Raw genomic sequence first — 265,552 nt, forward strand, 5'->3', positions numbered from 1 at the left:
TTATTTGTACCATTCGATAAAGGAGCAGAATCCAAGAGAGTGGAGGAGGTAAGTGGTGGAAAAATGGAATGGCCTTCCACCAAAAAGTATACAGAAAATACTTCGGGTAGAAATCCCATGGATTTTTGTTTTACTCTTAAAAAAAAAAAAACCCAACAGAAGAGACCGAAAATCATCTTTTGGAATGTGCTGGAGAAAGTAATGTTAATAAGATATTGTGTGTTTAGTCTGCCAAGTGCAAAGGTAAAGACAAGCCCTCATTTTCCCCTTACTCCATTTCCCTTTTGCATTGCCTAGGCAATTGACTCTGAATCCCTAACTAGCTATGCATCCCCCAAGCAAAATCACATGGCCAAGAGGCCTTCCCCTATTAAGCCCTCTTTTCCCCTACTCCCTCTCCCAATCGATGAGGTAGGAGGAACAGATATACATTTGAGGAAAGTGACATGCCCACATAAGAGACCAGTGGATGGAGTGGAGACAAACACGGATCTCCTGACTCGCAAAGCTCTTTCTGCCAGACATAACGCATGATGTTTGTCGTGTGAGACATATTAGAAGCATTGTAGCTCAGTGGAAAGAGCAGGGACTTGGGAGTCAGAGGTCGTGGATTCTCCTGCCAGCTCTGCAACTTGTCAGCTGTGTGACTTTGGGCAAATCACTTAACTTCTCTGTGCCTCAGTTACCTCATCTGTAAACTGGGGGTGAAGACTGTGAGCCCCATGTGGGACAGTCTGATTACCTTGTGTCCCCCCAGTGCTTAGAACAGTGCTTGGCATATAATAAGCGCTTAACAAATGCCGTAATTCTAATTATTATTATTATGTGGTTTACCCTGTGTGCGGCATGCCCGTTTTCCTCCAGAGTTTCTGGTGATCTACGCAAAGGCCTCATTATAATCAAAAAAGCACTTGCTGACTTCCTTTTGATATTCTCTTGTCTTTTCAAAAATCCAACAGACATTGGCAATAGTAATAATAATTATGATATTTAAGTGCTTATTTTGTGCCAGGCACTGTACTAAGCGCTGGGGCGGAAACAAGCAAATTGGGTCAGACACAGTCCCTGTCCCAAGTGTCCTGTCCTGGAACGCCCTCCCTCCTCACCTCCGCCAAACTCTCTTTCCCTCTTCAAAGCCCTACTGAGAGTTCACCTCCTCCAAGAGGCCTTCCCAGACTGAACCCTCCCCTTTCCCTCTGCTCCCCCACCCCTGCTCTTTCCCCTTCCCCTCCCCTCAGCACTGTGCTCATCTGTATATATTATTTGTTACCCTATTTATTTTGTTAATGAGGTGTATCTCTCCTTGATTCCATTTATCTTGATGATGTCTTGTTTTCTTCTGTTCTGTTTTGCTCCACTGTCTGTCTCCCCTGTTTAGACTCTGAGCCCATCATTGGGTAGGGATGGTCTCTATCTGTTGCCGAATTTGCCATTCCAAGCGCTTAGTCCAATGCTCTGCACACAGTAAGTGCTCAATAAATACAATTGAATGAATGAATAAATACGAATGAACTAATGAATGAATAAATACGAATGAATGAACAAATGAGTGAATGAACGAATGAATAACTACGAATGAATAAATACAAATGACTGAATCAGCATGGCTCACTGGAAAGAGCCCGGGCTTGGGAGTCAGAGGTCATGGGTTCTAATTCCAGCTCCACTGCTTGTCAGCTGTGTGACTCTGGACAAGTCACTTAACTTCTCCGTCCTTCAGTTCCCTCATCTATTAAATGGGGATGAAGACTGTGAGCCCCACGGGGGACAACCTGGTGACCTTGTATCCCCCCCAGCGCTTAGAACAGTGCTCGGCCCCTAGTAAGCGCTTAACAAATACCAACATTATTCTTAGTATTTCTAAAAATGAGGATGAAGCTCGTGAACCCCACGGGGGCCAACCTAGTGACTTTCTATCTCCCCCAGTGCTTAGAACATGAGAAGTACCATGGCTCAGCGGAAAGAGCATGGACTTAGGAGTCAAAGGTCATGGGTTCTAATCCTGACTCCGCCATCTGTCAGCTGTGTGACTTTGGGCAAGCCACTAAACTTCTCGGGGCCTCAGTTGCCTCATCTGTAAAATGAGGATTAAGATTGTGAGCCCCACGAGGGACAACCTGATGACCCTGTATCTCCCCCAGCGCTCTGCACACAGTAAGCAGCGTGACTCAGTGGAAAGAGCCCGGGCTTGGGAGTCAGAGGTCATGGGTTCGAATCCCCGCTCTGCCCCTTGTCAGCTGTGTGACTGTGGGCAAGTCACTTCACTTCTGTGCCTCAGTTACCTCATCTGTAAAATGGGGATTAAGACTGTGAGCCTCACTTGGGACAACCTGATTATCCTGTATCTCCCCCAGCGCTTAGAACAGTGCCCTGCACATAGTCAGTGCTTAACAAATACCAACATTATTATTATTAAAATGGGGATGAAGACTGTGAGCCTCACGTGGGGCAACCTGATGACCCTGTATCTCCCTCAGCGCGTAGAGCAGTGCTCTGCACATAGTCAGCGCTTAACAACTACCAACATGATTACTGCTATTGAATGAATGAACTGAGGGAGAGGAGGCCGAGGGCCCGCGCGGGCTCGGCCGGGCGCATGCGCGGCGGCGGCGGCGGTGTTGGGCCCGGGCGGGCCCGGCTGTGCGCATGCGCGGAGGCGACGGCATTGGACCAGGGCGGGCCGGGCCGTGCGCATGCGCGGCGGCCTCGTGTCTGGGCGGGCCGTGCGCATGCGCGGCGGCGGCCGCCTCGTTGTGCCTGGGCGGGCCGGTCCGTGCGCATGCGCGGCGGCGGCGGCGGCCTCGTTGTGCCTGGGCGGGCGGACCGGGCCTTGCGCATGCGCGGCGGCTTCGTGGGGCCTGGGCGAGCGGGAAGCCCAAGATGGCGGCCGAAGATGTGGGCGCGGCGGCGGAGGCCTCGTACCGCAGCCCTCTGGCCTCCCGCTACGCCAGCCCCGCCATGTGCCGCCTCTTCAGCGACCAGAACAAGTTCCGAACGTGGCGGAAGCTCTGGTGCTGCCTGGCCGAGGCGCAGAAGGTAGGGCCCGCCCTCCCTTCCCCCTCCTCGAGGAGGGCCCTGCCCGCCTCACAACAAGAACGGAAGACGATCGCCCTAAAAATAATTAATGATTAAATCATCGCTAGAATAGCACATAAATATTAATTGACCGTAAAGTAACTCTTCATACTAATAATGTTGGTATTTGTGAAGCACTTACTCTGTGCAGAGCACTGTTGTAAGCGCTGGGGGAGATCCAGGGGCATCAGGTTGGCCCACGTGAGGCTCACAGGCTTCGTCCCCATTTTATTAATAATAATAATGATAACGTTGGTATTTGTGAAGCGCTTCCTATGTGCAGAGCACTGTTCTAAGCGCTGGGGGAGATCCACGGTCATCAGGTTGTCCCACGTGAGGCTCACAGTCTTCATCCCCATTTTACAGATGAGGGAACTGAGGCACAGAGAAGTGATGATAATAATGTTGGTATTTGTTAAGCGCTTACTCTGTGCAGAACACTGTTCTAAGCGCTGGGGGAGATACAGGGTCATCAGGTGGTCCCACGTGAGGCTGCAGTCTTCGTCCCCATTTTACAGATGAGGTCACTGAGGCGCAGAGAAGTGAAGTGACTCGCCCACAGTCACACAGCTGACAAGGGGCAGAGCGGGGATTCGAACCCATGACCTCTGACTCCCAAGCCCGAGCTCTTTCCACTGAGCCACACTGCTTCATAGTGATAATCATGGAAGCCTTGGGGCTTAAGCACGGCCTTGTGAGTCGGGGCGACCTGGCATCTAATTAATAATAATAATGATGGAGAAACAGTGCGACTCAGTGAGAAGAGCCCGGGCTGGGGAATCAGAGGTCGTGGGTTCGAATGCCGGCACTGCCAGCTGTGTGACCCTGGGCAAATCACTTCACGTCTTCAGTGACCTCATCTGGAAAACGGGGATTCAGACTGTGAGCCCCACGTGGGACAATCTGACGACTGTATATCTCCCCCAGCGGTTAGAACAGTGCTGAGCACATAATAAGCGCTTAACAAATACCAACGTTGTTATGATGGCATTTATTAAGCGCTTACTATGTGCAAAGCACTGGTTCTAAGCGCTGGGAGGGGGGGATACAAGGTGATCAGGTTGTCCCACGTGGGGCTCACGCTCTTCATCCCCATTTGACAAGTGAGGGAAGTGAGGTCCAGAGAAGTGAAGTGGCTTGCCCCAAATCACACAGCTGACAAGTAGTGGAGCCGGGATTAGAACCCATGACCTCTGACTCCCATGCCCGGGCTCTTTCCACTGAGCCACAGTGCTTCACTAAATAATTTAAGCGCTTATTATATGCCACGCAATGTTCTAAGTGCTGGGGTAGATGCAAGGTAATCGGGTTGTCCCACGTGAGGCTCCCAGGCTTCATCCCCATTTGACAGATGAGGTAACGGAGGCCCAGAGAAGTGAAGTGACTTGACCAGAGTCACACAGCTGACAAGAGGCGGAGTCAGAATTAGAACCCATGACTTCTGACTCTCAAGCCCGGGCTCTTTCCACTGAGCCATGGTATTTCCTGACTACTTCTTTTGTTTTGCTGTCTCCTCCCTTCTAAAAAAAAAACAAATGGCATTTGTTAAGTGCTTACTATGTGCACAGCACTGTTCTAAGCGTTGAAGAGGATATAATAATGTTGGTATTTGTTAAGCACTATGTGTAAAGCACTGTTCTAAGCGCTGGAGTGGATATAGTAATAATATTGGTATTTGTTAAGCGCTTACTATGTGCAAAGCACTGTTCTAAGCACTGGAGAGGATATAGTAATAATGTTGGTATTTGTTGAGCGCTTACTATTTGTAAAGCACTGTTTTAAGCGCTGTGGGAGATACAGGGTCATCAAGTTGTCCCACATGGGACTCACAGGCTTCATCCCCATTTTACAAACGCAGTAACTGAGGCACAGAGCAGTGAAGAGACTTGCCCAAAGTCACACAGCCGACAAGCGGCTGAATCAGGCTATGAACCCATGACCTCTGACTCCCAAGTCTGAGCTGTTTCCTCTGAGCCATGCTGCTTCTCTAGATTTGTGAGGCCGTTGGGGGCAGGGTTGGTCTCTCTGTTGCCGGATTGTACCTTCCAAGCGCTTAGTCCAGTGCTCTGCACATAGTAAGCGCTCAATAAATACCATTGAATGACTGAATGAATAATTCCAGCCCCGCCCCTTCTCTGCTGGGTGACCTTGGGCAAGCTGCTCCACTTCTCTAGGCCCCAGTTACCTCCTCCGTAAAATGGGGAATAAAAATGATAATTAGGGCATTTGTTAAGCACTTACTATGCGCTAAGCATTGGGGGAGATAAGAGGTAATCAGGATGTCCCAAGTAGGCCTCACAGACTTCATCCCCATTTTACAGATGAGGGCACTGAGGCCCAGAGAAGTGACTTGCCCAAAGTCATGCAGTTGACAAAAGGCAGAAGGAGGATTGTGAGACTGGGAGCCCCACGGGGTACGACCTGATTACCTTGTATCTACCCCAGCGCTTTGAACAGTGCTTAGCATAGAGTAAGCGCTTAAATGCTGTAATAAATATAATAATGGTACTTGCTAATAATAGTACTAGAGAAGCAGCATGGTTTAGTGGAAAGAGGACGAGCTTGGGAGTAGGAGGATGTGGGTTCTAATCCTGGCTCCACCACTTGTCTGCGGTGTGACCTTAGGCAAGTCACTTCATTTCTCGGGGCCTCAGTTACCTGAACAGGAAAATGGGGATTAAGACTGTGAGCCCTTCATGGGACAACCTCACTACCTTGCAGCTTCCCCTTCACATAGAACAGTGGTTGGCACATAGTAAGTGCTAATAATAATAATGTACTAGCTAATGTTAATGATAATGGTACTTGCTAAGTGCTTACTATGTGCCAAGCACTGTTCTAAGCACTGGGGGAGATACGAGGTAAGCAGGTTGGACACAGTCTCTGTCCCACATGGGACTCACACTTTTAGTCCCCATTTTACAGATGAGGGAACTGAGGCCCAGAGAAGTGAAGCGACTTGCCCAAAGTCACACAGCAGGCATGAGGCGGACTCGGGATTAGAACCCAGGTCCTCTGACTCCCAGGCCTGTGCTCTGTTGACTAAGCCACGTTGCTGAGAGGCCTCTCTGATTGCCTGTCCTGAAGGAGGCCTTTTATCCCTTGGATAGTCCTAAACTGAGCTTTCTGTGTGGAGGGGAAGAGGAACAGCTTTCGAAAACTCTCCCATCCCATCTCCCTCCACACTCCCACCCACGTGCTGGCAAGCAGAGGGCCTGGCAAGCCTTCTGATACTGAATGGCAATTTTTAGCTACATGTTCCCATTCCTGAGGGGTTACAGTCCTGTCGGAAGGAGGGAAGGTGGAGACTGCCATGTCTAGCACCTGCTACTTTTCAATCTTTTTCTGCCAGTGAAGGTTAAATCCAAGGGGAAATGTCCCCTCCTCTGTCTTTCCCCACTGGGGACTTAAACTCTTTGGAGGGATGGAGGGTGGGTAAAGTAAAGGAAAAACCTATTTTGGACTGGGGGGATAGTAATAATTGGCCTAGGAGTGGAAATTTTCTAATAGTGGTAATTGCAATGAATAATAATTGTGTTCGTTGAGCTCTTATTCTATGCCGAGCACTGTACTAAAGGCTGGAGTAGATAGAAGATAATCAAGCCAGACACAAGCCCAGTCCTACCTGGCGCTTCTAGCCTGAGGGGAACAAGTATTAAATTCCCATTTTTGTTAAGAGCTTACTGTGTGCCCAACATCACGCTAAGATCTGGGGTAGGTACAGTGCAAAAAATTCTAGGGATTTTTCCACCCTATTAAATTTCTGTACCTTATTTCAATCCACATCGCCCAACCCACTACACTGCATAGCAGCTCCAAGAAATGTAGTCATTCTCCAAGAAATGCGTGCGCGTGGTGGAAATCTCTGAGAAATGATTTGTGGTTCTTAAAAGCGACAGCAATGAGAGCACAATGATAGTTTCTCCCCTCCCCTCCAGTTGCCAGGGGAGCTGAAGAAAGGACAAGGCGTCTCAATCAGGGGTGTGAGGCGAGGAGAACAGAAGTCCAGGGGGTACTTAGAGGCCAGGTGTTCTATAAATGTGATTTAATAATTCATTCGTAGAGAAGCTTTTCAGAGAAATGGTTAAGCAGTCTGAGAAATCGACCTCGGAGAGAGAAAATTGTCTGGGGTGGGGACTTGAATTATGGATAGGCTGCCACCTGCTGTTTTCAGTGGAGGACATTATCCCCCTACGGCTTGTCGGCAGTTGAAGTCATCAATAGTATTTACTTAGCGCTTACCGTGAGCGGAGCACTGTACTAAGCGCTTGGGAGAATACACTATAACAGAGTTGGTAGACAAGTTCGCTGCCCACAACAAATTGAAGTTCTGACAGCACTTCTTTCTTCTTCTGGTGTCAGAGAGCCGAAGGGAAATTTTAATCCCTCCCTAGCTCTGGTACTTACGTTAGTACTTTTCTCTTCAGGCCTCGCTTGTCTTGGGGCAATGGACGTCGGTGCTCAGATTGACTTTTCTCAGTGAAGGATACAAAAAGGCTCTCCACTTAGTCCTTTGCACTGTCTGAAATGTTACTCTTCACCTCCTCCCTCCTCTCCCCCCAACCCAGTCCTCCTCCTGACTTTCCCATCTCAGCCAGTAAAACTACCATCTTCTCTGTCCCAGAATCCTGCAATCTTGGTGTCAGCCGTGATTCTTAACTATTGTCCAGCCTCCTGTTGGATCCTGCCAGTTCTTTGGCACAACATCTCTGGGGTCTTCCTCTTCCTTTCCCCCTAAACCTGGATTGAAGCTCTGGTCTTGCCACTCCTAGACTATTTCATCCTCCTTTCTGGTCCTCCAACCTCTTATCCTGGACGGTAGATGGACGTGAAGCATCGCTCAGCCCCCATCTCATCATCATCAAAGGTATTTATTGAGTGTTTACTGTGTGCAGAGCACTGTACTAAGCATTTGGGAGTACAGTACATTCCTGAATTCCTGTGCCTCTCTGCATCATTCATTTCAAGGCTCTCCAGTCTCGGGCTCCACTGTACCTGTTTGCTTTCTTCAACTTGCCTTCTTTGCTCCTCCCAAGCCAATCGTCTAGCGCTCCACCTCCATTCCCTCCCTCACGTTGTTCCCCCTGGTTTAGAGCGCCCTCCCCACATAAGACAGACCACAGCTCTCCCCACAATGATTTTAGGAAAGCCCTCCTAAAATCTGACTGTTTTTTAATGGTGTTTATTAGGCGCTTACTTAGTATGCCAGGCCCTGTACTAATGGTACATACAAGCTAATCAGGTTAGACACAGTCCATGTCCCACCTGGGTCTTCCAGTCTTAATCCCCATTTTTCAGATGAAGGAACTGAGACTCAGAGGAAGTGAAGTGACTTGCCCAAGGTCACACAGCAGGCAAGTAGCAGAGCCGGGGTTAGAACCTTAGTCCTTCTGACTTCCAGGCCAGTGCTCTATCAACTAGGGCACACCGCTCCTCCAACAAACCTTGCCGAGTTAATTTTCCAGCACCCCGAGCTATATCATCCCTCTTGCGAACTCTAGCACTTTTATAAATGTGTATTCAACCATTTCCTTGGACCACTCTAGTTGTACATTTGTTTTATAAGCTCCTTATAGGTAGAGAAGATGTCATTTGGTTATTCTCTACTTAGCCAGTGCCTTGTACTGTTAGTAGTAAGTCAGCTACCTTTCCAGTTGCAATTCACTCCTGATTCCTGGTCCATAACAAAAGTGTGAGGTTAAACACTGCAGTATAGTATAAGGGCCAGAAATGGGAAATGAGGACTTTCACTGAAATATCAGCCAGCATAAGAAACATGCACTCTTAGCTTGCCCCAAGGGAAGGGTAGGGGAAATGTGAGTGATAAATGTAAAACCTCTTTTGAGGAGCTTTTAACAGTGAACCATCATGACTGGGTTGTCTTGTCCTGCAGGAGCTCGGACTGCCGATTACGGATGAACAGCTTGAGGAGATGAAATCAAATGTGGACAAAATTGACTTCAAGACGGCGGCCAAGGAGGAGAAACGGCTTCGGCACGACGTGATGGCCCACGTACACACTTTTGCCCTCTGCTGCCCCAAAGCTGCCAGCATCATCCATCTCGGGGCCACATCCTGCTTCGTCGGTGATAACACGGTACAGTCCCCTGGCGCTTGCTTTACCCTAGTCAGGAACCCTGCCAGACCTTGCCTACAGCAAAAAATTCTTTAATAATAATAATAATAAACAATTACGGTACTCAGGTGCTTACTGTCTACCAAGCACTGTTCTAAGCTCTGGGGTAGATATTCATTCAGTTGTATTTATTGAGCATTTACTCTGCGCAGAGCACGGTACTAAGCTCTTGGAAAGTACAATTCAGCACTAAAGAGAAACAGTCCCTGCCCATAGATAAGTTAATTAGGTTGGACACAGTCCCTGTCGCACATGAGGCTTGCAATCTTCATCCCCATTTTACAGATGAGGTCCAGAGAAGTGAAATGACCAAGCTCACCCAATAGACAAGTGGCAGAGCCGGGATTAGAACCCAGGTCCTTCCGACTCCCAGGCCCGTGCTTTATCCAGTAAGCCATGCTGCTGCTTTTGATGTGGAGTTTTGTCTGTTTTTATACCAGGGAATATTGGAGGTTCTTAGGAATAATAACCAAGATGTGATACTTGTAGTGGGCTTCCTATATGTCTTCCAAGCACTGAACCAAATACTGGGGTAGGTAGCAGGCTCTTTGACTGTTCTGGTCTTTTTTTTTTCCTGAGCATGTTAATTTTAAAAAAAAAAACAACAACCACGTCACTGTGAATGAAGAGTGAATACAGAGGCTGAACACTGGTGCTCTTTTTCAAGCGACAGTATTTATTGAGTGCTTACTGTTTGCAGAGCACTGTACTAAATCCTTGGGCAAGTACAGTAGAGTTGGTAGACACATTCCTTGCCCAAACTGAGCTCAAAGTCTAGATATTCTAAATAAGTAAACTACAGATATAGAGGATTCCCTTTAGACAGGGAGAAGTTTATGACAAGTGCTCTGTTTGGAATAAGTGTAAAACAGGAAAACTGTTTGAGACTTAAACCATCTTCCTTTCTCTTTACCCCTCTCCCCATTCCAGGATCTCATAATTTTTCGTGACGCCTTTGATCTGCTTTTGCCCCAGGTAAGGAAATGGAGAAGTTGTGGGGGATTCAAAAACAGCAGTGGGTGGTATAAGCAAGACAGAGGACAAGCTATATGCACACCCAGTGGGGACTGGTCTAAATGATGCATAATTCTCTTTTGCTGACCCCTCAGGCATGGTTAGGATATTACTGTTAGTGGCACCATCATGAAATACAAAGGATGGCAGCATATGTTTGTGGCTACCCCAGAGCGGTTCTCCGGGGTACACAGTCTGTACGTGTGAGAACATTTGCTGTGGTCAGGCAACATGAGTGGCAAAAACATTGGACAGGCTGCGGACAAACAGTCCACCACCCAGCCTTAAATACCTTCTGGTCCCTAAGCAAAGCCTTAATAATAATAATAATAATAATGTTGGTATCTCTTAAGCGCTTACTGTGTGCAGAGCGCTGTTCTAAGCACTGCTGTAGATACAGAGTAATCAGGTTGTCCCACATGAGGCTCACCGTCTTCATCCTCATTTTACAGATGAGAGAGCTGAGGCACAGAGAAGTTAAGTGACTTGCCCACAGTCACACAGCTGCCAAATGGCAGATCTGGGATTCGAATCCACAACCTCTGACTCCCAAGCCCGGGCTCTTTCCACCGAGCCACGCTGCTTCTCAGTCAGGAGATTGAAGCCGCAGAGGGTGACTGCAGCCTTGTGATGCTTTTAGTACATTCATTTTCTAAACTCTGGGTAGATCTGGAGGCTTGACTGGCATAGGTCCAAGCCAGCCTCAACAGAGGCTTGGCACAAATGCGGGACACGCGGGTGTAGAGTGTTTAGCATTACATCCGACTTCCCGTCTCCTAATTGGCAGAACCTCTAGGGTATATAATGTCTCTTTCCTCTTCTCCCAAACACTTTCTTTCTCCCTCTAGCTCGCCAGAGTGATCTCCCGGCTGACCGATTTTGCTCTCAAGTATGCCCAACTTCCCACCTTGGGCTTCACACATTTCCAGTAAGTAACCTGGACGTTATTCTGAGGTTTTGACTCTGAATGAAGTCTGCCCCCAATGGCCGCCCTTTCTTTCAGCAGCTCCCAGGACCTCCAGGCCCCCAGGCTGCTGTCCAAACGAATGAAAACTGCAACCACTTTCTAGAGTGGCAACGGGAAAAAAAATGGCAGTGTGAAGAGTTGCCATTTCTTCAGCCTGGGGGCAAGGATGGACCCATAGGAAGAACCAAGAAAAATGGTTAGTTAGAAAAAATAAATGGAAAGTTAGAAAAACTAAAACTAAAAAAAAAAATCCTCTAATCAGAATGCCAACAGGCTCTACCAACTCAGCGGCTAGTTGGCTTGTGTCGGGGTGGAGGGGGAGGCATTAGCCACAGTGGCAAGTGAGGATTTCAGGGAGCGGGGTCAACTGGCCACTCAAGAAGGTGCCAGGTGCCTGACGAGGTAAAATGGTGGAGGTGAGCTGGCAGCTCATCCCCTCCCCAGCCCAGCCCCATTTGGACAGGGAAGTCACCAGCCCCTGACCTCCTCCCCTCCCCAGAGCACCCGTCCAGGGAATTTTTCTTTTCCAGAGCTGAGTCGAGGTTGGTTCTGGCTTTCCTGCAGCACCGGTGGAAGCATTAGAAAGAGCTGAATGACGGGCGCTCTTGGGGACCCATCAGCTTCCAGAAGGGTTCACAGTTCAGGGGAGAACCAGTCAGCTTCCAGTGATGGGTTTCCAGTTGCGGGGACATGTCAGCTTCCAGTGAAGAGTTCATGTTTCGGCCTGGTTTTTAGGAGGTTCTGGCGAATGGGACTTATTCCTTATGCTGCTTCTCTTCAGTGACAAAGCCGTCGTCTCCCTCTTAGACTGTGAGCCCTTTGTGGGACAGAAACCGAGACTGACGTGATTATCTTAGAGGAGCAGCGTGGCTAAATGAAAAGAACATGGGCTGGAGAGTCAGAGGACATTTGTCCTAATCCCAGCTCCGCCACTTGTCTGCTGTGTGATCTTGGGGAAGGCACTTAACTTCTCTGTGTCTGTTACCTCATCTGTAAAATGGAGCTGAAGACTGTGAGCCCCACCTGGGACCACCTGATTACCTTGTATCTACCCCAGCACTTAGAACAGTGCTTGGCATATAGTAAGTGCTTAACAAATACTGTAATCATTCATTCATTCTATAGTATTTATTGAGCGCTTACTATGTGCAGAGCACTGTACTAAGCGCTTGGAATGTACAAATCGGTAACACATACAGTCCCTGCCTTTTGACGGACTTACAGTCTAATCGGGGGAGACTAACAGACAAGAACAATGGCAATAAATAGAATCTAGGGGAAGAACATCTCATTAAAACAATAGCAAATAAATAGAATCAAGGTGATGTACACCTCATTAACAAAATAAATAGGGTAATAAAGATATATACAGTTGAGCGGACGAGTACAGTGCTGAGGGGTTGGGACGGGAGAGGGGGAGGAGCAGAGGGAAAGGGAGGAGAAGAGGGTTTAGCTGCGGAGAAGTAAAAGGGGTGGTAGAGGGAGCAGAGGGAAAAGGGGGGCTCAGTCTGAGAAGACCTCTTGGAGGAGGTGAGCTTTAGGGTTTTGAAGAGGGGAAGAGAATTAGTTTGGCAGAGGTGAGGAGGGAGGGCGTTCCAGGACCGCGGGAGGACGTGGGCCAGGGGTCGACGGGATAGGCGAGAACGGTGGACGGTGAGGAGGTGGGTGGCAGAGGAGCGGAGCGTGCGGGCTGGGCAGTGGAAAGAGATAAAGGGAGGAGAGGTAGGGGGCAAGGGGATGGAGAGCCTTGAAGCCTAGAGTGAGAAATTATTACCACCTTCGGGCCTAGTACAGTGCATGGAACATACTTAGCAAATATCATAATCATTAGGGTTATTATTTTATACCTGCACCCTTCTTGAAGCCCAGAATAGCCCGATCATCTGGGGAAGCAGCATTCTGTAGTGGAAAGAGCATGGGCCTGGGAATAAGGACCTGAGCTTTTCTCAAGGAGGTTGGAGGTTTTCATTATCAGGAAAAGGTGTGCAGTGTTTGTGAGATGAGTTGGCTTGGTTCTCCATCGTTGCCGGTATTTGTTGCTTTCAGGCCCGCTCAGCTGACCACTGTGGGGAAACGCTGCAGCCTTTGGATCCAGGATCTCTGCATGGACTTAGAGAACCTGAAGCGAGTCCGGGATGACCTGCGTTTCCGGGGGGTGAAGGGTACCACTGGCACTCAAGCTAGTTTCCTGCAACTCTTTGAGGGCGATCACCAGAAGGTAATCAAACAAGCTGCCCCTGCCCATTTCAAAGGAAGCCCCGAATGGAAGCTAAAATTGACTCCATTACAGCCGTTCCCGGAAGACCAGGCGTTGTGTGGAGGGAGCAGTGTGGCCTAGGGGAAAGGGCCTGAAAGTCCCGGCTTCACCTTCTGCCTGATGGATGACCTTGAGCAAGTCACTTCACTTCCTTGGGCTTCAGTTCCCTCATCTGTAAAATGGGGATCTAATGCCTGTTCTCCTTCCTGCTTAGACAATGAACCCAATGTGGGACAGTGATGTACTCAACCTGATTCCTTGGCCTATAGTATTAGCTTAGCGGATGCCACTGTTGATGATGATGATGTAGGTGAGGATTATTATTAACGAGGAGTGAGGCAAGGCATTTAAAGTCACAGCGGTGGGAGTACGGGCTGGCTTTCCCCTATCCCCTCCCAGAGCCATGCCGACGGTGCTGCTGGTGGTCAACTGACTGGCAGAGGGTGGTATTTATTAAGTGCCCAGCGCTGTGCCAGGCACTGTGCTAAATACCCATCTAGATGCAAGGTAATCAGATCCGACACGGTACTCAGTCTAAGAGGGAGAGAACAGGTATCTTATCCTTGTTTTACACGTGAGGGAACTGAGGCACAGGGAAGGTAAGTGACTGGCCCACAGTCATCCAGCAGACCAGTGGTGGAGCAGGTATGCAAACCCAGGTACTCTAGCTCCCGGCCCCATGCTCTTTCTGGTAGAATTATTATTATTAGTCCGCTGTCTGGACCCCACACCATGGCTTTAAACTGGGGCAACCCGGTCCCTCGGCCGTTGTGGAGTCCCTGGTCCAGGGAGAGAAGCTCAGGGCCAGGGAGAAACAAGTGCTTTGAAGTAATTTCAACTGGGCTGGACTCAGCGACCGCTGCCCTCTTCCATGCTCTGTGGCTTGCTTACACCCCGGGGCTACAGGGTTCCAGATAATTCCTGCCGAAGGGACAAGGGAGAAGCCTGGGTTTCAAAGGGGCAGATTGGAAGGAAAAAATGTTTCATGGGAACAAAGATCCTTGAGAATTCAGACTAGCGAGAAAATGCCTCCCTTCGGACTTCCTCCCTCATTTTAACCGGCTCTCGATGTTTTCTCCTCTAGGTGGAAGAACTAGAGAGGAAGGTGGCAGAAAAAGCGGGATTTAAACGGTATGGGCATACACCCTTTCCCTACATGGTTGGGACCGTGTGAGGCTGCCCCTTTTTTGCATCTCCGGATTGTAGCTCATCCCTCTGCTCCTTCCCAGGGTTGGGATTCTCCTGTTCATGGCCCTTCTTCTGGCTTCCTTCATGGCCCTTTGTTCTGGAAGAAGTGTCTCCTCCAGCCCAGATACCCCTTCCCTCCATCCAGTTGATTTTTTTCCGTGATGAATTTCCCAGGCTGCCTCATCACTCTCTGTGTGTGGCTCAGTCTCCCAGATAGCAGCACGCCAGCTCCCAGTCAGTCTCTGAACCCTGTACTAAGCGCTCGGGAGAGGACTGTACAACGGAGACTTCAGAAACGAATTCTGCCCTTGAGCCCTGTAAATAAATATAGATAGATAAAGCCCTTCAAATAAAATATAGACAGAAGTGCTGTGGGGTCGAGGGTGGAGTGAATATCAAGTGCCTAAAGGGGACAGATCCAAGAGCATAGGCGGCACAGAAGGGAGAGGGAGGGTTGGAAATGAGGACTTAGTCTGGGAAGCCCTCTTGGAGGAGGTGTGGTTTTAATAAAGCATTGGAAGTGGGGAGAGGAGTGGTTTGTTGTGTATGAAGGCGGGGGGAGTTTCCTGGCCAGAGTGAGGGTTTGTGCAAGGGATCAGTGGTGAGATTGACAAGATCAAGGTAAGGTGAGTAGGTTGACTTTAGAGGAGCGAAGTGGGAGGACTGGGTTATGAGAGGAAATAAGCAAAGTAAGGTGGAGGTGGGGATCTGATTGATGCTTTGAAGCCAGTGGTAGAGAGTTTCCCTTTGACGCAGAGGTGGATGGGTAACCACCGGAGGTTCTCGAGTAGGGAAATGTGGACTTAACAGTTTTTTAGGAACCGGCCAGCTGGGGGGCCGAGAGTTTCTGCTGCCATTCAAAATGATCCTTTGTTGCTGGTGCTGCCAAGACCATTCTGTCGTACAAGGTTCCAGAAGGGCCCTGTTTTCAAGAGGTTTTTTTTTTTGGACCGCGGGTGTTTGTTTCCAGGGTCTTCCTCGTCACGGGACAGACGTATCCCCGCAAAGTAGATTTCGAGGTGGTGTCTGTGCTCTCCAGTTTGGGGGCATCCGTGCACAAGGTGAGGGGTTTGTGTCCCTGAGCAGAAGGCCACTGGGACCAGATAGTTTTGTTCCAATACCATTAGTGTGGATCAGGCCACTGCTTGTAATTCAGAGCATCGGGTTCATTTGGGGAGGCGTGTCGATTCACATTGCGAGATTCCCCCAGGGGTGGGATAAGGGAGAAGGCCCCAGGCTAGTCTGGTAGCAAAACCACGTGATGGGAAGCAATAAAATCCCATCACTGGGTCCATCCGGTCCACGTTCTGCCTCCGATGGCCACGGGACATTTGGGGGCGTGGGACAACCCCACCTTCTCTCATTCGCTTCATTTGCTTCCTTGTCTTTTCCAGATCTGCACCGACATACGTCTTCTGGCCAGTCTCAAGGAGATCGAGGAGCCCTTTGAGAAAAACCAGATCGGTGAGTGAGACTTCCCCCGCGGTCACCAGCTCAGCAGACCGCCCCCCCCTCGGGGCTCCCAGGGAAGCGCCGAAGCCAGTGGCCGTTCACTGATCCCCGTGTCCTTCCCCGGGCAGGCTCGAGCGCCATGGCCTACAAACGGAACCCCATGCGCGCCGAACGATGCTGCAGCCTGGCACGCCACCTGATGACCCTGGTCATGAACCCCCTGCAGACGGCTTCGGTCCAGTGGTTCGAGCGCACCCTCGACGACAGTGCCAACAGGTCCGCCCCCCGGCCGTCCTCCCTCGGAGGGTCGGGTGGTCCGGGCCGGGAGCGGCCCCGGCTCCCCGCGGCGCGCTCTGGGTCTGAGCGTCCCTCTTGTCTGATCGCGCCTCCTCGGCCGCTTCCCTCTCAGGAGGATCTGTCTGTCCGAGGCTTTCCTCGCCGCGGATACCGTCCTGAACACCCTGCAGAACATCTCTGAAGGACTCGTGGTGTATCCCAAGGTTAGAGAAGCCTGGTGGGAAACGCGTCATCAGGCCAGAGGGGGGCGCTCTCTTCTGCTCTTTAAGCGGGTCGGCACCGGGAAGGTCCAGGAAGTTCTATTGAACACAAGCGATGCTGGGTGCCGTCCTTCACACCCCACTCCTCTTTGTGTCCCGCAGAAGCAAGGGAGGGCCGAGGGGCGTTCAGAGGCAGTAGATTTAAAGAAGAGAGTCACTGAGGCTAAAATAACCGGGAAGGGCTAGTGCTAGAGGATGCTGCGGGAGCCGCTGCAGAGCCTGGCGAACAGGGTGTCGGCAGGGCTGCAAAGTGAGAGCAAAGAGGTAGGGTTTCCGTGCTCCCTGCTGTCAGTTTAGAAAGAGTTCGGGCTTTTGTCCCTGCAGGGGCACGTTACTGCTCAGAGTGAGCATCCTCCAGTCTTCCTGCTTTTTGGGGGGCTTCCGCTCCCCTCCCTCCAGCTCGGTCCCCGATGAATCCTCACCTCTTATCCACGTCCCCCTTTGAGGCGCCTTTTGTATTTTAGTCGTTTCGTTTTCTGCTTGCGTTTTTAGTCGTTTATGTCTGCTCTTATACCTAGTACACATTTCCAGTTTGTCAGCTTGTCTCGCCCATTAGATGGGGAGTTCCTGAAGGGCCGGGGCCACATCTCTCCCTCCGGGCGCAGGTTCCCACGGGCCCAGTTCAGACCCGCGTCGGGTAGGCGCTCTGTAGTCGACGATGATGAAGAGAAGGGTCATGGTCTTCTTGCAGGTGATCGAGCGGCGCATTCGTCACGAGCTGCCTTTCATGGCAACCGAAAACATCATTATGGCCATGGTGAAAGCAGGGGGGAATCGCCAGGTTTGTTTCAACTGCTCTTCCATCGCCCTTTTTCTCCTGTGGTTCCGGCTGTGGGGCGCGTGTGCTGCCTCTGTTCTGCCTGTAGAAAAACCTTTCTTACCTCGAGAAGCAGTATGGCCTGGTGGAAGGAGCCCAAGCCTGGGAATCGGAGGACCTGGGTTCTACACTCTCATCTGCTGTATGGCCTTGAGCAAGTCACTTTGGTTCCGTGTCCCTCAGTTCCCTCATCTGTAAAATGGGAATCGAGACTGTGAGCCCTATGTGGCGTTGAGACTGTATACAACCTGATCGACTTGTATTTAGTATTTAGCAACTTAGTACAGTGCCTGGCACATAGTAAGCGTTTAACAGATATCATTTTAAAAGACCTAAAAGAATAAAACTACCTCCGTTAGCTGTTTTAAGGCTTGCTAAAGGGTTAGAGCAGCTCCAGAATCTCGAGTGGAATTGGGCTTCGTGGGTCAAAGGAACAGTCAGTGCAGTTAGTTTTCCTCAGAGAAGTTAGGAGAATAAAACAGTTCATGGGAAAGTTGAGGACACGGGAGGGTTTGAGGGAATAGAAATGGGGCCAGTACGGCCCTGGGGGATGGAGTCATGAGACCCAGGTTCTTAGGGGCAGCTCTGCCGATATTATTATCAATAATAATAATAATCTAATTTATTGAGCACTTAACTGTGTGCAAAGCACTGTACTTAGCCCTTGGGCAAGTGCAATATAACAGGAACATTCCCTGCCCGCAACGAGCTTACAGTCTACAGGGTTAGACAGACATTAATAAAAAGATAAATTATAGCTGTATACATATGTGCTGTAGGAAAGGGAGGGAGCACCAATGAAGGAACAAGTATGAGCGGCGCAGAAGGGAGTGGGAGGAGAGGAGGGCTTAATCAGGAAAGGCTTCCTGGAGGAAATGTGCCTTCAATAAGGCTTTGAAGTGGGTGAAAGCAATTTTCTGTCTGATATGAGGAAGGAAGACGTTCCAGGCCAGAGGTAGGATGTGCGTGAGAGGTCGGTGGCGAGACAGATGAGATCGAGGTACAGTGAGAAATGCTAATAGCTTGCTATGTAACTAGGGACTCTGTGCCTCAGTTTCTTAAGTTCCCCCACCTCTTAGATTTTGATCCCTGTATCTGACAGGGAGTGTCTGATCTGATTATTTTGTATCCCAGCATTTAGCACAGTGCTCTAGCACATAGGAGGCACTTAGTAGACACCATCTTCCTTGTTATTACGTTGGGTCCCCGGAACGTTCAGAAGGCATGGGGGAGGTGTTGGCCTGTAACATAATAGTATGTTTTCAGCGGCCCAAGAACCCTAACCTGTGTAGAGCAAAATATTTACCTGGTGGTTGTTAAAGTTGGCACACACCCACTGCGGGCGGCAAGCTGAGGTTGCTGTGGTCTTTCCCCCCAGGATTGCCACGAGAAGATCCGCGTCCTTTCCCAGGAGGCGGCTGCGGTGGTGAAGCAGGAAGGGGGAGACAATGACCTAATAGTCCGCATTCGTTCGGACCCTTACTTCAGCCCCATCCACGCCCATCTGGAGAGTTTACTCGATCCCTCGTCGTTCACTGGCCGAGCAGCGCAACAGGTGATTGTCAGGGCCTCTGGGGGGAAATCTCCCTAGAGCTTCCATCCCTTCACCAGAGGTATTTCCTGGCCTTCCTGAGAAGGGCGCCTGGTGGGTAGCTCGACCCCTCTTGGTGGGTAACAGCCCTCGGGCCGTCCGGTCTCTCTCGCCTGGTGATGTGAGGAGAGGGTAATCAGGAGGATGTGGTAGCTGGGATGTTAGAAGATTCGCCAGTTCTCGGTTGCCCCCAAATACCCTCCACCCAGCACCTTCCTTTTTCTGGTATCTCGGCCTCCTCTCCGGTCTTGCTGGGTCAAAGGGGAACTGCAAGATCTCATGGAAATGGGTTATTTGTGGAAATCGGCGAAGCTCCTTACAGCGTTCCTTTTGCTTCCTCTCTTCTCTGGACAGGTGGTCACATTTGTGAAGGAAGAGGTTGAGCCCCTGCTGGTGCCATACAAAGATGTGCTAAACGTGGAAGCTAAACTGGAGCTTTGAATAATATACTGTATCACACATGGTTATAAAATGTGCCACTGGGAATGCAGTGATAAAGGTCACACTGATTTCAGCAGAGTCTCAGCCTGGGTCCTGGTCTTCTGTCCTCTTGCATCTTCCTGGAGCTCCCATTTCTCCAGCCAACTCCCAGGGCCCTCCGTTCTAACCCCCATCCCGGCAAGCGGGACAGCAGCTTTCTGCCGAGGGTGTATATTTGGAAGAGTTTTGAGGTATGAAAGGTGGGGATCGGGGCGTTGCCTGTAAGGTTAGTATCTACTTCTCAATCACGTAATCAATCGACGGTATGCATTGCGTGTTTCCTGTCTGCAGAGCACAGTACTAAGCACTTGGCAGAGTACAAGACAATAGAGTTGATGAACATAATTCCTGCCCTCAAGGAACTTACAGGCTAGCACGGGAGATGGACATTAAAAGAAATTACGGATAGGAGAAATGGCAGAGTATAAGGACATTGTACATAAGAGCTGTGGGCTCAGGCTGGAGTGAGTATCGAAATGCTTAACAATAATAATAATGTTGGTATTTGTTAAGCGCTTACTATGTGCACAGCACTGTTCTAAGCGCTGGGGTAGATACAGGGTAATCAGGTTGTCCCACATGAGGCTCACAGTCTTAATCCCCATTTTACAGATGAGGTAACTGAGGCACAGAGAAGTGAAGTAAGCACTCAGTAAATGCCACTGGTGTCCAAAAGCAGTTAGGAGTTGCAAATGGACTCAACAACACAGAGTATTCACTCCTACAGCCAAAGGTTGAGGAGTTTAAGCCCAAAGAAATGGAGCATGCCTGTTAAAACTATGTTAGGGTGGAGGTGGGACATACCACCTCAATATACACAGACCAAGCAGCAACAGAAGACTCTTAGGGAGGAAGGTGTCCAAGCTCTTCACTGGGCAGTCACCCCCCCCCCCTTGGTCACCTGACATCACTGTTTAGTTCATGGCCCCTCTCTCTACCAAAACCTTCAATGGTTGCCCAACCACCTCAGCATCAAACAGAAACGCCCTTCCACCGGCATTCAGTCTGCTCTCCTCCTCCTACCTCACTTCACTCATCACCCACTGAAACCCAACCCAAAACTCACTGAACCTTGATCTCACCCATCTTACTGTCAGCCCTCTTGCCCACGTCCTCCCTTGGGCCAGAAACTCCCCATTTTACAGATGAGGTAACCGAAGCACTGAGGCACAGAAGTAGTGATTTGCCCAAGGTCAAACAGCAATTCACCAGGTGGCCAAATGCAAGAATGTACCTTCATGTTTAAGGAGAACTAGGGGTACAACAAAAGAAAACCAAACCTAAACTATGTTTCTTGGCGGCAGGGAATGGGTCTACCAACTTAGGTTATACTCTCCCAAGCACTTTGTACACTGCTCTGCAAAGAGGAAGCGTTCATTAAATACAATTGATTGATTAAAACCAAGAACACCGATGAAATGGTTACTTTGATAACACTGCTCACCTGGTATTTTTTAAGCATTTTCTTTTGGAAGAAGTTTCACCAAAAAACAAAATCCCCTAGTCCTTTCTCCTGCCACTTGTTCCCTTAACAATAAAATCCCCTAGTCTTTTATGCAGAAGTTGAATATTTGCCCTGCTTTCTTTCTCACACTTCAATTTCTTATTTTGGGTTCTACAAATTCCTCAAAAATCTGGATATTGGACGCTTAGTGTCAATCAGTGGTATTGAGTGCTTACTGTCTGCAGAGCACTGTACTAAATACTTGGGTGAGTGCAATATAATGGAGGTGTTAGACACATTTATCGTTCAAGAGTATAAGGAGGGCTGAAGCCGTTCTAAGCTCGTTGGGAATAGGGCAACTCTGTTATATTGTATTCTCCCAAGCACTCGGTACCGTGCTGTGCACACAGTAAGCACTCAATAAATCGGATTGATTGCCCCAAGTCACCCAGCGGGCAAGTGGCGGAGCCAGGATTAGAACTCAGGTCTTCTGACTCTGAGGCCCATGCTCTGTCTACTAGGCCAAACTGGAAGAATGTAGAGGTATTTGCTTCCTGCTTTGCCGTCTCCTCCTCCACCATCTACGTAGTTCTCGGTGGAGCAGGGCCGTCTGGTCCCTCGAGCAGTGTGAGTGCGACCACCCAGCCCCCGGTCTTGTCCACAGGGAGGGTGCCGCCTCCATGAGCCCCACCTTGCCACTCGTGGATGCCCGGGGCTACCTGAGCAGACCTAGGTGGGGCAGACAGCTCCAAGTCCTAGCAACCAGTGAAAAGGAGAATGACTGCGAGAGGTAAAGTGACTCCTCATCCACCCTGTCCCCTCTGACCCCAGGGAATTGGCACCTGGGCCCTCTACAAGCCCCACACAGGGACTCTGGAAATTCAGTATTCACGGGGACAGTGGCTATTTGAACTCTTTCAGAATTACAATAATTATATGGGTTGCATGTGTCTCTCGAAGCAAAAAAGGTAAAATTGAGAAAGGTGTGCGGGATTATAACGGAGCAGGCTAGAAGCTATTTTATTCTGTTTCAGATGCAGTGGCCCTAAGCATTTAGAGATGTCATCCCTTGAACAACAGATTATAAATCCTCTCTGAAGATATTAATTTTTAATAGGACACCTGTGTAGGAGAGTTAGAACAACAATTTCCAGGCAAGTAGCCAAATTCGTACATGGATGTGATCGGACATATGTGGCTGTTAGGTATCACTTTTCCGCTGACAGGCTGAAAAAGGAACCAGGGTGATCATTCAGCTTACCCAACATCTGTCAGGGCCCTGGGCTTGATTTCCAATAGATTTAAATGTTAGTAAAGCCCTAGAAAGCTTCTGCCCGTATTCAGCACATCATTTTTCCCCCATCGGCAGAACGGGGAAGATATTGTCAAATCCTTAATCTTCAAGACTACTTTTACTGTGTACATTAAGTTGATGTCGCCTCTGTAAAATGCCCTAAATTCTTCTCAAATATGAAGTGTTTTGCATGGTAAAATCTGCTGATAAAATTCCCCTCTTTGAACCAGAGAGACTAGTGACAGTTGCTGCCTCCCTCCCCCAGCCAGCTTGCAGTTGTCGGTGAATATTACTTGCGTTCTGCCCCAACTTTATCAGATTTCCCTCACTGAGGTTTGCACAGATCTTGGGATGCCAGTTCTTCCTTTAGAGTATAGCGGTGAATCTGGACCAGAGGGGAAGGGGACAGCAGAGCATCAACAGTCAGAGGAAGAAAGAGAAAGGTGGGTAGATAAAGGTCTTGTGAAATTCTATGCTGTGGTCACCGTTGTGATGTTCTTGCCCTCATCGTGCTCCAAAGTTGGGTCTGTGATGCTTCTTGACCCAGATCTCACGAGCTCAAGTCGTCGCCCCCCCATCCACCCAGGGAGCTTGGGCTATTGCTCTGGTATAGTGGGTGTGGGACTCCTATGAGGCTCCAGAGTGGCCCAGGGGTGCCAATTTTGGAGCTGAAACTCCAAGGGTGAATGGTGGTCTGGCTATCCCTAGAAAACCCTCAACTCCAAATTTAAATTTAAGATGCTGCCGTTTCCCCCCTGCTATTCAGAAAATGGAGGATGGAAAAGTGTTGCTGTTAAAAAAAAATATATTGCAATATATGCAAAATAAGTGGGTTGAAGAAATAAGCCCAAGATACCCAATTTCGGTCATTTTCTGCCGTCCTCGGAAGCCTTGCCCCTGACCTGGGAGGAAGGAGACATTAACAGCTACCTCGGCTGGAAATAATAGTTTCGGGCCCAGCTGGAGATCCTTTAGGGCAATTGCCCCCATGGAGTGGGCGCCCAGTGGGATAATCTCTATTACCCTGCCTTCTTTTGACTGGGATTTAGAGCTGACACAGGTGTTCCATCCGGTCCCTTTTCATGGCCCATTTCATCGGCGTCAGTCGGTTTAAAGTTTCTGGAAAGGCACCAGCCTCCAGGTATAGCATCCCTCTTCCCTGCGGCTATTCAGGCTATTCCCTACTGAAAGCTCACCCTCCTCCAGGAGGCCTTCCCAAACTGAGCCCCCCTTTTCCTCTGCTCCTCCTCCCCTCCCCCATCGCCCCTCCTCCCTCCTTCTCCTCTACCCCCTTTCCCCACCCCACAGCACTTGTGTATATAAGTGCATATTTATTATTTTATTCTATTTTATTAATGATTTGTTCATATCTATAATTTTATTTATATTGACACTATTGATGCCTGTCTACTTGTTCTATTTTGTTTGTCTCCCCGCTTCTAGACTGTGAGCCCGTTGTTGGGTGGGGATTATCTCTATCTGTTGCCAAACTGTACTTTCCAAGCGCTTAATACAGTGCTCTGCACACGGTAAGCGCTCAATGAATACGATTGAATGAATACGTGGCATAGTGGCAAGAGCTGGGTCTTGGGGGTCAGAGATGGTGGGTTCTAATCCCCGCTCCCCCTGTCAGCTGTGTGACTTTGGGCAAGTCACTTGACTTCTCTCTGCCTCAGTTACCTCATCTGTAAAATGGGGGGTGAAGACTGTGAGCCCCACATGAGGCAACCTGATTACCTTGTATCTACCCCAGTGCTTAGAACGGTGCTAGGCACATAGTAAATGCTTACCAAATGCCATCATCATCATTGTTATTATATTCAGGGGTTAAGGTCTGCACTGGGTGGCAAGTATCCCTGGGGGGCTGGTCGGGACACCTCCTCCTCAGGATAAACCTGTTGTTGGGTAGGAATTGTCTCTTATCTGTTGCCAAATTGCACATTCCAAGCGCTTAGTACAGTGCTCTGTGCACGGTAAGCTCTCAACAAACACTACTGAATGAACATGCCCCGATCCTTTCTCCCAGTCTGTCATCTGCCGAATTATACATCCCAAGCGCTTAGTACAGTGCTCTGCACACAGTAAGCGCTCAGTAAACACGATTGAATAATAGTGTCGGTATTTGTTAAGCGCTTACTACGTGCAGTGCACTGTTCTAAGCGCTGGGGTAGACACAGGGTCATCAGGTTGTCCCCCTTGGGCCTCACAGTCTTAATCCCCATTTTCCAGATGAGGTCACTGAGGCCCAGAGAAGCGACGTGACTTGCCCACAGTCACACAGCTGACAAGAGGCAGAGCATAGATTCGAACCCATGACCTCTGACTCCCCAGCCCGGGCTCTTTCCACCGAGCCACGCTGCTTCTCTGAATGAAGAAATGTGCCCCGATCCTTTCTCCCCGTCCATCATCTCCCGGATTGAACATCCCAAGGGCCGAGCACAGTGCTCCGCACACAGTAAGCGCTCATTGAACACCGTTGAGTGAATCCGCAGCAGCGCAAAGCCGCTCTGCGGGGCCCCGCGGCGCCCTCCGGCCTTGTGGCGCATGCGCGGCTCGGAATCGACTACGACTCCCAGCGTGCGCCGCACGGGAAAGACTACGACCCCCAGCGTGCCCCGCAGCTTCTTCCAGCGCATGCGCGGCTCGGGAAAGACTACGGCCCCCAGCGTGCCCCGCGGCTCCGCCGCGCCCTCCGGCCTTCCGGCGCATGCGCGGCTCAGAATCGACTACGACTTCCAGCGTTCCCTACGACCCCCAGCGTGCCCCGCAGCGCCCTCCGGCCTTCCGGCGCATGCGCGGCTCGGAGTCGACCACGACTCCCAGCGTGCGCCGCAGGGGAAAGACTACGACCCCCAGCGTGCCCCGCAGCGCCCTCCGGCCTTCCGGCGCATGCGCGGCTCGGAGTCGACCACGACTCCCAGCGTGCGCCGCAGGGGAAAGACTACGACCCCCAGCGTGCCCCGCAGCGCCCTCCGGCCTTCCGGCGCATGCGCGGCTCGGAGTCGCCCACGACTCCCAGCGTGCGCCGCAGGGGAGAGACTACGACCCCCAGCGTGCCCCGCGGCTCCGGCCTTCCGGCGCATGCGCGGCTCGGAGTCGCCTACGACTCCCAGCGTGCGCCGCAGGGGAGAGACTACGACCCCCAGCGTGCCCCGCGGCGCCGGCCTTCCGGCGCATGCGTGGTGGGGGGGGCGGGCGGTTGAACGCTGACGGGGTCGGAGCCGAGGCGGCGGGGAAGGAGGAGCGGCGGAGGCAGGTGAGGCCCGGAGGGACGGAGGCCAAAGCGGGGGCCGCCGCCTCCTCCTCCCCCAAACCCCTGCGGGAGGACGGCCACGCTCACCCCCCCGATGCGCACCTCCCGCCATCATTCCATCCCTTACCCACTGCGCGCTTACTCTCCGCAGAGCGCTCAGCGAAGCGCTTCATAATCCCCCTATGACACACACACCCACTCATCAGGTGGGGCTCGCAGCCTTCACCCCCCCCCCCCTTTTTTTGCAAATAATCATATATATTCTCTCTAAAATATAGAATAATGCACTATATCCTAGAGAATAATAATGGGAGTATTTATTAAGCGCTTATTAGGGTATTTATTAAGCGCTGGGGGGGATAGACGGTCACCAGGTGGGCCCCCGGGGGGGCTCCCAGGCTTCACCTCCTTTTTTTGCAAATAATAATAATTAATGATGGTATTAAGCGCTCACTAGGGGCCGAGCACTGTTCTAAGCGCCGGGGGGGGGAGATCCAGGGTCAGCAGGTTGTCCCCCGTGGGGCTCCCAGGCTTCATCTCCATTTTTGCAAATAATAATTAATGTGGGTATTTAAGGGCTTACTAGGGGCCGAGCACTGTTCTAAGCGCTGGGGGAGATAGAAGGTCATCAGGTTGCCCCACGTGGGGCTCCCAGGCTTCATTCCCCCTTTAATAATAATCATTTTGGTATTTGTTAAGCGCTTACTATGTGCAGAGCACTGTTCTAAGCGCTGGGGAGATAGAAGGACATCAGGTTGGCCCACGTGGGGCTCCCAAACTTTGTCTCCATTTAATAATAATAATAATAATAATCATGTTGGTATTTGTTAAGCGCTTACCATGTGCAGAGCACTGTTCTAAGCGCTGGGGAGATAGGACATCAGGTTGGCCCACGTGGGGCTCCCAGGCTTCATCCCCCTTTAATAATAATCCGGGCTTTGGAGTCAGGGCTCATGAGTTCGAATCCCAGCTCTGCCACTTGTCGGCTGTGTGACTGTGGGCAAGTCACTTCACTTCTCTGTGCCTCAGTTCCCTCATCTGTAAAATGGGGATTAAGACTGTGAGCCCCACTTGGGACAACCTGATTCCCCTATGTCTACCCCAGCGCTTAGAACAGTGCTCGGCACATAGTAAGCGCTTAACAAATACCAACATGATTATAACCGCTTAGAACAGTGCTCGGCACATAGTAAGCGCTTAACAAATACCAACATGATTATAATAATTATAATTATCATGTTGGTATTTGTTAAGCGCTTACTATGTGCCGAGCACTGTTCTAAGCGCTGGGGAGATAGGACATCAGGTTGGCCCACGTGGGACTCCCAGACGTCATCCTCCTTTAATAGTAATAATGTGGGTATTTGTTAAGGGCTTACTAGGGGCCGAGCACTGTTCTAAGCGCTGGGGAGGTGGAGTTACAAGGTCATGAGATGGTCCCCCATGGTCCCCCATGGGGCTGACAGGCTTCAGACCCATTTTAATAATAATAATGATGGTATTTAAGTGCTTACTAGGGGCCGAGCACTGTTCTAAGCGCTGGGGTGGATACAAGGTAATCAGGTGGTCCCCTGTGGGGGTCCCAGCCTTCATCCCCGTTTTTGCAAATAATAATATTAATGTTGGCGTTTGTTAAGCGCTTACTAGGGGCCGAGCACTGTTGTAAGCGCTGGGGGGTGGATACAGGGTCATGAGGTTGGCCCCCTTGGGGCTCAGAGTCTTCATCCCCATTTGAAAGCTGAGGGACCTAAGGCTCAGAGAAGTGAAGTGAAGGTCCCACAGCAGACAGGTGGCAGAGGCGGGATTAGAACCCACGACCTCTGACTCCCAAGCCCGGGCTCTTTCCACTGAGCCACGTCCTCTGGCTCCCAAACCCGCGCTCTTCCCACCAAGCCCCGCTGCTTCTGTAGACTTTGAGCTCGTTGTGGGCAAGGAATGTGTCTCTATTTTTATATTGTATTCTCCCAAGCACTTAGTGCTTTGCACACAGTCAGCGCTCAATAAATATGATTATTAATAAGAGTGATAAAGTAATAGACTGTGAGCTCGTTGTGGGCTGGGACTGTGTTGGATGTTATATTGTGCCCTTCCAAGCGCTTAGTAGAGTGCTTTGCACACAACCAGTGCTCAATAAATATGATTATTAATAACAGTAATAAAAAGTGCTTAGAACAGTTCCTTGGCACATAATAAACACTTAACAGATGCCATTGTTGTTATTGTTATTATTAATAGACTGTGAGCTCATTATGGGCAGGGAGTGTGTTTATTTTTATATTGTCTCCCAAGCACGTAGTATACTGCTTTGCACACAGTAAATGTGCAATAAATGTGATTATTAATAATGATAGTAATGGTAATAGTAATAATGGTAATAGACTGTGAGCTCATTGTGGGCAGGGAAGATGGCTGTATTTTTTTTATTGTATTCCCCCAAGTGCTTAGTATAGTGCTTTTGCACACCGTAAGCGCTCAATAAATACAATTAATAATAGTAATAGACTGTGAGCTCATTATAAGCAGGGAGTGTGTCTGTTGATTATTATACTGTACTCTCCCAAGCATTTAGTACAGTGCTCCATACCCAGGAAGTCCTCAGTAAATACCATTTAATTAATGAAAGTCCATTCAGGGTGGACAGAGAGAATGACCCACCAGTGGGGAAGCCTCAGTTTCCCCACCTCCCCCGGCTGACAGATGTTGAGCCAAACCCTCAGTGCTCATGGCTGTATCAGTAATTTATTAATTTATAGTAATGTCTCTTTCCCCCTGTAGACTGTAAACCCGTTGTGGGCAGGGAATGTGTCTGTCGATTGTTATATTCTACCAAACGCTTAGTTACAGTGCTGTTGTGCTCTCCCAAGCGCTTAGTTCAGTGTGGCTCAGTGGAAAGAGCCCAGGCTTGGGAGTCAGGGGTCATGGGTTCGAATGCCGGCTCTGCCACTTGTCAGCTGTGTGACCGTGGGCAAGTCACTTCACTGTGCCTCAGTGACCTCATCTGTAAAATGGGGATTAAGATTGTGAGCCTCACGTGGGACAACCTGATGACCCTATATCTACCCCAGCGCTTAGTACAGTGCTCAGCACATAGTAAGCGCTTAACAAATACCGACATTGGTTCAGGGCTCGGCCCATAGTAAGCGCTCGGTAAATACGATGGAAAGAGCGAATGCTCCGCACACAGTAAGCGCTCGAGAGATACTATTGACTGACAGGAGTGAGAGACGGGAGGCAGCCGGGCAGGGCGAACCCGTCCCCGGGGCAGCCTGGAGGGAGCTGCGTAATCAGTCAATCGTATTTATGGAGCCCGTACCGTGTGCAGAGCACTGTTCTAAGCACTTGGGAGAGTACGGTGAAACAGTTGGTAGGCGCATTCCCGGCCCACAACAGCTTGTGGGCGGAGAAGCAGTGTGGACCAGTGGATAGAGCTTGGGGCTGGGAGTCAGAAGGAGCTGGGTTCTAACCCCGGCTCCGCCGCTTGTCGGCTGGTGACCTTGGGCAAGCCACTTCACTTCTCTGGGCCTCTGTTACCTCACTCATAAAATGGGGATTAAGACCGTCAACCCCATGTGGGACGTGGGAAGTGTCCAACCTGTATCCGCCGCAGCATTCAGTACACAGTGCCTGACCCATAGTGAGTGCCTGACAAATAAAAAAAAACCAAATTTACAGTCTAGAGGAAGGAGGAGTGACAAGGGTAAAGAAGGGTGGTGGGATGAATTATGTGCATATTAAATTAATATCTCCATTCTGCCAGTGGAATGATTAATATACATCTAATTGATATTAATTAGGCAAATTAATACCTCCCAGGGTTTTTTTTTCCTCCTTTCCCCGGAAAAGCTGTCATCTGCCTGGGCCGTGACTTGGCGGTATGCAAAATTGAAGTCCAAAATGGCATCTTGTCAGGGACTTTCCTTGATGGGGTAGAACGTCTTCCAGGTAGAAGGTTTCGCATCCAGCAGGATACAGAAGTGTGACTGCCAGTGTGCCCGTGTGTGTATATTTAATGAGATGTACATCCCCCTGATTCTATTGATTCTATTTATTGCTATTGTTTTTGTCTGTCTGTCTCTCCCGATTAGACTGTAAGCCCGTCAATGGGCAGGGACTGTCTCTATCTGTTGCCAAATTGTCCATTCCAAGCGCTTAGTACAGTGCTCTGCACATAATAAGCACTCAATAAATGCTATTGAATGAATGAATATTTATAGTATTTAACTGCTTACTTTGTGCCTTTGTCCCCCTCTAAACCGTAAACCCATTATGGGCAGGGCGGGTGTCTGTTATATTGTCCTCTCCTAAGTGCTTAGTACAGCGCTCTGCACGCAGTAAGCAGTAATACGATCGACTGCCAAGCATTGTACTAAGTGCTGGGTTAGAGCCGAGATTATCAGGATGGATGCAGTCCTTGTCTCATGTAGCTCACAGGGAGAAGCAGCGTGGCTCAGTGGAAGGAGCCCGGGCTTGGGAGTCAGAGGTCATGGGTTCTAATCCCGGCTCCGCCGCTTGTCAGCTGTGTGACCTTGGGCAAGTCTCTTAACTTCACTGGGCCTCAGTGACCTCATCTGTAAAATGGGGATGAAGGCTGTGAGCCCCACGTGGGACAACCTGATTACCCTGTAATAATAATGTTGGCATTTGTTAAGCGCTTACTAGGTGCAGAGCACTGTTCTAAGCGCTGGGGGAGATGCAGGGTCATCAGGTTCTATGTATCTGTATTTGTATCTATCCCAGCGCTTAGAAAAGTGCTCAGCAAGTAGTAAGTGCTTAACAAATGCCAACATTATCATTATTATTATTATGTGGGGAGGAAGAACAGACATTGAATCCCCATTTTTCAGATGAGGAAACTGAGGCACTAAGAACTTGCCCAGGGCAAGTGGCGGAACTGGGATTGGAACCCAGGTCCTCCGACTCCCAGGCATGTGCTCTTTCCACTAAGCCCCACAGCTTTCCAATACGCGTGTGTGTCCAGTCCTTCACACTGATCTATTCTGCCAGTGAACTGATTCCATCTCACCTAGAGATCCCCTCCCTCTTTTGTACACTGGAAATTTGATGTAAATAATGCTGCAATATCCTAGGATCTCTAAGAATGGGTGGCTCTCAAATTTAGCCAAAGCGAAAGTCCATCCCTCTGCCCCAGCTCCAGCTTTGACATGTTGCTTGGCAGGGCAGTCGGGTAGCAAACACAGAGCATAATGTCTATTTCATTTCTGTCATATTTTGAAAACTGCTAGTTCCTGTAGTGTGCACGGGTGAGATCACCGGGGGGAAGCTGAGGCACATAGTTGGGTCAGGGTCTCCCATCAGCACAGTGAGAATGGGAACTTGGATCCTCACATCTTCGCTCAGCTCTTTGAGCCAAGTTGCATGTTCTTTGGAAATGGTCTAAATAAGACTTCCCTTCTGTGATGAAGGACAAGTCTTGTTTCTCAGTTCTGAACTCTAGGGATATTGAGGGATGGGAAAACTTGTAGTACCCTCCATTTGGTGGGGGCATTCATGGATATCGGGGACTGTTTTCTACTCCCTTCCCCCTGCTGTGTTCTGGTTCACCTGATGAGTCCGGTGACTCATTGAATCTCAACTGCAAATTTCTGACTCATTTTTTCGTAGACTTGGAGGTTTGATTTTATTGGGTTATAGGGCCATCTTCCGTCTCGTCGCTCTCTCCCTGTTCTCCCTTTCCTTCATGCCCCCGTGTTACACTTCTCTCTTTCTCTAGTGATTTTTTGTTGTGTGTCCATCTCCCCCCCCCCCCCCCCCCCCCCCCCGAAATTAAACTTGGCACCTGAGCAAAGGCTGTGTCTTTTGGGCACTAGTTGGAGAAAGATGACTCTCTTGAAATATTTTTCACCAACTGTGGTTCCTACCTTACTTTTATTGCATCTTTCCTGTAACTCTCTGGACAGTTTTAATGAAAAGTGAGAAATCCAGGCTCCATTTGAAGTTTTTAAGGAAGGAGTGGCAAATAGCTGGGCATGGATCATAAATGGATGATAGAATACAGTGAAGTAGCTAGCCTTCCATTCTCTGATCCTCTTTCACTTGGGAGAAGGTAACGGATTAGAGTATATAATTTTTAAATGGTATTTGTTGAGCATTTACTATGTGCCAAGGATTGTACTAAACACTCAAGCAGATGACAAGCTAATCAAGTTGGGCAGAGTCCCTGTCCCACATGGGGCTCACAGTCTTAATCACCATTTTACGGATCAGGTAATTGAGGCACAGAGGAAGTGGAGTGACTTTGCCAAGCTCACACAACAGACAAGTGGCAGAGCTGGTATTTGTTAAGCGCTTACTATGTGCCAAGCACTGTTCTAAGCGCTGGGGTAAATACAAGGTTGTCCCACACTGGGCCACACTGCTTCTCATTATTCTCAGTATTCATACAAGAGGACTTGCCATCAATCAGTCAGGTGTATGTATGTATATATGAGTGCTTACTGTGTACAGTGCTCTGTTCTGGAAGCGCTTGGAAAAGTACAATATTAACAGAGTTGGTAGATCCGTTCCCTGCCCACAACGAGCTCACAGTCCAGAAGGGGATCTTGACATAGGGGTGAAGAATAATAATGATAATGGTGTTCATTAAGCACTTACTACGTCCCAGGTGCTGTTCTAAGCCCTGGGGTAGATACAAGGTAATCAGGTTGTCCCAAGTGGAGCTCACACTCTTTATCCCCATTTTACAGATGAGGTCACTGAGGCATAGAGCAGCAACTTGCCCAAGGTCAAACAGCAGACAAGTGGCGGAGCCGGGATTAGAACCCACGACCTCCGACTCCCAGCCCTGTGCTCTTTTTCCATTAAGCTGTGCTGAAATGTTGAGCACTTAGACTCTAAGCTCCTCAAGGCAGTGACTGTCACTTCCGTGGTTTGTTCCCATGTGCCTAGTACAGTGTTTTTGGAGAGCACTGTAGTGGACAGACCAGGTTGGCGTGCTGCACTCAGAAGAGGCAGGTACTTTGCAGAGATCCAGCAGCTAAGAAGCAGACTCAGAGGCAAACCCATTAATGCTTAAAGGTGTATACATTGTGGCAGGGGGTGGCCATCACCCACCAATCTCTTCAGCCATTCAATAAATCAATCGGTAGCATTTATTGAGCACCTTTTGCATGCAGAGCCCTGAATTAGGCACTTTGGAGAGTTCAGTAGTTAGAAGACGTGATCCTTACCCTAGCAGGGGAGACAGGGACTAAAATAAAAATGTTTAATAGTATGTGGGAGATATGTTCATAAGGTCGTTGTGGGCAGGGATTGTCTCTCTTTATCGCTGTATTGTACTTTCTTGAGCTCTTAGTACAGTGCTCTGCACACAGTACGCTCTCAATAAATACTCCTCACTCTAGGCTTCAAGGCTCTCCATCACCTTGCCCCTTCCTACCTCTCCTCCCTTCTCTCTTTCTACCGCCCACCCCGCACGCTCCGCTCCTCCGCCGCCCACCTCCTCACCGTCCCTCGGTCTCGCTTATCCCGCCGTCGACCCCCGGGTCACGTCCTCCCGCGGTCCTGGAACGCCCTCCCTCCTCACCTCCGCCAAACTGATTCTCTTTCCCTCTTCAAAACCTTACTTAAAAATCACCTCCTCCAAGAGGCGTTCCCAGACTGAGCTCCTCTTCTCCCTCTACTCCCTCTGCCATCCCCCCTTTACCTCTCCGCAGCTTAAGCCTCATTTTCCCCTTTTCCCTCTGCTCCTCCACCTCTCCCTTCCCATCCCCACAGCACCGTACTCGTCCGCTCAACTGTATATATTTTCGTTACCCTATTTATTTTGTTAATGAATTGTACATCGCCTCGATTCTATTTAGTTGCCATCGGTTTTTACGAGATGTTCTTCCCCTTGACGCTGTTTAGTGCCATTGTTCTCGTCTGTCCGTCTCCCCCGATTAGACCGTAAGCCCGTCAAACGGCAGGGACTGTCTCTATCTGTTGCCGACTTGTTCATCCCAAGCGCTTAGTACAGTGCTCTGCACATAGTAAGCGCTCAATAAATACTATTGAATGAATGAATGAAATACGATTGAATGAATGAATAAGAGCTTAAATGGCATACAGCCTGAGGAGAGTAGAATTAATTGGGAAGGCACCTGGAGGAGATATTTCAGAGGGGGGTTGAAGATGGAGAGCATATCTATCAACTCTGTTATATTGTACTCTCCAAGTGTAGAACTGTGCTCTGCAGACAGTAAATCCTCAATAAATCTTATTTAGAGAGAGCTTTAATCTGTCAGATTAGAAGGGGGAAGGAATAGAAAGAAGCATTGTGGCCTAGCGGAAAAGAACTAGGGCCTGGGAATCAGAGAACCCGGGCTCTAATCCCGGCTCCACCACTTGTTTGCTGTGTGACTTTGGGTATGTCCTTTAACTTCTCCGTGCCTCCACCACCTCCTCTGTAAAATGGGGCGTAAAACTGTGAGTCCTATGTGGGGCGGTGACTGTGTCCAACCCAATTATCTTGTATCTACCCCAGTATGTAGTTCAGTTCCCGGGACGTAGTAAGCGCTTAAGAAATACCTTAAAAATCCAGGCAAGGGAAAGGGCACGAGCCAAAGATCTGCCCTCAGAGAGATGAGAACAAAGCACAACGCATAGCTCAGCTTGAGAGAAATGAGGGATGCAAGCTGGGGTGTAGTGGGATAAGAAACTGGATAAGTAAGAGTGAGAGAGTTGATGGAGTGCCTTAAAGCCAGTGGTCAGAAGTTTCTGCTTGATGTGGAGAGGAGAGGGCAACCGTTTGCAGTTTGGAGGCTTGGGAAGATATATGCAGAATGCTGTTTTAGAAAAATGATCCAGGCAGCAGAGTGTAGTATGAACAGAAAAGGGGAGAAGCTTGGGGCAGGCGGGGAACTGAGAGAAACCTGTTGCAGTAGTGAGCCCAGGATATGAAAGGAGTAATATTGGAATTTATGAAGCAATCACTATGTGCCAGGCACTGTTTTAGGATACAGTGTAATCAGGTCAGACACAACCCATGTCCCCCACGGAGCTCACAGTATAAGGGAACAGACATTTTTATTGAGGGCAGAGAATGTCAGCCACCTTTCGTATTGAATTCACCCAGGTGCTTAGAGCAGTGCTCTGCACACAGAAAACACTCAATAAATGCCATCGAGGATGAGGATCTTATCCTCGTTTTACAGAGAAGAAAATGGACGCACAGAGCACTAGTGACATGCCCAAGGTCACAAAGCAGCCAAATGGCAGAGCCGGGTCTAGAACCCAGGCTTCCCTTTCCATGCTCTTTGCACCAGGCAGGAGAGGAAAGGGTGGAGACTGGAAATGGTTTGGAAGTTAAACTGACAGTATTTGACATCAGACTGAGTTTGGGGGGTGGAAAGAGGCATTTGCACACCTGGATAGGATCTTATCACTAATAGCGTCATCTCTGAATATGAAGAACAGCTAAATTTAGTACAGTGCTGTAGACACAGTAGGCATTCAGTAAATGCTGCTGCTGCTGATTAAACTTCCAGGACTACCAAGGAACTGCTAGGGAAACCTCAAAAAATGATTTTTGATAGATTATTTGTATTTCTCTCTCCCTCGATGCACTTTGAGGGTATTTGGAGGAATCCAGGATCCTTGTTCTCTGGAAGGTGAGCGATTTTTTTCTAAATGATATTTGTCAAGCGCTTACTATGTACCAGGCGCTGAACTGAGCGCTGGGGTAGCTACAAGATAGGTTGGACACAGTCCCTGTCCCTACGTGAGGCTCACAGTTTAAATCCCCATTTAACAGACGAGATACCCGAGGCACAGAGAAGTTAAATGACTTGCTCAAGGTCATCCAACAGACAAGTGGCAGAGCGGGGATTAGAACCTAATCTGATTCCCAGGCCCCGGGCTCTTTCCACGAGGCCACATTACTTGTCTTGATTGTTCCAGCTGCTTATTCTTTCAATATTGTCTGAATCGTGACATCAGTAGTTTTCCACAGCAACTGTTTTTGATATCATAAAGGCTACTAAGTGGGAACAAGCAGCAACTGGAACAGATGAGGTCTGAAGTAGTAAAGATCAGGTTTTCCGTGGAAACGTCTATTGAAACTCTTCACAAATGCCATTTTATTGTACTCCCAATCTGGCAATCAATCAGTGGTATGTATTGAGCATTTACTCTTTGCAGAGCTCTGTACTGGTCGCCTGGGAGACTACAATACCAAGCGCTTATTCAGTTCAGTGCTCTGTGTCCAATAGTGGCTCAGTAAATAACCCTTGATTGAGCCACTGCACCTGAAAGCAAGGCTCCTAAGCTCGGCTTTGCCCTGGCCAATGGAGGGAGGAAGTTGGGGCAGCAAACATGCCCACCAACACCGTTCTTTTGTACTCTCCCGGGCGTTTAGTACAGTACTCTGCACGCAGTAGTCACTCAGTAAGTATGAATGATTGGTAACGGGCCTGGTTTTTGGAAAAGCTGGACCTCTGCAGCCAGGAACAGGTCCCGAGAAGAAGTTTGTACCAAGTAGTCACAGGTCTGCAGTGCTTCTTGGGAAGCAGCGGGAGGCCACTGGAGAGGAAGTTTCACCGAGAAATGAAAGCAAACACCAAGAAATGGAATTGACGGTGAATGAGGAAACAGAACAGTGGCCGCTCCAGGAGAAAACTACAGGGGGAACCGGGCAAAGGGGTCAAAATTCATTTCTGGGTGATCAAGCTTTTGCCCACGAGCTAGGTTTCTGAAAAAGAAATAAAATCTATTTCACATGCCCATCTTAATTCCTAAAAGTCACTGAAAAGTCTTAATGTGTTTTTCCTTCAAGGAACCACAGCCATAGGAGAAAAAGCTCCTTGTTTGGGGCAGGGCTGACTGTTCTTGGCCTTGGGGTGGAGTGTCTAGGTGTCCCTCTTGACTTTAAGCTCACTGCAGGCAGGGAATGTGTCTGCCAACTCTTTCATATTGTACTCTCCCAAGTGCTTAGTACAGTATTCGGCCCGTAGTAAGTGCTCAATAAATACAATTGATTGAGAATTTCTCTGCCTCCGTCACCTGCAGGCCGAACGCAGTTTGTGGCACTGGGTACCCCCGGAGGATTTCTTCGTGCTTCTAGTGCTGCAGTGTTTTCGGTTACATATGGCTTCTCAAATACTGTTCCCAGGCAAGCGAACTTGGAAGCAAATACTTCAGGGAGATTGAGTCATCGTATATCTGAAGAAATGAGAAGACTGAAGGACCCTGGAAACGATCCATTATCCACCCTTGAGGTTTAAGAACGAACCTGATTTCCATACTAGGGAAGGCCTTTGGAAGCAGCGTGGCTCAGTGGAAAGAGCACGGGCTTTGGAGTCAAAGGTCATGAGTTCGAATCCCAGCTCTGCCACTTGTCTGCTGTGTGACTGTGGGCAAGTCACTTAACTTCTCTGTGCCTGTTACCTCATCTGTAAAATGGGGACTAACACTGTGAGCCCCACGTGGGACAACCTGATTCCCCTGTGTCTACCCCAGCGCTTAGAACAGTGCTCGGCACATAGCGCTTAACAAATACCAACATTATTATTATTATTAACCCATTGTGTCCATTTGTGTCTTCTCTGTAAACCCACATTATCATTCCATAAAATGGAAGGAAAGCGGGTTTATCGCAGGCTTGAGCTTCACAGTGATAACATATTATGCTCTCTCTTTTCCACCCTAATGCCGAGGAGCCATTGTACACGTAATTAAAATATATGGATAATCCAGTCACGCAGTCATCTCTTTCTAAAATAAAAAGCAACGGCACCACCCCGGGGACATCCTGTGCTGCTTATAAAATCCTCTTGGAAACCTGGAAAAAATGGCATGAATTTTGCTAGGCCCTGAAGTAGTCGTTCCTATTGCCTTATTTGTTAGGCACCCAAATGGATTATAAGAGCAGCAGGGTAAATTCAAGTGGTACTTAAATCTGTGTGTGTGAGCGGTTCAGGGATGAGGTGCATGGGGGCAGGGAGAGGAACGTGTGGGACACTGCCCAGTGCTTATAGCCTCTGGGCTTAGGTTATGTGGACTCAGGGAGCGCGCTAATGCCACCTTACTCTTGGTACCTCAAGTCTCATCTATCACACCACCGACCCCTTGCCCAAGTCCTCCCTGGGGCTTGTAACTCCCTCCCCTTCCGTATCCGACAGTCCGGTCAGTCAGTCAGTTGTGTTTATTGAACGCCTATTGTTTGCAGAGTACTATACTGGGAAAGTTCAATATAACAATAAACAGACATGTTCCCTGCCCACCGTGAACTGACAGCCTAGACGGAGAGAGAGGCATTAATTTAAATAAAAGAATAAATGACAGATATGTATGGAAGTGCTGTGGGGCTGGGAGGCGGGATGCGTAGAGGGAGCAAGTCAGGGCGATGCACAAGGGAGTAGATCAGGAAAGGAGGGCTTTATCGGGGAAGACCTCTGGGAGGAGTTGTGCCTTCAATAAAGCTTTAAAGTTGGGGAGAGGATATGAGGAGGGAAGGCAACCACTCTTCTGACCTTCAGAAGCCTCCTAAAGCGTGGTTTAGTGGATAGAGCACGGGCCTGGGAGTCAGAAGGACCTGGGTTCTTATTCTGGCTCTGCCACGTATCTGCTGTGTGACTTCGGACTTCTCTGGGCCTCAGTTACCTCATCTGGAAAATGGGGATTAAGACTGTGAGCCCCATGTGGAACATGGACTGTGTCCCACCTAATTAACTCCTATCTGCTCCAGTGCTTAAAAGAGCGTTTGGCACATAATAAGTGCTTAACAAGTACTATAATTATTCTTCATTAGTATTATCTCAGCTAAGAGGACTTCCCTGACCAAGCTTTCATTTCTCCTGTCCATCATCTCCACAACCTTTGCCACGCACTTGAACCCCCAACCACTCTGTTGCTGAATCCAGCCCCCTAGCACTTATATAAATATCCATATGCTCTACTATTTCCCTTATCTGTAATTTATTTTAATGTCTGTTTCCCCCTGGGTAAACTGAAAGCTCCTTGTGGGCAGGAATCATGTCTACCAACTTGATTATTTTGTACTTTCCCAAGCACTTAGTTCAGTTCTCTGCCCACAGTAAACTCAGTAATGCCATTGATTTGATTGATTGATTGAAGCCCAAAAGAAAGTCGTGCAATTAGGTATCCTATGTTGCACACTGAACCAGTTTTATCAGTGGAAGCATTTCAAACCCAAGTCAAAAATAACCGAGTATAAAGGCAGGACAAAAATGAAAGAAAAAAGAGGCAAAGTTAGGTGGTTTCAGGATCTGCCTAATTAGGCTCGTTCTCCAAGTAAAGGGTTATTTGGTATTGTGTGCTCAGAAGTAGTCTGACTTCCTGCTACTTTCCCCTTTTTCATCAAAGTGACATTTCTTTGGCTGGGCTTGAGTCATTCTGTGACGCTCCAAGTGATTTATCTTTCAGGGTTTTGTTTTTTTTTTTTGGAAGGATCATGGATAATTTAGTTGGGGGTAAAAGCCTGTTGCATGTTTTTCTTCCCTTCTGCCTCCCACCAGGAAGCAAGGTGTATTGGAAGAAACATTAGACCCGACATTTGAAGTTTCATTGAAATGGAGAGAAGTTACTGGCATGGGTCAGGAGGGTCTTGTGACTGGTTGTCTCAGAAAGAGTCGGAAGAGTAAAGTTCTTTCCGAGGGAGGAACCTGCTCAAGGCTGACAAGCTTAAGAATGAAACGGGGGGGTAGTCAAGTTCTCTTTGCATTCTCCTCTCTTCTACGCCAACCCCACACTCGTGTTTCCAGGGGCCAAACTGGTTTTGATCAGGGCCTTTTCCGCCTAGTTAGGGTCATTACCACCCCAAAGAACCACAAGAAAACTGGAGTAATTTTAGAGCGGCTTGGTGCTTCATGTTTTTCTAAGGTTAGTCAGGAAGCCCAGACCCACCATCAGCATAGGTCCATTCTTATCTAGACTCACACTCCTGCGACTGGGTTGAAAGTGAACCGGCGACTAGAGTGCAAGCAGAGTCATCCTTTACCTTGTCATCCAACAGGTGGATTCTGAGTTTTAATCCCTCTGCCCCCTCCTCTCTGCTCCCCCTCCGCCCTCTGCTCCCTCCTCCTTCCCCGCTTCACCTCCCCTCAGCTAAAACCCCTTTCCTTCTGCTCCTCCCCGTTTCCCTTCCCCTCCCCTCAGCACTGTGCTCATTTGTATATATTTTTATTACCCTATTGCTTTTGTTAATGAGGTGTCCATCCCCTTGATTCTGTTTATCGTGATTATGATGTCTTGTTTTCGTCCGTCTGTCTCCCCCGATTAGACCGTGAGCCGGTCGTTGGGCAGGGATCGTCTCTATCTGTTGCCAAATTGTGTATTCCAAGTGCTTAGTACAGTGCTCTGCACATAATAAGCGCTCAATAAATACTGTTGAATGAATGAATGAATTCCAGAACTACGATTTGTGTGTATCAAGACTAGCAGAAGGAGTACTCTTTTATTGGGCCCTCGTTGTCCTTTTTTTTCTTTTTTTTTTTTTAAGGATTTGTTAAGCATTTACTATGTGCCAGGCACGGTACTAAACTGTGGTGTAGATACAAGATAATCAGATTGGACACAGTCCTTGTCCCACATGGGGCTCACAGTCTAAATCCTCATTTTATAGATGAGGGAACTGAGGCACAGAGAAGCCTAGTGACTTCTCCAAGATCACAAAGTAGGCAAGTGGAGGAGCTGGGATGACTCCCAGGCCTGTGCTCTATCCACAAGGCCACGCTGCCTCTTAATCCATCTTTGGGCTCCCAGGTGAGTTCAGTAAGCAAGTTAAACTGTAGAAGAAAGTTAAAGCTGATTTGCGGAGCAGCAGCATTTATTGAGAACATACTGAGCACCGAGCGCTGTAGGTAGGAGCTTGGGAATATACAACAGAAGAAGACACAGTCTCTGCCCCTGAGAAGTTTACAGTCTAATGTGGGATACCATCGCCATAAATATATAACAAGTACAAGAGTAAAGGAGTGATGAGAGTGGAGTGATGAAAACTAAAGCAGGTAATGAAAGGACTACACTGTAGTCTAGTCAGTAAGCTCGTTGTGGGCAGGGAATGTGTCTGATTGTCCTGTCATACTCTCCCAAGTGCTTACTACAGTGCTTTGTACACAGTAAACGCTCAATCAGTGAGATTAACTGATAAAATTAACACAGTAAATTCAAAGGTGCCCTGGGTGATGTCCCGGAGGGTTAGGCTTGGCCCCTGTGGCTTTCGGATTTTTCTACCAAATGATTCTTGTCAGAAAGCACCCTCATAGCACCAAAACGATGACCTGACTGTGCCATAGAACCCACAGTTTCTTGGACTGTGCGAGACCATGCTTGCTGCCTCCTCTCTCGGCCCCGAGAATCCTTGAGGTAGAAGGATCCTAGGGCGAATGCAGTGTAACCGCTTTGCTCTCCGCGATTGCCTCGGTAATGTCAGGCGACTGGGCTGTAAATCTTCCAGGGCTCCTGCCGCGGATGACAAGACCAGAACCAGAACACCATCTGGATGGTTGCTTTAATCAGTTCGTGGTAGGTTAGCAGTGGGCTAGAAGGTTCTGCTGGAGGGAAGCAGCATACCCTAGTGGGAAGGAGCCCGGGCCCGGTAGTCAGAGGACATGGGTTCTAATCCTGGCTCTCCCACATGTCTGCTCTGTGATCTTGGGCAAGTCACTTAACTTCTCTGGGCCTCAGTTACCTCATCTGTAAAATGGGGGTTAAGATTGTGAGCCCCATCCGGGACAGGGACCACGCCCAACCTGATTACCCGGTATAATAGGCATAATAATAATTATGGTATTTGTTAAGCGTTTACTATGTGTGAGGCACTGTACTAAGCGCTGGGGGGGATACAAACAAATTGGGTTGGACACAGTGACTGCCCCGTGTGGGGCTCCCACTCTCAATCCCCATTTTACAGATGAGGTAACCAAGGCACAGAAAAGTGAAGTGACTTGCCCAAGGTCACACAGCAGACAAGTGGAGAATCCGGGATTAGAAACCAGGATCTTCTGACTCCCAGGCCCATGCGCTAATAATAATAATCTTAGTATTTGTTAAGCGCTTACTATGTGCAGAGCACTGTTCTAAGCGCTGGGGTACATAGAGGATAATCAGGTTGTCCCACGTGAGGTTCACAGTCTTAATCCCCATTTTACCGATGCGGGAACTGAGGCCCAGAGAAGTGAAGGGACTTGCCCACAGTCACACAGCTGCCAAGTGGCAGAGTGGGGATTCGAACCCATGGCCACTGACTCCCAAGCCCGTGCTCTTTCCACTGAGCCACGCTGCTCTATCAGCTACGCCATGCTGCTGGTATCTCCCCTAGCACTTAGAACAGTGTTTGGCACATAGTGAGCTCTTAACAAATGCCACAGTTATTATTGTTGTCGTTATTTCGTGCCGTTGCCCTGCAGAGGAAGGACAGCGCCTCTGATTTGCTGCCCCTTTCATCCATTCATTCAATAGTATTTAGTGAGCGCTAAGTGTACTAAGCGCTTGGAATGTACAATTCGGTATCAGATAGAGACTATCCCTGCCCACTGATGGGCTTAGGGCTTACAGTCTAGTCGGAGGGCAAAAACAATAGCAATAAATAGAATCAAGGGGATGTACACCTCATTAACAAAATAAATTGGGTAATAAAGATATATACAAATGAGCACAGTGCTGAGGGGAGGGGAAGGGAGAGGGGGAGGAGCAGAGAGAAAGAGAGGAAAGGGGGCTTAGCTGAGGAGAGGTGAACGGGGGCAGAGAGGTAGCAGAGGGAAAAGAGGAAGCTCAGTCTGGGAAGGCCTCTTGGAGGAGGTGAGCTCTCAGTAGGGCTTTGAAGAGGGGAAGAGAGTCGGGGGGGTCGTGTAACTTTCACATAGGTGAGGGCACCCCCTTGCCCGCTCATTCATGCCCATATTGCCCGAATGAGAACTCTGGAGTTGTTCCTGCAAAGCAAATATTGACTCGGGGAGGTCAGTGGGCAGACCCAGCTCCTGAATACGCAGGAGGCTTCGGGCAGACACGAAGGGAGTTGGGGTAGAGACTGCCTTTGTCGCCTTGGTGGCAAGGCACTGTGGGATGGGTTTGACTGGGCGTCAGCCTGAGCAGCATTTCTAAGAGGAAATGAGAGCTGGGGAGAAACCGGATCCTGGACAAATAGTGCTTGAGCAACGACTGTAATGGTACTTGTTAAGCCCTGACTGTGTGCCAGACGTTTTACCCAGTGCAGGGCTAGGTACAAGATAATCAGATTGGACCCAGTGCCTGTTCCACATTGGGCTCACAGTCTAAGTCAGAGGGAAGAGGAATTAATCCCCATTTTACCGACAAGATAACTGAGGCACAGAGAAGTTATCCTGAAGGCCACACAGCAGGGATCTGTTGCCGAATTATACATTCCAAGCCCTTAGTACAGTGCTCTGCACGTAGAGAGTGCTCAATAAATACTATTGAATGAGTGAATGACCGACTAGCCGCTGGATGAATCAAGTGACTGATTCTACACCGACTCTGAGAGAAGAAGGAAAGGAAGGCTTTAGTAGTGGTTAACGATGGCTGGATATTTACTGATCTCAGCTGTCCGATTGATAAGCTTGGGAGAGCCCAAGCCAGAGGACTTTTGGCCTTTACTGAGTGCCATGCAGCGACGTGCCCGTCCGCCCGTTATGAAGGGGTGAAATTTCTCCTGATCCCTAAAGATGTGAAAGCGGCATCTTGGTCAGACCAGTGATCCTGCCATCCCAGCCTTCTGCCTCCGGTGCCACTAAAAGCCGCCGGGAGGCATTGGGAAGATGAATCCTCCGGCACCTCTGACTTCTCCCTCTGATGACCCATCCGGAATCGAATATCCTTGAATCCGATCGGGACATCCCTGGTGTTTCCTTTTAATGACCCATTATTGAGATCTCATTCATGAGCTTACCCGAGCCCTTCTTGAACCACAGATTCATCTTTTAGTTAATCTTTTAATAGATAACATGACTGTTCTTGCCCTTGAAAAAAAAGTAAGCATATTCATTCGGTCGTATTTATTGACCGCTTACTGTGTGCAGAGCACTGTACTGAGCGCTTGGAAAATACAGTTCAGCAACAGATATAGTCCCTACCGAACAACAGGCTCACGGTCTAGAAGGGGGAGACAGACAATAAAACAAGGAGACAGACATCAATAGCATCAAAATAGATAAATAGAATTACAGATACACACACATCATTAATAAAATAGAGTAATAAATATGTACAAATATACACAAGTGCTGTGGGGCAGGGAAGGGGGTAGAGCAGAGGGAGGGAGTAGGGGTGACGGGGGTGGGGCTGAGCAGAAGAAAAGGGGGGCTCAGCAAATAGATAAAGAAAGGAGGAGAAAATAAAAGAATCATCGATTACCAGTGGGCCTCTAGCATTGTGCTTCAATGCTGGACTCCCTGAACCAGCCTAGGCAAATAGGAGTGATCATATTCTTTAAAAACTCCAGGAGATTAGACTCCTTTACTTCCTCATATATCTCACAGCTTTACACTGAGGAAGTTCTTTATATCTGACCTCAGTTTTTCCTGCTGCAACTAAAGGCTGTTCCCTCTCTGACCCTCTAGACTATAAGCTCGTTGTGGGCGGGAGATGTGACTCCCAACTCTGTTCTATTGCACTCTCCCGAGCTTAGTCCAATGCTCTGTCCACAGTCAATAAATGCTATTGATTGATGGAGTATTGATATTGTGCCCGGTGGAAACGCAGCTGTCCCCCCCGCCACCCCCGGAGTCCCCAGGCAGAACTTGTTAGGAAGAAGCAGAGCGACTGGGATTCCAGGCTTGGATCTTTTCTTAAAAAAATAAAATAAAAGCTTGGTGTCTCAGGCTGGGCCTCCTCTAAGCCCCGGTTGCCTGGAAAGCGTATATCACGGACACTGGTATTATACAAACAGAGGCCTGGAGGCTGTCACTGCTTTCTTGGCGTCCACCTGAAATCAGGTAGCCGTACCCTCCTCTATGGCAGGGCTTGTTCCCAAAAGGGCTGCTCTTTTCTGGTCACCCTGTCTGGAGCTGGAAGGAGCAATTAGCATCTCTGTAGGTGTGGAGGCACTTTCTCTTTAAACTGTTTTCGCTGTTTTGTAAAGTGTCTCACTTAAATATAATCAGAATGGGAAGCTGCCATTTTGGCACACTAGTGTTAAGTGGGACTCCTGGGATTCTAGTGTTTAGGAGTCTGAGAAAGCTGAGAGATCCTCAGCTCTCTGTCCCCCTCCCTAACCCCTGGTGAGAATCCTCTTTACGTTAAGTTTAAAAAAAAAAAGAAAACCGAAAGACCAGTGCCCTGCAGCAGCCTAAGGTTCTGCTGCTGCTGAAGTGTCAAACCTCCCTGGGAGGCATTAGTAATGAGGCAGCTGTCCGTAGGAAAGGAACCAGCTCCCTTCCCGGGAAAGGTCGGAGATTCTCATGGAAGGCTCTGGCTCTGCTTGATCTGGTCTCTGCATCGTTGGTATTCCATTTCTGGGCTTTGGAAACTGAGACTCAGCCCGGATAAATGGGTTAAAACCCAGGGCGATTAGCGCCTCATAGTGGAACTGGAAACGGAAAACCCCAGAAGGACAAACTAGCTTTATAACGGGACAGTCGATCATCCTCTCCGAAATAGGGATTTGTTTAGAAATTCTGGACCTGTTTCGAAGAAGCTTTCATAAGAGAGAGATCAGACCTGAGGCTTCTGATTCTTTACCCTGGAATTTTCCAATTAAAATCTTTTGGATTTGTAAGCTTACTTGCTCCTTACTCCAGGCTGCGGTTAGCCTCTGAATGTGTTCCTCAGAACCAGCCTCCTCCCTCTTTTTTTTTTTTTTTTATGGAATTTGTTAAGCACTTTTTTATGGGCCAGGCATTGTGCTAAGCGCTGGGGTAGGTACAAGCTAATCAGGTTGGACACAGTCCATATCATACATGAGTCTCACAGTCTCAATCCCCATTTTCCATGTGAGGTAAATGAGGCATAGAAGTAAAATGACTTGTCTGAGGTCATACAGCAGGCAAATGGCAGAGCCAGGATTAGAACCCAGGTCTTTCAAACTCCCAGGCCCTTGCTCTGTCCACAAGACCGTGCCCATCTTCTGACCTGTTCTCCAGCTCCATCAACCCCACCCTAATCTCCTCTGTCCAGGGGCATAAATTCTGCACCAGAGCCTCTACTGCAAAGTGATGGAGGAAGGAGGAGAGCTGTACCATTTTCACTCCCTCCCCTCCTGTGCTTTGTTGGGGTTTTTTTGCCTCCAACCAGTGTTGCTTAGTTGGGTAACTGCATGCTGGGCTGTAAAAGTAGGGGAGGGGGAAGGTGGTGAAAAGGATGAGGATGTAGCTGTTGGAGTCATCAGCACCTTTCCTTGGGCCCCTTTCTTTTGGCAACATTGGGAAATAAATATAAACACCACGATGCTCCTCTTCCTAGCCACCTGTTTCTCAGAGCTAAAGGTGAAATCATTCCTCCTGCTGTTTTGCCACAGCTCTGATGGCTTCCACCACTATAAGCCCCTTAAGGATAGGAGTATGCCTGGAACAGGCACAGAAAGGTCATCATCCTCCTCAGTTCTTCCCTTTCAGTGGCTAGGATGCTCTGAACTAGCTCCTGAGGGCCCGGGGCATTTCTTGAAGCAGAGCATGGCCTGGAAGAGGGCCTGAATAAAGCCATTTCAGTTGAAGGGTAGTGAAGGAGCATGGCCTAGTGGAAAGAGCTGGCCTGGGCGTCAGAAGGACCTGGGTTCTGATACCGACTCTGCCATTTGTCTGCTGTGTGACCTTGAGCAAGTCACTTCACTATGCCTCAGTTGGCTCAGCTGTGAAATGGGGATTAAGATTATGCGCCCCATGTGGGATTTGCTCGTAACCACTCCAGCGTTTCGAATGGTGCTTGGCACACAGTAAGTGCTTAACAAATGCCACAATTATTATTATTAGAAACAGGAAATGGATGGCGTCCCTCCCTGTAGCTTCCCGACAATCCGTAAATTGAGAGCAGCCGGTTCCAAGCAGGATTCGTCCTGTGCAGGGAGATGGAATGGGAAATAAGGGGCAGTTGTCAGTCTTTGATAGAATTAATGTCCTGATTCCCTCGGAGGGGACCCCTGAACCTGTCAGCTTTCCCAGTCAATCATTCATATTTATTGAGCAGTCCCTCCACCTCCGAGGCTCTTATTTGCATGCTGCTTTCTCTCCACCCCCTCCTTCCACCAAGTGGACAGCAGCAGCACCAGGGGCAGCCCTGGTGGCTCTCTCTCTCTCTCCCAGATGGCTGCTTGCAGGGAGGTTTCCATAGCTACCAGAGGCAGGAAAAACCTGCCCGCCCAGTTCCGCAGTCTTGCATCTGGCTCTCGTCTGGGGGCGTGGGGTGGGCAGGGGTGGGCAGGGGTGACCTGTGGAAGATAATGGAGGGCAAAGAGGTTGGAGGAGCCTGCAGAAAGGAGAATTCTGCCTCCAGCCCATTTTTCACTCTGCCAGACCGAAAACCCAGGCCCCTCCCTGCCTCCTTGTAAAGCGGCCTCCCCGCCGAAGCCCCAAGGTTTCCTTGCCACCGGAAGGCGGTGGGGCGGGCGGTATTGATGGGTCCCGACTGGCACCGAGGAGGGCACTTGCCCGGGGCCTCTGAAAGAGCCTGGGCTCTCTGATGGAAGGCTTGAGGTCTGCCGTAGCAGGGTAGCCATTCCTCTGCAAGGAATCCTAGAGGTCAGGGTAGCTGGGGATTAACTCACCTGTGACGTGGCTTTCCCCTATTTTGCCTTTGAATTCGTAGAAAATGGCCTCCAATTGAAACCGGAGGGATTTTTCACTGGGCAATAGAGAGCATTTCCCCATCACGGGGTGGTCTAGAATTTCTTCCTCTGGACATTTTCAGCAAGGGGGTGGGCAGCTATTGCTATTCGTCTGAGGATGCTGATCGAAGACTTGCCTGGCAGATCGAGCGGGTGACCCTGTGAGAGCTCTTTGCTTTAAATAGCGAAGCGGGCTAGAAGTTCGACCCTTCCTCTGGGTTTTAGTTTCCTAGGTTGTCAGACGAAGCTGTGGGTGGTACCGTCTCCTTCACATCTGCTCACCGACAAGACCTGCCCAGTGCAGACGGGGAGGAGTGTCTGGGAACAGACCCATGAGCTTTCCCTCCTCTGCCAGCCCTCTGCCGGGAATTGCCCCTCCTCCAGGGAGTGAACGGGGAGGCCGATGTCCCACAGGCATCAAGAAGCGGAATGACGGAGCGGGGACCGGGCCGCAGATGGGAAGGGAAGGGAGGTGTTCTCGGGAGGCAGAATGGGGATGGCACCCTGACTGGCTTTTCCTTTTGCGTTTCCGACAGGATCCGGGCCTCTGTGGCGAGGGGGCCCTCTGGACCTGGGAGCACCTTGCCTTGCTTCCCGGTGAGATGTCAGGTAAGAGATGGGAGAGAGAGTTGACTCCCCCCACTGGGACCCGGGGGGCTGAGGGCCAGCAGAGGACAGGGGGAGGCACTGTTTTCCCCACCAGATTTGCCCTTCTGGCTAGTAGCTTTCCGGAGACCACTGACGTGAAACAGATAAAGGAGTCTTGACTCAAGGACCAGCATATCCCTTCCTCGTTGCCGTTTCCCATCTCCTGAGCAATAACCGGCCTAATCCCTCGCTTTTCCCCATCTTGCCTGCCAGCCCTGTAGCTTTCTCTCTCCGGTTGGGGTCGGGGGGAGGCGGGGAGAAAGAGGCTGAAGCTTAACTTGCTTTCTGCTTAAGACATCATCTGGGTTCATTCCTGAACTAGAGAAGCTGAAAAGTGAGCAGGAATTGTGCCTATTGTTATATTGTACTCTCCCAAGCAGCACGATGTAATGGATAGAACGTGGGCCCGAGAGTCAGAAGGTCATGGGTTCTACGGAGAAGCAGCGTGGCTCAGTGGAAAGAGCCCGGGTTTGGGAGTCAGAGGTCGTGGCTTCTAATCCCGGCTCTGCCACTCGTCAGCTGTGTGACCTTGGGCAAGTCACTAACTTCTCTGTGCCTCAGTTGCTTCATCTGTAAAATGGGGATGAAGACCGTGAGCCCCACAAGGGACAGTGCGATTACCTTTTATCTCCCCCAGCGCTTAGAACAGTGCTTGGCACATAGTAAGCACTTAACAAATACCAACATTATTATTATTATAATCCCTGCTCTGCCACTTGTCTGTTGTATGACCTTGGGTGAGTCACTCTACTTCTCTGTGCCTCAGTTCCCTCATCTGTAAAGTGAGGAATGAGACTGTGAGCCCCATGTGGGACAGGGACTGGGTCCAAGCGCTTCGTACAGTGCTCTGTACAGAATAAGTGCTCGATAAATACGATCGGATGAATGAATGAAAAGGAGCCAGTCTGTCCCAGATTTCACCTCCCCTCCTCCCTCCATCCCTCTCCCCCTTGCGGGAGCATCCTTGATCCAGAAGCTAGAGCCCCTTGGGAGGAAATACTACGTGGACAGCTTGCCCCAAGCTGCTCCGGGCAGTGCCTCATGCTTTGCTCTTCTGTTTCTGCTTCTCCCTGGCCGTAGGAAGCCACACGCCTTCTGGTGGGGGCCCTTTCTCTGCCCTGACCCCAAGCATCTGGCCCCAAGAGATCCTGGCCAAGTACACCCAGGTAGAGTATCCAGCCCAGCCAGGCTACGGTTAGAGCGTTCCGAGACATCCACAGGTTCAGAGTAAAGGGGACCGATGATGCCCGTTCGGTGGGACCCCTGCTTTAGGCCGATGGTCTGCCTCTTCCCGATCCAGCCCAGGCGTGGGCCTTCCCTGCGTGCACTTCCTGTTAGAGGAATGAACAACCAGAAACAGTTGTCTTGACCAGCTCCAGATGGGCCCGGGGATTTGATGCACTGAATTCTGGTCTCCCAGACGGAGGTAGATACACTGATACGGACCCACACCAATCAGTCAGTCAGTTGCATTTACTGAGCATTTACCATGTGCAGAGCACTCTTCTAAGCGCTTGGAAAAGTACCGTGCAACCGAGTCGGTTAGGTGCGAGCCGTGCCCACCGGGAGTTTACATTCTTCGAGAAGCAGCGTGGTTTAGTGGAAAGAGCCCGGGCTCGGGAGTCAGACGTCATGGGTCCTAATCCCGGCTCCGCCGCTTGACAGCTGTGTGACTTTGGGCAAGTCACTTCACTTCTCTGGGCCTCAGTGACCTCATCTGTAAAACGGGGATGAAGACTGGGAGCCCCGCGTGGGACAACCTGATAAACTTGTATCTCCCCCAGCGCTTAGAACACTGCTTGGCACGTAGTAAGTGCTTAATAAATACCATTATTATTCTACTTGTGGGTGGGGGATAGGTATTTAAATAGGTTAGGGATAAGGGAAATGGGAGACTATGGCAATTTTTGTGTAAGTACTGCAGGCCCGGAGTGAATACCGGTGTGCTTAAGGGGTACAGAGCCAATTCACAGTCGACGCAGCGGGGAGATAAAGGGCTTAGTCAGGGGAGGCCTCTGACACATCAGTATCCCAGTATCAGTATCACGTCATATCAGACCCTGGTGAATCCGTATGCCGTCACGTATGCCTCCTTGATGACAATTGAGGGAGCGGATGGAGGGGCGGGTGGGTGCCGAAGCCTGCCCCACCAACAGCCAGGCTGAGGAGGGAATGGTTATACTTTCTTTTACCCTTCCACTCCCTAGAAAGAAGAATCAGTGGAGCAACCGGAGTTCCGTTATGATGAGTTTGGTTTCCGCGTGGACCAGGAAGGTGAGGCCAGGTCTCTGGGCCAACGGGGAGATGTTCTGGTCCAGCTTCTATCACCTTAGGAAGTGGGGATCCTGAGGGCTTGACCCCAGCCTCGCTAGGCTCACAGGGCAAGGGGGAAGGGGCGGCTGACGAGAGTCTGCAGAGGATGTTCCTGGGACTCCCTGATGCTTGAGCGGTGTTTGGTGCTTCGGAAGTTCATCCTGTTTGCACTCTCTGTCTTCTCTGTCTCCCCCTCCTTCCTCCCTGGTCCTCCCCGCTCCGGGCCCTTCTCCCCAATTCCCCCGTGGCAGACGGTGCCGAGCCCAACTCCAGCCGGCTGCTGGGCGTGCCCCTGACCGAGGACCCCCAGCAGCGACTGAGATGGCAGGCTCACCTGGAGTTCACCCACAACCACGACGTGGGCGACCTGACCTGGGACAAGATCGAGGTCTCCCTGCCGCGCTCCGACAAGCTGCGCTCCCTGGTGCTGGCCGGCATCCCGCACAGCATGAGGCCCCAGGTGAGAAAGCCGCCCGCCCGGCCCGAGGGGCCCCTTACTGGCCTACTGGCCTCCGAAGGCGCTCGGACCCTAATAATAATAGCAAAGGTATCGGTATCTGTGAAGCGCTTACTATGTGCCGAGCACTGGACTGAGCACTGAAGTGGATATAAGCCAATTGGGTTAGACGCAGTCCCTGTCCCACATAGGGCTCACAGTCATAATCCCCGTTCCACAGATGAGATCACTGAGGCGAAATGAAGTGACTTGCCCAAGGTCCCACAGGAGGCAAGTGGCGGAGGCAGGATTAGAACCCAGGTCCTTATGACTCCCAGGCCCGTGCTGTATCCACTAGGCCATGCTACTTCCCTGCTTACGTTTCACGGGGGTAGCACAGTTTCAGAAGTAAAGATGTACAAAAAGAAAGAAGACTCATAAAACAAATCTATTTGAGTGCAGGATAATAAGATTATAATGCTTATGGTATCAAGTCCTTACTGTGTGTCAAGCAGCATTCCAAGCCGTGCAGTAGACAGAAGTTAATCATGTCAAACACAGTCCCACTTGGGGCTGACGGTGTAAGTAGTTCTTCAGTAATATGGGTTGTCGCTATGTGTTTGGACTAGATGGCATTAGAGAATCGGGGACCGTTTTCCAACAACACGTTCACATATGCGTAGATCGTGACGTGATCAGTTAATGAATGGTGTCTATTGAGCGCTTACTGTGTGCAGAGCACTGTACTAATCAGTGACATTTATTGAGCACTGACTGTGTGCAGAGCTCTGTTCTAAGCACTTGAGAGTGTACAGTAAAAGAGAAATTAGCAGACCTGTTCCCTGCCCCTAACACTTCCCTTTTCTGGCCCTTCACTTTTAAGCGCCCGGGAGAGTACAGTACAACAAGATTAGCTGGCACGTGGCCCGCCCCTAAGGAGAGTAGATAATAATAATGTTGGCATTTGTTAGGTGCTTACTATGTGCAGAGCACTATTCTAAGATTTGAGAGGGGGAGCTGGAAGCAATTGGAGAAGCAGCGCGGCTCAGTGGAAAGAGCCCGGGCTGGGGAGTCAGAGGTCATGGGTTTGAATCCCAGCTCTGCCACTTGTCAGCCGTGTGACCGGGCAAGTCACTTAACTTCTCGGTGCTTCAGTTACCTCATCTGTAAAATGGGGATTAAGACTGTGAGCCTCATGTGGGACAACCTGATTACCCTGTATCTACCCCAGCGCTTAGAACAGTGGTCTGCACATAGTAAGCGCTTAACAAATACCAACATTATTAAGAAATGTTTGTACAGCCGTGCATAGCACCGGTCAAGGCATGGTTGTTATAATGTGAGTTTCCCTTGATGCGGGAATCATCGAGGGCAGACTCTCTCCGTTCTAGTAGAACCGAGGATACCTTTAGAACGTCATCAGCAGAAAGGGGAACGTCCCGAACAGACGGCTACATCCGTAAATGCTGGAGGTGACTGACATGGCAGGGATCGTGACAGAGGCCCTCACCCCGCTCCGCGCCGGGGCTGACCACGCCTGGCTCCTCACTGCCTGATCTCTTCTGTGCCCCCCCCCCCACCCCGTCCCCAGCTGTGGATGCGGCTGTCGGGGGCCCTGCAGAAGAAGAGGAACTCGGAGATGTCCTACCGAGACATCGTGAAGAACAGCTCCAACGACGAGACCATCGCTGCCAAACAGGTGAGCCGCCCAGAGCTGCCCCGGGCCTGATCCGGCCTGGGCCGAACGGAAGCGTGGGAGCGTGGGGTCGTGGGCCTCGTCTCGGCTCAACCTCGCTTTCTCGGGGAGGCAGAGCTTCAAGTGGGTGTTTGAGCTCTGCAGGCGGGGCTGTCTCTGGGGGCCGCTGGGAGTTGGAGTCACGGTGCCAGGGAGGATTTCCCCAGTTTGGGTTCTGCCAACCCTGGTTTACTGCCAGAGTCCACGTCCTCCGTTCCCGTGGCTCACTGCAGCTCATGGAAATCCATGTTCTATGCTGCCGTCTACCACTGCAGATGCGCTTTGCCATGCTCCAATTTGGCTCTGTTTTCAGCCTGACGACTCTCCCCTATTGACCACCCCGATCTGACATTTCTACACCTTCAACTTCCACCCGAAGCTCCCAGGCCCACCCCTTTCCCCACCTTCCTCTTTAACCCCTGACACACTCTGCCTACTTCAGACATGCATGATTTTCCCAAAGTTTCACCACTGACTCTCTCCCCACTGACTCACTCAACACAAAATTGCTGCTTCCTATGTTTTTGCTGGCTTCCCAGTTCTTATTTAAGAAGTGGTCACCCACTTGCTTTTTAAATCCAGTCCCTCTACCCGCGCTACTGCCCTTATCTTCTCCCCTTTCATCGCCTAAAATCACTTCCTCTTAAGTTCCTCCCCTTCCTCGCTGCTATTTTCAATCTCTCATTCTCCAGTGGCTTCATCCCTTCCCTCTTCAAATACGCTCAAATCTCCCCCACTTTAAAAAAGCCCTTTTACGACCCCACAATCCACTCCAGGTGCCACCCTATCCAACAATTATTTAAGGGTTTACTTTGTGAAAAGCACTGTACTAAGTGTTCGCAAAAGCAAAATATAGTAGGGAGATATGATCCATACCCTCAAGGAGCTTACAATCTATGAGGGAGACAGACACTCAAATTACCGGGGAAAGTAATAGAGATATACTATAAAGATATATACATGTCTCTATTAAGATATAAATATATACCTTTACATATAAATAAATATAAATGCATATAAATTATATTACATTCATATAAGGGTATGTACATGCAATGGGGGTGGAGGAAGTGCTGAAATGGCAGGAGGGAGGAAATAAACAGGGAAGGCCTCCAGGAGGAGGTGTGATATCAGAACTCTATTTGTATTCATGTCTGTTCCCTCCCCCCCCCCCCCCCCCCCCCGGCCCTCCCAACTGTAAGCTCACTGTGGGCAGGGAATGTCACTGTTTATTGTTTTATTGTACTTTCCCAAGCACTTAGCACAGTGCTCTGAAAACATTAAACGCTCAAGCAATATGATTGAATGAATGAGGAAGGACCCCAATCTCCTTGCTCTCATTCCTATCCATAGTCTCAGAATGGGTCGTAAACACCCGCGAGCTTTGTTTTCTCTCCAGCCCCTCTCTTCTCAAGCCACTGCAGACCGTCAGGCTTCTCGCCAGGCCCCTCCGCTGAGTTCACCGCCTCCTGGGGGGGCCCGAGCCTTTCCTCCCTCCCCATCAGGAGAGGTCTGGGGCCGAGCTTCGTTCCTCTTTGCCGCTTCCCCGGCTGCACCCCGATTGGCCCTGCTCCTTGCCGTCCCGCTGCTGGGTCTCGGGGAGATGGGGGCAGGCAGGGGTGGGGGCAGCCCTCTCCGGGACTCTGCCTGAGGACTGTGTCCCCGGGGGCGGGCTGGATGTGACAGATTGAGAAGGACCTGCTCCGCACCATGCCCAGCAACGCCTGCTTCTCCAACATGAACAGCATCGGGGTGCCCCGCCTGCGCCGGATCCTGCGCGGGCTCGCCTGGCTCTACCCCGACATCGGCTACTGCCAGGGCACCGGCATGGTGAGGGGGCCGGGGCGGGCCGAACCTCCGGAGGGCCTTCCCTGGGAGCGCCGGGATGGGGGCCTGTAAGGAGGGGGTGTCGGAGAAGGCCGAAGGGGAGACCCACCAGTATTGGGTGGAATAAACCCAAGTGGTAGGAGGGCATCCCTCCATTTAGTACGATTTTGGTGCCCCGTGGGTCGGTGTAAAGGTGAGAGTCCCAGGCTAGCCCTCAACCGCCTCTCTCCCTGCCCCGGCCAGGTGGCGGCCTGCCTGCTGCTCTTCCTGGAGGAGGAGGATGCCTTCTGGATGATGTGTGCCATCATCGAGGACCTGATGCCCGCCTCCTACTTCAGCACCACCCTGATGGGGGTTCAGACCGACCAGCGGGTCCTGCGCCACCTCATCGTGCAGTACCTGCCCCGCCTGGACAAGCTGCTCCAGGAGCACGACATCGGTGAGGGGGCCGGGGGGGGCGGGCGCGCGGGCGAGAGGCGGGCAGGGAGGGAGATGAGATGGTTCCTGGCCCCGTCTGATCTACCCGACTCAGCCTCCCTGAATTAACGTGCTCTTGAGTCCCTCTCTGGCCATATTGGCACCGTGGGCTCCCCGGGTGGAGAAGCCTTGATCTCTCGACTCCCATGGGCTGTGACACCCCCAGTCTAGTGTTATTTATCGAGCACTTAGCGTGCAAAGCACCGCGCCAGGCGTTGGGGAGAGTAGAGGACAACAGAATCGGCAGTTACGTATAAGAGCTCACAGTCTGGGGGGGGAGATAGACAAGAGGAAAAACTACAGATGTGAAAATAAGTGCCGTGTGACTCAGGGTGGCGTGACTGTCAATTGTTGAAGGCTGCAGATCCCAGCGCAGAGATGACACACAAGGGAGAGGGAGTTGAGTCTGATCCTCGGCCAGAGGGCCTTGTCCTTGTCTCAGCTGCAGCCTTGCATCCTGCCTGCTTAAGCACATGTTGTAGGACTTGATCCTGATCCTTAAATTGCTGGTGGTCAGAGCTGAAGGCCTCAGTTTTGTGTGTGCCTGTGTGTGGGGGTCTGTGTCTCTCCCCATAGAGCTCTCCCGGTCACTCTTAATTCTCTATGGCTGTATCTGTCCACGGAGCTCTCTCCCTCGTCATTTTGCGCTGGCTGCTCACTTGTGTGTGTGTATGTGTAGAGCTCTCCCTGATGACTGCTGGTTCTTCACAGCCAGGGGTAGGTATATGTGGGTGTGTATATGTGTGTCCATAGAATTCTCCCTCATCTAAATCATCAGTGGCATTTATTGAGCACTTAATGTGTGCAGAGCACTGGACTATGGGAGGGTACGCTACAACAGGGTAGGTAATCACATTCTCTGCTCACAGTGAGCGGCTTTCTGATCAAGCTGTGCTGTTTCTTCAAAATTGAGAGAGAGAGAGAGAGAGAGAGAGAGAGAGAGAGAGAGAGAGAGAGAGAGTGTGTGTGTGTGTGTGTGTGTGTGTGTGTGTGTGTGTGTATCCGTATCCACAGAGCACTCCCTGACTACTGTGCTGGTTTTTCACAACTGTGTGTGTGTACTTTGTGTGTGTGTGTGTACCTACAGAGTTCCCTTTGATCACCCTGCACTGGTTCCTCACAACCACGTGTGTGTCTGTGTGTGTGTGTCCGTCTGTCCACCCGCAGAGCTGTCCCTCATCACCCTGCACTGGTTCCTCACGGCCTTCGCCAGCGTGGTGCACATCAAGCTGCTTCTGCGCATCTGGGACCTCTTCTTCTACCAGGGCTCCCTGGTGCTGTTCCAGACCACGCTGGGAATGCTGCGGATGAAGGTGCCCGCTCCTCAGTCCCCGTGCCCCCGACGCACCGCCGAGGGCAAAACCACGGCCCCTCCGGCAGGGGATAAGCCCAGGGTCTCCCCCGGCCGGGGGTCACCAGCCCGGAGGGCAGAGGGAGGGGAAGAGAACCCGCAAGGTGTGATGAAGGCACGGTGCCCCCAGGTGACCCAGCAGCGAGGATTGTGAGACGATGAGCCGTTGGGGCCGCGGCGCCTTCCTGAACCCCGAGGCCTGGTCTCCTGGGGTGCCGGGCAGCCGAAGCCCCTTCCCCTGGCCTGGCTGTGTGCCGGGGTGGGAAGCCCAACCGTGTGAGAGATAAGGGGCCTTTGGGTGAGGAGGGCACCGGGTCCTGACCCCATAAGAGGGCTTAGGTGGCCTGGGCCCTGTGACAGAGCGCCCAGGCGGGCCCCGGGGCCGGGTACCTGCTGCCGGGCCTACAGGCCACCTGTCCTTGCCCCCGAGGGTAGGAAGAGGAGCTGATCCAGTCGGAGAACTCGGCGTCCATCTTTAACACCCTGTCGGACATCCCGTCCCAGATGGAGGACGCGGAGGCCCTGCTGGGAGAGGCCATGCGCCTGGCCGGCTCCCTCACCCAAGTGGCCGTGGAGACCCAGCGCCGCAAGCACCTGGCCTACCTCATCGCCGACCAGGGCCAGCTGCTCAGCCCCAGCGCCGCCGTCAACAACCTCTCCAAGGTGGGACGCGGGGGTCCGGCCCCCGGGCGGCGATGGGATGGGCGGTGGGGGGTGGGGGAGGCGGCGATCCTGCCTTGGGCAGCAAGTGGGATAGGCCCAATCTTAGGGCAGTGAAGGTAGCTTTCTCCTTCAGCCCGTGTAATACGGCTCTCTAGAACCAAGTGTTGACCCTCTCATTCATTCATTCAATAATATTTATTGAGCGCTTACTATGTGCAGAGCACTGTACTGAGCGCTTGGAATGGACAATTCTCCCTCCTCAGGCTAACCCTGGTCCCTGCCACTGCCTCCCTTCTCCCCCAACCCCACTCCCTGGGCTCAACCCAATTCCCTCGCCCGTCGTCTCGGAGCCGGCTCCCTCCGGCTCCCCGCCGACCTCCAGCCTTTCCCCCCACCCCCACAGATCATCCGGCGCAGGACCCAGCGCAGGAAATCGGGTATCACCTCTCTGCTGTTCGGTGAGAACGCCGGGGGGGCTGGAGTGCAGGGCCGGGGGCCGGGGACCTACGCGTCAGACAGCTCCCCTTCCCAGAAGCCTCCTGAAAGGCTGGCCCTTTCTCTGGAGGTCCCGGGTGCCGGGCGCTTCTCGAACCGGGCTTTCCGTTCTTCCCCGGTCCCCTCCCTTCGTCCCCCAAAGTGGATCTGCCGGTCCCAGGACCCGGGTGCTGGAGGGTTGGGGGCGATCAGAGGGGAAGCCCGGGAGCAAGAGCCAGCCGGGACCCCCCTCGTCCCCGCCGCTCTCTAGGCGAGGACGACTTGGAGGCGCTGAAGGCGAAAAACATAAAGCAGACGGAGCTGGTGGCTGCCCTGCGCGAGGCCATCCTGCAGGTGGCCCGGCACTTCCAGTGCGTGGACCCCAAACACTGCAACATTGTGAGTCGGGGCCCGGGGCCTCAGCGGCTCCTTCACGGGGGGTGCTGAGCCGGGGTCCCCGGGCGCAAAACTGCAGGCACGCGTCTGGTTCCCGTCTGGAGCCGCAGGCCGGGGCGGCTTCGGGCTCACGGCCGTGGGACCTTTGACTTGAACCTAAGTAGTTCTGGTGGCCGGAGAGAAGGAAGGGGCAGAAAGGCGGGAGAGCCTGGGCCTCCTCAAGAGTCCCATCCTAATCTCTCTCTCACCCTTTCACCGCCCCCTTCTCTTTGCCTCTCTCCCCCTGTCTGTCTCTCCTTTTTGTCTCTCTCCCCCTCACTCTGTGTATCTCCCCCTCTGTCTCTCTGTTTCTCTCCCCCTCCTGTTGTGTCTCTCCCTCTTGTTCTCTCTCCCCCTTGCTCTGTGTCTCTCTCCCTTGCTCTTTCTGTCTCTCCCCTTTGCTCTTTGTGAATCACCCCCACTCGTCGTCTCTCTTCCGTCTCTCCCCACTTTGTCCCTCTCTCCCCTTCTTTTTCCTTCTCCTCTTCTCTCCCCTCTCCCCCCCAATCCCTTTCTCTCCGTCTCTGTCTGCGTGTCTGTCTCTCGCGTCGGTTCATCAGGAGCTGACCCCAGACTACTCCATGGAGAGCCACCAGCAGGACCACGAGAAGTACGTGGCCTGTCTCCGCAGCCGCCGGCGCCGCGCCAAGGCCCTGCTGGACTTCGAGCGCCACGACGACGACGAGCTGGGCTTCCGCAAGAATGACATCATCACGGTACAGGGCCGCCGGGGCGGGGAGGGGGGCTCCAGGGAGAGGGCCGGGGGGGACCTCCACCCACCCCCTCGGCCGCAGCTGGGGGGACGGAGGGTGGAAATTGGCCCCAAACCCACCCGTGCTGAGCTCCGGCTGCACCTGATATGGACCCTGCAAACAGCCCCTGGCTCTTTGGTCCAATCAGTTTCATTCACACATGGCTGGAGGCCACTCTCCCCCACCCCAGCGGGTCAACGGCCCTGTCTTCTGCCTCCTCCTCCTCTAGATCGTATCCCAAAAGGATGAGCACTGTTGGGTGGGGGAGCTGAACGGCCTGAGAGGTGAGTACCGGCGAGGGCCAGGGGCTCATCCGGGCGTTTCTCCCCCGGGCACGTCTCGGGGGAGGTGGAGTCGGCCCCGGAACGCGGGGTGCCCGGTCTTGGTAGAGCCCTGCTTGGATCAGACACCCTGGGACTCGCCCCAGCCTGGCACCCAGGAGCGGGGCACCACCTCATACCTGGCGGGGCCTGAGTTGGGAAGGGAATAATCACAGTATCCCTCTGGGTTTCTCATTCTTCCCCTCTGTGGTTTCCATTTCTGGGAAACCCCTACTCTTTCCCTGCTCCGCTCTCCCCGCCCCACCCACCACTTCTCAGAGTTCATTTTTGGGCAGATTTAGGGATTTCCTGAAAGCCCTTTCCTGGCCCCGATCAGATCCCGTACCAGAGACTTCCATCCAGCCCCGTCCTCTGTAGTTGTCCCAGGCCAGCGAGTTGTTGGGTTCTTACTTTAACTCCTGCCCACCCTCCCTGAGCCCCCCACCGACTCTCCTGAGGGGCCCGGGCCCCTTGGGGGATTTCCCGTCAGGAAGCCCGATCGACTCCTCTGCCCTCCTTGTGCTTCTGCAGGTTGGTTTCCTGCCAAGTTTGTGGAAGTCCTGGACGAAAGGAGCAAAGAGGTAAAACCTGAGGGGCGAGGGTTGTCTCCACAGCCCCTTGGGAGGGGAGCAGGGAGAATGTGGAGTCTCCTGGCTGCTCCCCCAACCTCCGGGTCTAGTCTCTTGAAGTCCCCCCGAATCCCCCGACACACATCCGGTGGGTAAATTGAGGCCGTGGCCGGGAACAAGGCATCTAGGATAGGGCCGGGGAGTGCCCGCAGCGGCTTGTGACCGACTGTCTACAGAGGGGAGCTGCCTTCCCTCCCCCCCGCCCCGCCCCTAACCGGGAGAGGCCTGAGGTGAGGTCCCTGCAGCTCTGAGGAGCCAAATTCTAGGTGTGATTCCCATTCCCCTCTGGACACTGGACTCCGGTCAGCCCCTCGGCCTCGGGGCTCCGGGAGAGGGAGCTTGGGGGAATCCCCTGGTGCCCCGCCAGGCCCAGACATCACGACCCTTCCAGGTCGTCTCACCGGTTCCACGTAGCCTGCCCGGCCCTCCCTCCGTGACCCAGCCGGGGCTTTTCTCCTTCTAAGCCCGGCGGGGTCGGTCTCCCCCTCTCAGGGAGGCAGGTGTCTGTGTGGGACTGGAGGGGGCCGGGGGGACATGGGGTGGGTGGGGATCTTGGGCGGGCCCAGGGGCCGGGCCCAGCCCTGACCTGCCCCTTCTCTCTCCCCCCCGGCCTCAGTACTCCATCGCCGGGGACGACTCGGTGACGGAGGGGGTGACGGACCTGGTCCGCGGGAGCCTCTGCCCGGCCCTCAAGTCCATCTTCCAACACGGGCTGAAGAAGCCGTCGCTGCTCGGGGGCCCCTGCCACCCCTGGCTCTTCATCGAGGAGGTTGGTGCCCCCTGGCTCACTGGCCCCCGGGCCCGGGACCGTCACCCTTCGGGCGCCCGGCGACGACCTCGGGCAGACGGGCCGCGGGTTCCCCTGGGTCCGGCTCCCGGCTCTCGGGCCGTGGGGCCGGGAATCTCTGATGAAGATTCCCCCCCTCCGCGTCTCCCCTTCCGCCCCCCGCCCCCCTTGCCGTCTCCCGCAGGCTGCGGGCCGGGAAGTGGAAAGAGACTTCGACTCCGTGTACTCCCGCCTAGTGCTCTGCAAGACGTACAGGTGACGTCGTTGCCGCTGCCGCCGAAGCCGCCCCCACCCCCTTCCTGCTGGGCTCCTCTCCTCTCTCCCCACCCTCCCGTCCCTGCCGTGGCGCGGGAGCTTCCGTACCCTGCTCGTTGGGCCTCCCGTCTCCCTCCTCGTAGCCGCGTCGGCCCCTCCCCAGCTCCGACCGGCAGAATTCTCTCCCACCGGGTTCGGTTTCTGTTGGCGTCGCTGTTCCCCCGGAGACCCAGAGGGGTCCGGGAGCGCAGACGGCCCCTCGCCCTAGCACGCGGCCACGGGGCTGGTGCGGGGAAGCGGTCGGCAGCACGGGGCTGCCGCGGGGACAGAGGCCTAGGAACCGAACCTCTGCTTGGGCCTTTTCAGGTTGGATGAAGACGGGAAAGTCCTGACTCCCGAGGAGCTGCTCTATCGAGTGAGTTAGACGTGGCCGGCCCGCTGGGGTCCCCCCCAGGTTGTTGGTGGGGGGGGGGCGTTGGGGGGGGTTCCGGTTGGTGAAAGTGAGGAGAGGGGGAGTCTGCTGCTCAGCCGTTTTTAGCTGGTCTGTCCCCTGCCCAGATCGGCTACGAGACCAGCTCTGGAGCGAGGAGGGGGTTGGAGCGGGGATAGGGAAAGCAGACAGGGTGGGGGTCTCTGCGGAGACACGCTCCGACGTGTGTGGATTTCTGCCAGGGCCGTGTCCGACGGCATCACCCGACGCGGCACGTGACCCGCGCGGCACGAGCCGTCGGGTCCGCCCGTCCGCCCGCCTCCGGGCCGGCAGGGGGTCAGTGGGTAGATCTGAGGGCCGACGAGGGCCGGGGCCGCCCGGCTGACCGGCCCCGCCGCCCCCCTCCGGCCCGGCAGGCGGTGCAGTCGGTGAACATGACGCACGACTCCGCTCACGCTCAGATGGACGTGAAGCTGCGCTCGCTCATCTGCGTTGGGCTCAAGTGAGTGTCCCCCTCCGGGGTCGCCGCCCGGCGGCCGGCGCGGGCCTCCCCGCGGGGAGCCGGACCGGAGCTCGAGGGCCGGGAGCTCTCAGCGCCGCCGTCTCCCCTGTCCCCAGTGAGCAGGTCCTGCACCTGTGGCTGGAGGTGCTGTGCTCCAGCCTGCAGACCGTGGAGAAGTGGTTCCACCCGTGGTCCTTCCTGCGCAGCCCCGGCTGGGTCCAGATCAAGTGTGAGCTGCGGTGAGCTCCGCCCCACGCCCCTCTCCTCCCCCCGGCCCGGGCAGGGTCCCGCCGGGGCCTACCGACTCGTCGGGCTCTGGACGGTTCGGGGGGCGGGGGGGGAGCGGCACAAGAGGGGGCGATGGGGGCGAGGCCCCCCAACCCCTTTCCGAAGTGGAATAAGAAGGGGAATGGACGCCATCGGCGAGGGCGGCTCGCGAGGCCCCTCGGTCCCGCGGCTCTCTGCCCCGCCCTTCTCCGGGCCAGGGAAGGGGGGAGGCGGATACGGTGACGGGAGGGCTCGAGGAACCCCGTCCCCGGGCTCCCTCCTTGCCGCTTCCCAGCTACCCCGAGACTGAGGGTACGCGGGACGGGGGCGGAAGAGGAGGTGGAAGAAGCCGCCCCGCCTTCCTCCCCTCCAGGGTCCTCTGCCATTTCGCATTCAGCCTCTCCCAGGACTGGGAACTTCCCGTGAAGAGAGAGGTGAGCGATGGGGAGCCGGAGGGGCCGGCGCGGTCTCCCCGGCCAGGTCCTCGGGCCTCGCCGCCGCTCCGCCGGATGCCGGATTGGATTTCGGCATCGCGGCCGCGGGCCCTCGATTCCCCCGGGCCGGCGCCCAGCGGTCGCTGCTCCCGGTCTCTGCCGGGCGGGGGCGGGTGGGAGATGTAGCCGAGCGACCACACCCATCTAGTCCCTCCGTCCCGCTCCCCCGAGAGGAGGAGGAGGAGGAGGAGAAATTCCCGGGCCTCCTCCCCGGGTGCCTCCGTGGCCTCTACGGGCCCTCGTCTAACGAGGGTTGTGTCGGTACAGGAGAAGGAGAAGAAGCCTTTGAAGGAAGGGGTGCAGGACATGCTGGTGAAACACCACCTCTTCAGCTGGGATATCGATGGCTGACCTCCCCGCCCGTTCCCTCGCGTCCCGCGCTCCTCCCCGCCCCCTCCCCCACCGTTCACCCCCGGTAGACCTCCGGCCCCCTCAATCCACCGGCCGCCGAAGCGGCCTCCTCAGCTCTGGGCTTCCGGCTCTTCCGGGCCGGGGCCCGGAGAGGGTGGAGGGGGGCCGCTCGCTGCCCACGGCTGGCTACTCGTCTACTTCCCCCGCCGCCGGGCACGGTTCGGTTTTCCGGGGTCCCCGCCCCCTCCGCCCCCTTTCCTCCGCACCCGGCCCCTGGGAGGGGGAGAGCACGGGCGGACTCTCCCCTGGGTCCTCTGGATCCAGGGAGCGGCTCAGCTCCCGCCGCTCTCCCGCTGCCCGTCCCCAGCGCCCCCCGGCGAGCGGGCCGTCCCCGGGGCCGACGGTGACAAAGCGAGGAGAGGGGCGGGACGCGGTGCCGGAAGGAGGTACGTGACCGCCCCCTCCGCTCCCCCAGTCGGCAGTCTCCCGCATCTCCTTCGATGGGGAGGCGGCGGAGGGACCCCCGAGCTCTGGCCCGTTGGCGGCCGGGGGCGTTCGCCGCTACCCCCGAGGGCGGCCGACCGGGTGCCCGACCCCGCCCGCGGGGGGGGGGGGGGAGGGGGTCGGTCCCGGGGGGCCGGATCGGAGGGAGAGGAGGGTCCCGGACGCCTCCGCCCGACCTTTTTTAAGAACCAAAATCTCACTGTAAGATAGCCAGAGGTCTATATGTCTATTTTGTCGGTCTTCGCTCAGGAAAAGAGGTCGAGGGCAGAGCCGGCGGGCCCTGCCCCGTGCCTACTCAGGACAGGGTGGACGGGAGAGGGGTCGGGCGGGACCCAGCCGGTCGGGGGCTGGGACGAACGGTGGATGCCCGTGCTGTCCTGTGCGCGCTAGGTCGGTGCCGTACGGTATATAATTCCTTTCGTCTGTAAATAAACCGCATCCCGTGAAAGCAGCTCCCTCTCTCTGCCTCCCCTGCTTCCGCGCACGCCGGTCCGGCCAGCTGCGGGGGCGCGGGCTGCCAAGGGGCAGCCTTCGAGGGGTTGGGGGGAAGGGGGCTGAGCTAGTCTACCCCAGCCCCTCCTCCCGCCCGCTCCACCCCTCCAGGCCGGTCCCCGGAAAGCTCTTGCGCTGAGCCCTTCCCGCTCCCCCCCCACCCCCCCGGAGGACGGAGGCCATCCCCGAAGCCGGAAGGTTGGTTTTTGGGATTTTATTTATAAAAAGGTTCACACAGCTTCTCCACCTCGGTCCCGGCATCGGTTTTGGTAAACTCGCTCCCCCGCCCCTCCCCGCTTCCACCGGGATTCCGGTTCCGGCCCGCGGCGGGGAGGGAGGTGCGGGCGCCCGGGCTCTTGGCCGCGACGGGGAGGTAGGGGACCGCTCGCTCGGCGTCTCTCCGGTGCAGGCCGGCCAGGTGCGCCGCGGTTAACGACGCCCGGCTCCACGCCCCCCCCCCGGGAACGGGCCCGGCCCTGACCCCCTACGGGTCGCCGCGGCGAAGCGACCGGAGAATTGAGCGGCACGGGACGGAAAGCCGGTGGCGGGAACGGGCACCGGTAAAGCACCTCTGCCCTCGTGGCACTGATTAGCAACCAGAGATGCAGCACCGAGGGGGTGGCTGGCTGTGTCTAGGGAGTAGAAAAAAGAAAAAAAAAAACCACAAGTGACCGGGGCGGGGCGGGGCGGCTGGGCGGGCCCGCGCGGCAGAGAGAGCTCGCCGGTGACCCCCGGGGCGGGGGGACGCGGGAGACGGGCGCACGCCGGTCCCCTCGCCCGGGTGCGGCCCGAGGCCCGGCGCCGTAGTTAGGTCCGGGGGGAGGAGTGGGGGAGATGGCACCTCGGACCCCTCCCCTAAAAATATCTATATGTGTATATATATATAATATATATATATATATATAATATAGAGATATATACACCTGTACAGAGCGCGATCGCTACCGGACACGCTGAACCAAGACGAGAGAGCGGGGCTCAGCCCGCCCGCCTCCCCGAGCCAGCCCCGGCTCGGCGGAGGCTCCCGCTCCCCCCGGCCCCCCGGGAAGGGGGCGTGAGGGCGGCTGACGGACGGGGCGAGGCCTCATCCCCCGCCCCCGGGCACCGCCCCGGGCGCGGCCTTCTCGGCCGGGGCTCGGGCCCGGACCGCCGTGGGTGGCGGTGGGGTGCCGCCCGCCCCCGCGCACCCCCGGGGGATCCAATCGTGGCACCCGAGACCTCGAAAATGGAGGTCGAACAGAATCTCCCGGCCCGGCCCCAGCCGGGAGACCTCTTCTGAGGGGGCGGCGTGGAGGGGGCGGCCCCGAAGGGCCGGGCTCGAGAGCTCGGGCGCCGGCCCGCTGCCCCGTTGGGCGGAGAGGGCCCCGGAGGTCGCCGGAGCGAGCTCCCCTCCTCCGGGGCGGGGCCGCCGGCCCCCCGCTCTCCGCTCCCAGCCGGCCCCGGCCCCTCCGCGCGGAGCGGAGACGGCGTGGGAGGAGAGGGGAGGGCCGGGGAGGGGCCCCGTCTCCCTTGGGCCCTTACTTCTCCGACCCCAGTCGGATCTCCCCCACCCCCCTCCCGGCGGCCCCGCGGGGCCCGAGGGTTCGGTCAGCCGGGGCGCCGGGCCCCCGTGCCCGGGGGAGCGGACCCCGGGGCAGCTCGCGGGGAGGGGGGAGGGCGCGGACTCTTCCCCTTCCCCGGCCGGGGCACCGCCGGGAGAGGAGAGGAGAGGAGAGGAGAGGAGAGGAGAGGAGAGGAGAGGAGAGAGGATGGGGCGGCGGGGAGAGGGAGGGGCGGCCGAGGGCGCCCGTCGGTTCCGCGCGGCCCCGGGAGGGAGGCGGCCGGCTATAAGCAGGAGTCCCAGTGCAGCTGCAGGTCGTGGCCGTCCAGGAAGTCCGTGGAGAAGAGGCTGGGAGCCGCGGCGCCGAGAGGCGCCAGGCTGGCGGCCGGGCCCCCGGACAGCTCCAGCCAGTCCATGCCGTCCAGGTGGGAGGCGGCCAGGTCCAGGCCCAGGCCGGCGCCGGGCTCGGGGGCGAAGTGCAATTCCGACGTGTCCATGGGGGAGGGCGGGTGGTCCAGGATGGCCGAGCTGCTCAGCATCTGGCTGTGCAGGTCGTCGATGAGGGACAGGGGCTCGGGCCCGTCGTGTCCCGCCGGCAGCAGGGGCAGCCCGGTGCTGCTCTCCAGGAAGTCCTCCAGCCGGCCGGGGGCCGCGGCGGCCGCGGGCGGCCCCGGGGAACGGGGCGGGGGCGAAGGGCGGGCCGGGGACGGCGGCGACCCCTTCCCCGGCGGGGGCGACGGCTCCTTGAAATCGGCTGAGATCTCTGCCGGGGAGAGGAGGCCGGTCGGGGGGGCGGGCGGGCGGACCCGGCCCCGGGAGGGAGCGGCTCGCCTCGCCCTCCGCCCCCGGCCGCTCGGCCCGCCTCCTGCCGAGGCCCCGGCCCGCGGCCGCGAACCGGGAGCCGGGAGGGTGGGGCGGAGGCGGGCCGGGTTCGGGGGCCCGGGGCGGGCGGCGGGGTCGGAGGGGGGTCCCTTTCCTCACCTCCGCTCTGGATGAGGATGTCGAAGAGGTCGTCCATCTGCTGGATGGAGGAGCTGTTCTCCTGTAGGGGAAACGGGCGGCGGGGGGTGAACGCCGGGGCGCAAGGCCGGAGGAGCTCTTCCTCCTCCTCCTCGGCGGCGACCCCCACGGGCCTCGTCCCCGCCGCCTTCTCCCTTCCCGGCCGCCCTCCCCGGAAGCGGCCGCCCCTTCGTGGGAGGGGGAGCCCCGGCTCGGTCACCTCCCGAGGTCTCGCTTGTCGCTCGGCGGCCTCGTCGTAGCCCGGCGGCTCCTTCTTGGGGCCCGAGGGCGCGGAGGCCCCGAACGGCGCCCGGGCCGGCGGCGGTCGCCGGTCGGGGTCCATCTGGGCGGGCGGGAGGGCCGCGGGAGAGCCCGGCCGGGCCGCGGGCTGGACGGAGAGGGCGCGGCGGGGGCGAGGAGAGGGTGAGCTCCCTCCCGACCCGCCGGCCCTCGGGCCGGACCCCCCCCCCCGCCCCCCCGCCGCGGAGGCGCCGGCGCCCTCACCTCGGCGGCGGGCCCGGGCCGTGCGGGGGCTTCGCCGGAAGGCCCGGCTTTCGGGGCGCCCTCGCGGAAACCGTCGGGGAAGAAGGGCCGGGGGCCGGGGGAGGCGGAGAAGGAGAGCGGCCGGGGAGGCCCGGGCGGGCCCCGCGGGCCCGGCTTCTGAGCCTACGGGAAACGGGGGGGGGAGCGGCGTCAGCCGGTTCGGGGGCGGCGACGGGGGAGTCGCGGGGCTCCGAGCCTCGGGGGGGGGCGGGGCCGGGGCGGGACGGCCCCCCTCTCCCGGAAGCCCGCTTCCGGGCGCCCGGCTGCACCGCCGCCCCCCCCCCCCCTTCTCCTCCGGCCCCGGGGCCGGAGGGGGGGGCGGTCTAGGAGAGACCCACCCTACCCCGGGAACCCCTCCAGCCTCTGGGATCTCCCACCCGGCTCCTCGGCTCAGCCCGTTCGGTTCAGCACGGTGGGTTCGCCGTGTCGGCCGGGGGCCTGGGCGGAGGCGGAGGGAGGAGGGGACCTCGAGGCCCCGCCCCCGCCCCGGGTGACCGGGGAGACGTCGGGCATCCCGGGGGCCGAGCCGACTCCCCTGGGGGACCGGAGCGTGGGCTCACCGAGCCGGGGACGGGGAGGGTAGAGGGGAGGGGCCGAGCAGGGCGCCCCCCCCCCCGGCCCCGCCCAGCTACCGGGCGCCCGTTACCTTTCGGAGGGGCCGGTCGAGGAGTCCCGGAGGCGGCGGCGGCGGAGGCGGCGGCCCCGGGGAGCTCGCGGGGGGCTGGGGCCGGCCGGCAACCTCGGGGGGCGAAGGGGGTCCTCTCTGAGAAGGCCGAAGGGGAAGGGCGGATGGCGGCGGTCGAACGGGCCGCCCGGCCTCCCCCGCGACGCCCCCCCGCCCCGGGGGGACGGACCGCGGGCCCCACCCAGACCCTCCGAGCGCCCCCCCCCCCCCCGACCCCGTGCGCCGGCCTCCGCCGGGGCCGGGCCTCTCACCTGCGAGGGGGACCGGCCGCTCCCCGCCTTGCCCGGCGGGGAGGGGCCCGGCCGCCCGGCGCTCCCGTCGGCCACCGCGAGGACGACGTGGATCCCCGCGGGGTCGGCGATGAGGGCGGGGGGGGCGGGCCCCCGGGGGAGGCCCCCGCCCCGCGGGCCGAGGAAGAGGCGCGGCCCGCGGGCCCGGAGGGGCGGCTCGGCCTCGCCCGCCCACGGCTCCTCCTGCTTCACCTCGGCCGCGGCCTCCGGCGCCGAGCTGGGCCCGGGGGGCTCCCCGCGGCCCGGGCCCTCGGGCCGGCGGCCCAACCGGCAGCTGGAGAAGCCGTCCTCCCGCTTGACCCGGGGGCCGGGCGCGGCCGGGTCGGGGGCCGGGGGCTGCTGGGCCCGCTTCTCCTGCTCCAGCTGCAGCCGGAGCAGCTCCACCAGCTGCTGCTTCTGCCGCAGCATCCGGGTCAGCTCCTCGATCTGCTTGTCCTTCTCCTGCAGCATCTGGTCCTTGTCCCGGGCCTCCGGGTCCCGGCCGCCGCCCCGCCCGGGCCGGGCGGGGGCCGGGCTCCGGCCGCGGGGCGCCCCGGCGGCCCCGGGCCCCTCCTCCTTCACCAGGAGCCGCAGGGGCGAGGCGCGCAGGGTCAGCTGGGTCAGGGGCGACGTCACCATCTCGCCGAAGGCGTCGCCGGCCGCGGAGCCGTCGTCCCCGGCGCCGAGAGGGGAGCGCTCCGAGGGGGTGGGGGAGACGGGGGGCGTGGAGCTGGCGCTGCCCAACCTGACCACCCCGTCGCCGCACACCGTGGCCACCACCACCTCGCCCGGGGAGACGCCGGCCGCCACGAGGGCCGGCCCGGCGCCCCCGAGCCGGGCCGCGGGGAAGGCCACCACCACCTCGCCGGCCTTGGGGAGCAGGGCCGCGGGGGGCCCGGCCGCCGGGGGGCCGGCCTTGGGGGGCCCGCCCGCGGGGCCGTTCTGCTCCCGGTAGGCCCGCAGCCGCTCGATCAGGTCCGTCTTCGTGCCCGAGACGGGCAGGGCCCGCAGCTTCAACTCCTGCTTCAGCTCCGCCACCTGCGCGGGCGACAGCCGGAGGCGGGGTCGGCCCCGAGGGCTCGGCCCGGGGAGGGGAGGGGAGGGGCGGGACCCGGGCGCCGGGCCGGGGGAACCCCCCCCCCCCCCCGCGGGGGAGGCTCACCTTCAGGTCGTCCAGATTGGAGGGGAGGGGTCCCGGCCTGCCGCCCGCCACGCCGCCGTTCTGGCGCGGCGGCCCCCCGGCTCCGGGGGCGACGGAGGCCGAGCCTCCCGGGACGGCAGCGAGACCGCGCGCGGGAGGGGCCCCGCCGCTGCCCGGCTGGTCCCCGGCCGGCCTGACGGAGACAGACGGGGCCGGCTCTCAGGCGTCGGGTCCCCGCCCCCCACCCCGCTCCTCCCCGCCGCCGCCGGGACGACCGCGCCTCACGGGCCCGGCCCCCTCGGGGGTCCCCGTCCCCCGCCCCGGGGCCCCGCTCCCTCCCTCTCCCCTCCCCTCCCGGGGGGCGGGGTCCGCGGGGGAGGGGACACGGGTCTTACTTGGGTGGAGCTGGCAGGATGGTCTGGTAGTTATAATGCTGCTGCTGCTGCTGGTTCAGAATCTGGAGCTGCAGGAAGAGCTGCTGCTGCTGCAGGATTTTGGCGTAGGAGGAGTCCATGGAGGGCGCCCCCTTGTCTTGCTTTTGGTCCGGGGGGATGTACTGATGGTACTTCAGCTTCTTCACCTTTGGCTTCAGCTCCTTGGCTTTCTTACTGCGCTGGGACTTCTCCCCGGCAGACTTGGGCTGGCTCTGCTGTAAGGGCGGCGGGCGCCGGGAGGGACGGGAGACGGGAGACGGGACTTCGGAAGACGAAGCGGCCCGCGAGGGGCTTCGTCCGCCCTCCCCCCGGCCGCTCCGCCCGGAGAGGCGGCGAGGCTCGGCGGACAGACGCGGGCTCGGGAGCCGGGGGACGTGGGTCCCGATCCCGGCTCCGCCGCCCGTCTGCCGCGTCACCTCGGGTGGGCCCTCGGACTTCCCCGTGCCTCAGTTACCCCATCTGGAAGACGGGGATTGAGACCGCGAGCCCCACGTGGGACGACCCGATGACCTTTCATCTTCCCCGGCGCTTGGCCCGCGGTACGCGCTCAGAGACCGCCGTCGTCACGATCTGTGTCATCACTTCTGTCTCAGCCCAGGCCTCGCTGGCGGGGGGTGACGGGGTCGGGGGAAGCGCCTCTCTCTGGGCTCCCCGGTCTCCACGGGGCGGCCGCCCGCTCACCCCCCCACCCCTCTCCGGGATCCACCCCCGGGTCGGCCCGCGACGCGTCGCGGGCCCCGGGAGGGCATGAGCTCGTGTCCGGGCGGCGGGCCGTACCTTGATGAGCGTGGGTGGGGCCTTGGCGGCGGCGGGAGGAGGAGGAGGAGGAGGAAGGGTGGCTCCGTTGGTGAGGTTAGGAGACAGCAGAGGCGGTGGGGGCAGAGGGGGAGGTGGCTGCTCAACCAGGAAAGGCGATTCTCCGGAATCCGGGCCTATCTGGAGCTGGGAGGCCACCTGGTAGGGGAGGAGAGAGGCAGACACGGAGAGGCGGGATCGGGAGAGGAAGAGGGAGAAACAGCGCGCGCGCACAAACGTGAGTAGGCGCACCGGGGACGTGGAAGTCTCGCCCCGTTTCCGATCATCCCCAGACCGAAACACGCTCCCGGCAGCCTCCGCGCGCCGCTGCCGGTGGCCTCTCGGACGGCCACTTGGCTTCCTTTTCCCAGCCGAGCAGAGGGGCCTCGACAGACGACCGTAACCCCCGGGCACGGTGCGTTTCGGACGGAACGCTGTCGGGGGACCGGGGAACGTTCACCCGACGACGCACGCCTGCCCGGGCGGGCCGCCGCGTGACGTCGGAAGGGACGGTCACGCGTACGGGGCGCCGGTCGGACGGCGTAGGCGGCGCCATCTATCCCGCAGGCGGGATTCCGCCGCGGCGTGACGGGGCGGCGGAGGAGGACCGGCGGCTCCGAGCTCGGCCTGTTGCTCGGGACTCCCTTCCCCACGTGAACCGGCGGAGGGGCTCCGGTGACTGGGTCGGGGCGGCCCGTGCCGAAGGCCGAGTCCACCGCGACTCTCCCTCCGTACTCCTCCCCGCCGGGGCGAGGAGGTCGGGAGGGCGGCACCGCCGGAGGGAGCCGGGCCCCGCGCCGACCGCCGGGGGCCGGCGAGCTCCGTCTGGTTTCCGCGCCGCCGCCCCCGCGGGAGGAATAACCGACCACGGTTCTCCCCCCGGGGCGCCCGAGGGGCCCGGCCGCCCCGCGGTCCCACCTGAGCGGGCGACGGCGAGGGGACGCCGGGCGGCGGCTCGCCGATCCGGGCCTCGAGCGGCGACGGCGCCGACCCCTGGGACTCGTGGCTGCCGGGCTGCTCGGGAGACAGCGCGTCACTGCTGTCCTCGTCGAAGGAGGAGTTGTCGGCCACCTTGGGATAGTTCACCTGCCCCACTGCGAAGAGAAGTTACCGTCGAGCCCTCGGGGGAAGAGGACGGGGGCCCGGGGGAGCCGCACCCTTGCCTCCCCTGCCCGGGATCTATCCGGAGGGAGACGCCACGGCCCTCCTCCCCGCACCCCGCGGGGATCCCTTCGGAGGGAGACGGGTCGGTCAGGAGAAGCGGCAGCTCACTCCCTACGGCCCAGGGGGAGTTCCCGGGAAGAGAAAGCCGAGCTGGAGAAGCCAATCCCCTGCGGAGTCGAGCGGCTTCCGGCCCGAGCCCGAGCACGCCGCCGGGGCCTGGCCGGGGGAAGCGGTGCCCGGTCTTCGGGGCGCCTCCTGCCCCCCCGTTCCTGTTCCTCGCGGTTCGGTTCGGAGGCACCCTCCCGGACAGAGGCTTGGAAACCGGCCCGGCCCCGGCCGGGCGTCCCCCAGCTGGATGAGAGAATCTGCTCCCTCCCAGGGGTGGCGGCCATTTGGCCTTCGGACCCCCGAGGAGCGCTCCGTCTGGCTCCTTCGGAAAGAGCACGTTCTGGGGTCCGGCGGGGAGGAGGGGGTCGGAGAGAGAAGGTGGGGGAACAGCGACCCTATTCCGGACCGCCTGCCGAAGCTGCTGGGCGGGGGGCCGCAGGTCTAGGAACCGAAGGCCCCCACACGCTTCCACCCGCGGCCCCCGGCGGCCGGAGAGCCGTCCGCACGGACCTGAGGCGGAGAAGCGGCGTGGCCTGGTGGAAGGGGCCCGGGGCCCGGGAGTCGGAAGGTCCGGGTTCCGATCCGGGCCCCGCCGATCGCTCGCCGCGTGACCTCGGGCGAGTCACTTCGCTTCTCTGTGCCTCGGTTCTCCTGTTCTCCCTCCTTCTCTAGACTGCGAGCCCCGGGCGCGACGGGCACTGTATCCGACCTGATTCGCCTGTCCCTACCCCAGCGCGTGTTCCCCTGTGTGCGTCTCCCCTCCCCGTTCCCGGATCCTCCTCGAGCCTGGGAGGTGGGACGTCTCCCTTCCCTTTCGAGGGTCAGCGGCGGGGGGCGGTCCGAGGGACGGATTACTCGACGGAGCCCCCGACGCCTCTGGGACCCGTGGTGTCCTGCCACCACAAGATCCAGGCCCGTCACTCCCTGCCCGGTGCCGGGGGCTCCCGGGGGCCAGTGACCAAGACGGGCTTGCCGGGAGAGGCCCCCATCCGACCTTCCGCCTCCGCCTCTCCCGGCGCCCAGGCCCGCGCCCCGCCCGGAGAGGTCCCCCGCCGGCCACCTTACCGATGATGGCCTCCTTCAGGCTGGACTCCACCGGCAGGATGTTCTTCTCCACGAGCTCCATGGGGCCCGGCCTCTGGGCTATCTTCTCGTTGAGGTCGTCGGCAAGCCTCGCCCTCTTCAGCTTCAGCTGCTTGGCCTGGAGGGAAGGTTCGGCCGAGGTCTCTGCTCGAGGGAAACGGGAGGAGAGGAGAGAGCGTCGGGTCACCCGAGCGGGTCGCCTGGCCTGCGGCGGGTCGGGGGGGATCAGAGCGCCGCGGACCCTCCGGCCCCCAGCGAAGGGGGCCGGGAGCCGACGACCCTCGTGTCCTTGAGGACCCCAAACAAGCGGAAGGAGAAATGTTTTCCGACAGCGGGGGTACGGTAAGCGCGTGGAATCCGTTACCCTAAAAAGCCGTGCAGGCAGAAATCATCGGTGGTATTTAGCGAGCGCTCACTGTGTGCAGAGCGCTGTACCAAACACTTGGAAGGGGACGATACGACAGAGACGACAGACATGTCCCCTACCCACGAGGAGTTTGGAGTCTAGAGGGGGAGGCGGACATCAACGTAAACGAATCACAGTTCCGGACGTAAGCGTCGCGGGGCCGAGGGTGGGGCGAATAAGGGGTACGAGGGCGACGCGGAAGAGGAAATGAGGGCTTAGTCGGGGAAGGCCCCTCGGAGGAAGATGTGCTTCTAACACGACTTCGAAGGCGGGGAGAGCGATCGTCAGTCAGAGACGAAGGGGGAGGGAGTTCCAGGCCAGAGGCAGGACGTGGGCGAGGGATCGGCGGGGAGATGGACGAGATCGTGGTACGGGGAGTAGTCTGGCATTAGAGGGGCCAAGTGTGTGGGCTGGGTTGTGGTAGGAAATCAGAGAGGTGAGGTAGGAGGGAGCAAGGCGATGGGGCGCTTTCAAGCCAATGGTGAGGAGTTTCCGTTTGACGCGGAGGTGGGTGGGCAACAACCGGAGGCACCTTTTAACCAGGTGCCTTGGACCTCGGGGCCCTGGGATAAAGGGATGGGGGCGGTGAGGCGGGGGGGGGGGGGTTCCCGCTCTCGCAGCCGCTTTCCCTGGAAATACGTCCGCCCGTGTCCCCCCACCCGACCCCCCATCACCAAACGGGCACACTGAAGTCCCAGGTGGGAGAGGGGCCGTGTCTGACCCCTTGATATCTACCCAAGCGCTTGGTACCGCGCTTAGCCCGGATTGAGAGCTTAACGGACGCCGCGCCCCCGCCGCCCTCATTCGTTCTGATTAAGAGGGGTCTGGGAGGGAGATGGAACTGGAGGGACCGACGAGTTAGGAGGGAGAGAGGCCGGACTCCTCTGCGAAACGCACCTTCCAAAATGTGCATCCTGACCAACTCCGATCTCTCTGGCCGGGAACGGATCTTCCGCTTCAGGTAGTCCTCCGTCTACGAGAGAGCCACCCCCGCCCCCTTCTGCAGTTAGGGTGCGGCCCGCGAGGTGCGGACCCGGGCGGGAGGGAAGCCCAGAGAGCCCGGGGCGGCGAGGTGGGAAGGGGCTCCCGCCGTCGTCGCCGTTCTGGGTCTCCGAGGCGCTGGGGAAGAAGTGCGGGGGGCGGCTCCGACCGCACCCGACGAGTGCCCCACCCGAGAGGACCCCGACCGGGCTCTGTTCTCAGAGTCCGGCGGGCGGCCTGGCACGCTGGGATTTCAACACCGACTAAGCCCGTCCCAGCTCCGGTGAAATCCCACCGCGGGGCCCCACGCTCGAGGGGCTCGGGGCCGGCCGGCCGCGGGGGAAGTCCAACCCCACCCTGGAGGGGAGGCAGAGAGGCCGCAGGGAAGGCCCGCGCTCCGGCCCCCGGCCGCCCCCCTTCCGACGAGCGGGCCATGCCGGCGGAGGCTGCAGGCAGCCAACCGCCTGCCCGGCTAGCGCCTACGGTCCGGAGACACCGCACCTGCCGTGCGGGGGCCAGCGGTCAAGAGGGTGCTGGGGCCGGCGCCTCCTTGGTGGACCAGAGAGAAGCCGGGCGGCCACAACGGGCCCATCGTTCCCGCCCGGCAAGTCCCCGCAGGTCCCGGAGGCCCACTTCCCCGTGCCGCCCCGAGCGCCCCCGGGGCCGGGGACCGGGACCGGGGCCCGATTCCGCAGCGGCAGAGAGAGACCCCGGGACCGCCCGACGCTCATTCCCCACGGGAAAGGAAGGCGGGGAAAGGGAGCTCGGTCGTCAGGCGCGCCGCTCTCCATCTATTCCTTGCTCCTCTCCGGCCCGGCCCGGCCCGGCCCGGCCCCCTCCCTCGCCCGCCTCTGCTCGGTGCGGAGGTTCTGGCCGGGGGGGGCCCCCGCCCTTCCCTCCTCGCCCGAGTCAAGCAAGGAATTAACCCAGTTTCAGAATGAGCCTTCAAAGGAAGAAGAAGCGGGGAAAGCACTGAAAACATTTTGGGGCCTCCAGGGGCCTAGTGGGTAGGTCCCCCGGGGAATGGGGCCGGGGCCCACAGCATCTCACTAGGCTGGGCCTTCTTCCCTCGGGGCTTCCTAAAAGTGAAAGCCAACAGGCCGGTGATTTCCCCGTCTGGTTCTCTCCGGGCCCAGGGTGGCCAGGGCCTCCCCGGAGGCCCTCGGGGGAACCGAAATTAACAAAAAAAGGCCACGGCAGGGGAGGCCGAGCAGGAAGCGGGCACCCGGCTCCACGTACCGCTCCTGCCTCCGTAGGCCCCCGCTCCGCTCCGGCCGGGGCGGTCGCCCCCCCCGACTCCGGGCCCGACGGGACCCCCTTCCCGACCCCCCCGGACTGTCACGGCCGCGGGGAGGAGGGGGGGCCTGCCGGGGTCCGCTCGACTCTACAAGGGGACCAGGAGACCACGGGCCGGACCCACGGGGAGTCCGACGAGCTCCGAAGCAAAACCTGGGGAAGCTCGGGATGAGGACCCGAGTCAGGACCCGCCCGCGTCACGGCACCTCCACGGATAAACCGCGTCCCCCGAAGGGAACTGCCTTAAGGCGGGAGTCGAGGGGGGGGCACGGAGACGGGGCGATCCGGGAGCAGAGCAGAGCGGCAACGGCTCGGGCGGGGGTGAGGGGGTCCCGCCCGTCGGGAAGCCCGGACGAGAGAGGGAAAGATCGCCTACCCGGGCCCGTTCCAGGCTCCTTCTCTGCTCGTGATAGGCAGCTGGACTTTTCAGAGCTGTCGGAAAGAAAAAGGGGGAAAGAGTGAATTCCGAGCGAATGCGACAGATCACAGTCGGGCTACTTGTGGGGTGGGGACCCCGTCTCAAATATTTATCCTCTACTGGCCCCAGCGCTACCAGAGTGCTCCTCGGCACCTGGCGAACGGGTAGTAAACCCTGTCGATCGCTCTCTGCCCACTGATCCGTCTCCCCCGATTAGACCGTAAGCCCGTCAAACGGCAGGGACCGTCTCTATCTGTTGCCAACTTGTTCATCCCAAGCGCTTAGTACAGTGCTCTGCACATAGTAAGCGCTCAATAAATACTATTGAATGAATGATTTCAAGTCCCTTCTCCCCTCCTTCCAGGTCTCCCCAGTGCTTAGTGTATCTACTCGGCGCAGGACACCTTGCCAGGTGGGGCGGGGCTCCGTGCTAGATGCCGAAACCTAACCCGTGCACGACCGAGGTCTTTCACAGTCGCCTGACTCCCGGGGGCTGAGAAACGTACATCCCGGACTCTAACGAGTTACACGGAGTCGCCACCGGACCGTGGCCCGCCGCGGAGTCTCCGGCGGCTCCCCCGCCCGGCGAGGCTCCGAGAGCCCTTCGGAGCCGACGTCCCGTCAGCTCGGACTGGCCGGCGGCCCGAGACCCCCTGTGCGGGCCGGGGCCGGGAGGGGGCCGGCGGGCGGGGGGGGGGGGGGGGGCTGCCCCGTTCTGAGAGGAGGTGCCGCTGAATATCCGGAAACCTGCTTGCGCCGCTCCCCACTGAAGTGGATCCTCACTTCGGATAGCCGACCGCAGGCGTAAAATCCCCGATTCCCAACCAATGAGAAATGCGGCGACGGGAGGGAAAATTGGCCCCAGCGGGGTCAGTTTCACTTCCGCCGCCCAAGGTTTTCAGGGCGGCAGCCACGGCGAACTCCGAGGGCTACGGGCTCCGCTTTGTAGCTCTCAGTCGGCGGCGTAAATCCCAGCTGTAAATCCAGGCTGGGGGCCGGGGGGCTTCCTCTCTCCTGCGGAGCCGGGGCCGCTGGGAGAAACTTGCAGGCGCCGCTCTCCGCGGGGACTTACTAAACCCCTACACTGGGAGGGACGGCGAGTGGGGTGGGCGCGTGCTACATCGGGCGAACGTACTACACGTCTGTGTGCGCACGTGCGGTGAATTTGGCTTTCCCTGGTACCGCTGCACGACGGGAGAGGTAGGAGACAGTGAGACAGTTGCTGACCTTCCTACATTGACTCTTCTCTAGTTTTAAGATAATAGAGCCAAGCAAGGTGGGAGGAGGTCAGGTCCGGAGGACCTGGGTTCTAATCCCCGCTCCCTCACCTGTCCGCTGCGTGACCTTGGGCAAGCCACGTCGCTTCTCTGGGCCTCAGTTCCCTCATCTGTAAAATGGGGATTAATAATAATAATGATGATATTTGTTAAGCGCTTACTATGTGCCAAGCACTGTTCTAAGCGCAGGGGGGAGTACAAGGTCATCAGGTTGTCCCACGTGGGGCTCACAGTCTTAATTTCCATTTTACAGATGAGGGAACTGAGGCCCAGAGGAGTTAGGTGACTTGCCCAAGGCCACACAGCTGACAAGTGGTGGAGCCGGGATTCGAACCCATGACCGCTGACTCCCAAGCCCGGGCTCGTTCCATTGAGCCACGCTGCTTCAGATCGGTACTGTGAGCCCCCTTTTTTTTTTTCAATGGTGCCTGGTAAGCGCTTACTATGTACCAGGCACTGCACTGAGCCCTGGGGTAGATACAAGATAAACAGATCACCCCACAAGGGGCTCGCAACCTTAGCCCCCATTTTACAGGGAAGGTAACTGAGGCAACAGTGACGGAGCTGGGTTTAGAACCCCAGGCCCGGGCCCTATCCGTTAGGCAACGCCGCTTCTCAACCTGCTTAGCCTCTATCTAGTCCAGTGCTTAGCACAGAGGTGGCCCGGCACATATAAGTGTCTGTATCTACCCTAGCGCTTAGTACAAGCGCCTGGCACATAGTAAGCACTTAATAAAGTCTATAAAAAAAAAAGAGCGCCCAGCAAAGTCTCTTTGCTCCCAGGCTTTTCCTGTAATCTCAAAGGGGAGGTTTTGATCCCATCATCCAACAGCAGGGGGCGCTGTGCGCTTAATAATAATACTAATACTAATTATACTAATAATAATGTTGTTGGTATTTGTTAAGGTTGGTATCCGTTAAGCGCTTACTATGTGCAGAGCACTGTTCTAAGCGCTGGGGAAGATACGGGTCATCGGGTTGTCCCACGTGAGGCTCCCCGTCTTCATCCCCATTTTCCAGATGAGGGAACTGAGGCACCGGGAAGTGACCTGCCCACAGTCACAGAGCTGACAGGTGTGACTGTCAATCATCAATCTTCCAGAAGGTGACCCCCGACGGCCTCCTCGGGCACGGGCAGGACCACAGACACTGGGGGACTCTACTAACTTCTTCCAAAACCTGGTAAAGACGGCGGGCAACCACCCAGCACGACGTGAGGCGACGGGACCTCACGGCCTACAGCTCCGGCGGGCCTCGCCGCAAATTGATCCTAGGCTGAATCCTAGGAAGGGGCCGGAGGGAGGGGAGGAGAAGAGAGGAGAGAGGAAGCCACGGTCCCAGCCCTCGGGGATCAGCTCAGCCAAGCCGCCCGTAGCCCAGGAATAAATCATCACGTTCCACAGCCGAAGCACACGGCCGTTCCGGAGTCTGGCACCCGGGGAAGGCTCGCCAGTTGGTGGGGTGTGGGGTGGGCTGTGGGACTTCTTCTGCCCAGCTGGCAAGAGTGACTTATAGCGGGGGGAGTTCCTAGCCGGGCCTCGAAAGAGCTCAGGGATAAAGCCTCAACCGGGGGAGGAGGTGGCCGTCGGAGAGTTGGGAAAGAGTCTGTGAGAGGATCCGGACGCGTGAGGAGGGGAAAGGGAGGATCCGCCTGTGGACACGCAGGGAGGGGATGGCCGGGGTCCAGGCTGCCCGGGGTCGAGGGTGCAGATGAGGGAGGTCGGGGAGGAGGGAGGCGGCCCGGTCGGCCGCTGAGACCGGATGTGGACGGAGATAGGGTCGAAGGGAGGGCGACCGTGTGGTCGCAGCGATGAGAGGGAAAGATAACTCCGGAGGCAGGATTTGGGAGTCGGAGGGAGAGGGGTCACCCCGGTCCCAAGAACGAAGAAACCCTTGGGCCCGGATGACTCCGACGGCCCCTCCGGGCTGGCCTCCCCGGCTCCCGTCGCTGGCCACTCTCTCCTCCAACAGGCCGCGAGTCGAGCCCGTCGGACCCCCGCCCTGCCCCGCCTCAAAGGTTGGCGGGGGACTCCCAGCTGCCACGGCACCAAAATACAGAGCTTCCCAACAGACCTCTCTCATTTCCCCACCCCGCCCGCCTGCCCTCTTCAGCTCCGCTCAAGCCAACCTCTCCCACCTCCGAGCCATCGCTCCCCAGAATGCCCTCCCCTTGCCGGCCTCACCAAACGTCAACCCTCCCCGGCTTCAGAGCTTTCTTAAAAACCTGCTTTCTGCCCACGGCCTTCCCCCGGATCGTCAGGCCAAGCCAACCACCCCTGCGCATCTCTGCGAATCTGTCCTCGTAAAGTCTCTGTCCCGGCACTTGCTCTTTTCCAACTAATGGGACGTTCGGCGTCTTGCGTCGGACCGCCCGGCCCGCGGACGGTAAGCCCCTCAGGAACCGGCACCTCCACACGGAGCTTAGAACGGGTCTCCGTGCTCAACGGCAATCGGGCTATAATCGAGATCGTGTTTTCGGTTAAGTGGTTACTCTGCACGAAACCTTGTACTGAGCACCGGGGTAGAGACGATATAAGCCGATCAGACACCATCTCTGTCCCACGTGGGCCTCAAGGCTGAGAGGGAGGGAGAACGGATACTTTATCTCCATTTCACTGATGAGGTAACTGAGGCCCAGAGAATAATAATAATAATAATTACGGTATTTGTTAAGCGCTTACTACGTGCCAAGCACTGTTCAAAGCACTGGGGTGGAATCAAGGTAATCAGGTGGTCCCACGTGGGGCTCACGGTCTTAATCCCCATTTTACAGATGAGGTCACTGAGGCACAGATAAATTAAGCGGCCTGCCCAACGTCACACGGCGACAAGTGGCGGAGCCGGGAATAGAACTTACGACCTCTGACTCCCAAGCCCGTGCTCTTTCCACTGAGCCACGCCGCTTTCTCTAATAATAACGTTGGTATTCGGTAAGCGCTTACTATGTGCCGAGCACTGTTCTAAGCGCTGGGGTAGACACAGGGGAATCAGGTTGTCCCACGTGGGGCTCACAGTCTTAATCCCCATTTTACGGATGAGGGAACTGAGGCACCGAGAAGGGAAGTGCCTTGCCCGAAGTCACACAGCTGACAAGTGGCCGAGCTGGGATTTGAACCCATGACCTCTGACTCCAAAGCCCGTGCTCTTTCCACTGAGCCACGCCGCTTTCTCTAAGTGAAGTGACTTGTTCAGGTTCACACAGCAGGCAAGTGACGGAGCCGGGAATAGAATCCAGGCCCTCTGACTCCCAAGTCACTTAATTTTTCAGTGCCTCAGTTACCTCACCTGCAAAAGGGGAATTAAGACTGTGAGCCCCATGTGGGACAGAGACTGTGTCCAACTCGACTCACTTGTAACCAACCCAGTGCCTAGTACAGTAGCTGGCACATAATACATGCTTAACAAATGCATTTTCCAAATATTCCCCCATCTTCCCCGGCGTGCCGCCCCCCCGGCCCCCTCAGCACTGTGTTTCTCTGGGGATTTGTTCTTTTCTTGTCCCTTCTGCCCAGTTCATCTCTTCCCTTACTCTAGACAGAGGTGTGTAGAGTCCTCTCTCCCCTATCAGATCGTACCCCCTTCTCCACGGGAAGTAACTTCTCTTGAATGCTCCCCAGTGCCACAGTCAGCGTCCCGCAGACAGCAGGTGGTCAGGAGCCGGCCCGGCCCTCAGTGAAGACCGGTGACCCTGAAGCCGAGAGATTTCAGGAGTGGCATCATTCTTTGTTTGGCTCACACACCTGCCGGGGGTGGGGGCTGGGCCCGGCAAGGGTTACGCTCTGCAGCTGCTGACTGGCCTTGGTGGCATTCCTCAGGCTGGGGAGGGCTGGGAGAGAGGATGGGGGGCGGGGGGAGAGGAGGAGGGGAAGAAAGGAGGGAAGGAGGGCCCCACTAGCCGCAGCGGGAGAGTCGTGGTCTCCCCGAAGGCCCGGACGGGTTCTGATCCGGGGGGGATAAAAATGGTCTCCTCCTCAGGGGTGGGAGAGGTTGTGAAGAATCAGTGGCGACAGCGGCAATCTGATCTCCACAGCGTGCCCGCTTTCATTCCATCAGGAGCACAGTCCCGGTGGACGCTGGCTGATAATGTCCTTCTTTCAGTGTCCTACCCACCTGCCTGCCCCTCCCGCCCCCCACCCCAACCTCGGCCTCGACCCTGCTCCCAGATCCTCACTAGGGAAACTGAAGCAACGGCAAGAATAGACTAAAAACAGGAACCACATTACATCTTTCCCTCCTTAAAAAAACGCTCTGTGTTACGTGGCTGAAGGGAAAAAATTCCTGGGCCAAGCTCGCTTCAACTCCCTTAACATAACAGCAGGGTGAGTCTTGGGTCCAAAAGGGACTTAAGGCGATCCATCCACCCTCCGAAGGCGTCGTTTTGGAGGGCCCAAGGTGCCAGCGACCAGCGGGCCGGGCCCGCCCAGCCCACCCCGCCCTCGCCATCGTCCGGCGATTGTGTCTCTGGGAGGGGGGCCCGTTGCGGCTGGGAGGCTGCCCCTCAGAAACACGGTGTAAGCGGCGCCTCCGGGAGCGCACGTCACCCGTTTGGGTTCCCCCGAGGAAAAGAGTTGCCCCGGCCCAACCGCATTCCGACCCCGACATCTGCAAGAGGCCAGGCGGGAAGGGTTGAGGGGGAATCCCAGATTTCGGGGCAGCTCTGGCCGGAGCAGAGAGCCCGGACCTCCCCGGCCGGAAGAGGGTGGGGCCGCTGGCATCGGACTGGAAGTGGGCCACGAGCGTGGGGACGGCCCCCCCATCCCAATGCCGGCCACTAGGAAAGGGCGAAGGAAGCGGCAGCGGGATCCTCCTCCCGGCGGCTGCCCCCGGCGGCTTGGCGATGTGGGTCACGTCCCCATCCGCTCTGCTCGGGCAAAGCTAACTGGCCTGCCCCAAAATCACCAAAGGGAACAGACACTTCCCTCTCCGAGTACGCATTTCCAAAAAAAAAAAAAAAAGTTTTAACCATTACAAGGAAAATGAACCACAGTGATTTTCATCCCGTCTTTCCCATTCCAACTCCCTCTCCTGGCCATTCCTTTGGAAACCGATCCTGGCCTGTCGTCCTCCCCGGGCCTGGCGCGGGGACACAAGGAAGAGCTTCACATCTGACCTCCGAAAATGTCAGGGGGGCACCCATCCTCCCGTTCCCTTCCCCTCCGGCACTCGGCTGATCGACTTAAGAGAGCAGAAGAGGGAACGGCCGGATCCTCTACGCTCTACGCTCTTTATGGGCAGGGACCGTGTCTGCTAGTTCTGTTCTAGTGTACTCTCCCAAGCATAGTACAGTGGAAGCGCTCAATAGATACCATTGATTGATTACCAGACCGCATCCAAAGTTAACCGAGACTTCTGCGTTTCCCTTGGCCGCGATGCGTATGCACGGCACACTGCCGGCTTCTGGCCGCGGAGCCGACCACCGACAGCTCAGAAGACCAGGAGGGAGGCAGGCGAGGGAGACGGAGGTCAGAGGCCGGCAGAGGCAGCAGGGACCACCCCGTTCACGCTGAAGACGCGGATGGGATCGTCCCCCGCCCTCTCTCTGGTCTCTCCTCCGAGGCACTCCTCTCCGCCTGTCCATCGGGCTCCCCGGTGCCCCGTTCCTTGCCAAACGGCCTCACTCCCAGGGGTTTTTGGCAGCATCCACAAGTCTCAAGGGCCAGCTCGCGGTCCTATTGTTCGTTGGGGACAGGAGATCCCCACTGGGGGAGGGTGGAGGTGGGGGAGACTCCAGAAGGTAAGGTTAGGACTTCACCTCTACGACTCCCGAAACACCAGTCCCCACTGCCCTTGCCGCAAGCCCGACTGTAAAAAAGAGCCACCGGCGGGGCAAAGGTCTGATTCGCTTCAGGTCGCACCATCAGTCATTTCTGAGAGTCGGATCGATCCATCGCTAGTATTTATCGAGCTCTTACGGGGTGTAGAGCACCGGATTAGGAGCTGGGAGAGTACAGTAAGAGTTGTCTGGCTTCACCCCTCCAACGGAACCACACGGAACAGCAAGATGTCACGGGCTGTCATTGGCCAGCGAGCCTCTTGCTAAATCTCTTCGGGGCTTCCGCGGTTCCGAGCGGAACACCAGTTCCTGATATTTCGGATCCAGGGCTCCGCTCCGGCTCCCGGTTCCGGTCTGAGAACTGGTTCCCCCTCGGACAGGTCACTCCCCCATCATGACCGCCCCTTGGGAGAGGAGCAGAGGGGAGGTGCAAAGGTCAGGGGCAGGGAGGGATGGAGCGAGAGGCTCACTCGCACAGCGAGTGGCGGAGACTAAGCAGAAGTCTGGGTTTTTGAAAACGCGCAGTGAAGACCTGTAGCCCGACAGATTCTGCAGAGTCGTCCCTGAAAACCCTGGAGGGGGAGATCCTGAAAGAACTCCCCCGTCCTTCACTCCAGACGGCCAGCAGCCCTCAGCCTATGCGATTTGGTGCAGCTTCACACCGCAGCCGGAAAAAACTTCACGGGAATCTCCCCTCCCCGCCGCCACCGAATCCCACCGGGTCTCCTCCGGCTCGGGTCGCAATCCCCTCCCCGAAAAGGGCTCCGATCACGGGCCCAGTTCTGATACTCTTTCAAGGGAATTTCAAGGGTTTCCAGGGTGGAAATTTTGTTGAAAGCACCTCCTCCCCAGCCCAGAAACTCCCGTTGGAAATCCCCCTTGGGAAACAAGAGAATCACTCTCCGCGACCCGGATGGCCATCACCATTAAAGTCCCCGGTTGACCTCCCCACTCCACCGCCCCGAGATGGAGGCCGTCAGATACGGATCATTACTCGGTCCCCGGAATCATGATGATAATAATTAATAATAGTATCTGTACCAAGCATTGGGGTAGATACAAGCTAATCAGGTTGGACTTAGTCCACGTGCCACCTGCGGCTCACTGCTTTAATCCCCGTTTTGACAAATGAGGGAACTGAGGCACGGAGAAGTAAAGTGACTTGCCCGGCTCCTTCTGATTCCCAGGCCCAGGTTCTTTCCACTAGACCACGCTGCTTCTCGTGAACTCTCATCCTACGGAGGGGGCAGGAGAGAGGCTGGAGTCGAGGAGAATGGGCTGAGCGGAACTGAGCCATCTCCCCAAACTCGGGGGGGGCGGGGGGAAGGTTGTTGCAAGTTGAGGAAGGACAAACGTGTAACACACAAGGCCCTTCCCCACATGCCCACCGATCTAAGTGCGCTCTGAGACGCTCTAGCATAGCGTGTTCCCAGGAGTACACGGTATAATAATGACGAGAATAATAACAGTAATAACCGAGTCCCCGTTGGGGGTCCTCGGCGTCCGTGTTGTGGCTGTTGTGGTGGCGCTGCGGCCGTGGCTCTGCTCCCTTAAGTGACTCCCTAATGAAGCGTAAGAGCTGCCCTGAGAGGCGGCGAAGAGGGCTGGAGGCGTAGACCGGCCAGCCATCCGTCCCTCAGAGCAGGCGTTCGCCCGGGGCCAGCCGAGGGAAGGGGAAGGGGGGATTGTCCTCTCAATCTCCTCGGGGGGAGAGTCAGGGGAGAACGGTTATCAACCCCTCTTTACCCCCGAGGAAACGAGTCCCGAAGTGAAGATGTTTGGTTGAGAGCCCGCGGCCGGTCAGGGACAGAGTCGGGGCTCGGGCTCGGCCCTGGGGGCTCCCGGCTCTCCAGCGGGGCTCTTTCCAGAGATGAGGCCAACGACCCGCCGCCTCAGCGGCCCGACTGCCCGCTAACGGCCTCGCCGGGTCCCGCTGCCTCCGGCTGAGAGCTCAGCGCCGAAAGCCGGCGGCGCGGACGAACCCAGCGTTCGCGACCGGTAACCAAACCGGTGCGGCAACACTATCCGGTTCCGGTTACAGATCATGAGAAAAAGCTCAAACCCAAAATCTGAGCAGGGGGAGGGAGACTGGGCGTGGGGAAAGAGACCCCAGAAGCCTGCATGATCCGAGATAAAACGATTTCAGAAAGCTCTTGAGTATATCCTGTTTTGCCATCAGGGACTAAGGTGCACTTTTACACATATACACACAGTCCCACGCCTGCCAGTCCACCCGTTTTGGCCCTCGGACGGTCAAACGCTGGAGACGAGAACAATTCAGACCAACCCCTAAAATGAAAAGGGTCCGCAGGTCTCTCTCTCGCACCCCCTCTGACAAAAACTTGGGTGAACCTATCATCCTCAACAGCTTCTCTGCAAGTCCTAGGTCCTGGGTGCACTCTACTAGGCCTTTGGGAGATGTACAGAAATCTAAGACAAGGTCTTCGCTCTTGGGGTGTTTACGATCTCTGGGGGAAGCCAAGTAGACGTAAATGGAGGCGTGCCCCGGCCACTACGGAGCGTGGGAGATTAGTTCCCCTCAACAGGCCACGGGAGAGGACGTATATAAAACGAAGAAGTCCAAGTGCGTGCTGAGTTGGCGGAGGAGATGGAGTTTCGGAGGGCAGGGGCTCAGAGGTGACTCTACAACAACGGACCTTTGAAGAAGGCGGGGGGAGAGACAGGATTCCCCACCGGGAGAAAAGACAGGAGCAACGGGCCAGCGGTAACAGGTCTCACGAAGGTGGCGGTCGACAGTTTGCCAAGGATGATCCGGAGCGTAGCCAATGGTTCGGAGTAGCTCCCCGTGGGCAGGGAACGTGTCGACTGACTCTGTTATACTGTACTCTCCCAAGAGCTTATTCCAGGGCTCTGCACGCAGTAAGCGCTCCCTAAATTCCACTGATGGCCCGACTGGTTGGCAAAATACTCATTCACCGGTTACTCTCCCCTGGGCATGAGACCAATGGATGAAGAGAGCGCCCACGCCGGGTTCCTGGAAGGAAGAGAAGGTCTGCCCCGAAAGAAATCCAGAGCACCGAAGAAGGGAGGCGTGAGGTGTGAGCGAGGGCGATGTCGGGGGGTGGGGAGGACAGCTTGGCAGGCTCGGCCCAAAGGGCTGACCGGCCACGGACGCAAGCCTGGCTTCTCCCAACTCCCGTTTTCGTATTTTACTCGACTGTAAGCTCGTTGTGGGCAGGGAAGGTCTCCGTGCACTGTAGAAGCAGCGTGGTGGAGTGGATAGCGCACGGGCCTGGGAGTCAGAGGGTCATGGGTTCTGATCCTGGGTCTGCCACTTGTCCGCTGTATAACCTTGGGCAAGTCACTTCACTGGGCCTCAGTTCCCTCGTCTGTAAAATGAGGATTGAGACTGTGAGCCTCACGTGGGACAGGGATTGGGTCCAACCCGATTTGCCTGTATCCACCCCAGGGCTTTGTACAGTGCTTGGCACACAGTAAGCGCTTAACAAATACCACGCTTATTATTACTATTATTATAATGGTTACATTGTACTCTCCCGACCATTTAATACGTGCTCTTCACACAATAAGTGCTCGATAAATATGATTGATTGATTGAGCTCCCAGTCCAGTCAAAAGCACAGGCTCTTTTCATTACTCGTGCTGGATTTATGCCTCGATAAAGCCCAAAACAAGAGCGCTCTTGATAGTATCCTTTGCAGCGCTATGATGAATGCATCGGTCCATCTTAAACCATAATCCCAGCAAGTTTAGGCCAGTCAAGCCCTGGAGCTCAGAGTGTCATGGGCACATCCACCCTGAGGTGTTCCGGAGGAGCCGGGCTCCGCTCCGCTCCGGTCCGATCCGGTCCCCAGCCTGCGGCCCCTGCAAACCCCTGCAGGCCACAGTGGGATCTGGAGCTCTTACTGGGCGACAGTGCTCCCTTCTGGGGTGAGGTGGCCACCCCGGCCTGGCCCGGGGCTACCGTCTCCAAGCTCCTCAGCCGGCTGGAGTGTGGCTCCAGTCTAGAGGAATCAAGACTGGATTAGAGAGAGAGCTTCTCCCTAAGAATTAAGCTTGGGGGGGGGGGGGGGGCTACTTCAGCAGCTGCCCTTAGGGAGAGAGCGTCCAAATAAGACCAAACCAGAGGGAGACAGAGACACGGGACCATCACTGACGCCACCCTGATGGACAGGGATGGGGGTGCTACACAAGTCCCTCTTCCTCAGGAAAAAAGGAAAGATCTCTAGCGAAACTGTCCCGGCCACCATCTGGTCAGTGGATCGAATGTTTTATTGCAGAAATGCCATCGGAAGCCCGGAATTCAGCGACAATTAATAGCTGCTGCTTCCTTTGATTCAGAGAACTCGGTTCAAAGCAAGGTCCAGCGGTCTTTAAACCCAAGGCTCTCCAAACAGCGGGCAGGCCCAAATGGCACATTTCGGGGTCGGCTCCGCGGCCCACCGTCCATCCACTTGCCCACGGGGCAGTCAGCAGCCGGTTCTCCGCTCAGGAATTCCCCTATTGCTTTCAGGGCCTCCAGCCGCCCCCAGCTTCTGGGTCCAGTGGTCTGGCATCGGGCCGGGCCAGTGGGCCAGTGGGCGTGGGCACCCTCGGGGTGATGCTTGAGCCTCCTGGGAGAACAGGCCCTTTACTTGCTGCTCACTGCAACCAATGCTTTCAGGGGACACCGGCCTTGCCGGTTTGGGAAGTTCTATTTGAGAAGCCATGTGGCCTAGTGAAAAGAGCAGGGGTCTGGGTTCTAATCCCGGCTCTGCCTATTTTTGTTTTAATGATATTTCTTAAGTGTCCCACATGGGACTCACGGTCTTAATCCCCATTTTAAGGAGGAGGGAACTGAGGCTCAGAGAAGTCAAGTGAATTGTCCAAGGTCATACGGCAGGCAAGTGGCGGAGCCGGGAACAGAACACAGGTCCTCTGACTCTCAGGATTTGTGCTCTCGAAGCAGGCCATAGCTGCTTCAAGGACTTCAATTGCCAGCTGCTTGCTGTGTGACTTGGGCAAGTCACTTAACTTCTCTGTGCCTCATTTATCTCAACTGTAAAATGGAGATTAAATCCTCCTTTCTCCAACTGAGACCGTGAGCACCATGTGGGACAGGGACTGCGTCCGACCCGATAAACTTAAATCTACCCCAGCCCTTAGAACGCCGCACGACATAGAGTAAGCGCTTAACAAATGCCGTTTGGTCTCGTTGTGGGCAGGGAACGTGCCTACCGGTTCTGTTGCACTGTACTCTCTCATGCACTCTGAACAGGAAGTGTTCAAAAATACCATTGATGGATTAAAAAGAGAGAGAGAGAGAGAGAGACACAGACAGACAGTGTTTTACTGTCTGGGAGTTAAGAAAGGCCGAGAATCCTCCACTATATCTTACGACCTCTAATTCCGTTCCTTCAATATCCACAGCTCCACCTTCAATGTTGCAACCCCACTGGCTGGAAGGGAGGGGGAAGGGCAAAGGAGGGGAGAACAACCCTCATCCACCCTGGGATGAGCAATTCGGTTGCTTGGCAAGACGCCTCTCCTCGTGCAACATTCCCAGGGCGGTCTCTCCCTCGACTGAAAGTCAACACGTAAATAAGGGCAGTGGGGAAGGGGAAGAAGAGAAACGTCTGGCTTTCCGACCAGTTGTTGAATTTGCAAGCTGGGTTCAGCGTGACGGGCGGGACATCCTGGCAAACGCAGGCCCGACCAATATGGGACGATAATCTGGGATGCTCCACGTGCACGTCGGTTACGGGGGTGCGGGGTCTCCGCGGCCTCAAGGACAGGGAAAAAGGAGGGGAGCGTGGGAAGTAAGCTCTCCAGGAAAAGACTACGTGGACACCAAAACTGGACTGGGCAGCCTCTGGTTTGGAAAATACAACTGCTTAACTTCAGATTTATTAGAAGCTGCCATTATACACCCAGAAGACAAACTGACACGACCATCCGTGGCGACACAAGGATCTCCGCGCTTCTCCGCAAGGCAGTCAGCGTGAGAAAGCAGCATGGCCTAGTGGACAGAGCACGGGCCTGGGAGTCAAAAGGACCTGGGTTCTAATCCCAACTGGATAAGCGGGGTGACCGTTTGGTCGGAGAGGAAAGGGTGGAGTCCGAAAATGTTCTGGAAGGTAAACTGACAGTATTTGGCAACAGATTGAACCTGCCTGCTCTGTGACCTTGGGCAAATCACTTAACTTCTCTGTGCCTCAGTCACCTCATCTGTAAAACGGGGATTAAGACTGTGTCCAACTTGATTTGCTTGTATAATAATAATAACAATGGCATTTTTCAAGCGCTTACTATGTGCCAGACACCGCACTAGGCGTTGGAGTGGATACAATGAGATGTACATCACCCTGATTCTATTTAGTTGCCATTGTTTTTATGAGACGTTCTTCCCCTTGACTCTATTTATTGCCATCGTTCTCGTCTGCCCGTCTCCCCCGATTAGACCGTAAGCCCGTCAAACGGCAGGGACTGTCTCTATCTGTTGCCGACTTATACATTCCAAGCGCTTAGTACAGTGCTCTGCACATAGCAAGCGCTCAATAAATACTATTGAATGAATGAATGAATACAAGCAAATCGGGTTGGTCCCATGTGGGGTTCACAGTCTCAATCCCCATTTTATAGATGAGGTAACTGAGGCACAGTGAAGTGACTTGCCCGAGGTCACACAGCAGACAAAAGGCAGAGCCATGACCTTCTGGCTCCCAGGGCTGTGCTCTATCCACTACAGCATGCTGCTCCTCTATCTAGCCCAGCGCTCAGTACAGGGCCTGGCACATAGTAAGCACTTAATAAATACCATTAAAAAAAAAAATCAGTTTCTCCATCTGGCACCAGGAGATTTATTTACCTCTTCGTCCACTAGGAATCCATACTGAATTCCCTGACCGTCATTAAGCTTTCTCCTGCTCCTCCCTCTAGACTGTGAGATCCTTGTCCGTAGGGTATATGCCTACTGACTCTCTTGGACAGAGAAGCAGCGTGGCTCAGTAGAAAGAGCCCGGGCTTAGAAGTCAGAGGTCACGGGTTCTAATCCCGGCTCCGCCGCCTGTCAGCTGTGTGACTCTGGGCAAGTCACTTCACTTCTCGGTGCCTCGGTTACCTCATCTGTAAAATGGGGTTTAAGACCGTGAGCCTCACGTGGGACAACCTGATTATCCTGTATCTACCCCAGCGGTTTGAACAGTGCTCGGCACCTAGTAAGCGCTTAACAAATACCAACATTATTATTATTACTCTCCCAAGCATTTAGTACAGTGCTCTGCACAAAGTAAGCGCTCAATAAATACCACTGATTGATTCCGTAGGGAGTTTTAAGATCCTCAGAGGCAAGACGTAATGTTAATGATTCTAATAATAAATCAGTAAACACCGTGGGGGCGGGAGTGCAATGCTAGGTACACAGTAAGCGCTCAATAAATACTACTGATTGATCGACAGAACACGGTGCATGCCCAAGTACCCAAAACACACGATTTGCTGGCGATGATAAACCGTACCTCTTCCCTGCCTTCAAGAAACATCAAAGTTTCTAAAGATCTGTCTATCCTCCCACAGGAGATAAGACGTGGAAATCACTTTCCAAAAGAGAACGTCACCGAATCTGGCTTGGACCGCAAAAACCGGCGGCCAGGAGGGAGAACGCTCAGACGGACGTCCGCGGCCAGGGGATTTTGGTGAGGATTCCGGCAGGTCCGGCCTCCTGTGGAATTTTCCACACAGGGAGAGGAGGAAATGATTTGCAAGGAGAACCCAGCTGCTTCTCGCTGGCTCCGAGGTAGCCAGTCCGAAAGTTGCAGGGTACTAGATGGTCCTCGGGCAGTGTCAGAAAGAAGCCCCCCTCTAGCCCCCGGATGTGAGGCAACGCGGTGCCCACAAGGAGATCGCAGCCTGACTCCAGGGCTTCTTTTGGGTCCCCAACCGCCTCAGTTGGGACCGGAAGGGACCAGAGATCGCGCTTCTCGGGGAGGACCGGCGGGAGCCTCCCGGACTTTCCCAGGATGTTCCCACAAGTGTGGTTATCAGCCGATGACGATGACTGAGTGCCCACTGTGCGCAGAGCGCTGCACCAGGCTCTTGGGAGAGTACAATATAACCGAGTTGGTGGATATGTTCCCCACCCACGATGAGCTTACAGTCTAGAGTTATGCTCCCGGGACAACTTCATTGCCAAGCACCCCGCTCACACAGACCCAGGCTCCAACCTATTTAGAATAAGTCTGTCTCCGCCTCTGGTCCGGTGGGCTGCTTGTGGGCAGGCATCATCTACGCCTACTCCTTTCTATTGTACTCTCCCAAGTGCTCAGTCCAGTGCTCTGCACACTTTGAGGGCTCGATAAATCCAACTGGTAGTTGAGAGCTGGGTGGGATCAGTTTCACCCAGCCCCTGGAATACCCTGGGTGCCTGCAGGCATAAAATACGTGATTTACCTATTGGGAAATAATCCAGTGACGATATTAATTTAAGCACTTCCGCTGTGCCACAGCACTCCGCTAAATTCTGGGGTGGCTTTGGATCACCAGGTCAGGCTCAGTCCCCGTTCCCCCCGGGGTTCACCAGCTACAACTTCTCCAAGAGATCTTTCCCAACTAAGTCCTCATTTCCTCTTCTCCCACTCCCTTCTGCCTCACCCTTGGATTTGCACCTTTTATTCACCCCTCCCCAGCTCAGCCCCTTAGCACTTAGGTAACTATTTGGAATTTTAAAATTTCTATTGATGTCCATCTCCCACTCTAGACTTAAGGCTCCTGGTGGGGAGGGAACGTGTCCACCGAAAAGGTGTCTACCAACTCTTTATACCGTACCCTCCCAAACGGTCAGTACAGTAAAAGCTTAATAGATATGATCGCTTTTTTTTATGGAATTGAGTGCTTACTACATGTCAGACACTGGATTAAGCACCGGGGTAGCTAATTAGGTTGGACACAGTCTTATGTCCCACACGGGGCTCACAGTCTTAATCCCCATGCCCAGAAGCAGCATGGCCTAGTGGGTACGGCACGGGTCTGGGAGTCAGAGGACCTGGGTTTTAATCCGCCACTTGTCTGCTGTGCGACCTGGGGCAAGTGACTTTACTTGTCTGGGCATCCCGGCTCTGCCACTTGTCAGCTGTGTGACTGTGTGGCTTCACTTCTCTGTGCCTCAGTTACCTCATCCGTAAATCGGGGATTAACTGTGAGCCTCACGTGGGACAACCTGATGACCCTCTATCTACCCCAGCGCTTAGAACAGTGCTCTGCACATAGTAAGCGCTTAACAAATACCAACATTATTATTATTATTATTATTGTTAAGTACCTCATGTGTAAAATGGGGGTGAAGACTGTGAGCACCATGTGGGACAAGGACTGTCCCCAACCTGATTAGTTTGTATCTATGCTGGTACTTAGTAAAGTGCCTGGCACGTAGAAAAAGCTTAATACCTTTTTTTAAAAAAAAAACAGATGAGATAACTGAGGCACAGAGAAGTTAAGTCACTTGTCCAAGGTCCATGGGCAGAGCTGTGTTTTGAACCCAAGTCTCCCAATTCTCAGAACCTTGCCCCTTCCTCTTCCGCCCATTTACTATATAGTACCCTAGTACTCTCAGGCTAGGTAAAAAGGAATACTCTAGAATACTCACTCCACCCAGCCACACCTATTAACTGCAAAACAGGACCCATTTCCTGCAGACACTGGGTCGGGGGGAAGGGTAACGAGGAGCTGCAACGTTGCAGGAATTCAGAGCCTTGCATCTCCATGAAGAGGTCTGGAGTTCCTAAAGCTCTTTCCCAAAGCCCCTCTGGCTTTTTACACATTCCTCTTCCTCAGGATTGGAAGGGGAGGGGGAGGGGGAGAGGAGACGGTGGGAGTGTCCTGATTAGGAAGATAAAGGAAAAAGATCCATCAGGGCACATCTCTCCCATTCAGCCGAGACTTCTCCAAGACAATTTTCTAGCCCAGCTGAGCGACATTTTGCAGAACTCCTCAGAAATGGATCTCCCCGCTGAGGGATGTTTTTCCTGATATTTACTTCAACCTAATCTCTCCGGCCTTTACATAACAAACGTAACGGTGGAATAAAAATCGGTTTAAGAATGAGGCGTTCCAACTCCTCATCTCTGCTGAGAACACTTTCTGAAAATCCTGAACTCAATCAATCGATCAGAAGTATTGATTTAGTGCTTACTATGTGCAGAGCACAGTACTAAGCAGTTGGGAGAATATGACAGAATTAGGGACACATTCTCTGCCCATAAGGAATTTTCCATCTACAGCAACAACTCATTCATTCATTCAATAGTATTTATTGAGCGCTTACTATGTGCAGAGCTCTGTACTAAGCGCTCGGAATGGACAGTTCGGCAACAGATAGAGACAATCCCTGCCCAGTGACGGGCTCACAGTCTAATCGAACACAGTCTAATGGGCTCCATTTCTCTTCTACCATTCGAAAATCTGCCTCCAATCAATCTCTGCCACCTTTCTCCTCTTCATTCATTCATTCAATAGTATTTATTGAGCGCTTACTATGTGCAGAGCACTGTACTAAGCGCTTGGGATGAACAAGTCGGCAACAGATAGAGACGGTCCCTGCCGTTTGACGGGCTTACGGTCTAATCGGGGGAGACGGACAGACAAGAACAATGGCACTAAACAGCGTCAAGGGGAAGAACATCTCGTAAAAACAATGGCAACTAAATAGAATCAAGGCGATGTACAATTCATTAACAAAATAAATAGGGTAGCGAAAATATATACAGTCTTCTTCCCCATTTTCCCCCTCCTCCTCCTCCTCCTCCTCCACTTGGTCATGAAACACAGAACCCCTGAAAGCCTCAGAAGAGGCCCAGGGCCTGGGACACATACTCTTGTGCCGTCTGCACCATTTGAGACCTGTCGACACAGGCAGGACGGAGGATTTGGGGAAATGATCCTGTCGAAAGGTCTAGCGGACACCAACTTCCACCCCCTCCCCACCCACCTTAAATGATTCATACTGGTATGGAGATGGAGACATTGGGATCTACAGTGTGCACGAGGTGCCCACCACTTTCAGGAAGGGCCGCCCAACAACCGCGGCTCTATTACACAGAGAAGAAGATCCAACCCAGAAGGAGCAAACGGGGAAAACAACGTGCACAACTTCTCCTAGTCCGACCTGCCTGCAGGCCAGTGGCCTTCAATCTAGCCCCCATCCAAGTCTCCTTGGGGGCAGAGACGGGAAGAAGGGAGCGTTGCACGGACCGATCTGGTCTAACCTGATCTGTCCTTCCTCCTGATCTCCGCTGGCCGGGTCTGAGCTGCCGCCCGGGATTCTGGCTTCGAGGTCTGACCGGGATGGGATGTTGGCCCGGGCTCCACCAGCCGGGCCCGGAAGCTCAGTGTGGACAGGGAATGCGCCCGTTATATTTTTATATTGTACTCTCTCAAGAGCTTACTACAGTGCTCTGCGCACAGCAAGCGCTCGATAAACACGATTGGCGGCCTCTGCATAGAGGCAAGGCGCTGTACTTGGTCGGTGGTTCTCCCAAGGGCTTCTAGGATTTGCCTCACATGCTCTGCAGCACTCCAGCCGCCTTCTTGGCTCAGCCCCGACTGAAGCTGGAGATATAATAATGTTGGTATTGGTTAAGCGCTTACTATGTGCAGAGCACTGTTCTAAGCACTGGGGTAGATACAGGGTAATCAGGTTGTCCCACGTGAGGCTCACAGTCTTAATCCCCATTTTACAGATGAGGGAACTGAGGCCCAGAGAAGTGAAGTGACTTGCCCACAGTCACACAGGTGACAAGTGGCAGAGCTGGGATTCGAACCCATGACTTCTGACTCCCAAGCCCGGGCTCTTTCCACTGAGCTACGCTGCTTCAGTGAGTGAGGGTGGGCTGGGCTGGGGTCCCGGAAGGGGAGGCATCCAAAGCCCACTCACATGCGTTGAAGATTTAGGGCAGGCGGGAGGGACATCCACGCCGACCTAGTTCTTGGGCTGGTGGCACCGAGGCCCACGGGCCCGATTTTAGCTTGGGAGAAACTTGGGTTGTGGGTGTGGATTCACGGAGGGTAAGAAGGAATGGTTTTAGTGCCATCCTTCTCCCATTTTCCCCCAGTGAAAGGGAGTTGAATTCAGTTGGGAGGAGAAAAGGAGCTCTCCCCTTTGACTCTAGACTTTGCCTCTTGTCTCGAGTTCCCGGTGGGCAGAGAATGTGTCTCTCAACCCTGTTGTATCGTCCTCTCCCGAGCGCTTAAGTCCAGTGCTCTGTACATGGTAGGTGCTTAATAAAAACCACTAAGCGATTGCCTCCTGGACCACATTCCCAAGGTGGGAAGCCGTGTGGCCTAGTGGAAAGAGCACGGGCCCGGAGTCAGAAGATAACGGTTCCAATCGCGGGTCTGCCACGAGTCTGCTGTTTGACTCTGGGCAAGTCACTTCACTTCTCTGTGCCTCGGTTACCTCATCTGTAAAATGGGGAATAAGACTGCGAACCTCATGGGGGGCAAGGACCGTGTCCATCCTGATTATCATGTATCTATCCCATCGCTTAGAACAGTGCTTAGCACATAGCAAGCACTCGACACACACCACAATTATTATTACCGAGAGACGGCGATCAGCCATTCACGGGTTTTTTCTGGCCTTCTGCTGTACCTGGTAGGACCAGACGGGCTTGGAGCCGCCTCTTCCCCCCGATCCGTCGCTACGAAGTAGGTGACCCCAGTACAGGAACTTGAGAGGGAAGAACAACCGGGTGACGATCGCTGCGGGCAGGGAACGTGTCCGCAGATTCTGCCACATTGTACTCTCCCAACCGCTTAGTACAGTGCTCTGCACATAGCAGGCGCTCAGTAAATATCATCGATCGATTGATAATTCGGGGGAGCCTGGAGTTTCACCCGCTGGTTCCCCGAGGGGTGATGGGACTGGTATCCACAGGGTGAAGGGAAGCATCTTTATGTGAACAAAGCCTTGCACTGCTCAGTGGAAAGAACCCGGGCTTGGGAGTCAGAGGTCATGGGTTCGAATCCTGGCTCTGCCACTTTTCAGCTGTGTGACTGTGGGCAAGTCACTTCACTTCTCTGCGCCTCAGTTACCTCATCTGTAAAATGGGGATTAAGACTGTGAGCCTCATGTGGGACAACCTTATTATCCTGTATCTACCCCAGCACTTAGAACAACGCTCTGCACAGAGTAAGCGCTTAACAAATACCAACTTTTTTTTCTTTTAGATTGTCAGTTCCTTGAGGGCAGGGGTCATGCCTACCCATCTTATTGAATGGTCCTCTCCCTGGCACACTCAATACAGTGCTCTGCGCACCGGAAGCACTCAGTCGATACCACTGATTGGTTGGTTGGGTGGGATCAGGCACAGAGAAGCAGCGTGGTCCAGTGGAAAGGGCACGGGCTTTGGACTCAGAGGTCATGAGTTCGAATCCCAGCTCTGCCACTTGTCAGCTGGGTGACTGTGGGCAAGTCACTTCACTTCTCTGTGCCTCAGTTACTTCATCTGTAAAATGGGGATGAAGACTGTGAGCCCCACCTGGGACCACCTGATTCCCCTGTGTCTACCCCAGCGCTTAGAACAGTGCTCTGCACATAGTAAGCGCTCAACAAATACCAACATTATTATTATTATCCTCACATTGGGGCAGGAAGAAGAGCCCAAACCAGACCCCCATGCAAAAGCCATGAGTTAACTAAAGCTCACTCAGGGCCAAACACCTTTCCAGAACCTGAGGGGAGTTTTCTGTATAGGACCGAGGGGCCTGGCTCGCCCTCTCCCTTTCTTCTGCATCTTTCTGACGCCACGATCCCAGGCGGGACGGTTAAGCAACGTGACGGGAGTCGACAGTTCCCAATGAACAGTCATCTCTTGCAGACACTGTCAGATCCAGAGAGAGAGAACGAGCTTTGCAGGCTACTTGTAATGGGCAGTCCCTAAATTCTGGGCATTTAAAACTCTGGAGAAAGACCCTAAAGCGAAGGATCTCCACTGCAAGCATCGGAATGATTCATGGCTTTGATCTGCAGACTGTCGGCTCGCCGTGGGCAGGAATCACGTCTACCGCCTCTCTCGTACTGGACTTTCCCAAGCGCTCTCTGCCCCCAGTAAGTACCCAATAAATACCACCTGATGGATTGATTTAGCCGAAGAAAACAGGTCGAGAGAGGCCCGAGGCAGTCTGTAAGAGAAATCACGCCCATCAGTCGAGCCTCTACGGACTGGAGCGACTACAAGGTGTTGCCAAACCTGAGCAGACCACCAGGCTTCAGAGTGGGCTACCTGTTCCAGGGAAGAAAGGGGCCGTCTCGAAGAGTCCATCTTAGGTAGGAACGGACAATGCCATCTCGATTCCGGCTGACAGTCAGCTGACCCCGATGAAGGTCTGATGCCCTTTTTTTTATTATTATTATGGCATCTGTCAAGGGCTTAATCTGTGTCAAACACTGTTCTAAGCGCTGGAGTAGATACAAGTCAATCAGGTTGGAGACTGCCCCCGTCCCACGTGGCGCTCACAGTCTAAGATGGAGACAGAACAGATACCGAATCCCTATTTTGCAGTTGAGGAACCTGAGGCATAGAGAAGTTAAGTGACTTGCCCTAGGTCACGTGGCAGGCTAAGTGGCGGAGCTGGGGTTAGAACCCAGGTCAATCAATCAACTGTATTTGCTGAGCGCTCGCTGTGTGCAGAGCACTGTATGGATATTCCTACTCCTCTGGGTTAGGGTGGTCTCTCGGGGGGTCAAACGCAAGTAGCCGAAAGGCGTTTGGCCACTCTTGGGCTCTCTCCAGTGCTGACGAAGGTACTGTTCCACCTGATTCACCACGGATCGGGACCGGTCCTATCCAAAGCTCCCTTAAGGGGGTTTTATGTGCCTCAGCGGCACTGGCACGACAAGGGGTTTTTGGAAGAGGCAACCGATGGATCGGTGGTATTCAGTGAGCGCTTAGTGTGTGCAGAGCGTTGGACTGAGCGCTCGGGAGAGGACGATATAATGGAGTCGACAGACACGGTCCCCGCCCACAAGAAGCTTACGGTCTAGAGGAGGAGGTTCGGGTCATCCCCGGTTCCAAGGATCTCGGGGGACTTGGTTTAATCGTGCTGCAGTCCCGGAGGCTTTGGGGGCTCCCTCCAACCCTTTCCCCTCCACCGGCCGCCCCCCCAAACTGCTGAGGGGACCGAAACGGACTTGATAACTAATGAGCTTCAGGGTAGCGGTTCTTCCTGGCCCGGGGCGGGCACTGGTTCTCCTGACTGTTCCTATTACCCACGGGAGTGCATCCCTCAGCGGAACTCCAACCTCAACTGCTCCGATCCAAAGCTGAAGGCTTCGGGAAGGACCGGACCGGCGAGGTCGCCCGTCAGGCAGGATTCTCCAAGGAGTTTCACCGGCCCACGACCCGGTTCCGGTTACCGCCGGAGGGGTCTGAGCCCCAGCGGTGCAGTGTCGATGGCGAGCTGTCTCAAAGCGTTTTGGCCTTCTGCCCCATGGCTGGGGCTCACGCTTGAACGGAATCTCATGGGGTTCTGGGTAAATCCTCTCCAGGTGACAAACTTCAAATAAGGGTGTAGGCGCATCTCCTCCGAGAGGCCTTCCCCAACTAAGCCCCTCTTTCCTCTTCTCCCACTCCCTTCTGCCCCGCCCTGACTCGCTCCCTTTATTCATTCTCCCTTCCAGCCCCGCAGCTCTGATGTACCTAACTGTAATTTATTTATTCATATCAATGTCTGTCTCCCCCTCTAGGCCGTAAGCTCACTGTGGGCAGGGAATGTATCTGTTTGCTGTTATAATGTACTCTCCCGAGCACTCAGTACAGTGCTCTGCACGCATTAAGCACTCAATAAATATGACTGACTGATTGACGCTACCTCTGAAAAGATCACTGGGGGCCACATTCGCCCCAGCGGCCTCTAAGAACGAGGGATTTCATATCGACGTGGGTTGGAAAAGATAGATTCTTCCTCTCCAAAACAGAGAGAACTTTACTAGTTAGGTTTATGATAATTCTCTGAAACTCTGGGGATACTGGGGTGGCGGAGGGCTGGGGGAGGCTGACAAAGAGGAAGCCTTTCTGAGAAGGAAGCTGTGGGGGAGTCTGTGCCCTCTTCTGGAGCCCTACAAGGAGACCCAGTGAGAAATGGCAAAATATTTCTTGCTGGCTTTGAAACCCAGCCGGTTTGTTGGTTTTTTTTTTTTTGGCTTCTGCAGTCACACACCTCTCAAAGTTGAGTCAGACAGTTCGGCCTCACTCCCCACCAGGTGACGGGAAAAAAAAAAAACACACAAAAAACAACAAAATAAAAAACCACCAATTCCCCGGGGGCCTGCAGCCATGGAGTTCAGTGCCAAAGTAGTGGTTGTTCATCAACTCCACCCATACATACACACACAACATACCCACTCAATGTCGACACAGGGCTTCCTCCCCAGCAGAAATGCAGTTTGGGCCGCCGACGGGCTTTTCTGGGGATGCTTCCGGGATCTGGAAAACTTGGGGAAAATGATGCCTTCGCCCCAAGAAATCCAACCCGGATGTATAAGGTCTACGGCCCTTGTGTCCTCGCCCACGGGGCCCAAGCTCAAGAACCGAACGGTAAACGGGCTGAGAGTGCCCTGAGGGGGAACTCGAAGGGCAGGAAGCCTGTAAAATCATTGATTACAAGCATCCGCCCTCCCCATAAAGGCACCCATGCCACAAGGCACATCCTCTGACGGACACTTCCCCACCGACTCAAAGGAAGGTTTACCGTTCGCCCCCTCTGCCCCCGATCCCCCTACTTTGAAACTTCCCGGCTTCGGAACTGGAACTGGCAGGTCCAGTCCCCACAGAACCGACATCCAGGGAGCCCAAACTCTGGAGAGTGAGGGAGGCAGACCCCATCTAGTCTCTCCGGCGCCAGACGTTTCCGGGGACCCGTCTCCAGAAGGGCCTTCGACACTGTCGCCCCGAGGCAGGGGTCCTCCGTGCCGAGAAGGGAGGAAGAAGTGGAAGAAGTGGGGTGCGGGGAGAAGGGGACGGTGTCACTTACGCGGCATGATCCCTTGGCTCACCAGCTCCTCCCGGGTCCGTCGCTGCTGGAGCTTCAACTGCAGCACTGCGGGGCGGGAGAGAAAGAAAGGAAACTGCGGGTCAGCGAGGCGCACCACCGCTCCAAGAACATTTTCAAATCTAACATGACTTTTGTCTTTCAGTCCCCAGAACGCAAGGACAAAGTGTGAGAGGAAGGTCCCCCCAACATGTGAACTCCTGCGATTGCAGAAGTGGCCTGAAGTAGCAGAGTTTCCGTATTCTGCTGTGGGCGGCGGGAGAGGAAGTTGCGAAGGGCCTCGGCAGGATGATAGCAATCCAGAGCGCAAAAGCCTCGCCGCTCTTGCTTAAAGCCTCCTGCGACATTGCCTTCTCCCAGAGATCAAGAGCACTGGGTGGGTTTTCACCCTTTTTTAATTCAACCCACTGATTCGGAGTAAGTCACAGTGCCAGCGTTTTCCAGCAGCAAATGGTTGCTGAGACTGAATGAGGTGCCTATGTTTTATGTGAATCTGGATCAGGAAGTGGTGGCTGCTTCTTTTACTTGGTCGGTGAATTCTCAAATATAATTTCACCTCCAAGATACCTGTTGGGTCTGGCACAAAACTGACATCCAAGGCCTCTTAACCCATAACACCGTGGCCCACGGCCTTGAGTCCCAAGCCCTCTTTTCAAGCGAGATGGTTACAGCAGACGATTCGGACACCCTTCGCCTCTGATTCTTCGCTCCAAATGCTCTGGGTTGTATTTTATGAAGCGGGCAATTTTGAAAAACTCAGTTTCCAGTGCCCACGAAACTGACGGGTTTAACAATGACTGCAGCGTACGGGATCCAACAGGTGTTTCTTGCATTTAGGGAAAAAAAATTAAAGTAGATGAAATCCGCATCACCTGCCTAGTTATGAGATTACGGTTTGCTAATACAACTGGAGCTGGTCCTGTATGATAAGACCTTTCGAAAATGTATGAGCTGCACGGTCCTCAGTGACTTACGGCATGACAGTTCGCACCCAGGGAAGAGTGTTGGTTTGGGGAATGAACAGGGTCTGGCTGATCGGTTCTCTGGACAATAGATATTTGGAAAGAAAAAAAGAGTCGCAGAAAGCACCTAAGGTCCATCCGAAGGCCATTTAGTGATTAAATGCTCACTCGATGGACCTTCCGCTGTTTCCAGATTCCACAGATGCCCAGTACCACTCTGGCACCAAAAAAGACACGTTCCAAAGAGGCTTCGTCTGCTAACGTTCCTTTCTCCCACTGTCGTTTCTTTGCATTTTTCTATTAACGTATTCCATTTTAAAGTGTGTGGGAACTGTCTTAGGGCTGGATTTATAATTACACAAGGAGCAACCCATAGCATCCAAAATAATCTCCTAATCCCTTACTAGGTGCAAGACCCCCTATCCAATCCTCTAGGTTATCAGCTCCTTGTGGGCTGGGACCACGTCAACCAACTCTATTGTCTTGCCCTTTCCCTTAGAGCTGTGCACAGTGCTCTGCACGCTCCAACGCTCAATAAATGCAGTCGATTTACCGCATTACCAGGCATTCGGGGGACAGCAGAGGAAGTAAAAGGGTCGATCCCGGGCCTTAAGGGGCTTACGGTCAAACAAGACAACGGTAAATGAATAATACCTAATCATTTCAAGCGTGTGAGAGTAGACAGAGCCAAGTGGATAAATCACTACGGCAACTAAAGTAAACAGATCGTTGCATGGCCGGGAGGAGGTAGGTGTGGGCATGGCTCGGCTGGAGAGGTTGGAAGGTGGGTTAGAGTTAAAGAACACCTTCAATCTGCCAGTCAAGCAATGGCATTTATTGAGCGCTTACTGTGTGCGGAGCACTGTACTAAGCGTTTGGAAGACGACACTACAATAGAACTGGTAGGCCCGTTCCCTGCCTGCAATGAACCTTCTGGATGAGGTGCCTTTTTAGGAGGGGTCTGAAGAAGAGAAAGAATATGGAAAAGCTGAATATGGAAAAGATATGGAATATGGAAAAGGTCTTCCCAGGCACTAGCGATGACTTGGAATTCAGGTGTAACCCAGAGGTCTGTGTGTATTTCTGACCTGCCCTTCAGTTGCTCAGTATCCTCCTCTTTCCCTCTCTCCCCTGCTTTCTGTCTTCCTACTACCAGATTTTAGAGCATCGAGTGAAACTGAACAGAGAAAACATACACACTCGGTCACGACACATCAAGCCTAAAGGCAATCGTTTTAAATAGTTTACCTTGAAAATTGCTCAGAAGAGACGGCACCGTCCACAAAACAGTATATACAAATTGCAGGCTAATCATACGCCAACACACACATACACAGCCTCCCGTTTCATGTACCTAAATGCCGAGTCCATTTATCTACCTCTTGCAGAATTTCTCTGGCTGCCTTTGGAGCTTTTCAGAAACACAATGAAAGCTGGACAGCTTTTGTAAGACCCTCCTGTCAACCCAACTGGGAAGTCACGGTTTTCAAAACATCCAGCGTCACAGGACATTAATGTGTTTCTTCTGGAGACACTGACAGAGTTTTGTTCTGGGTGACTCGGTCCTTGGGGAATTTGGTCCCTTTGACGACATGGGGGAGGAGACCTATACTGGCAATTTTCCAGCCTGGGACATGGTCCCTGGGCAGCGTTTTTGCTTTCCACTGAGGACAGAACAGGAAGAAAATAGACCCAAGTTGCAGAATGATAAATTAATGTTAGGAGTAAGGAAAAATCCCTTGATCGTGAGAATTGTTAAAGGAATGGAGAGACCTTGGAATCTCCCCTAAGCTAACTCCTGTTTACCAGAATACCACTAGTGGAAGGGAGTTCTCTCAGTTTAGAGAGAATTAAAAGCCAAGCCTGCTCTCAAAGAGCTTACATTTTAACACTTAATAGCCCAAAGTGTTGGATGGGCGTTGGAGGAGGAAGGTGCGTAGGAGCCCTAATGCCAATTGGCCACTAGCCAGTTACGTGGTTTAGAGCAATTTGCTGAACCTCTGATTTTACATGTACATAACAGGGACAACAACTTCATCTGCAGATGATATCTTCATAATGTGTCACAAATTAATGCCTGACCTAATTTTTTCAACATGGGTGAGAAGGGGATCAGACTAGGAGGTGGGCGCAACTATTTCCAGCGGTCCATTTAACGCCATGAGTCTCGGGCTATCCAATAAAGCCCTAAGGCCCCAGCCGTATGAAGACAGCAAGACGTACAAGGAAGTACATCCATAAATTCGGGAAATGCGACCCCCACGCTAATGTACAGCTTCTTTAGATTGAAGCTTATGGGCAGATTTTGGAGCTCGAGCTTTCTTTGGTGCAGGAAATTTGGTTGGAGTTGTAAAAACAGTGACCACTTCCTTGTCCTGTTTAGTCCTGTAGAGATATGAGTCTTGATCAAACTCTGGGTTTGATAGAGCCGTTAAAATTAAATCAAATTACAATGAGACTCTGAAAAGAAAGATCTAGAGAATTACCTTTTTTTAAAAAATAGTTTTTTTGAGCATTTACTACATACCAGGCATTGTTCTAAGCGCTGGGGTAGATACAAGGTCAACTGGGATGGACAGAGTCCATGCCTCACATGGGGCTCCCAGTCTCAATTGCCATTTTGCAGATGAGGTAACTGGGGCACAGCGAAGTAAAGTGACTAGCCCAAGGTCACGCGGCAGACAAGTGGCAGAGCCGGGATTAGAACCCAGGCCCGTACTCTTTCCCCAGGACCACGCTGCTTACAAAAACTGTTACAACCGTTTGCTCCTTGCTCATTATGGGTTCTGTTGGGGAAAACAAAGGATCGTATCTTGATTTTCAAGCAATTATAATAATAATGTTGGTATTTGCTAAGCGCTTACTATGTGCCAAGCACTGTTCTAAGTGCTGGTGTAGATACAAGGTCACCAGGTTGTCCCACATGGGGCTCACAGTCTTAATCCCCATTTTACAGATGAGGTAACTGAGGGACAGAGAAGTCAACCCACTCAACTGTAAGCTCCTTGAGGGTAGAGATCATGTTTCTCAACTCTATGGTACTGTGCTCACCCAAGTGCTTAGAACAATGCTCTGCACACAATAAGCGCTCAATAAAGACCACTGATAGGGGCTCGATCAGTTAAGCGAGTAGCAAAAGTTCTTATAAAGTTGATTAGAGTTCTGAGCTCCATGTTTTAATAATAATAATAATGTTGGTATTTGTTCAACACTTACTATGTGAAGAGCACTGTTCTAAGCATTGGGGTCCATCCATGGTAATCAGGTTGTCCCACATGAGGCTCACAGTCTTAATCCCCATTTTACAGATGAGGTAACTGAGGCCCAGAGAAGTGAAGTGACTTGCCCAGAGTCACACAGCTGACAAGCGGCGGAGCTGGGATTCAAACGCATGACCGCTGACTCCCAAGCCCGTGCTCTTTCCACTGAGCCACACTGCTTCTTTTTAGGAGTTGTCCCTTAGCTGCTGTTCTTAATCCAAGGGGTAGAGACATCTGTTCTTCTATCAAAAAGCCCCAGGCCCACCTGGAGCAGATGAGACCCCAATCGATTCATCAATCAATGATATTTATTGAGCACTTACTGTGTGCAGAGCATTGCTAAGTGTTTGGGAGAGTAATAATAATAATAATGATAATGTTGGTATTTGTTAACTGCTTACTATGTGCAGAGCACTGTTCTAAGCACTGGGGTATACAGGGTAATCAGGTTGTCCCACATGAGGCTCACAGTCTTCATCTCCATTTTACAGATGAGGGAACTGAGGCACAGAGAAGCGAAGTGACTTGCCCACAGTCACACAGTACACAATACATCAGAGAGTACAATACATTGAGAAGCAGCATGGCTCAGCGGAAAGAGCACGGGCTTGGGAGTCAGAGGTCATGGGTTCGAATCCCGGCTCTGCCACTTGTCAGCTGTGTGACTGTGTGACTGTGGGCAAGTCAATTAATTTCTCTGTGCCTCAGTTACCTCATCTGTAAAATGGGGATTAACTGCGAGCCTCACGTGGGACAACCTGATTACCCTCTATCTGGGTAATCTATCTGTTCTGCACACAGTAAGCGCTTAACCAATACCGACATTATTATTATTATTATTATTATTATTATTATTATTATTATCATCATCAGAGTCGGTAAGACAGGTTCCCTGCCCACAGTGAGCTGGCGTACGGAATTCAAAAGCAGGCAGGGGGTGGAGAGAGAAGGGGACTTGGGGTTCCCGCCTGCATGCAGTGGGTGTCTGGTAGGGGAAGGAGAGATTACATTCGGTCCATCCCGCCCACAGTTTTCTGACTCATCTTGTGAAGGCACCGTCCGGAAAACGGTACCATCTGAGCTGATCCTGGATGCTTCAAGATGGGGCAGGGTGGACTTTTGTTTCTGTGATAACACCTGATAACCCTTGCTACCTCCTGCCCCATTTTCAAAGCAAATGGCTCCGCCGCCTTGTTTGTCTGCCGTGGTATTGATCGGCGGCCTGGTACAGAGATGACTGTCCTGGGCCGTAAACAGCAAGGAGGGCGAGGAATTTCATTAAGACCGGAGGGCGTGATCGGCAGTTTCCGGGCGGGTGAGGGAGGGGAGGTGTTCGACTGAAAGTTCGGGTGGACAGGAGGAAACCCTCTCCGACCTTGCGGCTAAATTTTGCAGAAAGGATGGCAAGCCAGAAAAACAACACAATAGAAAGACGTGGAAAAGAATAAGGGCAGAGAGCGGATTGCGCATTGGACAAAGCAAGGCACACCTAGAATCAAGTTGAAACGACACGCAAGATGATACAGATACAGTGCAAACTCGAACTATTTGAAAGGGGAACTTGGTCAGATTTCAGATAAGTAGCAAGTCATAAACACTGGGGGCCAAGGTGCATTTTCAGATGAGTGAAGTTTAATTCTATTGGGCATTCAAAACTGAAAGTTCACTCGGTGACGTTCCTTCCGTCGGGACTAAGGTAAAAAATCTTTTGGAAACACTGTCATTCCTTTGTGAGATCCAAGAGACCTCCAGCGTTCTTCTAAAGATTGAAAATTTTGCTCTGGCGAAACAAGAGGCCCTTTCTTGAGAAATATTTCATCATCTCCTTCACTGCCCCTCTTTGTCTTTGTCTCGTGAAGGCCTCCGGTCGTGAGTTCAAATAAAAACTTGTTGGGAATATTCTGAAACGTTCAGACTTGCGGAGTCTTGTCGGCTCTCTGGCCCTCTGACCCAAGAGCTGCAACGTATTACCTAAGGGCCCCGAAGTCGGAGTCAGAGGCCGCCTCCGAGACGGCTACGATTCCCTTCCCTTCTTCTCCCCACTTGGCTCCCCCCGGTTTCATTTTCTCCTCTCCCTGTACAACTTCGATCAGTTCAGTGCCTTCTGAAAAATAATCTACAGTATTTACTCCACCAGAGTAAATTTTCCCCCAGTTAGCAGTGGATTTCTCTGGCCGAGAGCTTCCGTTTCATTCGCCACTGCCCCACTCCCCTGGGGCCGCCTGGTCTGAGGAATCTTCAATCAGTCAGTCAATCAATCGTGTTTATCGAGCACTTACTATGTGCAGAGAATTGTACTAAGCTCTTGGGAGACTACAGCGATAATTAATCCTGGGTGGGCTGTACTACCAATCAGGAAGACATACCCACCCCTCGGGTTGGGTTGATTATCTGTCCCATCAGGCCTGAGGCAGCCCAGGGGGGTGGGGGCCCCCAACCCCTCAAATGGCTCAGGCTGCCATCTTGCCCCGAGGCCACTCCGGTCCCCATCTGGGATCCGGGAAGGTGGGCAATAGGGTTGCAAGTCCCAGCTCAGGGAAGCTTCCAGACCCTTCCCTGACTAAGCCCTCCTTTCCTCTTGTCCCACTCCCTTCTGCATCGCCTTGACTCGCTCCCTTTATTCACTTGCCGCCGAACCCCCCAGCACTTACGTACATACCCGTTATTTATTTATTTCTATTAATTTTATTTTGTTAATGAGATGTACATCGCCCTGATTCTATTTGCTATTGTTTTAATGAGATGTTCTTCCCTTTCATTCTATTTATTGCCATTGTTCTTGTCTGTCCGTCTCCCCCGATTAGACTGTAAGCCCGCCGAAGGGTAGGGACCGTCTCTATCTGTTACCCATTTGCACATTCCAAGCGCTTAGTACAGTGCTCTGCACATAGATGTGCTCAATAAATACTACTGAATGAATGTCCGTCTCTCCCTCTGGGCTATAAGCTCAATGTGTACAGGGAATGTGTCTGTTATAGTGCACTCACTCAAGCTCTCAGTACAGTGCTCTTGTCACTGACACCACGGCTCCCTCCAGTTATCTCCCCTCTCCCTCCTACCATTCCTCTCTAAACTCTTTTTAAGTGAATTGTCTATACTTCCTGCCTCCATTTCCTCTCCTTCAATTTTCTCCTTTTACCCAGCCCCAGCCCCCTCTGGTTTCTGCCTCTTTTACTCCCAGGAAACCGCCCTCTCAAAGGTCACTAATGATCTCCTTCTTGCCAGATCCAACAGCCCCTACTCCATCCCGATCCTGAACTCTCAGCTGCCTCTGACCCTGTGGACCACCCCTCATCCCGGAAACATCATCCAACGCTCAATAAATACGACTGGCTGACGTGGGGGCACGAGAAGCCCCGCGGTAGCGATGCCCATCAGTTCTAGGAGAGGCCCCTGAGTAGCTCTGTCCATCGGGTCACTGAGGCTCTTGCCCAGGTCGGGGGCATCTGTGGCTGTTCTTTACAGCCCTGTCTACCGCTCCTGCTGGTATCCCCCAAGCTCCACAGCAGAGCGGAGCTCGAACCTGGCTCCGGAGGCAACGGAGGCACCGAGGCCTCTATGATCCATAGGTGTCTTGGTGGGGTTCTGACGTCACGCCACCTCCCCGAGCCCTCCATTAGCAGTGAGTTGGCTCTACCCAGTTTTCATCTGGAAAAGCCTCAAGGCCTAACCACCGACTTGTGGGCTGACATCAAAACATCTACCTGTGTCTCCTCCGGTGGCCGTAGCAAGCACTCAATAAATAACATTAAAAAAAAAAAACAGTTCAGTCACGGCCACCGTTCCACCTTTTGAGGAAGTCACCGTGCGGCCAAAGCCATGAAAAACGGGCAGTACTCCTGGGCCTGGTGGCAACCTTGCTGAGAAGTACAAGTAAGGACTAATAATCAAAATAACGATGGTATCTGTTAAGCGCTTACTATGTGCCAAGGACTGTTCTAAGCACTGGGGGGGGGGGGGATACACGGTGATCGGGTTGTCCCACTTGGGGCTCACAGTCTTAATCCCCATTTTGCAGATGAGAGAACTGAGTCACAGAGAAGTGAAGTGACTCGCCCAAAGTCACACCGCTGACAAGCGGCGGAGCCGGGATTAGAACCCGTGACCTCTGACCCCCGGGCTCTTTCCACTGAGCCACGCTGCTTCTCCAGGAAGCAATGCTACATTTAAGAGGCGACAGATGGAAAACTCGGGTGAGGCCCTAGCATCTCCAAGTTACTGCACTGCTATCATTACCATTCTCGAGAAGAAAAGCGAGAGGAGTCTGCGAGAAAAATTGGGTATTTCAATGCTCTTCTTCATCGGCAAGATCCTGGCCGGTCTTTCTGGTTCACTATCACTAACATCACTAATGGTGCCCTTCCAGAATTGTGACGTAGTTCTAGTCCGTTGTGAGGCACGGTGGACAGTGTGATCTTTACAACATGTCACAGGGCCCAGTGAAAAGAACGCGGGCCTGGGAGTCAGAGGCCCTGGGTTCTAAACCTGATTCCGTCCACCTGTCTGCTGTGTGACATGGGGCAAGGCCCTTCACTTCTCTGCATCTCAGTTCTCCTATCTGCAAAATGGGGAGATTTAATACCCGTTCTCCCACCTGTTTAGACTGTGAGCCCCAGGTGGGACCTAATTATCCAGTATCTACTCCAGGGCTTAGTACGCTGCTTGGCATATAATAACAATTATTATTATCCACGAGAAATACAGAGATCAGCACAGTCCCTGTCTCACACAGGGTTCACAGCCTAAGTAGGAGAGAGAACAGGCATTTAATCTCTGTTTTACAGTTGAGAAAACTGAGGGACAGAGAAGTGAAGAGACTTGCCCAGGGTCACCCAGCACGCAATTGGCAGGGCTGGGATTAGAACCCAGGTTCTCTGCCTCCCAGGCCTCTGCTCTTTCCACTAGGCCACACTGCTTCTCTGTTCATAGACTTGACTAAAAAATTTGAAACCCTGAGTAGACTCGGGCTCTAGTTACTGTTAAGTAAATGCGGCTGCGCTGAGAGTCTTAAAGATGCTACGATACTTGACGGTGACTGAAATGACCGGTCACGTCACACCTGAAGGTGCCTTGCCTGACTCCCCATCACCAACAGGCTGGGTTAAAAGTCCAATTGATTTCCAGATCCTCAGCAGCACTGAAAGAGTCATCCAGCAGCTGCTCTTCATGCCGTACTTAAAGGTGCACCAACATACCCGACCTCAAGGCAGGCAGAGGAGTCTGCATCCTTTTCCAGAGTCAGAACGGTACCGTGGCCTGGCAATGCCCGTCACTGGGCAGAGACTGTCTCTATCTGTTGCCCAATTGGACATTCCAAGCGCTTAGTACGGTGTTCTGCACATAGTAAGCGCTCAATAAATACTACTGAATGAATAAACAGGCACTGAACCACCAGGGGACCCCGACGCTCACGAAGGGCAACGCGCAACTCAACGTGGCCAAAAAATCTGGCATTCTCGGCCCCTCGCGGACACCCAAGGAAGCAGAAACCCTAATCACCCTCGGGAGACAGCTGTGGCAATCCTCTCCCCGGTTGCGACAACCGGGCCCTCCACAGGTATTGCTCAGGCCTGATTTCTTGAGCATTTCTATTATCGTCACCTGAGGGCCACCCTTAACACGAGATCTCAAACAGGGTCCTGGAATGCAGTTAGTCGACCAACATCCAAAAGGTCACATGGCTTCGCTGGGTGGAACCGACGAAAACCGGAGACCTGAAGGCCGCGGTGTGACAGACTGCAGCGGAACTCCTGGAAGTGGGGTGGGGGAGGCTGGGGGGGTGGGGGCAGAAAGAAGCCATTTCAGGGCTGCGCCAACGTGTCATCTCAAGCGGCAGAATGCCGGGAGACAACTGCGGCCGTGCAGTTAAGAAAGGAGTCACGGCTTTGGAAGGATTACAGGTCTGGACGCAACTCCCAACGTAGCGCCGGGTGCCGAAAACAGTAAGCACATCCGTACACCCAAGGAAATTCTCTGTGTGCACTGGGTACGGGGAACCACGTTCGCTGCTTCAGCTCCAACCGTTCACTGGTAAATTCTGTGGTCAGGAACATCTCTTTTGACTATGAGGGACAACTGTGTTTGGGGGAGGGGAGGGGTGCATTCGCTTACTCCCCCCTCCGACCTCCTCCTACAGTTCAGCAGCCCATCCCCACCCCAGCTGTTTCCCATAACCAGGCACCCCCCCCCCCAACCCCATTCACCCCTCATTCTCCACGACTGTACCTAGTCTGGGCCGCTCTCCACAGTGTGATTCTCTCTTTCTCTGATCCACCCCCCTCCTCCTGGCCTTCTCACCAATTCAGTCTTCCTCCTATTCTTCCCTCTGGCCCGGAGCTGCCGCCCTACCGAAGACATCCTATCTTTTAAGTACAGCTGCTCTGGCATCGGGGAAAATATTTAAAAGACCGGCGGTACTCCTATAATGGCCCCGTCGATCAATCGATTGTATTTATAGAGCGTGTATTCTGTGCGTAACGCTGTACTAAGTGCTTGGGAGAGTACACGAAAACAGAGTTGGTAGACGTGTTCCCATCCAGGAAGCAGAGAAACACACGCTGTTGGGTTGTCCTCTCCCAAGTGTTTAGTACAGTGCTCTGCACACGATAAGCGCTCAACAAATGTCATTGATTCTTTATTTAGGGTTTCTCTACCCACTTAGCTGAGCCCGTAGGAGGAAGAAAGCTAAACAAGAGGACGCCGAATCCACCCCGGCATTTAGTACAGTGCCTGGCACATGGTGAGTGCTTAAGTACCATCATTATTATTATTTCACATATTAAGGCCCCTTTCTGTGGGTCAGACCAGTAGGTCAAAGGCCCCTGCCGGAGTCTGGGTCACTGCTGACCCGGTCCAGTTCCACGGTCTTGGGTGTTATAGGCTCACTGGGGCCTACAAACAACCTCATATTTCCTTCTGCTACCTAGGCAGTATTTTGGGCAAACAAGTAAAAAACCAAAAGCGAGAACCTCCTTTAGGAAACTGACAGTGAGGTAGGTAACAAAACAGTATCAAGCTTTAGACCAACTGAACTGTCCAAGCTACTTCACGGTTGATATTCCTGGGGCTACACAGTCCCTGTATCTGACTTTTTGAGCAGTTTTATCTGCCTCGCCACCATGTCACACTAATCAAATCATAAATGGAGAGCGAAGACGGCAAAAGAACGATTCATAACACAGCTTTTGTTGCCTGGGGCATGAAAGGAGAAAGACTGACAGCAGGATGCCTAACCAGCTGCTCTATGGTGAGCTGAAATGGGAGGAGAGAGGAATTGTATTCAAAAAGAGCAGAGGAAACATTTTAAAGATATGTGAAGAACTGAAGGCCAATGGCCAAGGACTTCTGCGAGTCGGCGGGAGCGGTAGCAAAGAAGCAGAGAACTCAGCCTGGCATGAGACAACCAGGAATGGGATGTCTTTAGATCACAGATTTATTTTTTTTATGGTATTTGTTAAGCTCTTTTTATGCACCAGACACTGCACTAAGTGCTGGGGGAGATACAAGCTAATTAAAGTTGGACACAGTTCACGTCCCACAGTGTTAATCCCCGTTTTACAGATGAGACCCAGAGAAGTTAAGTGATTTGCCCAAGGTCACGCAGCAGAGCCAGGATTCGAACCCATGTCCTCCTGACACTCGAGCCTGGGCTGGATCTACTAAGCCACCCTGCTTCTCTAGAGAAGAGACTTGGGCAGGGAGTCAGAGGAGACGGTACATAAAAAATGGCGCCATGAATCAACTCGGGGAAGGACAACCTCGACAGGTGCTCAGGATCGAAGGGACTGCTGGTCGGCCCGTGTGCCTTTTCAGTCCCACTTGCAGGCACGCACCAAATTTCACCATCAGAAGCACAGCCTCTGAACATGAATGGCAGGCATATTTAGTCCGTGAATACCAGCTCTGACGACTCTTTCCGAAGTCTTCAGTGAACGGGGCAATTTATTTTGAATCCGAGTCACCGTTTTAGATGATAAAACAACATCGGCCCACGTGAAACGCCCCTTCCATAAGCCACTTGAGACTGACAAATATCAAACCACTTGTCTGGTAACAGCAAATATTTTGCACGGAGGAGACGGGAGTTCAAATTAGTCTGCGTTAATGACGCCAAGTTCTGTTTAATAATCACCTCCTCGGATTCCCTTGTGTGAAAGGTAAAGCTCTGGAACCTGAGCTTATTCACTGTTGAGATTAGTGCGTCACGGGTGGTTACGATCTGTGCCACCGTGAGCGGCGACTCTTGGAAAAAGTCAAGGACCAACACTTGCGATCTCGTCCCTTTCCCCTGCACTAACCCCCGCACCTTTTACAATCGTTTCTGAGGCTTTGTCAATTCTTTTGGGAATTGGAAAAGATCTGGTTGGAAGGTTTTCTTTCCCAATTCCTCCGCTCGGATTTTCGTAACTGCAAGTGTTTAGGTCGTTCATCCGTTCTCTTTGTTCCAGCCAACAAAGCGGGGTTTCTCAATTTGCTCTCCACTTCCGACAGAGACGTTCTGGGAAATTCTGAAGTGGGATCTCTGGCTGAGCAACCCGAGGCGGTGTTCGCCTCGTGCCCCAACCGCTGCCGACGCATCCGCCTGGACTCTCTCCTTGCAGCTCCTGGGGGCGTCAAGCCTCGTCCTGGGAACGCTGGGAATGAGGAGAAGGGGGGAGGGCAGAGAAGCAGCTCTTCCACCCCTCTCTTGTACTTACTCCAACGGGCCTTACACGTCTTTCCCAAAAAGAATCTCTCCTCAGGCAACAGAAGTGTACGCCGCCACTTGCAATGAATCGCCCACGGGCGTCTTTACCCAACACGCATGGCAGCATCGTGGGGGGAAGTCGGAGGGAAGGAGATGAAGTCCTCACTTCTGCTCAACTACTGATGGGGACACACACCTGCTGAGTGAGCGCTGCCCTCCGAAAACAAGCGGCTGGGGAATGTGCTCTTGGAGCAAGGGAGACGTGCGGCATTGCTGAAAGACCTTAGGCTCCCGGTACGGGGATTAGGCTAATGCCTCCATACCGGACTATGTAGTTCATGGATTAAAAAAAGTATTCTCTCCCTCCCAAAAAAACCTATGGTTTAAAAAAAGTAGTCTCTCCCTCCAAAAGAAAAATACCGTTAGATTATCATTACAATAATTACCAATTATTACTTTTTTATAATTAATAATTATGAGCAGCGGTAATGATAACGATGACGATAATGAGAATGGTATTTGTTAATCACTTATTATGTCAAGCACCGTACTATGCACCGGGATAGGTTTTTTTAAAAAATGGCATTTGTTAAGTACTTACTATGTGTCGGGCACCGAATCGGGCACTGGGGTAGGTAAAAGATAATCAGGTTGGACGCAGTCCATTTCCCACATGGGGCTCACAGCCGTAATCCCCATTTTTACAGATGAGGAACCGAGGCACAGATATAAGATAAAGAGATTGGTACAAGATAATCAAGCACCTAATGGGGCTACCAGCTGAGGGAGAACAGGCACTGAATTCAATTTTGCGGATGAGGGAACGGAGGCACAGAGAAGTTTAATGACTTGCCTAAGGTCTCCCAGCAGAGAATTAATTAATTAATTATGGCATTTAAGCGCTTACTATTAGCCGAGCACTGTTCTAAGCACTGGGGAGGATACAAGATGATCAGGTTGTCCCACATGGGGCTCACAGTCTTCATCCCCATTTTCCAGATGAGAGAACTGAGGCACAGAGAAGTTAAGGGACCTGCCCAAAGTCATACAGCTGGCAAGCGGCTGAACCGGCATTTGAACCCATGACCTCTGACTCCCAAGCCCGGGCTCTTTCCGCTGAGCCACGGCGCTTCTCTAATTGTCCTCTTAAAACTTTAGACTCTACTTGTTTTGGTTTTTTTTGAGGGGGGGAGAGGGTGGAAAGGCGAGAGTAGGGAGATGATGACCCCATCCAACTTCCCTAGGGTTGTGAAGAGACTCACTGTTTCCAGGATGGCTCGGACAGCCTCGCGTGACCCCAGGAAACCCTGCTCCTACAAGCCCCGCGGGGAATCAAACCGGAGCCTCCTTCCGGCTTCGGCGGCATCGCCACCGGAGCCGTCCGGGGAACCGGCGATGACCGTCGGACTGAGGGACGTCTCGGGGAGCGTCCTCTGAAGCCCCGCCGGGGGACCCCTCCCTCCCCACCGAGGTGACCTCTGGCTGGAAGAAGTCATCAGGCCCCTACCTACACCGCCAAGTGGTCTCGGTGACCATTCTACTTCAAACCTATTGTGAATGTGTTGGGGGGTCCGAGCCAAAGGTAAAATTCTGCCACCGGAAGGCCCCACTGCGGGTCCGCAAATGGAACAGTAGGTCCGGTTCGGCATCTTAGGAAGGTAACGAGCAAATGAGAAAAAGCGCAGAGAAAGTCCCCATTAACGAGATAATGGGGGGGGCAGTGAGTTGGAGCAGCTTCTGTTGGAGGCTCAACCCAAAAGAGAAGCAGCTTGGCCCAGTGGGAAAGAGCACGGGCCTGCGTTCTAATCCCGGCTCTGCCCAAATGCTTGCTGTGTGGCCATGGGCAAGTCACTTTTCTTCTCCTCAGTTCTCCTGTTCTCGCCCCTTAGACTGTGAGCCCCACGTAGGTCAGGAACTGTGTCGAACCCAGATCACTTGTATCTACCCCAGCACTTAGAACAGGGTTGGACACACAGTAAGCCTTTAACAAACACCGTAACAGACACAAACGCCTGAAAAGAAGCAGCCCGAGAAGACGACAAAATCGTGAAGGGTGCGTTCAGAGGAACGCAGGATCACTCTGCCCCAAAATCCTACGGAACACCCACTGAGGTTCCAAGATGGTTGGTTCAAAACAAAAGGAGAAACCTTTTCATGAAGTGGATGCCAAGGAAACGGGACTCATTACCAAAGAAAGTTCTGCACGGAGGAACTATCGACAGGTTTAAGAAGGGGTGGGATGAATTCCTGGATGATAATAAGGAATTAGCAGGGAAGAGCTAAGGCTATAAGGAAGGCCTTCCATCATCCTAAGATTGGACGGTAAAGAAGGGAGTCAATCACTTTCCCTCTAAGCATTTTTTATTCTAGGTAGGATGGACCACTGATCTACACTCAAATGGCAATTTTTCCGGCCTTCAGAAGCTCCGCACTGCCATGTTCAGGAGGTAGTTTCCCGTCGCAGACTCAAAACGCATTCCTCTGCTCAGAAATCCTGGCGCCTTAAGGACAGGAGTCCTTTTGCCAGACGGATATATTTTCACTAACAGGTCAGAACATGTGTGTGATGGGAGAGGAAGAGTAAAAAGGGGTAAAACTGCTAATGCACAAATTACATTAATGTAACACAAGGATTGAGAAAGAATTCACAATCAGGAAATTCAAAGCTAAACTTCCTACTGCAACCTAAGTTCAACCACACTGGGCTTGTTATTTTCTATTCCTGTTTTGGAAAGCCCATCTTAATATTTAATAGTTTGTATATTCAATTCGTACTCAAAATATTTGTGTAAAACACGGCTGTGCTCACGCTGCTTGAGAAACATCAAACTTTCTTAGTTCCTGATGATTTCTCAACGAGTTGATGCGGTCTCTGGTTCTTCTTGTTAAAAAGAAAAGTATCACTTTATACAACACTACCGCGCAGCAGCTACTTCATTGTCCAGAAAAACTAACACTTCAAGTTTCAGGCAGAAAGGGAAGAATACAGCATTTGAAACTGCGGGGACGAGGATCTGAGAACCGAAATTACCCCGCAAATGGGAATCCGGAAAGAAAACCGGGGCCGACAGCCCAACTACGGGGAGCAGAGCCGACAGACCTTCAAAATGTCTCCTGGAAGACCAGCTTTCATAGCCCTTAATTCTGGAAGCCCAGTCAGGAAGGGCTAGTCTCTCAATCAATCGATCAGCGTTATTTCATGAGCGCTTACTGTGTGCAGAGCACTGCTCTAAGGGCTTGGGAGAGAACGATAATGATAATAATGTTGGTATTTGTTAAGCGCTTACTATGTGCACAGCAGTGTTCTAAGCACTGGGGTAGATACAGGGTCATCAGGTTGTCCCACATGAGGCTCACAGTCTTCATCCCCATTTTACAGATGAGGCCACTGAGGCACAGAGAAGTAAAGTGACTTGCCCACAGTCACACAGCTGACAAGCGGTGGAGCCGGGATTCGAACCCATGACCCAATACAACGGAATTAGCAGGCACGTTCCCTGGCCACAGTGAGCTTACTCTCCTTGGGGCACACTGTAAAAAGCAGCTTTGGAAAGCGTGGTTCTTCTTAACCATTTTCCTTGCACTTGTTCCTGAAGGGTTTTCTTTCTCATCCCTGAAAGTAAGTACGAATCCACCCTCACTTCGCGTTGAAAGAAACCACCGGGGTAGAGATTGGGTCGCCCAACTCTGTTTTGGTGTACATTCCCTGGTATGAAGGGAGAAGCGCATGACATTAGGAGCAGCACGGCGCAATGGATAGAGCGTGGGCCTGGGAGTCACAAGGTCAGGGGTTCTAATGCCGGCTACACCACTTGCCTGCTGTGGGACCTTGGGCGAATCGCTTAACTGCTCTGTGCCTCAGTTGCCTCATCTGTAAAATGGGGCTTGAGACTGTGAGCCCCAAATGGGACAGGGACCGATTTGCTTGTATCCACCCCAGCGCTTAGTACGATGCCTGGCACATAGTAAGCGCTTAACAAATACCGAAATTATTATATTATTATTACAGTGCTCTGCCTACAGTAAACATGAAGCAGCGTGGCTCAGTGGAAAGAGCCCGGGCTTGAAAGTCAGAGGTCATGGGTTAGAATCCCGCTCTGCCACTTCTCAGCTGTGTGACTGTGGGCGAGTCACTTCACTGTGCCTCAGTTACCTCATCTGTAAAAGGGGGATTAACGGTGAGCCTCACGTGGGACAACCCGATGACCCTGGATCTCCCCCAGCGCTTAGAACATGCACATAGGTCTGCACACAGTAAGCACTTAACAAATACCAACATTATTATTATTAAACAACACCACAGATTGATTGATTGATTCATCGATTAAAGTGGAGCCTGGGTTGGGGAATGGTAGGAGGAGAGGATGGGGGTGTTGTCCAGAGAGGGATCACCATCTCTGAGGCCTGAAGTGGTCCAGACTGGCCTCTAGAGAAATGGTTACCTGGAGTCTCAAAAGTCCCTTTGGGTCGCCTCACAGACAACTGATCAAATCCTTCCGATGACTGTTTTTAACACAGGTGGTCAAACTGGCTACAGTAGATCCATTCCACATTCCAACTCAACCCTTTCTTTATCGCTAATCCCCAGTTTGAAGCCTGTCCATGGACAAAGACGTCACGCAGTGGAATCAGAAAGGAGAAATGAAAAATGAAATGTGTCGCTGAGTGTCTTTCGCTTCTGTTGAGTCGGTTAGGTTTGGCCTAGGGCTTGTTGTTGGCCGGCTTTGAGTGGGGATGGCTTCTTCCTCTGGGTTTTATTTCCTGCAAAGAATACCAAATCGTTGGTATCCAAACAATATATACTGGAGAGAAGCACTATAAATGATGTTATTTCTACCCAATACTTTCTTCCTGTAAATTCTAAGAGTTAGACGGGCAGATAACGAGCTTTTTTGAGAGGCAGCGTGGCCTAGCCGGGGGGGGGGGGGGGGGAGGGGGGGTGGCAGTCAGAGGACCTGGGTTCTAATCCCAGCTAGGCCAGTTGACCTTGGGCAAGTCACTTCACTTCTCTGTACCTCATTTTCCTCATCTGTAAAATGGGGATTAAATACCTGTTCTCCCGTCTACTTGGACTGTGAGCCCCAAGTAGGACGGGGACTGTGTCCAATCTGATTAACTTGTATCTACCCCAACGCTGAGAACAGTAAATGACACATAGTAAGCACTTGACAAATACCAAAATTATTAATTTTTTTGGTTTTTCACGGCTTCTTAGGGCACGCCCCAAAGGAAGTAAACGAAACAAATTCTACTCTGCTGCATACACGCCCGCTTTTGCTTGCTAAAATTAAATTCCCATCCAAATCAGAGGGGAACCATTTCTGTTTGGCAGGTCAGAGAAGAAGAGAAGTGATTTAACCTGCCGATTGTAAGAAAACCCATTCTGGAATTTGTAAGCTATGAAGTTTGACGTGTAAATGGCTGAGGAAAGCAACACGGCAACAGCTGGAAATCGATCACGCGGTCGGCAAATCAGTCTTTCATCATCATCATCACTGGTATTTATCAAGAACTTACAGGGTGCAGAGCACTGTACTAACCGCTTGGGAGAGTACAATACGATTAAGATGGCAAGGGACGTTCCCTGCCCACAGCGAGCTCACAGTTTAGAAAAATAGTCTTCAGAAAGAAAGACCCACTACAACCAGGTTTAAGGTTGTGTTTCCCTTTTTTTCCCGGGGGAAAACAAAAAAACCGGCTAAGAACACCCAAGTTTCACCCCTAAGGAGTTCCCCAGCTTTTCCAGGCAAGTGACAGCCTCGAGGTTGAAAGGGAATCCAGTCTGTCTACCCTACGAAGGCATCTAAATCAAGCACACACCCTGGGGGGAAGGTCCCGACCGTGGAACCTCATTTTTGGAAATCCGGAGACTATTTCACATTCCACTATTGCTCCTTTCAAATCAAATAGCAGCTACGGCTGTTAAAATGCCCCCCCGGATTCCTCATCTCCTTCTTGGTGACCGCAATCCAGGAGCGGGTTGCTAATTTGCCCGCCAATGTTATTAAAAGGCCTTTAAACCAAACGCCCTTATTTACGGTCACAGTGCAGATTCTCCGGCGGTGGGTATGTGTGCTGGGCCAGTGGGCCAGAGAAGGATGCAATTTAGTCAATCGTATTACTGAGCGCTTATTGTGTGCAGAGCACTGTACTATGCGCTTAGGAGAGTACAATACGACAATAAACAGACACATTTCCTGGGAAGTAGCTTTGGTCCCAAAAAGCTAAAGCACCTCAGCAAGAGTTGAAAAGAGGGCAGGGAATGTCATTCTTTATTGTGGTACTGTACCTTCCCAAGCGCTTAGAACAGTGCTCTGCACGCAGCAGACGCTCAGTAAATACGATTGAATGCGTGAGTTAATGAATGAGTGAAAAGCGTACCCTCTTCCTAGGTATGAGGCCCTTTTGCTAGTAATTATCTGGTGGTAACGAGTACAGAGAGGACAAAATAAGGGCGAGAATGAACAACAGATACCCTATTATTAGTCTAATTAATTGTATATTAAATGCCGACCATGGGTTTCTAAAATTATAAGCTGCATCCCCTTCAGTGTCGCTATAAGAATTCAGGAGAAGTTACATCTCTCTAGACTGGAAACTCCTAGATGGCAGGAAACACGTTTGGCTCAGTGGAAAGAGCCCGGGCTTGGCAGTCAGAGGTCGTGGCTTCTAATCTCGGCTCCGCCGGCTCGCCAGCTGTGTGACTTTGGGCAAGTCACTTCACTTCTCCGTACCTCAGTGACCTCATCTGTAAAATGAGGATTAAAACCGTGAGCCCCACGTGGGACAACCTGATCACCTTGTATCCCCCAGACCTTAGAACACTGCTTTGCACATAGCGCTGAGCAAATACCACCATTTATTTATTTTTTAAAATTTTATTTTAACTCTAGTGCTCTGCACGTAGTAGGCGTCCAATAAATACTATGGCTGGATTTCTCTTCTTGGTAGTCAGAGAGAGACAAAAGATAAGCTGGAAGGCTGAGTCAGAGGCAGGATGGGCAGGAGCAAAAACCAGGAGAGGATTCACAGAGATCCCCTCCCACCACCTAAAGGGCCTGACAGAGACTTATCCCTGGCGTCACTTCTGGAATCAATTACGATCCTGTCAAAGATCGGTTCCTCCGCAACTGAAATGCTGCCATCTCTTGGGTGCGAAAAGACGGCTGGAGAGCACGTGAACAAAAAGGACTCCATTAGAATCCAAAATAAAGGGCATTCAATTCAGTGAGAATCGTATGTCTCTCTCCTTGGAGACTATCCGCTCTTTGTGGATAGTGGAGAAGCAGCGTGGCTCAGTGGAAAGAGCCCGGGCTTGGGAGTCAGAGGTCATGGGTTCGAATCCCGGCTCCGCCACTTGTCAGCTGCGGGACTGTGGGCAAGTCGCTTCACTTCTCTGGGCCTCAGTTCCCTCATCTGTAAAATGGGGATTAAAACTGCGAGCCCCACGTGGGACAACCTGATGACCCTGTATCTCCCCTAGCATTTAGAACAGTGCTCTGCACATAGGAAGCGCTTAACAAATACCAACTTTATTATTATTACTGTGGGCAGGGATCACATCTACCAAGTCTATTACCCTGTCCTTTCCCATGCCCTTAGGACAGTGCTCTGCACACAGTAAACACTCAGTAAATACCACTGATTGATAGAGTGACCAGGCTCAATGGAATATTAGCTCCCAATCTTGAAGAAAAAATAGGACACTCTTAATTTCATAGGAGCAGATACTCTAAACAAGTCTGGGCGTGCTCCCGCACCACCTCCCACCCTCTCACGATCCCTTGATTTCCTCTGTCCTGAAATAATAATAATAATAATGGCATTTGTTAAGCGCTTACTATGTGCAAATCACTGTTCTAAGCGCTGGGAAGGATACAAGGTCATCGGGTTGTCCCACGTGGGGCTCACGGTCTTTATCCCCGTTTTACAGAAGGGGTAGCTGAGGCCCAGAGAAGTGAAGCGACTCGCCCACAGTCACCCAGCTGACAAGTGGCTGAGCCGGGATTCGAACCCATGACCTCGGACTCCCAAGCCCGGGCTCTTTCCACTGAGCCACGCCGCTTCTCTAAATCACGTGTTGGGGATGCAATCGTACCCTTACGCCATGCACAAGATGGGTGCCCGCTTCGGTCACGCAAGTAGAATACACGGTTCACTGTATCTGATGTGCAAGGGAAGCAGCATGGCCTAGCGGATAGAGCACACGCCGGGGAGTTAGAAGGACTCGGGTTCTAATTCTGGCTCCGCCACTCGTCGGGGTGACCTTGGGCAAGTCGCTCAACTTCTCTGTGACCGAATGACTTCATCTGAAAAATGGGGAATAAGACTGTGAGCCCCTTGTGGGAAAGGGACTCTACCCGACCTATCAGCCCGTATCTACCCCACAGCTCAGAAAAGGGCTTGACACATAGTAAGCGCTTAACAAATACCAGGTTCCTCTACTTCCCGAGCACGACAGCGCCGGCCAAAGCGGGCCAGGGCCGGGGACCTGAATCCCTCAGGATTCCAGGCCAGCTCCAGGGAGCAGTCCGCTCGGCGGAGGCGACGAGAGGGGGAGGTGCAAGTTTCCCTTTCTGCAGCTGGCACTGGGTCCTCGCTAACGCGATCGGGTCGGGAGCGCTTTGGAGCACCGGGCCGTCGGCCGCATCAAACGTCCCCACGCCGTCTAAAACCCTCTATCTGGGGGAGCTGCCCATTTCCCCTCGATAAAAATCTGCTTCCTCTCCAGTTGCCGCCCAAGGGTCTCAAGGAAGAACGTCGGGGCGCGGCCGAAGTCGCCAGCGCCTCACTCTTGCCCGGCCGGCTGGCGAAGGTCGCCGGACAGAGAGGGCTTCCACCTAGCAGCGACCCACAGATCTCTGTCTGACGTTCTTCATCTCCTCCGCTCGCTGGAATGCAGGGTAGGAACAAACTGGGAATTTGGTTTCCTCAGATTGGCCCGAGCATCTGAACAAATTCTTCCTCCGGTTCCAGGCGCTGGGAACAGCATCTCCTCCGGGCCTCTCGGCTCGGCACGTTCAGCCGGTGCATAAAAGCGGGCTCGGAGGCAGTCGCTCTGTTTTCGTCTCCTGATTGGCGGGCACGCTGCCCACACTAACGAAAGGGGAAAATTAACTTTCAAAGTAGACTTGGCATTGATATTTTGTTTTGCAGGTGACAGGTCAGCACATTCAGTGTTTGGGACAGGCTAAATGGGGAGCAGCGAGAGGAAAAAAAAAAAATAAAAAAGAATGCTCTGAACCAGACTACAATTCTTCCTCCTATTCTGTATATTTAGCATCGGTTATGGAAAACTTGACGGAACTCTGCAGGGATGGAAAACATGAAAACGCATTTCTCCTTATTCTAAAGAAAGTTACACTCCCCGGATTTTTTTTCATCAAGCGCTTACTACGTGCCAAGCACTGAACTAAACGCAAGTTGAACAGATTGGACACGGTCCATAATAATAATAAATTCACAGTCTTAATCCCCAGTTTGCATATGAAGTGACTGAGGCCTAGGGACGTGAAGTGACTTCCCCAAGGTCACCCAGTGAACAAGCAGCAGGGCCTGGATGAGGATTCAAGTCAGAGGACTTCCAGGTCCGGGCTTTTTCCACCAGGCCATGCTTCTTCCCAGTATTTCAAACACTGCACAGAAGCTTTCCCTAAAGGGCTTTCTAGAATGTGAGAAACAGCAATAGGCCCTGACTTCATCCTGGTAATTAAGATAATGGCGCTCCCATTGCTTTGGAAAAATCCTGATGTTTGCCATGACTGGTGGCGATATAAAGGTGACTCTTTAGTGGGAAGTGGAGGGAGGAAGTTACTGGGTGTTTCAGAGCTGTTTGTCAGACCCATTCACATCCTCTCGACTTCAGCCGCAAGGATGTTCGTGTCAATCAGACAGCTAAACCTCTAGGGCACCGAGAAGGAGCATTATTGAGCCCTTGCACTTTACAAGAAAAAGAGTTTTAAAGTCGCGAACCCTCAGTTAATTTAAAATCTTTGGGCGTCAGCCCTGAAAAGCCTAATGTGATCAATACGATTGATTTCCAGATGAGGTTTTGGCCAAACGCTGGCAGTCGGTCTCTTTTTGCGAAGGGAAGGCCAATCTCTGAATGCCAGGACAGTGTCGTCCGGGGGTGGGGGATAAAGGAAACGTTCTCTAAGCCACACTGAAGTGGAATGGCCACCCTGGACCTCTCCATCCGACAGCCTCCCCTGCAAAATGAAGTGACTAAGAAAATCTACGATGCAAACGCATTGTAATGTGGGGGAGGCTCACGTTGCTAGGAGAACTGTAACTTTGTATTTCCTGACCTTCGTGTGGTTAAAAGCTGCAACTTGAACATTTCATTACCGGAGCCCGTGCGGACCGTTAAGAGAACGTGCAGCGGGGAAAGAGGCACGGGAAGCGGAGACGGCGCTGAAGTCGCCGATTTTCTGCCTACTACTTAGAACCGCTTCTTAGCGGTCCGATGTTGCGGTGTTCTCATCCTCACCAACCCAAGACGATCTTGGAAGGGGAGGGAACTTTTGCCTTAAACCTAATGCAGAAACATAACGCAAAGTGAGCGACTATCCGGTAACCTCATCCTCTTCTGGAAGGAATGACATTTACATTGCCTCCCGGTACACTTTTGAGGGTCGCACAGTGAACCAACAGCACGTTTACTCGTACTGCTTGCCCATCTATCTGCTGCTTTCTCCTTCTCTGGAGTCGGGGGGACGCGTTTGGGGGCGAGAGGAAGACTTACTACTGCTCTGGCATTAACATACTTCCTGTGAGCAGAAGGGTCTCCCACTAGACATTTTAGAAAAATGAGTTAGGCTTGTTTACTGCACAGTGATCCGGCCATGCAGCTCTCTCCTCCTCCACCTCCTCCTTTCCCGAGCATGAAAATAGCCAGAACTAAAGTAACAGCTGGGGATCATTAAACGGACAGAAATAGCTTAGGAGACTCCGACGGGGGAGAAGAGAGAAGGAGGGAGAGAGGGAGACGGAGAGAGACAGAGTGTGTGTGTGTGTGTGTGTGTCCCCCGGAGAGAGACAGAATGAGAATCAGAGAGAGCGCGTCACATTCAAAAAACTAAAGGGCAACAGGAAGAGTGTGGGGAATTGAAGTTCGCGGAGCCTGACGCCCTCGCTCCCCGCCCCCTGACCCCTCCACGGAAACGCGACCGTGAGGCCAACGCCCTCCAGCCTAACGGCGACGGCTGCCGCTTCGGTCCCGCCTCCTCTTCTCCTGAGAGTTAGCTTCAAGCTCAGTGCCACAGGTTTTGGCCAGGGCATTCCCAAGGGGTTGGCTTGAAGGCGAGCCCTGGGTTATCTTCAGACTGGAGGCCCCTCAAGCTGTCAGGTCAGTCACAGGGTCATACTGGGAGTCTGCATTTGCTCCAGAGGGGTCCCTGGACTAGTCCAGGTGCACGTGAATCTCCGAACCCGGACCAGAGTGGCTCTAAATGCCTGAACTGATAGAGAATCGGTCCTGCAGTCCTCTTAACCAAGGGTGACCGAGGTTGGGTCTGGCCTCCCCGAGCTAATCTGGGCTGGAGCAACGCTACGCTGATCTGGACTCTCGCTACCAAGGCTGGACTAAGACCAGGTTGGGGCTCAGGCACCGTGAGCGCTTTGTCTCTTCACTTCTCCACCCATTCTTCATAATGCACGGAATCAATCGATCGAGTGTATTTACTGAGCGCTTCCTGTGCACAGAGCCCTGCACTAAGCGCCTGGGAGAGTGCAATATAACAGAGTTGGCAGCTACATTCCCTGCCCGCACCAAGCTTACAGTCTAGAGGGAGAGAAACCTAGCGCACAGACACCCGCCCTAAATTACGCCAAGAGAGCGGTCCTGGGCTTCCTATAATAATAATAATGTTGGTATTTGTTAAGCGCTTACTATGTGCCGAGCACTGTTCTAAGCGCTGGGGTAGACATAGGGGAATCAGGTCGTCCCACGTGGGGCTCACAGTCTTAATCCCCATTTTACAGATGAGGGAACTGAGGCACAGAGAAGTGAAGTGACTTGCCCACAGTCACACAGCCGACAAGTGGCAGAGCTGGGATTCGAACTCATGAGCCCTGACTCCAAAGCCCATGCTCTTTCCACAGAGCCACGCTGCTTCTCTTAGCCCGTCACATCTGCCCACCTCCCAACTCCCTCGGGAACAAGCCCACGTACTGTATCTACAGGCAGCAAGGAATGGGTGAAACATCCGGTCTGCCAGCTGGGTTACCTCCCCCAAGGAGGTGGTTCGTAGAGCTGACCTGTCCGGCGGGCAGCCTCAGAGGGCACACCCACCTCCTGCCCCACAGCAGGAAATGATCTGATTGCGACCAGAATGCCTGCAACCCTCTTTGGCAAGTGGGTTTTGAAATTCCTGTGGTTGCATGAGCCCTGCCTACCTATGTTGGACGTGCGTGCCGGGTTACTGGCGAAGGCCGATGGCTTCGGTTAAGAACCAACTATCCCTTTTACTGGTTCTTTTTATGGTAACTGTTACGTGCTTACTACGTGCCAAGCACTCTGCTAAGCTCTGGAGAAGACACGAGCTGATCAGGTTGGACACAGGCCCTGTCCCTCATAATAATAATAATAATTGTGGTATCTGTTAAGCGCTCACTATATTCCGGGCACTATACTAAGCACTGGGGTAGATTCAAGCTAATCAGGTTGGACACGGCCCCATGTCCCACATGGGGCTCCCAGTCTTAATCCCCATTTTGCAGTTGAGGGAACTGAGGCACAGAGAGGTGGAGTGACTTGCCCAAGGTCTCAGAGAAGACAAGTGGTGGACCTATGATTAGAACCCAAGTCCTTCTGACTCCTGGGCCCATGCTCTACCCACTAGGCCCCGCTGCTTCTCTTCTCTCCTTCCAACAAATCTCCCACCCAGAGTAGACACGGGGAACGGGGGTGAGGGGAGAAGGGACGATTAAGAGAGAAGAAAGGTGTCCACGCACTCTTCCAGACCGTAACAGCTTTGGCATTTACAAACGGAGCCCGGCCACTCTGCTCTACAAAACTGGGCCAGGAACCTTGAAGTATTTGGTTATTTCGGTGACATTTTAAGAGCGCATCCGGAAGGACGGGGACAACGGAAATGGTAGAGAGACCTGACGAACAGCAAAGAAAAGTTCGTCGTACCTGGTTCGTTCAAGAGATGGATGAAAATGGAGGTGGGGTGAAAATTGGTTACCAGGCGTTGCGGCTGAGTTCAGGTGCTCCACCCGGACCAAACAGACGCCACGGAACCACCTGTCCCTTATCTAAACGTAAGCCAATGGGCATGTGAGCTACATGTATAGATATAGATATACATATATGTTTTATATTTTACTTTAAGTGATATCTGTTAAGTGTTTATTATGCGCCAGGCACTGTACTAAGCACTGGGGGAGACACAACCTAATCGGGTTGGACACAGTCCCTATCCCTCATGGGGTTCACAGTCTTAATCCCCATTTTACAGCTGAAGGAACTGAGGCAGAGAAAAGTCAAATGACATGTCCACGGTCAAACAGCGAACAAACGGCGCCGCTGGAATTAGAACTCAGGTCCTCTGACTCCCAGGCCCGGGCTCTTTCCCCTAGGCCCGTGCTGCTTCTCTAGAACATGAAAAACAGTCAATGAGTCGCTCGCTTACTGGTGGCCCTCTGGGTGTACACTAGCCGCTCTATGGGATTAAAAAAGAAAAAGACACGGTCTCTGCCCTCAAAAGAATTCGGCTGATATCTGATGCCTCGGGCTAAGTTTCATAGATATCTGCACCGTCGTACCTTCCCAGGAAGGGCCCCTGCTCTGGCCTGGACGTCTGTCCGGGACCCAAACTTGAGACAGTTGTGCCCAGGAAAACTTGGTCTTTCACGGCATGAGCATTCCCTTTCCAAAGGCAGAAGCATGCGGGACTGAGACCTATTAAAAGGGGCGTCGGGCAATGCGGACTGAGGAAAAGGTGCGTCCAGTTGCGTGTCCCCTGCCCTCTAGTAGATGAAGCAAAACCCCCGGTCTGGGGGTGAGCCGCCTGCTCTCTTCTGGCTGGAGGCGGTGGAACCCTCACCCTGCAGGCCATTTTTAAATTCCTGGTCGATCTGCAGCAGAGGTTTGTGAACTTCTCGCTGATGCTATCCCCTCATGACTTAATCAGCCTCTTCGGCACGATTACAAACTCGCTTCCTCAGACGATCCCGCCTCAAAGGTTGGGAACGTGCACAACGTCTTCGAGGTGGGTCGCCGGCTTCGGGTCTCGTCCCTGGCTGGACGGCAGCTCCGGAGGTTCTCCCCAGCCCCCGGCCGTTTCGATCGCGAGGAGGCCTGGACCCGCCTTTGAGAAAACCTGGGCTTCTCCTCCCCTCACACTTCGCGCCTCAAAAACGGACCTATTCACTGTGCCTCGCTCTTGCCTCATTCGTTGGTTCAGAGTTATTGAGCGCTTACTGTTCGCGGAACACCGTACTGAGCGCTTGGGAGAGTAGGGTATAACAATATAACAGACACATTCCCTGCCTCATCCGTCATCGAAGCCTTGCTCACGTCCTCCCTCCTGCGTGGAACTCCCTCCCGTTACCTATCCAACAGACCATCACTCTCCCTATCTTCAAAGTCCTCCTGAAATCTTATCTCTTCTAGGAAGCTTTCCCAGATTAAGCTCTCCCCACTCCCCCCAACCCGATCCCCTCCTCCTTTTTCCTCTCCAATTCCCTCAGTCCCACTCCCTAGCACTTAGGTATGCCCTCCACCATCCACCCCCACCTTTACGTACAAATCCCTATATTCTGTTGCTGGCCCTGCCTGAAATTCATTTTAACAGCAGTTTCTCCAGCCTGGCGGTAAGTCCCTTGAGGGCAGCGATCGTGAAAATAAGTCCCCAGTAAATACCACCGATTGACTCCTCAGTACAGGTTACCAAATGAAGGGATGCTCCTCCGTAAAGGGAATACAGATAACGGAAGGGGTTAGGGAAATTCTCCCCCTCCTCCTGTTTAAACAAACCTGCACGAGGAATGCTTGCTTTCAAAGGAGGAGGAATGAAAAATCTAGCAGTCTGAAATTTCCCAGACGAGGCAGCAAAGGGATGCCGAACGAAGACACAGAAAGAGAATCGAGAACGCTCTCCACAGAGGTTTGGCCAGACTGATCTCACGACTTGCAGCGGACATACAACGGGGAATTCCAAGCACTTCCAAAGGGGATTCAGTTGTCTGGAGAGAAGACTCAAATTCTCCAGGTCTCGGAGCCCCTTTCGAAATCAGAACTCTGGGTGGGCAGTTGCTCTGGGAAGGTGGGGAGGGGGGTGACCACGCCATGAACCCCGTGTGATACTTATTCCTGAAAGATATATATATATATATATATATATATATATATATTTCTGATTTCTCCTCGTTTTACAGGGAGATGGGAAGTCTTAAGGCCACATTCAAGGCCGATGTACGTGCTTGTGTGTAATCCACAAGTTGAATCCATGGTCCTCTAAAGCCTCGATCTGCTTTGTCCACTGAGCTCACAGGTCTCCACAAATGAAATTCTGGCCTTTCCTGAGGTAAAGCTGTTAAGCCAGGAGGTAAAGCCAGGCTGACTGCCAATTAGCCAGGTCGTGAGTCTATTCCTTTTCTCGGTGGACATTGATCCAATCACTAGTGCACCCCGCTGGGCAGGCAATCATTGCCAATTGCCCATGTTCAAATCATCCCGTCAAGTGCCAGGAAAAAAATCCCAAAGAAGCGAGAGAGCAATTCCAGGGCACGCTTTTCACGCTTTTGGATTACATGCTCCACACCGGTTTATTTGGAAGTCGGTGAAGTACCCCGGGGTTTCCACCTAAAATTCACAGCTTCTCCCCCTTCTCGACAGCGCTGCAGGAGTGGCAGGTCTATTTTCCCTTTATCAGAACTCGTAACTCAGTTTAGAGGGCTTTCCTCGAACGTGAAATTCAATCCCACGCCCAGTGTCCGCTATCCCAACGAGCAATCTCTTTGCCAATTTTAGCCTGAGAGTCCACGGACGGATTGGTCCCGGAAAATAAACCTTCCACGGTCTGCAATCCAACCAGAGGAGGTTTCCCGATCCCTACGCTCTCCTGTCACGCGGGATGTCTCTATTGCTCTGAGAACGCAAAGAAGATTGGTAATTTCAGGCCAACCCGCAGACCCCACCGCAAAATATCTCCCCTCCTCTAGGCTCACAATATTCCTTTCTCCGTCGGCCGGGCTCAAGGCAGGTATTTACGCAACAACGTTCACACCCGGGCAGGTTAAAACGGCGTAACTCTGCCACGCGAAGAGGAAAAGGGAAGTTGCCCGTTTAACCCCCAGACGTGGGCACCCGCAAGAGTCCTCCCGGACAGCTGAAATGACAAGGACGGGGACGTGGGCGACCGAAAGGATTCCTGAAGAGAAGATGTCCTGAACGGAGTGCCGCCGGCCACACGTGCTCGTCACCTTTTCCCATTCTGCCAGCGCCGGAGGGGGTGGGGAGAGATCTGGGGCAACCCGTTTGAGCTCCTGCATCGGATGAAGGGGACGGAGATAATGCAGGTAATATTAAGTGGAGTGGGGGGTGGGAGAGGGAAGGGTGGGGGGCGGGGAGAGGAGGATGGAAAAGGAGGGGAGAGAAGCATGCAAATCAGACAGGGCTGAATCTGCTAACCTTCCCTCAAGCTGTGGTAGGGGTCCTGGCATACAGCTGGGTGGATTTCCTTCCCCTGCTTCAACCCAATCCCTGGGAGGGGCAGAATCCCAGAGGTGGACTGGAGGATGTTAGTCTTCTCCTCCAGCATGCTGGAGCGGATTCGAGGCTCCAGAGCAGAGAGGGCTGCAAACCAGACTCCCTCCGGCCTGCAAGAGGGCAGGTCACTCCTTGCAGAAGGCCCGGCCATCATCCCCTTCCATCCGGGGCGTCATTTCTGCCCGGCCCAGGGCCGCCAGCGGCCGCAGCCCGGGCCGACTCGAGCGGCGGCGGGGCATCGGAGGCAGTGACTGCGGAAGGTCAGAATCGGTAAGTCTCCTGGCCGGGCTTTCTTTCCCGTCAGCACTGGGCCCTCCAACGGACACCTCCCTCCTCCACCCAGACTCCAACAGGCGGGACCGGGAAGCTCTCGGTTCGAAGAGCCGCGCGCACTGCCGCAAGATAGGAGGGCTCCCGTGGAGAAGCCGCTCATAGCAACCGACCCACCTCATCCGCCCAAAATAGTAAACGCAGTTGGTTCCTCGGCTCAGGCCCCGAAGGCTCCTGCCACTCAAGTGGGATATCACATGACCGGTTTCCCTTCCCCTCTCCTCCTGTCTCCTCCCTGGCCTTCACCGGGGCCTTCGGGAGAACAACGAGGCTCACCGTTTGTCGGGCTTTCTTTAAGCCCATTTCAGAACGCGCCCGGTCGAAAGGGGCCGAGCCTACGGAAATCGAGCTCTTCCATTTTACGGAGGAGAGAGCCCGCACCCGGCCTTTCCCCTGCCCTCGGTCTCTGCCCCGGCCGCCGAGGCAGTAACGCCAGCGGGGGCAACAGGGAAAGGATTCCTGAAGAGAAGATGCCCTCAGTGGAGTACCGCCGGCCACACGGGCTCATTGGCTTTCCCGGTCTGCCGGGGGCCGGGGGGGAGGGAGGAGTAAAATCTGGGGCAAACCTTTTGAGCTCTTGTGGTGGACGAACGGGACGGAGATGACGTGGCCAATACTAAATGCGGTGGAGGGCGGGGCTCCCCCTGGGTGGAGAACAGCAACCAAAGGACTTTGCTACCGAGTGTCATCGCCGACGTGGCATTTGGGGACACAGATGCGTTCCCAGAAAAAGCCAGGAGTCGTAGTGGTAGCGTTTATTACTATGTGCGGAACACCAAGCACTGGAAAGGATATACAGGTGGGAGTCAGACACGATCCCTTTCCCTTGTGGGGCTCGAGACCCGAGAGTGTAAGTTGGGAGAAGGGACTGAAGTCAGGCACATCAGGAGTGACGAACCATTATGGACAAAAGCCCAAAATAGGCTCGAAATCTAGGCGGGGATGGAGGAGTCCGAGACCGTGCGAGGAGCACGCTGGGAGCGGGGATCCTCCGTGGCGGGACGGAAGGGGGCGGTTACCACGGTGCTTTTCCCAACAGGGTACGCGCAAGCCGGTGTACCCAAGCCTCTCATCCGTCATCGCGTTTAAGTGATATCACCGCGAGCCCGTTATTGGGCAGGGGTCGTCTCTGTTGCTGAACTGTACATTCCAAGGGCTTAGTACAATGCTCTGCACATAGTAAGCGCTCAATAAATACTACTGAATGAATATCAGCACATACTGCCACCGTGGACCGAGTCAACTGTGACGTCCCAATCGTCCGACCTTACTTACGGTAAAAGCCTTGAGTCAGAGGTCAGGGAAGGCATCCTATGAGAATGTACTTACAGTTCTCTGGACTCACACAGATTTTTTTTTCCCCCCAAGAAAGTTGTCGTGGCAGGGCTGGGAGAACCACACCCCCAAGAAGTTTGCAAAGCCAACATCTCAGCTTTCAGATAGCCAATACATAAGATGAAGCAGTGCAGGCAACCCAACGGGCTTCACAAGCATTGATCTCCTCACTCTTCCCTTGCTCTAGCCTTACTCCGCCCTCCACCGCCTCTCCACTGCACCACCCTCAACGGGGGCAAATAAGAAACACGCAATGAAGAAGGGCTAGGGAAATCGCAGTTGAGGATGAGGAAGAGAAAGCAAGAAACTCAAACCGCTCCACAGCACCGCCTCAAACGTGGAGGTGCTGAGACAGGAAGGCAGACAAATTAAAGGTCCGGGGTGGGTAAATCATTTCTTTTCCTATCTGCAAGGCTACATTAAACCACTAATAAGATCGGGGAAGTTAAATACCGGGCTCAAAGAAAAGTCACTTGTCTTTCCAAATAAATGCCAGGTTGAAAGAATCTCGCTTCCCTTCCGAATCAACGTGTTTCAAGAGGTCGGCTTCGATCTCCGGGGCCGGCTGTGCGTGGCCAGCCAGTGCCAGCAAGAGGCAACCAACTACACATGTCAGTCCTCCCTTAGAGCACTCACTTGGTGGGAACCGGCCCATTTAATCTTCTAATCTCATAAAATCAAGACTCCATATAGTAAACATAAATACAAACACACTTCTCTCCTTTGGGGCAACTATCATGCTCCAATCACTATCAATCAATGGTATTTGTTGAGCATTCACCCTGTGCACAGCACTGAACTATGCATTTGGGAGAATGCAATATAACAGAGTTGTTAGACATGTGCCCTGCCCTCACTGAGTTCAGAATCTCGGGGCCCTCAACTCAAGCGCTGGGCCCTAACCCTACCCGGGATCTATCTTCTTCAACGATAATAACAGCTGCGGTATTCGTTAAGGATATGTGTCAAGCACCATGCTAACTCCGGGGGTCGTCACGAGATAATCAGGTCAAACAAAATCCCTGTCCTACTTGGGGCTCACAGTCTTTAGCAGGAGGAAGAACAGGTGTTTCATCCTCATTTTACAGAGGAGGAACCTGAAGCACAAAGAAGTTCAGTGACTCGCCCCAGGTCACACAGCTGGTGGGTGGCGGTACCGGGATTAGAACCCAGGTCTTCTGTTGCTCATGCTCCTTCCATTAACCCCGGGGCAACCATGAATTAAAACCAAAAAAGAAATTAAACAAAATTAAATCTCTTTACTATTACTAAAAACTTGTGGTTTCCGACAAAGTGGCCATGCTAAGAAGTAACACTCCTATGTTCCACCGCCCCAGTACGTGGCCTAGAAAATAAAGAACCCCACCAAATTCGTCCCATCATCTCCCATCTCAGGACAACTTTCAAGATTATCAGTCCTGACACAGAGTTTGGAACCAAATCAGATCAAAACTGCCCAAGTACACTCTGAGGCAATCACGGTCTCAGTTGTCTCCTGCATTTACTTGTAAGCAAGATTCCGTGAAAGCCCAGGACTGCAATGGACTCAGAAATGAACGGGGTGGGGGTGACAGGAGAGAGGCGCCTAACTGACTTTGTGAGATCCTGTCTGCCAGAGGGAACTGAGGTACCCGAAGCTAGGAAACTGATTGTGGCCATGGGCAAACATCAAATTCATCTTTTTTCCCCTCTTGAGTATGCGATTTATTCTTTGCAACGTTGCCTCGGAGAAAATGCTGTTCTTACATGAAACGACTGACAGGCAGCAAGACTCCAAAACAATTTCATCCCCCCTTAGATTCAGAACTAGGGTAATGGTCTCATTTTACTCATTTCTGCCCTCCACCAGATCTCACCTGGATTTAGACTCGGTTCGGACATTTCCAACCAAATGGAAGAATTTTCTAGATGTTGACTAGAAACCCACTGACCCAGACAGCGGGATGGAGTGGCATTCTTGCTCTGAGCTCTTCGGTAATTACTTCTCGAGAAAACCAAAGGCAAATAAGAGGCTTGAGAGCTGGGACTCTGATGGAATTGTCAAAATGTCCTCTTGCACGCACACACACACACACACACACACACGCACACATGCACACAAAGACATTTCTCTCACAAGCAGCCCTCGGTCTGCCGCTCCAATTGACTGAAAAGCAGGCTAGAAATGAAAAATTAGCCCACTCGGATCTTTCCTCCCCCTGAGAACCAGAGAAGAGCCGCCCGTCCCCTCCCCTCCCCGCTCTCGGCAGCCCCCGGCTCCCCTGAGAACTCTGGGACTGGGCGCGTCTGTCTGCCTCCAGTTCTTAGGAAAGCCTGCGACTTGTGAACCCTCTAAACGCTCCTGCCAAGCCGTTCACTGCCGCTCCAAACAGTTTAAAGGGCTCCAGGCTATGTTACAGAGATGGGCTTGGGTAAACCACAAGGGCAGAAGGAAAAATGTCAAGCGGCTAGAAATCTAGATGTTTGTCAAGAAGCCAAACTCCTTGAGGTGGCCCCGTAATATGCCACCAGATTAATCCTTTTGGGCAGTCAGATATTGCTGGCTAATGAAACTCAGTTGGTGGCAAAAGAACTGCCAGTTGGTGGCAAAAGAAGAATACAGGCAGGCAAAACCAACCCGTGACGTCACAATTCGTCCTTGGACCTCCCTTAGCCCTCTTAATTTTACGAGCCACTTTTTCATTAGCTCGTGATCAACACGCTGCTCTCTGCGCAGTTCGCAGCTGCCTCTTCACCCAGTGCGAACTCCAGATCTCTTCCACCCCTCATACACTTCTCTCCTTCTTCCTCTCTTTCTCCAAAAGGTGTGGCTTGCCGCTCAGTCCCTCTCTGCATCACACACACAGTAAAAGCTCTCTGAAATGTATGCACTCTCCCCTTTAAGGCTGTGTGGTCTAGCCCACTTTGATCCAACTTTTGAAAGACTCTCTTGGGTCGTGCCCAAACGAGGGGCACTATATTATTATTTGTTTCTTATTATGGCATCTGTGAAGCGCTTACTATATGCCAAGCACTGTTCGAAGCGCTGGGGATAGATACAAGATCATCGGGTTGGACACCGTCCATGTCCCACTTGGGGCTCACAGTCCAATCAGGAGGGAATATATAATCGTATAATAGAATTCTCATTTCCACATGAGTTAGGAATCCAACTGGCAGCAACTATCTGTAGTTTGGGAATTCCCTAAAAGGCTTGAAAGGAGTACTCTAAATCTCCTGGAAGAAAGGGATTACCATCACCTCCTGATTATTCAGGGATGGATTAACTTTCGCTTCTTCTCCTTTCTACTCTACAGCCCTTTCACTACTCAAGAGCGCATCATCCAGAACTGGAGCAAGGGAAAGGGAGAAGGATCTAATTCAGACTAGTCAATGTCACCATTTGGCAGAGACAAAAAAAGTTGGACCACCCAAAGACCTCATTTCAGCTGATACCTGAGCATCTTCTATTTTTCAATCAATCACTCGGATTCACTGAGATCTTACTCTGTGCAGAGAGCCGTACTAAGCGCTTGGGAGAGTAATAATAGAGTTGGCAAACGTGTTCCCTGCCCAAAGCGAGCATTCCGTCTAGCCCGTCTCTCTGTGTCCTTCCTCTGTGCTGACACTCCGCCTTCCCTACCTTGGAAGATCACTAAAAATCGGCTTTATTTTAACTCTACGTATAAGTGGCGACCAGTCCAAAGGGTGGGGAGAATTAAATGGGCTACTCATCTCCCTGAATCGATTAAAGCTTCCCAAGGAAAAATGTAATTCAACTCCAAGACGGGAACCATCGATCTCCGAGAGGCTGTGAATTTTATCCTCCTTACTGGACACGAGATCCATGATTAAATCCAACAAAAACAAGACTTTAGAAGCAGCATGTTAAAAAGAAAAGAGATTGTGAGTATTGTTTCTGAAAGAGGCTTCTTGGTGGATGGTGGACAAACGTGTAACCTATGTCAGGTTCATGCGAATCACTAGGAAACAGTTTGGCCAAGCACCCCATTACTAAATCTGGAATCATCAGGCGGAAATCCATCTTCTTGTATATGACAAGCCAGTTAACAAGGCCCTGTAAATTCATCTGTTCTCTCAAAAATGTTCGAGGAACGAAAACTGGACACTTTTCACAACAGATACATGGAAATTCTTTGCATACCGATGATGATCTTATTAATAAGAATAACAAAACCCAACAACAATAATAATAATGATATTTGTTAAGCTCTTACTACATGCCGATCACTCTCTTAAGCCTTCGGGTAGATAGCTTAATCGGGTCGGATACGGTCCCTGTTCCATACAGGGCTCACAGTCTAAGTAGGAGGGAGAACAGGTACTGAATCCCCATTTTACAGAAGAGGAAACTGAGGTCCAAAGAAGTGATGAAACTGACCCAAGGCCACACAAAAGGCAAGGGGTAGAGCTGGAATTAGAGTCCAGGTTCTCTGACTTCCAGGCTCGGGCTCTTCCCACTAGGCCACGCTACTAATCCTGAAAAGGCCAAAGAGCCCCCACAAATGAAGTAAAAACATAAGTATTAGGTGCTTGCCGCATTGTTTGCGTGGCTCAGTGGAAAGAGCCTGGGCTTCGGAGTCAGAGGTCATGGGTTCGAGTCCCAGCTCTGCCAACTTGTCAGCTGTGTGACTGTGGGCAAGTCACTTAACTTCTCTGGGCCTCAGTGACCTCACCTGTAAAATGGATATTAACTGTGAGCCTCACGCGGGACAACCTGATGACCCCGTATCTACCCCAGCGCTTAGAACAGTGCTCTGCACATAGTAAGCGCTTAACAAATACCAACATTATTATTATTATTATTACTACTGTTTCGGTAAGTGAATTCTGACTTGTCGCCAAACTGACATCTGAAACATCATCAACCAATGCCTTTCCTTAAGTCCGTCCTCAGCATTTTTGTATATATGATTTATTGAGTTATACATTCAATTACTTTGATGACTCTGGCGATAAAAATGACCTGCCTGTCTTCCCTGTTACAATGTAAGTTGCCGGTGGGCAGGATATGGGTCACTTTTTCCTGTTGTATTTCCCAAGCGCCCAGTACAGCGCACGGCATCCAGTGGATGCTCAAATGTTCTTACCACTATAACCACCTAACCCCCTTATTGAATTACCAAGCTCGAGCTGCCATCAACCGGTAAAAGTCTTCGATCCCCAGAGTTCCCGAAACGGCCAAAACTCCGCAGAATCTCAGAAGCGGCACTGAATGGGTGTGCAAAAAAACTTAATGTTAACATTAGCTCACCCTAGGTTTTATAGGCAAAAGGAATGGGAATTCGCTGAAAATTGAAAAGGACTGCACCCAGCAGAGACAACTGAAAGCTACTGGGAGGATCTGAAATCTATATTTCATCACTCCTACTACTCTGAGGAGCCTCGGGTTATCAATCAATCAATCAGTGATATTTATTGAGCACTTACTGGATGCAGAACACTGTATGGCTCAGTGGAAAGAGCACGGGCTTTGGAGTCAGAGGTCATGAGTTCGAATCCCAGCTCTGCCACTTGTCAGCTGGGTGACTGTGGGCAAGTCACTTCACTTCCCTGGGCCTCAGTTACCCCATCTGTAAAATGGGGATGAAGACTGTGAGCCCCATGAGGGACAGCCTGATCACCTTGTATCCCCCCCAGCGCTTAGAACAGTGCTCTGCACATAGTAAGCGCTTAACAAATACCAACATTATTACTAAGCAACTGGGACAGTCTGGATATAGACACATTTCAGATTCAAACTGCTTCGCCTGGCCCAGTCGAAATGGCAGAGACATTTCAACTATCTCTACGGCGAACACAAAAAAGCCAGAACGGACTCTCAAATCTCATTTAAGATCTGGAAATTTCTTTGAAAGCAGGTGGCGAAAAGAGAAGTTCGCCTTCCCACAGGGTTTGACGAGTCTGAACTCTAGGAAAAGTTTTGTAAATGTTTGTGCGTTTGCTACCTAGCAATATTCCCCTTTCCAGCCTACGAACACCCTACAACCGAGATTCCAGGATTTAGAGTTCCCTGAGAACCGGCAGAGATTGGAGGATTAGGGAGAGAAGGGAGGAAAATCGTTCAGGAAAGCTCTCTTCCCAAACGAGCAACGGGCATAACATCTGCTCTCTCCTGGAGCCTGGATCTAGTAGGATCAAGGGGACGAGCACGCTTCCCCTAAGGTCTCAGAGACGTACTGCCCAGAGCGACTGCGGTCCTGTCTAGGGAGAGAAGCAGCATGGCCTAGTGGGCCTGGGAATCAGAGGACCCGGGTTCTAATCCCAGATCCGTCGCTTTCTTGCCGGGTGACCCTGGGTAATAATAATAATAATATTGGTATTTGTTAAGCGCTTACTATGTGCACTGTTCTAAGCGCTGGGGTAGATACAGGGTAATCAGGTTGTCCCACGTGAGGCTCACGGTCTTAATCCCCATTTTACAGATGAGGGAACTGAGGCACAGAGAAGTGAAGTGACTTGCCAGTCACACAGCCGACAGGCGGCAGAGCCGGGATTCGAACCCATGACCTCTGACGCCAAAGCCCGGGCTCCTTCCACTGAGCCACGCTGCTTCTCTTAACAGGCCCAACCCAGAGCCGTGCATATGTGCTGATGACCTTAATCTGGAGTTGAGAAGTCTGGAGAGATAGGCTACTAATCAATCAATCAATCATAATAATTTATCAATCACTAATCGCTACTACCAAGAAGAGCAAGCTGGAAAGCATCTCCGAACTAAATGTGTGCAGTGAACTCTTCACTAGAATTAATCGATCTTATTTACTGAGTGCTTACTATGCGCAGAGAACTACACTAAGCACTTGGGAGAGAACAAGAGACCTATTCCCTGCCCACAAGGAGCCTACAGTCTAGAAGGGGGGAGAACGTAAGTTACAGAAATGAAGTATTTTTTACGGTATTTGTGAAGTGCTTACTAGGTGCCAGGCACCGTACTAGACGCTGGGGTGGGTACAAGGTAATCAAATCAGACACCGCCCCCGTCCTACATAGGGTTCACTGTCTTAATCCCCATTTTACAGCTGAGGTAACTCAGGCACAGAAAAGTTAAGTAACTTAAGTCACACAGGCGAAAAGCGGCAGAGCCGGTCTTGGAGCCAAGGGCCTCTGACTCCGAGACCCGTGCTCTTTCCACTGGGCCACGCTATTTTTTCCGAGAAGCCACCGCAAAAACCGGGCGTGCTAATTAGGAAGCTCATCCTCTCCCTGATAATCAGGCTGTGGCTCAAGAAAAATTCTCCTTGAGATAAATGACTCCTCGACAAATAGAGAGAAACTGAGAGACCGTTGTTGGGCAGGGACTGTCTCTCTCGGTTGCCGAATTGTACATTCCAAGCGCTCAGTCCAGTGTTCTGCACGCAGAAGCGCTCAGTGAATACGACTGAATGAACGAACGCGTCCTTTCCCAGGAGAAGCAGTCTCCTTTAGAATTCAATTTCCTTCAGGCAAAACCCCGCACTTACAAAATGGGAGCCGACCGCCGGGAAGCAGAATGCAAAAGTCGGACGGCTCTTCCGTTCGCCGAAATCCCGAGGCCAGATCCTGGGGACTGGGATCGGTTGGCCGGGGCCTCCCTTGAGGGAGACCATTCCTGTCTGCGAGAGGAAAGGGTCCAGACAGGAACCTGAAGACCTCGGGGCCTCAACAGTCTAGTGACACAGGCTGATTCTGGGTGCCTTCCAAGGGTTGGAGTCGTTCTTGGGTGGGCCCAAACGCACCCCCGTCCTCCTCGGGAGCCCCCCAACTCTGGCGGGTTCTAGAATTGACCCAGGCTCCCCAAGATCCTCAGGTCCGACACTAATGTGGGGCGGGGCCGGACGCCCTCCGGCCACTGCCGGCAGGAACACACTTCCAGCCGTTTTTATGGTATTTGCTAAGAGTTTACTATGTGTCAGGTGCTTGGTAGTGCTTTCTCCATTTTACGGATGAGGGAATGGAGGCCCAGTGAAGTGACTTGCCCGAGGTCACACAACATACAAGTGGCTGGATTAAAACCCAGGTCCTTCTGACTGCCAGGCCCATGTTCTATCCGCTAGGCCACGCCGCTTCTCTGTGTCAAGCCTGGTCGAGGACAGAGCTTCGGATTCACAGGGCCTGGTTCATTCGGCCGGCTGGAGTGCCGCTTGTCAGCTGTGTGACTCTGGGCAAGTCACTTCACTTCTCTGGGCCTCAGTTACCTCATCTGTAAAATGGGGATTGAGACTGGGAGCTCCACGTGGGACAACCTGATCACCTTGTATCCTCCCCAGAGCTCAGAACAGTGCTTTGCACATAGGAAGCACTTAATAAATGCCATCATTATTATTATTATTATCTGAAATCCATGCATCCTTTCGTGTTTCATCCATCTATTGCATTCAGAGCCACTTAACCAAGTTCAACATTACAGTCAGTCAGTCAGTCGTATTTATTGAGCACTTAGTGTGTGCAGAGCACTGTTCTAAGCGCATTGGAGAGTACGAATAAAGGGTGGACAAATTCCCTGCCCAAAACGCAGAAAAGGGGGAGGGGAAAAAAAATCTGGTATTCGAATACCCACTTCTGTAGACTTATTTCGTTGCAGAACCATACAGGCTGGCTTATATGGCTCACGAGTCATCCTTTCGGCATTTTCCCGCTCCAGGTTTTGTTAACTGAAGCAGGATATAACGAACCCTTCGCTCCCCCATAAGCGTTATGATTAAGACTAAGGGGGAGAAGTCACCGGAAGGATTATAATCTATTATCGAAGTTTCCTTCTGAGCAACTTCTCAGTTCTGAAACCGTGTCCACCGCCATTCTGCGCTCTGAGGACTGAGTAAAATCAACACCAACTCGAGAACGGGGAGACGGTGTTTCCCGGGATTTGCTGCAAGCCTTTCCGGTGCTAGGAGTCTCACCTTGATCTTAAAAATAAGGCCCAACTCCTACTACGGCCAGAGGAGATTCTGTTTCCTGGAAGAGATGCCCGGAACTTTACTAGTCCGCTGGACACCGTCAGTTTTCTGAAACCATTTCCGCCACGGCTCCAATTTCCAACTCAGCTCCCAAGCGGAATCAGAACAAAAGGAGAAACAGCATGGCCTAGAGGATGCGGCACGGGTCCGAGGGTCGGGAGGGCCTGGGTTCTAATCCAGGCTCTGCCATTTGTTTGTTGGGCGGAGCAAGTCACTCCTCTGTGTCTCGGTCACCTCACATGTAAAATGGAGATTAGGGCTGTGAGCCCCACGTGGGACGTGGACTATGTCCAATCCGATTAGATTGTATCTACCACAGCCCTTCATACAGTGCCTGGCACAGAGTAAGCGCTTAAAAAATACCTTTGAAAAAGCTCCGTCGGAGAGAGCTTGCATAACCTTGAAGGGCCAAGCTTTTCTCAATCAATAATGGTATTTATCGAGTGCATACTGTCTGCACAGCCCTGTCTTCAGCGCTTGGGAGAGTAATAATAATGCTGGCATCTGTTAAGCGCTTACTATGCGCAAAGCACTGTTCTAAACGCTGGGGATATACAAGGTGATCAAGTTGTCCCTCATGGCGCTCACAGTCTTCATCCCCGTTTTACAGATGAGGTAACTGAGGCCCAGAGAAGTGAAGTGACTGGCCCCAAGTCACACGGCCGCCAAGTGGCGGAGCCGGGATTGGAACCCATGACCTCTGACTTACAAGCCCGGGCTCTTTCCACTGAGCCACGCTGCTTCCATCCGGTGGAGTTGGCAGACATGATCCTTGCCTTCAAAGTGCTTACAGTCTGATGGGGGAGATGGACATTGAAATACAGACAGGGAAAGCGGCGGAGTATAAGGATATGGGCTCTATCAATCAATGGCATATACTGAGTGCTCACTGTGTGCAGAGCACTGTAATAAGAGTTTGGGAGAGTACGTTCTAAAAGAGCTAGTGGACACGTTCCCTGCCCACGAGGAGCTTAGAGTCTAGAGGAAATAAATGCTGAGGGGGCTACGGGTGGGGTGAATAAAGGGTACAGATCCAGGCGCAAGAGTGACACGGAAGGGAGAGGGAGGAGGGGAAATGAGGGCCTAGTCGGGGAAGCTTTGAGGGAGGCTTTGAAGGAGGGGAAAGTGGTGGTCTGGGCTGCTGGGGGCTTTTATCCCAAGGACTTCAAAATGCTTCATCTTGGAGGGGAGGGAGGGAATCCCTCAGTATCTTTAGTGCAAATGGCTGCAGCAAAGAATGACCGCAGAAACGCTCTGAGCCTGTCACTCCCCTCCTTAAAAACCTCCAGTGGTCGCCGATCAACCTGCGCAGGAAACAAAAACTTCTCACTCTGGGCTTCAAGGCTCTCCATTCCCTCGCCCCCTCCTACCTCACCTCCCTTCTTTCTACCGCTCACCCCGCACGCTCCGCTCCCCCGCCGCCCACCTCCTCACCGTCCCCCGTTCACGCCCGTCCCGCCGTCGACCCCCGGCCCACGTCCTCCCGCGGTCCCGGAACGCCCTCCCTCCTCGCCTCCGCCCAACTCACTCTCTTCTCCTCTTCAAAGCCCTACTGAGAGCTCACCTCCTCCAGGAGGCCTTCCCACACTGAGCTACCCCTTTCCCCTCTGCTCCCTCCGCTCCCTCTCCGCCTTCCGCTCCCTCTCCCTTCCCCCTTCGCCTCCACTCGGCTAAGCCCCCTTTCCCTCTCCCTTCCCCTCCCCTCAGCACCGTGCTCATTTGTATATATTTTTATTACCCTATAATGAGGTGTCCATCCCCTCGATCCTATTTATCGTGATTATGTCGTCTTGTTTTCGTCCGTCCTTCTCCCCCGATTAGACCGTGAGCCCGTCGTTGGGCAGGGATGGTCTCTGTCTGTTGCCCGACTGTCCATTCCAAGCGCTCGGGACAGTGCTCTGCACATAGCGAGCGCTCAATAAATACGATTGAATGAACGAATGGATGACTATTTTCTCCGGCAAAATTTCCCCGAGACCTTTTGGTTTTGTTTGCCACCGCACGCCCCCTCCTCCACGCCCCAACCCTACTGGGCCTACGAGGAGGGGAATTTGGGGGAACGAACACTGCCAGCTTCTAGTTCCCTTAGGCAAGTTTCCAGCCTCAGTGCAAGGCCGCAAGGTTAAACATTTCTCAGTGACGCAGACTCCCTAGGAGAGGAGGGAGGAGGAAGACGTCCAAAAAGGCTAGTCTTCCCAGCACAGTAAATCAAAAAAGAGAAGCGGATCCAAGTCTTCGCCCTGCGCCGAGGAAATGGACGCGGACGAGCCAGGGACTGCCGTGCCTACCCGGGCCCCAGTGTGGAACGGAGATGCAGAGGGATGTGAGCCGCGGGAGAAGGGACGGGAGAAAAGCAGAGACGCGCAACGCCGAGCCTGATCCACAGGGCTCTGGGCTCTTTATAGGCAGGGAACGTGTCTACCGCTTCTCTTCTCCCCCGCGCGCTCGGTACAGTGTCCTGCACATAGTAAGCGCAGCAGAAGCAGCACACAGCACGGGCCCGGGAGTGAGCAGGTCATGAGTTCTAATCCCAGCTCCGCCACCTGCCTGCTGCGTGGCCTTGGGCAAGCCACCTCACTGCTCTGTGCCTCGGTTACCACATCTGCAAAATGGGGATTAAGACCGTGAGCCCCAAGCAGAACAGGGACTGGGTCCGACCCGATTTGCCTGTATCCACCCCAATGCTTAGTAATAATAATAATAATGTTGGTATCTGTTAAGCGCTTACTATGTGCACAGCACTGTTCTAAGCGCTGGGGGAGATACAGGGTCATCAGGTTGTCCCATGTGAGGCTCACAGTTAATCCCCATTTTCCAGATGAGGGAACTGAGGCACAGAGAAGTGAAGTGACTTGCCCACAGTCACGCAGCTGACAAGTGGCAGAGCCGGGATTCGTACCCATGACCTCCGACTCCCGAGCCCGGGCTCTTTCCACTGAGCCACGCTGCTTCTCTATGCGGTGCTTGGCACATAGATAGCACTTAAAAGATACACAATTATTAACAAATGCCACTGACTGATCGATCGACAGATTCCTTTCACGTACAAAGATGCTAAGATCTGAACCGTAAGCAGCCTGGCCTAGTGGAAAGAGCCCGGGCCTGGGGATCAGAGGGCCTCGTGGCTCAGTGGAAAGAGCCCGGGCTAGGGAGTCAGAGGTCATGGGTTCTAATCCCGGCTCCGCCACTTGTCGGCTGTGTGGCTTTGGGCAAGTCACTTTACTTCTCTGTGCCTCAGTTAGCTCATCTGTAAAAAGGGGATTAAAACCGTGAGCCCCACGTGGGACAACCTGATGATCTTGTATCCCCCCCCAGCGCTTAGAAGGGTGCTTTGCACATAGTAAGCGCCTAACAAATGCCATCGTCATCACCCGAGTTCTAATCCCAGCTCTGCCAACTGCTGGCTGTGCGATCTTGGGCAGGTCACTTCACTTCTCCACGCCTCAGTTCTCCTGTTCTGTTTCCAATTTAGACTGGGAGCGTCACGCGGGGACAGGGACTGTGTCCGACCTAATGAAGCCTTATCTACTGCAGAGCTCAGAACAGTGTTTGACACACAGTACGCACTTACATACCATACACCCAAAAAAAAATATACAAAGCTATCAGTCACTCTTGGGAGGGGAAGGAGCCCGCCCAACTGTAGGTGTTAGCGTGGCTCAGTGGAAAGAGCACGGGCTTTGGAGTCAGAGGTCATGAGTTTGAATCCCAGCTCTGCCACTTGTCAGCTGTGTGACTGTGGGCAAGTCACTTCACTTCTCTGTGCCTCAGTGACCTCATCTGTAAAATGGGGATTAAGACTGTGAGCCCCACGCGGGACATCCTGATTCCCGTGTCTACCCCAGCGCTTAGAACAGTGCTCGGCACGTAGTAAGCGCTTAACAAATACCAACATTATTATTATTATTATGCTTTCTTTTCGGTAACTGGAAGACTTTTGGAAGTCAATTCAGACGGTTTGCTGATACCTCTTTCTCTAATCGCAGGCCACCTGGCTGACGGTTCCAGAAACCTGTGGCACCTCTTTTAGAGAGCAACCTCTCCAGCAGAGATTCCCTCAGAGCAAAGAAGGTCTCTCCTATCCCGGTCCACGAGAACTGTGTAGGAAAGAGACGATCGGAGCCTTCGAGAAGAAGCCGATGATTTCCCAACCTCATTCCTATGGCGCACGTCACGCTCGGGAAGGGGGGACTTGGAGAAGGCAGTTTTCGGGAGCTGCCAAAAACCATGTCTTGGGCTCAGAGGAGGGCAACCAGCGAGAGCCTGGGGTGGTGATGTAATGCTGGCGGTGCCTGGTGTCTCACTGGTTGAGCATGTTGCCTCTTGCTCTCTGGCCAAAGGCAAGACGTTCTCTCAGAGCCAAGAATCTCAAATCCCTTGCAATAAGACCACTTAACAATTTTCATCCTAAAAGCAATCTGTAAACTTGAACTAATCTATCTCTTCTGTGAGTGGTTTATAGGAATACCGGAATTAAGCTCCAACTTCTTCAATTCTTGCTTCACGTGATAATCCTCTTGGTGGACCAACTTCCAAGGAACTTCCACAGAACACCGGAGACCCGACGCACGGTATAAAAGAAGCAGAGAAAGGGGGTACGGGAAGAGGAAATTTCCAATCGAGGAACTGGCTTGAACGATTTTTAATTTCCCTACCCACGCGATGAATTCGGAGCTTGCTGCCATCCCATTCGCGACCCACGTGGACGATGCTAAAGAAATGAGCCCCCGTTCTAGCAGTATCATAAAACAATTGCCGATTTCACACTGGAAGGGCCCCTTCAAAGTTAGGATGCCGACGATGCAGCGAAAGCTGAGGTACACACTGCAGAGAGGACCAAGACGGCACTGTGACAACACTGAAACAACTTTGTGGCCAATACTCCCGCAGTCCTCCACCAACTTACCAGTGAGGAATTTCTCTTTCCGGGACCTCTCCCACCATCTTTAAGCGGGGCTTTACTTTGGACAAGGGGGCGAGGGGCGGAAGAGGACAAACAGCTCAGGTCTTGTGCTTTTTTTAAGGAGTAGAGAAAAAGCGATTGAAAAAAAAATATTATTTGTTAAGCGCTTACTACGTGCTAGGCTCTATAGCAAGCACTGGGGTAGATACAAGGTCGGACACAGTCCGTGTGCCACATGGGGCTTGCAGTCTTAATCCCCGTTTGAAAGATGAGGTAACTGAGGCACAGAGAAGTGAGGTGACTTTCCCAAGGTGACAGAGCAGACAAGTGGCGGAGGTGGGATTAGAACCCAGGCCTTCAGACTCCCAGGCCCGTGTTCTATCTACTGCTTCCCAATGATTTGAAAATTTACCCAGAGAGTTCTGGGCTGCCAGTGCAGAAGATGCCCCTTCCTACTCACCTCTTAAGATGTACCAAATACCAACCTGGTATTCGCCATTAACAAGGTGCTTAGAGGAACCGTGTTAACGGTGTCCATAACGGCCAACCCATCTGTTTATTCGTCTAATCTCTTGGACTAACAATCCATCCTTTCCCCGGGTCGTTCTTTTTTTTTTTATGGCATTTGTTAAGCACTTACTATTTGCCAGGCACTGTTCTAAGCGCCGGGTTAGACACAAGTTGATCAGGTTGGACGTCGTTCCTGTCCCACATGGGGCTCACAGTCTCAATCCTCATTTTACAGATGAGGTTACCGAGGCGCAAAGAAGAGAAACGACTTGCCTGAGGTCACACGACAGACAAGTGGCGGAGCCAGGATTAGAACCCAGGTCCTTCTGATTCCCAGGCCCGTGCTCTATCCACTAAACCACACTGCTTCACATTCTAAAAAAGCCCCCACTGGGCCCCGCGGCTCTCTCCGGCTATCCGCTCCTGCTCCAGGCTCCAATTCCTATCCAAACCCCTTTTATCCAAATCCCTCAGTTATCTCATCTTTCAAACGGGATTAAGATTGGGAGCCCCATGGGGGGCAGGGACTGTGTCCAACGTGATTAGCTTGTATCTACCCTAGCGCTTAGAACAGTGTCTGGCATATAGTGAGCACTTAACAAATATCATTAAAAAAAAGTCACGATTGGACAACAAAGAATAATAATAATAATGTTGGTATTTGTTAAGCGCTTACTATGTGCAGAGCACTGTTCTGAGCGCTGGAGTAGATACAGGGTAATCAGGTTATCCCACGTGAGGCTCACAGTCTTCATCTTCATTTTACAGATGAGGTCACTGAGGCACAGAGAAGCGAAGTGACTTGCCCACAGTCACACACAGCTGACCAGTGGCAGAGCCGGGATTCGAACCCATGACCTCTGACTCCCAAGCCCGGGCTCTTTCCACTGCGCCGGGCTGCAACGTGGCTTAATGGAAACGGCACAGGCCCGGGAGTCAGAGACCTGGGTTCTGCTTCCGTCTCCAACACTTGCCTGCTGTGTGATCTCGGACAAGTCGTTTAGCTCTTCTGGGCCTCCGTTTCCTCAACTGTGAACTGGGGATTCAAAACCTGTTCTCCCTCCGACTTTGAGTCTGTGGGCCCCAGAAGGGACAGGGACTCTGTCCAACCTGGGTAACTCTGTATCCACCCGGTGCTTAGAACAGTGTTTGACACATATCGTTTTAGAGACGCCTTGAGAAAGGTAACTCCGTGACGGAAGAGACCAAATTTTCTCCACTTTCATATTCCCAACCCATGACGCCTTGTGCGGTATCAGGCATCCCGTGGGGACTTGATAAAAAAGCAGATTTCAACAGAACTGGGTCTTTTTTAAGTCATTAAAACTCAGGCGACACTAACCCAAACACAGCAGCGGTGACCTCTTTTATAAAGAGCAAACCTGGGTTTTGAAGAGGACGCTGTGGGGATCACTCTGTGTGAAGGGACGACTGTTTCCAGGTAACGTCAGTCCTTTGCCAGGCCGAGTTGTTTGCTCTCGACAATGCTTGTTGCAGTTGTGAGCAATAAGTCCTCAGAAACTTGGATTTCGTGGCAGCCCAAGGTAAAAATAAGACAACATAATAATAATAATAATAATAATAATAATGTCGGTATTTGTTAAGCGCTTACTATGTGCCGAGCACTGTTCTAAGCGCTGGGGTAGATACAGGGTCATCAGGTGGTCCCACGTGGAGCTCACAGTCTTCATCTCCATTTTACAGATGAGGTAACTGAGGCGCAGAGAAGTTTAGTGACTTGCCCAGAGTCACACAGCTGACAAGCGGCGGAGCCGGGATTAGAACCCATGACCTCTGACTCCTAAGCCCGTGCTCTTTCCACTGAGCCATGCTAGCACGCTATTACGAGATCAGGCCAATCGAGTCCATATTCTGTCTCCGTAGGATGATCGTACCTTCTACTATCTCTAGCTTTTCTCTCTACATCCTTCCTTTTCCTCCCGGAAGCCCTTTCCGGGCTGTGCCCGGCGAATTTATCCAACCCACCTTTCGAACTGCCGATCTCCTCTGCTTGGTTCGAATCTGCCGCCCTCGGACAGGGGCAGGCACCGATGCGCTTCTGGAGCTTCCCGAGCTGCCGTCCCCATCCCCCTCGGGGAGAAGGCGGGGTCCGAAGCTGGGACCCCAAGAGGGCCACCGACAGCTGCCGCTCTCCTCCCCGACTTTGGGGGAAACCGGCGTTCTAGGCTGCACCGGCGGCACTAAGCAGCCAACGGACACTCTCCGCCACGGAGCGGGTCCCCCGTTTACACGGGTGTCCACCTCTCCACTCCCGGATAGGTCTGTACCCCTTTTATCTTCCCTCTCTTCTCCCACTCGATTCTGTAATAATGATAATGTTGGTATTTGTTTTTAAGCGCTTACTATGTGCAGAGCACTGTTCTAGGCGCTGGGTTAGATACAGGGTAATCAGCTTGTCCCACGTGAGGCTCACAGGCTTCATCCCCATTTTCCAGATGAGGGAACTGAGGCACAGAGAAGTTAAGTGACTTGCCCACAGTCACACAGCTGACAAGTGGCTCTCTGTGGCCAGGGCACACGCCTACCAACTCTGTACCCCTCCAGAGTGCTTGGTCCGGGGCTCTGCACCTCATGAGCGCTCCAGAAACGCGACTGATTGAACTCCGCCCCTCCGGGACTCCCCACCGCCATGTCTTGTCCCCACCCCAAGTTTGTCTCCACGCTTCCAAGGAAAAACTACCCCTCGTCCCCCGCCCCATCCTCAGGTTTATCCCCGGAGGCCGGCCCGGGAATGAGGACTGCCCGCCTCTAGGTGTCCAGGGGTCCCTCTCCAGGAGAGAGAGCCGATGGAAAGTTATGCTCAAATACCTCATGAATGGAATGACTGAGGAACGGTTATGACGCTTCGGAGCCGAGACGCCGCACCGACCGGGGAAAAGACCCCCCCCCCCCAAAAAAAGGAGGAGGTGGGAGGCCAAGGTTCCCGCTATAAAAGCTACCCAGGTTGAAATCTGCTTCCTATCCCGGGAGGCCAGTTTGCTACTTCGGAAAAACTCCCCGGCGCACGCTCACGGCGAACGTCTCGAGGGGCTCTGCTTCGCATCGGGGCCGTTCGAATGTCCAGCTCTGGTTCTAGGCCAGGGGAGGTGGAGTTAGTCTCACTTCATTGTAATTCCAAAGAGTAACCTCCCCGCCGCCTTGAGCTGATCCAGGACTCCGTTCTGGAAAGGGAAGCTGCCAAGGCCGGCTTTGTTAGAAGAGTAGATGATGGAGTGGAAAGAGCAGGAACAAAAACCCGACGAGAATGTTTTCGTTCATTAAAAAGACCGAAAAAGAAATTCACGCCCACTTCGGGCTTCTCAAGAACTCAAGACAACAGAATCGGGCCCCTTTTGAACGGAGCCGGGAGAGCGAAGGAGTCCCCGAAACCAAACCGTTTCACTGAGACCACCCTTCCAAGGAGTAAGGAGGTGGCAAAAGGATAAGTCCGTTGGCTGGAAGATTCTTTTCACGAGAGGGAGAGCTGAGCTCTGTTTGAGACGGTGCTCTTTTAACTCATCTGTGGCACGTAGAGAGCATTTCGAGGCTGTTCTTTCTTTAATCCTTTCACTATAAGCAAAGGAGCGATCTATTTAAAATGGAGAAGGGAAAAATGACACCATTTCTAAGAAGTGGAAACCACAGCCTTGTCAGTCACTGCTGTTTCAGTAGACACCGCCGACCCCCCCCCCCCGGGCCCCACCCTCTCTTCCTCCTCCTGGAGAGCTCAAACCTGGCCAGCTTTCCTTCCCTGGCCTTGAGGGAAGCAGAGCTCCCGGGCAGGGACTCTTCCAAGCCTACTGAACGGCCCCTCTCGACTGTAAGCTCGTGACGGCCGGGGAACGTGTCCACCATTTCTGTCGCATTCTACTCTCCCAAACATTTAGTACATCAGAGAAGCAGCGTGGCTCAGGGGAAAGAGCCCGGGCTGGGGAGTCAGAGGTCACGGGTTCTAATCCCGGCTCCGCCGCTTGTCAGCTGTGTGACCGTGGGCGAGTCACTTCGCTCCTCTGGGCCTCGGTGACCTCATCTGGAAAATGGGGATGAAGACCGTGAGCCTCACGTGGGACAACCTGATGACCCTTTATCAGAACAGTGCTCTGCACGTAGTAAGCGCTTAACAAATACCGACATTATTATTATTACATTGCTCTGTACATAGGAAGCGCTCAATAAATTCCACCGTTCGATTCAAACAAGGCCACTCTTAGACTCTAAGCTCACTGCGGGCAGGGAATGTGTCTCTTATGTTGTACTCTCCCAAGCGTTCAGTATTCATTCAATCGTACGGAGCACTGTACTACGCGCTTGGGAGAGTACAATATAACAATCAACTGACACATTCCCTGCCCACAGTGAGCTTACCGTCTAGAGGGGGAGACGGACATTAATATAGATAAATTACAGATACGCACATAAGTGCCGGGGGGCTGGGAGGGAAATGAATAAAGGGAGCAAGTCAGGGTGTCTCAGAAGGGAGTGGGAGAGGAGGAAAGGAGGGTTTAGTCAGGGAGGGCCTCTAGAAGGAGATGTGCTTTCAATAAGGATTTGAAGGCAGGCGAGTCAACGTCTTCGGATATGAGGGGGGGAGGCGTTCCAGGCCAGAGGCAGGACGCGGGCGAGAGGTCGGGGGCGAGACAGAAGCGTCTGAGGTACAGCGAGAAGGTTGGCATTAGAGGAGCCAAGTGTGCGGGCTGGTTTGGAGAAGGAGAGGAGCGAGGTGAGGTAGGAGGGCGCAAGGTGATTGCTTTAAAGTTACCTCAGTTACCTCATCTGTAAAATGGGGATTAACTGTGAGCCTCACGTGGGACAACCCGATTACCCTGTATCTACCCCAGCGCTTAGAACAGTGCTCTGCACATTGTAAGCGCTTAACAAAGACCAACATTATTATTATTATTATTATTATTAAAGTCAATGGTGAGGAGCTTTTGCTGGACGCAGAGGTGGGCGGGTAACCACTGGAGTTTCTTGAGGAGCCCGAACGTTTCTGTAGAAAAATGATCCGGGCAGCAGAGTGAAGTATGGGCCGGAGTGGGGAAGAGACGAGACATAGGGAGGTCGGCAGCTTAGGACAGTGTCCGCTCAAAAAATATGATTGATTTCTCCCCTCCCCGGCCTACAGCGCTTACGTACATATCTGCAATTTATTTATTTATATTCATGTCCGTCACCCCTTCTGGACCGTATGCTCATTGTGGACAGGGAATGTGTCTGTTGTGTTGATGCATTGTTCTCTCCCAAGTGCTTAATAGAGTGCTCTGCATGTAGTAAGCGATCAATAAATACGACTCACCGATCGACTGAAGAGGGAATCAAGTTAGGAGACAGTTCCCAGGCCCCACGGCCACTGTAACCACGACCTGTATCCTCCAAGGTCCGGGCCATTAACAGACCATGAGTTTTTGTTTGTTTTTTTCTTTCAGTGGCATTTCTTAAGGGCTTTCTATGTGCCAGACCCTGTAACCAAGCAGTGGGGGGATACAAGGTAATCAGGTTGGGCACCTGCGGATCACTGTCTTGAGCTCCACTTTACAGATGAGGGAACTGAGTCATGGAGAAGTTATCATCGTTGAAAGGTATTTAAGTGCTTATTATGTGCCAGGCACCGTACTGAGGGCTGGGGCAGATACAGGCTAATCAGGTTGGACCCACGGAGCTCACAGTCTTAATCCCCATTTTACAGAGGGAACCTAGGCCCCGAGAAGTGAAGTGACTTGTCCAAGGTCACACAGCAGACACGTGGTGGAGCCGAGAGGCGAACCTCGGTCCTTTGACTCTCAGGTCTGTGCTCTTTCCACTAGGCCAAGCTCCTAGTTCCTTTCTTCCAACAGCCCACCCAGAGGACAAAAGAACCTCAGTCAATCATCGGCATTTACAGGAAACCCACTGGGGGAAGAGTTCTGGACTGAAAGCATTTTTTCAAATATTTAGATTCTTGTCTTTGAACTTGAGCCTCTCCAGTGTTCCCAACACCCGGGTGAAATCATGTTTCTCCTTTGCCCATCTGATGCTCTCCCTAGGTGGGCGAGCCTCGGTTTTTATTTCGAGAGGGGCTCACCTTCCTGGCCGCCCCTCAACAATCCCTCTCGGTTGGTTGCGAAGCTTGGGAGTGGTTCACGCATCCACCTCCAACAAAACCAGCAGGATGTGGGACTCGTGATGGGGCGAAGGTCAGAACTATCCGCTTGAGCAGCCTAATTTCAGATTAACATAACATTTTTATTCACCGACCTTCACCCCAAGGTCCCCAAAGTAGTTTACAAATTTAGGAGAATTGCCCAGCACCCTTTCAGAAAGGTTTAAAGCAGAAACGAAGGAGAACAGGCAAGCCGACGGACACTGTAGACGACGTGCACAGCAACGGCCAGATTCGCTTCACTTCCCGGGACTCGCTGCCTGATCGTTTGCGGAGGACTGGTGCGAAGGGGAGCCTTAACTTTGAATCTGGGTGATTTGCCAGAGGGGAGGCGGGCCGTGCGTGTGCTATTTTGCACATTCCCCAACGATAAATAAAACCGTTCCACAGAAATGCTCTCTCAAGGAGTTCAAACGCTTCCAGAGTAACGTCACCATTTTCTGCCCAAGAGAGCTAAGATTATTCCTGCCCATCAAAACCAAAAAATAATCCCGTATGCTTCCAGTAGTTTACAAGAACCGCGGACCGGCCCAGCTCGAGGGCAAGCTGGTGTTCGGAGGAAGGGTCTCTGGTTCTGCCAAGGACACTGCCTAACACAAACACTGCCGAGAGACATTTCAATAAATCTTACAAAAGAGAAACACAGGCAAAAATGTGAAAGGGATTTATAGACGGCCGGCAGGGGCCATGGTCAAAGGAGACCGTTTAACGGGATGGAGTGAGTCCTTTTCTGTGGTGTTTTTTTTTAACGGCCGAGTCCAGCCTGGACTTCAAGGCTCTCAAACCAACAGACCCCTGCTACTACGCCAGGAGACTGGACAAAAGGCAAAATACAGTCATATGAGAAGCTACTCCAACATTCAAAGAAATGTGACTTCTATAAACAAGGTCCACCGGTAGCCATTTAACGGTAGGGCTGGCATCCGCCTCGTAGAGTATATTTATCCGATGCTCATTTGCCCCGGCTACCATTCTGTGCAGGCATTATAATAATAACGTTGGCGTTTATTAAGCGCTTACTACATGCAGAGCACTGTTCTAAGCGCTGGGGTAGATACAGGGGAATGAGGTCGTCCCACGTGAGGCTCGAAGTCTTCATCCCCATTTTACAGATGAGGGAACTGAGGCCCAGAGAAGTGAAGTGACTTGCCCACAGTCACACAGCTGACAAGGGGCAGAATCGGGATTCGAACCCATGACCCCTGACTCCCAAGCCCGGGCTCTTTCCACTGAGCCACGCTGCTTCTCTAAAAGTTACACGTTGTCCAGCAGATAGTACAACAAATATTTCATCCTCCGTGCACCCCCTCCTTCCCCCCATCCCAAGTATCGAGCTAGAGTCTCCCCAATCTGGTCAAGAAACCAGGGTTGGGTAGGGCAGGGAGGACGGAAATTATAACGATTATAATTAGGTGATTTCTGGGTGTTTGCATTTCTTTTGCCTCATTTAATCTTACCAAACTGAACCCCACCCCCTCAAAAACAATTGAGAACTACGCTCCTAAGGGGTCCGAATGAAGATCCCAATCCGTACTAAGCGCTTGGGGGAGCACAGTACAGTGGAGTCGGTAGACCGTAGACTAGACCGTAAGCTCGTTATGGGCAGGGAACGTGTCTGCTAATTCTGTTGCACTGTACTCTCCCAAGCGCTCAGTACAGTGCTCTGCACATAGCAAGCGCTCGATGAATACCACCGATCGACTGGCATGTTCCCTGCCCTCAACGAGCTTACGATCTGACTCTCGTCCCTAATATATACAGACTATGGGATCTTTCGCAGCTGAAGGCTTTCCCCCGCAAGCAGAACATAAAGCCTAAAGCCACGCCTCACCCCGTCTCCACACGCTTACCCCTCCCCGGGGTCCCGCGACGTGCCGCCCCAAAAGGCCGCGGCGAGCTGCACCCAGGAAATCTCTCCACTCGCTTTCTTGAGGCGCTCCGGAGGAACCCCATAGCCACAACGGCTACTGAGAAGCAACATGGCTCAGTGGAAAGAGCCCGGGCTTGGGAGTCAGAGGTCAGGGGTTCGAATCCCGGCTCCGCCACCTGTCAGCTGTGTGACTTTGGGCAAGTCACTTGACTTCTCGGGGCCTCAGTTACCTCATCTGTAAAATGGGGATTAAGACTGCGAGCCTCACGTGGGACGACCTGATTACCCTGTTTCCACCCCGGCGCTTAGAACAGTGCTCGGCACATAGTAAGCGCTTAACAAATACCAACATTATTATTACTGTTATTATTATTACTTGGAGCTTTGCCGCTAGCCCGCTCTGGGGGAGGCGAGGCACTGTCCTTTCCGGGTCACCCTTGCATTTGAATCTGCACCCTTCTGTCACCCCACCCTCAACCCTATGACACTTTGGTACACAGTCATTCATCCATTCGTTCAATAGTATTTATTGAGCACTTACTATGTGCAGAGCACCGTACTAAGCGCTTGGAATGGACAATTCGGCGACAGAGCGAGACGATCCCCGCCCAACGACGGGCTCACAGTCTAATCGGGGGAGACAGACGGACAAAAACAAGAAAATATAATCACGATAAATAGAATCGAGGGGATGGACACCTCGTATTAATGTCTGTCTCCCCTTCTAGATCGTAAGCTCACTGTGGGCGGGGAGGGTGAATACTGTACTCTTGTAACAGCTTAACGCGAAGCTCTGCACATGGTAGAGGCTCAATAAATACGACTGACTGAATGACTTAGCAGAGAGGACGAACGATGCCGAGAGAGAATGGAAGACTGGCGTAGGACTCTCGATCGGCTCTCAATACCCCCGCGGGAAAGGGAGGAGAAAACCATTTCGAGACAGCGGGGACACCAGCGCAATACGAACGCCACCGTTCCCCGTCTTAAACCAGCTTGCAGAAAGGGCTTGGCAAAACCTAGTGGCCTAGTGGACAGAGCACGGGCCTGCGAGTCGGAGGGATCTGGCTTCTAATCCCGACTCTACCACTTGTCTGCTGTGTGACCCTGGGTAAGTCACTTCACGTCTCTGTTTCCCAGTTACCTCATCTGTAAAACGGGCATGAAGACTGTGAGTTCGGTGTGGGATATGGACTGCGTCCAACCTGATTAGCTCGCTACGCGCCGTACTTAGCACTGGGGTAGATACAAGGTTGGTGACGGTCCCCGTTCGCCGTCTTCATCCCCGTTCTACAGATGAAGGAACTGAGGCCCAGAGAAGCGAAACGACTTGCCCAAGGTCACACAGCAGACATGTGGCGGAGCCGGAATTAGAACCCAGGTCTTTCTCACTTCCGGGCCCATGCTCTATCTTGATTCTATTTATCTTGATTCTATTTACTGCTATTGTTTTTGTCTGCCACCCCCCCCCACCCGATTAGACTGTAAACCCGTCAGTGGGCAGGGACTGTCTCTATCTGTTGCCGATTTGTACATTCCAAGCGCTTAGTACAGTGCTCTGCACATAGTAAGCGCTCAATAAATACTATTGAATGAATTCCAAGCGCTTGGTACAGTGCTCTGCACATAGTAAGCGCTCAATAAATACTACTGAATGAATGAATGAAGCCATACTCCTTAGGTCCTCCCTCAGGCCTGTGCTCTTTCCATTAGGTCACGCTGCTTCTCTGAGGGTCTTGAGTTTGCTCTCATGGTAATAAAGGTTCATCGACACATCGCTCACCTTGCAGCCCAGAATCGATTTCACCGGTCAACGCGTCATCATCGCTGGCTTCAGGCCACAGCTGGCCTTCAGCCACATTTAGGCGAGGTTTCATTCGGCTGGAAGAGGGCCCGAGCGCTCTTGTGGAGTTGTCGACGCGGAACCCGTCAGGGTTTACCACTTGAATCTCGCTGTGGAGGATGGAGTTGTCCTCTGGGTTCGAGGGGGAGGCTTCTGACGGTGAGTGTGGGCAAACGGATCAGGGGAGACCGATTTTTACCAACAGCCCTTACCCATTATCTGCACGGAAAGATTGTCGGTTGCCGCAGTGCGGCATCTGCCGGGCTTGGGAGTCGGAGGTTATGGGTTCGAATGCCGGCTGTGCCACTCTCAGCTGTGTGACTATGGACAAGTCATTTCACCTCTCTGGGCCTCAGTTACCTCATCTGGAAAATGGGGATTAATCGCGAGCCTCACGAGGGACAACCTGATTACCCCAGCGCTTAGAACGGTGCTGTGCACATAGTAAGCACTTAACAAATACCCACATTATTATCATTATCCGCCATCGTTCACTTCTCCCTCTGTGTTGCGATCTTCTCGGTGCTTCTGTTCCAAGAGAGCCACCCGACTCCTTCATGTCGTGCACTGGGCCGGTCTGTCCTCTCTCCCAACCGTCTGCGGCTATGCCGCCCGGGCTCTCTTTCCTTCTCCACGGGAGCCTCTGAGTGCCTCCTCATCCTAAATGCCGGTTTCCACCCCCAACGCAGCCCCCAGATTGAGTCCTCAGCAGGCCTTGAATCATTCGAGCGGCATTCTGGGCGTAGGAGTCGTTTCCCCTTTCAGGGTGAGTTCCTTCAGGCAAGCCGTCGCCGCCGTTCTCCCTCTTTCCCCAGGCTTGTTCCCCTCTTTTCTGTCGTTACATCTGAAAGGCAAACGATCGGATTTTCCCGATCGATTGCGCTCTTGGGCAGAGAGATGGGCGTTTGATGGGCCCAGCTGCTCAGGTGGTGGGGACCACGGGGACCTTTCTCAAACCCTAAGAGAGTCATCTCCTTCTTCAGTCGTCTGCTCTCGCTTCCATTTGGGACCGTTTGAAGACGAACTCACCTTGGAAAGTCACTGAAGTCACCCAAGCTATGGTGCGGCTACTTAGGGTAATAACAGTAATGTTGGTATCTGTTAAGCGCTAACTATGTGCCGAGCACCGTTCTAAGCGCTGGGATAGATACGAGGTAATCAGGTCGTCCCACGTGAGGCTCACGGTCTTTCTCCCCATTTTGCAGATGAGGTAATTGAGGCACCGAGGAGTGAAGTGACTTGCCCAGAGTCACACGGCTGACAGGTGGCGGAGCCGGGATTAGAACCCATGACCTTCTGACCTCCAGGTCTGTGCTCCACCCGTTATGCCATGCTGCTCCTCTACCTGTCTATAGGGTGGACAGGAAGCAGTGTGGCCCAGTGGAAAGAGCACGGGCCTGGGAATCAGAGGGTCGGGGATCTCATCCCGGCTTTGCCACTCGCCTGCTGTGGGCACCCTGGAAGTGAAGTCAGCGTGGCAAGCGGCGTGGCTCAGTGGAAAGAGCCCGGGCTTGGGGGGCAGAGGTCATGGGTTCGAATCCCGGCTCTGCCACTTGTCAGCTGTGTGACTGTGGGCAAGCCACTTCACTTCTCTGTGCCTCAGTTAACTCATCTGTAAAATGAGCATGAAGACTGTGAGCCTCACGTGGGACAACCTGATTACCCTGTATCTCCCCCAGTGCTTAGAACAGTGCTCTGCACATAGTAAGCGCTTAACAAATACCAACATTATTATTATTATTCACTTCTCTAGGCCACCGTTACCTCACCTGGAAAACACATCTACCAACTCTGTTGTATTCTCCCAAGCATTTAGTACAGTGCGCTGCACACGGCAAGTGCTCAGTAAATACAACTGATGGATTAAAGTGGGGATTGAGACCGAGAGCCCCCGTGGGACAGGGACTGCGTCCAATCCGCCTACCTTGCATCTAATCCTGCTCTTCGTACAGTGCCTGGCACGTAGTACGTGCTTAACAAATACCATAAAAACAATTAAGGAAACAGCAGCATCGGGCTGATTTTCCAATGACAGGCCAGGCCAAATTGTGCCCACCAAAGAGGGAAGAGTTTCAATCATTCATTCATTAGTATTTATTGAGCGCTTACTACGTGCAGAGCACTGGACTAAGCGCTTGGAATGGACAACTCGGCAACAGATAGAGACAACCCCTGCCCAGTGACGGGCTCACAGTCTAATGGGGCACAATCCGGACAGCATCTGTCTTTTCCGGCAACAATGGAACACAGCAACCACCTCACTGCCATTTCCGGGCGGGTCTCTGACGCAGACTTCTTCTCTAGACTCGCTGTGGGCAGGGAATGTCACTGTTTATTGTTGTGTTGTACTTTCTCAAGCGCTTAGTAAAGTGCTCTGGACTCAGTAAGTGCTCAATGAATATGACAATGAATAAATACAGGAGCATTTTCCACACCAAAGAAACGAAGGGCACAGGCGCGCATCATCCGTGTTTCATCTAGCCCGTCGATCGGATTTATTGAGCGCTTATTGTGTGCAGGGCACCCTACTAAGCGCTCGGCGTAAGACGACGTAACAATATAACAGATGCGTTCCCTGCCCACGACGAGCTTATACGCTAGAAAGATGCCACGTGAGTCAGAAGAACGACCTTTAATACGACGGTATCATATAAACACACATACAGAAATCCAATATAATAATAATAATAATGATGGTATTTGATAAGAGCTTCCTCTGTGACAAACACTGTTCTAAACACTGGTGGAGATACAAGGTAATCAGGTTGTCCCACGTGGGGCTCCCAGTCTTACTCCCCATTTTCCAGATGAGGGAACTGAGGCACAGAGAAGTGAAGTGACTTGCGCAAAGTCACACAGTTGACAAGTGGCGGAACCGGGATCGGAACTCATGACTTCTGACTCCCAAACCTGTGCTCTTTCCCCTAAGCCACGCTGCTTCCCTAATATATAGGGAGAATATGTATGGGAGAACTGGCTCTATTTCTTTTTTAAGGGTCTCGCGTAAGATGCCCCTACCCTACATTTGACCCATAAGGCACTCAGAGTGAGAGAATCTGTTGGGTGCACGGAACGGCCAAGGAGAAAACTGATTTTTGCTTTTAATGGTAACTTCGAAGCACTTCCTATGTGTCAAGTACTGTTCCAAGAACTGAGCTGCATACGAGTTAATCTCGCCAGATTCAGGTCTGTCCCAGATGAGGCTCACAGTCGAGTAGGAGGAAGAACAGATATCAAAACTCCATTTTACAGTTGAGGAAACTGAGGCTCAGAAGCTGTTACTTTCTCAAGGCCATGCAGCAGGCAAGTGGGGGAGCTGGGATTAAAACCTAGGTCTTCCGGCACCCAGGCCCATGCTTTATCCCCTAAGCCATGCCGCTTTTCAACAGATCTCAGATCTTCAGCTGCGAGACCTCGACCACAGAGTTTTCCGTCAAATTTGGAGGTCCGGGACGGACCTGAGTCCTGTGCTAAAGCAGGATCTCGCTAATCGAAGGATCTGAAAAAAAATACAGTCAAGATGAAAGTGCTGTAGAGTAGTCAACTCGATGAAAACACTAGCCCTGTGTGTTGCGGGCCTCTAGTTAGATGATCTCTGGATTGTCTGATTAATTGGACAGCTGGATAATTTGGCTGATGCATGTATTATTAGAACTCTGTCCTGGCTTTGGGATGTGGAAATTTTCTATAGATTGCCTTCCGGCAGCTCTGCCTGGCCTCTCGTGCCGCCTCCACGAACAGCTCACTAGATTATAAACTCCTCGAAGGCAGGAAACGGGTCGTTCATAAATGTCATTTTAACTTCTAGTACCCGCCCAGTGCACCACAAAGACTCTTACTAAGTAACTGATCATCTTGATTGCCTGCCAAGCCAATTCCTATTCCAGGGCTTCCCGAGCTCCGGCACTAAGTGTGTTTTCCCGCATTTCCTCTACTCTTTGCGGCCCCTAAAGCCTCGTATCCCACCTCCTTAGGCCGTGGGCTCCATGTGGGAAAGGGACTGTGTCCGAGCCGGTGACCCTGTATCTCTTCCGGGGCTTAGTATGGTGTTAGAAAGCAGCGTGGCATAGTGGATAATAACGTTGGTATTTGTTAAGCGCTTACTATGTGCCAAGCACTGTTCTAAGCGCTGGGGTAGATACAGGGTAATCAGGTTGTCCCACGTGAGGCTCACAGTTAATCCCCATTTTACAGATGAGGAAACTGAGGCACAGTGCAGGGCCTGGGAGTCAAAAGGTCATGGGTTCTAATCCCAGCTCTGCCACTTGTCTGCTGTGTGGCCTTGGGCAAGTCACCTCACTTCTCTCTGCCTCAGTTACCTAGACTGTACAATGGGGATTAAGACTTTGAGCCCCATGCGGGACAGGGTCTGTGACCAACTTGATTTTCTTGTATCCACCCTAGCTCTTAGTACAGTGCCTGGTACATAGTAAGCGCTTAACAAATACCATAATAATTACTATTATAGTCAGCACTTAAAGACGATTATAATTATTACCACCTCCTCCATTTGGGGAAATGGGTGCCATCCTCCCTCCCACTCCCGACTTATCTGGCTAGAGCAGAGAATAATAAAGAGCAAGTCTCACGCCCCAATCTGGGCCTAGAAGGCTTCCTATTTCCGGGAGGGACTTCTAGCCCGGATAACTGAAAGAGGGGCCGGGCAGATCGACTGTGACTTAATATGGGGTTGGAAACATCTTTTATTACATCGCACGACTGTTACATATAATACCGAAAAATGATAACACACCCAGTGGTCATAAAAGACGAGCTCCGACTGAATCGACACACCGTATTATCCACCAGATATTGTTAGGTGTCAAGAAACAAAGGGATCGCTTAACTCATCACATCAAAGAACAGTGGGATTTGGTTAATGCTGATAATATCCCAATTATGACCCGAGTCAGAGAACGCCTCCTCCCAAGGGAAAAATGAGGAAGAGACAAGGAGATTGAGGGAGAGACTGGAGGACGGCAGAATCTTTTGATCTGGACCCTAAAGTCTGATCTGAGGGGGCCCCGGATTTAAAAAAAATGAGTCAGAGAAAGGCCAGTGAAGCAGTGCAACCATCTGGTCGCCTACACGTGCGCCACGGGGCCTCGTCTGAGATCATCACCAGCCAGGACCGAGATGGCACAAAACCACAGCCTCTGCAGCGAGCCGACCCCAGTCCCGCCTAATCAACTTGTACCTACCCCAGCGCTCAGAACGGTGGCTGACCGAGTGAGCGCTTAACAGGTACCGTAAAAAAAAGACCGCTTTGTGTTGCCTCTCTTGTCAGAGCTGGACAGGCTGTACTATCGGAGAAACCCACAGGAGGAAGCCCGAAGGAAAACCAGGCCCTTGCCGAAACGACGGGGGTGATTCCACAGGCTAGAGCGGTCGGCCGTTTTTACCCGCCAGTAAAGTTCAAAATATGTGAAGAATTACGACAATACTGCGTTCATCTCAAACCAGGCATATCGCTTTACCAGCTACAGAGTCCCTCACTCCCTCTGTAGAGGCTCCTCAGAGGGAAATGAAAGCCGCCCTTTATTAAACAACCAATTTCAAATTACATATTTCTAAATATAAGCTACCGCTTCTATTGGCTCCTTCCCCAAATCACCCCTTCCCTTTCGATCGGTCCCCTGCGTTCTCCATTTTGAGTCTGCCGCCTACTCTCCTTCCTGCATTTGTTCCCACAACCCTCCCTGTAATGCCTGAGGGGATTGGTGTTGGCTAAACCCCCGGTCGGTGGGGAAGGACTGGGCCAAGGGATGGGAGTTGAAGGAAGCCAGAGCTGCGGCCATTTCTTTTGCTACGGGGCAGGGACGCTTCCCTCGGTTAGACTGGGAGTTTCGATTTCATCTCCTCAAGTCCCCCTGCATCATTTCACTGGGTCCGCCTCACACCACGGCCACCTGGAAGGCCAGGTGTAGGCTGCTGGGCTGCAGGGGTGGGGGCGAAGCATCGTGTGGCTGAAGCCATATAGCGAGTAGCGAGAAAGTGATTGTCCGCCGGGAGTGTTTTCAACTGGTAACAGACCGTCCCTCTCCCCGCATTACTAAGATCTCATCTCCTCCAAGAGGCCTTCCCCGACTTAGCCCACCCTCAGTCCTCCTACTCCCGCTCCCTTCTGCATCGACTACGTGAATCTGCCCCCTTTAAGCGCTCCGTAATTTATTTGGATGCCTGTCTCCCACTGTAGTCTACAAGCAACTGGAGGGCAGGGCATGTACCTACCAACTCTGCTGTTCCGTCCTCTCCCAAGCGTTTGATAGCGTTCTGCACAATGCAATGCTCGATACGCAACACTGCTCGATTGACCGAGATCGACTGGAGCCCCAACGTCACTGTGTTCTGTCATCTCTTTACCCAAACATTCCCTTCACCTGGGCTTTAGAAATCTAGCAATTTCTCTAATCATCTCCCCTTCAAAAACTTCTCCCTTTTTTTTTTTGGCCCTCAGGTCCGCCAGGATCCTTGGATATTCAATACCATTATGACTATGCATCCTGACAACTGGTTGACCATATGGCAAATGGAAGTTCCGACCGATTCCAATCGCTAAATGTTCTCATGTATATTTCAAGATGGGGTGCTACTGCTAGTATATCGGGTAATTAAATTCACCCTCTTACAGTTTGTATAACATATGCTTTTTCACTTCCTACGTTAAACTTCTGCAGCGCCTCACTGCAGCTGTTAAATAACTGCCACGTGTTGCAGGAGAGGCGGTTACATTTGAGGAGTGAACAAGGTGATGCGTTTACCCACTGGCGTTATCGACTCAGCCCTGTAAAAAAAAATAAATCCTCAATCGTGGTATTTGTGAAGTACTTACTATGTGTCAAGGACTGTACTGAGCGCTGTGGTAGGTTCCAGATCATCAGGTCCCCCATGGGGGTTCACATTCAAAGTAGGACGGGGCGGAGGTATTGAATTTCCCTTCTGCAGATGAGGGAACTGAGGCACAGTGAAGTCAAGTGAGTTGCCCAAGGTCACATAGCCGTGGCAGAACTGGGATTAGAACCCACGTCCCCCGAGGTCCAGATCCGTGCTCTTTCCACTAGGCCACGCTGCTGTAAATAACGGGAGCCGAAAGGCACTAGGAAAAGCAGCGTGGCTTAGTGGGCTTGGGAAGTCGGAAGGACCTGGGTTCTAATTCCGGCTCCACCACGTGTCTGCTCTGTGACTTTGGGCAAGTCCTTCACTTCTCTGGGCCTCAGTCACCTCACCTGTAAAATGGGGATTAAGAGAGGGACAGGGGTCCAACCTGATTAACTTGTATTTCCCAAGCACTTAGAAGAGTGCTTGGCACACTGAAGCGCTTAACCGGTACTGTTGTTATTATTATTAAAAAAACCATTTAAAAAAATCATCCTTCTCCCCCAGAGTCCGCCCGGTTTTATGAACAAGGTTCCCCTGCATAAGTAATAACAAACAGAAAAGTCACAGTATAGGTTCTCCTTGCTTCGACCACCACTGTCTTCAGCTCCACCCGCCATCCTCGGCGAGTTCAGCCGCACTAGATTTAAACACTATTGACCTTTGCAAGTTTTCGGAACTGGGAAGGCCCGAAACATGGACTGGGGCTTAATCCGACTCGCCTGTAAGCCCGTCATTGGGCAGGGATCGTCTCTAACTGTTGCCCAATTGTACATTCCAAGCGCTTAGTACAGTGCTCTGCACATTCATTCATTCAATAGTATTTATCGAGCACTATGTGCAGAGCGCTTAGTACAGTGCTTGGAATGTACAAATCGGTAACAGAGACCGTCCCTGCCCTTTGACGGGCTCAACAGTCTAATCGGGGGAGACGGACAGACAAGTACAAAAGCAATAAATAGAATCGAGGGGACGAACATCTCATTAAAACAGCAGCAAATAAATAGAATCAAGGTGATGTACATCTCATTAACAAAATAAATAGGGTAATGAAAATATAGTAAGCGCTCAATAAATACTATTGAATGAATGAATGAATCCAAGCACAAGTCACAGAGAAAACAGCTTCCAGGCCACAAAAGCAAAGATGAATCGAATGTGCACTGAGCACAGTGATGTTCCGAGAAGTCCCTTGTAAGAGGGACCTCCTTGCTGGCCATAATAATGATAATGTTGGTATTTGTTAAGCGCTTACTATGTGCAGAGCACTGTTCTAAGCGCTGGGGTAGATACAGGGTAATCAGGTTGTCCCACGTGAGGCTCACGGTCTTCATCCCCATTTTCCAGATGAGGTAACTGAGGCACAGAGAAGTTAAGTGACTGACCCAGGACGAGCCCTGAGCAATATAGAAGAGGGTTGGTTATGGCAGGCGAAAGTCAAGTGAGACAACTAGCGAAGGTTCTCAATCGATGGTATTTACTGAGCTCCTACTATGTTCAGAGCACTTTACTAAGCACTTGAGAGAGTTTGATAAACTGAATTAGCAGACAGGCTCCCTGCCCCTAACGATCTTACAGTCTACCCAGGGAGCCAGACATTTTGTTTTCCAGGACAAAAAAGCACCTTCCAGCCCAGGAAGCCAAGGACAGGCCTCCTGGCTTTAAAATCCCTTCAACGCAACCCCTCTCAAAGACAAAAGAAATGGTCAAATCCCCATTATCCCCCTACAAACGGGCTCCCGGTGGTGAGGGGGCACGGAGAGTTCAAAGCTACAAGCGTTGAACGTCCAATACAGTCATCTCTGGGGGAAAGAAAGGGAAGGTACACTGCAACTGAGATCTGGACCCCAGTATTCTAATTGTAGAAGAAAAACCGAAAGGAGGAAATGGGCGTGTTGGGCCCACCTTTCTCGCTTCCTTTCCTGCCGCACTCTGATGCTGAGTGGAGCCTGATCTGTCTCCGATGCTTGCATAAATTTCTCTCTCCAGGTACCGTAAGCACTTCTTAGGAAAACAACAGTACCACTCAGTCAGTCAAATATTTACGAGTTCTTGGGAGGGAACAATAGGTCAATAAACAGGTTCTCCTGCTTCAAACCCTTCCACAAGCAGGGGGACGGCACAGTGCTTTGCATCTGGGGATGCCTAGTAATCCAGGGAAGCAGTCTGGCCTAGAGGAGAGAGCCCGGGCCTGGGAGTCGGAGGACCCGGGTTCCCATCCCGGCTCTGCCACTCATCTGCTGCGTCATCTCAGGCAACTCACTTCACTTCTCCGGGCGTCGGTTTTCCCATCCGCAAAATGGGGATTCAGTCCTACGCCCTCCTACTTAGGACGGGGCCGGAACTGTGTCCAACGGGATTATCTCGTATCTACCACAGCGCTTAGAACAGTGCTTGGCACAAGGTAAGCGCCGAAAAGTACAGTAAAAAAAAAATCCACACGTATATTTATCGATTTTTCGGCATCTCCCTCGAGTTTGGAAAAACAACAACCTGCAAGAGTACATTCCAACCCAAGGGATGAAAAAATGGTTGAAAAGCCACCGCTGCGGAGATATGACTACAAGATAACGCTTTCTGCATCCACCTTCTCCTTCACTGTTGGGTGAAATGGGAAATTCAGAGCTATAAATATGCTTGTGCTTCCTTCTCTCTAATCCTCCGTCCCCACCCCTCTGCCCTCCCTCCCCCTCACTCTGGAGTCACAATCCTGTGTGTCATCCAGAGCACTTCCACAAAAGCCAAATGAGATCATAGGTAGAGGCTGACCATAATATAAGAGGAAGAGCAGGGACAGAAAAATTCTCGAGTTCCTTTCACAGAAGAGACACAAAGCAGAAACATCAGCCACCAAGGACAGAAATTCACACAGCAGCAGCAGTCGCAACAGCAGAAGCAATTTCATTACCCATCCTCTAAAACCCGTTCCCTTCGCTAAGAGACGTTGAGTCCAGTGAACGGAGCGCCGGGTTGAGGCCCCAAGCGGACTGGCTTCGTGACACGGTCTTCAGCCTAGCCAGCATCTGATTCATGCCCTCAGATGGGATGCCTGGCCTTTGCCGATCCACCGAGGCCATCTTTCAGGGGGTCATTTGGAAGAAAAGCCCGAAACGTCACTGAATCCCCTTAGATGGCTTGGGCTCTGGAACTTCAGGGCCCCAGATCCCCCCACCCCTTCCCCCCGAGAGGTGGAGAGAGAGCCCGGCCCAAGGGACCCAGGAAAGCACTTGGGTCTCCAGGGGGACTGGGGGGCTACCTGACTGCACCGCCATCATCAGAGTCTCGGGTTCCAGCAGAGTCATGGTCGGTCCCGTCTCAGGAGCAACGGTCGGCAAAAATACCGAAACAAATTTGAGAACGAGGAAACAGCCAGGGTCGTCGGGCGAGGGGTCCCGTCTGCAGAAGGCTCCCCAGAGCTTCCATAAAACCCACCCTCACATGCCTTATGCTCCGATCCGTCTGTGAGAACTCAGTCCCCTCCCTGGTGCCGTTCCCAGTTTATCCGCCCTTCGGGCAAGTTCAGATGGCCCAGAGTTGAATTACTGCCGACAGGAAGCAGAAAAAGCACTCAGTTAAGACTTATGAAGTGTGGTCAGAACAGGGAACTCCGCCCCCCTTGCTAGTCTTCTTTGGGGGAAGGGGTGAGAGACAAACAGCTACTCTAGAAAAGCAGATTAACAGCTTTTTCCCCTGTCCTTGGAGAGAAGAGGAGGAGGTTTTGTGAGAACTCTTGTCTGCATCCCCTAGAGGGATTCTGTCGATGAGACTTTGTTTCAGACACCCAACGGTCAACAATGCGTTCCATCTTACCGGGAACTGTCAGCTCCCTGACCTGACAAGTAAAAAAGACAATACACATTCAAACTTATGGGGGGTGTGAGGGGAGACAAATTATACTCCCGAGTGCCTTTTGGGTAAATGGTATTTAGGGAAAACAGGCCTAGGAACTTCCCTACCCCCTAGTGCAATTTAAGTATCTCCTTTGAAAAGTCATCTGAACGTATCCTGGATCCGGGAATTCACTCTACCCTTGAAAAGCAATAAACATAGGTGACGGCATATTTGATCGGGGTGTTGAAAGAGTTCTCACCATTGGAAATGTCCTAGAAACATCATTTAATACTCTCTAGCATCAGTAACGTGCTAAACTGCTGCCCACAGGATGCAGGGTCCTGATCTTCGTGGAATTTTTTTTCCAGATAAAATCTTCTACTGCTTAATTTTGGTTCCCCGGTGCCAACTTGTCTCCCGATTTTAACTACGGAAGAGGCGAACTGGGGGGCACTGAGTGCCTTTCGACCGGTAAAGATAAATCCAACAGATCAATGTCCTCCCTCCTGCCTCCGACGCCCCATTTTGTATCCAACGGAAGATAAATCCAACAGATCAATGTCCTCCCTCCTGCCTCCGACGCCCCATTTTGTATCCAACGGACCGGCACACTCCCCATCTTTAAAATCACATCTCCTCCGAGAAGTCTTCTCTGACTAACCTCTCTCCTCCCCACCCATTCTCCCTCCCTTCTGTATCTGCTAAGCAGTTGGGTCTCTACCCACTAACAACTTTGATACCCACACCATCCCCAGCCCCACAAAACTTAGGTACAAACCCTTAATCTCTGCTGCTTTAACTTCTCCATCCCGCTCTAGACCCCGTAACCTCCTTCAGGGCAGGGATGGAGCCCACCAACTCTACTGTACGGCCCTCTTCGCCAGTACTTAATATAGGGCTCTGCATTCGGTAAGCCCTCAATAAATACCATTGACATTGATGGATCGCATTTACTTCAAAATCCAACTCCATCCATCTGGGTGTGCGGAGGCGAAGCCAAAGGAGTAATCCAGCCTCTGCAAATGAACAGCAGAACGAGAGACCCCCAGAGAGATAAGAATCCCAGCACTGCCCATTTTAAAGGAAAATTCCTCAGGGCCGAGGGCGAGGGAGAACACTCGCCATGCGCGCGCGCGCACACACACTCCTCTCCCCCCTACTTCCCACCTCAAGAATGTACTGCTTGAGAGGAAATCGGGAAATCTTTGTTTAGAACAGAGGGAATGAATCAGCAACCCCATGCAGTGGGACCCAGGGTGGGCTAGAAGCCGCAGGAGATGGAGTTTTGAAACAACAGAAGTCTTACTGCCCTCCACTGGCAACCAACCTCATGTGGCTCTGTAGGAAGAAAAATGGTGAATTTTCCTCTCCCGGACCCAAGGCAGCCCCAAGGAGTTAGTATTCCAGAGGAGGCTCTCCCCAGAGCGTTGTTGACTCAGCCTCTTGTCCCCCTGCGGCACAGACGGTTTTGCTACGGGTAGCACGAAACACAGGTTTGATCTGTTCTGCGTGGGCAATGCAAATGGCGAAGCTCTAAGGGAATGGGACCGGGAAATGGGACGGGAAAGCCAAGCTTTCCCTCTCTTCCCAGTAAGCAACAGAGCGGTAATCTTCCTGCCCCGGAGGGAGACATGAAGACTCCTCTACGAGCACTTGGAAAGCACCGTGGGTTAGGCGCCACTACAGAAACGCGAAAGAATAATGCTGACCAATATCTAGAAAGGAAGCCATCGATGCCTACGGCGGAGAGGTGATGTTTTGTCTGCAGAGTATCCGCCTGAGCATGGGAGCAATAGTCCACCCTTTATAAATAGGTCTGAAGTTGTACTAAAAGGATTTGGGCTCTTGCTGGAGTAAACAGAGGGTTATCCCAAGATTTTTGTGAGAAACTTCAACCAGTGGGGAAACAATACGAATGCTCCACATATTTTTTCATTACTGTTGACCCTGAAATGCCAGGGGATGATTATTTGGACGTGGTAACGGAAAAAATGGCACATGATAAAAGTCAGTGTTCATTCCTGACTTAGCTGGGAACCCCTGAAATCTGTCACGGGGCCAAGAGGGGAGAAGTGAAGGTTTGCAAGAGGGGTGTTCAATCCCTGCTCCCAGAGGGAAAAAGGAATGTGTTGTGGGTCTCAGGAAGGGAAAGAAGGATTCCGTTGGGAACAGTGGGAAGGGCAGCCTTTTCTCCATAGAAAATTGGTTTTTTTCCATTTTGATTTAAACCATTGCAGCTTCTCTCCACTCTTTCTGGGTTTTTCACCTTCCCTGACACGAGATTAACTTCCAAAGACAACAAAGGTCCAGAGACACTCTGGGACCCTTGCAATGTGCCTTCTTAACTATGCTGACTTCCAGGCCGACTGATAAGTCAGGCACCAAAGATTTACTAAGAAACCAGAGGGCCCCTACCACTATACTGGACACCTGGAGCACAGATTAAAGAGGACAGGTTCCTGCCCCCTGGGAGTTGACAAACTTCCTTTACATGGACTTTGCTTGCCTTTACTAACAGCTTTTGATAGAGAACATTCCACCTAAGTACAAAACTGCCAGATTGTGAGGCATTAAGTAAAACCATGGTGTTGGATAGCCCTAAAGAGAAATGAAGAGGAGAGGGAAAAAAAAAGTCACTTCTAATGGTGAAATCCAAGAAAGGTAAGAGGAATCTTATCTGTTTTGGCTGAAAGTCAAGTGTATATATAAAATCCATCATCGCCAGGGCACCCATTTGTACTAAGCAAATACACACACGTTCGTCAGAACCCGCATCAAATGGGGCTGGGATATGAAAACTTTGCAGGGTACATTAAAATGCAGCTTCAGCCAATTCCCAGTTTTCCAAGGAAGGGGAGTTTATGGACTGTGTGGAGGACTAATCCGTAGATAAAGTAGCTCAACAACCTTTTAAACCCATCCGACCGCCTCCAGTAATCTTTTCTAAAAGCTACTAACAGGAAGGAAAATGGACTAGTTTGTCTTTCATCTCCTTTTATCCCCGCCCCCCCCACAAACACACACATACACATAGTGGGGTGGGACTGAGTGTGTGCAACCAGTACTGAAGTGGCAAGGAGGTAGGCATCGGGGACAAGTATGGGGGAGTGTTTTAAACACACACGCACTCGGAGAAAAGACTCCGAGCAATCAAAAGTTAAACGTATCTGCTAATAAGCCCTGCATCCCTCCACGACACGTAGCCACTCAAGCAAGAAATATTCTTTGCTTGTCTCAGTGGCGATCCAGACGCTTGAAATTTAACATGAACTCTATCCATTCTGATACGGGCAATTATTCATATGCAAACTCAGGACTTTGCTAATTACCGTTTCTGCAGAAATTCTAATTCTACTGAAATTCCACAGGTTCCCAAAGGTTAACATCTCTCCTCCAAACACCTGGGGTGCGTAAAGAGAAAGCAACTCCGAAGGTAACACCCTCCTAGGGCACAGGCAAGCTACTACAGGCTCTGGCCCGCCTCCATTTCCTGTGACCACAACTTTCTACTGACTAAAAACCCCGGCGCTTCACATAACCCTCTGAACACGGCTGTGATGCAGAACTGGGAAAACCACAGAATTCCACGGGCGGACCATTCCTAGCCTCGGGGATGACGAACAATAGATGTTTCAGCCTGCTCTCCAGGCAAGGCTGAAGGACAAAGACTTTCGAGGCCACAGCCTTCACCAGGAGGCTCTCCGATCTTGTTTCACGTCCCACAGAGGAGACATCGAGATCTAATTCAAAGTTTCTCTCTCGTTTCAAAATCTCTCACCTCTCTAGAGGGTTCCGTTTCCAGGACCGAAAGGCCTTAAGAACGTAATGCTATTACTCAGTCAGTGTGTTGGGCAACCCGGACTGGAATTTTATCGCCGACGGTGGCGACCAGATGCCGGCACTGGGACAACCGTCATTTCGTTCAGCGCACGGCATTGTCAAATGACGCTCATTAAGATCTAGGACTGTTACAAAGATGCGATGATGTACTTAGAGCTACGAAAGAGGTTGCTACCGTACTCTCAAGCTACAAGCTGTCCCCGTCTAGGTGGGGGCCGGGTGGCGAAGATCCCTGAGAAAGGTGATCCCGTCCACTTCCACTCACCATTCTTGCGCTCGCTGAGCGGGGGCAGGTTGGGATTCCTGCCGGGGTGGAGGCTGAGCGTCAGCTCGGGCTGCAGGGAGAGTTCCTGCAGCTCGTTGGCGACGGCTTCGCTCTGGGGGCTCGGCGCCGCGGAAAGGGCCACCAACACCGGTTCGTCGTCATTTTCGCCGGCCCCGCCTCCGTCCAGCCCGTTCACAGTGATGACGGAAGGGGGCAGGCAGACCACGCTGGAGAACTCCACTTTGGCTTTCGTGATGGCGACCTGAAAAGGGAAGAGAATGCATTTGAGATTCCGAGGCCCCGGGTACTTATTGAGTGCTGAGTGGTACTCATTGAGTGTTTACTGTGGGCAGAGCAATGTGATGATCATAATAATTATGGTATTTGTTAAGCGCTTACTATATGCCCGGCACCGTACTAAGCGCCGGGGTGGATACAAGCAAATGGGATTGGACACGGTCCCTCGTCCCACCTGAGGCTCAGTCTCGAGCCCCATTTTCCACATGAGGTAACTGAGGCACAGAGAAGTGAACTGATTTGCCCAAGGTCACACAGCAGACATGGGACGGAGCTGGAATTAGAACCCAGGTCCTTCTGACCCACGCTATATCCATTAAGTCAGGCTATCTCACATCCTACCCAATCTGCACACTTTGCTCCCCTAATGCCAACCTACCCTCCGTACGTCGATCTTGCGTATCCTGCCGACGACCCTTCGCCCAAGTTCTCCCTCTGGCCTGGAACTCCCTCCCCCTTCACACCCGACTGATCACCGCTCTCCCCACCTTCAGAGCCTTCTTAAAATCCCAACTCCGCCAAGCGGGCTTCCCAAGCCCTCATCCCCCCCTCACCCCACCTTCCCCTCTGCGTCACCTATGCGCTTGGATCCGTATCCCTTAAAGTATGTGATATTCACCCCAGTCTCAGCCCCAACCACACTCCTGTACATATCCTTATACTCTTCCATTTCCCCTATCTGGAATTTATTTTAATGACCGTCTCCCAATCTACGCTGCAAACTCCTTATTCTATTGCGGTTTTGCTAAGTGCTTACTGTGCACCAGGCACGTACTAAACGCTGGAGTGGATGCAAGATCCCCAGGTCCCACCTGGGACTCGCAGATTAATCAGGAGGGAGAACAACGACTGAATCCCCATTTTGCAGATGAGGGAACTGAGGCACAGAGAAGTTAAGAGACTCGCTCAAGGTCACACAGCACTTAAGTGGCGGAGCTGGGATTAGAACTCAGGGCCCCTGACTCCCGGACTCTGTGTTCTTTCCACTAAGCCAAAAAGTCATGAATTAGCTGGGGAAGGCTTCCGGGAGAGGCTACGTTTTTAGGCTTGCCCGATTATGCACCTCAAAATGCTCGTATCACCGGTTTTTCGCTGCAACAGTCGGGACCATGGAAGTGCACTGAGGCACCTGGAGGCAAATTTGGAGTCAGGGATGTCACACGAAACGAAGGGAGGATCCGATGCCGCCTTCTTTCTGCCTGCACGGCTCTTCTGCGCAAACTTATCTTGATTTATAGCTATCGACTAGGCTCTTCTGCGCAAACTTATCTTGATTTATAGCTATCGACTAAAGGAGACGCTATCAATAGATATGGTCCCCTGCCTTAGGGTTTGCAACCTAAAAGCTGACCACAGTGAAGAAGGTGAACACATGACAAACGTTTCGGCTGGACTGACACCTTCCACTCGGCAAGGCAAGTCAAAAATAAAGTCCCATTTTCGGTATGTATAAGCGTCGGTGTTTGTGGGCTCTGTACAGCCGAAGATGCATGTTGTTTGAAAGAAATAAGCGGGGAGAACCCTTACTTTCTTCATTTTTAAAGCTGGCTTTGTGGAGAAGGCAGTGTGGTAATAGGGTTTTCTTCACGAAGGACTCAATATATATCACGATTACTACTACGTACTTATCTGGAATTCATTTATATTAATATCTATCTCCCCCTCTAGACAGTAAGCTCATTGTGGGCAGGGAATGTGTCTGTTAACTGTTATTCTGAACTCTCCCAAGCACTCAGTACATGCTCTGCACACAGTAAGCACTCAATAAATTTCATTCAATAGTATTTATTGAGCGCTTACTATGTGCAGAGCACTGTACTAAGCGCTTGGAATGTACAATTCGGCAACAGATAGAGACAGTCCCTGCCCATTGACGGGCTTACAGTCTAATCGGGGGAGACAGACAAAAACAACAGCAATAAATAGAATCAATTTATGAAGCATGTTTGGTTTCCACCAGCTTCTGAAATAGCTATTTTTATTTCACTTCATTGATTAGAAAATGCCATGCTCACCAGGTTTGTCATTATGAGGTTTCCAAGTATTCTCAGTGAAATCTCATTTGCTCCCATTGAATTTTCTCACTATGTGTGACCTGAAATCACTAAGCACTGAATTCATTCATTCAATAGTATTTATTGAGCGCTTACTATGCGCAGAGCACTGTACTAAGCGCTTAGAATGTACAAATCGGTAACGGAGAGAGTCCCTGCCCTCTGATGGGCTTACGGTCTAATCGGGCGAGACGGACAGACGAGAACAACTGATGGAATGAATGAGTGAATGAACACAACAACAGAGCTTTGCCAAGGGGTCCACCTACACTTCCAAGAAATACCTCCACGGGGGCAAAGACAAGATCCACTAATAATAAAGATAATAATAATGTTGGCATTTGTTAAGCGCTTACTACGTGCAGAGCACTGTTCTAAGCGCTGGGATAGACACAGGGGAATCAGGTTGTCCCACGTGGGGCTCACAGTCTTCATCCCCATTTTCCAGATGTGGTAACTGAGGCACAGAGAAGTGAAGTGACTTGCCCACGGTCACACAGCTGACAAGTGGAAGAGCCGGGATTCGAACCCACGAGCTCTGACTCCCAAGCCCGGGCTCTTTCCACTGAGCCACACTGCTTCCCCCTAGAAACCAGCAGCCAACGTGCCATCAAGCCTTTGTCCATAGGTCAGGCCTGGGAGTCTGGGGTCTAATCCCAGCTCCACCACTTACCTACAGTGTGACCTTGGGCAAATCACTTCACTTCCCTGTGCCTCTGTTCTGTCATCTGTCAAGTGGGGATTTATTAATTCATCTCCCTCCCCCTGAGCCTGTGAACACCGTGCCGGACAGGGATTGTGTCTGACCTGATTATCTCTTGTATCCCCTCCGGTGCTCAGTGAAGTGTTGGGCTCATAGTAAGTGCTTACCAAATATTATTATTAAAGATGAAAAACACCTCTACAATCAAAGAACTGACAAAGGGAACGGGAGATGATTTAGGGTCAAGAAACATTTCTGCTAGCCTTTATATTCAAGCCAGGTTGGCAAAGGCAAGCCTCTGTGGGTTTTCTGTTACTTCATCCCCGCTCTCTCCTCCTCTAGGAAACCCTCCGCAAAGAGGAAGAGTAAGAAATGAAAGAAAGGAGAATCCTGGGCAAGGGACGAAAGGCCAGAGGTTGGCTTGTTGAATGGTAACACAGAGGCAATGGAAACAGCCGGCTACATCGGACACTATCCTTTACTGTAAAAGCGACACGGGAAAAATCAAAGTCACAAGCATTCAGGTGAAGAAAATGAAATATCTACACAGTAATCCAACCAAAAGAATATTTACAATAGTGATTCATTCAATTCAATAATGTATTTATTCAATACAATTAAAATTCTGGTGGTTTGTACAATATTTACAATAGCGAAGTCTTCTAACCCCAATAGAGGCATTCATTTAAAAAAAAAAAAGTGCATCAAGATCAAACTTCATCTTCCAAAATGATATCCGGTGTCTAACGTACTATCTGCTGATTTGACATCAGAGGGAGACAGGAGGAAAAATAAACCACACGAGGACAGGGTCATCTCCCACAATCTATATCTGCTTCTCCCCTCTTCTTTCTCCAGCCTCTCAATAATAATAATAATAATAATACCTGTGAAGCGCTTACTCTGCATACAGCCCTGTAATAAGCCCTGGGGTAGATACCGAAAAGGCAGATCTGACACGGTCTCTGCTCCACAGGAGGCTTCCTGTCTAAGAGGGAGGGAGGAGGTATTACATGCCCATTTTACTGATGAGAAAACTGAGGCACAATCAAGTTATGTGACTTGCGGAAGGTCACACAGCAGGCAGGTGGCAGAGCTGGCACTGGATTGTTTTGGGGAGCAACACGGAATTGTGGAAAAACCCAAAACCTGGGTCAAGGGATCTGGGTTGTAATCCTAGCTCTGCTACTTGGCTATGTGAACTTGGGACAGTCGCCTTAACTGCTCTGTGCCTCAGTTTCCAAAGCTTTAAAATGAGGAATCAATATCTGCTCTCCCTCCTACTTCGGCTGGGAGCCCAATGGGGCGATAGGGACTGTGTTCAACCTGATTAACTTATATCTCCTGCAGTGCTTGATACAGAGCAAGTGCTTAATAAATACCATAATACCTGAATATCATATTACATATCGACAGTGTAAACGCTAGTAGCGGGAGGCTCAAAGGGCACCGTGGAGGAATTGAACTGGGGCTCAATTTTCCAAACTATATTATGGCCAAAGCATCAGCTAAAGTCAAGAAACTAGTCCTGTCTCTATCGCTTCATCCTGAGAATCTTCATTCCTGATTTCTTTCTGGCTCCCAAGAGAAACTCTACAGTTAACGAACTGCCTTTCCACTGATCCTAAGGTTTTTCTAAATGGTATTTGTTAGGTGCTTACTATGGGCCAGGTACTGTAATAAACACTGGAGTAGGAACAAGATAATCAGGTTGGATTTTGGGGCTCGCAGTCTTCATCCCCATTTTACAGATAAGGTAACTGGGGCACAGAGAAGTGAAGTGACTTGCCCAAAGTCACACAGCAGTCAGGTGGCAGAGTCAGAATTAGAAGCCAGGCCCTTCTGACTCGCAGGCCCATAATAATAATAATAATAATAATTAGGGTATTCGTTAAGCACTTACTATGTGAAAGGCACTGTATTACCTCTTGTCAGCTGTGTGACTGTGGGCAAGTCACTTAACTTCTCTGTGCCTCAGTTCCCTCATCTGGAAAATGGGGATGAAGACTGTGAGCCTCACGTGAGACAACCTGATTACCCTGTATCTCCCCCAGCGCTTAGAACAGTGCTCTGCACATAGTAAGCGCTTAACAAATACCAACATTATTATTATTATCATTACTAAGCACTGGGGTGGGTACAGGCAAATCGGGTTGGACACAGTTCCTGTCCCACGTGGGGCTCAGTCTCAATCCCCATTTTACAGATGAGGGAACTGAGGCACGGGGAGTTAAGTGACTTGATCACAGTGGACAGGTGGCGGAGCCAGGATTAGAACCCATGACCTTCTGACTCCCAGGCCCATGCTCTATTCATTACGTCACGCTGCTGCCTTGAAGCCAGAGTACTATTAACAAACTGCCTTTCTATTAATTATAAGCGCCTTGAGGGCAGGGATCCCGTCTGCCAATTGTTTTCCAGAGTACTCTCCCAAGCACTCAGTACAGTGCTCTGCACACAGCTTTTAATCTTTAAGCAGCCACAGCATGCAGCTTACAGTAAAGTAAAATTAAATTCTGGTTTTCGTTAAGCGCTTACTATGTGCAAAGCGCTGTTCTAAACTCTGGGGGATACAAGGTGATCAGGTTGCCCCACGTGGGGCTCACAGTTTTAATCCCCATTTGACAGATGAGGGAACTGAGGCACAGAGAAGTTAAGTGACTGGCCCAAGGTCACACAGCTGACTGGCGGCGGAGCCGGAATTAGAACCCGTGACCTCTGACTCCCAAGCCCGCGCTCTTTCCACTGAGCCACGCCGCTTCACAGTAGGGACGGCAGACGGGCTGAGCCGCTGCTGCCTTTTTTGATCATCGATAAATGATTTCAGTCTTTTCTCGCAATGCCCCCGGGGTAACTTGGGAGCACTGGATCTTCTTTTCTACAGTTTTGGAACCCGGGGGAGTGTCAAGTTGTCATGGGGTATAAGTCCACTAAATTCGAGGAGCTCACAAAGGTACCGCTGAATACGGAAGCAGAGTGTCAAGCACTCTACTAAGAGCTGGGGGTAGACACAAGATGATCCGCACGGAGCTCACAGAGAGGCAGCGTGGCTCAGTGGAAAGAGCCCAGGCTTGGGAGTCAGAGGTCGTGGGCTCTAATCCCGGCTCCGCCGCTCGCCAGCTGGGTGACTTTCGGCAAATCACTTAACTTCTCTGTGCCTCAGTTCCCTCATCTGTAAAATGGGGATTAAAAGTGTGAGCCCCACGTGGGACGTCATCACCCTGTATCCCCCAGCGCTTAGAACAGTGCTTTGCACGTAGTAAGCGCTTAACAAATACCACCATTTATTTTTATTTTAAGGAGGAGGGGGAACAGGCATTGAATCTCCATTTTGCAGACGCGGGAAGTGAAGCCCACCCGAAGCCCAAGAAGAAGTGAAGCGGCTCGTCCAGGATCGCATAGCGGACGAGTGGCAGAGCCGGGATTAGAATCCAGGTCCTCTGACTCACAGGCCTGCGCTCCAACCAGGAGGCCACACTGCTCTTCCTCCTCTCCAGCCTCTCGACTAGAATCCCTCCCGTTGTGAAGCGGTCTCCCAACTCCTCTACAGGTTCCATTCATTCATTCATTCATCCAATAGTATTTACTGAGCGCTTACTATGTGCAGAGCACTGTACTAAGCGCTTGGAATGGACAGATCGGTAACAGATAGAGACAGTCCCCGCCCTTTGACGGGCTGACAGTCTAATCGGGGGAGACGGACAGACAAGAACGATGGCAATAAATAGAATCAAGGGGATGAACATCTCATTAAAACAACAGCATATAAATAGAATCAAGGTGATGTACATCTCATTAGCAAAATTCCACAAAGGCTATGCTCAGAATTCCCAGTTTCCCCTAGAGGAGGGAAGGAAGGGATTAGTGGTTGAACCTCTCCTCTCAAAAGGAATCACCTTTTCTTTCCTTCACTCATGAGCATTTATTGAGCACTTGTGTCCACAGCGCTGTACTAGACCCACAGGAACATTCGAGAAGAGTGAGAGACCCTGGGCCCACCCTCAAGGGGCTTCTACTCTAGCGGACGGGAACCTTAGCGCTCGCCTCTTTTCTGGAGAAACTGTTCCCTCTAGTATCGACAGCCCTGGGCCTCCGAGGTCCCGGAAATGGCTTCTTCTCCTGGGGATTCCTCCTCTTCCAGAAAGCAGTGCGGCCCGCTGGGCTTGAGAGTCAGAGGGAGCTGGATTCTAATCCCGTCCCCGCCCCTTGTCTGCTGGGTGACCCTGGGCAAGTCACTTAACTTCTCGGTGCCTCAGTGACCTCATCTGTAAAATGGGGATGAAGACCGGGAGCCTCACGTGGGACAACCTGATGACCCTGTATCTCCCCCAGCGCTTAGAACAGCGCTCGGCGCATAGTAGGCGCTTAACAAATACCAACATTATTATCATCACTTAACTTCTCTCTGCCTCAGTTCTCTCGCCTGTAAAATGGGAATTCGCTACCTGCTCTCCCTCCTACTTAGACTGTGAGCCCAGTGTTGGATCTGATTATTCTGTATCTGACTCAGTGGTTGGCACACAGTAAGCCCATAACAAACACCACCACCATTAATATTATTTACGGTTATTCCATCACCTTTTCTGACTCACTCTGCTCTGGACGACATTCCCAACCCCGTCCCGACACTCCACAGGGCCTTCACCTAGAGGAGAAGCCGTCTGGCCAAGGGATCCATGAGACACTTTCCCGGAGAGCCTTCTTTTCCTTGGGCCGGCCTCTCACCAGGCATGCGGGTGGCCCGACTGAAATTCCCTTTCGTTTGATCATCCTGTTTTCTACCTGAAGAATTACAGTCAGTCGATCATATTTAATAATAATAATGTTGGTATTTGTTAAGCGCTTACTATGTGCCGAGCACTGTTCTAAGCGCTGGGGGAGATACAGGGTAATCAGGTCGTCCCACGTGAGGCTCGCAGTTAATCCCCATTTTACAGATGAGGGAACTGAGGCACAGAGAAGTTAAGTGACTCGCCCACAGTCACACGGCTGACGAGTGGCAGAGCCGGGAGTCGAACCCATGACCTATGACTCCGAAGCCCGGGCTCTTTCCACTTGGTGAGCGCTTACTGCATGCAAACCACTGTACTGAGCACTTGGGACAGTACAGTAAAACAATAAATAGACACATTCCCTGTCCGCAGCAAGCTTAGGGTCTAGAGCGCTTGGGAGGGCACCATCCGACACAGTTGGTAATAATAATAATATTATGGTATTTAATAATTTCTGTTACCGATTCGTACATTCCAAAGGCTCAGTACAGTGCTCGGCACATAGTAGGCGTTCAATAAATACCACTGAATGAAATGCTATTGAATGAATAAGTGCTTACTACGAGCCAGGAATTGTACTAAGCACTGGACACGTCCCCTGCCTACGAGGAGCTTCCTCCTGCAATCAAACCAACGGCTGAAGGTTTTTTGGCAGCCAAGACTTAGCTGGAAGGTTGGGTGTCCCAACCCAGAGTGGCCACCCTCTCCGGCAGGCTCTCTGCAGCGCACTGGGCCCAATCTGCAGCTTTCCAGAGGCCTACACCCCAGGCAGCCCGGGCTCAGTGCTGGTTTCTCCTCAGCAGTTCCTTTCTGGTTGCCGCGATCCTCCTTCGGTAGGCCAGGGTCAGTGGCCTTTCAGCCCAGCTGTTCTCTTCCATTCTTGGATTTCTCCCGGCCAGTCCCGTTGTTGCAAATCCCACTTCTACCGCCACATGTGGCGGAGGGACAACTGGGCCAAATCCTGACGCTGAACGCGTTTGCTCTTTCACGCGGGGTTTCAAATTTCCCTTCTCCAGGTACTGAATTGCTTTTCTGCCCTAGCTGATCTGGGGATTGGAGGCTCTCAGCATGCCACGACGCTGCCCTGGCCTCCCCCGGGCTCTGTCTAGCGCTGAAAATCCCTCAGCCTCTTTCCCCCAAGTCAGCTTCTTCAGCTCCTTTGCAGCAGACCTCACGCTAAGGGCTTCCTTAGAGAAGCAGACCCGGACCAGATCCTCCTTAGAGGATCCTTAGAGAAGCAGTATTGCGTAGTGGATGGGCCACAGGCCTGGGAGTCAGAAGGTTCTGGGTTCTAATTCCAACTCCACCTCGTAGCTGCTGTGTGACCTCCGGTGAATCGCTTTACTTCTCTGAGCCCCACTTACCTCATCTGTAAAATGGGGATCGAGATGGTGAGCCCCACGGGGGACAGGGACCGTATCCGCGCCGGTGCTCAGTACAGTGCCTGGCACATCGTAAGCACTTGGCGGGTACCAGAATTATCGTTGTCGTTCTTTAGGGGGGCTCTCTCCTCCGAAGCTTCTCGGGTTCGGTTAGCAAAGCCGCTTCTTTTTGCTTGTTCCCTTCAGTCCTCCCGGCTTGCAGCTGTTCTCTCTTTAGAGGCAGGAGCTCAGATCAACTCCAGCTGGGAGTATTTGTTCCCCTCTCAACGGGGTAGGGTTTCCTTTAATAGGGTGGGAGACCCACCCTAACCCACCCACCCCCACCCACGCAGACAGCTGAGTATCTGAGTATGTCCCGGCGAGTCTATCGAACACCGGTTCAGAACCTCTACAAAACAGCATTTTTCTAGGCTCTCCAGGCCTGGCATCAGATAAGCAGCATGATGTAGTGGACAGAGGGGGGCCCTGGGGGTCAGAAGGTCATGGGTTCTAATCCCAGCTCCGCCACTTGTCTACTGTGTTACCTAGGTCAAGTCTCTTTAACCTCAGTTACTTCACCTGGAAGACGGGGATTGAGATTGAGCCCCCTGTGGGACGGGGACTGTGTCCAACCCGCTTTGCTTGTATCCACCCCAGAACTCAGTAGCGTAGCTGGCGCATAGTAAGCGCTTAACAATTATCACTATTATTATTATTATTACAGCATGGAGTAAACATGGACTGCACACAAATTTGCTTCTGGTGTCCCTCTAAATTTCTGCTTTAGTGAAGACACAGCTGTAGTTTTCTCCTTGTTCTTTCCTACACTGCTCAAGAAGTTGTTTTACCTTCATTCATTCATTCAATAGTATTTATTGAGCACTTACTATGTGCAGAGCACTTTACTAAGCGCTTGGAATGTACAAATCGGCAATAGATAGAGACGGTCCCTGCCCATGGATGGGTTTACAGTCTATAGATATCTCTCTAAGGGATCCTGGACATTCCCTTTCTTGATCTCTTGCTTGGAGAAGCAGCGTGGCTCAGTGGAAAGAGCCTGGGCTTCGGAGTCAGAGGTCATGAGTTCGACTCCCGGCTCTGCCACTTGTCAGCTGTGTGACTGTGGGCAAGTCACTTCACTTCTCTGTGCCTCAGTTCCCTCATCTGTAAAATAGGGATTAAAAGCGTGTGAGCCCCACGCGGGACAACCTGATGACCCTGTATCTCCCCCAGCGCTTAGAACAGTGCTCGGCACCTTAAGTAAGCGCTTAACAAATACCAACATTATTATCTCTTGAGTTGCACTTTGCCTGAAAGTAATAATAATAATTGTGGTATTTGTTAAGCACTTACTAGGTGCCAAACACTGTCCAAAGCGCTGAGGTAGATAAAGGGTAATTTAGTTGTCCCACATGAGGCTCCCAGTCTTAATCCCCATTTTACAGCTGAGGTCACTGAGGCCCAGAAAAGTTAAGTGACTTGCCCAAAGTTACACAGCTGACAAGTGGCGGAGCCAGGATTAGAACCCACGACCTCTGACTCCCAAGCCCGGGCTTTTTCCACTAAGCCATGCTGCTTCTCTAACCAAGCGAAACCAAGTCACCCCCTCTCTCCCTATCCCCTCTCTCAAAAGTACAGTCCAAGAGGCTCCACGAGAACTTTCCTTAAGGGCCACCTGAAAGCGCAGTCACTTATCAACCATTTGCCTGTATTTCTTAATAATAATAACTGGTATTTGTTAAGCGCTTACTCTGTGCCAGGCGACTGTACTAAGCGCTGGGGTGGATACAAGAAAATCGAGTCGTATGCAGTCCCTGTCCCACACGGGGCTCACAGTCTCGATCCCCATTTTCCAGATGAGGTAACTGAGGCTCACAGAAGTGAAGTGACTTGCCCAAGATCAGGTTGCGGAGCTGGGATTAGAACCCATGCCCTTCTGACTCCCACGTGTCTACTCGGACATTACATTCCTTCTTAGGGGCAGTTTTCAAGCTAAGACTTTATCCTTGCTCCCCTTACGGTTGCGGCTTCTCCGATCCTTTCTATCCCCATCTCCTACGGCAGGCCCGTACAGCAAAACGGACAGACCCGCAGAGATGGGAAGCAGCGTGGTCTGGCGGAAAGAGCACAGGCCCGGGGAACCGAGAGGACCTGGAGTCTAATCCCGGCTCTGCCACTTACCCCCTGTGGGACCTCGGGCAAGTCACCCAACTTCCCTGGGCCTCAGTTTCCTCATCTGCAAGTGAGGATCCAATACCTGTTCGCCCTCCTACTTAGGATGAGACTCCCACATGGGTCCTGATTATCTTGTATCTATCCTAGAGCTTAGCTGCTTGGCACATAGAAAGCAGTCAATTATTTAGCACTTAGTTGGTGCTAAGCACTATACTAAGTGCTTGGGAGAATACAATAAAACAGAGTCGGCGGAGCCTTTCACAAGAACTACGATTATTATTATATGGAAGGGGGCACCAGGGCAGGAGGGCCAGCAGAACCACTGCGGGGCCCGAGTCCAGAGGCTCTGGCTGCGAGGATGCTGCCCAGCCTCCAAGACTGTACATCTCTGAACACGCAAACGTTGGAATGAGAGACCTGTTCGGACAAACCTCACCCGGGATGAAGAGAGGCAGCAATTGAGGGAGGGGGTGGACATTTACAGGTACCGCTTTGTTTGCATCGACCAGTTTAATTACTCCTCTTACAATGGGGCCATTTGAAGCCGAGCCCTACTTTCCACAGCCAGAGGCCTGCTCCTCATCTGCTTTCCCACGCCTCCTCCCGCACTACAGACCTGAGAGAAATGCTCTCCTTCGGCCCAGAGGCCGGTTGGATACAAGCCGGTGAATATTTAGAAGCTGATTCCATTTTTAATAAAGTCCTGATAATATTACGTCCTGCTTTATGAAAAGACTATTCCCCGTTTTTCTGCAGAAACTCATCGAGAGAGACTCGCCCAGTGGTTCTCCTAGGCCTACGCTCGGGCTGGAGTTTCCCCCTTTGGGCCTCGACCTCGCGGGAGCCATTTCCCTTTCCCGTTCCGACGCGGCAGAGCCCTGCTCCTCATCTGCTTTCCCACGCCTCCTCCCGCACTACAGACCTGAGAGAAATGCTCTCCTTGGGCCCAGAGGCCGGTTGGATACAAGCCGGTGAATATTTAGAAGCTGATTCCATTTTTTAATAAAGTCCTGATAATGTTACGTCCTGCTTTATGAAAAGACTATTCCCCATTTTTGTGCAGAAACTCATCGAGAGAGACTCGCCCAGTGGTTCTCCTAGGCCTACGCTCGGGCTGGAGTTTCCCTCTTTGGGCCTCGACCAAGCGGGAGCCATTTCCCTTTCCCGTTCCGACGCGGCCTGCCAACCACCAGAGGGGCCTCTGGCGTCCCGGGATGGGGACTCCCGGTTCTCCTCAAACTCGGAGCCGTGCTCCGGGACGGGAACTCCTAGTTCTCCTCAAAGGCGGGGCCGCGCTCCGGCCGGGACAGCTGGTGGCGTGGCGCTCGCCGTATCCGACCACGGAGCGGGGTCTTCCGACGCCACGGCGGGCCGGGTCCTGAGGGGGCTGACTAAGATCGCTGAGGGGAAGTGTGGAGAGAGGGGGATTCCTGCTCGGGTGACATGAGGTCCTTCAGCCAACCATACATCCTCCAGAAAAAGTGTGAAGAAAAAGGGGGGGGGGGCACTTCCAGCTTTAGGGCAAAAGAGGACCCTGCGAGGCAGGGAACTCGGTCGGGAGTAACAATGAGCAAAAGTTTGAAAGGCGCAAAGGAAACCGGAGGAGCCGTGTGCAGGCGAGAGAATCTGGGGAGGGGCCAGCGGGCCAGCCTCTGGTGTTCAAAATGGACTCACTGGGGGCAGGGAGGAAAGCATGAAAAAGATAAAAATCGCTCACACTCCCCCACACCAACGTGGGAGCCGGAGTTAGCCGATGAGGAAAAAATAGTCATGGAAGGGTGTCGCGGCTCTAAGTGAATCAGGTCTCAAGATGAATGAGCAAGAGGCGAAGAAACGTCTCGGTGACCTGGGCCCCAAAGCGGCAGAATCACTAAGAATCAGTGACTCAGAAGAATGAGGGGGAAGAGGAGAGCAAGGAACACGCTGACATTTCCAAATAGCAGAAGCTGCTAAAGAACCAGAAAATAAGAAGGTTTTTCCCATTTACTTGTGGGTTTCAGCATTTTCCTAGTGATAAGCGCCGGACTGATCCGTGATGGTCTCGAGCACCGTTTCATCCAAAGGCCTCCCCGCCGCCCCTTTCCATTCCATCTGCATGGACCTGCGGGGGTTACTGAAGTCCTCTGGGAGACGCCCCGAAATATAAGACCCCGATTCATCAACGTCATTATAGCGCTCTGGACTGTCTCAAAAGAATAGAAGTCTCAGGGCCCCTGCCCGGGACAAATTCAAAATAGAAAGTTTATTTTAATTAATTCTCCCTGGCACAGTGGATAAACCAAGGGCCTGGAATTAGAAGCTCATGGGTTCTAATCCCAGCTCTGCCACTTGTCTGCTCTGTGGCCTTGAGGAAGTCACTTCACTTCTCTGGGCCTCAGTTACCTCACCTGGAAAATGGGGATTAAGACTGTCAGCCCCATGGGGGACAGGGACTGTGTCCAATCCGACTTGCTTGTATTCACCCCAGTGCTTAGTACAGTGCCTGGAACATAGCGCTCAAAAAATATACCAGAATAATAATAATGTTGGTATTTGTTAAGCGCTTACTATGTGCAGAGCACTGTTCTAAGGGCTGGGGTAGATACAGGGTAATCAGGTTGTCCCACGTGAGGCTCGCAATCTTCATCCCCATTTTACAGATGAGGTCACTGAGGCCTAGAGGAGTGAAGAGACTTGCCCACGGTCTCATAGCTGCCGAGTGACAGAGCCGGAATTTGAACCCATGACCTCTGACTCCCAAGCCTGGGGTCTTTCCACTGAGCCTAAAACCATATCACTCAGCTCTGCACGAGAAAAGTTTCAATTCATCTCCCCTCCTAAAAGCAGCAGTGGGGGAATCTATTTCATGCCACACGAAACCCCTTCTTCTCCGCTTCCTGGAGGAAGAGTGAGATGTTACTAGTTTTGTCTATTTCCCACCTGTGTATTCTTTCCCTGCGCTCACTACAGTGCTCTGCACATAGGGAGTGCTTAATAAACCCTACTTTTGCTATTTCTGTCGGCTCAGACGCTACCAGTCCCTCCACTGATCGAACTACAGGGCAACAGAAGCCCAGCCCAGGACATCTTTATGTGACTTTACCTCCCGGTCCGGAGAACCAGCACGCAAACGCAGGAGCTATTCACTAAATGTAGCCGTTGACGACTAAATCACTCGATTAAAATATTAAATATAGCAAAAAAAAAAAAAGCCCACTAAAGCAGCAGCATTCCTGGTTTTAGGGTTTGATTTTTGCTTTTGGGTGGGGTCCCAGACAACTTCTCCGGGAACTTGGCCTAGAGGTGGGCCAACCACAGGCCCGGAGAGGGAGAACCTGCCAATGAGAGTCCCGTAGGAGGGTGGAGAGAGTTGCCAACGACTCCGGAGAGGGTGGAAGGTGAAGTTTCGGCAACGTCTGGGTAGAGGGACAGGCCGGGAACCCTCCCAGCCTTAGAGGGGGGAGAAGTTCCCGGCTCCTCTCATTCCCTCCGCGAATGCCGGAAAAGTAGCGACGGAATACGGGGGGAAAAGAGGGGGGCCGCAGGGGCGGGGAGACGGTACCCAGGGCCAAATCTGCCACTTGAGCCAAACCCGAAGGAATTTCCGAGCCACCCGGAGACATGCAAATCTAGAGTCACTTCTCTATGGCTAATTTTAGGTAAGGACCACAGCCTGACACAGTACACTCATCATCTACCCCCACACTTCCTGGGCCCCCCGCTCCCCCCAAAATACGGTTCTGTCCCAACCCTCCACAAGTACACTTTGTGGGGCTCTTTATACGTCAAGCGATAACGACAGCAGCCACCCTCAAGTCCTAGGAGCTGGCCAGTGCCTCTTTCACTCTAGTTTTGCGGCCTTTAAGCACGAGCGTCGAGCTGCGGGGCACATGGCATGACGATTATTCACGCTTGGGTGAGGAGCTAAGGCCGTTGAGATGCCAGATAGAGGCAGAAGCTCCGGCTTTAAGAGGAAAGCCCACAGATCTCAACATGGAAGCTCCTTGGGGGCAGGGATTGTGTCTTTTTTATGGTATCCGTGAAGCGCTTACCGTGCGCCGAGCACTGTACTAAGCGCTGAGGTCGTCAAGTTGGACACAGTCTCTGTCCCACGTGGGGCTCACTGTCCTAATCTCTATTTTACAGATGAGGTAACTAAGGGCCAGAAAAATAAAGTAGTTTGCCCATGGCCACAGAGCCCACAAGGGGTGGAGTCAGAAATAGAACCCGGGTCCTTCTGACTCCCAGACGCGTGCTCTATCTACTAGGCTATGCTCTTTCTCTAGAGTGCACTTTCCCAAGTGCTTAGTACAGTGCTCTGCACACAATAAACGTCCAATAAACACCACCGATTGGCTGATAGACGCTTTCATCGCAAAGCAGCATGGCATACCGGATTGAGCGCCGGCCCGGGAGCCGGGGGTCACGGGTTCTAATTCCAGCTCCACCGCTTATCCGCTGCATGACCTCGGACAAGTCATTTCACTTCTCTGTGTCTTAGTTACCTCATCTGTAAAATGGGAACTGAGACAGCGAGCCCCACGTGGGACAGGGACTCCCTCCAACCCGATTTCTTTGTAACCACTCCAGTGCCTAGGACGGTGCCTGGCACGTAGTAAGCACTCGAATACTATTATTATTATGGCAAACATCATGGAAAATTACAATTTCTTTATCCCAGAAAATCAGTTCATGCCATGAAATAAGCTGGCTGGGCCAGAGCGGGGCAAGGGAAATCAGACATGAATGTAGATGAGAACAAACCGGAATGAAAATGTAAAATGCGACCCACGGCAGTGATTCTATACTCCTTCAGGAAACTGGTACTCACTTCATCAGCAGTACACCATTAAGTGCCGGAATGGTAATTGAAAAGTTTGCAGGCTGATTGCAGTTCTGAAACGATCTGCAGGGCTAATCGATTTTAATACAACATAGACAAATGCCTATTAGTGGATCCCTTTAATTCCCTGGTCTTATTCAATATCCCTAAGAAATCATCTTCCAGTTTAGCACTAAAATGGCAAGATACGAATCCTTCGGTTCAGCTCTCCGACCCAATTCTCTCCCACGAGCTGGACGGTGTGCGAGCCCGCTGGAAAAGCAGATCTTATTTGCAGGGGGAACGAGTTCAGTGGCATTTACTGAGCGCTTACTATGTGCAGAGCACTGTACTGAGCTCTTGGGAGGATACGATACCCCGGCAACTGGCAGACGCATTCCCTACCCACCACAAGCCTACAGTCTGGAGACATTCCCATCATTACACCAACAGCCTGGCTGCTTTGCCTTGGTTAAGCACAAGTTCCCAAACTTCATTATTAATAATAATAATAATAATAGTATTTGTTGAGCGCTTACTACGTGCCAGGCACTTTTCTAAGCGACAGAGTAGAAACAAGGTGATCACGCTGGACAGAGTCCCCGTCCCACCTGGGGCTCAGTCTCAATCCCCACTTCACCGATGAGGTAACCGAGGACCAGAGAAATGAAGTGACTTGCCCAAGGTCACACAGCAGACAAGAGGCAGAGGTGGGATTAGAACCCATGACCTCTGACTCCCAAGCCCACGCTCTTGCCACTAAGCCACGCTGCTTCCATATTTCATATTTCATTCTAACCCCTTGAACTGAACCAGCGGGGCTCAGTGGAAAGAGCCCGGGGTTGGGAGTCAGCGGTCATGGGTTCGAATCCCGGCTCAGCCGCTTATGAGCTGTGTGACTCTGGGTGAGTCACTTAACTTCTCTGTGCCTCAGTTACCTCATCTGTAAAACGGCGATGAACGCTGTGAGCCCCACGTGGGACCACCTGATCACCCGGTATCCTCCCCAGCGTTTAGAACGGTGCTTCGCACATAGTAAGCATGTAACAAAATGCCATTATTATTATTATTCATTCATCCCTCCACTCACCCTCTATGTGGAGTGAAAGCAAACACGCCTTCTCATGCAATCACACTCTGTTCTCTACAACGCGTTCTTGCCAAACTTTGCGTTGAGGAAAACGCATCTTATCCTACCGACGCTGCACGCATACACACAAACTACTTCTTCCAACGCGTGCTACGCTGAGTTCAAAGGGGCTCGAGCCATCAGCTGGACACCCCCTACTCCTCCCCATCGCAAGCTCGTTGTGGTCAGGGAACACGTCTGCCAACTCTATTATCCTGCACTCTCCCAAGGGCTCGGCGCACGATAGGTGCTCAATAGATACCACTGATTGATGACGTTCTGGCTAAAACTTATAGCGAAAACACACGTTATAGCAGAGCTGGGTGGACTAAATGGAATGATGTGGGAATTCTCCAACGTACGGGAGACCGTAAGCTCCTCGTGGGCGCAGCGCGGCTCAGTGGAAAGAACCCAGGCTTGGGAGTCAGAGGTCATGGGTTTGAATCCCGGCTCTGCCACCTGTCAGCTGTGAGACTGGGGGCAAGTCATTTAACTTCTCTGTGCCTCAGTGACCTCTTCTGTAAAATGGGGATGAAGACCGGGAGCCTCACGTGGGACAACCTGATTACCCTGTATCTCCCCCAGCGCTCTGCACACAGTAAGCGCTTAACAAATACCGACGTTATTATTATTATTACGAGCGGGGATCGTGCCTACCAGTTCCGGGTTGTACTTTCCCAAAAACGCTCTGCCAGGCATAAGCAGTCAGTAAATACCACTGATCGACTGAAGTACAGGTAGGGAGGCTAAACAACGGCCGCCAATCCAACAGCGACCATCAATGGAACTGAATCTTTTTCAGCTGCTCACGGTCTTTCCCCAAACCTGATAGAGGCCGGGGGGAGAAGTTAAACACACTCCCCCCGACCCCGACGTTCTCCGGCTTCATTCCAACTACATTTAGCACCCTCGAGGCCAGGAAAAAAAGCACCTCCGCACATCAGCACGGGAAGAAATCGTCTTCTCCAAGGCTGGGTAAAATAAAATGGACACTGGCCTTTTGCGGTAAACCATGAGGCTGACCACAGAGCAGTTCAAGGAGAGTGCACAGGAAATATCTGCGTCTCTGTGTCTTTCCGGTCACTACCGATCTAGGTGTATGGGGAGCTGCAGTTGGAAAACCGAAAGCAAGAAAGGCAGAGGAAATATTTTAAGGCCCTGGTAAGACAAAGCCTCAGGCAATGTTGCATCCCGGTTTCAAACCCGCGAGGGGGTGGGGGGTGTCCACTGCTCAAGACAGACCGGCCTGGCGCAATGCTACGGAGAAAGGAGGGGCTCTCTCGAGCAAAAGTCTCAAAAGGAACGGGAGGCAAGGAGGTGAAGGGGGAAGAACAGTGTCGACCCTGCAAACATTAAGCAAAACAACACAACAATAGTCAACCTTTTTTGTGTACAATGTAGCCAGGACTGTGGGTCCCGTGTTGGCCTTTTTAGCCACACGTGCGCTCGTAGGTGAAACTCATTATTAGTGGTGTCTTCCTCAGTACAAAGGATGATTATACACACATGTGTGGGTGAATACGCATATACATATACACATGCCTGTCTACACACGCGTGTGTGCACGCATGCATATATGCATGTACACAAATGGTAAGACACTTTGGTCTTACCAGGGACTTAAAATATTTCCTCTGCCTTTCTTACTTTGGGTTTTCCAACTGTTTTTAGCTGTATGAACATACGTGTATATATACACCCACACCGACATATGTGCACATATATATATATACACACACATATATAAAGTGCCTAGTAGTAATAATAATAATAATGGTATTTGTTAAGCGCTATGTGCCAGGCACTGTACTAAGCACTGGAGTGGCTACAAGCAAACCAGGTTGGACACAGTCCCTGTCCCAGGTGGGGTTCATAGTCTCAATCCCCATTTTACAGATGAGGTAACTGAGGCTCAGAGAAGTGAAGTGCCTTGCCCAAGGTCGCGCAGCTTTGGAGTCGGAGGTCGTGGGTTCAAATCCTGGCTCAGCCACTTGACAGCTGTGTGACTTTGGGCAAGTCACTTCACTGCTCTGTGCCTCAGTTACCCCATCTATAAAATGGGGATTAAGACTGTGAGCTCCACGTGGGGCAACGTTCACCTTGTATCCTCTCCAGCGCTTAGAACAGCGCTTTGCACATAGTAAGTGCTTAAATGCCATTATTATTCATGGGAAGCAGCATGGCTCGGTGGAAAGAGCCCGGGCTTGGGAGTCAGAGGTCACGGGATTGAATCCCGGCTCTGCCACTTGTCAGCGTGTGACTGAGGGCAAGTCACTTAACTGCTCTGTGCCTCAGTTCCCTCGTCTGTAAAATGGGGATTAATAAAAATAATAATAATGTTGGTATTTGTTAAGCGCTTATTATGTGCAGAGCACTGTTCTAAGCGCTGGGGTAGACACAGGGGAATCAGGTTGTCCCACGTGGGGCTCACAGTCTTCATCCTCATTTTACAGATGAGATGAAGACCCTGAGCCTCACGTGGGACAAACTGATGACCCTGTATCGCCTCAGCGCTTAGAACAGTGCTCTGCAAGTAATAAGCGCTTAACAAATGCCAACATTATTATTATTAAGTGGCGAAGCCGGGATTAGAACCCATGACCTTCTGACTCCCAAGCCCAGGCTCTATCCACTACACCACGTTGCGTCTCCAATGAGCTCCACACACTGTGAGTGCTCAGTAAAGGACTGATCGCATTTTAACACACCACTACAGGCGCAGTATTATTACTCTTTAGTATTTACAACAGCCTTGTACTTATCCACAGAACTTTATATTTATTTCTCTGAAAGATTTAATTCCATAATCCAGTGGGATAGGAATGATACCATCCCTCTTCTAAGTACTCGGAATACCACGGAGGGGAAAGGGGAGCGAAATCAATCCCCTGCCCCTACTCGGCTGGAATCACTAGATGTTGGCGGGAAAGGAGAGCCGACTGTGGGATCCCAGTCTCGTCCATAAGGAAGAGCGAGTGCTTTGTCGGGCAGTGGGGCGCACGCTTAAATGGGGATTAAGACTGTGAGCCTCCCGTGGGACAATCTGATGATTGTTATTATTATTAAGACATTATTATTAAGACATTATTATTAAGACATTATTATTAAGGTTCTCGTAGCACACCGGGCGACCTTTCCAAGGCAGCAAGGAAAAAAATCTACCTGTGCTTTCTTAATCGGGGGAAGATGAGGGAATTCAGCTGTACTGAACCGTTGAGTCTTTAGAACACGAAGAGGTTGTTTACCGTCGAAATCCACGTGTCGTTTACGGTCCCGTCGGCTTTCGGGCCCGCCCCCCCGGCCCAGCCTCACCTTGGCTTTCCGGCGGTCCTGCAAAGGAGCCAGGAGCCACCCAAGGGACACCACCACAGGCAAGGCTGGAAAGCACTGGTCAGTCAATACAACCAGAACTATATCGCGAAATCCTCCCATGGTCACGGTCCCCACTTCCCCAGCCAACCTCCCCAGACCTGCCAGGCAAAGGACTGGAGCCAATTCAAGTTGTTCTAACCTGACAAAAAGCTTGGCAACGTGGGCGCTGAGGTCATCGCAGAAGATTACATTATAATATATTCCATTATCCCGGGGGCCCGGAGAATGTTCCCGACACGTTAAAAGTCTTTTAACCTTTTAAACGGTGGCTTAAGTCTTGGGGCAGACCCCCAGCTGAAGTTCAAGAGATCAGAGAGCTTGATGCGGCTCCCTAATACCACCACATTAAGCTGAGGAGGGACTGGCCGTAACCGGTTTAACGGCATACGGATAAAACCCTATCGATCTGCCAAGAAGATCCATTACGTGCCTTACGAGAAATCCCGAGGCGGTACGTAGGCGTCACTGGAATCTTCAAAAACAGATAGCTCTGCTGTTTCTTCTACAGGATGGGGGTGGCGGTGGAGGGGAGAGAGAGGCAAATCAGGCCGGGAAGAAAACGGTCCCCATTTCCAACTGGTTTCTCCCCCACTCAACTCCACACTGACGATCGATCCGAGAAGGTGGGCGGGGAAAGGGGATGGGGATGGTGCTCGGCTGCTCCGAGGGAGTTCCAGCGTCGGCCCTGCTTTTGCATTTCCGGATTTGGGGGTCCACTAGTCAGGACGGGGTTGGAGAGGTGCCCTTCTCTTCGACGGTGACGAGATCGCATCCGGGAGCGCTTAAATACCGTAATTATCACTATTATTATTATTACTATTATAGTATTAAAACCTTTGGTACCCTTTGCCATCGAAAGTACAGTAGCGCATCTTTTCTGGACCCTTGACTTTCGGGGTGAGCAGAGCCAAATGGGGCCTGAAGCAGTGGCCTAGAGGAAAGAACTCGGGCCTGGGAGCCAGAGGACCTAGATTCTAATCCCGGCTCTGCCACCTGCCTGCTGCGTGTCGCCGCGCAAGTCACTTGACTTCTCTGGGCCTCGGTCTCCTCGTCTGTAAAATGGGGATTCAACACCTGTGCTCCCTCCTACTTAGAGACTGGGAACCCCATGTGGGATAAGGACCGACCTGATTATTTTGTATCCACCCCGGGGGGCTAAATGCAGTCCTTCAGACCGAGAAATCACTTAACAAATATCACACCCCAAAATGACAGGTGTGATTCAGGAACCAGGACGCGGTTATTGGCTCCCCAGCTGCCACCGGAGGCTGGTGTGCCACCCGGGAAGGCTTGGTTGACGCGCCACCCACTTGCCAAACATCTTTCGTCTTTTACCTGTCTCTTCCCCAGGATATACATTCATCCGGATGTTCTTGGTAAAGAAATTTATTCTTTTCTTTACACTAAATTGCTCCGAAGGACTCGTCTACAGAACGGCCTGTTCTAAGCAACCTCCTCCAAGGCAAAAGTGGAGAACACGTTCAACCACACCTCCAAACCTATACAAGAGTCAGATTAGCAGTCAGATAACCGTATGCGTTCTTAGACCTAGGTCAGAGTCCTACCGCGGGATCAGATCAACCTGCGGGTCAAAAGATGGTGGTGTACAAAAGATCCGGCCACGCTGAGGCCCGCTCACAAGACCTCCGGCGCTCCTGGCTCCCTTCCCCCTTTTGGGGGTATGGTGGGGGGCACTGGGAGGGGTTTCCCGCAGTATCTCCACATACCAGTTCTCAGTAAGATTGGTTTTTACGGCATTTGTTTCGTATTGACTACGTGCCAGGCACTGTACTAAGCGCTGGGGTAGATACAAGCTAATCGGGTTGGACACGGTCCCTGTCCCACATGGGGCTCGGTCTGAATCTCCGGGAACTGAGTCAAGCAAAGTGAAGTGACTTGCCCAGCACAGCAGACAAGCGCTGGAGCCGGGATTAGAACCCAGGTCCTTCTGACTCCCAGGTCCGTGCTCCGCCCGCTAGGCTACGCTGCTTCCGTGGACCTTGGCCAGTGTACTCTGAGGTGTTCATCTGCACTACTCAACTTGCTGCGGGGGAAAAAAGAAAAATTACCAGATTCCATTCTCTCTCCATCAGGTTGCTTTCTAAACCGGGCAGAGAATAACACTCACGGATACCACGATCGGCCAGGCTCTCCCGTCAGAGAAAAAGACGCCATTTCAATCTAATAAATTATCAACAGCGTCGTGCGGAATCCGGGAGGATATGAGCTGTCTTCAACGGCCCCAGAAAAGCCTTCAAGGAAGAAGAGCGTGCTCAGAGGATCTGAGAAAAGGCACAGAAGTGGCTGTTCTATAAAAGGGGACGGCCTGAAAGAGTACATATAGCTGTCCTTCGGATTCAGAGATGAAGCCACTCCGAGTGAGACTGCACCCGTGCGGCGGGTGGGGCTGAAAGGACCTCCGGCTGACCGACGGTGTATTCCACGCCGTGTGCGTGTAAAAAGAGTCGGTCGCCGGCTGTGCTGATGCATTTGAAATCTGCAGAACCTGGCACGGTTTCTAATGCCGCCTCCTGATCCCGATCTTCCCAAAACCCCCAACGGGAGGGAGGCAGCCGGGCCCTACGGCAGCGGCCCAGACCGACGGGCCGCCCACTGGTGCCTCTCGTGTCATTTCGGGGAGGGCGTCCCTCCATTAGTAGAAGTGGTAACGTTTGGCAACTACTTTTATTATTGTTACTACTTACTATCATTACCCTATTTATTTTGTTAATGAGGTGTCCATCCCCTTGATTCTATTTATTGTGATACGGTTGTCTTGTTTCTGACCCTCTGTCTCCCCCGATTAGACTGTAAGCCCGTCACTGGGCAGGGACTGTCTCTATCTGTTGCCAAATTGTACATTCCAAGCACTCAGTACAGTGCTCTGCACATAATAAGCGCTCGATAAATACTACTGAATGAACACTTCGGGCCGTACGCTCGAATGATATGTCCCAGGACAGTGGAAAGACGATCATCATCATTATCATCAAATGTATTTATTATTATTTTTTATGATATTTGTTAAGTGCTTACTAAGGACCAGGAACTGCACTAAGCACTAGGAGAGATACAAGCTGATCGGGTTGGACGCAGTTCAACTCACAGTTTTAATCCACGTTGTACAGATGAGGGAACTGAGGCCCAGAGAAGCCAAGTGACTTGTCCAAAGTCACACAGCAGAGAAGTGGTGGAGCTGGAATTAGAACCTGAGTCCTTCTGCCTCCCAGGCCCGTGCTCCATCCACTACGCCGTGCTGTTTCTCAAGGACTTTCAGGTCTTGGCTCGAAAATGCTCAGTGTCAGCTCGGTTTAGGCCACAGTTTTCAGCGCCTTGCGGTGCAGACGTCTCAGCACGGTTGGGGAACTTTAAATCCACACTCCCCCTCCTCACCCCGCCCTCCCTGTTGCGGAGAGAAAGTGGGAAGGTACCTAAGGTTGGGATGGCGGCCCGAAATCCCAGTAGCAAATTATATCATCGGGCCATTTAATGCATTCATTGAGAAGGAGCATGGCGCAGTGGATGGAGCACGAGCCCAGGAGTCAAAAGGTCATGGGTTCTAATCCCAGCTCCGCCACGTGTCTGCTGAGTGACCTTGGGCAAGTCACTTCACTTCTCTGGGCCTCAGTTACACCTCATCTGTAAAATGGGGATTGAGAACGTGAGCCCCATGTGGGACAGGGACTGGGTCCAACCCAATTTGCTTGTCTCCATCCCGGAGTTTAGTACAGTGTCTGGCACACAGTAAGCACTTAACCACCACAATTATTATTATTATTCCTTATGGCCTTCCTGCTTCCAGGCACCTCATTTCCACTCACCACCGAGCAGTCATTTAGATTCCCCTGCCATCGGCCACTTTACCCGCCTGACCAAACAAAGCTGTTTCACGTCTCTGCTGCTATACTGCTTTCCCACCGTTGTGGTCCTGACTCCGTATCTGACACCAAGTTGCGGGCAGGGAATGTGCCTGGCTATTGTTGTCTCGTACTCTCCCATGTGCTTAGTACAGGGCTCTGCACACAGTAAGCGCTCCATAAATATGAATATGAAATAAATACAAATAAATTAAAAAATAGGGAGAAGCATGGCTTAATGCAAAGAGCTTGGGCGTCAGAGGACATGAGTTCTAATCCAGCTCCGCCACTCATCTATTTCGTGACGGGGGGCAAGTTGCTTAACTTCTCATCTGTAAAATGGGGATTAAGACTGTGATCCCCCTTTGGGACAACCTGATTATCTTGCATCTACTCCAGCGCTTAGAACAGTGCTGGGCACATAGTAAGCGCTTGACAAATACCGTAATCATTATTATTATTATTACGATTGATTGAATCAAGTGTGAGTCATAGCTGTCTCTGATAAAAACTGTGTGAAAAGTTGGATGTGGTACTTCGGGTCAGTCCAAGGTTTTCAGCTCTGGAGAAAGTGGAATGCCAACACAGATTTGGGGATCTTCAATTTAGTATGAAGCTCGATTCACACCGTTACAGAAATCTGTCAGCCGCCCAAGGCAAATGTTGGCTTTTTCTGATTTAGTTTTCCAATTTCTCCCTCTAGAACACTGTTGTCCAGTGCTCCGACCAAGTAGGAGAATTCGGTGATATTCAGCTTCGTTCTCAATGGAAATCTAGGACTAGATGCTGAACTTCCCTCATAATAATAATAATTACGCTATTTTGCAAACTGTATACAGGTTTGGTGGAAGGAGGGTACAGAAAGGGCTAGAGAGAATTAGGTTGGAGAAAAGTAGGTGAGCAATGAAAAAAAAACCAGACAAAATAAGATATGCAACACGATAAGTTATAAGACTAGAGACAGAGCCAAATAGTTTAAATTGGTGTAGAATCAATCTGACTGACTGAGCATTTACTATGTGCAGACTGCTGTACTAAGTGCTTGGGAGAGTACGATACAATAATAATTATGGTATCTGTTAAACATTTACTATATATTTGCCAAGCCCTGCACTAAGGGCTGGGGTAGATACCAGATAATCAGGTCCCGCATGGGGCTCACAATCCCACGTGGGAGCAATGGGCTTGCTGTGCTCACAGAAACAGGAGAGAAAGACGCTACCGGCCGAGCCGCCGTCTGAACCAACTGGAGGGCTCAGGGGCAATTTAAACAATTCAAGCAATGGATGATCAAAAGATTTATGGGCTTTTTAGCAGACCAGGCGAAGAGAAAGGGCCAAGTAACGCGACGTCGACCGCTGTCCACCTCAGTGGGTAAAGTTCCTTCAGAGAACAACAGAGTCTCTTCAGGGTGCTCGGGATCACGCCTTCCCCAGAATGGGTTGCACGGGCACGAGCTCTTATTTGAGGAAAACAAGAGAGGGAAGAATGATCTGACCAAAGCCGGGAGGTGGGACAAGGAGAGAGTGCAAGCCAGGATAAACTCCCGGCACCGAGCAGAGGCTCTTCAAACACTGTTTGAAAGCCAAGATTATGTCACCTGCCTGAAAGATGGAGAGAAAACTCATCCAGCAGCGGGGGAAAGGGAGAAAGAAAAGGGAGGTAACCAGATGGTGGAGAGAAAGAAGTGGGGAGGGAGGCAAAATAATAATTATATTCATTCAAGCTTATTTGAGCGCTTACTCTGTGCAAAGCACTGCACTAATCACTGGGGAGAGTACACTACAACAACACCTTCCTGCCCCACAACAAGCTCACAGTCTAGAGGGGGACATTAATATAGATAAATTGCAGATATATCCAGATAATAATAATAATAATGGTGTTTCTTAGCTGCTTACTATGTGTCAAGTTACGGACCTAGCACTGGGGGAAATACCAGATATTCAGATTGGACACAGTCCCTGTCCCACATGGGGCTCACAGTCTTAATCCCCGTTTAACAGACGAGGTAACTGAGGCACAGAGAAATGAAGGGACTTGCTCAAGGTCGCCCAGCCGACAAGTGGCGGACGCAGGATTAGAACCCAAGTGTTCTGACTCCCAAACCTGTGCTCTTTCTGCTAGACCACCCTGCTTTCCAGCACGGAGAGTAGAGAGACTGGCAGATTCGAAGCTTGAGAGTTTCTGGTCGGTTCTTACCCTCCCTTCCTCCTTTCCCCAGAGAAGTTACGTTAAGAATGAGAACTCTGATCCTGCGCAACTTTTGAGAAAACCCAGTGGGAAACTGCAAAACTGTGTTAACCCTATTTTTACCCAAGCCAGATGTCCCAAATTTGCCCCCACTTCCCAGTAATAATTCCCCCAATTGGCTTGGGACTCTGAGAATTATCCTGCTCTGACCTCCCCCGCTCCAGCCTCAGCCACCCTTGGGTCAAGAGTCTCATTTTCCCAAATCAGCAGAGGGTCTCTTATTTCAGCTGTATAAGGGCCGGCACGCGCCCATCTCCTCTGAGCCGCTGACTAAATCTGGGCCAAACGTGGCAAAAAACAGCGAGACCTGGAATTATATTTCTTTCGTGGGCTGTTGGAGAATCTTTCCAGGGGCGACTTAGAGGGCTCTGCCGATGCTACTCTTTCGGACTATCTGGGAGTCCCAGGAACAACCCGTTAGGCTCCGACAGGGAAATAATTCACCATACACAATGGAGATTTGCAATTTTAGGCACTTTCTCCATTTAGCCTTCCCTTGCCTGCGATCGGGCTCCCTGACCCAATCATTCCCATTTCAGAAGGTGGAAAATTCAGCAAAGTTCACCTAACTTGGCGAGGATAGGAATTCCAGAGGTCCGGCCGACCCTTGCTAGACCTCGGAGATATTTCTGGCCGGTGGCTTGGTAGGCAGCCAGCCAGGCAGGTCTTCGGGGGAGTGAGAAGAGCAGGGGCTGGGGGACGGGCGGAGGACCTACAGCTCCAACTTCAACCTTGGACACCCACTTCTCCTCTTCCTCTCACTTCTCATTCCCGAGCCCAAAGCTGGAGACAAGCACCAGTTTCCGGGGTTCCCGTTCTGCCTCTCCAAGAGGGATCGGCTCCCTGCAGAAGGGACCACCCCAAAGACTCCTGATGATGGAGTCTCCCGTCGCGAACAGATGAGCTGCGGACCGAGGGTCATCGTGAAGGAACTGATTCGAGCACTTAGGGGTTTATACCACTCACGCCCTTCCCTGCCCGCAAGTGCCCACCAGAGTCTGGGGGCATCAAGCGAGGAGGCTCTAGGCTGTAAGCCCCCTCCTCTCTAGACTGTGAGCTCGCTGTGGGCAGGGAATGTGTGTTTGTTCTTGTAGTGCACTCTCCCAAGCGCTTAGTACAGTGCTTTGCACGTGGTAAGCGCTCAATAAATACGACTGAATAAGTGAGTGGGTGGGGCAAATTGCAAAGTGCCTGCAAAGACCTTTTAGGTGCCAATTGGTGGGTAGGACTTGTCTCTATTTGTTGCCGAACTGTACTTTCCAAGCGCTCAGTGTGCACAGTAAGCGCTCAATAAATACGACTGAATGAATTTAAACCCAAGTGCCCACAATGTAATGCCGACGCCGGGCTGTGGCAGAGCCCACGCGCCCGGGGATTGGTGCCGCCCTCTTCGTGCCCGGAGGGAGGGTGGAGCGAGGCCTACAAGCCCCAGCCACCTTTCGAGCAGACCTGCTTGTGGGACTCCTCAGCCAGTAGTCAGTCAATCGTAATAATTGAGCACTTACTGCGTGCGGGGCTCATCACTAAACGCTTGGGAGAGTAGGTATAACAATATTGCAGACCCATCCCCTGCCCACGGTGAGCTTACAGTCTAGAGGGGGAGAGAGACGGTGATGCAAATAAATAAATGAATTCCAGAAAGGTACGTAAGTGCTCTGGGGGTGGGAATGGGGGATGAATAAAGGGAGCGATTCAGGGTGATGCAGGAGGGAGTGGGAGAAGAGGAAAGGAGGGCTTAGTCGGGGAAGGCCTCTTGGAGGAGAGGTGCCTTCAATCACTAGAATTTATTTAGTGCTTACTGTGTCTTTGGGAGAGAACAATACAATAGAGTGGGTATACATGAGTCAGGACCTTGCCTCCACTGAGCACTGCTCAGTGTTGGGAATTGAGTCCGGCCCCATGTTCCAAGAAAGGGAGAGTTGGAAGAAGCCAAGGGTGGGTTCGTAAACCTGGCCTTGACACTCTCCCTTCTAGCTCGTGCGGGCTGCAGATGGGAGCCTCTGAGCTCGCGGGAGTCGGTCAGACCTCGGGGGTAGTTTCATTATTTCTGAAATCTCTGAGGCCCCACAACGCAGAGGCAAGCTGTCTGTTCAGCTCTAGCTCAACTGGCAGCGTGGCCTAGTGTGAAGAAGCGTGGCCTGGTGGACGGAGCACTTGACTGCGGTGTGACCTTGGGCAAGTCACTTCACTTCTCTGTGCCTCGGTTACCTCACCTGTAAAAGTTGGAGCCCAGTGTGGTCAGGTTGGACACAGTCCTTGTCGCTCATGGAACTCACAATCTTGATCGCCATTTTACAGATGAGGTAACTGAGGCACGGAGAAGTTAAATGACTTGCCCAAGGTCACACCGCAGACGTGTGGCAGAGCCGGGATTAGAACCCACGACCTCTGACTCCCAGAACCGTTCTCTTTCCATTAGGCCACGCTGCTTCTCTTAATAACACTAGGCGCTACCAGAATATTAGACACAGTCCTTCCCCAGGAGGCTAAACAACTCAATTATACAGCTCACCGGGAGGACGTGATGGGAATATCCCAAAGGAAGAAGGATCTGCTAGATGGGGAAGAGGTTAAGGATGCTTTCGTAAGCAGTTCTGAGGCCGATTTATTCATGCTGTATAAAATGTACGGAAGGGACGGCAGCAGCCACAAGAAGTGGGGAAAAGGCCATAGCGGCAAGGGCGCACCAACTTACCTCGCTTACAACTCCCACAGACAAACGCACTTCAGTCCCATGCCAAGCGCACCCTCCGACCACTGAAAAGCAAACGGAAAAATAAAAGTTCAAGACTTTCCGTCCTCCTCGTGCAGTTCTCCAACTCTCGGTCGGCATTCGGTTTCATAAGTAAAGGGCAAATCTCCTCTTCCTCCTCCTCCTATTCCAGCCCCTGCGGTCGAGTTCTGTCACTCACTGAAAAGACTTCGGGAAGGCCTGGGCACAGGTGGAGCCAAATGACAACTGAACTCTGCCTCTGTGAATACTGCTCTGGTCCTGAGCCAAGTATACCTTCCAGGCCGGCCAGGCGGGGGGGTGGGGGAGAGCCCTCTCAGCTATCAAGGCCGGATGGCCAAGACCTTTATGCTTATCAACTTCCACGCCCAGCCCCGCTCCTTCCTGCTCAGAGGACACTAACCTTGCACAATGAAATGGAAAAAAAAAACACAAAACCACAATCTGTTTGGGCGTCAGAGTACCATCCGAAGCTCACCTGTGTAACCGGGGCAGGTTAAAAAAGGAAAAAAAGTTAAAAAATGTTCTCATCGATACTCTGGAAATGACCTCAAAGGGGCGTGACAAGTATTCCCGGGCCTCGGTGGATGGGGACCCTCTATAGTGACCTAAACTGACCTTAGAGCTTATAGATGGAGGTGAGGAGGGTACATTTTTAGGAGCCCAATAAAAAATACGCAAGAACTTTCCCCCCTTTGAAGCCACATCTCCTCTAAGAGGCCTTCCCCGACTAGACCCTCCTTTCCTCTTCTCCCACTCCCTTCTACGTCGCCCTTGCATTTGGATTTCCACCCTTTACTCATCTCTCCCTCAGCCCCTCGGCGCTTATGTCCATATCCGTTAAGTATTTCTTTAAATTAATGTCCATCTCCCACTCCAGACCGTACGCTCACTGTCGTCACGTATCTTACCAACTCTATTATATTGTATTCTCCCAAATGTTTAGTACAGTGCTCTGGCCCCAGAAAGCACTCGATAAATGTACTTGATTGAAAAAGTGGGATGACAGTTTGGGATGATTCGACTGATTAGAGGAACCAGTGGCTGAGGTGATGGCCCAGACGGGGAGAAGAGCTCTTTCCTGACCCTCTCCTCCTGGGACTATTAGAAGAGAGGAAGGAATGTGTGGAGATCAGCCTGCCCATGAGGCCCAACTTCATGTCTTTTACATGAAAAAGATACAAAGATTAAGTACTTGATTCTGAGTTCTCCCTAGAGGGCTTTCGATTCCTTCAACCCCGCTTTAGCGGCTGGAAAACTTTCCAGTCCATCATCCTTTTTCTTGGATGGCTCAGTCCTTCACCTGCATGTAAGCCGGAGGCTGCCAGGCTCTCTCTTGAGGTTCCCTGACTCTGTGATTCCAGAGTTTCATTAAATCTAGCCTGGTCTTCACATATATTGATTCAATCCCTAGAAGAGAGCAAAAACCTCCCTTGTTAGACTACGGAAGAGTTCCAAAACACTTGTTTTTTTAATGATATTTGTTAAGTGCTTTCTATGTGCCGGGCACTGTACTGAACGCTTGAGTAGATCCGGGATAATGAGGCCGGCCACAGTCCGGTCTCACAGAGGCTCCCGTCTTAATCCTCAATTTACAGATGAGGCAACTGAGGCCCAGGGAAGTTAAGTGACTGCCCGAGGTCACACATCAGAAAAGCGGCACAGCCGAGATAAGAACCCAGGTCCTCTGACTCCCAGATCCACGCTCTTTCCACTAAGTCACTCTGCTTCCTACCTCCCACTTTGAGGAAAACCTTAAAAGAGGAAGCCAAATCCCAGTTGGAGAGAAGATACTTTTGAAAAAGAGAAACACAGCTTTACTGATCAATCTCCACCATTAATCTCAAGAGGGGCACAGAGCCTTTTGGCTTGGAGTGGAATCTTCTTAATACATTCCTTCGGGAGGGGCAACGGGGGACACTGGAATTTTGTAAGCCCTGGAAGTTTTGAGAATGCAGTGATGGAGAATCTTTAAAATATCTAAGGAGTTGAAGGAATGGCCACATGTGATTCTGGTGATTAAGACTTGGGAAAACAGGATTCTAATCCAGTGTCATCATCCTCCGAGGCAGTGTAAAATTGCTCAATCTACACCACCGCTGTGTTGTTCTTCGGGAAACTCGATGCACGACGAAATGCACGCCTCCTAATTTTAAAGACCTCCCTCTGCCCCAGAGACACGCTCTACAGAGAGGGTTCTATTAAAGTCAGGCCATTTTGCTCAATCAGGGGTATTTACTGAACACTTCCTGTGTGCAAGACCACTGGACTAAATGCTTGGGAGAGTACAATATAACAGAGTTGTTAGACCCATTCCCTGATCACAAAGAGCAGCTTGGATGGGGAGACAGATATTAAAATAAATGTCTATAGACATGAGTGCTGTGGGGCTGATGGTGGGGTAAATATCAAGTGCATAGGTGATGCTGAAGGGAGAGGGAGGCCTCTCTCCCTCTCAGCAGTCTGACATTTCCTCCTACCTTCAAGACATCTCCACTTGGATGTCTTCCCACCACCTCAAACTTAACATGTCCCAAACAGAACTCATATTTCCACCCAAACTCTGTCCTCCCGGTGACTTTCCCATCACCGTAGATAGCAACGCCATCCTTCCTGTCTCCCAACCCTGTAACCGTGGTGTATACTTGACTCTTCTCTTTCTAATTCAACCCACAGATTCAATCTGTTACTAAATCCTGTCAATTCAACCTCACGGCATCGCTAAAATCCACCCTTTCCTTTCACGGCATCGCTAAAATCCACCCTCTCCTTTCCATCCAAACTGATACCGTGTTAAATCTAAGCACTTATCCTATCCTGCCTTGATTCTGCTTCAGCCTCCTCGCTGACCTCCCTGCCTCCCGTCTCTTCCCACTCTAGTCCAGACTCCACTCTGCTGCTCGGATCATTTTTCTACAGAAACATTTCGTGCACGTTTCCCCACTCCTCAAGGACCTCCAGTGGTGGCCCATCCACCTCTACATCAAACTCCTCCCCACCATCGGCTTTACGGCACTCATTCACCTCACCCTCTCCTACCTCATCCGGCTACTCTCCTACTACAACCCAGCCCGCACACTTCGCCTCTCAAATGCCTCGATCCCGTCTATCTCGCCACCGACCCCTAGCCGACATCCTCCCTCTTCATATCTGACAGGGGATCACTCTTCCCCGCTTCAAAAGCTTATTTAAAGGCACATCTCCTCCATGAGGCCTTCCCTGACTGAGCCCTCTTCTCCTTTTCCCTCACTCCCTTCCGCGTCGCCCTAATTGCTCCCTTTATTCCCACCCACCCAGTTCCACGGCACTTATGTACATATCCCTAATTTATTTCTATTAATGTCTGTCGCCCCCTCTAGACTGTAAGTTCACTGTGAGCAGGGAATGTGTCTGTTGTTTTGTTGCGTTGTACTCTCCCAAGCGCTTAGTACAGTGCTCTGCATACAGCAAGCGCTCTGTAAATACGATTGATTCATCGAAAAGGGGAAAAGAGGACTTAGTTGGGAAAGGCCTCAAGGAAAAATTGGGCTGTGACGGCCGAGTGGTTAAGGCCTTGGACTCGAAATCCAAAGGGGTTTCCCCGCGCAGGTTCGTATCCTGCTCACAGCGGCCTTCTGTTTATCCTGTTTTGTTTTGTTCTATTTTGCGTTGCTGTCTCCCCCATTAGGCTGTGAGCCCGTTACTGGGCAGGGATGGTCTCTATCTGTTGCCGACTTGTACGTTCCCAGCGCTTAGTACAGTGCTCTGCACACAGTAAGCGCTCGATAAATACTATTGAATGAATGAATGAATTTTAAGCTGTCAGTGAAGAAAAAAAATAAATCAAAAATTTTTTTTTAAGCATGAACAGAAAGCAAGCATTTCTTCTACCCGAACGTATGGCCACGTTCGAGTGCAAACTGAAGAAGGTGGAGGAAGGAGGAGGGATTGGAAAATGAGTAACAGCGCCGAAGGGTGGGTGACCGGAACGCTAGGAGGGTGAGTGTCAGGAGGAGAAACTAGGATGGCAAGAGATTAGGAGGAGGGAAGGACAGAGAGAACTGGACCACAGATAGGAAGCGAAGTCGGCGTCCCACTGAGGACCGAGGCCTCGCCGGGCCGGAGGAGGGACGGGGAGCAGGGGGAGGTTGAGCTGGAACCTCTATCCCAAGCCAAACACCTGGCTTTCTTAGGGCCCGCCCTGCCTCCACTCCCAGCCGCCGCTGCCTTCGACACCGCCGAGGAGGAAATGTGGACAACAGGCCCAAACGGTATTTGTTAAGCATTTACTATGTGCCAAGCACGGTTCTAAACACTGGGGTAGACACAAGGTAATCAGGATGCCCCACGTGGGGCTCATGGTCTCCGTCCCCATTTTATGGATGAGGCGACTGAGGCACAGAGAAGTGAAGGGACTTGTCCGAGGTCACACGGCAGACAAGTCCCGGAGGGAGGACTGGAACCCACGTCCTCTGACTCCCAAACCCATACTCTTGCCAACAGGCCACACGAATGCGGCCAACGTCGCCAGCGGGCCCGGCTAATGGGCCTCGGGGCCCTGCCGCTCACGCCGGCTCCTCCGCTCCTTCCGCCACCCCATCGGGATAATAATGTTTGTATTTGTTAAGCGCTTACTATGTGCCGAGCACTGTTCTAAGCGCTGGGGTAGATACAGGGTAATCACATTGTCCCACATGAGGCTCACAGTTAGTCCCCATTTTACAGATGAGGTAACTGAGGCACAGAGAAGTGATTTTGTTAATGAAATGTACATCGCCTCGATTCTATTTAGTTGCCATTGTTTTTACGAGATGTTCTTCCCCTCGACTCTATTTATTGCCATCGTTCTTATCTGTCCGTCTCCCCGATCAGACCGTAAGCCCGTCAAACGGCAGGGACCGTCTCTATCTGTTGCCGACTTGTTCATTCCAAGCACTTAGTACGGTGCTCTGCACCTAGTAAGCGCTCAATGAATACTATTGAATGAATGAATGAATGAAAGTGACTTGCCCACAGTCACACAACAGACAAGTGCCAGAGCGAGGATTGGAACCCACGTCCTCTGACTCCCAAACCCATACTCTTGCCAACAGGCCACACGAATGCGGCCAACGTCGCCAGCGGGCCCGGCTAATCGGCCTCGGGGCCCTGCCGCTCACGCCGGCTCCTCCGCTCCTTCCGCCACCCCATCGGGATAATAATGTTGGTATTTGTTAAGCGCTTACTGTGTGCCGAGCACTGCTCTAAGCGCTGGGGTAGATACAGGGTAATCACATTGTCCCACATGAGGCTCACCGTTAATCCCCATTTTCCAGATGAGGTAACTGAGGCCCAGAGAAGTGAAGTGACTTGCCCACAGTCACACAGCTGACAAGTGGCAGAGCCGGGATTCGAACTCATGACCTCTGACTCCCAAGCCCGGGCTCTTTCCACTGAGCCACGCTGCTTCGGGCTCTGCATCTCGGTCGTCCCCGAGCCACCCGTCCCCACCCCGGGGCTACCCTCTGGGCACCTCGGCCGCTCGTCGGGCAGCGAGGTCCCCAGGGAGGTCCCGGCAAGCGGCACAGAACCCTGTCCTGTGCCCGGCCTCTTCCCTCTCTCTCCACCCTCCCTCCGCCTCCCAGAGTGAGAACTACGCAAAGACGCTGCTGAGGGGAGCCCTCGGCAAATCCAGTGGCAGAGAGGGGACCAAGAGCCAGTGGGCAAGGGAGGGGGAGGACGGCAAGAATGCCGATCTCCGCCTGGAGCCTCACGCTGCTGAGAGGGGCGGCAAAAAAGAGATCAAAATGGGAGTCGGGACGAAACAGCCCCACACGGAGCCCACAGTATATATCCTGGCCCCCCGAGACGCCACCGCATGGCGCTCCGGTCCTACCGGAGGAATAAATAGGCTGGGGAGAGACGCGAACATACACACGCGTTGACGCGCACCCTCGTACCCCACCGAACCCAGGCCCGCTCCTTAACGATCACACACAGCTTCTTTCTTGAGCGAGAAAAGAATTCGCTCAATCCCACTTAATAATAAGAATAACGTTGGTATTTGTTAAGCGCTTACTATGGAGCACTGTTCTAAGCGCTGGGGAGATACAGGGTCATCAGGTTGTCCCACGTGAGGCTCACAGTGGGTTTACCTTCTACCTACCTCCGCACTTAGTACAGTGACTGGCACATAGTAAACGCTTAACAATTGCCATTAACAAAAAATTGGGGGCTCATTTTGGCCTTCCTGCTGCCCAAGTACCCCTTCTTGGATACTTGGGTACGCAGAGAAGCAGCGTGGCTCAGTGGAAAGAGTCTGGGCTTGGGAGTCAGAGGTCATGAGTTTGAATCCCGGCTCTGCCACTTCTCAGCTGTGTGACTGTGGGCAAGTCTCTTCACTTCTCTGTGCCTCGGTTACCTCATCCGTAAAATGGGGATTAACCGTGAGCCCCACGTGGGACAACCTGATGACCCTGTATCTGCCCCAGCGCTTAGAACAGTGCTCTGCACATAGTAAGTGCTAAACAAATACCTACTTTTTTTTTCCTTTAAAGTCTGGAGCGGGTCCAAGGGACCCAAGTTTAATGTGACAGCAGACATTCTGATACAAAGAAGCGACTAGGTGTTGACTTCTTCTAGCTAGCTGTGCGTGTCGCGGAGAAGCTCCTAGGACTGAGGGGTACCAACCACCTCCAACCCCCTCTTTCCCCTGCCCACGTTAACGCCGGACTCGGGCCGTGGCCGCCATCCTCGCCGAGACACATTTCAGCGGCCCAAGCAGCTCAACAAGTCCCAGTTGGCCCGCGGGCAACACGCGTAATTCAACAGAATGGTTCCTGGGTAGCTTCCATTTTGATTAATTTTTAGTTAGAGAAGATTACATCGAAGTGTTTCGTTCCCGATTTTTTATCTCCATTTTCACCATTGGGTTTAATTTTTAACTTCTTGAGCCTCTGGTGACCTGAAAACACGAGAGACGAGGTGGCGCTTATAACTGAGTCATTCCTGTCGGTGAATTGGCCCTACCCTTTTAATTAGAGAAGCGGCGTGGCTTAGTGAAAGTGGGAGTCGGAGGACACGGGTTCTAATCCCAGCTCCGCCACTTGTTTACTGGGTGACCTCGGGCAAGCCACTTAATAAATGTTGGTATTTGTGACGCGCTTACTATGTGCAGAGCACTAAGCGCTGGGGTAGATACAGGGTAATCAGGTTGTCCCACGTGAGGCTCATAGTCTTCTTCCCCATTTTCCGGATGCAGAGTCACGCAGCTGCCAAGTGGCAGAGCCGGGATTCGAACCCACGACCTCTGACTCCCCAACCCGTGCTCTTTCCACTGCCTCATCTGGAAAATGGGGATTAAGACTGTGACCCCCCCACATGGGACAACCGGATTACCTTGTATCCATCCCAGCGCTTAGAACAGTGCGGGACACATAGTAAGCGCTCAATAAATACCATAATTATTATTATCATCCTTATTCCATGACCAAAATTTGAACATTACTTCCCCTTCCTTGACTTGGGATGGCAACTTTCAAAGACAGCAGAGGGAGGAGAATCTCAAATAATAATTAATAATAATCGTGGTACTTGCTAAGCGCTTACACTGGCCCAGGCACCGTTCTAAGCACTGGGGTAGACACAAGCTAATCGGGTCGGACGCAGTCCCTGTCCCACACAGGGCTCCCAGTCTTAAGCCTATTGTACAGATGGGGGAACTGAGGCCCAGAGAAGTAAAGTGACTCGCCCAAGGTCACTCAGCAGACCAGTGGCAGAGCCGGGATTAGAACCCAGGTCCTTCTGACTCCCAGGCCCGTGCTCTAACCACTAGGCACGCTCTTTCTCCTATCTCTACGGGTGAAGAAAACGGGTCTGCAATCACGGTGAAGAACTGTTACAATTTCCATTTATCAAGGCAACCTCTGAAGGAGACTCGCAAGCGCTTAGTACAGTGCTCTGCACATAGTAAGCGCTCAATAAATACTATGGAATGAATGAATGAACTCCCGATCAAAGAGGGACCACTGCTGTCCTACCCTTAACTCTCAAATGCCCCTCTGGGCAAAATCATTCGCCTTTGAAGCTAATCAGAAAAACAACCTTCTTAAGCCCCACTTATCTCTGAAACACATAAGTCTAGTATTTGTTAATAACCATCCGATGGAAACATTTAAGCCCCGCTGTTTATACAGTCCGGCCGAACTGCGGCTGTTCCAGAATTTATAATGCACTGTTTGCCTTCGGGTGTGACTCAGGCTTTGGAAGTGACTTAGCCACATGGAAACTCACCAGCTGGCACCAGGCACGAGCCTGGGATAGGAGTCGACATGGCGAGTGGACTTTTGAATTGAGTTTTGCCAAGAGCTAAGTAGCCCCTCTGATGGATTACACCGGATTCGGGAAGAGTGGGAAACGGTAGTTTGTGGCGGGACGGTCGGTCACCGGGACCGTGTCCTCGGTTCCTCGCGGTCAAGGCAGTGGCCAGCCCCCGATCAAGCACGTCTCGGCCGAAGCCCCAAGCCGCGGGGACAGCTCGGAGGGCAACGCCGGCTCGTCGTTCTGTTTAGCTCTTCGTGCCCCTGTTGAGACGCCAGGTCGCTCGGTAAACACCGGTCCCTTCGCCCATTAAGCTCAGCCGGCTTTCCCCCCTGAGCAAGAAGCAGCGAGGAGCTGCTTGGCCTAGTGGATCGAGCCCGGGCCTGGGAGTCGGAAGGGCCGGGGTCTAATCCCAGCTCCACCCCTTATGGGCTGTGTGACCTGGGTCTCTGGGTCTCGATTCCCTCATCTGTAAAATGGGGATTAAGAGCCTGAGCCCCATGTGGGACATGGACTGTGCCCAACCTGATTATGGTGGCATAAGGGGGTAGGGCAGTCAGAAGGTCACGGGTTCTAATCCCGGCTTCGCCACTCGTCGGCTGAGTGGCCTTAAGCAAGTCACTCAACTTCTCTGTGCCTCAGTTACCTCATCTGTAAAATGGGGATTAAGACTGTGAGCCTCATGCAGGACAGGGACCGTGTCCAACCTGACTGGCTTGTCAGCGCTTAATACAGTGCCTAGCACCTAAGCACTTAAATATCATAATTTATTTTTTAACCCAGCACTTACTACAGGGATAAAAACAAACAGGGAAAAAACTTTGTACAGTAAGTGCTTAACAAATACCATAAAAAAGTACCCGGCCTGCACTCAAACCCAGTGGTCCAGGGGTCATTTCAAGTCCCTACTAATGCAAACTGATTAACTAATAAGATGCCGGGTGTGACGCAAACATCGACTGGCACCCTTTCCACCTCTTTCTCTCCTATTTTGATCCACCTTCGCTTAATGGATCGATCACAGTTTCACACTCCCCGAGGGGATCTGAAGGAAGAAGAGAAGCTGAAACAAGCCCAAATACCTAAGGGTTAGCATTCTTCTCATTCCCAACTGCTAAATCAGATTAACCTTCACGCACTTTCTTCTAGTCAATTTCTTGGGGGGGGGGAGGGTGAAGGGGGCAGGGAAGTAAAAGAGAGGGGTACTTCCTTGAGTCAGTCAACTGACAAATAAACTTTACTGTAAATCTGATAAGGATTGTGGCGGTGTAATTATTTCCTTATGCTCCAGGTGGGAAGTCGATTTTAAACAGGATCCTGGCTTCCTGCCTGAAGGAGTGCTCCAAAGCCGTCTGGATCATTACATCCAGGAAAATGGGCCCCTTCCTCCTTCTGCAAGGGAGTAAGTGACCCATCAGTCAACCGTATTTATTGAGTGCTTACTAGGCACAGAACATTGTTTTAAGCCCTTGGGAGAGTACAATATAACACAGTTGGTAGGCATGTTCCCTAACCACAGTGAGCTTACAGTCTAGAGGGGGATTCATATAAATTAATAAATTATGGATACGGACCTAAGTGCTGGGGAGCTGAGGGAGGGGTGAATAAAGGATCCAAATCCAAGTGCAAGGGCGAATATTGGCATTGGACTGCGCAGGAAAAGGGATGGCTTTCTTTTGGCAAGCCCCCGGGTATTCCAAAAAGAGGGACCTTGAGGAACTGGGAATTACTCAAATACAGACAGGACAGGCCCACCCGAGAGAGGAAAGAAACAGCTCAGCTGTTCCGAGATCCTGGAGAGACTTCCCAGGGTGTTTGCTGTCTTGGGGGGGGGGGGGGGGGGGCAAAGCAGAAGATTGTAATTCCCTTTCCCCTCTACTCCGACCAGAAGTGACAGATGGTCTCTGAAGCCCTTTGAGTACACAGAGAGAGGCATGGACAGCCCAATTTACTCCACCATTTCCAAATTCCTCCTTTTATTCACCTGACACCTCACATTCCCTAGGTGAGGGTGTTGAGATCACCTCAATCAACCATGGACTCACAGCTTGGATGATAATAATAATAAAGATACTATTAACCGGACATAGTCCCTGTCCCACATCAGGCTCCCAGTCTGAGAAGGAGGGAGAATGAGGAAATGAGGAAAGAGACACCGACAAGTGATTTGCCCAAGGTCAACTGGCAGGCAGGTGACAGGGCTGGGATTAGAACCCAGGTCCTCTGACTCCCTGGCTCGTGCTCTTTCCCGCTAGGCTGCACTGGTTTGGCATGGATCCTCAATCCCTCTTCCCCCGGGCCCCATCTGGACTCAACAACTGGAACACAGTGCATTTCTGGACTCAACATCTGGAACACAGTGCATTTCTGCCTTCCAGCTGGTCTCACTTCTGGCAATATTGTCTAATGGCCAGTGAGGCAGTTTGGCCTAGTGGAGAAGAGCCTGGGCCTCAGAGGACCTGGGTTCTAATCCTGACTCTGCCACTTGCCTGCCTGGTGAACATGAGCAAGTCACTTCACTTTCCTTTGCCTCGGTTTCCTCATCTTTAAAATGAGGATTCAATACCTGTTCTCCCTCCACCTTAGACTGTGAGCCTCATGTGGGGCAGGGACTGGGTCCGATGTGATTATCTTGCATCTTACCCAGTGCTTACTACAATGTTTGGTGCATAGTAAGCACTTAAAGACCACAATTATTATTGTTACAGTGGTCTAGGTACAGTATATTACAGCATATACCAGCTTTGAACGAGCTTCCATTTTGAAAATGGTGAAACTCTGACCAAAGCAGCTTCAGCAGAACATGAAGTCCCTACATATTAATGAGAATATATGTAATACTTTCTACCTACACAGAAATATTTATACATACACAGTTTTCTTTTGACACAAAGTAGATGCCATTTACAGTGAAGTTTACTTATGGGTGTGAGTAGCTGAGAAAGCCAATACGGAAGCCACAGCCTTGACCACACTAAGCACACAAACAGGTTTTTGCTTTTTGAATGGTATCTGTTAAGTGCTTACTCTGTGCCAGGCACTCTACTAAGCACTGGGGTAGATGAAGATAATCGGGTTGGACACAACCCCTGTCCCACATGGGGCTCCCAGTCTTAATCTCCATTTTACAGAGGAGGCAACTGAGGGCTGGAGAAGTGAAGTGACTCGCCCAAGGTCACACAGCAGACAGGTGGTGGAGCTGGGATTACAACCCAGGTCCTCTGACTACCAGGACCGTGCTCTTTCCACCAGGCTACACTGCCTCCAGGCTGCCCTTAATTGTGCTGTTCGGTTTGAAGTTGCCAGCACGAGGCATCACTTTAGTTTTTGCTTCCGTCTCATGATCCTCTTGGAGCTTCTACTCAACCCAGGTCCTCTGACTACCAGGACCGTGCTCTTTCCACCAGGCCACACTGCCTCCAGGCTGCCCTTACTTGTGCTGTTCGGTTTGAAGTTGCCAGCACGAGGCATCATTTTAGTTTTTGCTTCCGTCTCATGATCCTCTTGGAGCTTCTAATAATAATAATAATAATGTTGGTATTTGTTAAGCGCTTACTATGTGCCGAGCAATGTTCTAAGCGCTGGGGTAGACATAGGGGAATCAGGATGTCCCACGTGGGGCTCACAGTCTTGATCCCCATTTTACAGATGAGGGAACTGAGGCACAGAGAAGTTAAGTGACTTGCCCACAGTCACACAGCTTCTACTCAAAAGGAGCTGGTCCTCTCTTGACTGCAAGCTCCTTAAGGGCAGGGATGGCTACTAATTTTATTTTACTCTACCGCAGGCACAAAATAAACTGCCACGAATGTCTCCCACTTTTTTTTTTTTTTGGTTTCTTTTGTTTTTCATGGTATTTGTGAAGGGCTTACTATGTGTCAGGCATAGAACTAAGCGCTGGGGTAGATAAAAGTTGATCAGGTAGGACACAGTCCCTGTTCCACACGAGGCTCACAGTATTAATCCCCATTATACAGCTGTGACTTGCCCAGAGTCAAACGGCAGACAGGCGGCGGAGCCGGGATTAGAACGCGGGTCCTTTGGACTCCCAGGCCACGGACCTTGCAGTAGGCCCCACTGATTCTCAAATTTGCATCCTCTTGTCTCTCCCCTTAGATTGTAAACTCCTCAAGAGTAGAGACTTCTTTTCTGTCCACCGTATATATTCTCAGGCTCCTAGTTCAGCAGGAGGGCAACAAAGGCAAAAATAATAATAATAACGGTATTTGTTAAGCACATACTATGTGCCAGGCACCATACTAAGCGCTGGGGCAGATACAAGCAAATCGGGTTGGACACAGTCCCCGTCCTACGTGAGGCTCAGTCTCAATCCCCATTTTACAGATGAGATGAGGCACCGAAAAGTGAAGTGACTTGCCCTAGGTCACACAGGAAACACGTGATGGATCCAGGATCAGACCCATGACCTTCTGACTCCCAAGCCCACACTCTATCCACTAGGCCAAACTGTTTCTCGGGAATTCTAGAAGTGGAAGAGAAGTGCTCCTCTAATCAGAAAAACCAGGAAATGAAGGGGACTCAATTTTTTCCAATTTGGGAAAACGCCCAGAATTACATTTGGGTGTTACTCGACATACCATCTTCCCCTTTCCTCTGTTCCACATCCCTTTCCGATAAGGATGTCTCTCCCAGACAGTTCCCGCTCACTCCCACTGCACCCCGAGACCAACCCCGAGCTCACAGACACAAGGAAGGCAGTTCATTATGTTCACTCACTGGGTCCAGATTGCTGCCGGGGGGACTGCCTCCTCTTAACTCTCTGGACTATTGTCAGATAGGAGCAGCTCCTCATCTCCCTGGCTCCTCTTCTGGTTCCACGTGCCGGCAACAGGTGAGGAGGAAAAAGAGCTAAGTCTGCAGCGGTACTATGGTTCCATCTATGGCTCCATTCCAACAATCTAGTAATAATAATGTTGGTATTTGTTAAGCGCTTACTACGTGCAGAGCACTGTTCTAAGCGCTGGGGTAGATACAGGGTAACCAGGTGGTCCCACGGGAGGCTCACGGTTAATCCCCATTTTACAGATGAGGTAACTGAGGCACAGAGAAGTGAAGCGACTTACCCACAGTCACACAGCTGATAAGTGGCAGAGCCGGGTTTCAAACCCATGACCTCTGACTCCCAAGCCCGGGCTCTTTCGACTGAGCCACGCTGCTTCTCTATCTATGGTTCTTACTGAGCGCTAACTGTATTCAGAACACTATACTAAGCGCTTAGCACTCTCCACCACTACAAAGTATGAAGTAGTGGTCCATTTTGCGCTAGGATGGGAAGACCAACTCACCTTTCTTGCAACGGCATCAGTGACTTACTGAATGCCCACCGGATGAAAGGCAACCAGAGGGAGAAACAGGACAGGTGGGCCTGAAATGACGTAAGTTGGTACCCAAGTGCACCGAGGGTAGTAGATACGGCATTTATTTAGTGTTTTCTTTGTGTCACGCACCGTGGGGCACTAGATGAGGACTTGGTGTCTGTTTTGTATTTACCGAGGAAAGCTGGACAGCAAAAATGGCATGGATGCGCTCGGGTGGGTGACGGGACTGACGCGTGACTTCGGGACGGCCCGAGGAAAGTCTCAACGCGGGAGAAGAACGCCAGGTGGTCTGTTGCTTTGAGAGAGAAATGTGGACTGGTCCTACGCGGTAACCTTTTCAAGTCCTGGGAGCCTGGGGAAGAGGGAAGGGAATCAGTCGACTCTCGGTGAGGGGACTGGCCGCTTCACGCACCTCCTCCTCCCAGCTGTACGCCAGTCTTCCGTCTCACCTTTTCCCAAGCTGCAGCACCCTCAGTCTACAAGAGCGGTTCTCTCCTGCCTCAACTGCTCCGGGATCATCTCGCCACATCACCAGACGAGTCCCAGGGCTACTGCCTCGTTTCATGACTCCAGTGAGTCCCAAGCTGCCTCCCCCGTTCCGTATCGCCTCACCACTGATCCCCTCCGTAACTGTGGAGAACCCACCTTCTTGAGGTGGATCGGGAATGTAAAGTGCCCTCAACTCCCCTCCCATCCACCCATCAAAGCAGGAAAAGAGGAACGGCACTAGCCATTTCTCCGGGCATATCGGAACAATGTTTTTGAATGTTTCACTTCCTCCGATCTGAGAATTCATTGTGTACAGGCTGTCGCTAGCCACAAGTTATTTTTCCACAGACCCCAATTAAGTGACTGCTCAGAGAAAAGAATCTATGCCCTGGAGCCGATTCTAGGGAAATGCCCAAGCAGGAAGCGACCCAGCAGACATTGCAAAATCGGACCCTGAGTTGAACACTTATTTAATAACTGGGAACTCGGCATCCCCAAAACAGGCGAGTGGACAAGAGGAGGAACGCATCCCAGGAGATGATGATCTGCTCTAGAAGAAAAGTCCTGGGTCTACGCTTGATCATCTGAAGATTTCTCCATTTTTGGCCAGCTAAGGTCTTTAAAGTCTGTTGTAGGCCCCCAAGCACTTAATAGAGTGTTCAACAGTATTTATTCAGTCCTGAGTGTGCAGATGATAAGAGGAGGAGAAGCGGGAGGAGTGGGAAGGCATCGCAGATGAAAATGAAGAGGATTTTTGAATCCCTCAAGGCTCTAAGTGGTACAAAAGGGAGCAATGCAAACAACTCAAACCAGCTCTGAAACACGATGAAACTCAAAAGCCAAGTACTTCCACGTCCTCTAGACTGCACACTCGCTGTGGGAAGGGACCACGTCTACCAACTCTGCGGTCCTCTACTCTCCCAAGCGCTTAGTACAGAGCCCAGCAAGTTCTCAAAAACTACCACCGACTGATTCCAAAATGTAATCCATGTATAGCACTTACGGTAATCGTTCAGTGCTACGTGCCAAGCGCTGTATTATGTGCTGGGACAGATACAAGATAATCCGGTTTGACCCAGTTCCTGTCCCTGTGAGGCCAAGCCCTGTTTTACAGCTGAAGACACTGAGGCACAGAGAAGTTAAGTGGCTCATTCCACAAAGCCATACCGTACATCCAGCTTCCAAGCCACACATCGATTCTTCTGGGTTCATCTTCTGGGATCGGCTTTCAAGGAAGAGCCCGAAACCTCTTCAATAGCATCCTGCTGCGAAAAGTCATCTCCTATCCTTCCTTCCTTGAACTGACAATCCACAGATGGGAAATCCATGCTTCTGACCTCACTGTCTGGGTTGGTTTCATAAACTCTCATTCCCCAATCGCATTCTCTCAGAAGTAAAACCACACCCTTCGTATTTCAAAGGAAAAAGAATGGGGGTGGGGGTCCTCTGGAGCCAAATCGAAATAAATGCCTTCTTCGTTTTACCTTACTGTTTGTTATATTCTACAAGATGGCAAAAAAAAAATCCTCGTTAGACAGCCACACGAACAAAAGGAAACCTCCAAATAAAACCTCTCCTTTCTAGACCTTAATCTTGCAGGAAAGAAATGATAATTCATAACAAATTGTTTAAAGTTCCCCTCAAGCCTCAAAGTCATGATCTTTCTACAGAGGCACGAGACCAGGCGGGAAGATGGTAGGTGTCTGAAAGAAAAAGAACCGCCAAGTTCTGAAAAGCTCATTTTTAATCTGTGAATTAAACTCTTGCTTCATCTTTCCCAATTCGGCACCCCTGCCCCGCAGCTTTCTCAGACATTTCGAAACGGACCAAGACAACGTGCATTCTGTGCTCACAAGAAGTAATTCTTGTAAATATGGCTGACAGATAACAAGAAAAAGAAGTAACGACCTGTCGCCTGAATGAAGAACCCAGGCTAAAAGAGGCAAATTGTAGTTTTCATGGACAAAAGTATGGAGACCTGGGCAATTTCCCTGAGTTCCTGTAAATTCTGCGGTGTAGAAAATATGCACAATTTAACCACTATTAAAAGACAACCATTCACATCTTACTGAGCTATTGAAACCCTGATGAGAATTCCTAAAAAATGTGGACACTTTATTATAGTATGCCCATATTTAGTAAGCCTTTACTGAGCAACTTCAGGTGTGAAGAATTACTACTGTAGTTTTTCCATTTTGGGAACAGCAACGAGACACAAATAAGGACTCCTCTCGAGAGGATTTTGCTAACTCTCAAGGTGTTCTAGCCATTAAAGAATTCCAAATCAAATTGGCATGCTGAACCACTAAGCGAGTTGTGGGTTTTTTAAACTCTCGTCAGCTTCGGCAGTCGAATTTGACAGATTGCTTTTTCTCCCTCGCTCCCCGACACGAACACGTGGACAATTTTGAAGTGGCGGGGGGTGAGGGAGAGGCGACAAGTCACAGCCGAGTTAAGGGTATGTTTTGTTTAAGGACGCCGAAGATGCCGGGAGTGATTTCGATCCCGACAAGAGAGTGAAACTTCCATTATCACCCTCTCGGAAATCTTGAGGCCGGGAATTGGACAACGTAATCCCCTTCCCACCTAATTCCCAGTGCAACCACGGAGAGAGGTAATCTCGTAGTAAGGGGTCTCCAAACAGGGAAACAATCCAGGTTTCAAAACGAACTAAGATCCTTCTTAGTTGGATGTTCTTCCCGGTAATAAATAACTTAAAAAAACCATTGGGTTAGTAGTATCTATCGAGCACCGATGTTGCATAAAGCACTACACGGAATAAACAAAGAGGAAGAAGTCAGTTGGGGTCTTCATTTTCCGAGATGACACGTGACTCCTGGTTTTCTGGAATGTGGAGAGCGTGCACACACACAAACACATACACACAACGTGCGTGCTCTCCACGACTCCGCTGCTGTTTTATGGGAGGGACGTGAGGACAAACTGAGGCCCCGTGACTTTGGCCACCGACATCCAATTTGGAGATATAAACACCCATCGGTTTCTCACCACTCCTCCCAAGTCCCTTCTCGAGCATCTCAGGTATCACTGTCCCTGCCTTCCAATTCTCCCGTCTCTGACTCACCGCTCCCGCCTTCTCCCCTGGCCTCCAGCTCTCTAGGCTTCACGGAGCTCCCGGTCCCTCCCACCCCCTTCATTCAAACCCTCCTTAAAATCACCTCTTCCAGGAATTATTCCTAAAATTCCCTCATATTCCTAGCATTAGCATTTCTCTAGCCAAGGAGGAGCACTCACACTTAGTGGTTTTGGATCGATTGATTCCCGAGCAGGGCCTGTTATTGACCAGGATCTCCTTCTACAACTCAGCCCGCACATTTTACTCCTCTAGCACCATCTCGCTTTCTCTGCCCCGATCTCGTCTACCTCCCCCCCCCCCCCGACCCCTTTCCCACATCCTCCCTTCTGGCCTGGAACTCCCTTCCCCTCCACAGGCGCCAGACCATCACTCTCCCCCGGTCAAAGCCTTATTAAAGTCACATCTCCTCCAAGAGATCTTCCCCGATTAAGCCCTATTTTCCCCAACTCCTTTTCCCTTTTTTGTCCTCTATGCTGGATCTGTACCCTTTGGGCACTTGGTATTCACCCTACCTTCAGCCCCTCAGAACTTATATGCAAACCCACAAATTATTTATGTTAATATCGGCCTCCCCCTCTAGATTGTAAATTCACTGTGGGCGGGGGACGTTTCTGCCCACTCTATTGTATTCTCCCAACTGCTCAGAGCAGGGCTCTACACACAAAAGTTCAATAAATATCCCTAATGGATTGATTAATGTTTATTCTCTCACTCTGAACTACTGTATATTGTGAATTTATGTTGACCGTCTCCCCGATCCATTTGTCCGTTCCGCAGGAGCAGGCATTGTGGCTGATGGTTTCTCTCTCTTAACCTACTGCAGAGCTCCATGCGTAGGAGATGCTCACAGAAAACGGTGGTTATTCACACTAGCACTTACCAGTCTCAATCCATGAGACCAATTCCTCTTGGGGAGAGAATTCCTTAAGAAATACAATCTCCATCTTTCCTTGAAATGGCATGCTGAAGTTCCAGTTTAACAAAGCAAATGGTTCCACATGGAATTCTGCTGAAAGCGGCTGCTGGTCTGCCCCATTTTGACAAATGTTAATTAAGTTCCCGGAGCTACTTACGGGGAGAAGATTAATGCTGAGGCAGCAACAATTCACAAGTAAAGTGCTGGCTTCCATTCCGCTGATGTCAGACTACGACTTCCTTTCCTCCAGACCCACTCCGAGAAAGCTATCCCTATCCACTGCTGCCAAGGTCTTCACCTATGGCTTGATTCAGTCAATCATATTTAATAATAACGGTACCTGTTAAGCGCTTAACTATGTGCCAAGCACCGTTTTAAGGGCCGGGGTAGATACAAGGTCATCAGGTTGTCCCAGGTGGGGCTCACAGTCTTCATCCCTATTTTATGGATGAGGGAACTGAGGCACAGAGAGGTGAAGTGGCTTGCCCAAGGTCACAGAGCAGACAAGTGGATTAGAACCCGCGTCCTCTGACTCCCAAGCCCAGGCTCTTTCGCTAAGCCGTGCTGCTTCTCTGAGCGCTTTCCGTGTGCAGAGCCCTGTACTAAGCCCTTGGGACAGTACAATACAACAAACACATTCCCTGCCCGCAACGAGCTTACAGTCTAGAGCTCACAGTTTGTCACGACCCCTCTCCGCCATACCCTACGATGGCTTCCCACCCCCTTGCCCCTGGGCCTTGTCCTTCTACTCATTCCACTTGTCACTTCCTCTAAATCTTCCCATTCCAATTCCCCATCTTCTCATGTCCCCTCTCTCCTTTCTCTACAAGTTCCTCTACATACCCTCTTTACTTATTTATTTTTAAAAGACCTGTGGAAATACCACTTCCGCAAAAATCTTTTCCGAGTAGGAGCTTGATCTCCTAGAAAGAGCACGGGGGTCTCGGAGTGAGGAGACCTAGACCTTAGTCCGGCTTTGTTATTGGCCTGTTGGGTGACCTTGGACAGATCACTTACCCTCTCTGTGTCTCAGTATCTTGTCTGAAAACAAGGAGCAACAACACCTGCCATCTTCCTACTTCAATGTAAGAAATAAACGACGGATGTGAAAGGGCTTTGGAAAAAATTAAAGTGCTACACAAATTTAATTATTTTCCCCCAAGCAGACATGAGGTAACAAGTTTCCTGTCCTCCACTCATTCCTTCAAGCAGCCTACTTATTTCACAACATATCACTGAAGTTCGAACTTAACGTAAAACACCCGTTATGTGCCTGGGCTTTCGCCACGCCGCCTTCTCTCTGCGTGTTGTGTGACTGGGTATTTCCATTACACAACTTTTTGGAATCAGTGTAAACTTCATTTAAAAACTCTATCCCTTCAATGTATACCCAGTTGATCTCTGACTAGATGATTTTGCCCATCTTCACTGCTATTCTTAGGTTTTAACATTAAGCACCTGAAGAGCAAAAACCAAGATGCTTTACCATATCCAGCCTGGGGGGTCACACAGGTGGTGCTCAATAAAGGGGATTTCTTAATCAGAGGTCTTGCATCGGTTTCATCCACCCAGGCCCCATATCTAATTTATCTTGCTTAACCAGAGTGCTTTGGTGGCACATGCAATGGAGAGAGTACGGGCCCGGGAGTAAGAAGGACCCGGGTTCTAATCCCGGCTCCACCGCTTGTCAGCTGCGTGACCTTGGGCAAGTCCCTTTCATTCTCTGGGATTGTTACCTCCCCTGTAAAATGGGGATTAAGTCCACGTGGGACACGGACTGTCTCCAAACTGATTAGCTGGTGTTTACCCCCGTGCTTACTACATTGCCTGACGGAAAGTAAGCAAGTAACCGACACCATAAAATTAAAAAATACAATTCGATGATAGCGACGAGTGAGAAAGGAACTGGCTCGGCACAGCAACCCACAAGCTTACACAAAAACAGAACGTCTCTACGTCGGATCGATTCACGGGATTGGTTTTCCACGTAAGATGCTACTTTGTAAAATACTGATTCTGGGGTTCGGTATCAGTGGATTTTCCCATTTTCTTCCAGAGATACCCACAAGACTTCTAGCCACAATTGGAAAAGAAACAGACCAGACAGGATGCTTTCTGAAGCCAAAATTTAGATCATCTGCTGGGTCCATACACTTCATGCCTTCTCTGTCCCTCTTCCACCGCCACCTTACTTCCTCTCCACTTGCCCATGAAGCCATAACCATCTTCTTCGGCACGTAACTTCTGTTAACGATTTAAAAAGTATCATCTTCTGACAGCAATAGTGAGACAAGTACTGACATAACTCCCCTGGGTGCATTTTTAAACATTACCAATTTCCTTCCAAATCACTCCATTAGGAATCATTCCTGAAACTAATACCAACTCTGATGTTTGCTAAGCACTTACTCCACCAAACACTGTACTAAGCACTGGGGTAGATACGGGATAACGAGGTCAGTCCCAGTTCCCATAGGGGGACTCCCAGTCTAAACAGGAGGGATAACAGGTTTTGAATCCTCATTTAATATTGAATCCTCATTTAACAGATGAGGAAAATGAGGTCCAGAGAAGTGAAATGGTTGTTCAAAGCCACACGGCAAGCAACCGGCAGACCGGGGATTAGAACCCAGGTCCCGCCAGGCTGCTCTTCTCATTTAGAAAGGGGGTGGTGGGAGGGGAAAAAAAATATCAGGCAAAATTTTGTGTTTTACCTTTCAGCCAAATGTTCCCCACCAGGGCTGTGGGTCAACGGTCTATACCACCTCATCCTTGGAAGTGGGCAGATTTCCCTGGTGATCTATATTGTAGATTAGATTAGTGATTAGTGGTGATTAGACCGTAAGCCCGTCAAAGGGCAGGGACTGTATCTGTTACCGATTTGTACATTCCAAGCGCTTAGTACAGTGCTCTGCACATAGCAAGCGCTCAATAAATACTATAAATACTATTGAATACTGTACTCATGCAGCCTGGAAAATGCTCTATGGGGACGGTATTGGAAAATAAAGGGTGCTGTGTACACTGACCTCAACATGGACAAAGGGTGCATTAAGGTCTCTCCTCAAAAACAATCTTCTGATTGTTCAAAAGGTCTTGGCCCTCATAATAATAACAATAATAATTATGTATTTGCTAAGCGCTTACTATCCGCCAAGCACTATTCTAAGCACTGGGGTAGATACAACGTACTCAGATTGTCTCGCGTGGGGTCACAGTCTTAATCCCCATTTTACAGCTGAGGTAACTGCAGCACAGAGAAGTTAAGTGGCTTACCCAAGGTCACACGGCAAAGAAGCGACGGAGCCCGGATCAGAACCCACGTCCTCTGACTCCCAAGCCCGTGCTCTTGCCACTAAGCCACGTCGCTTCTCTCACGCACATTTTCTACACACACCCTATGAGACAACTTACTGCACGACCTAGGGGTTCGGTCATTAGCCTGTTTCCGCCGGCGTGTTTCCCATTCTCGTTTAGGCAGCCTTGTCAAATGAAAGTCGGCGTCACGGATTCAACCTCCTCTTCGACTACACAAATACGACGTGAAAAGGATGTGAACCTCAGCAGTGACAAAACGGCACCCGGCCAGACTGAGAGATGGCATGACTCACCCACACCTGCTTTATCGTACACAAATGACACACTAGGACAAAGTATTCAAAAGGCAGGTAGGTACAGGCAGCCCCGCTGAGCTACACTCTCTTTGGAAGCCAAAGATCTTGTCCGCGTGCCTTCTTGGTGGATCCAAATCGGGAGAGACAGTGATGTGAACATCTCGCAACCTCTCTCTCGCCGCACAAGCGGCAGCGGGTCTGGCGGACCACTGCCCGTGGCAGATTACCGATGTCCGACAGGAAATCCGACCCGGGCTTAAAATTCACGTGGATCCTCATCCGACACAGGCTCGGTCCGTGGCCCCGAATCCTCGGCCTCGCTACCGTGATCGCCGAGGAGGGAGGGGGTGTTGGGAGGGGGTCTCGCGAGGCAAGGGGTGTTCAGCGGGGTGGGCTTGGGCGCAGGGCTGGACGGGCATTACCGGCGCACGCTACGCGAGGCCTCTCCTAGGGTGGGGTTCCCGGAAAGAAAGCGGCACCGGGGCGCCTTCTAGGAAAGCCTGGAGCCCCTCCGCCTGGCAAGACGACAATATTAGCACAGTGACCCACCGCTGGAAAAGGGGGTGGGGCAGATACGCGTTTCCTAATAACTATGGGCGAAGGGAGAAACAAGGCGGGGAGGGAGTGGAGTGATGGATGAGCCCATCACCCTTAATACGAAGCCCAATTAGTGGGGGGTTTGTTTAAAAAAAAAAAACGGGGGGCTTCCTAGAGAAGCGGCGTGGCTCAGTGGAAGGAGCATGGGCTTGGAGTCAGAAGTCATGGATTCGAACCCCGGCTCTGCCGCCGGTCAGCTGACTGTGGGCAAGTCACTTCACTTCTCTGTGCCTCAGTGACCTCATCTGTCAAATGGGGATGAAGACTGTGAGCCTCACGTGGGACGACCTGATGACCCTGTATCTACCCCAGCGTTCAGAACAGTGCTCGGCACATAGTAAGCGCTTAACAAATACCAACCTTATTATTATTATTGTTATTCTTTACAGACTGTTGGCTCAGTAGAGGCAGGGACTGTGTCTTCCAACTCCGCTATATTGAGAAGCAGCGTAGTTCAGTGGAAAGAGCCCGGGCTTGGGAGTCAGAGGTCATGGGTTCTAATCCCGGCTCCGCCGCTTGTCATCTGTGTGACCTTGGGCAAGTCACTTCACTTCTCTGGGCCTCAGTGACCTCATCTGGAAAATGGGGATGAAGACTGTGAGCCCTACGTGGGACAACCTGATGACCCTGTATCTACCCCAGCGCTTAGAATAGCGCTTGGCACAGAGTAAGCACTTAAATATCATTATTATTATTATTATATCAATAGAAATAAGCGCTCAGCGCTTAGAACAGTGTTTGGCACATAGTAAGCGCTGAACAAAGACCATCATCATCACCATCATAGGGGGACAGCGGTATCGGGGCTGGGGCAGGAGAGACCAACAGAAAGAAGTGCTCAGCGCTTAGAGCAGCGCTTGGCACATGGTAAGCGCTGAACAAAGACCATCATCATCATCATCATAGGGGGAGGGCGGTATCCGGGCTGGGGCAGGAGAGACCAACAGAAAGAGGTGCTCGGGGCTTAGAACAGCGCTTGGCACAGAGTAAGCGCTGAACAAATCCATCATCTCCATCCTAGGGGGAGGGCGGTCTCGGGGCTGGGGCAGGAGAGACCAACAGAAAGAAGTGGTCAGCGCTTAGAGCAGCGCTCGGCACAGAGTAAGCGCCGAAGAAAGACCGTCATCATCATCACCCGGGGATCTGGGGCAGGAGGGACCGACAGAAAGAAGCGCTCGGCGCGTGGCACAGAGTAAGTGCTGAACAATGATCATCATCATCATCCCCATCCTAGGGGGAGGGCGGGATCGGGGCTGGGCAGGAGAGACCAACAGAAAGAAATGTTCAGCGCTTAGAACGATGTTTGGCACAAAGTAAGCGCTGTAGAAAGACCATCATCGTCATCATAGGGGGAGGGTGGGATCGGGGTCGGGGCAGGAGAGACCAATGGGAAGGAGTGGTGAGCGCTTCGAACAATGTCTGGCCCATAGGAAGTGCTGAAGAAAGACCATCATCATCACCACCTGGGGTGGGGCAGGTGAGAGAAATGGGAAGAAGTGGTGAGCGCTTCGAACAATGTCTGGCCCATAGGAAGGGCTGAAGACCATCATAATAATGTAATAATGTTGGTATTTGTTAAGCGCTTACTATGTGCCGAGCACTGTTCTAAGCGCTGGGGTAGACATAGGGGAATCAGGTTGTCCCCCATGGGGGCTCACAGTCTTAATCCCCATTTTACAGATGAGGTAACTGAGGCCCAGAGAAGTGAAGTGACTTGCCCACAGTCACACAGCTGACAAGTGGCCGAGCCGGGATTCGAACTCATGACCTCTGACTCCAAAGCCCGTGCTCTTTCCACTGAGCCACACTGCATCATCATCATCATCACCACCTGGGGTGGGGCAGGAGAGACCAACGGGAAGAAGTGGTCAGCGCTTAGAGCAGCGCTTGGCACAGGGGAAGCGCTGAACAAAGACCATCATCACCCAGGGATGTGGGGCAGGAGAGACCAACAGATTTAGTTGCCATTGTTTTTACGAGATGTTCTTCCCCTCGACTCTATTTATCGCCATCGTTCTCGTCCGTCCGTCTCCCCCGATCAGACCGTAAGCCCGTCAGACGGCAGGGACCGTCTCTATCTGTTGCCGACCTGTTCATCCCAAGCGCTTAGGCCGGTGCTCTGCACCTAGGAAGCGCTCAATAAATACTATGGAATGAATGAAAACAGCGCTTGGCACAGAGTAAGGACTGAACAAAGACCCTCAGCCCCGTCCTAGGGGGAGGAGGGAATGGGGGCAGGAGAGACCAACAGAAAGAAGAGGTCAGAGGTTGGAGCAGCGCTTGGCACAGGGGAAGCGCTGAAGAATAGACCATCATCCTGGGGGGGAGGGGGGGGAGGGCGGAACCATTGGGTCCGGTGGGGGGCGCAGGGGGGGCGCGCGCCAGTGGGCGGATCCACGGGGTCCGGGGGGGGGGCCGCCCCGCCCTGTCCCGCGCCGTCCGGGCCTCTTTTTTCCCAGCCCCCGCTCCCCCGCTCACCGCGGCATCCCGGCCTTCGCCTGTCCGTCGGTCGTCCCCGCCAGCCGGCGCACCAGGCAGGAAGGCGGCCAGACGGGCGGTCGGAGCCCCGCCGCCGGCTCCCCTCAGCCCCGGAAGCCGCCGGCCCCGCCCCGCCCCGCCCTCCGTCCTGACGGACGGCTCCGCCCGCCAATCGGAGCCCGCGCCCGGCGGCCTGCGGGGGGCGGGGGGCGGGACTTCCCCTGACTGACGGCGGCGGGGGCCAATGGGAGGGGGCGGGGTGACCTCATCGGCGAGGACGGGGAGGGGAGGGGTGGGAGGGGAGGAGGTGCTGCGCTCTTAAAGGGGCCGCCGCCCTCTCACCGCCTGCCGCCCCCTTTTAATAAGAATAATCATCATGTTGGTATTTGTTAAGCGCTCACTCTGTGCCGAGCACTGTTCTAAGCCCTGGGGGAGATCCAGGGTCATCACGTGGTCCCACGGGGGGGGCTCACATTTTTTCATCCCCATTGTCCAGATGAGGGAACTGAGACCCAGAGAATAATAATAATGTTGATATTTGTTAAGCGCTTACTCTGTGCAGAGCACTGTTCTAAGCGCTGGGGGAGATCCAGGGTCATCAGGTTGTCCCACCTGAGGCTCCCTGTCTTAATCCCCTTTTCCAGATGAGGGAACTGAGGCCCAGAGAATAATAATAATGTTGGTATTTGTTAAGCGCTTACTGTGTGCAGAGCGCTGTTCTAAGCGCTGGGGGAGATACAGGGTCATCAGGTTGTCCCACGTGAGGCGCACAGTTAATCCCCATTTTACAGATGAGGGAATTGAGGCCCAGAGAAGTGAAGTGACTGGCCCACAGTCACCCAGCTGACAAGTGGCAGAGGGGGGATTAGAACCCACGACCTCTGACTCCCAAGCCCGGGCTCTTGCCACTGAGCCACGGTGCTTCTCTAGCTGTGAGCTCCTTGTGGGGAAGGGACGGTCTCTACCTGTGGCCCACTTGTACCTTCCAAGCGCTTAGCACAGTGCACTGCACCCAATAAGTGCTCAATAAACACTATTGAATCATTCTGCTCCTCCCCGTTCCCCCGTCTTCCCCCTTCCCCTCCCACTGTGCATATTTGTCTATATTATTTATTACCCTATTTATTTTGTTAATGATGTCCGTATAGCTCTGATTCTATTTATCTCGATGACATCGACGCCAGACTACTTGTTTTATTCAGTTTCGCTCTGCTGTCTCCCCCCTTGTAGACTGTGAGCCCATTGCTGGGCAGAGATTATCTCTATCTGTGGCTGAATTTGTACCTTCCGAGTGCTTAGTCCAGTGCTCTGCACACAGTGAGCACTCAATAAATACTATTGAATTGATTGATTGACTTCAATCATTCTGCTCTGCTCCTCCTCCCCATTCCCCCCTCCAACCCTCTGCTCTTCCCCCTTCCCCTCCCCACAGCACTGTGCATATTTGTCTATATTATTTATTACTCTATTTTGTTAATGATGTGTATATATCTATGATTCTATTTATCTTGATGATATCTGTTTTACTCTGCTGTCTGTCTCCCCCGTTATAGACTGTGAGCCCATCATTGGGCAGGGATTGTCTCTATCTGTGGCCAAATTGTACCTTCCAAGCGCTTAGTACAGTGCTCTGCACATAATAAGCACTCAATAAATACGATTGAACAAATGAATGAATAAATGACCCACCTTGCTGGATGACCCGGCCCGCCCACCTCAACTCTTTGGGTCTCGGTTTCCCCCCGCTGTAAAATGGTGACCTTAAGAACCTCCTACTTCAGAGGGTTGAGGAGAGGATCAAGGAAATGCGAGCGAAAGCTTTTTGAGCTCGGCTAATTTAACACTAGAATAATAATAATAGTGGTGTTTCTGAAGAATATATCGTGTTCTAAGTGCTGGGGCAGATACAAGGTAATCAGGTCGGGCACGGTCCCTGTCCCACACGGGTCTCACTGTCTAAATAGGAAGGAGAACAGGTATTTAATCCCCGTATTACAGATGAGGAAACCGAGGCACGGAAAAAGTGAAGTGACTTGCTCGAGGCCACACAACAGGCAAGGAGCAAGGCCGGGCGTAGAACCCAAATCCTCTGACTTCCAGGCCCATGCTCTTTCCACTAGGCCACTCTACTTCTCTTTTATCTCATCTGGAAAATGGGGGTGAAGACTGTGGGACAACCTGATGACCTGGGATCTACCCCAGTGCTTAGGACAGTGCTTAGCACATAGTAAGCACTTCACATATACCAACATTATTAGTTTATCACAAGTACAGTCACAGATTGTGTGATCTCAGCAACGTCAGCCATTTTAACACCAAAGCACCTTCAGGGCAAAGTCTGATCTTTAGATGGATCTATTGCAGTGACTATTAAATATGATTTGGCAACGATCCCACCGGTTTGCTGTGTGACTTCCAAGCGCTTAGTACAGTGCTCTGCACATAGTAAGCGCTCAATAAATTCTATTGAATGAACTCGGGACCAATCACTGTCCCTGTCTCTCTCTGAGCCCGGCCTTTTCTATCTAAGGCTGGGGAATCGTATTATCCCGCCTCTGCCACTTGTCAGCTGGGTGACTGTGGGCAAATCACTTCACTTCTCTGTGCCTCAGTTCCCTCATCTGTAAAAGGGGGATTTAGACTGTGAGCCTCACGTGGGACAACCTGATGACCCTGTATCTCCCCCAGCGCTCAGAGCAGTGCTCAGCACGGAATAAGCGCTTAACAAATACCAACATTATTATTATCTACCTCCTCTCCCTGATTCCGGGCGGGGTTGTGGCATGAATGGGATGAGGTTAGAGGGCTTCTTGAGGTGGAAAAAAGTAAACGTGATGTTTGGAATCAGTCTGATTATTGTGATCCTTCACGTGTATAGATGGCTCTGAAGCCCTGCGAAAAAACAAAGAGGTAGGGAAGAGGAAAATGGAATTTTGGGGTGATGATGGAAGAGAGGTTCAAGGCTCTACATCACCTTGCCCCTTCCTTCCTACCTCTCCTCCCTTCTCTCTTTCTACCGCCCACCCCGCACGCTCCGCTCCTCTGCCGCCCACCTCCTCGCCGTCCCTCGGTCTGGCCTATCCCGCCGTCGACCCCCGGGCCACGACCTCCGGTCCCGGAACGCCCTCCCTCCTCACCTCCGCCAAACTGATTCTCTTCCCCTCTTCGAAACCCTACTTAAAACTCACCTCCTCCGAGAGGCCTTCCCAGACCGAGCTCCCCTTCTCCCTCTACTCCCTCTACCACCACCCCTTCACCTCTCTGCAGCTTAACCCTCTTTTCCCCCCATTTCCCTCTGCTCCTCCCCCTCTCCCTTCCCGTCCCCTCAGCACTGTACTCGTCTGCTCAACTGTATATATTTTCATTATCCTATTTATTTTGTTAATTTTGTTAATGAAATGTACATCGCCTTGATTCTATTTAGTTGCCATTGTTTTTACGAGATGTTCTTCCCCTCCACTCTATTTATTGCCATTGTTCTCGTCTCCCCCTCTCCCTTCCCATCCCCTCAGCACTGTACTCGTCTGCTCAACTGTCTATATTTTCCTCACCCTATTTATTTTGTTAATGAAATGTACATCGCCTCGATTCTATTTAGTTGCCATTGTTTTTACGAGATGTCCTTCCCCTCGACTCTATTTATCGCCATCGTTCTCGTCTGTCCGTCTCCCCCGATTAGACCGTGAGCCCGTCAAACGGCAGGGACCGTCTCTATCTGTTGCCGACTTGTTCATTCCAAGCGCTTAGCACGGTGCTCTGCACCTAGGAAGCGCTCAATAAATACTATGGAATGAATGAATGATTCCCAGCCATCCTGAGACAACCGCTCCCTGCTGGTCTGGGATAGCAAAGAAAGGGGCTGGGCGGGGATAACATCACGCTAGTGTTGGGAAAAACGTTGTGGTGATTATCTGTTTTCTGGAGACCTCTAGTGGTTACGGTCCATCCCGCCTTTCTTCAGTTTAGTGGCAAGAGCACGGACTGGGAATAATAATGTTGGTATTTGTTAAGCGCTTACTAGGTGCAGAGCACTCTTCTAAGCGCTGGGAGAGATCCAGGGTCATCAGGTGGTCCCACGTGAGGCTCACAGTTAATCCCCATTTGACAGATGAGGTAACTGAGGCCCAGAGAAGTGAAGTGACTTGCCCACAGTCACACAGCTGACCAGTGACCGAGCCGGGTTCAAACCCGTGACCTCTGACTCCCAAACCCGGGCTCTTTCCACTGAGCCACGCTGCTACTCTAAGCACTGTTCTAAGCGCTGGGGGGATACAGGGTGATCAGATTGTCCCACGTGGGGCTCACAGTTTTAATCCCTATTTTGCAGATGAGGTATCTGAGGCATAGAGAAAAGGGAACTGCCCAAAGTCACACAGCTGGAAAGCGGAAGAGTCAGGATTCGAACCCATGACCTCTGACTCCCAAGCCCAGGCTCTTTCCTCTGAGCCACGCTGCTCTTCAATCCCCATTTTAATGTTGGTATTTGTTAAGCGCCTTCTAGGTGCAAAGCACTGTTCTAAGCGCTGGGGGGGATACAAGGTGATCAGGTTGTCCCTCATGGGGCTCACAGTCTTCATCCCCATTTTACAGATGAGGGAACTGAGGCCCAGAGAAGAGAAGTGACTTGCCCAAAGCCACACAGCTAAGTGACAGAGCTGGGATTCTAACCCATGACCTCTGACTCCCAAGCCCGGGCTCTTTCCACTGAGCCACGCTGCTCGGGGGGACCTCGGTTCTAATCCCCGCTCTGCCGCCTGTCTGCCGTGTGACCTTGGGCAAGCCTTAGTCACCTTCTTTGGGCCTCAGTTACCTCATCTGTAAAATGGGGATTGACGTGGGACAACCTGATTTCCTTGTATTTACCCCAGGGCTTAGAACGGTGCTTGCCACATAGTAAGCGCTTAACAAATACCATAATTATTATTACCCAGATGGAGGAGCAGGACGAGGGGTCCCCTCTGTACCCAAATAATTTCAGAGCAGTTTCAGCTCTGGTGCTAATGCCCAAGCTCTGAGTAGGAAAATACCTGCACCTGCTCAGACAAATAGCAGTTGGCCAGAATGGGGATCCTGATTTTTTATGGAATTTATTAAGTGCCTACTATGTACCAGGCACTGGACTTAAGCTCTGGGGTAGATACAACGTCGTCAGGTTGGACACAATCCCTGTTCCTCATGGGGCTCATAGTCTTAATCTCCATTTTACAGATGAGGTCACTGAGGCATAGAGAAGTTCAGTTCATTCATTCTTTATTCAGTCATATTTATTGAGCACTTACAGTGTGTAGAGCACTGTACTAAGCACTTGGGAGAGTACAGTACAACAACAAACAGTAACAATCCCTGCCCACGATGAGCTTACAGTCGGGGGGGGGGGAAGGGGGGAGAGAGACATCAATACAAATAAATAAAATTACAGAAATGTACATAATAATAATGGTATTTGTAAGCACTTTCTATGTGCCTCTCATTCATTCATTATTCAATCGTATTTATTGAGCATTTACTGTGCGCAGAGCACTGTACTAAGCGCTTGGAATGTACAATTCGGCAACAGATAGAGGCAATCCCTGCCCAACAACGGGCTCACAGTCTAGAAAGGGGGAGGCATAGTAAAACAAGTAAATAAAATTACAGAAATGTAGATGATAGTAATGGTATTTGTATGCGCTTACTATGTGCCTTTCGTTCATTCAGTCGTATCTCTTGAGCCCTTACTGTGTGCAGAGCACTGGACTAAGCACTTGGAAAGTACAATTTGGCAACAGTTAGCGACGATTCCTATCCAACAACGGGCTCACAGTCTAGAAGGGGGAGACAGACAAGAAAGCAAGTAGACAGGGATCAATACCATCAAAATAGATAAATAGAATCATAGATATATACACATCACTGGGTAATAAATATGTACAAATATACACAAGTGCCGTGGGGAGGGGAAGGGAGTAGAGCAGAGGGAGGCTGTTCTAAGCGCTGGAAGTGCTACTGGGCTGGGAGGCGGGAAGCAGCAGACATGTGGCAATGTCCGGATTAGAATCCAGTTCCCTCGGGTTCCCGGGCCCGTTCACAGTCCTAATCCTCAAATGGGGATTAAAACTGTGAGCCCCGTGTGGGATGTGGACTATTTCCGACCTGATTAGCTTGTATCTACCCCAGTGTTTAGTACAGCGCCTGACACACAGTAAGTGCTTGACAGTAAACTCATTATGGGCAAGGAACATATCCGCTAATTCTGTTGTATCGTACTCTCCCAGGTGCTTAGAACAGTGCTCTGTGCCTAGTGAGCAGTCAATAAATTGCATTGACTACTAGACTAGCAAGCAGCGTGGCTTAGTGGAAAGAGCACGGGTTTGGGTTCTAATCTCGCCTCCGCCACTTGTCTGCTGGGTCACCTTGGGCAAGTCACTTTGACTTCTCTGGGCCTCAGTGACCTCATCTGTAAAATGGGGATGAAGACTGGGAGCCTCACGTGGGACAACCCGATTACCTTGTATCTACCCCAGCGCTTAGAACAGTGCTTGGCATATAGCAAGCACTTAACAAATATTATTATTATTAATAATAAATATCATTTTTAAAAACAAGCACATGCAGAATAGGCCCAGCGCCACTTCAAACGGTGGAACAGTGCAACCTGTTGGACAGTGAGACCTGATGCAGCACCCCCGGTCGGAAAGTCCCGTAACTGGCGATGGAGATTTCTGCGGCTCATCTGTTGGAAAAGCCCTGCTCTGGGAATCAATAATAATAATAACACTAATAATAATGTTGGTGTTTTGAAGCGCTTACTATGTTCCAAGCACTGTTCTAAGCACTGGGGTAGAGACGAGGTAATCAGGTTGTCCCACGTGGGGCTCCCAGTCTTCATCCCCATTTTACAGATGAGGTCACTGCCGCACAGAGAAGTTAAGTGACTTGCCCAAGGTCACAAAGCTCACAGACCTGGGTTCCTGTATTTTTTTTAAGGTACTGGTTAAGCGCTTACTATGTGCCAGGAACTGTACTAAGAATGCTGGGATAGATACAAGGTTGGACACGGTCCCCGTTCCACGTGACGAGCACAGTCTTTATCTGTAAAAACAGATGAGTTACCTGAGGCACAGAGGAATGAAATGATTTGCACAAAGCCACACAGCAGATAGGTGGTGGAGTCAGGATTAGAATCCAGGTCCCTCTAACTTCCGGGCCCGTGCTTTTTCCACTAAGCCACGCTTGTTCTAGTCCAGACTGAAGCTGGCTAATGTGGGTAAATACACTTTCCAATGCGCTTCATTGGTTAAGCTCACTGTGGGCAAGAAATGCGTCCACTAACTCTGCTGCATTGTACTTTCCCAAGAGCTTAGTACGCTGCTCTGCACACAGTAAGCGCTCAGTAAACACCTTTGATTGACTGATTGATTAGGAATCTCCGTTCTGTAACTGCAGGCTCAAACTCCACCTGCAAGAAGGAAGCTGCCCCTCGATAATTCTGTCCCCAAAATACCCAGGACCTGTTACAACCAGCTACAGGTTGGCCGTTCTTGCTAGAGAGAGAGAAATTTATGATAAAGATAATAAATAATAATAATAATAATAGTTCTCATTAAGGACTGGGGTAAATACAGTGCCAAGCACCATTCTAAGCACTGGAGTAGATGCAAGATAATCAGGTTGAACGCAGACTATGAGCCCCAAGTGGGACAGGGACTGGGTCCAACCTGATTTGCTTGCATCTCCCCAGTGCTTAGTACAGTGCCTGGCACATAGTAAGCGCTTAACAAATACCATTATTATTATTATTATGCCGGAGGGAATTGGATTTAATTCCCAGATGAGGAAATGGAGACCACAAGGGTTCTTCTTGGATGTGGTCTGGGGCATCACATCATGCATATAGCCCCCCGAAGCAGAAACAAGCCTCTAATCGTCCAGGTTCCCCCTGTGTTGTGTTATCTGCCAGACTGGCAGAAAACATTTCAGCATACATCAAGCAGTGGAAGCCGATAGTCACACATGGTCACAGGTCCATCAAGAGAAGCAGCGTGGCTCAATGGAATGAGCACGGGCTTGGGAGTCAGAGGTCATGAGTGTCAGCTGTGTGACTGTGGGCAAGTCACTTCACTTCACTGGGCCTCAGTTCCCTCCTCTGTAAAATGGGGATTAAAACTGTGAACCTCACGTAGGACAACCTGATTACCCTGTACCTACCCCAGCACTTAGAACAGTGCTCTGCACATAGTAAGCACTTATTACTATTATCATTATTAATAAGAGGCCCACACAAAAAGGTGATCCTGTGGTTACCTGTTGTGTCTGCTCACATACAGCCTAGCATTTTCCAGCCACGTCACGCTGAACTGCCAAACCAAGTTCCTGGCTCAGAGTCTCCTGTCATTACCTGGCCAATGTGTGTCATTAATAAATAGGTAGAATCTGTGAAGTTTTTTCCTCCTGGTATTTGATATTTGCCCAAAGCATGCACAGACACTCCGTCTTTGCCCCAAATTTGCCAGTGTTGCTCCTTGAAACCAGAGGAATGCAGGCCAGAAATATTCATCCATTCATTCAATCATATTTACTGAGCACTTACTGCGTGCAGAGCATTGTACTAAGTGCTTGGAATGTACAATTCAGCAACAGGTAGAGACAATCCCTGCCTGACACCGGGCTCACAGTCTAAAAGGGGGAAACAGACAGCAAAACAAAACAAGTAGATGGGCATGAATAGCAACAAAATAGATAAATAGAATCATAGATATATACACATCATAAATAGAGTAAAAAATAATATATACAAATATACGCAAGAGTTGTGGGGAGAAATATCCAGGTGATCACCTCAGCTGGTGGCCCGGTTTTTCTTTGTCGGGCCGGCTGAATCTCTCTCTGGAAAAACAATCAACAGACTTTATTTCCAGACCTCTCTTCTGCACAGATCCCTCACTTTCTCCATCCCCATCAACCACCCTTTTCCCTTCCATCCAAGCAACCCACAATAATTCCATTCTTGCCACCAAGCACAAAGTTCTCCTGGGCAAGTCCAAGAAGGATGCCCCTCTTTAAGCCTATCCTTTTTTTTTATGGTACTCATTAGGCGCTTACTATGTGCCAAGGACAGAACTAAAGCGCTGGGGCAGATTCAAGCTAATCAGGTTGGACACAGTCCGTGTCCCACATGGGGCTCATTCTCTTAATCTCCGTTTTACAGGTGAGGAAACTGAGGCACAGAAAAGTGAAGTGACTTGCCTAAGGTCAAACAGCAGACAAGTGGCAGAGCTAGGATTAGAACCCAGGTCCTTCCTTCTCCCTCTCTCCTCTGTTATTCAAAGAGCTCCTGAAACCTCTTTTCCCCCACTTTACATCCTCCTGTCTTCCACAAGAGGTCACTTTCTCTTTGTCTTTATTTTTGTCACTTTATCTTTATTTTCTCTGATTATGCTTTCCATACTGTCTTCCCCCGGCTTTCTCCACCAAAAACCGCTTGCACTATTCATTCTTCATTTTCCTCCTTGACCTCCCTGCCTCAGCCTCTCTCCAGTCCATATTTCCCTCTGCTGCTCAGCTTAATTTTCTAAAACATCATCCTGGACATGGCTCTCCATTCCTCAAATCTCTGATTGCCCATTCCTCCCCTCATGCTAATAATTATGATATTTCTTAAGCACTTACTATGTGCCAAGCCCTGTTCTAAGTATTTATTGGGTTTTTGAATTGCCTACTTTTATTCACTGCAATTTTGTCTCTATCCTTTTGTATGTTTTGGAATTTGTGCTTGCCTGCTTTTCCCATTAACCTGTAAGCTCCATGAGGACAGGGACCGTCTTACTACTTCTGAATGATCCCAAGCACTTAAAGAACATCTCTGTTCGCAGTAGAGGATTTGAGGATGGAAAGGGGAGCTGTGCTACTGTCCCTACATGGCTGAGACCCGCACCTCCTTAAGGAAGGGGTAGAAAGAGTTCGGAGGGCCGTGGAGCCTGAAAACAAAGGAGATTTCATTTGCCACAAGAGGCAGAAGTCACTCATACTTAGGTATTTGCTTAAGCGAGGGCATGGTTCGTGTCTATCAGTTCTGTTATATTGTACTCTCCCATTTGCTTAGTACAATTGTGGTATTTAATTGTGGTAATTAATTTGTAAGCACTTACTACGTGCCAAGCACTGTACTGCACTGGAGTAGATACGAGATAATCAGGTCCCACTTAGGGCTCACAGTCTAAGCAGGAGGGAGAACAAATATTAAATCCCCATTTTGCTGATGAAGGAACTGAGGCCCAGAGAAGTGAAGCGACTAGCCTAAGGTCACTCAGCAGGCAAGTGGCAGAGCCGGGATTAGAAGTCGTGGTCGCCGACTCCTGATCTGTGCTCTTTCCACTAGGCATCACTGCTTTTCATGTACAAGAAAGCGCTCAATAAATACCACTGATTGATTGCTTGCTAAGAAAGGCTGATGAGTTGATAATGGCCAGGCAGTGAAAGATTCACTTCATTGGGGAATTGCCCTGCGAACCTGCTCCTTCTTGGGGTGCAAGAGCTAAAACTTCATCCCCTCCCCATCTCCCACCACAGTTCGGGGGAGTTGGTCATGGCCTTGATCATGACCTCAGCATCTGAGGTGACCAGAGCCGCAAGGCAGCGTCCCCAGAAGATAGTTATGTCCTGGGAGAATCAGGCCCACCATGACCTGTCTCCACAATGACTGGAATAGGACAGCGGAGAGAACGCGGAAGCAAGTCCAACACAACTTGCCAGAAGGCACCAAGAGACGGTGACTCACACTAAGTCACACAACAAAGTCAGTGAAAGTATAAAGACCAGAATTCTCCAGTTTCTGACCTTCCAGCTGACCTAGATGACTAACTGGGTCTTGGGTCCTCCTTGGGGCCAGGGAAGTGTCCACCAACTCTGCTGTACTCTACTCTCCCAAGAGCTTAGAACAATGCTCCGCACACGATAAGCACTCAGTTAAAATTATTGATCGATCGTGCAGCTGTGCTGGTTGCAAGCCGCCCGCTTTAATCCTAGTTTGATCCCACCTGGTTTTTGCTGCAGCTGAGGCGCCTCTGCAATAACAATCTCATTTAAAAAGACCCTGTTCCCCAAGTTTGCAGCTAACCCCAACTGGTCCTTGAAGGAGCATGAAGGCAGTTAAATCTAGGCTCCTCTAGGAAGGTAATAATGCTTTGTGTTTTAATCAGGATTGGTTAACTATGGCATGTTGAGAGGCAGCGTGGCTCAGTGGAAAGAACCCGGGCTTGGGAGTCAGAGGTCATGGGTTCTAATCCCAACTCCACTGCTTGTCAGCTGTATGACTTTGGGGGAGTCACTTAACTTCTCTGTGCCTCAGTTACTTCATTTGTAAAATGGGGATTAACTGTCAGCCTCATGTAGAACAACCTGATGACCCTGTTTCTACCCCAGTGCATGGAACAGTGCTCTGCACAGAGAAAGTACTTAAATACCAATATTATTATTATTACACCTCCTAGAAATACCCTTTTGATTTGGTGCTCTCCCAGTTGTAAAATGTAAGGTTTGCTCACAGTTGAGATGGATCCTTTCTCCAGGTCACATATCACTCTGGGTGACACCTTTTTCCTCAATGTCTAATCAATCAGTGATATATATTTTGGGCTTACTGGGTGCAGAGCACTATAGTGAGTGCTTGGGACAGCCCAGATGTGATCCCTGCCCTTAAGGAATTTAAAACCTCTTCCAGTCGCCACTCCAACCATTTAGCATCAGAAGTTAAACCATTTAGCATCCCCCCTTTCCCTCTGCTCCTCCCCCCTCCCTTCCCCTCCCCTCAGCACTGTGCTCGTCCGCTCATTTGTATATATTTTTATTACTCTATTTATTTTGTTAATGAGATGTACATCCCCTTGATTCTATTTATTGCTATTGTTTTAATGAAATGTACATCCCCTTGATTCTATTTATTGCTATTGTTTTTGTCTGTCTGTCTCCCCCGATTAGACTGTAAGCCCATCAATGGGCAGGGACTGTCTCTATCTGTTGCCGATTTGTACATTCCAAGCGCTTAGTACAGTGTTCTGCACATAGTAAGCGCTCAATAAATACTATTGAATGAATGAATGAAGCTTTTTTAGATAGGTCATTTTAGGGGGCTACTTGATTCCAGGGGTACAACCCCAAAGCACAACTGCCAAAATAGCCGTTAGGGAACCAGGAGGCACAGATTCGCATCCGGGCTCTACTGCTGTGATCGAGAAGCAGCAGGGCCTAGCGGGAAGCACAGACCTGGGAATTGAGAGACTCGGGTTCTCAGTCCGGCTCTGCCATTCACCTGCTGCGATACCTTGGACAGTCACTTGACTTCTCTGTGCCTCAGTAGTTCCCTCCTCTGTAAAATGGAGATTCAATATCTGTGCTCCCATAGACAGTGAACCCCATGTAGGACAGGGACTGTGTCTGACTTGATGATCTTGCATCTATTTCAGTGCTTGATTCAGTGTTTGGCACAGAGTAAGGAGTTAAAGAATACCACAGATAAAACACCTGTCCTCTGTTCCCCTTTAGATTGTGAGTCTCAAGTTAGGTAGAGACTGTATCTGACTGATTGCAGTGTATCTACCCGAGAGCTTTCAGTGAAAGGATTGGGCAGCATTTCTCTTCTCCCTGAGCCTGGGGCTAGGTCACCCCATCGCTTGCATTAGGGATGTCCAGTGATCCGGAAAGCCCATTCAAAATGGCCCCTTCCAGCTGGTCCTCTAGACCGTAAACTCACCGTGGGCAGGGAAAGTGTCTATTAGATCATTGCGTTGTCCTCTCCTAAGTACTTAAGTACAGAGCTCTGCACACAGTAAGCTCTCAATACATATGACTGACTGACTAGGGATGCAGGCTCAGAGAGCAAACCAGTGGGAGAGCCAGGATTAGAACCCACCACCCATGAGTTCACGACTGTTTCTGATCCAGGTCTCTCCCCCTTATCTTGGGTGTGGGACTAGTGCCCCAGGCCTCTCTCCAGGGTCAAAACCAAAACCTACACGTTGAGGCCTTCTGTCAGAATAAGCCATATGGCCTAGTGGAAAGAGCATGACCCTGGGAGTCAGAAGGTCCTGGATTCTAATCCAGATTCCACCACTCGTCCGCTATTGTGACCTGGAGCAAGCCACTTCACTTCTCTGGACCCCAGTTACCTCATCTGTAAAATGATCCGGGGACTGTGTCCAAAAGGACCAGCGTGCATCTACCTCAACGCTTAGTACAGTGCTTAACAAGTAACAAGGCCCCTCCTTTCCCCAACCAGCTACCCCTCATCACCTCCCGGAATTCTGGGGTTTTCCTGTGAGGTTTCCCCACCGAGCGCTCCCCGGCTTGGTTATGAAAGATGATGCCAGCCGAGCAGAAACCCGATGGAGAGAGGAGGGGGGAGGGAAAGAGGAGGGGAGGAAGAGACACAACTGCATCGAGATCCTCGACTGAGTCCCAACCGTGAGGGACCGACTCCTGCATGCGACAGTGCCAGGTGACCAAACCTCCTCAAGCCTTGGGATGCCATGCCTTGTGCCAGCTCTGTTCTCCGGGCGGGCGGTGGCGGGAAGACACCTCTCCCCTCTCCTCTGCAGGGGAACTCCGGACAACTCCGAGAGAGAACGGGGCCATCCGGCCGGGGGAACGGGAGTCCCAGGTGCCCCTGGAAAAATGGAAAAATCGTCCCTGCCATCCAGAAGGATGAAGTTCCTTTAGTGCCGGTAGAGAGTGGCCGCCTCCTCCCGGGGCCTCTGCGGGGGTTACCGCCAACAGGAGCCGCAGGCCCGGGAGAGAAAAGGTTAACGTGCATCTGCCTCTGAATGTGAATTTGTGTGGGTGATGTCAGAGAGAGGCAGTGGAGAAGCAGGGCGAGCGAGGGAGCAGTTGGGAAGCGGTGCCCGCCGGGCTGGGAAAGCCGGCTCGCCCCCCAACCCAACGGCCGCTCTCCTCCTCCCTTGGACCGATCCGGCCGCAGCCCGCGTGGGAGGACGGCCAAGACCGGAGGGAAGCGGGGAGAGCGGGACGACGGGGTCCCGATGGAGTTGGAAGGAGCCCTCCCTCTCTCCGGTTCCAATGTCAGCAACGCTTCCGACCCCTCGGTCAACCTCACCCTGGGCCGTGAGTAGCCCCCCCATCCTCCCTCCCCTTCCCCCTTCATGTGGGGTGGGCCGGATTCCTCCCCCCTGGCCCCCGGGAACCAGTTTCCACGGCCGGGGAAACTTTCCGGGGGCTCCGAGCTGCTGTCCGCCCTGGCAGTTAGGGGGTGGCGAGCCCCCGGGGTGGGGAGGAAAGAGGGGGTGCCTGCAGGGGGATGGGCCCGGAGGGACAAGAGGGATGGGGCAAGGGAAGGGTGACAAGCTGGGAAGGGCTAGGGAAGAATAAAAAGAATAATTCTGGCATTTCATTCAATCATTCATTCAATCTTATTGAGCGCTTACTATGTGCAGAGCACTGTACTAAGCGCTTGGAATGTACAATTCGACCACAGAGACGATCCCTGTCCAACGATGGGCTCGCTCACTATGTGCCAGGCACTGTACTAAGCGCTGGCATGGATCCAGCGCTTAGAACAGCGCTTGGCACACAGTAAGCGCTTAACAAATACCGTCATTCTTATAATTATTATTATTACGAGGAAAGCGGGCTGGACACAGCATAGGGCTTAACCCCCATTTGACAGATGAGGTCACTGAGGCCCAGAGAAGAGAAGTGACTCGCTCAAGGCCACCCGGCAGACCAGTGGCCGAGGTGGGATTAGAACCCATGACCTTCCAACTCCCAGGCCCGGGCTCTTTGCACTACGCCATTCTCCCCCAGATGTATCAGAGGCTGGGGGGATGGGGGGAAGCGGCAGTCAGAGGGACTTCAGGCTCAAGGGTGGCGAGAAATGGTTCCCTTCCCCTCCCTCCCCCAATCAGCCTTGGGGGTCTCACACACCAGCCCAGGCCCCGGGGGAATCCCCGGCAGAAGCTCCTCGAGGCTGCAGGAGATTAACTTTCCCAGAGAAATTAGCCCATATGACATCTTTCAGGACTGGCATCTCTGGCGGGGCTGAGAGGGGAGGAAGGAAAGGGAAAAAAAAGGGGGGAGGGGAGGCCTTCAGGGGCTGGTCCACCTCTCCTCTCAGCTTGGAGCCGGCGGGGATGGGGGACTCGACCCTGGAAGGGTTCCGATCCAGAGACCTCGAGAGGGAACGCGGGGATGGGGAGGGTTTGGCAAGAGCAGATGGCGGCCGGTGCAGATTTAAGCCCAGCAACCAGACAGCGGCCCCCGTCGTTGATAACCTAGCCCATCTAGAACCGAAGGGACCGGCCTCTAGAACCGGGGGGAGCGGCTACCCTGACGGGCTCTAGCGGCCGGCCCCCCACGCACCCACGTGGATAATCCAGAGGCCGCCGGCTGTGCTGCCTTTTCACGGGGCTGTTTGGAGAAATTCCCAGGGTGGGCAGGGAGGGGGTCCTCGCCCCCATTTCTGAAATCTGATGGGGTTCAGAGGAGGATCGGGCAAGGTCGGTGCGGGATGGGCGAGTGGCCTGTGGAGGGAAACCGACCACACTGTTGGTGGGGGCACAGAGACTGGAATGGCAAGAGGAGGTGCCAGGTGGGGGCAAGACCCCTTTGGGGATGACTGGTGAGCTGCCTGCTTGTCCTAAATACTGAATCTAAGAAGAACCTTAAAAAGTGGCTGGTCATCTCTCTCTCTCTCTCTCTCTCTCTCTCTTTCTTTTTTTGGTATTTGTTTAGCACTTACTATGTGCCAGGCAGTGTACTAAGCACTGGAGTAGATACGAGGTGAACCGGTTGGTCCCAGTCCCTGTCCCACATAGGGCTCACCGTCTTAATACCCATTTTACTGTTCAGAAAACTGAGGGACGGAGAAGTGAAGCGACTTGTCCAAGGTCACCCAGAAGACATGCGGCAGAGCCGGGATTAGAACCCGAGTCCTTCTGATTCCCAGGCCCGTGCTCCTTCCACTAGGCCAAGCTGCTCTCTGTCTCTCTCCCTCTCCCTCCCTTTCTATTTCTCTCTCTCTCACCCTCTATCCCCAGTGCCACCGCTGCGCCCGCGGAGGGTCTCTTACGTGACCATCATCATGCCCTCGGTGTTTGGCATCATCTGCCTGCTGGGCATCGTCGGCAACTCCATGGTCATCTTCACCGTGGTGAAGAAGTCCAAATTTCACCGGTGTAGCAACGTGCCCGACATCTTCATCGTCAACCTGTCGGTGGTGGACCTGCTGTTCCTGCTGGGGATGCCCTTCCTGATCCACCAGCTCATGGGCAACGGCGTCTGGCACTTTGGCGAGACCATGTGCACCCTCATCACCGCCATGGATGCCAACAGCCAGTTCACCAGCACCTACATCCTCACCGCGATGGCCATCGACCGCTACCTGGCCACCGTCCACCCCATCTCCTCCACCAGGTTCAGGAAGCCGTCGGTGGCCACCTGGGTGATCTGCCTCCTGTGGGCGCTCTCCTTCATCAGCATCACCCCCGTGTGGCTCTACGCCAGGCTCATCCCCTTCCCCGGCGGCACCGTGGGCTGCGGCATGAGCCTGCCCAACCCGGAGACCGACCTGTACTGGTTCACCCTCTACCAGTTCTTCCTGGCCTTCGCCCTGCCCTTCACGGTCATCACGGCCGCCTACGCCCGCATCCTCCAGCGGATGACCTCGACGGTGGCCCCCGCCTCCCAGCGCAGCGTCCGGCTGCGGGCCAAGAGGGTGACCCGCACGGCCATCGCCATCTGCCTGGTCTTCTTCGTCTGCTGGGCCCCGTACTACGTGCTGCAGCTGACCCAGCTCTCCAACAACCGGCCCACCCTCACCTTCTACTACCTGTACAACGCCGCCATCAGCCTGGGCTATGCCAACAGCTGCCTCAACCCCTTCGTCTACATCGTGCTCTGCGAGACCTTCCGCAAACGTCTGGTCCTCTCGGTCAAGCCGGCCGCCCCCGGGCAGCTCAGGCCGGTGAGCGCCACCCACACGGCGGACGAGAGGACAGAGAGCAAAGGTTCCTGACCTCGGGCGGGGCCCGGGGGAGGGCTCCGGGGACCACCCACCTTGGAGAAGCCACAACACACTGAGAAGGGTTCGGAGGGCAGCCTTAGCGAGACTGAGAGCCTGCGGGAGGGAATTGAAAGAGGAGGAGGAGGAGGAGGAAGGTGAGGGATTTTATTGCCTACACTGGGTTTCAGGGACCTGGCTCCATCCAGATCCCAGGATTGGGGGTTTGGGCATTATAAGTAAACTGCACCTGGGGAAGAGAAGCCACTCAAAAGGGAAGTTTGAGGGCTGGGTGGGCAGTGGGGAGGGTTGGGGAAAGGCTAATGAAGAACACTGGAAAGAAATTGAACAACTAAAGCCTAGTCTGAGGCCTAAATGCCCCAAATCGTTTGATGGTTGGACAGAATTTTCCCCACAGTAAGGGGTGGGAGGTCCACGTCTAGAGGAGATTGAAATCCAGATGCGGCCAAAGCCCAATTCCAACAAGGTCGGGCTCCACCGGGCACAGCCTGGGGCTCCAGGCCCGGGGGAGGTTGGGGGAGGGGTCTTTCCGGGTCTTTTCCCTCTGCCAGGATCCCCTGGGTAGCCTTTGTCCTAAACCACGAGGAATAAGCAGGAAAGCATGAAGCATGCCGGCTCCCTGCATTCTGCATGCCGCTTCCGTCTGCTCCCCTCTCCCGGGAGATCAGGCTTTGGGTTTTGTTTTTTTTCCCATGACGGAGACATTGAATCCCCACATCCCACCTTCCCGCGCCCCTGCAGAGAAGGACAAAGCCACTCAAAGGCTGTGGTCAAGGAGGAGACCCAAGCTGGGGTCTGGGCTTCAGTATGGATGCCCAGACCTGAGAAAACAGGGCCCTGAGCTTTTGGCCATTCCCTCGGGGAGGCCGGTTGCCCGTGAGGGATTGGACCCTAGGGCTGCCGTTCAAGGTGGGGGTGACGGGAAACGCGAGGCCCCTCTGCGGCCCTGAGAGGGATGAGCTGGACCACGTTTGACGCCGGGCTTGCGTCAAGACGAATCCCGATCTGCCCGGCGGCTGTTTCCCAGCTCCCCGTCGGCTTCCCGGCCCCCTTCCCCGCCAGGTGTTGGGGTGAGGCTTTCTGACCCCGTGGGAGGAGTCGGGGGATGGGGAGGGCTTGCTTCGGGGGCCCCTGGGGCTGGATCGAGTTAGACTCTGGGAGGCGGGAACGGGCCTTTCCGGGAGTGCCGCCCACGAGGGTCAGGAGGATGAGTGGGGGGGGAGAGAGGGGAGCCGCTCGAAGGATAGGAGGGAAGAGGAGGAGGAGGGGAGGGAGAAAAAGGAGCGAGGAGGAAGGAGGAGGAGAGAGGGAAGAAGAGGAGGGGTTGGAGGAAGAGGAGGAGAAAAGAGGGAGGAGGGGGAGAAAAGCGGGAGGCGGGCCATGCCGTACATAGTGTATATCACTCCTAAGATGAGCAGTGGCTCAGCGCTGCCGCCAACACAAAGTGCTGTTGAATTTCCCAGGGCATGTCATTAAAGCGCACTTGTACCTGCAGGTTCCATGTCCCTTCTCATTCATCGCGCTGCTTGACTGTAGGGTGGCTGCAGGGAAGAAGGGAGGGGCCGGGAATGTCCTGGGGATGGTCCCATCCACCCAGCCCCCCCCCACGGCCCTGCCCAGGGAGGCCAGCAGGGTGGCACTTGGCCGCCTCCCCTCGGGAGAGAGCCCGGGCCGGACCGAGGCGCTTCGGGCCCCAGAACTTCTGGGATGCGATTCGGGGGGCGGATGGGAAGTGGCCTACCAGATCTCCGCCATCTCCCGCGTCTCGGCCCTGGACTCTGCCCCTCAGGCGCCTGCAGGTGAATGCAGTCGGGAGTATAGACTTTTCTTGCTGGGTTTTATTTTCCCACTAAGAACAGGGCTGAGGAGGGGGTAGGCCGTTCCTATTGCCCTCAGAACATCTTTTATGGATCCAGTACCGACTCATGGCGATTTTAAGTCACCCCCGGACCTACCTGTTACCGAACCCTGACGGCACTGACTGATGAAGGAGCGTGGCCCAGTGTAAGCCTAGAGTACGAGCCCGGGGGAGTAAGGAGGACCTGGGTTCTAATCCCAACTCTGTCACTTGTCCGCTGTGTCCAAGTCACTTACTCCTCTGGGTCTCAGTTACCTCATCTGGAAAATGGGGATTAAGACTGGGAGCCCAAAGTGGGACAGGACTGTGTCCAACCCGATTTGCTCGTATTCACCCCGGCGCTTAATACAGTGCCATAATTCTAATTATTCGTTCGGTCAGTCGTATTTACTGAGTGCTTACTGTGTGCAGAGCACTGTACTAAGCGCTTGGAATGAGCAGCGTGGCACAGGGGAAAGAGCACGGACTTGGGAGCCAGAGGTCGTGGGTTCTAATCCCGTCTCCGCCGCTTGTCAGCTGTGTGACTATGGGCGAGTCACTAAATTTCTCTGTGCCTCGGTTACCCCATCTGTAAAATGGGGATTAAGACCGTGAGCCCCACGTGGGACGACCTGATCGCCTTGTATCCCCACCCAGCGCTTAGACAGTGCTTCGCACATAGTAAGCGCTTAACAAATACCATCATTATTATTACAATTGGGCAACATATAAAGACAATCCCTGCCCAACAACGGGCTCACCTCAAATAGTATCTAATAAGCACTTATGTGTAAAGCACTGTGCCAATCCAATCAGATCCAATTTCCTGTCCCACCCGGGGCACGTTCTAAGAGGAAGAGCAGTGGTTTTATCCTCATTTTAGAGATGAGGAAGCTGAGGCCCAGGGAGGCCAAATGAGTTGCCCAGCATCCCACAGCAGGCCAGCGGCCGAGCTAAGATTAGGTCCGAGCTTCCCGGATTCTCCGTTGAATTCTCTTTCCACTAGATGGAGCAGAACCAAAATAGGAAGGAGGAACTGGGCCGGGAAATCATTAGGTAATCCGGCTCCCGTTAAGCTTCTCCCTGCAGGAGAGCGGCTGGAGCGAGGCTCAGTTTGAGGGACGGAAGCTTCTTCTACAACCACCCGCTGCTCTTGCGCCCCTTTATTGGCTTCCGGTGACTCCCCATCTACCTCATCCCCCAAAGGCTCCTTCCCAGCCAGGGCCCCGGTCGGGGCCGAAATCATAGTTTGAATGTTGGAAGCGGTCACTGACCGGTCCTCCCTTCCAGGAACTGGCCCATCGGGCTTTTCCTGGCGTCGAGGGGGAACAGTCCAGCCTGGGGAGGGTTAGATAACAATAATAATAATAACAACATTTGTTAAGCACTTACTATATGCCAGGCACTGTACTAAGCACTGGGGTAGATATAAGATAATTGGGTTGGACCAGTCCCTATTCCACATAGAGTCTTAATCCCCATTTTCTAGATAACTGAAGGCCGGAGAAGTGGAACGACTTGCCCAAGGTCACCCAGCAGATATGTGACGAAGCCAGGATTAGAACCTAGGTCCTTCAGACTCCCAGGACTGTGCTCTAGCCATTAAGCCACACTGCTTCTCCGCAGGGAAGGTGACAGGGAAGGAGTCTGAGCCTGACTGGAGAGGCTCAGAGGAGGCTTCTTGCTCTCGGCAGAAGCAATCAGTCTTCCTCAGGGAGCACGGTCCTGAATCGAGAGGATACCTGCTCCCTGGGGCCCAGGTGAACAGGTGACCTTGAGGCCCGAGGCTCTGCCCCGAGTCCAGTCCAGCTCCCCTGGCTCTTATTAAGGAGCAGGCTGGAAAATCAATAACAGCTTCTTCTGATCGATAAAGTCCTGTCGGACCGACAGCTCGGACTGAGAGGACCGATCAACCGGCAACCCTCACCGACACCCTTTTTCTCTGGCTCTGCTCCCCGCGCCCCTAACAACCGCTACTAATCATTGCTAGCAACAGCCTCCCTCTTCCCCTCTGTCCCCCGGCCGATGGAAACCAGATTCCCGTGGCACATCTGCAGGCCGATCGGCGGGCGGGTTTTACCTCCGCCTGCCCTCCTGGCTCCTGCTGCTTTGAACAAGGGCCCCTGGCTGGCTGCCCATGCACAGACATTTTTCAAATTTTGCATCTGTTTTTTCTGCTCCTCAGCTACGAGCTACAGAAAGAACTTCCACACTAAGGGAAGGAAACTTGAAAACTAACATGTGATCCCCAATGGGTTAGCCGAAGACTTCTTGATGTCCATCCTGGCCTTAGCCCCACAACGCTTAGGTGCATATCTTTAAATGACATAGTATTGATTATTTAAGCAGCGTGGCTCAGTGGAAAGAGCATGGGCTTGGGACTCAGAGGTCATGAGTTCAAATCCCAGCTCTGCCACTTGTCAGCTGTGTGACTGGGCAAGTCACTTAACTTCTCTGGGCCTCAGTGACCTCATCTGTCAAATGGGGATTAACTGTGAGCCTCACGTGGGACAACCTGATCACCCTGTATCTACCCCAGCACTTAGAACAGTGCTCTGCACATAGTAAGCGCTTAACAAATACCAACATTATTATTATTATTATTGTTTATATAAATATCTGTCTCCCCCTCTAGACTGTAAGCAAGTTATGGGCAGGAATGCTTCTACCAGCTCTGTTGTACTTTCCCAAGAGCTTAGTCTGGGGCTCTGTACACAGTAGGGGCTCATTAAACACCGTTGATTGGTTAACCCCATTTTACAGCAGAGGACACCGAGGTACAAGAAGGTTAAGAGACTAGCTCAAGGTCATGCAGCAGGCACGTACAGGAGTTGGGACTAGAACGACAGGAGTTCGGACTAGAACCTGGGTTTCCTGACTCCCAGGCTTGTGCTCTTTCCATGTGGTCATGCTGCTTCTCTTGACACCAGCTTGCATCACAGTGGGATTAGCAAGTGGCACCTTAGTGGCTCATGGATTTTTGAAACTCCACTTTCACTCCCCTTCTCTTCCCCACACCCCTTCTAGATGAGGGTCACCAATGGGATGGTGGAATGGAAATAACTAGTGGACACTATAGACCTGGCCGGAGTGGTCTAGTCGATAGAGCACGGACGTGAAAGTCAGAGGAACCTGGGCTCTAATCCAAACTCCTCCACAGGTCTGCTGTGTGACCTTGGGCAAATCACTTCACTTTGCTGGACCTCAATTCGCTCATCTGTAAAAGGGGGATTAAGACTGTCAGCCCCACGTGGGACAGGGACTGGGTCCGACCTGATTAACTTGCATCTACCGTGGTGCTTAGAACAGTGTTTGGCCATAGTAAGCGCTTTAGTACAATAATAATAAAAACGAGATCATACTTGAGAGAGGGAGGATGTTGGGGGCATCCCCGGCCCCAAACGTCAGGTTCTTCATATTTCCGAAGAAGGTTCCATCTGATGTCACTGTGCCTCATTGTGCAGGCTGTGTAATGAGCAGCCTTTACTTCCGGGACAACAAGGCGCTGGGGTTCAGAAATGCCATCGGCGGCCACCTCGTCTCCCGTCCCGTGCAGTAGCAGCTCACTCAATCCATCAGGTGTATTTATTGAGCACTTACTGTGAGCAAGGCACTGCACTAAGCGTTTGGGAGAGTCCAGAGCAACAGAGGAAGGAGACACGAACTGACGTTCTAGAGGGGGAGACAGGCATTGATATAAATAAATAATTGATAATAGATGATTGAAAGATAGGTACCTAAGTGCTATGGGGCTGGGGGAAGGGTGGAAAAGGGGAGCAAATTTAAGTGCAGCTATCCAAGGCCTGTTTTCAGGGAAGGGCAGGGACCCCTAGGCTTCGGTGGAATCTAAAGACCACCCCGGGGGGCGGGGGGGGGAACCTGGGGAAGGAGGCCAGGGGTCATAAAGGCGTGGGAAGTGTAGGTTGTGTGAGCCCCCGTAGGACAGGGACTGTGCCCGACCTGATTGGATCATTTCTATTCCAGCGTTTAGTTCAGTGCTTGGCATATAGTGAGTGCTAAATGAATACCACAGTTATTATTATTAGGGCAGGTGCATTCAACTCCCAGCTGTACCTGCTATCCGGGGTAAATACAAGCTAGGCCATGCTGCTTCCATGCTTAAAGGCGATCCTTGGCCCAGGAGGCCCGAGAGAGCAGTTAGGCAGTCTTTACATGGTATTTGTTAAGTATATACTAGGTGCTAGACACTGCTCTAAATGCTGGAGTAGATACCAGCTAATCAGGTACGACACGGTGTCCCACGTGGGGTTCACCGTCTTGATCCCCGTTTTACAGATGAGGGAACTGAGGCCCAGAGAAGTTAAGTGACTTGCCCAAAGTTACACAGCAGACAATTGGCAGAGTCAAGATTAGAACCCAAGTCCCTCTGACTCTCAGGCCCTGCCCTTTCCACTAGGCCATGCTGCATGAGACAAGGAGACATCCCTTCAGAGGAGGCGACTGAGAAGCTCCCCTCTACGGCCCCACCCTTGATTAATCCTCATGTTTGCTATTTCTATTGTTTTTTACTCTCCCAATCACTCAGTCAATCAATCAATGGCATTTATTGAGTGCTCACTATGTGCAGAACACTGTACTAAGCGCTTGGGTTCCCCCCACCCCTCGGGACAAACCTACGTCCCCGTGGCAGAGCTCTCTGCCGCAAATCGGTTCCAAGCGGAAACTACCTTTTGACCTCAGAAGAAGGTGCAGAGCAATTGAGTGACTTCAGAGTAGTCTTGAAGGGAAATAAAGATGAGCCCTGCCAGGTGGTGAAAGAAGAAAGGCAAAAAATCTCATCGGCGGGAGAATTCTGTTGCTACAGCAACAAGCTTTACCTCCAGAGTCAGCTCATTACATGGCTTTTGAATTGGATTTTCCTGTGTGTGTACAATCGGTAGAATTGTTTCCCCCACCCACCTCTCAAGGGAATGTTATTACCCCGAGATTGCATACTCTCCTTTGAGCAGCGCAGCGTAGTGGAAAGAGCAAGGGTCTGGGAGTCAGAGGACCTGGGTTCTAATCCGGGCTCTGCCAAATCCTTGTCTGTGTGACCCTGGGCACTTGATTTCTCTGGGCCTCAGTTTCCTCAACTGTAAAATGGGGATTCAGTATCTTTACTCTCTCCTACTTTGAGCCCAATGTGGGACAGGGACTGTGTCTGACCTAATTAACCTGTACTTAACCCAGTGTTTAGAAAAGTGTTTGATACACAGTAAGCGTTTAACAAATACCATTAAAAAAAAAATCTTTCTCGTCTTCTCCTGATGGATGCCTGATCCGCCTGAGCAGCTACACCTCTGGGGAGAGACCAGTGAGCATCAGATTCCCAGGCCAACTGACAGGAGGACGGTAGGGCAATCGTCCTCAGCCTCCAACAAGGGGAGGAATTAATGCACATTGGGTGCCAACTCTTGGCATTCAGACAAATCTTATAGACCCTCTAGAGCCTGCAGGGCCTCACGAAAAATGTCTACAGGTTATGTGTTTGGTTTTTTTAATGGTATTGGTTAGGCACTGTGTGCCAGACAATGCACTAAATGCTGGAGTAGATACAAGCTATTCAGGCTGGGCACAGTCCATGTCCCACACTGGGCTCACAGTCTTAATCCCCTTTTTACGGGTGAGGTAACCGAGGCAGAGAGAAGCAAAGTGAATTGTCCGCACAGCAGACAAGTGGCAGAGCCAGGATTGGAACCCAGATGACGCTGACTCCCAGGCCTGTGCTATCTCCACTACACCACGTTCCTTCCCAAGATTATGGGGGAAAGGAGGGAAGAGAGGGAGGGCGGGTTAAGAGAAAGGCAATCCTAAAAGGCCAGCTGAGGGAATCAAGCGAGGAGCCTGCCATGCAGCCAGAAGGAAGCCTTCATAACTCTTCCGGGGTGAGGGAGTGAAACTTGTTGAAGGGCAGAGAATGTGTCTGTTTATTGTTATATTGTACTCTCCCAAGTGCTTAGTACAGTGCTTTGCACACAGTTAGTGCTCAAGAAATACGATCGAATGAATGAATGAATGGAGTGAGTTTGGGACATAGAGACCACCACACTGCATCGTTTGGACGTTCCCTCCGGGATTCCCTCCAGGACGGGGACATGCCAGATTGGTAGTCCTCTATTCCAAAGAGAAGAGCCAGGGATTGTGCCTCTGAGAGGCCGGACCCCCTCTGAGGCCCCTCGTGCACCTCCCTCATTGGCTCTAGACCGGAAGCTCACTGTGGGCAGGGAAACTGTCCGTTAATATTGTTCTCTCTCCTACGCTTAGTACAGTGCTTTGCACACAGTGAACGCTCAATAAATAGGATTGACTGACTCACTGCTAAACCAAGCTGACTGACAGGCACCAGAGAAGTCAATCCTGTAGCCTTCCTCAGGTGCCCAGTGCCAGCTGGTGCCCCGGGTCTTGGGGTAGGGAGCGTATAGACACATGGGGAAGAGGGAGGGAAGGCTAAAATCTCCACTCCCTTAGGATTGCAGCCATTCGGTCCCCTTATATTCATGAGGAAGATTACCACCAATCTGGAGATTCAGGCTTGCAAATGAAACGTACAAATAAATACTCTCTCTCCAGCTTCAGTAGAGTGAAATTAAGTAGGATGCACGGGGGAGATGGAATAGGAGAGAAAGAGCTATAGTAGACCTCCCATTTCATCCACTTAAGACCCGTGTGGTCCGATTCGGTTCGGAGAAGCAGTGAAACTCAACAGGGCAGGCGGGGGTGGGTGGAGAGGCAGAGGAGAGGTTCAGGGAAGCAGTGTGACTTAATGGAAGGGGCCCGGGCCTGGGAGTCAGGGGACCTGAGTTCTAATCCCAGCTCTGCCACTGGTCATCTGTGTGACCTTGGGCAAGTCACTTCACTTTGCTATGCCTCGGTTACCTCATCTGTAAAATGGGGATTAAGATCGGGAGCCTTGTGTGGGGCACGAACTGTGTCCAACCTGATTAGCTTGTGTCTACCCCAGCATTTAGTCCTGTGTCTGGCACATAGTAAGCACTTAACAAATAACACATTAAAAAAAAAAGTTGGACACAGTTCCTGTCCCATAAGGGGCTCACAGTCTAAGGGAGAGGAAGAACAAGCATTGAATCCCCACTTTACAGATGAGGACACAGGGTTTGGTGATCCCGAAAGTGGGGAAAAAAATAAAATAGACCTAAATACAGCCTGGAATGAACGTTTGAATTACTAAATGTAAGCTGTGAGCTCCGAGGCAGGACTAGAGGAGTGAGCAGGGGGAACGGGAGGGATATTCTGAAAAAAATCACTGATGCTTATCATGAGTCTGACGTGGCGGTGCAGCAGACACCACAGGACAGGCGAGAGAAGCTGGTGAGCGGACACTGAGAGCCGCAGTCCTGGAAAGAGGAAACCTGCTCTCCCTTTGTTAGCTCTCCTCCCTAGACTGTAAGCTCGCTGTGGGCAGGGACCGTGTCTACCAACTCTGTTGGACTGTACTCCCCCAAGCGCTTAGTACAGTCCTCTGCCCACAGTAATTCTGCAATAAACACCATCGATTGGCCGATCGACTGATAGCAAGGACAGCCAGTTGCAGGATGGTGGTGGGGTTCAAGGCAGAGAGTTGCAGGGCAAAGGGAAGCTGACCTGAGATTGTCGAGTGCAATGCACGGCAAACGCAGAGTGGTCTAGAGGAGAGATCACTGGCCTGGGAGGCCGGTGACCTGGGTTCTAGATCTGGCTCTGCCATGTACCTGCTGGGTGACCTTGGCCAAGTCACTTCTCACCTCTGTGCCGGCAGAAGGCCCCGCATGGGACTCACAGGTTAAGAGGGAGGGAGAATAGGTGTTTTCTCCCCATCGATCAATCAGTGGTATTTATCAGTTCTCTCTGTATGCAGAGCACCGTACCAGGTGCTCGGGGGAGCGTTATTCAATAAAGATGGTAGACCCGAACCCTGCCTTCGAGGAACTTACAGTCAAGCTGAGAAAACTGAAGCACAGAGAAGTGACTTGCCCCAAATTACAGAGCAGATAAGGAGCAGAGCCAGAAATAGAACTTGGGTTTCCTGACTCCCAGTCCCGTGCTCTTCCCATTAGGCCACGCTGCCTCCCGAAGCCTGAGTGGAGGGCCCTTACGGCCTTTCACAGATTCTGTTGACCCTCAGCGTTGGAGTTCAGAAGCGGTACCTCCTTCACAGGTCCTTCTGCCCCTCAGAGACCCAGGCACTGGGTCACTGGCACTAGGAGAATCTTTAGGAAAGTCTTATGAAGCAGCATTGCCTAATGAGAAGCAGCATGGCTCAGTGGAAAGTGCCCGGGCTTGGGAGTCAGAGGTCATGGGTTCAAATCTTGGATATGCCACTTAGCTGTATGACCTTGAGCAAGTCACTTCACTTCTCTGGGCCTGTTACCTCATCTGTAAAATGGGGATTAACTGTGAGCCTCACATGGGACAACTGATGACCCTGTATCTACCCCAGCGCTTAGAACAGTGCTCTGCACATAGTTAGCACTTAACAAATACCAACATTATTATTATTATCAATGGAAAGAGCATGGGCCTGGGAGTCAAAGGACCCGGGTTCTAATCCTGCCTCTGCCACTCATCTTGTGGGTGACCTTGTGTGAGTCAGTTAAATTCTCTGTGCCTCATTTCCCTCATCTGCAACATGGGAATTCAATACCTCTTCTCCCTCCTACTTAGGCTGTGAGCTCTCTGTGGGACCTGATGTTCTTGTATCTAGAGCTTAGCACAGCGCTTGGCATGTAGTAAATGCTTGACAAATACCACAATAATTACTCTTTTTAGGATCTGCAGCAGCCGAGCCTAATACCCACCTGTCATTTTGACACTCCATGTCCTTTCCGCTCTTCCTTTTGCTTGCTGATCAGCCAGACCAGGGAAAACTGGACGAGAGGCTCGTTTCTAAGCCCCATGGAAAGTGTCTACCAAACTGCTTGTCACTTGAATCAGCTTCAGTGCCCTTCCACAATTGCCCCGACCGGCAGCTAATAGTCTGGCTGCTTGTTAATGATCAGGAGAGTCTAAAGTCTCTTTAATAAGATCCCACCGGCTTTGCTCTTTCCCTTCTTTTAAAAAATGCAGTTTTCCACTCTAATGGCTTAAAAGCATAATGAGGTGACTGACTCATCTGAGCGACAAAGAAACAGGGGACAAACAAACCAGAGCAGGCAGGCTTATCGGGAATGTTATCTTGGTGGCCAGAGGAGCCGGTGTGGAAGGAGAGAGAGGAAAGGAGCCTGGGGAACAATGGAGCCTGAACAAGGGGGTGACAGTTGGGAGAGAAGAGCAGTCTGACCTCCATCAAGCGAGCTAGCTGGCGGGTGGGGAGAGACCTTATTAGTATTATTATTGCATATAATAATAATAAAAAGAACAATAATTGTCCTGACTCCGTTGAGGCGGGTGGCATTTTAGCCTGGATGTTGAGTGGCTACTCAGGTCACGATGAGGCAAGAGCATTGGCTTTCACTGGTTAATGGGAAGCCGGAACCCATATCAAAAGAAACTGACATCTCCCTGCTCTCCCCCGACTCCTCCACAGAGGGATCTGATTCTACAATAATAATGATTTGTTAAACGCTTACTATATGTCAGGCACTAAACTAAGCTCTGGGGTGGATACAAGCAACTTGGGTTGGACACAATTCCTGTCCCACGTGGGGCTCACAGTCTCAATCCCCATTTTACAGATGAGACACAGAGAAGTGAAGTGACTTGCCCAAGGTCACTCAGCAGGCAAGTGACAGAGCCAGGACTTAACCCAAGGCAAAGCAGCCTGGGACTTCCCAGAGGGCAGCCTCCAATCATTCCCTCTTACAGGTGTTATTCTCTTTTAATCACATCTGCTAAAATGCAGTACTTTTAGGTGTCTTGACTCTTGATTTTATGCTATTACCGGCAGACCCAGAATCTTGCCCAAATTCACCCTCCCCAAGGCTGCAAGAAAATTTTGGTCTGCCCTGCAAGCATCTTCTCTAGAGAAGGACCTAATGCTTCAGGGGCCGGAGAGAAAATTAGACCAATCCAAGTTTAGGGTAGCACAGTCTCATCCTCATAAATTTAAGGGATCCCAGGCTTGGGTTTGTTGATCTGAAAATTGGTGGAACTGAAAACTTCTTTGATCCTCAGCTGATGGGAGGGAGGAGAGAAAGGAGATTGAAGTTGGAAAAATTGTGAATGAAAAAAATCTGTTATCCTGAATTCCCTCTGGGTAATTCTTTTTCCATTCCCCAGCCCCTTGGCAATAGTGGTGTTTGGCGGGGGGGGAGGCAAAAAGGGGGGGTGTCTCTGAGCACAGCCTCCACTTCCTTATTCTGGGCCAGCAGGTCCTTTACATGGCAAGCTCAGCTATAGGGTGTGTCCTAGGCTATAAAGAAAATGGGAAGCACTTTTCTACCAAAAAAATATTTCCATCCAAATCTGCTACTGGCCTAATGTGTGATAACACAACAAAGGTCAACATTTTGTGAACCCATTGAGAACGTGTGGATCCTGCATTGGCCTTTTCAGCCACTCCTGCATCAGAGGTGAACTTCGCCAATCAACCAATTAATGGTAATTACTGAGTACATCCTGAGTTCAGAACATTATACTAATAATAATGACGGCATTTTTAAACGCTTACTATGTGCCGAGCAGTGTTCTAAGCGCTGGGGAAGATACAAGGTAATCAGGTTGTCCCACCTGGGGCTCACAGTCTTAATCCCCATTTTACAGCTGAGGTAACTGAGGCACAGAGAAGTCAGGAGACTTGCCCAAAGTCACCCAGCTGATCGGGGCAGAGCAGGGATTAGAACTCATGACCTTTGACTCCCAAGCCCGGGCTCTTTCCACAGTGCCACGCTGCTTCTCCTAAGCACTCGAGAGAGTTCAAGACACTAGAGCTGATAGACATGATCCCTGCCCACAAGAAGCACTTAACAAATACCAACATTATTATTAATATATACATATGTGCTGTAAGGCTAGAGTGAATACCAAGTGCTTAAGGGCGAAAGATTCCCGGGTGATGGGAGGGAGGAGAGAAAGGAGATTGAAGTTGGAAAAATTGTGAATGAAAAAATCGGTTATCCTGAATTCTTGATTGATTACATTTTCCAAGGCAGAAGGGAGTTGGAGTAGGCGAAATAAAAGCTTAGTTATTGACGGCCTCTTGGAAGAGATCTGATTTTAATAGAGCTTTAAAAGTGGGGAGTGTGGTACATATGAAGGGGAAGGTAGTTCTAGGCCAGAGGGAGGACGTGGGCAAGGGGTTCGGCGGTGAACTAGATGAGATCAAGGTACCTTGATACAGGGAGTAAGTTGGCAGTGGAGGAGCGAAATGGGTGGGCTGAGTTGTAGTAGATCAATGAGGTGAGTTAGGATGGGCCAAGCTGACTGAATGCCTTAAAGGTGATGATAAGGAGTTTCTATTTAATGTGAAGGTGGATGGGAAACCATTGAAGGTTTTCTAGCGGGGAGATGTAGATTGAACGCTTTTTTAGAAAAATGATTGGGACCACAGCATGAAGTATGGACTGGAGTGGGGAGAGAGAGGAGGCGGGAGGTCAGCGAGAAGGCTGATACAGCTTTTAAGGAGGGACATAAGTGTTTGGAGCAGCATGGTTAACAGTTTGGATGGAGAGAAAGGGGCAGATTCTAGAACGGCGTTGAATGTAAAACTAAATGGATTTGGAGACAGGCTAAATGTACAGATTAACCGAGAGTGTTAAGGACAATATTAAGGTTACGGGCTTGTGAGGCAGGGAGGATGGAGGCATTGTCTACAGTGATGGGAAAGTCTCGGGGAGGGCAGGGTTTGGGTGGGAAAACAAGTTCTCTTTTGGACAGGATGGGTGTACAAGAACAGCATCCACTGAGAGTGTCTTCTAATATGAAAGACAATCATAGACCTTAGGCAAATACTTGCCTCTTTGGACCTCTTGTTTCCTTGACTCTAAACTGGTAATAAGGACTCTACTTTCCCTATACTTTAGATCATGAGCTTCCAGTGGGACAGGGACAGTATCTGATTGGGTTTTCTGGCATCTGCCCCATCCTTTAGCAGAGAACTTGTCACTGAGTAAGCTTTTTCATGAATTCTATTATTATTATCACCGGCCTGAGCTATAGGTAGCCTCTGGGCTGGGAACCCACAATCTAGAACATTGATGTGGTATTTGCTAAACGCTTACTACGTGTAGATCGTCCATCTAAGTGCCGGTGTAGAAACAAGATCATCAGGTCTTACATGGGGCCAAGATAATCAGGTCAGACCCGGTCCCTGTCCCTCATAGGGCTCCTGGTCTTAATCTCCAATTTACAGACAAGATAACTGATACACAGAGAAGTGAAGTAACTTGCCCAAGGACACACAGCAGGCAAGTGGCAGAACTGAGTTTAGAACCCAAGTCCTCTGACTCCCAGGCCTGTGCTCTATCCCTTAGGCCGTGCCGCTTCTATGCTGTGAGCAGCTCCAGAGAAGTCTTAGGGTATTGAGCAAGGCCTCAAGGGAAGCCAGCATGCCCCAGACAGATTAGTCTCCCCAAAAGGCGACTTTTGACACACGAGTTGGTTTAATCTACCAATGGGTGTGTGAGAAGAAATGCCTGGGACAGAGATGCTCTCCCTTAGGAATTGTAATTAATAAAGTGCCACTCAGCAGCAGGAAACGACAGCCCAGAGTACAATAAAAATAATGGGACCATTTCACTCAGGTGGAAATAAATCAGGGCCGCTCATTATGAAAAGAACAAAAAGCAAAATGCTGTAATTATCTGTCTCAATGTGATGCAACTTTAGTAATTTAAACCCAGAGCTCTTCTGGACGAGGCAGACATGAGACAGGCGAGAGAAACCATTTGAAATAGTCATCAGCAGAAGACCGGATGGCTTGGAAGGGGAAAAAAATCACCAGTAACATGAAGCCTGTAAGTTTTCCGTTACCATTATACAGCAACCAGGGCAGCGAGGAGCAGAATTATTTTAAGCCCTGACAGAGCAGCTCAGGTGCCTTGGTGTCGTCTCTCTTGTTGCCAACCCCTTGATCACTCCTTCCCAGCTGCCTAGCAATAATAATAATAATAACAATAGTAATTGGGGTACGTGTTAAGTGCCTATTATATGCCAGTCACCATACTAAGCACTAGGAAGAATACAAGCAGATCAGGTTGGATGCAGTCCCTGTCCCATATGGGGCTCACAGTTTGAATCCCCATTTTACAGATGAGAGAACTGAGGCACAGAGAGTGACTTGCCTTAGGGCACACAACGGACAAGTGTCAGTGTAGGGATTAGAACCCAGGTCCTTCTGACTCTCAGGCCCGTGTTCTGTCCACTAGGCCGTAGTACTCCTTCCCCCTTCATATCCAACAGTCCACCATTCTCCCCATCTTCAAAGCCCTCTTAAAATTGCACCTTTTTCAGGAAGTCTTCCCTGACTAATTTCTCCATTTCCCCACCCTATTTTCCCTCCCTTCTGCATCTCCTATGCACTTAAATCCAGTTCCCCACAGCACTCATGCGCATATCCCTATACTTAGTTGCCTCCTCTACCTGAAATTTATTTTGATGGCTGTCTCCCCCACTGGGTTGTAACCTTCTTGAGGGCAGGGATCGTACTCTCCCAAGTGCTTAGTGCTGTGTTCCGCACACAGCAAACACCAAATAAATGCCATCGATTGACTGATTGAGGTAAAAAGGTGGGGGAACTCTGGATCAATTGGTCAAGGTACCTAAGGATAAAGGAAAAGGGGCCCCAAAAGAGAGAAACAGAAATCAAATCCCCCCTCCCATCTCTTTGATCATGAGCTTCACGTGAGACAGAGCCTGGGTTTCCATTTATTTATCTGGTCTCTTCCCCAGTGTTTAGGCAGGGAGTAAGCCCTGAATATCGTAATAATTAGGATTATTCCGGAAGGCCGCCTGACCTCCTACGGGCTAAAGAGGAGGGCTAAGCCTGCCTACCCCAAGATGGAAGGCGAGGGCTACCTGAAGGGCTGAGAGCATTTACCTGGAGACAGTGACCATCATTGCCCCAGGCCACTTCTCTCTTTCCTCCACCCTCCAGGATGTCCCGAGTTCTCTCCTAAGCAGGTTCCATAAGCTCCCGCTGGCTCTGTAGACGCAGGTCTACTAATCACCGGCCTTTACGCCCCTTAACCGAACACTGAGCCTCGTGAGAGCCAATCAATCAGGAGAGCGTTCCTAGTCATTTGCAGCTGGAGGCCACTGGCATCTATAGTGAGTCTAAACCACAGAAAATGATTCCAAGTGGTAAATGGCAGAGTCAAAATTATTTTCACCTTTCAGGGAAAAACAGAGGAGCCTGGCGGTGGCCTCCTGAAGGGCTAGGGAAACGGCACTTTCTGTAGGTTATTAAAATGATAGTGTGGGAGTAAACTCACAGCCTCCTGCCTGCCCTCAGCCAAAACACTCATTTAAAAAAGAAATGTTTCTCTAAGTCATGGTCTCATAGTCTTCTTTGCCTCATTTCTAAGATTTTGAGAGCTCTAAATGCAGCTTTCTAAACTGTGGGCTGGCAGAGCCGGGCTTGGGCCCACGCTGGCCACTGGGGTCTTGGCTCCGGGCTTCAAGCTAGACAGAAGAGAGGAAGATGGGGAAGAAGCAGATGTGGAGACTCCGCTTCACCCTCATTTGCTAGACTGTAAGCTTCTTGAGGGCAAGGATCCTGCATACTCACTCTACTGTACTCTCCCAGGCATTTAGTATAGTGCTCAGCACACAGGAGGTGCTCATCCGCACTTACATTGTCCTTCATGTGGAACTGGGACCGTGTCCAACCTGATTATCTTGTATCTAACCTAGCACTAGTACAGTGATGGGTGCCTATCACAAGTACCATTAAAAAAACCAAAGAAAACAAACTTAAAGAAGGTCTTTCTTATTACCTGGTGGTAATAAGTATTTGGAACTCGAGGGCCAAAAATATCTGTAGGCTTCAGAAAGATTTAGATACCTTCATAGATGAGAGGATCATGAACTATAATTGGGAAAGATTAGAAACCTCAGATATTTATCCCCAACACAAAAGTCAGCAAGAAGGACAACCATTACATATTTCTCCAAGCATCCTGTTGTTGCTCCTGATGGAGAGAGAAGAGGGGGTTGGATGGACCATTGATGATGGTCTTTTTATTTATGTTTCCTTACAATTCTCTGGCCTTAATCCCCACCAGGTACTTTAATAATCATTCCATTTTGAGAGGAAGGGAACCCTGGGGTTGGAGCCAAGTCTCAGAAACTGAAATGAATAAATCCCAACTACACCACTTGTCTGCTGTAATAATAATAATAATAATGGTATTTGTTAAGTGCTTACTATGTGCCAAGCACTGTTCTAAGCACTGGGTTAGATACAAGGTAATCAGGTTGCCCCACTTGGGGCTCATAGACTTTAGCCCCATTTTACAGATGAGGTAACCGAGGCACACAGAAGTTAAGTGACTTGCCCAAGGTCACACAGCTGATAAGTGGCAGAGCCAGGATTAGAACCCACAACCTCTGACTCTCAAGCCCGTGCCCTTTCCACTAAGCCACGCTGCTTCTGTGTGAGCCTTAGGCAAGTCACTTCACTGTGCCTCAGTCACCTCAGCTGTAAAATGGAGATTAAGATGGTGAGCCCCAATTGAGACTGTGTCCAACCTACCCCAGAGCTTAGTACAGTGGCTGGCATGTAGTAAGCACTTAATTAAAACCACAATTATTATTATGTCTAACAAGAAAGTAGAAGTACAGATCACGGGGCTATATTCCTGACCACCGCCTTAGGGGAATAAGATGTTCTGTCCTACATCCCTGAGATGGGGTCTAGTCCCGCCTCTGCCACTTACTCGCTGGTGATTTTCAGTCAGTTACTTAACCTCTCTGTGCCTCAGTTTCCTCATCTGTAAAATGGGGACAGAATACCTGCTCTCCCTCCCTTTGTTTGTGAGCCCTGTGTGGGGCAAGAACTGGGCCTAGTCTGATTAGCTTGTATCTGTTCAATCACTCGATCAATCGTATTTATTGAGTACTTACTGTGTGCAGAGCACTGAATTAAGCACTTGGGAGAGTAAAGTATAATAGAATTGATAGATACATTTCCCGCCCACAGTGATCACATGATCACAGTGATCACATTTCACGCCCACAGTGAGCTTTCAGTCCAGAGGGGAGACAGGCATTAATACATACGGCTATTTACTGTTACAGTCTCTCATAATATCCCGGCTGGATTATTGTGTCAGCCTCCTCTCTGATCTCCCAACCTCCCCTCTCTCCCCGCTCCAGTCTATTCTTCACTCCGCTGCCTGGCTCATCTTCCTGCAGAAAGGCTCTGGGCCTGTCACTCCCCTTCTTAAAAACCAACTCCAGTGGTTGCCTATCGACCTCCGCACGAAACAAAAACTTCTCACTCTAGGCTTCACGGTTCTCCATCCCCTTGCCCCCTCCTACCTCTCCTCCCTTCTCTCTTTCTACTGCCCACCCTGCATGCTCTGCTCCTCTGCCGCCCACCTCCTTACCGTCCCCCGTTCTCGCCCATCCCGCCGTCGGCCCCTGGGCCACGTCCTCCCGCGGTCCCGGAACGCCCTCCCTCCTCACCTCCGCCAAACTCATTCTCTTCCCCTCTTCAAAACCCTACTTAAAACTCACCTCCTCCAAGAGGCCTTCACACACTGAGCCCCCCCCCTTTTCCCTCTGCTCCCTCTGCTCCCTCTCTACCCCCCCTTCACCTCCCCTCAGCTAAGCCCTCTTTTCCCCGCTTTCCCTCTGCTCCTCCCCCTCTCCCTTCCCCTCCCCTCAGCACTGTACTCGTCTGCTCAACTGTATAGATTTTCATTACCCTATTTATTTTGTTAATGAGATATACGTCACCTTGAATCTATTATTTTGTTAATGAGATGTACATCACCTTGATTCTATTTATTTGCTATTGTTTTAATGAGATGTTCATCCCCTTGATTCTATTTATTGCTATTATTTTTGTCTGTCCGACTCCCCCGATTAGACTGTAAGCCCGTCAAAGGGCAGGGACTGTCTATCTGTTACCGATTTGTACATTCCAAGCTCTTAGTACAGTGCTCTGCACATAGTAAGCGCTCAATAAATACTATTGAATGAATGAATGAATTGAAGTAGCGTGGCTCAGTGGAAAGAGCACGGGTTTAGGAGTCAGAGGTCATGGGTTCTAATCCCGGCTCCGCCGCTTGTCAGCTGTGTGACTGTGGGCAAGTCACTTCACTTCTCTGTGCCCCAGTTATCTCATCTGGAAAATGGGGATTAAGACTGTGAGCCTCACGTGGGACCTGATTACCGTGTATCTACCCCAGTGCTTAGAACAGTGCCCGGCACATAGTAAGCACTTAACAAATACCAACATTATTATTATTCTTCATTCAACATTCAAACCCATGACCTCTGACTCCCAAGCCCGGGCTCTTTCCACTGAGCCATGCTGCTTCTCTGATGATATGCCCAGAAAAATGATCTGGGCAGCGGAGGGGAGACTGGAGTTGGGGGAGACAAGAGGCAGGGAAGTCAGCAAAGAAGCTGATGCAATAATCAATTAAATTACTCCATTAACTATTGTCCGCTCAACTGTATATATCTTCATTACCCTATTTATTTTGTTAATGAGATGTACATCACCTTGATTCTATTTATTTGCTATTGTTTTAATGAGATGTTCTTCCCCTTGATTCTATTTATTGCCATTGTTCTCGTCTGTCCGTCTCCCCCGATTAGACTGTAAGCCCGTCAAAGGGCAGGGACTGTCTCCATCTGTTACCGATTTGTACATTCCAAGCGCTTAGTACAGTGCTCTGCTATAGTAAGCGCTCAATAAATACTATTGAATGAATGAATCCTTATTGTGCTCTCAAATTCCCCTTGTAATGGTCAGAGCCCATATATCCACCTGACAAGAGGAAGCCTGAATTCCTGCCTTCTCCACCCCCCCCCCCCAGGATTGAATATGCATATCCCACACTAGCTTTCTGCCAGAAACTGAACTCTAAAAGAGTTTTGATCTTCTCTTTGATCTTCCTTTCATACATAGATCTTCCTTCTTAACTAAAATCAGAGGCAGCCAAAGAAGAGGACTTCAAGAATAATTAGGTGATAATGATCTGAAACTGCTCCACAACCATGGTTCTCTCACTCTTGGGAGCTCACAGAAGTCTCATGTTTCAACCACTGCTTCCTGACTGTCCTCGTCCATCTCAGCCTGTTTCTAACCAACTGCAGGGTTTTAGTCCGGAAGTTCTGAGGGAGGTCGAACCTGACTCTACTTTCTCACAACGGCCCGGTTTCGTGCCCTGCCTGTCTCCTCCTCCTTCTCCTCCCTTCCAGTCTTTAATAATAGTGATGATATTTGTTCTAAGCGCTGGGGTAGATCCTAATCAGGTTGAACACATTCCCCGTCCCACATGGGGCTCACAATCTTAATCCCCACTTTACAGATTTACGGATGATGGAACAGGGGCCCAAAGAAGTTAAGTGACTTGCCCAAGGTCACACAGCAGACAAGTAGTGGAGCTAGAATTAGAACCCATGACCTTCCCATGCCTGCGCTTTATCCCCTACACCATGCTGCTTCTTTTGACAGTTCTCTGTCAGGAGATCGATCAAAAGTTTATAGGCCTATTGCTTGGCCAGCGGGAGTCACGATCACAAAGCCCAAGTGCTAAACCTCCCCTCTTCAAAGCCCTACTTAGGGCTCACCTCCTCCAAGAGGCCTTCCCAGAGTAAGTTTCCCCTTTTCCCTCTGCCCCCTCTGCCGCCCCTCTACTCCCCCTTCACCTCCCCTGAGCTAAGCCCCCTTTTCCCCTCCTTTCCCTCTGCTCCTCCCCCTCTCCCTCCCCCTCCCCTCAGCACTATGCTCGTCTGCTCAATTGTATATATTTTTTATTACCCTATTTATTTTGTTAATGAGATGTACATCACCTTGATTCTATTTATTGCTATTGTTTTAATGAGATGTACATCCCCTTGATTCTATTCATTGTTGTTTTTGTCTGTCTCTCCCGGTTAGACCGTAAGCGCGTCAATGGGCAGGGACTGTCTCTGTTGCCCATTTGTACATTCCAAGCGCTTAGTACAGTGCTCTGCACATAGTGAGCGCTCAATAAATACTATTGAATGAATGAATGAAGCCTTGACTGTCAATCAGTGGTATTTAATGAGCGCTTGCTATATGCAGAGCATTATACTAACAGTGCTCTTACACATCTGGATGCTTTCAACCGCTGGAGGCCCCAGGTTACTCATGTGGAAAACAGGGACCAAACGCTACCTGACCACTACCTGGATTCTAAACCTGGCTCCATCACTTGTCTGCTGGGTGACCTTGGGCAAGTCACTTAGCTTCTCTGTGCCTCAGTTACCTCATCTGTAAAATTTGGATTAAGACTGTCCAACTTGATTTGCTTGTATGTACAGCGCCTGGCATATAGTGAGAGCATAACACATACCATTTAAAAAAACAAACAAACAAAAAACACTACCTACCACGTAGGGGTGAGAAAACCAGCACGCTACCAACCACATAAGGGTGAGGAAAAGACAGATGATGACAAAAGACAAATACCAACATTATTATTATTATGTCTAAAAAAGGCTTTGGGGTTTCTGGCTGAGAGTACTATTCACACAGAGGGACATTATTTTAGTCTTGGGATTCAGGAAGAGGCTCCTTTTTGCCTGTTACATGGAAGACCCTCGACCATTCATTCAATAGTATTTATTGAGCGCTTACTATGTGCAGAGCACTGTACTAAGCACTTGGAATGTACAATTCAGCAACAGATAGAGAAAATCCCTGCCCAATGATGGACTCACAGTCTAATCCGGGGAGACAGAGGGACAAAAACAAGACAACATCATCACGATAAATAGAATCAAGGGGATGGACACCTCATTAACAAAATAAAGACCAGACTGTAAGGTTGTTGTGGGCAGGGAATGTGTCTACCAACTCTATTCTATTATACTCTCCTAAGCGCTTAGTACAGTGCTCTGCACATAGGAAGCGCTCAATAAGAAGACCCAACATGCATTCTGACAAGGCAATTCTAGATAATCCTAGAAAATGGGGAATAATAATAATAATTTGGTATTTCCTAAGCACTTACTATGTGCAAAGCACTGTTCTAAGGGCTGCGTAGATACAAGGTAAACAGGTTGTCCCACATGGGGCTCACAGTCTTAATCCCCATTTTCCAGTTGAGGCAACTGAGGCACAGAGAAGTGAAGTGAATTGCCCAAAATCACACAGATGATGAATGGCAGAGCAGGGATTAGAAACCACGACCTCTGACTCCCAAGCCCGGCCTCTTTCCACTGAACCCCGCTGAATAAGACTGTGAGCCTCATCTGGCACGGGGACTGCGTCCAACCTGATTGACTCGTATCTACCCCAGCTTTAGAACAAGGCTTGGCCCGCACTTAGCAAATACCATAAACATCAAAACAGAAAAGTTAGGTTGAAAGTTTGAGCTACAATTTAATGACCAGCTGTCGTTGGAGAGAGACCATTATGGGGCCTGAGAGGCTCCTGACTGTTCTCGTCTCACAATTCCCTCAGACTCCCTCCGACGCTAAAGTTGACTCCCCAGACATTCCTGAGACTTCAAGTCCCAGAAGCCGTTGGGGCACTTCTATTGATTTTAAATTACATCCAAACCTATCTTTGCCTCTGTTATAATAATAATAATAATAAAGATGGCATTTGTTAAGCAGTTACTATGTCCAAAGTGCTGTTCTAAGCTCTGAGGGGATACAAGGTGATCAGGTTGTCCCATGTGGGGCTCACAGTCTTCATCCCCATTTTACAGATGAGGTAACTGAGGCACAGAGAAGTGAAGTGACTTACCCACAGTCACACAGCTGGCAAGTGGCAGAGTCGGGATTTGACCCCATGACCTCTGATTCCCAAGCCCGTGCTCTTAAGTATTCTTGCCACCCAATCAGCATCTCGGGGACGGAAAGAGAGTTACCCAGGAAGGATGTCAGACCAACCCAGTATCCGTTATTTATTTATATTAATGTCTGTCTCCCCGTCTAGACTGTAAGCTCACTGCGGGCAGAGGATGTGTCTGTTTATTGCTATATTGTACTCTCCTAAGCTCTTAGTAGCTCTGAGAAGCAGCGTGGCTTAGTGGAAAGAGCCCGGGCTCAGGAGTCAGAGGCTGTGAGTCCTAATCCCGGCTCCGCCACTCGTCAGCTGTGTGACTCTGGGCAAGTCACTTCACTTCTCTGTGCCTCAGTTACCTCATCTGGAAAATGGGGATTAAGGCTGTGAGTCCCACCTGGGACAACCTGATAACCTTATATCTACCGCAGCGCTCAGAACGGTGCTCGACACAGAATGAGCGCTTAACAACCACCATCATTATTATTAGTACAATGCTTTGCATACAGTAAGTGCTCAATAAATACGATTGAATGAATGAATGAATAAAACCCCAGAATCCAAGGATCTGCAGTGACCGGGCGAGAGAAAGGCAGTCCCTCTTCTAGAGATGAGCTGCGAAAAGGACAATACACATACTTAGAGAGGCTCCCTCAGTAACCAGGGAGACTGGTTGGACGGGCTACCTTGAAAAGTCTGCTGCCCTTCCGTGCACCGGGACGCCTTCAGCTCTTTCACCAGAGGATCCTGCCCAGGCCCTAGATTTTCAGCTCAGCTAAGCTGTTCCCCGATCTGTCCTCAACCTCAAGCAGACCGGAAGGGGCCCTTAGCCTCCCCTCCGGGGAAGGGGGCCCCCACGACGCATCCCCGTGACCGTGCCTCTACGGGGGAGGCTTGGCTTTTGGTTCCTGTCCCACCTCTGGGCTCCCCCTAAAAGGGCCCAGGCCCTGGATCGTCATCCCTAACGTTAACCCTTAGGGCTGCAACACGGCTCCGATCTGGGAAAGGGAAGTGACAGAGACAGAGGCAGTCGAGCTTTTTTGTTTCCGCGGATTTACTGCATTGCAGGGTGTGTGCTCAGAGCCTCAGCCTAGACTAAATCCTCTGCCAGTAGATTTAGGGGTATGGGGTGGGGAGGGGGAGACGGGAAGCCTGCATGGATGCAACCTGCTACATCACCACCCAGCAAAAGGATTTATTCGGAGGGGAAGATGAGCCCTGCACAAGTTGGGGCTGGCCCGCGAGCTGGTCCAGACAGACGAGTCTTGCCCTGGAGTAAGGTGGGTTCTATTCCTGGTTCTGCCACGTGTAAGCTGTGTGACCTTGATTAGAATGTAAGCCCGTCAAAGGGCAGGGACTGTCTCTATCTGTTACCGATTTGAACATTTCAAGAGCTTAGTACAGTGCTCTGCACGTAGTAAGTGCTCAATAAATACTATTGAATGAATGACAGGGACTGTGTCCAACCCGATTATCTAGTATCTACCCCAGCATTTTAGAACAATACTTGGCTCATAGTAAGTGCTTAACGAATACCGCGATTATTATTATTATGTGGCTAATGGCCATCTTCCCTCTCAGGGCCGCACCTGAAGAGTTTCCAGTACACTACCAGTCTGGACTACGGGAGGGAGAGTCAAGCAGAGGCCTATCCATTCTTAGCTTGGGCAGTGGCTAGCGTGTGGAAGGCCATCGGCTACAAGTCAAAACTCACCCCTGCTGGGCAGCAGCGGCACGGGAGAGAGTCGAGGGCGGAGACTCGAGCTTACTGCGCGGAAGGAGGCGACGGTCAACCATTTCCTTATTTTTACCAAGAAAAATATATGGATCCACTCCAGAACAATGGCAGATGGAGGTGGAGCGTTCTGGGAGAGATGTGTCCATGGCGTCGCTATGGATCGGAGATG

The 265,552-nt window shown here is 52.0% G+C and overlaps 4 protein-coding genes and 2 non-coding genes across 8 annotated transcripts; 5 read left to right on the forward strand and 1 right to left on the reverse strand.

The window, feature by feature from the left end:
• Positions 1-2,837: 2,837 nt before the first annotated feature.
• Positions 2,838-19,574, forward strand: ADSL (adenylosuccinate lyase). The gene is made up of 13 exons (XM_029079291.2): positions 2,838-3,036; positions 8,969-9,172; positions 10,142-10,186; positions 11,074-11,153; positions 13,239-13,410; positions 14,534-14,580; positions 15,608-15,698; positions 16,032-16,101; positions 16,218-16,365; positions 16,499-16,589; positions 17,338-17,427; positions 18,842-19,018; positions 19,409-19,574. The coding sequence occupies exons 1-13, from the start codon at positions 2,881-2,883 to the stop codon at positions 19,493-19,495; spliced, it is 1,458 nt and encodes a 485-aa protein (XP_028935124.1). The 5' UTR covers positions 2,838-2,880; the 3' UTR covers positions 19,496-19,574.
• Positions 19,575-25,432: 5,858 nt separating this feature from the next.
• On the forward strand, positions 25,433-63,357 carry SGSM3 (small G protein signaling modulator 3). 3 transcript variants are annotated; one of them, XM_029079285.2, is made up of 22 exons: positions 25,433-25,528; positions 47,792-47,864; positions 48,984-49,069; positions 50,111-50,177; positions 50,468-50,676; positions 52,244-52,351; positions 54,074-54,217; positions 54,458-54,653; positions 55,859-56,004; positions 56,478-56,705; positions 57,109-57,163; positions 57,451-57,578; positions 58,175-58,330; positions 58,596-58,650; positions 59,218-59,267; positions 59,932-60,084; positions 60,287-60,357; positions 60,724-60,772; positions 61,204-61,289; positions 61,406-61,528; positions 61,930-61,990; positions 62,318-63,357. In XM_029079285.2, the coding sequence occupies exons 1-22, from the start codon at positions 25,448-25,450 to the stop codon at positions 62,399-62,401; spliced, it is 2,409 nt and encodes an 802-aa protein (XP_028935118.1). In that variant the 5' UTR covers positions 25,433-25,447; the 3' UTR covers positions 62,402-63,357. The 3 variants fall into 3 exon arrangements, with proteins under 3 accessions (XP_028935118.1, XP_028935119.1, XP_028935121.1); XM_029079286.2 differs by having other exon boundaries at positions 56,547-56,705; XM_029079288.2 differs by lacking the exon at positions 48,984-49,069 and having other exon boundaries at positions 25,479-25,528.
• Positions 63,358-65,117: 1,760 nt separating this feature from the next.
• Positions 65,118-212,270, reverse strand: MRTFA (myocardin related transcription factor A). Its single transcript, XM_039914065.1, has 15 exons — positions 212,136-212,270; positions 199,086-199,147; positions 169,617-169,878; positions 99,296-99,361; positions 75,218-75,273; positions 73,462-73,537; positions 72,141-72,302; positions 70,722-70,897; positions 69,786-69,962; positions 68,970-69,223; positions 68,596-68,767; positions 67,416-68,471; positions 66,157-66,324; positions 65,919-65,979; positions 65,118-65,700 (listed from the first exon to the last, which is right to left on the reverse strand). Exons 1-15 carry the CDS (start codon positions 212,209-212,211, stop codon positions 65,222-65,224), a joined length of 3,303 nt encoding a protein of 1,100 aa, XP_039769999.1. The 5' UTR covers positions 212,212-212,270; the 3' UTR covers positions 65,118-65,221.
• MIR1394 (microRNA mir-1394) lies at positions 70,582-70,711 on the forward strand. The gene has a single exon (NR_034861.1). It is a non-coding gene; the product is annotated as a microRNA mir-1394 (primary transcript).
• On the forward strand, positions 202,649-202,730 carry TRNAS-CGA. The gene has a single exon. It is a non-coding gene; the product is annotated as a tRNA-Ser (tRNA).
• A 24,990-nt stretch (positions 212,271-237,260) lies between the features above and the next one.
• MCHR1 (melanin concentrating hormone receptor 1) lies at positions 237,261-242,180 on the forward strand. The gene is made up of 2 exons (XM_001507970.4): positions 237,261-238,022; positions 239,954-242,180. The coding sequence occupies exons 1-2, from the start codon at positions 237,941-237,943 to the stop codon at positions 240,928-240,930; spliced, it is 1,059 nt and encodes a 352-aa protein (XP_001508020.2). The 5' UTR covers positions 237,261-237,940; the 3' UTR covers positions 240,931-242,180.
• The last annotated feature ends 23,372 nt before the right edge of the window (positions 242,181-265,552 follow it).

This window comes from Ornithorhynchus anatinus, chromosome 14 (assembly GCF_004115215.2).
Source record: "Ornithorhynchus anatinus isolate Pmale09 chromosome 14, mOrnAna1.pri.v4, whole genome shotgun sequence".
NCBI classification, from domain to species: Eukaryota; Metazoa; Chordata; class Mammalia; order Monotremata; family Ornithorhynchidae; genus Ornithorhynchus; species Ornithorhynchus anatinus.

Coding starts and splice junctions, on each gene's coding strand:
- MRTFA (XM_039914065.1), bottom strand. CDS start 212,211: ATGAGGAGCTGCTCCTATCTGACAATAGTCCAGAGAGTTAAGAGGAGG. Junction 69,963..70,721: donor CCTCGCCGTCGCCCGCTCAG/GTGGGACCGCGG, acceptor CTCCCCTACCAG/GTGGCCTCCCAGCTCCAGAT. Junction 69,224..69,785: donor CCCCACCCACGCTCATCAAG/GTACGGCCCGCC, acceptor CCGCCCTTACAG/CAGAGCCAGCCCAAGTCTGC.
- ADSL (XM_029079291.2), top strand. CDS start 2,881: ATGGCGGCCGAAGATGTGGGCGCGGCGGCGGAGGCCTCGTACCGCAGC. Junction 10,187..11,073: donor TTGATCTGCTTTTGCCCCAG/GTAAGGAAATGG, acceptor TTCTCCCTCTAG/CTCGCCAGAGTGATCTCCCG. Junction 16,366..16,498: donor CTCGACGACAGTGCCAACAG/GTCCGCCCCCCG, acceptor CTTCCCTCTCAG/GAGGATCTGTCTGTCCGAGG.
- SGSM3 (XM_029079285.2), top strand. CDS start 25,448: ATGCGTGGTGGGGGGGGCGGGCGGTTGAACGCTGACGGGGTCGGAGCC. Junction 61,290..61,405: donor CTCATCTGCGTTGGGCTCAA/GTGAGTGTCCCC, acceptor CCCTGTCCCCAG/TGAGCAGGTCCTGCACCTGT. Junction 61,529..61,929: donor CAGATCAAGTGTGAGCTGCG/GTGAGCTCCGCC, acceptor CCTCCCCTCCAG/GGTCCTCTGCCATTTCGCAT.
- MCHR1 (XM_001507970.4), top strand. CDS start 237,941: ATGGAGTTGGAAGGAGCCCTCCCTCTCTCCGGTTCCAATGTCAGCAAC. Junction 238,023..239,953: donor GGTCAACCTCACCCTGGGCC/GTGAGTAGCCCC, acceptor CTCTATCCCCAG/TGCCACCGCTGCGCCCGCGG.